This window comes from Cheilinus undulatus, linkage group 15, assembly GCF_018320785.1.
Source record: "Cheilinus undulatus linkage group 15, ASM1832078v1, whole genome shotgun sequence".
NCBI classification, from domain to species: domain Eukaryota; kingdom Metazoa; phylum Chordata; class Actinopteri; order Labriformes; family Labridae; genus Cheilinus; species Cheilinus undulatus.
In genome coordinates this window covers 7,178,552-7,439,821 of record NC_054879.1, presented here as the reverse complement: position 1 = coordinate 7,439,821, position 261,270 = coordinate 7,178,552, and the positions used below count along the sequence as shown (strand labels likewise).

At 39.4% G+C, this 261,270-nt stretch overlaps 4 protein-coding genes and 1 pseudogene across 6 annotated transcripts; 2 read left to right on the top strand and 3 right to left on the bottom strand.

Moving 5' to 3' along the window:
- The first annotated feature begins 10,400 nt into the window (after positions 1–10,400).
- Positions 10,401–26,045, top strand: map3k19 (mitogen-activated protein kinase kinase kinase 19). The gene is made up of 15 exons (XM_041807128.1): positions 10,401–10,406; positions 10,617–10,771; positions 10,865–10,980; positions 14,478–14,656; positions 15,511–15,571; positions 18,368–18,458; positions 19,111–19,233; positions 19,981–20,135; positions 21,466–21,494; positions 21,582–21,863; positions 24,088–24,192; positions 24,423–24,661; positions 24,775–25,027; positions 25,150–25,358; positions 25,557–26,045. Exons 1-15 carry the CDS (start codon positions 10,401–10,403, stop codon positions 25,687–25,689), a joined length of 2,136 nt encoding a protein of 711 aa, XP_041663062.1. The 3' UTR covers positions 25,690–26,045.
- Positions 26,046–27,353: 1,308 nt separating this feature from the next.
- ccnt2a (cyclin T2a) lies at positions 27,354–37,803 on the bottom strand. The gene is made up of 10 exons (XM_041806692.1): positions 37,630–37,803; positions 36,941–37,022; positions 36,683–36,811; positions 36,316–36,376; positions 35,695–35,757; positions 34,924–34,969; positions 31,302–31,465; positions 31,017–31,087; positions 29,437–30,745; positions 27,354–29,281 (listed from the first exon to the last, which is right to left on the bottom strand). The coding sequence occupies exons 1-10, from the start codon at positions 37,785–37,787 to the stop codon at positions 29,208–29,210; spliced, it is 2,157 nt and encodes a 718-aa protein (XP_041662626.1). The 5' UTR covers positions 37,788–37,803; the 3' UTR covers positions 27,354–29,207.
- A 3,278-nt stretch (positions 37,804–41,081) lies between these two features.
- Positions 41,082–53,912, bottom strand: acmsd (aminocarboxymuconate semialdehyde decarboxylase). 2 transcript variants are annotated; one of them, XM_041806514.1, is made up of 10 exons: positions 51,373–51,647; positions 50,347–50,391; positions 46,410–46,506; positions 46,282–46,331; positions 45,749–45,985; positions 45,485–45,578; positions 43,539–43,634; positions 43,223–43,395; positions 42,472–42,570; positions 41,082–42,381 (listed from the first exon to the last, which is right to left on the bottom strand). In XM_041806514.1, exons 3-10 carry the CDS (start codon positions 46,492–46,494, stop codon positions 42,319–42,321), a joined length of 897 nt encoding a protein of 298 aa, XP_041662448.1. In that variant the 5' UTR covers positions 46,495–46,506; positions 50,347–50,391; positions 51,373–51,647; the 3' UTR covers positions 41,082–42,318. The 2 variants fall into 2 exon arrangements, with proteins under 2 accessions (XP_041662448.1, XP_041662447.1); XM_041806513.1 differs by lacking the exon at positions 51,373–51,647 and adding an exon at positions 53,791–53,912 and having other exon boundaries at positions 41,083–42,381.
- Positions 53,913–57,713: 3,801 nt separating this feature from the next.
- Positions 57,714–201,213, top strand: LOC121522840 (transmembrane protein 163-like). 2 transcript variants are annotated; one of them, XM_041807506.1, is made up of 8 exons: positions 57,714–58,257; positions 82,746–82,865; positions 176,093–176,136; positions 178,433–178,524; positions 183,264–183,360; positions 195,098–195,209; positions 199,506–199,647; positions 200,030–201,213. In XM_041807506.1, exons 1-8 carry the CDS (start codon positions 58,056–58,058, stop codon positions 200,088–200,090), a joined length of 870 nt encoding a protein of 289 aa, XP_041663440.1. In that variant the 5' UTR covers positions 57,714–58,055; the 3' UTR covers positions 200,091–201,213. The 2 variants fall into 2 exon arrangements, with proteins under 2 accessions (XP_041663440.1, XP_041663439.1); XM_041807505.1 differs by having other exon boundaries at positions 82,743–82,865.
- A 9,612-nt stretch (positions 201,214–210,825) lies between these two features.
- LOC121522591 lies at positions 210,826–245,476 on the bottom strand (annotated as a pseudogene).
- Between the last annotated feature and the right edge of the window lie 15,794 nt (positions 245,477–261,270).

Sequence of the window (261,270 nt, the reverse complement as noted above, 5' to 3'; positions counted from 1 at the left end):
GGGGAAAGGGCAGATCTTTCTAGGGTCCAGCCAAGTGAGGGGCCCATGGACCTCAGCTAAACCATGGTCCAGTGGAAAGTTAAGCTGTAACTACCAGATTTTTTACCTGGATAATAACCACAACTACCAAAGCAACAAATGTTTGTTATTATGCAGCACTTTGGAGCATTCCTTAAAATGAACACCCCCTTCTTCTTAAATCAGAGCTAAAATGAGTTTCAAGTGGCAAAAATTGGTAAAGAGAGGCTGAAATCAGCAGGACAGTGGTGAAAATGGGTTACAAATGGCAAAAATGGGATAAAAGTGGCAAAAAGTGGTTGAGATGGCAAAAAAATGGTTTAACGTGCAAAAATGGGTAAACAGAGGCAGAAAGGTATGCAGAAAAAGGTGAAAAGTTGCAACAAATGGCAAAAAGGGTTAAAAGAGGCAAACATGGCAAAACAAATGCAGTAAATTGTCAAAAAATGTCACAAAAAGTGGTGAAAATAGGTCAATATGTGAAACGAAACAAGTTCAAAGAAGCAGTACTGGTATAAAAGGGCACAAATAGGTTAAAAAGAGCCAGAAAAGGGGCAGAAAATGTGGTTTAACATGATTAACAGTGGCAAAATGATTTCAAAAGTGCAAAAATGGCAATTTTTGTACAACAATAGGTTTATCGCGGCAAAAATAGGCAGAAAAAGGGGGGGAAAGGGTTACTAAAGGCAAAAATAGGATAACAGCTGCAACAATTGGCAAAAGAAATGTGGTAAATTAGATTTCAAAGGGGCAAAAATGTTTTCAAGAGGAAAACATTGGTTAAAATGGCAAACATTGGTCAAAAGTGCAAAAAAATGGGTTACAATGTGCAAACATGGGTGTAACAAAAGTGAAATGCAGTTGGTCATGAAAAGTAGACAAAGTGGGTTAATATTGGCAAAAACAGGTACAAAGAAGCAATGATGGATTTTAATGGGCAAAAATGGGCAGAAATTGGGTAAAATAGATTTAAAAAGTGGCAAAATGAGGTTATAATGGCAAAAATGGGTTGACAGAGGTGAAAATAGACAGAAGGGTGCTGAAAAGAGGTTGAAAAGTTGAAGAATGTTCAGAAAATGTAGAAATTATGATTTTATATGGGAAAAAAAATGTGCTAAGAGGCAATAATGGGTTTAAAGTGGCATCAGTGGGTTAAGAAGGGAAAACATGGGCATAACAAAGGTGAAATGTGGAAAAACTGACAAAAAAAAGTCATAAAAAGAAGTGAAAATTTGGAAATATTGGCAAAAGACTGGTTAATAGAAGCACTAATGGGTTTAAAGGGACAGGAATCCGTTTATTATGACAAAAATGGGTTAATAGAGGCAAGAAAACAGGCAGAATGAGAGATAAAGGAGTTACAAGTGGCAAAAATGGGATAAAAGTGGCACAACTCGACAGAAAATGTTTAAAATTAGGATTTAAAAGGGGCAGAATGTGTTCAAGAAGCAATTAAGGGTTTAAAGTGGCACTGATGGGTTAAAAGATTCTGACATTACAGGGTGAGGATTCATCAGCATAACTGTGGACTCAGATTCCACCTGTAGGGTGGATCGGCAGTCAGGTTCCATGTTGTTGCTGCGTTTGATGACGCAGAGTTGACCGACAACTCCACCTAGTGGTCAAAAAAAGAACAACACCCCAGCTGTTTATGTCTAATCAGGTCGTTTCTAGGCTGTCAATCCAGCTGTTAAATGAACATATCCTCTTAAAACCTTACATGTACATATGAGAACATCACATTTTGCCTTTACAACACAGTAATAACTTCTGATATCATAATTTTTGAGATTATTGTCCATTGAAGTTTAAGTTATTTGCATAAAAAGTTGTGAGAATAAGCTATGACATTTTTAGGAATTTTTATGGCAATTATAGAGATTTTGTTTGGATATTTTGGGGGTTTTGCTTGGAGAATTTAATGTATTCTTCATTTTTCATGTATTTTTCATTGACATTTTGGTGTCCTGTTCGTATATTTTGGTGTGTTTCATCAGAAGTTTTTAGGGGAAATTTGTTGACATTTAATGGGAATTTCATTTTTAGGTATTCTTACGGACTTCTGGGGGGATTTTTTTGGGGAGGGGGATGTTTGGAAGGGGTCATTTAAATTTCAGGGAGCTCGTTTTGATGTTTGGGTGATTTTTTTCAACCTTTTTTTGTGAAATTTTGGGCATTGTATTTGTGCATTTTTGGAGAACTTGATTAGAAATTTTGGGGGAATTTACTATAAAATTTTCTGCATTTGCTTGAAATTTCTCAGGTAATTTTGGGGGAAAACTTTTGTTGGAATGTTTGGGCTTTATGATAAAGTTTCACAAAAATATTTGGATAAATTTTGGGGTATTTTTTATAGGATACCTTACAAATATGTTTAAGAATTTCCACACAAATTTGGGGTATTTTCTTTGAGATTTTTAACACCATTTCTGACTGACTGAGGACCCCAAACAGCTGATCAACTGTACAGAACAGCCAAAACATATGCTCAATAACCCATCCAATGCTTTATTTTCTGCAGAAATAGGACCTCCATGAGATTTGTGGACATAATCTTTTTGTTAAAATTAAACTCCTGTTCAAAGACGATGCTCAGCTTTTAAAGTTATCTGGTCCTAATTATCTCAAATAGATAGAAGAAACTGAAAATGCATCCAAACAAAGCTCAGGGGGATATTTGTGCAGACTGATCACTAAATTAGCTCTTATTTCAAATGTTAAACAAAACAAATAGAAGACTAGAACTAACAGCTGCTGTCAGCAGTTGTCCCATTACTAACAACTGCATTGCAGATGTTCTTATTATTGTGATTCTGAGTCAAAGCATCCTATGAAACTGAAATTACATTTTCATAACAAGTTTTTTATTTAAAGGCCTTTTATAACTGGTTGCTGTAGTTGAAAACAAACAGCTGCTGGGTTGTGTGGCTGTTTAAACTGTATAAAAAGTGTCTGTATAAAAAGTGTCTGTTTTGCTCCGTGTATAAAGGTCTATTTATATGAAAAGCCTAAAGATGACTCATGCATGTGGGTTTGTGGGGACTGTTGTTTTAGCTGAACCTTTGTTGTTGTGTGTTGTTCTCTGCCAAACACCTTTATGTGTCGTAATGATGTTACATCAGATCAGAGGAAAAGCTTGAAAAAGAGCGTCGCCTTCAACTCATCTCCTACCAGCAGCTCACGAAGGCACGAGTGACTTTGGTCAGAGGAATGGAAAACAAGATGAGACCGAGAAATGCAGGAAAACAGGGGCCATAAACAAACAACAAGCAATACCTAATAACACCGTAGCCGCCACCGAGGAGTAAACTCCATAGAGACCTGCATAATGTGAACCATGTCGACTGAAGACTTTTTTCATTTTTGAAAAGAAAACAACTCACTGCTGTTCTTTGTTCTTCTTTTAACAAAGAAATGTCGTCAAGTTCTGATAAAACTGGCACTTTAGCAGCATCCACACTGATCTCTTCCACCATAACAGCACCCAATAGTACTGCCCCTCATCGCTGATTGGTCCTGTCACTTTCTAACCGGGCCCAAACTGTTCAGACAGGAGCTTTGCCAGATGGATTCACCAGTGAGAAATATGGAAACGGGCATATCCATTCACTTTTCAAGGTTAATCTTCCCTTATTGGCAAAAGAAACAAAAATAGATCTCCATGTTTATTTTGGTCCACATAGTTGAACTACATTTTAAAAGTGTTAAACATTTTACAACAGAGCTGCAGTAACTCTTGAAAATCTGTTGTGAGGTGGGTCTCCTCTGGCAAGAACAAAGCAGAGAGTCAACCTCATAGAAAGGCATTCATATTGATTAATAATGTGCTCTGTGTGTTCTCTAGGATCGTCTAAAGTCACAGACGGGAACTCGTAACTCGGTGGGTAACTTCACTCATGGTGCACATGAGTATCTGATGAAATTGACAATAATCCACCAGGAACAAGCAAAAGAACCCCAGCAAGGATCACTGTACAACAGGAAACAACCAAACACAACAACACAAACAACATATGTAAACACTAAATTGCAGTGGGTGGAGCTTAAACTCTTTACGGACTTGAACTAACATTGGTGTATCCACACTGTCTAATAACTCTAACACTCCATGCACTTATTTCTGTAATGGTTATGTTTTTGTAAAATAAGAGGGGTAGGTTTTAATAAGCTTTAGCTTCTGCCTACACCCTTTTGGTTAGCTTGGAGATTTAGAAATTTCACTTTAAACTTGTAAATTGTTTTCATTGTTGCAAGCGAACCAAAAAAAAATTTCTTTCATTCATTCATTCAAGTATAAGAGTATAGTACTCAAGTAAAAGTACAGATACTCTGGTTAAAACTGACTCAAGAAGATATAAAAGCACTGATTTAAAACAATGTGCACTTAAAAGTATGAGGACCCCAAAAAACTACCCAGTTACAATAATGGGAGTTAATGTTTTTAGCCACTTTCCTCCCCTGTGTAAAAGGCAGACCACAAAGACAGATTCCAAATCTCTCTGACACCTCAAACTAAAATGTGTTTGAAAAACAGAGAAGGAAATATTACTGTGGAAAAAAATTAACTTAGGGAATGAAATGCATGACTGAGTCTGACTTTGCTGGAAAGTCTGCTTTTTTGTTAAGTAATATTAACTTACATTCACAAAATGATTCAGCAGACTTTATGGGCTATTTTTCCCATCAAACAACTTTGTGATTTAGATGACTACATGGAGAAATGCCACATTGTGATCACATTTGTTGACTTAAGCTGAAGATATTTTCATTTCACACCAACAGAGGTCAGAGCAGCATGAAGCTGGTCCATAGACCCACTAAATATGTCTCCAGGGTCTCCGCCATGACATCAACAAACTCCAGAGTAGAGGTCATTTAAAAGAGATCGGAATCACTGTTCTCCATAAGACCCATGTACAACTAAAAGTTAATAGGATGTATTTTCTTATATTCTAAGGTTGCACGGCAGTGCAAGGATCAGCGCTGTTGCCCCACAGCAAAAAGGTCCCTGGTTCACTTCCCAGTCAGGCCCTTTCTTTGTGGAGTTTGCATGTTCTTGTGCATGCATGGGTTCTCTCTGGCTTTCTCCCACCTCCAAATCATGCTCATTAGGTTAATTGGTGACTCTAAATTGACCGTAGGTGTGAGTGTGAGTGTGCCTGGTTGCCTGTCTCTATGTGTCAGCCCTGTGATTAACTGGCGACCAGTCCAGGGTGTACCCCGCCTCTTGCCCAGTGACACCTGGGATAAGCTCCAGCTTAGGCTCCGGTATAGAAAATAGATGGATGTTACATTGTAGTCTACCTCATTTAGGTTTAAACCTAGTCATGATGCTTAAATGATTCCTCCGACATCTGATCTCAACTGGTCTAGCCACAGGACTCGCCACCACCTCCTCGAGAAATCACGGTCCAAATATTAAAAAATTCTCTTTTCCTCAGATTTCCATCCATCTGTTTATTACCGACACTGCTTATCCCAATCAGGGTTGGGGGGGGCGTACACCCTGGAGTGGTCACCAGTTACACAGTCACATTTATTTAGTAAAAAAATTTGTAGTTCAAACCTTTGATAGAACAAAATGTATGATTGAATGGAGAGAAAGGAAAAAAAGACACTGTTAAAATCCCTATCATTAGACCTAGGAGATCTCTGTCTTACCTCCCGCTGAGTCTCAATATGCAAAAGTTGTTCCTGTGTATTCGGGTCATAAAAGTATCTCGCTGATCTACATTAAACCGAACGTCATCGCCATTCAAGTCAAAATCACTCAATTGTTTTTGTTCAAGTTAAGTTTGCTGTTGTCTCTGATGAAGCCCTCAGACTCAAATGTAGGGAGTAACTGAATACAAAGTCTTGCTGGGTGAAAAACAAAATGCTTTTATGCATTTTTATTTTTGCTGATGTTTTTTGGCCCATGTATAGCTTAGACTCACCAAATTACATGGAGAAATTGAACCCATCTGCAGCACCAAAGCCTAGCTTCTCCCAGTACTTCATGCTCTCTAAAACCAGTGGAGGCTAATGCTACCTCTAAGAACTTTACACAACCAAACTTACTGAAATATCCCTTTAAGTCAAGACAAAAGCACATCAAATAATCTAAACTGTCAAAATGTTTGTTTACAGAATGAGCACAGCAGCACCATCTAGTGCTGTAAATAAGAGGTGCAACGCATTCAGCACAAGCTTCATGTTCTAATGTGGGCCAGTTTTGCATTTTAGTTTTAGAATTTGCCGAGGGCCAGTCATAATTAGAGCAGCAGTAGGCTGCATTTGGCCCCCAGGCCATAGTTTGGGGCATAGACTTTTTGCCAATTTTTTTCCAGGCACACTTTTTCTCTGATGATAACAGCTTTGCAAACAACTTTTAGGTCCCGGTCCACCTGTCTAATATCACTGTCCAACATTATATAATCAATATATTTAATGAAAAAAGGCATAGAAAGAGCAATTTCTTCCTTCAACAATGCTGTATTGTTAAAATGACAGCAAATCTGTCCAGCTTGATCATCTACATTCATAGGACATGAAGGAAATAAGGAAACTGTGTCATAAACATTGATACCTTACATCTCACTGTGTCTTAATGTGTCAGCCCATAAACAGCCTGCTGGTATTTAAACCCCACTGCCCTGCCTGTCTGTCCGACCGTCTCCATGGCAGCCAAGTGTAAACCAACAGCAGGAGGCATGCGGGGAGAAAAGAAGAAAGGAGAGGAAACACTAGAGAGGAGAGTCTGCAAGAAAGGATCAAAGGAGGATTGTAAACTGTCCACACAACATCTGGAAAGAAATACAGCAGGATTAATCCATCAAGAAATGCGAGGAAGAGGAGATAAACTGATGACATGACATCACTAAAGTAAGTGCAGAATATTTTAATTCAGTATTGATCTGAAACTTTGAGGCTGCTGCCCGGTCACCACTGACGTTCAAGAAGTTCTTTCACATCTGCTCAAAAGTTGTTTTTATGGATTACAGTTTCAGTAAAGATGCTTCTATGCATGAAACATCAGCTATACTTATTGTTTTTCTGTTTGATTTGTCTAAAATTAATGCTGAGAGAGGCACACTGTCTATGCTTGAGACAAAGTTATTGATGTAATCCATCCTGACTCACCAGCAGTAGAAATGGGAGGAAGTAATTCCTCTGTGCCTTCTCTTTTGGGACCACTGGACCATTAGAGACCTACGTCACATGAATAACATCACTGTAGTGATCACACAAACAAACTGGCACCACGCTGAACGGACGCCATCAGACATACCACTGCTGTTTCATCTGTTTTTTCAAACTACAAATAGGAAAAGTTTTGTCTAGACTCTCTTTTAACTTGTCTGTACTTCACACAGATCTTACATGGAATATCAGAACAATGGAGACAAGTAAGAAGACAGAGAGGAGGAGTTTAAATGAGCCAGAGGAGGAAAATCAAGAATTCCTGGTTGGGAATCTTGGATATGAGATGGAGGATCTTGAAGAGAAGAAGGATTCAAACACTGAGGATGAAGAGGAACAAGGATCCACTCCACTCATCGATGCCTGTCGTAAAGGCCTGGCTGAGGTTAGTTATATAGATGTGTTTGTGACTATTGTTGAGTAATTTAGCATTGTGTAACTACCAGGCCGTTGCAGCTCTAAGCAGATCTGATATCACTCTATTGTTTACTGGAAAATTCCTACAGGTGAGCGTGTTTGTCAGAGGGTTGAGGGGTGGGAGGGGGGAGCAATCCTCCTGTGTGACAGGTTGTATTTTTCCTGTCAATAACAATAATGTGTTTTTATGCATGTGGGATTTACATGACCTGAATCTCCCTCTCTGTGTTATGCTTCCTCTGGGAGCTGTGTTCAAAACAAACATGACTTACCGCTAACACAGGTGAGACTCCTCCTGTGATCTGTGAAGTGAGCTAATGTCTCAGAAACACCTGTGGAACAGAAAAAAATAGAAGCATCAAAATCATTTTGCCTGCACAAGACTTCTTATTAATGAGCACAAAACTCCACACAGTCAAACCAGTACATCTCATAGATGCCTACATCTTCTTTTGGTGTTGTTAACAGGTTGCACAGCGGCTGCTGAAAGCCGGGGCTGATATGACCCTATGTGACTCCAACCAGCAGACAGCGCTCCATGTGAGCACTCCAGAGCTCCAGAGAAAAGTTTTGGGTTGGATGACAAGGCCTCATCTGCCTCCCCAGGCACAGCTGCTGCAGGCTGCCTGGCAGGGAGATCTCCACTCCCTGCAGAACCTGCTGGTAAGACTCCCACACTGGTTCATATTTAGAGAAAGATTATGTCTCACAGAGCAAAAACAACAAAATTTTGCTGTTGCAGAGAAACATGTTGGTATTTTCTTTGTGTGTAGTTCAGCTTTGTGATTATTTGTATTCAGACCCCCTTCACTTTTTTTAAATTCTATGTTGCACCGTGATGCTTACTGTCCAAAAAATAATTTCTATTCTCATTAACTTATACTCACTCTAAAATACTCCACATGAAAGCCAAGTGGCCTTTCATGTGTTTTGCACTGAGGTGTGCCTTTCCACATCATGTCCCATCAATTTAATCTATCACAGGTGGACTCCAATTAAGGTGTAGAAACATCTCGCTGTGGCTAAGTCAGAGCTAATCGTTCCACTGGATGCCATTGTATACAAACACTCACAACAACTACCCTTTCCCGCTGTAACTCTCACAAGCTCCTGCCGAAGCAGGTCAGCAGAGGCACCAAAACTACTTTCACATCATGAAAAGCTTTTAGTGTTGTTTTTTCTCTTATTTCATGCAGAGACATGGCCAAGTTCTGGTAAAACTGATGCTATACTAGACCTATATCCGAGCTAATCACAGCACTGGAGGCAGCCATTGCAAAAGGTTTGGAGTACAACTAAACCCCGCCCATAGCTACTGCCTTGTTTCCCTTAAACAATGAGATGGGTCTAAACTAACCTTGGATACGCCCGTTTCCTTGTTTTTCACTGGTGAATCCATCTTGCAAAGCTCCCATCTGAACCGTTTGGGCCCGGTTAGAAAGTGACAGGACCAATCAGCAACGAGGTGCAGTACTTTCAGGCACAGCAGAGTTCTGACTTAAAGAAGCAGCAGCAAGAGCTGGTGCAGTTATGGAGGAAGAGATTAGCGTGAATGCTGCTAAAGCGCCAGTTTTATCAGAACTTGACGACATTTCTACGTTAAAAGAAGAACAAAGAACAGCAATGAGTTGTTTTCTTTCCAAAAATGACAAAAGTCGAGTACTAACATGTCTATAGTCGCCATGTTTCGCGTTATTCCTCAGTAGATGCGCATGCGCAGCTCGATAGCAGCTACGTCACTTGTTTTGTTGCTCTGATTGGCCCGTAGAGATGTGAAAGACAGAACGTTCACCCAGTCACACTCCAAGTTTTTATCAAAGCCTCTGCCTTTTCTCAAATGTTTCCTATTGAAGCTTTTCCAGATGGATGTGTGAAACAAATCCATCTGTCATGTCAGGTTAGGTCTAAACAGCATTCGATTCAGAACAAACATTGTGGATTGGAGCTTTGCAAGATGAATTTGCCTGATGACAGAGATAGTGTCTGGCAAATCTATCTGCTTTGCAAGGTTAACTTTGTGTGTAACCTTGTTAGGATTGTTTTGGACAAACTATAGAATTCAACAGATGAGATTACATGTCATCGCTGTTTGGCAAACTAGAAATTGAGAACAAGTCTTTTCTAGGTCAGGCCAACAAACAGGCTTTTTAGTCACATGATGAAATGTGAGACATATAATCAGGTGCTTTGCATGCAAACAATAACAATAGGTGTTAAGTAATGCTATAACAGGTGTGTGTGTGTGTGTGTGGGGGGGGGGGGGTTATTGTAAGACATTTATAGAAAGAATCCTATTTCCAAAATCAGGTCAAAACCATGAAAAAACACTCTTTAGGAATTTGTGCACACATATTTGAATATTGAAAGTATCTACCCAAAAAAAAAAAAAAAAACTTAAAGCAGTCCTTTGTTTGTGATCTGTCTGTGGCATCTTACTGAGTCTTTATGATAACACCTGCCCCTCACCTGGTATCTCCACCCATAGATCTCCATCCGGGTACTTTGCCCAAACAAGGTCAGTCCCTCCCCTTTCTGGGTGAAGTTCCTTGAAAATGAACGGCAGTCAATGAGAAAGACTGAGTCATAAGAGATTTAAAATATGAAAATAGTACGGTGAAATGGTTATTGGGAGTAGGACATCTATGAAAAAATACTTGCATCGTAGCAATAGGAAATAAACAAAATTATAGATGTACATGAGGGTGTGTTCAGGCTCCCTCTGTCAAACTGGACAAACATCTTGTGACTGGAGATATCATGAACTGACCAAGCAGTTTCCTATCATGGATGTAAGCCAGATGTGGTAATTGTCCACCTCTTCTGCCAAGCTCTGAATGCTTGGGCTCCAGTTTAGCTCAGCTGGTTTGGCAGGCGCTCATGTACAGAGGGCTAGTCCTTGACACAGTGGTCCCAGGATTGATTCCTGCTGTTTGGTACTTGCCTTTTAGCTGCTGGAATCTTATGAATGGTCTTAGTTCTGTGTGTATTTCTCTGTTCAGATGGACGGGGTGGATGTAAACGTTCCTAACAGAGACGGTGTGACACCTGTGATGCTTGCTGTTAGAGACGTTGACCTTTTTGAGGGCATAGCCATAATGTTGCCATGGGAACACAGACCTGTCGACGTAGTAGAGGAGCTGCTGAGACACTCAGTGTAAGAAAACACATTCATGCACGCCTTGACATAATAGAGTATATGGACTATATAGAACATGCTTGCTAATCTTCATCATCATTCTTTGCTCAGTGATCTACAGGTACGAGACCACAGTGGCTCTTCTGCTCTGAAGTATGCTGCTAATATAGGCAGCCCTCTGAAGGACAAGATCATTTTCATGATGGTTGAAGGACCAAGTCATTCAGGTAAACATATATATTTACACAATAAATTACATAACAGATGCAAAAATGTAAAACTATATTTATATACATGAGCCTTAATGGGTTCTTAAATTTTACATACAGTCATAGGAGAGCTAACCTTGCTGAGCAGATGGACTAGCCAGATTCCATGTCTGTCAGGTTGATCCATCTTGCAAAGCTTCGATCAACAGGCACATAAAGTTAGATGCTAATGCGCAGCTAGATCTAAAAATATTTCTTTCAGGAGCTGGCAAAGAAAAACAAAGCTCAGAGAGAAGATTTGTAAAAACTTCAAACTTGTACTTTACTACCGGTCGGACTGTGTCTACCGTCCCTTTGTCCCTTTTGATATACCAGTGCATCAAATGATTCCCTCAAACTCTAGTACAAAGCTGAAAAGTAATTGCCAAAGATGCACTGTCAAGCAGAGGTGCATAAAAAGTGACACAGCTCCCCCTGTGTTCATGATGTCCCTCTACTTTCCTGTCACACGCTTCTCCTCTTCCGTCTGTTGCTGCATGCAGTATCACACCACATCTGCTACAGGGTCTGCAGAGTCTCATCTACTTTTTCAGAACCTTGATTAAAATGGTTTTGACTAGATACTCTTTTCTATGTTGAACTGCCCTTTTTAAAGCCAACGCTTTACTTCCTCCAGCCAATTTCCCTCCTGAGCAGTAGCAAAAGGAGAAAAGAAGGGAGGGCTATAACTGGACCTGTAGGAGACTTGATAAGGCCAGCCAACTGTCATTACAAAGAAAAAAATCCTGAGCTTGTGCTATGAGCCACTAATTTGCATTTTTTAAACTAAAGGAAAATCAGATTGGCCCCAAAGTGCTCTGGGAAAACGCCCAGTATGCCCAGTATGCCAGCTTGCCAGTTCAGCAGTTGATGCACAAAGAAGAGCTCTTAACTTTAACCTTTTAAGGTTCGCATGAAGGCAGCCATTGTTGTTCAATGCACTCTGGGTATTTATGTCAAACACCCACACCTCAGTCTACATTACAGTAACTTCTTTAATGTCATCTTATCCAACCATTCCAACCACCCTGAGTGCATTGCACACAACAAAAAACAGCCTACAAGTAAATTGTTTATTTTTTCTCAAGATGTAGAAATGTAGTTTCATTCTATGACATTCATATAAATATACTTATTTCTTATTAAAAAGGATTCCATGAAGGATAAATGTAGTAAGGACAAGATGGACAAAGAATGCCACATTAGAGTCATGCCCCTTAAAGATGTGGAAATGTTTTATCTGCCTTATGTTGCATATTGGGGCTGCACGGCGACACAGGGGTTAACGCTGTTGCCTCACAACAAGAAGGTCGCTGGTTCGCGTCCCGATCAGGGCCTTTCAGTGCAGAGTTTGCATGTTCTCTCCAGGTACTCCGGCTTCCTCCCACCACCAGAAACATGCTGATTAGGTAAACTGGTAACTCTAAATTGGCCGTAGATGTGAGTGGAGCATGCCTGGTTGTCTGTCTCTACATGTCAGCCCTGCAATTGACTGCCGACCAGTCCAGGGTGTACCCTGACTCTCGCCCAATGACAGCTGGGATAGGCTCCAGTGACACCCAATGAGATAAGCGGTATAGAAAATGGATGGATGTTGCATATTTTGGACAACAGCTCACAGTCTGTGTAGGAAGGTCAGAAGCTTTAAAAAGATCTCAGGGGGAGCAGGGCCCTGTGTGCTCTGGAGTTGTCAAAATTAAACATGTATATATTTTTTAAAAATCGTTATTAGTCACATTATGTATTAGAGCCACCCTGAAATATAGAAATAGTTTGTATATCATATTCGATATCTGAAAGAAAGGGGACGTTTTTGTGAAAAAAGCCTTTTTTTTTTAAATCATAAAGCCATTTGTTTACAAGAAACCAAACTCAGAATTTCTTAGTTTAAAAAATTATGAATCAATAAGAAAAAAATGAAAACTTCTATGTTAGAAAAGTTGTACATTTTGACACTTTAAACTCAAACACTTCACGTTTTAAAAGTGATAACAATGTAGAGTCAAAAATCTACAAGAAACCAAGTGGTTGGATACCTCAAGTTCACAGTTATCTCTTCTAAGTCCAAATGATAAGTGTTGCATTGATTCTGGGCTGAAATAAAAATTAGAATATGCTCTTGTTGTAACAGATAGTTTATACATAGATCTTTTGGCAAAAACAAGTGTATGAAGGCCTATTATGTCAATGAAAACAATCAAATTTAAATTTTCCAAGTGGGTCCTTGGAGTGCTTAGCTTTTCTTAGCTATGATTTGGGGGACCTAAGAAATAAAGGTCAGGAACCACTACACGATGTAATGTGAGCTCAACAGGCAGCCTCAATCGTAGTTCACTATCACTGGAGCCAGTTAGTGGAACAAAGCCATGCTGAAGCCGGTTGGAAGAAGAGCAAAAACCTTTTCTTTGAGAAAAGGTTATTTTTTCTCTTCAAGAGCGGTTGGGACCTCACCAGCAGCTTGAAGCTTCTACAAGATGGATCTACCTGATGACAGGCATGGAATCTGGCCAGTTCATCAGCTTTGTAAGGCTATTGTTTCTCAGCAGTGTTTTCTAGACTGCTTCATTCTCTCACACTTCTAAGGAAGCCATTCATAACTAATGATACAGCTTTGTTTTTTTGTTTTTTTTTTTTTAAGATTTATTTTTGGCCTTTTTTTGATAGTATAGGACAGGGGATAGAGTCGGAAACAGGGGAGAGAGCGGGGAGAGACATGCAGGAAATAGTGCCACGGGCCGGATTTGAACCCGGGTCGCCTGTGTATATGGCATGCGCCTTAACCACTCGACTACCAGCGCGCCACAGCTTTGTTTTTCTCTCCACTGTGCATTAAGTCTCTGGCTTCTTATATGATGTTGATTTCTAATGAGCTCTCACACCTAATGGCTCCTTTCTGTTCAGCTTTCCTCCAGTTACTGATTCACTAATGAGTTACTTATTAAACTACAGATTAAAGTGAGGTACAGACATAGCAAACGTGCTAACATGTAGTATATCCTCCTGTTCATGGCCATGTGTAAGCATACACCCTTTTTCCTCTCACACACTAACAGGGATCCACACACGCACACACCAGGTTCATTCATAAGCTTGTTTTCCAGAGTAAAACCTCTGCAGTGGCACTCAAAGCTTCACTTATGTGGGAGGCGATAAGAAAGGCTTATTTGTTTATCTGCTAAGAGCCTTCAAGTGAGTGTTTGAGTCAGTGTTTGAATCTAGGTTGGCGGAACAGGATAAAACGAGACACGGGGTTAAAAAAGAGGCTTTAGAACAAACAGAGACTTGAAAACATGTTGTTTTTAGCCTATTACAACACTTCTGCCTCCTCACCTTTGGTAAACACAGGGGGTATGCACAGGGTGCACACTCTTAGACCCTGTGCAGGAGTTACAACCGGGTGGAGACGTTGAAGTTTTCCCTCTTTATGTCCCAGTTTAGATTTTTAAGGGTTGCAACTATTTTCTGATTTTCTGCAGATGCTTCCTCCATGTCATCCTCAGCCTCTGACAAGGACTCATGGCAGAATTTGGAGTCTGAGTTTGGAGATTCAGACAACGAATTGGACCTTGAGAGCATTTATCCCCATCTGTCAACAGCTGCCTCCCCTACACAGAGAGGAACCCATCAACACAGCCTTCAACACAGTCAGACAGGGGTAAGCAACCAGGATGTCACAGCTATTATTAATCTTCTTCCTATTTAACTGAATCAGAAACTTAACAGACTAATTATGCAGCATCCAAACCTTCATGAGCTGCATTGATAATGCAATCTGTTGATTTAAAGGGTGTGTATGCATGTGCTGATGGAACGGTAGTCACATTAATGCCGTCAGGAGCCACACTTACAGGCAGTGAGTTGTCGCCCTGCAGACAAATATGTGGAAACGGTAATTGGCTGTTTAGAGAGGTGTGCTTTTCTGTGTGTGTGTGTGTGTGTGTGTGTGTGGAGGAGGGGCGCTCTGAGTAGGTGACACCTAGCTGCCAAACTGCTGTGTTATGGGTGTCTACAGATGGAGCAGACAAGCAGGCAGCTGGTTAGCTAGGAGAGAGGAGCAGGTGGTTAACGGGGAGTATCACAGTGACAGAGCAGAGAGAGAAATACACAGTATGTTTAAAGATTAATTTGACTGTAGAAAACTTAAGAAAGGAAAAAAAAAATATAAAGCATTTTCCAGAAAAGTTCCAGAAGGACAATCATTACTGAAGCCATCCACCAATCTGGCATTATGGCAATGTGGCAAGGTTTTTTGCAAACTCCAAGTGGGCTTCAATGTGTTTTGCACAGAGGAGAGCAATGGTCCGCATAATATAATGATTATGCAAAACAAACTGAAGTAGATGTAAAATAACCAGATTTAATATCTATTCTTAAAAGCACAAGAACACATAAAGCTACCCAATTACAGTAATGACAGCAAATGTAATTAGCTACTTTCTACCCCTGGGACTCAGGTCCCTCTTGACTGGGATGAATCATAAATGAATTGTGGGCTTTTGTTTCTTCCAGGAAGTGCTGGACTCTCCAGGACACCCTCCTCTATCTGACCACCGTAAAAGCCTCAGTGAAGGTAAGCACTCCGTCAACGACTCTCAGAGTTTTTAGTGGTTTAACATGTTAAACCTTTTTGGACAAGGGAAAAAAAAAGGAAATACACTGGCCCGCTCCCAAACAGGCCATCAGATCAATTCACCTCCCAAGGGAGGGGAGTGAGAGAAGTGTGTTTGGGTGGGAGGGATCTCTCTCACACACAATACAACCTCTAAGCTGAGAAACCTGCCCTGCCTGTGCTGAACCTCAGTTACAACAGTAAGGCTGGGACGTAGAGAGGTTAGAGCAGGTCACTGAGAGAGGAGTGGAGATGTGGAGAACATAGAGGGAAAAATCAGAATAAAAGTGAAGGAAAGAGGGGAATAACCTCAAAGACAGGGCATTTTATTCAGTCTTTCAATGAGGTCTCAGAATGGCTGAAGAGTGGATTAACAGGCGCATAAACAGGTAGTTCATGTTGATTTTTATTTCCTGTATTTAGATAATATCAAAGATATTTTGATATGATATTTACTTTTAAAAGTGTGTTTTAACATGTTTATTTATTCAATGAAACTTTTCAAGGCAAGTTTTGGTGTTATGTGTCTTTAAAATCTACAACTACACCTTTAATAAACCAGAATGTTGTTACATTACACTCAGAAACCTCAGGGTTATCATCTGAAGTATCACCTGTCACCTAAAAACTGCTTCAAAACATTTTAACGCTGACATTAACAGCAATTGTTGGTCTTTTTAGGACAGGATTATTATATATGATGTATTGTGTGTGAAGCGGTGACCAGATGGAGAACACAGTAGCTTTAGGACTGGGCCTCCCATAAGGAGGGACAAAGGGGGGAGCTTTCTGGGCCCAGCCAAATTGGTAGCCGATGGTCCAATTTAAGCCGTGATAACGATATTTTATTTTTAACCTGGATAATAACCACTCTTACCAAAGCAACATTAAATAAATAATCTTTATTTATGCTGTAGTACAAACAGAATGATCTTTGCATTGGTGATTTTGACGGTGTGGATGGGCACACTTGACTGAACAATTAGGAAAGTAATGCAAGACTGCATAGCAAGGCCATAATGTGCACAAATGCCAGGATGTTTTTAAAAAATCCAACAAAACTATAAAAACTTAAATGGAAACAATTGTATAAATGTGATAAAATCCACCAAAAGTCAGTTTAAGAGTGGCAAACGAAGTGCTACGGGCAAGAAGTGGCATAAAATGGGCAGAAAGCAGCAAAACGAGCAAAAAGTGGTTAAGAATTTGGTTAAAAGTGGCCAAAATTGGTTGAGCAGTTGCAGAAATGGAATAAAAGGTGTGGCAAAAATGGGAGAAAAGCAGCAAAAATGGGGTGTAAGTGCTAAAAAAAGTGGCAAAAAGGGCAAAAAAGTGGCATGAGCTAAGTGGCAAAAAAGAAGGCAGAAAGCAAAAATGGGTAAAAGTGAATTAAATGGAGAAAGTTGCAAAAATGTGTTGAAATTGGCAAACATGGGCAAAAAAACCTTAAAACTTAAAAAAAAAGATAAAAAGTACAAAAAAAAAAGTGGAAAAATGTCAAAAAAGCAGCAAAAATTAGGCAGAAAATGGCTAAAATTACATTGGTGTCTAAAAGATGTGGCAAAAATGGGTAAAAAGGGATAAAATGGACAGAAAGTGGAAAAAAATGGTTGAAAAGGCAAAAAAGGGCAAAAAGTGGTAAAATGGGATAAATGTCCCCATTTGAACTTGGTAAACTTCAAAGGAAAGTGACATAATAATGGAAAAAAAATTAACTCCAAGTTACAAAAATGTGATAAAAGTGCCAAATTCGTTGGCTAAAATGGGTGAAAAGTGCCAAAAAATAGGTGGAAAAAATTGGCAAGGAGGTAGCAAAAAGGACAGACAGCTGCAAAAATGGGTCAAAAGTGGTAAAAATTGATGTAAAGTGGCAAAAATTGGTCAATAGTTGCAAAAATGAGTGACAAATGGCAAATATTAGATAAAAGTGCGAACAAATTTGGATCAAGATCAATTGCATTAATCTTATTTTACTACAATCTACAATTGGTGCACTGGAATTTTTTAATGGTGATTAACATGCATTTTATTTTCTCTTTCAGCGCACTTTGGCTAAGCCACTGAAGCATCTCACTAATGTCAAAATAATTCTACAACTGTTCCTTAATGTCTCGTTTCACTTAAATAAACTCACAGACAGCTCAGTGGATTAAAGTCTTGTGCATCTTATGATATCAAATTTTAACCTTTTAATTGTCCCCTTATTTCCTTTTCAGTCCATAACAAGTTCCTTTTTTCTGTGGCTAAGTTTGTTTCCTACTCTTCAGTTAATCTATTACAGCAGTTCTGTATTCAAATAGAAGTCAATTATCCTTAGTTTAAGACAGTAGAGAAATCCAAAATGACAGCAAGAATCTTAAATACAAAATAATAGAACTTACAAATGTGATGATTAGGGTGCGATTAATCAAGATTAACTACAGAAATCCTGCGATTTATCACTATTAGAAATTTGACAGCCCTCGTTAAAAGTGGCGAAAACAAGTAGCAGAAAGTGGAGATAGTGGTGAAAATGGGTTGAAAAGTAACATGAATAAATCCATCATTAAATCCTAGTAATAGTTTGATACACTTTTCAGGTTCACAATGACGTAACTGTTAGCCAGGATGCTAAAACCAATGCTAGTGAGCCAGCATACATGCTTTTACATAATCAGTAAATAACCATGGGGAGGGCCCGTTCTCTGGGTTTTCAGGGACCCATAATCCTGGTGGCTGTCCTGACTGTAACTGTGTGTGTGTGTCTGTCTGGAGCAGATAAGGGAGTTCCCCTCTGTTTGGAAAACGCCATGGAAACACTGAGTGACATCAGGCAAATCTACCAGGATGCAGGGAGAGGCTCAAGCAGGTGGGCACACTCAAACTCACACATTCTGTTCATTGTTATTCACATTAGAGAAGCATTAATTGACCAGCTGATGACAAGAATCTGTTAGTATTGACAGCGCAGACAAGTGGGCACATCACCATCTGTTCATGCGTAACCACAAACAGTTGTGTACACACAAACATTTAGTGTGTGTACAGTTAACTCTGCATCCCCCGACACACAGCCTCCTGTATAAACAGCACACCCTCTCCAGGCTAGACAACAACAGCCCCTTACTTCACATCAACAGTACTACAGTGTCCTATCTGGTTACACTCTTGTCCTGGATGCATGCACCTGTCACCGTGTCCAGAGGACAACCTGTTCTGCCCAACACAGAAACACGGAGACAGGGGGAGAGAGGGCATTGGTGAATCAGCCCATTGTTTGTTACATGGAGCTCTCACCACTGAATCAAGTCCAAGCCCTCCAAGGAGAATAGGGGTCTTTGAGCAGGTCTCTAATTTCATTGCATCAGTTTCCAGAAACAGAAATGGGAGGAAAACAGGGCTTTTGGCTTTATCCTGTGTTCAGCACAAAATAACAAAACCTATCAGCTTTTGTAACTCTTATTCTGGTGGTGTTGTGACAGTCTAAGGAAATCTTACCACTCTGTGTTCTCTTTCCACAGAGGAGGTTTGTCGCTGCCAAGCCTCAGAGACAACAGCAGACGCTGGAGCCACCTGGATCCTGCACCTTCAACCAGTTTGCTAAGTACAAGGACTTCCTGCCTGCCAGTACCCCCTAAACAAAGGTAAATACTCTTCCTTTTATGATAATCTACTTATCTGAAATGAGTTTAAAAGACTGATCGATTACACAGGCTGCTTCAAACTCTGATGGTAGTTTAGTCCTTGAAATCAGAGCATTTTTTAAACAAATTTAAGACCATCAGGGTGATGTAAATCAAACTCAGTGGACCTGAATACAGGCTTAATGATTCAGGGACTGGTTACCCATTAACTCCCATTGCACGCCTTTTTCTCTGGCATGGCTCCTAATGGCACGGGTGTGTCTTAGCCCCCATACACTCAACAGTACCTGTAAGGACTGGATACTGGGTCAAGTAACAGGTCTTACTAGTCCTACTTTACTGGTGTGAGGCCTGGACATTGACTGATGGCCAGAGGTGCAGGCTGGGAAGGGTCAGCTGCTTAATATGGCTGCACTTTTACGGACACCAGGTGCACTCTCCCTGGCCTGATCCAGTTCAGCACATACTGGGTGCCCAGGACCTGGTGGGCTGGTCCATATGCTGGGGGCCACCAGCAACTGGGAGGATATCTGAAGAGATGGTGCATGGGCCTGGTGTAGGCATGGACAATGGTTAGAGCAGCACAAGACCAAGGTTGATGTGGCAAAGTGCCTAAATGGCAAACGCTCCCCTATCTGACCCTGACGTGATGGCTCCCAACCCCCACATCCCTGTCCTCCAGCAAAGTGTCAACTAATTAATAACCAAATGCCATAACTGCCTCTTATTTTTACTTTCTCCTCACAGACAGAGAACGAGAAGTGTGTTTATTGTGTCTCCATCCATCCCTGGCCGTCTGTCTGTGGGTGAGCCCAGCCAGCTCAGCCAATCAGCACCCAGCATCATGGAACCACTTCTAAATTCAAACACCATGATGCAAGCCAGAGCACACATCCAGACACGTAAGTAACTCAAGCGAGGGAATTTCAGCAAATCCACCTTGGCACGATAAACAGAGCAGTATTTAGTTACAGGTGAATTAATTGAGAGTATTTGATTGCATGAGATGAATAACATGGATCAAAATGAAGGTTAAAGCTGAGTGGGAATGAGGAAAGAGAAGTTGGACCAAAGGATGATGGTTGTAAGGATGCAGGTAGGGATTAAGGGATGTAGAGTGAAAGTATGTGTGTAGGAGTTGGAGGAGTGGGATCAATAGATGAATATAGTAGTTCAAGGATAATGGAAGAGGGATAAGGAAAGAGGGTAAGGGCTGAGGGATGATGGATGGCAAGGTGAGGGAAGGGATAGTGGGATGTAGGGTAAAGGGATGGAATGGGTCAAGGGATGAAGGGTAAAAGGCTGTGGCCATGGGTTGAAAGATAAAGAGATGTGGGATAAAGGGATGAGGAATGGGGAATAAAACAAGAGTTTAGGCAACATGGGTTGTGGGATGGAGGGATGAGAAGAAGGGTGGAGAAATATGGGACAAAGTGATGTTGATGAAATGTGGAATGAGGATTAAGCCAAGTAATGAAGGAATCCTGGTAGGAGTAAACAGATGTTGGATGGAGGGTTATAAGTGTGGGAGCTAGGGAATAAAGGGATGAGGGTCGGATTTAAGGGATGTGGGATGAAGAGGTGATGTTAGGAGTTTGAGGAGTGATGGGGGTCACTTTAAATTGGCCGTAGGTGTGAATGTGAGTGTGCCTGGTTGTCTGTCTCTGACATCTGGGATAGGCTCCAGCCCACCCGCGACCCTTCAAGGAATAAGCGGTATAGAAGATGGATGGATGGATGGGAGTAATGAGGGTAGGCATTGAGGGATGAGTCATGGTTATATGGGATGGTGTGAGGAGAAAAAAATATGAACTTCAATCAAATAGTTTCATACAAAAAATATGGAAGCCAAGAGGTTTAGGCTCAGGTTGGGATAATTTTGTGCTTGAACATCAGGAGCCCGCAGTGGTTCCTGTAATTTGGAAAACAGGAGAATAGGCAAAAGAAAAAGGTGGGCTTGTGAGGGGTGTCTGAAAGCAGAAAAAAAATAGTGGAGATATTGTCAAATTCATTCAGCATGTGGTTTATTGTTAGATCAGAGAAGTAGATTTTCTGTACATCAAGATGTAAATATCTAAAACTAATCACTGCTGTATAGAGTGTACAAGTAAAACTGGTGGTCCAATTGTGAAAAACTGCTTAATGTATTCTAAGCAAAGTTTTTTATGTATGTTATTTAATTTGCAGGTTGTCAGTGCATGTTTTAATATTACAATGTTTTCCTGTCTGCAGGACTTGGTTCTCAAGATACTTTAAAAAAGGTAAATTTCAACCCTCAAAAATATATTTTAGTTTGTCTTTTATAGCTTGCCGTTCACAGCAATCATATCTGTCCTTCTTCTCTACAGCTCTCTCCAAATATCTTGCCAACACCTCATCCAAGAACACCCAAACTGTTGGCACCACTAGAGAGCAGGCGCAGGGATGTTGCACTTCTGCCAGGACTCAAGCACCAAGTTCCCCTGAAACCCATCAGCCGGAGTCCACTTTGCTCTAGGGCCAGGCTAAGGAGAGACAGACTCTCTGGAGGACTTGCCAAGGGTGGGAGCGAGGAGAGCGGGTCCAGCAGCAGCATCAGCAGCCAAAGCTCCATTGACCTGGAAGATGATGAGGTGGAATACAAGAACAATGTGCATGATAGAGCTTCACAAGACAGCCATCTCAAGTGTTTTGGAGACAGATTTTTGCAGCGTTCAAATAATGTGAGCTACTGTGAAGCTGATTTGGTTGCCGAGACAAGGCAGCATTTTAAAGTTCACCAGAGATCAAGTCCTATTCCACAAATCCATGGATCAATTCATGGCCTGGATGGAGAGCCTTTCAATTCTACAAGTAACCTTCTCAGCACCAGAAAAAATACGAAGTCTTACTGTGACAAAACAGAGCTTATTGAAGGTCAGACCTTCAAAAATTCAAACAATGCCCAGCAAGGAGATGCTATGAATCATGGCAGAGTTTCTGGAATTAGCCACAGGGCTACATTTAAAGATGCCCTGAGTCAAGCTAAAGATGGCTCACAAGGGAATAACAGGAATGCCCTGCAGCATATAAACTGGATGGGAAGATCTTTGAAAGATTCCTGCCATGAAGACACCCTGGTTGATAAACCGCTTCATTGTAGGGAGAACCATAAGATGGAGCTAATGACAGCTGAGGACAGAATCGAGCAGATTGCCCCAGTTGGAAATGTGGATACTAAGAGAGAGACAGGGATGTCAAAAGCCTTAAAGACCATCCAGAACAGGGATAGAAAAACCAAGACTAACTGTGAAGTAGGGGCAAATATTCCAACAACCCCCCACTCCTGCAAAATATTAGCTCACAAAAACAAAATGGACCCCAGTAAGATGAAGACAAGAGGAAATCTAAAGAATTTATCTCTACCCACACAATCTACGGGTAAAACAGGTAAAGGCAATGAGACAACAACCAGTGGAGAGAGGGTCACAAAAGTGAGATCCAAGCTTAAGAGCATTGAAAGCCCTCATTGTAACGTCACCCCGTCACCACGAAAGAAGGTTAATGAGTATGCACAGAGCAGAAAAGCAACTCCTGACAGGTTGAAAAACAGTGCTGAAAAGCACCTGCCAGAAAGGGAGCCAAAGAGTGCCAGACATTTGAAGAGACCTGGTCTAGATACATCATCAAGGTCTAAATCTGCTGTTGACCTCCTTACCTACAGAGACATGTTCCAGCAGATACAGAGTGGAGACACTGGACCAGCCATTTATGAGATGTTTGCTGGTCCAATCTATGAGAACTTTCGAGTTTCTAGTTCCTGTGAGAAAGGAACCGACAGACCAGTACAGTCTGCACCACCTCGGAAGACAAATAAAGCCAAGCAAAGACCAATCAAACAGGCAAAGACAAAGTCGAGAAGAAGTTTGGTAGAAAGTAGTGTTGTTTCAGCTAAAAGTAAACCCAAACTTACAACACCAAGGGCCAAAGTTCACCTAACACCTGTATCAAGGAAGAGCACACACAAAATAAAGGAAATGTTTGATGGGCTCTCAGAGGCTGAACTTGAAGATGTACAGAACTGTCATGAAAGTTTTCACAAAAAAGTTGAAGATCACAAATTATCTACCATTGAGGAGGCTCTTTCTAGGCATGGGTCTGAAACATTAAAATCCAACGACAAAACACTGACTACATCAGCAAATCATGCTGAAGAGTGTGGAATCATGCTGGAGAAAAATGAGAATTCTTCAAAAGAAGACCCGATCCAACTATTTCCTGAGTCTGAGTCATCTCAAAGCCCCCAACAGCCCAAAATCAATACCTGGACATCCTCTAGCAGCAACAGCCAAACCGTCATGTCCCCAGTTTATCAGAAGTTTCTGGATGAGGCTGGGGATGGGCCACTTACAGACGACCTGCTTCAGTGTCTAGCCGAGGAGCTAATCTCGTTGGACGAGAGGGATGTATCCATAGGCCAATGTCCTGAGGAAGTGACACAAAGGAAAGCAATTTCCAACAAAGATGATCCTGTGTCCTGTAAATTAACAAAGGTAAAGGCTTAACTTACTTTAAAGTGACGAACACGTCTTTTACTAAAACAGTATTTGTGATAATTAATGTGGTGGAACTGATTTATTTTTTCATGAGGAAAGCTGTCAAGAAAACACATGGAGAATAAGTTGGGGATTGGAACATAATTTTAGTCATTGCATTTCCCAGAAAGTGAATTGTCGGCCCTTAAAGACTGAGTCATTCACAAGAGCTTACTAATCTACTAAAAACTGACTTTAAAATTTCATTAAATTTTTCTCCCTGATCCTTGAAAATTAAAAAACTCTAATTTGTGCAAGAGTTTGTGCGTTGTTGACCTTTCTACTCTGTATATTCTCACAGTTGGACACTTCACAAAGTGCAGTTCTGCTTGGCTCTGGGATGATTGTGGATGACGCTATCACATGGACAAAGGGGGAAATACTCGGCAGAGGAGCCTATGGGACTGTGAGTATGCAAATTTAGAGAGACAGTCAAGCTACATAAATTGTGTCCTTGTAGCAATGCCATTGTGAAGGTTGAATGACCTGTGGACCATCAGAACTGACACTGAGGGCTAATAATGTATTTCACTCAACTTGAATTTCAATTACAGAAACATACCAAGAAGACGTAGCACTTACATACTGCGGTTTGTAGGGGAATAACTCTAGCTATCACTTCTGACCGCTACCCAGGTATACTGCGGCCTTACCAGCCAGGGTAGGCTAATAGCTGTGAAGCAGGTGAGTCTGGACACTTCTGACCCCGATGCTGCAAAGAGAGAGTACAGTCGTCTGCAAGGGGAAGTGGATCTTCTTAAAACCTTAAGACACAGCAACATTGTGGGCTTCCTTGGGACCTCACTTTATCAGCATGTAGTTTCCATCTTCATGGAATACATCCCCGGTGGATCCATCGCAAGCATCCTCCACAGGTGACACTGATTGGTGATATCTTGACAGTTTACAGACAATTTTCTACACCAGTTAGCTATTTGTAAATGGTGCTACGCACCTTAAACACAAATAATCCATTTCATTCTCTCAGGTTCGGTCCCCTGCCTGAGCGTGTCCTGGCACTTTACACCCATCAGATCCTGGAAGGGGTGACCTACCTCCATCTGAACAGGGTGATTCATCGGGACTTGAAGGGAAATAATGTCATGCTGATGCCAACTGGTGTCATCAAGCTCATAGACTTTGGGTGTGCACGTCGTCTCAGTTGCCTGAACCACACCGCCAGCAACAGTGGAGATCTCCTCAAATCCGTCCATGGTACACCTTACTGGATGGCTCCAGAGGTAGATGCAAGGTCATTTAGGGGGCAATAAATTAAGTAGAAAGACTCATTTCAGCTGCTGACTGAACACAAATCTGCACTTTTCAGTCTTGATTGACACTAACCATGTTTTCCATGTCGTAGGTTATCAATGAAACAGGATATGGCAGGAAGTCAGATATTTGGAGTGTTGGTTGTACCGTGTTTGAGATGGCCACAGGGAAACCACCACTGGCTCACATGGATAAGATGGCTGCCTTGTTCTACATTGGGGCTAAAAGAGGGTTGATGCCATCCTTACCAGATGGGTTTTCAGCTAATGCAAAAGATTTTGTCAAAATCTGTTTGACAAGGTGAGAACTGATGTCTTTCCTGGCCACTGTAATGTAAAACCCTTTAGCCCATGTGTACCTTGTCAGTTTTTCCTGTCCTGTGCAGTTTGATAACACATTGAATGCAAGGAATATAATTTGTGTTTTGTTTAAAGTTTGAAATTTAGCAATTATGATACTCAATTAAGTGCACACTATGAATCTTTCCCTTTACTCCAGTGACCCAAAACTGCGTCCATCTGCAGAGCAGCTGTTGGAGCATCCGTTCATCTCCCAGAAGAGGACCAGCGTGAACTCGTGGGAAACGCAGAGAAAGAATTGCTGCGGTCAACCGGAGGGGCTTTGTAGATAACAGAAACCACCTAGTTAGAGTTTATTCAGTGTAGAGCAGGGGTGTCAAACTCAATCACAACAGGGCCAGATTCTGAATTTAGGTCTGACCTGAGAGCCTAACAGGTCAACATCTAATATTAATATCTTGGATTTATATAGCACCTTTCAAGGAACCCAAGGATGTTGTACAAGAACACATAAGACATAGACAAACTATGTGAGGGACCAGATGAGTTTAAGAGGTAGTTAAGTGAAGACTGTAGGTTGTGGTGAACAGGTGGTGCTTGAGACGCTATTTAACCATAAACTGTCAACCTAATATTCACCAGTAATGAATTATGAAAACGAAAACACTTAGCACTACTGAAAATGATTTTTAAATTTAAAAAAATTAAAAAAGTAAATTAAAAGGTTCAAAATCTGAGATTAAAAAGTCAACCTTATTTCAAAAGGTCAAAACACGAAATGAAAAGTAAGAATGTTTTTAAAAGGCAAATAAACGACAAAGACAAAATAATAAGCTTTAAAGGTCAAAATGAGATAAAATTCAAAACCATGAGTTTTAAAGATCAAAATATTTGATAAAATTCAAAATATTCAGTGTAAAGGTCAAAATATGGGATAGAAGTTCAAAATTATGTTTTTAACAGGCAATTACGAGATAAAAATCAAAATCATGAGCTCTAAAAGTCAAAATACGAGATAGAATTTGAAATCTCATGTTTCAAAGGTCAAAATATGGGGAAAAATTAGAAATTTTAAGTTTCAAAGGCCTAAATATGAGATTAAATTCAAAAATCATGAGTTTTAAAAAGTCAAACTATTTGAGTTTAAAAGGTCAAAATATGAGATAAATTTGAAATCATGAGTTTTAAAAGGCCACAACATAAAGAAAATTTAAAATTGTATATCTTAGAGATCAAAATAGACAAAAATTCAAATTATGTATTTGAAAGGTCCAAATATCAAAAGTGAAAATCATCAGTTTTAGTTGTAATTGTGAGATGCAATATTACAAATATAAAATCAAAACACAAATTCATGTCTGCTCCCATATTACTGACATTTATCTAATTATTTTAACTCTTTACTTTTTCAGATTTTATGAATTAATGATTTTCTAAATCATCAAGGTTAAGTTTACATTATTACACTGGAGGAAATCTGCAGACCTCATCCTGGTGGGCCAGTTCTAATAAAAGTATATGATCTTGTGGGCCAGGTATAGCTGTACCACAGGCTGGATTTGTTCCCATGGCCTTGAGTTTGACACCCCTGGTCTAGAGGATGTTTAGTGATTCCATTGAGAACGGTTCTCACATTCTCAAGTTTGTACTATCTTGTGGTCTACTACCTATCAATAGCGGTGCACCAGGGGTATATTTGAAAAATCTGTCCTGGGACTCTAGTACACTACAACAAATATGTAAAGGAAGAAACTTTAGTCATTGCATTTTTAAGCTGAACTATTGTACACGAGAAGCACTTTTATACATCCCATTATGATAGCAGAACCTATAAAATGTGAAAACATACAATGCGAGGCATTTACTGACTTCTTTTAAGCTCTTATGCTTGTGCCAATCCAAGATACCTTAAGTTAATCACACTGTAATTTTTGATTTCTGCACTAAACATTATGCCGTTAAATGATCATGTTCTTAACCAACAGTTAAGCCAAATCATATCACGTACTTTGCTTTGTACAAATGAGATGTTGAGGAATGTGTCACCAATGCATAAGAGACTCGTGACTGAGCTTCATCTATTGTAAAAGCATGTCCCATTAGGTGAAATTAAACAAGTCTGCAAGTATCTTTACTTGACTCCAATGTAAATGATCTGAACAATAAAATAAAAGCAACAAACGGGTTATACTGTGTCTGGGTAGTGGCAACTTTGAAGTTTATTTGTAATATTGAAATGAAAAGAAAGAAGAATGTAGAAGGGCTTCATACTCAGTTTTCTACATCTGGGTTTGCTCTGTTAATCTCTGATTAGGGAACAATCAATCCAGATTTAGTCCTCACGGTTTCTGTTACACTCCAAAATAAATAAGTTAACCAAGGAATCGAGGTGTAGGGTTACGTGTAGGTAACTGATGTAAAGATAGAAATTTGTGAATCCAAATTATACCCTTGTACGAGGACACTGTCAAAGATCCTACAAGCAATTTACAAAATTCAGAACTTTGAGGTCTCCAACTACAACCAGGTCAGGTTGCATAAAACCAGTTAGTCACTGCTCTGATAGCAGTGAAAAGGGCTTTTACTGACACATTTCCTGCAACTGATTTGATACTTCTAAGTGCCCTCCTTGCAGGCCGACATCATCTAATGGCTACAGGTTTAAGTCATGACATTAATTGTGATACACTTCAAAGTAAAAAGGGTTATGTAAACTTTAATAACACACTACAGCTATCTTGTGTTGTTTCTTCTTCAAGAGGCACAACCTTTGGCATCCAGCTTAAGGTCTACATAGAGGTCCAAAAAATTTTTTGGTACAAATTGCATCGCTGTGATGTGGTTAGTTGGTATTCGATGTGCCGATGTTACTGAGGGTATCAACTGATTTCCTGTAGTGGAAAAGCACATTACAGCACCCTCTGCAGGAAGGCTGTAAGAAGCACAATCACTGGAATGCTGCAATCATTCAACTGATGCCCAGTCCTTTGATCAACAAAATAAAGGTTTTATAGGTATTATAGTTATCTTGTTATACTTACAAGCAGCTCAAAACCTGAGTAGTCATGGTATAGCATCTTTTTAAACATACAAAAATGTATGCACATTTATCTCAACTTTCTGTAAACAGCAAGTACGCAATCTCCTTTCAAATCCCTTTGATGATTGAAACATGCAAATCATACACACATTACTTAAGTATAAAAAGAAATCAACACAAGAAAGTAATTTAGGAGATGAAACTTTACACCTAAAAAAAAAATGCATCCATCAACAGTACTAAATGGAATGCCAGCAAACAACTCAAACTTATCTCCATCTGACCACTGGCGTCCTCCGTACAACCATAAGAATGTGAATCAATTAAATTACTTGTTAAAAACTGAGGACTATGAAGAAAGTGCACCATTCATGCCTTTTGTAGTATTAATACTTTTTTCCCGGTATGCAGATTTGAAATGTAGGGAGGGACCTCCACCCACGGTGAAACCATCAAACCCACCGTTGCACATTTCTAGACTTACTTGAGGAGGAAGGAGAACCAAGCAGCAATTCAACACACTAAACAAAAAGACAGGACTGAGCATCACAACCCAGAGATCTGACAGTCAGGAAGCATAATTTTTCATCTTTCTTGTTTCTCAGAAATTGAGAAGTCCAACAACACTTTTTTTCTTCTGTTTTCTTTTTTTGCAGATACATTTTCTGCCGTTCAGTAAAGGGTTTATAATCACATAGAGTTATTATTTTTCTAGGGCACTTAACAGGGAGTTGAGCATAGTCTTCAGAGAGAACTCTGGGTAGTTTGTTGCCATTTCCATGTGCTGGTCATGGCTGAAGAGTGGTGGACTCAGTGTCTCTGCTCTCCCACTTCGTGTGGCGATTCACTAGGAGGCAGGTACTGCTGAGAGGTCCGCAGCCCACCTGGGTGTGACAGGAGGGGGGAGGAGAAACAAGAATAAGGAGGAGGAGGAGGAAGGGGGAGGGAGGTTAGCCATAGAGCTGCAAGCCAGACGAGACACACTGCAGTACAGGAAAGGAGCAAGGAGGAGGAAAGGGGAGAGAAAAAGTTGTAGTACCTGCAGCACCAGCGCCACCCTTGGAGATTTTGCTCACTTTGGAGCAGGAAGTGGCGAATGAGGAGGAGGGGTGGTGGTTGTGGCTGGCATCTGGGTGTGCCCTCCTTCGTGATGAGGATGAAGGTAAAGAGGTGGATCCAGGGGCAAGCGTCGTCCCTTCCATGCCAACAAGCCCTGGAGGACCCCGCAGCAGTCCACCCCCGCCACCTGGACCCTCCAGTCCTCCCCGTCCATTCCCACTGTGCGAGTGTGGATGACCGTGCTTGTGGTGCCGATGGAGGGTGTGATCTGCTCCTCGATGCTGTTTCTCCTTGCTCACTAGAGGGCTGGAATGTTTACTCTTGTTGTTGTTTGCCCCCATGCCTTCATCTGAAGAGCTGTGACGCTCAGATGATGAGACCTTAATCTTCATCTTAAGCTCATCTTTGCTTGCTTGTCCACTTTTCTCCAGCTGGGAGCTGCCACCAGGAACAGCCAGACGAAGTTTGAGCGAGCCTTTGTCCCGTTTTTCACTGTGATGTCGTCTGTCTTGCCCCGAGGAGGGGGCTTTCATTTTGATTGGGGAGGCAGTAGAACTCCCACCACCACCATGGGATGTTTGTGGGGGCTGTGAGTATTTTTTGTGGTCTACTTGGCCCATAGAGGATGGTGCATAGGTAGAAGAAGAGGAAGACGACAGGTCCCCTCTTGATTCACAGTCCATAACTCCTCCATGCTGTTCCTGACTCCGTTTCTGACTGGAAACAGCCAGTTCTGAGGCGAGTTTCTCTCTATATTTGTCCAGAGATACCTTTTGAGCAGGAGACCGTTGTGGTGGAGGAGCTAGTGGAGGGTATGCAGACTGCGATGGTGGCTGATGTTTGCCCACACTGCTCCCACCAACTCCTTTTTGTTCCTGTTTGACAGGGTTGAAGTCTGATTTTTCAGTCCTGTATAGCGATGAATGCTGAAGCAAAGAGGAGGTGGAGGTCTGCAAGGACAGTGTGGGCTCTTGGATAGACATGCTGAGGGGTTCTTGTTTTATACATGAGGAGGGGTACCCCGCTTGGCTTTGGTTACCCTGGGGCCACTCGCTGTGGCTAGCTGGATTATATGTGCCAGCCAAAGTGTTCAAAGACAAGGCCGTTTCTCCTGACTGGCCAGGCATCGATACCGTGAAGATGGCGCCTGCTTTGGAAAAACTTGGGTTGGCTGAGGAGACTCCAGGGAGCTGGGTATCACCTTGATCTTGAAGCATGGAAGGCCCAGGAAAGGAGCCGTCTGCCAACTGGGTACTCTCAGTCTTGGGCTTTTTAGCAGCTTGTGTTGCCTGGAAAATATAGCAGGATATCCTCTCAAGATTAGCCTGTTATGATGACACTTTTCATATTGACACTAATATTGGCAATTAACCACCCTAGCAGGATGATCTTTCTACTTTTCCTTTCAGCGGCGATACAAATAATCCTAAGTGTTTGTAGGAACAAGCCTTCTGCTGCTTTAAAAGAGCAGGTCTACATTGTGTCCATTTTAGGGGGTATCCTAATACATGGTTTGCCAAATTTGAACACATAGTAACACAAAGCAACCATCATTCTTACCCTCCAGTTCCGTATCCGTTTTAATCGGCTCGGCGTCTTTTCTAGAATCTGGAGAAACTCGTGGGTCAACTCTGCAAGCAAAAGCCATGGATGATGTGATCAAACCCAAATTCTCCTCCAATCTCACAATGTAACAACACCTAGTTCTATATACATTTTTGGCTGTATTAAATTGAGTGCACTAGTAATAGTGAACACGTTTGTCTACACACACGACTTAATGAAATAAGCAGCCAGCAAGACTAAAATAATACCTTGGATGTAATAAATGATAATAAAACTTACCATCTAGCAGCTCGAGTGTGACAGAGTTGTCCACGTACTCCCACCAGTGTTTACCATCAGTGGAAACTGGGATTTCCCAGTTGGACCACTTACATGCCAAGTGGATGCACACACAAGCAATCACGGTGGGCTTGTACTGAAGACAGAAGGTAGTGAGGTGTAGACTGTGTAGTGTGTGAATGCATTTGGCAGGGATTTGTGTGTAATGTAAGGAAAATGAATTATATTTATGTGAGGATATTGGTGTGTGAAGGTGTCAGGTTCCAGCCATGCAGAGTCACGATTGGTCCAACATTTGGAGAAAAGAGAGGGACAGAAAAAAACACAGAGGGAACAGACAGAATTAATCTATAGCACATATTTGTTGCAACAGACAAGTTATTAGGATTTTTATGTATTTAACTCATGTAGAATTTCTCAATACAAGTAAGAATTATATATTTGAATAAAAATATAAGTGCACAATTAATAGCATGCTCAACATCTAATGGCATGTGACAATGGTTTATGTTTTTAGACCTTTGTTTTAAAAAACACTGAGGTGGGATGGGGACCACGGGTATTAGCCAAGTCTAGTCTCTTTATTGTGAATTTACTTTTAAATGTATTTCTCACTAATGATACGCTTCTATATGTCGAAAAGAATAAATCTAGTGGATATTCAGGATTAATCATACAACATGGCACCAGTTGTGTCTAGTAAGGAGAAGGGATGGGGATCGAAACCCAGGTCCACAAAGACCCGGTTTTGCATTTTTCAATTACCCCCAGCTTATTGATGGCTGTCAAGTCTCACGGGCTCTGTGACATGACATAACATTTTAAGATAGAACAGGTGTAAAAAAAAACATCAGTTCTAGCAAGGGAAAAATAAACTAAAAGCACATCAGTATTGTGCATCATATCAAAACAGAATGTGGTACCATCAACTGTCGGCTTGAGGAAAAAAAGACTCAGCCTGTGAGTAGCACACAAATAATACACAATAATACTCTCTTCAGCTGCTACAGGACAATTTTCTGTGTCCTCTACTCAGATAAATGCTAAAATAGTGCTCCCAAACTTTGTAGTAGTCCCATTAGTTGAAAATATTGATGAACTATAATCTGTGATGGAAAGGTTAGAATTTAAGTCAATTAGCCAACTTGACAAGCTGGAAGACAGAAAATATGATGTGTTCAGGTAACCTCAGTGAATCAGACCATTGTATCCTTTAGGTTATGTTTTAAAAATGTCACATAAAAGGAAAATTTAGTTTAATAAATGCAGTTGTGAATATGAGGAATGTGCTTGCATTTGAAGGATACAAAATAAATATAATAGACTGATTCATAACTTTTTAGCTCAAGCTTTACTCAGTTTAGGCCACTTCTGTTGTAAATATTTGTCTTCTTTTCGTCTTTCCACCAAAGAGAAAAGTATAGATAGTAGTACTGATAAGGATTTGGACCAATAAGGAGTATCAATAAGGGTATCAACATCAATAAAAATGAACGATCCCCATCCCTAGTAAAGAGTTCACTGAAGTTTGAGAGCAGATACAGGGTGCCTTGACTATATACCAAAGCTAATCTCACCCACAATACTTGAGGGAAAAGAAAATATTGTAAAAGTCACACTGTTCTGCTTAAGTAGATTTGCATCAATTTTAATGGAAGAATATTGTAAATCCAATCAGAATGCACAACAGGTGAAGAATATAAAAAAAAAAAATGGCACTAAGCGCATGGTCAGCTTTATAGAAACCCACACGAGTATCACTCCTGTGGTGATTTTACTTATGGTCAATTTTGCTTTCAATTTGTTACTACAACATGAATATTAAGTGATTTTTTTTAATAGGGTTAACACATGTAACTCATGACTATGCTTCATTTTATGAATACATTAAAGGAAATTTTTCAAAGAAAAAAAATCAGCCAGCCTCAGCAAGAGGCTGTAAATAAAAAAGAAATAGCTTACTATCACGCTACAAGAGTGCTTTTAAAAAACGTTAATTTGAACTTGAGTCGAGGATCAACTAAACAGCGAAACAAGTACAATGTCTGGAGTCTGATGTGTCAGATTACAGCAGCCTTACAGCTCGCTGTCACAGCTGGCATGTAATCACTGGGGTGACAACAACTTGATCACCATCAATGATAGATTTAAAATAGGGCTGTCAAGACTAATCCTGATTAATTAGGGTGCACTATTGTTTTCTTTCAACCAGCTTATACAGCAAGATTAATTGTCCCTTTCAACACTGGAAAATCCACGTCAGCATCTCCCTGCAGCCAGTGATGTGAAATAAGTCCACCACTGCTCCTTCGTCTCTCATTTCACTTTAAAAAACTCAGACAGCTCAGCGGATAATACAGAAGTCATCTGCACCTTCTATTATCAAAAATGTACCTTTTTACTGTCCCCTTACTTCCTCTTGAATCCACAGCACGTTCCTTTTTCCATGGTTAAGTTTAGATCATAATCTCTTATCTACACATAAGAGCAGGTCTGCACACAAACAAGAAGTCAATTGCATTTAATTTAAGATAGCAGAAAAATCCAAAATGACATAAAAAGGCTTAAAATGCAAAGTAAAGGAACTTTGAAAACTGAAAAATAAAAGGTGCAATTAGCCATAGTTACCATTAAATTCTGAGATTAATCGTAATTAAAAAAATAATCTTTTGACAGCCCTAATTCAAATATTTAAAAATAGTATTTTAACAATAAAGATGGGCTCCTTCTCACTTTTTTAAGGAGGAAAAAAGCTATGTTGAAAAACAGTCACTGTCCTTTCCATTTATTCACAAGTGCCTGTATAAATACTGGTCACAGTCAGCCTCCAGACATTGTCTTCTGATTTTGAACACTTGAAAAGTTCAATACAAAATATAAAATCTTTTCCAACATTGTCATCCATAGAAAAACCCTTTAAGGACCCAGTTTTTTTAAACTGAAAGACATGTTATGTAAATAATTTTGTGAAAAATTTTTTGCTTTTGTAGTATAGTCTGATCAGTGCGACATCAAAATCCTACACAAGATATTCTGCAGATCCTTAACGGGTCAGAAAAAAGTTGTTCTAGTCGAACCTTTGAGAGAGCATTGTATATGAAAGAATGTTGTAGAAGAGCTAGAAAAAAATGTATATTTAAGGCAATTATTTTTTGCAAAAGGTGGAAAAATATTTGAACAAATGGATATGAAAAAGGAAATTAAAAAAATGAATTTACGGTACTTACCGGAAAGACCTCTACGAGAAATGTTTACATCTGTGAAATCTTTAGCGGCTATTCAGGCTACCAAAGTGTCTTTCTTTTAGAATTATGCACTTTTTCGCAACCGAACAAACATGTGGGTTTCAAGCGCACCACTACACTTCACATCTTGCATTCAACCCATCTGCGCCAACACATGGACCCTTGTACAATACACCGCACTGCAACTGGGGCCGGTAATGCTACGAGCCACCCTGTCCCGATCCCTGTGAAGAAGGGAGGGGAGCTGAGGGGAGAAGGCAAGCATCCCAACAACCACCAGCGCAAGTAGGGCCCGTTGGACACTGAAAGGGCACCCTGCATTACAGGAAGCTATGGTGTGCAGTCAAAGTGCAACAAAGGAGGGGCAGGATAACAACCTGTTGGTAGCCATGAAATAGGAAGTCTGTGCCAGATCCTTGCTTGCTGTGGGAGACAGAAAAGAGAAGAACACGAAAGGGAAACAATTACTTTTCAGCAAGACAAATTTACATTTATAAGAAGTTAGGAACTCAGTGTTATTAATTTTCAGTACATCGATTAAGCCAAGGTCAAGACTGAAAGCAAATCTCCACAGAAAATGTTGCTTTGTGTTAAAAACCTTTCAGCAACAAGAGATTTTATGAATGTACACAAGAAGTAGAGTGGAGAGATAGTTCAACACGGTAAATGAGTCACAGAGTATTATGGAATTTTCATCAAATTATTTTGGAATATTTCAATAATTTCGCATCACAAAAAATTAAAAGATGAGCAAGAAAAGGCTTAATATGCCCAGTACAACTGCATTTTTTTCCAATATGTCATATATGGCCATATAAAGGGTATTGTCCATTATGGTGCAATAGTTTAAACATTAGCACCAACAATATTTTCATAAAATTCTTAATTCATCAAATCTGATAAGTTTAGTTTTAGGAACTTCCTTAAAAAGAAATTGCATTTCAGTCTTGGACTTGAACCAGTAAGTGTCAGTAAATGCCATTTATGTGCTACAGCTTAAAATGAACTCAAAAAGGTCATGAAAAGAGCAAGGTGTGTGCGGCCATTAAACCAAGAAATCAGCAAGGTTTTCACCCCCCTCCCCACCCATATCTGAGGTGGGAAAAACAAGAGCAGAGGGCACAAAGAGCAAAGAAGGAAGCCTCTACCTCGCACTAGCTGGGAACATTTCACCACATCAGTGTGTGGGTGATCAATAGTAATTTCAAAGCCTGGAACAAAATACATGACAGGTGAGTTCAACACAGACACAGTTGGTGGGTGACATGCCATTTTAAGATAAAAAAACCATGGTACCACATTTAGGGTGATAATTTAGGAATCTAGTGGACATCTTATAGTCAACAATCCACATTTATTAGAAGTTCAATGCAATCAATCAGCTCTGACCACCTTTAATTTGGGAATTTTAATGTCGAGTTTAATCAATAAGCAAGTGGAAATTGTTGACTCACAGTATTATGTTTGACAGCACTGACATTGGTAACAATTTATCATATATTTCTGAGACTTTCTTTAAAGCCTCATCAATACTGTACCTACAGACAAATTGGTAAGAATGACATGTCACCTTTACATGATTTATTGAAAAAAATTGCACAACAAAATGCCCATACAGTGGATGATACATTTCACTCAACAGGCTGTGATGAGTAAATTCAACAGACAAAAGTTCTACTGTCTCATTATTTTTAATCAAGTCAAAGATAATCATTAAAATAAGCAAAAGACTTTCTCTCAAGTCATCCACTCCAGTCACCGCTACTTACCCAGGGTCTGCAGCACTATGGATTCAAGTATCACCAGCTCTTGAGCTTGCTGGAGGTATGCCTGAAGTTTGATAGACAGTCATTACAACACAATTGTAATGAGTCTATTAACCTATACCCTTAACACATGATATTCAATGGCCAAAACTCTTTACAAAGAAGTACCAAATGAGGGCCTTGTTGGGTGTGGTGTTTGGTACACTACAACAGCAGGCATCTAAAATAAAGCCCTTTGATTTGTGCAAGGGAGTTTGGCCCATCCACTTAAACATGGGGAAACTGTGACGACTGAAAGAACTGGGAAGTCACATATAGACAAAATACAAAAATATTGCACTGTAGAATAGAAAGAGCCTCCTAGACTTACATTGCTTTTCGTGTCTAGAGGTGGCTCTTGGGGATTCAGGCAAGCATGTGCTACTTTGATCACATGTTCGAGTTTTCGAGGTTGTTCTTCCACTTTTGCAGCCAAGAATAATGTGGTTGGAGATATTATCTGTCCAGAAGCATAATGAAATGTACATATAGACCCAAATGAACTCAAATCAATATCAGCAACAATCAACCTGACATGCAATAATAGGTTTCAGGGGCAAAAGGAAGCATTATGATTCTGAATACTTACATTCCTGTGGAATTTGGTGAAAGAGTGTTGCATATAAAATCTATGCATGTAAACAATGGCGGTATTTATTGTTAATTGAGAGCTGAAAGGCGGGTCAAGGGAAATTTCTAACCCTATTAGAACAAATAGACGTTCAAAGAGCATGCAAGCAATATTTCACATTTTAATAGGCCAATTAAAAGAGTAATAAGTTCTTTCAATGTCACTTAACAGTAGAATTAGTGAATATACGTCTACTATATTAGCATGTTGCTAGTGCTTTATCACAGGAACACGTTATATAAGACTGCTGAGCGTTACTATCAGACATGTTGTCCAATGATAAACCAAGCCATATTTCACCCCCCAAAAAAGAGGATTTTATAATTCAATCGCAAAGTAGCAGGACACGGGTGCTATTTCGGTTAACGGCCCTTTGACGTCCACCCGTAGCTAACTACTTAGCATGCTACATTAGCGTACAGCTAGACACAGCAATTTGGCGATTACTTTTCCCGGTACCGATGTTGAATTTGCAGGTTTATTGATTTCAAAACACAATGAAGCATGTAAATCCAAAAGGCTTGAGTTTGGTGGTGTATATTTGGCTCTATGTTTAAAATGAGCTGGCGCTAAAGGGCCCATTCCAACAGTGAGCGCCATGTCTGTTTCGGATCTGTTCGTGGGATAAGTTTGTTTACAAAGGATACACGTTGAGTCGTTGGCCCATATCTTGAATCAGATTCGCAGCTTGTTGTCGATAGGAAAGCTCCCGGTCGGGTTCTACTCCACATCGGCGGGACGGCGTGCTTTCGAGCTGCTCCCGGGTGAAAAACCATTTCGACGAAGATCCCCGGCACGCCGCCATTGCTCTCCAACGTTCACTTGGGCATCGAGTTAGCGGATATGACGTCGTGTCACAAAGGAAACAACGACTTCTTCGATGGTGAGGCGAGTGGAATAAGAGAGCTCAAGCGGGCGGTGCTGCCCCCTAATCATTGGTAGCGGACACAATTTATTATTTGACCACAGTATCCATCTATCTGGTTCTCTGGCTCTCTCTCGTTCAGTTCATGTTGTTATAGTTAACTAAAACTAACTAAATAACTAAAACTAAATTTAAAATCATTTTAGTTAACTGAAACAAAATTAAAACTAACATTTACAGAAAAAAGAGAAAAATAACTAAAACTGCATAGTGCGCTTCCAAAACTAACTAAAATGAAATGAAAATAGAGATAAAATATCCTTAGTTTTGGTCTTTGATACACCCATATTGACTGGCACCTACACCAGAGTCTAGGGAGAGTAAAATTGCCTGAAGTGAATGGTTAAGACTTCATACAGAGGCAGGTTTATTTCTGGAGTTGTATTCAAACATCATCTTTAAACAAATTAAAATTGATATTTGAAGGGTAGCCTGTTTGAACAGCCTGTAGCCTGTTTTAAAAAAAAGTATGACGTTCCCTCAGCCCCGACATCCATCCATAAAAAACTAAAAGCTAACACTAAAACTAATTAAAATAAAACTAAAATGTAGCATTTTTGCAAAAATAGAAACTAAACTAAACTAACAAACCAGCAGTAAAACTAATTAAAACCAAACAAAACCAAAGTGAAAACAAAACAAAAATAAAAACTATTGAAAAATCCAAAACTATTATAACCTTGGTTCAGTTCAATTCAAAAAGCTTTATTGACAAAACCATAGACGTGTTTGCGGTGACAAAGCAGTGAACGATCAAACCATAAACAACTTCACAAAATAACAGAAAAAAAAAACAGATTCCAGTGTTATAACTGGAATGTGAAAAATGTAGTTTTCACTTTAGAAATTACAGATTAAATTGAAGATTTTCATGTATTTACAGATAAGTATATACGTGTAGATAGATAGATAGATAGATAGATAGATAGATAGATAGATAGATAGATAGCCTGTTGGGTTGCGGCTCTATCAGGTGACCTTCTTGTGTCACTGCTTAGTTCCCATTTGTTGCTCAGATTTTCTTTTCTTCTCTCTCGTGGGGACTTCCAGAACCCACATTTCTCAATGAAGCCTAAATCTGATTTGTAAAGATCATATTGTGTTCTTCTTCTGGATGGCGGTATAGTCAAAGAACAGAGTGTTTTATATTGGGTCTAGTCAGTGTCATTAGAGGTCACTATCTGCAGGTCTTCATGTTAGTCATCAGTGAAGTCTGTGAGTGAGGAAAACAGAAAGCCCACACAGTTAATCCATTAAAATGTCAACTTTACAATACAGTACACCCTCTTTCACATCTTATCATGGCTAAGTGGCTGACATGTAGGCCTGAACATTCATTTGAACCTTTTTTAATGCTAAATATAGCCAAGTATATGTTTATTTTTTATGAGTGGGGTAATTAAATATCAAAAGACACATTCAAAGCTCTTTGATCTGCATGTTTGTGCACAGTTTTCTAAACAAAAAACACTCAAGCAGACATATTTTAAAAAACATGAATTAAACATGTACCCTAAATCAAAATATTACATCTACTGAACACTTTGTTATTGATAGTTTGTTTCAGCTGAGAGCTAGGAGCAGCCAGAGGAGCTGAACAAACACTCCATATAAAGATGATTTCGGAGATCAGGTACACATGACTGGCTTAATAGTCATGAGGCTGTGGAAACATCAGTGTTCTCAAATAGAATTGTAATAATCTTAGAAGAGAAAGACTGGTGTTTTACTCATGATTTCAAAAGAAGAGAATTGATGCAAGACTTGACAAATCAATTTTTTGAAAATGGGGATTTACTCTAAAATGTGTAGCATCTGTATTCTGCATTACATTTTTATAATGCATTGTCATTGTGTTTAATTGATTTAATTTAAATAAATAAATAAATAAATAAAATAAAATAAAATAATTTCCTTAAAATACATTTCAAGGAATATTTACTTATCATTATTATTATCAGGGCCTGGGATGGGTTGTTGAATGGCAGAAACACGGATTACGATGCTTCACTATGTTTTCTATGGTGTCAGATTTAAGAAAAAATAATACTCACTTGAAGTCCTAGTGGCAGAAATGTCAGCTTCCCAAACCTGTAAAAAGTCAAATAAAATTCCCACACATGCAAACACTTTTTTTTTTTTTGACACACACACCACTACCTTACATCAATGCAACACACATTTATCATTTCAGTATCAAGGCACCCTTGCAGAGAACAGTAAAAACAATTTCACAGCTTGCATTGAATGGGAGAAAATTAGCACCATCTGGTGGAAAAAATATACCAAATAATAATTGGAAGCTAGAAGTCCAAAATGAAACAATAAAGGAATGCATTAGGCTATTTTAAGATAAATGTGATGTCAAAAATGGTATTTTCAATGGTTTTTAATGGGCCATTTTTGTCGTTAGGAACAAATGTGTTGGTTTTTGTGTAGCATAGCCATTAAGGCTCATTTACGGAACTGAGACAACAATTCTAAAGATTTTTTGAAAGAATATACTCAGGCAAATTTGAGCTATATTTATTCAACACAGCCAGAATGGCTTGAAATGAAAAAAAGAAGTTGCCCTTAGGATCTCTTAAGGGTTAAAGTTGATGTTTTGCTGCAGTTATCATAATCAGGTTATTTACAAAACCAGGATCCTGAAATGAAAATCAAAATATGGAAAATCACAGTAGAAAAAAGGTGGATGAGTGCTACATGTGGTCAAAGGTATCCAAAACTATGTCGCCAGGATCAGGTGCTCTTCAAGATAAGAGGACGAAGATATAATGTAAAAAAGGGAGCGATGATTTGCCCGTTAACATATCAAAAACAGTCCTTAGTGTTAGATGGCAGTCAGAACTGAGAATCCGAGGCACTCTGATGTAGTAAAAATCCTTTATTAAACAGGCTTATCCACGCGCTTCAACTCCAACACGTCTTCATCAGGACATAATGAGCAGATAAAAAACACATGTTTAAGTACAAAAGAAGCATCATGTGACACAACCATGTGACCAAGGTCACCACAACATAAAAAATACAGCAAATCCTTGACAGCAGACCTCATGAAGCATTGAGCTCACATTCCTATAGTACTATAAATAGCTCATAATAACATACAACATTATAGAGCTAGTGAGAGAGGTCACCACAGAAAAGAGATCACCACAAAAACGTCAAAATGTATCAAATATGGGCTAAAAAAACATGACAACAAGTCACAAAGGAACTACAGTTTAGCACACAGTAACTGTTAAAAAAGTCAGGAACACATCTGAAGAGGAGCTATGATGAGGATAAGCCTTAAACTAAATGGAAATGGAATACACACCAATAACAGATCAAAATACAGTAGGGTTTACCACGCGCACATATCCCTGTTTAATAAAGGATTTTTACTACATCAGAGTGCCTCGGACTCTCAGTTCTGACTGCCATCTAACACTGAGGACTGTTTTTGATAAGTTAATGTGCGAGTCATTGCTCCCTTTTTTACAGATAAACCACGGTAGCGCTTGCACATCCCTCAGTGGGCCCTGGATCCAAACTGAACAATAATAGGGAAGCAAAAAAGGTCTACACACCAGGATGCTTGTACTTTTCTTTTGTCATGTGAGACAGCTGTTGTTAACTTCCTTAATGACAGCAAACACATTTGTATGAGATATAAGCAAATCTGTGTCATATGCAAACAATAATGGACAAATTGGATACCAATGTGGTATCATTAATGTAGATGTGGAGCAATAATGGTCCTAGAATGGAACCTTGTGGTCCCCCACACTGTATCATAGCTCTCTCAGATTTTGTATCATCAATGTTGACATACTGGTGTTTATTATCATAATTACTCAGCCACTTTTTAAGACATTATCATGAAATCAATGTTGCAACAATTTTACAATTAAAAATATCACGATTAAAAGAATCAAATGCTTTACATAGTTACAGAAAAATACCACACTGCATTAACAATGGATATAAGAGTAAAGTGTGTATAAATATCGCGACTTTAAATAATAAAATTAGAACACTGTGACTTCTCATGTGACTGGCTGCTCAACAGAGCCCTGGAGCCGTATCAGATTTTAACATTTACAGCTCATAGAATGAGAAGACTTTTTACTGGCACATGAGCTCAGAGAAAAACTGAAAGAACACAACCATTACTATGTAAAATATTTATTTTCAGTGTGCACAAGAGCATTACATGCCCATTCTTTCCTATAACAGCTTGAATTTCCCTTTGTCAGTATTTTATTAGGTAAAAGAAAGACAATGATGCAAAACTGAGCATGGGTTTTTTATAAATCATCATATGAAAATAAAGAGGTTAAATCTTTTTAAGTGATCAAATTAGGAATCTTTACATCATTTATCATCTTTACTGAGTGTAGCAGATGTTTTACATAATCTCTTGTTACTCAAACTGCTTTCTTTCCAGGCCCAAAAACTCCAGAGCATTTCCAGCCAGTAACATATCCTACGAAACACAGAATACACAAGGTAGCAAATTCAGAGGGTACAGAATCAACATGTGATATAAAAACTTAAAGGTGGTGACTATTAATACCTTTAATGAGCCATCAAATTCATTCATTGACTCAATTAGTGATCCAGGTTGCAGCTCCCCCAGAGGAAATGGATAATCTGTTCCCAGCATGACTTTATCCTAAAAAAGGAATATTATCATGTCTAATCAAATTAAAGGATGCATACATGCACTCATAGTTCTTTATTAAAGCTGATACACTATATGGACCAAGTATTTGGTCACACCTGTTAATAATTGAATTCAGGTGTTTCAATCAGAGCTGCTGCCACAGGTGTATGAAATCAAACATGCAGTCTACATTTGCAAACATTTGTGATACAAAACAGCTCATTCTGAACAGCTCGGTGACTTTAAGCGTGGTATTGTGATGGATGCAACCTTTGCAATAAGATGGTTCTTGACATTTAATCTCTGCTGGTTATTCCACAGCCAGCTGTGAGTGATATTAGAAAGTTGAAGAGTTTAGGAACAACAGCAACTCAGCCAAGAAGACTATGTAAGATCACAGAGCCGGGCCTGCAAGTGGCCAGGTAGCCAAATACTTTTGTCCACATAGTGTTCATCATAACTGGAAGTATTCAGGATTATGTGAGTGCCTCCAAACAATAGAACAGTAGCCCTGACTTTTATGAGCCTGGGTACAAGAGGTATTTTGTTTTTACCCATGATTAAGTGTTCCACAGAAATAACCTTCCATGTCCATTCTTAAGAGTAGTTTTCTCTCTATGTATAAACCCTGTCTGAGCATGATAAATAAATTCCAGCTTACTTTTCCGATCACATCAAGTAGTAACTTCAGGGCAATAGGATCATGCACAAGAGAATCAGTGTAGAAAGAGCCAAGGTATTTTCTGGGAGAGATCTTGTTGTCAACAGCACAAAGGTCAGGGCGAACTGTGTGGCCATGTTCAATTCTACCAATGGTAAATGGAAAAGATCCACCTGTAACAAAAGCATTAAAGGTCAAACAACACCCAAAGGCTTATGGCATCTTTAACTGAGCATTTCATTGAAGCTTTAGTGCTAATCTTATGCTGCCCTGACAATGTATAACTGCAGCTGGGAACACCTGGCCAGTACTGTACCTCCATGTGCAAAGCAGACTTTCAGTTTGGGAAATCTCTCAAAGACACCTCCAAATATCATTGAGCAAATCGCCATGGTTGTCTCCGATGGCATACCTATGAGGGAGCAGATAAAAAAGTCTAAATTTTCTCAGCATAAGAAAAAATACAAATGGGTTGATCTACTTACAGTGCCTTTGAAAAGTATTCACCCTCTAGCTGTTTTTCCTGTTTACTAATTTTATAAATCTTGACACATAATTATTAAAAAAACACCTCTTTAATGTCAAAATGAAATCAGATTTCTACAACTGAATGTCAATTTTAAAATATATATGATGTAAAATAAGTGACTGCATAAATTTCACCCTCTTCAGGACGATATTTAATAGAGTCACCTTTGGCTGCCATCACGGCACTGAGTCAGTGTGGATAGGTCTCAGTCAGGCTTATGCATCTGGACGCTGCAATTTTACTCCATTCTTCTTTGTAAAACTGCCTAAACTCTGTCAGGTTGGGGATTCGCCTTGAAGTCAAGCTAAAAATTCTCATTGGATTGGGGTCTGGGCTTTGACTCGGCCGCTCTAGAACATTCACCTTGTTGTCTTTAAACCCTTTCTGTGTATCTTTCGCTGCATGCCTTGGGTCATTGTCTTGCTGGAAAATAAATGTTCTCTCAAGCAGTAGTTCTCCTGCAGACTGAATAAGATTGTCCTCCAGGATTTTCCTGTATTATGAGGCATTCATTTTACCCTCTATCTTTACAAGCCCTCCAGGGCCAGCTGCCGAGAAGCCTCCCCACAGCATGATGCTGCCACCAGTGGGGATGGTGTGTTTGTGGTGTGGTAAGGTATTGTGTGGTATTGTGGTGTGGTATTATGGCCCAAAAGCCCCATCCGACTAAAGAACTGTCTTCCACTTGACCATGTTGTCTCCTGCATACCTGTTGGTGAATTCCAGCTTTGACTGGTGAAGAACCCGGGCAACAGTTGTTGTCTTCAGTCTCTCCCATCTCAGCTTCTGATGCTCATAACTCCTTCAGAGTCATAGGTGTCTTGGTGGTCTCTCTCACTAGTATCCTTCTTGCATGGTCACTCAGTGTGTGGGGCCGGCCTGATCTTGGCAGATTTATGTAGGCTATATTATATAGGCGATATTCCTTTCATTGCTTGATGGTGGATTCACCTGAACTCTGTGGGATTTTCAGTGCCTTAGAATTTATTCTGTGTCCATCCACTGACTTAAACTTTTATAAAACTTTTTCTCTGAATTGCTTGGTGTTCTTTTGTCTTCATGGTGTAATGGTAGCCATGAATTCTGATTAATCAGTGACTGGACCAGACACAGGTGTCTATACTACAATCACTTGAGACACATTCACTGCACTAAAGTGATCCCCACTCTGCTAATTATGAGACCAATAGTAACGATTGACTGGACCTCTGTTGAATTAGGCCAGTAACTTTAAAGGGGGTGAATATTTATGCAGTCACTTATTTTTTTAGACTTATATTTAACATTCATTTGATGAAGTCTGTTTTCAGTTTAACATTAAATCAATTATTTATTTATTTACATATTTATTTATTTTTGCTTATTTACTATTTTATTTTATTTTTTAGTCAAAAAAGCCAAATCATATTGACTTGACTGATTCATAAAATCAATATAAAGGTAGAACAGGGGTGAATACTTTTTATAGGCACTGTAGAGGAACTGAGTTATTGGTCTTTATCAGCCTGATCAAAACTGAGAGAATCATCAACTTTTTTATAATATTACCAACAATTTTGTTTTGAGTACTTTTTGTCATTATTTGGGGTTGTTTTTTGTTATTATTTTGAATTAAAAATCAATTTGTATCCATTCCTGTCTTTGATTGATCTTATTTTTAGAGAAAAGTGCATCCTGCGTGCTATTGACTTGGGGGAATTCGATATCTCCTGTTCCTACTCAATCTCCCTCACCCACCAGCCAGGGCAGCCAATACTTAGCCATCCTCCCATCTGTCTGCATGTCCCAGGGGTGCACAAATATGGAGCAGCCCAGCTCCTCAGCTGCCTGCGTGGACGACAAAAATGCTTAAGCAGTATTTATTGGTAGATGAGAGAGTGACCTCTGAATACAAAGGAATGTTGTGCAAGTCAGTAGAAAATATTTCAAACCAATACAGACAAGGTTAAATTCATACCATTGTGATATAAGCATATAGTGCATATGCATTGTCTTACAGCATAGAAAGGATAGAGTTCAGCAGAATTGAGGTCCCAGTTGTTGATATGTGAGCCTATTTGCACCCCAGGGAAGCCCAGCTCCTTCACACAGCGGGTCATCTCCAGCACGGCTAAGTCAGGGGCCTGCATGGGCAAGGTGCCCAGGCCCACAAACCTCTTGGGGTGGCTACGCACTGTCTGGGCCAAATCGTCATTTAAGAGGACACTAAGATCCAGAGTGTCATGGGGTTTGGCCTGAAATTCAAAAACAACAAAGGAAAGTGTGAAAATTGAAACGTTTGTTCCTCATCTCAGTATTGATGCTTCTGTGCATAATGGACCAAGACAGCTTGGAGCATTCCCAGTTTCTTAAGTGTCACTGCAACAAGAGCCTAAAATTATACAATTCTCTTGCATTCTCTATGAATGGTTAGGTGCAGCTCACAGTAATCTGGGGCACAATGAACAACTTACTGTTTCAGGTCAGAGGCAAACAGTAATAAAGCACTCTCACTGTTTTTCTAAGTATCTCAGTCGTATTGTACTCTTACCCAGTAACTGAACATCACAGGAACTGTAGAGAGGGCCTGGACTGTTACTCCTGAAAATTACAAATAGAAACATTATCATTTAGATTCATGATTAAGAGTTGCATCTCTAATCTGTAATCTGCATGTACCATGTTGATCCATGTCTCTTATGCGTGCATTTGCATCCCAGCAGTTTTCTTGGATCACTCTGAACAGCTTCCCATCCTTCATCATCTGTGCTTCACCCTGAAATATCATTATCAGCTTTATTTCCATCTGATAGCTGCAGACATCTTGACAGACATCAGCAACAGACATCTCCACTGACTTTGTGTCCTTGTTCTTGGTTATACCACTAATATGAGGTGGAAAGGTGACATTGTCTTGCATCTCTAGTCGTTAACCCTAGGGTTGTGGTTGTAAAGCCCCCCCCCCCCAGGCATTTACTACAATTACATTTTTTACATCTTGCTTTTGGCTGGTTTTGCAAAGCATCACTGGATTTGTTGGTCCTGGTCAAGTTAAAGTTTTTGACAAGATTATACATCCATATTTTCAATGTTCCCAGTGGGAGTCCATATCATAATGTAGACTGTTGACTATGGAAAGATCCAAATAGCTGGCAATGAGCTCCTTTAAGTGGTAAACACTTCAAAAATCAACCACAAGAGGGCAGCAAACAGCTGATTCCTTTGGTTCAAAGACAAGCCAACCCTGATTCATACTATTTTGCAGCTGTAAAAACTGCATCTTTATCTACATCTCCAACTGTGTTATAGTATTAATACCAGTATAAAGACTTTACACAGATTTCCATCTATATTTCTTTGTGAGCAGTCTGCTGATGACAAAAGCCTAACCATCATCTGCCTCCTAAGCAGTGGTGTAGTATTAAAAAGTCACGGTGTCATTTGGCATTTGTCCACAGAAATGTTCATTTCCGCAGCTATTTTTAATTTCAATCTTAGTTTTAATCTTTAAATGAAATGCATGTTAGCTTTAGTCACATTTTAATCATTTCTATCGTTTATAGTTTTAGTCTAGTTTTAGTCGACAAAAACTCAAAACCTTTTAGTCTAGTTTTAGTCTATATAAAGTCCTCACATTTTAGTCTTTACTTTCAGTCCAAGAATTTATTCTCTTGAGTAAATCTTATATCAGATCATGGTAGTGTGTTCTCTGCACCCTGCCAGACCTGGGGTCCCTGCTTTCTACAGCCGAGAGGCAAAATAGCTGCAGATGCATTGTTTTTGACAGATTTACCCACAGTGGAGAAATATCACGGATTTTGGCTGTCCGATGAAAACTATATTACATTTTAGTCTAATTTTAGTCATCTTGACCAAAACTAAACTTAGTTTTTGTCAGTTTTAGTCATCACAGATCTATTTTTGTTTGTCTTAGTCTAGTTTTTGTCACGGAAAAAAGGCTGTCGATAAATAGTTGTAATCATAGTTTTAGTCTACGAAATTAACACTGGTCCACAGTGATGTATATTTGAGCAGAGGCGGACAGTAATTAAGTAAATTTACTTGAATACAGTTTTTGAGCATTTTTACTTTACTTGAGTTTTATCTTTTGGGGTGGCTTTTACTTTGACTCCTCTACATTTGATGGGCAAATATTATACTTTTACTCCACTACATTTCTATAGACCCAGGAGGCCCTTGGGCTAGATTAGGCCCCCTAGGTCCTTTTTAATGACCCTTTTAAGATCCAGTATGGAGAATTTCTGCACTTAAATATTGATATTCATTTAAAAAGTGACCATTCCTATATTATATATATTTTAAAATGAGGTCTAACAGTATGTCAGATTTATAATATATCTCAGATATTTCCCAAACCTCCACAGCCTCCTTCTCTTACTATTTCTAGTTTTAAATTGAGGACTCTAAATTAAAATGTCACCTCATAAGGCAGATTTACTAAATAGAAAACCAATGTTTGGTTTTCATAAAAAATGTCTTGTGAAGAGGGAGAAATGCTTTGAAAAATGCACTTTCAGGTTTGTGCTGGAAGTGACACTGGAGTCCATACCCACCCTGGGACCATATCCAGTGTTTCCTGATAAGTAAATATTCTTTATTGCAACACCAGAGGGACCACTTGTCGTAATTGATGGAACTATGAATTTTGCTCTCTGCCTGAAAATCTTGAAGGAAAATGTCCTGCCATCAGTTCATGACCTCAAGCTTAGGACAATAACCCAAAACACACTAGCAAGTCCACCTCTGAATGGCTTAAAAATTTGGAGTGGCCTAGTGAAAGTCTGGACTTAAATCTGATTGAGATGCTGCTGCCATGCAGTTCTAGATGCAATGCACATGTTGAAAAGAAGCTCTTTCTTGTTGTTTTTGTTTTTAATGACAAACATCAGCAATGTTTCTTTTCCTGAGTTATTTGTTACGTACAAATTGTGTCCATCTTGTTTGTTAAAACTGTGTATTTTCTGTGTACTGTCTTGTGAATTGAGCAGTGAGATGTCCTGTTATTTTAATCTGTTTTCTGCTCTATTTGTAAATAATTACCTGCCTTAGGATAACGGATGAAGTTTAGCTATTGTGCTAATTCTGGCATATTTACATTGATGTATATTGCGAAAATGTTGATTGATGTGCACTGTCCTGATCATGTAAATAAATAAATAAATAAAATGAAAACATCATTGACATGAGACCTCTCATCATCATTATCATCATCAATTAAATTATCTTCACCAACAAATAATGACCAAAGTACCAAGTGCTGGGTCACTCTCAAAGAGCTAGGCCTTAAGGTGGAGCAGGACAGTAGGAGCCAACTGTATTAGGGGGACTCATCTACCTCCGGGGACAACAGAGAAGAGTCTAGCAGTGCGCATAGTGTTCTCAAAAAAGCCAGGTCTTAAGCATTCTCTTCAAAGCAGAAAAAGGATTTTGCAGAGCGAGTGGAGTAAGGTAATCCATTCCACCACCAGGGGACAACAGAGGAGAAGAGTCAAGCTAGTGACTTAGGGCCCTGATTTGGTGGAAGTACCGGGGGCCTTTTGCAGGGGAGATTGTAGACCTGGATGAGGGATTCCAGGTAAACAGACGTAGTTTTACATGTCACTGCTTTGTAGGCAATGTGTAGGGTTTTGAATTTGATTCACGCTGCAACTGGAAGCCAGTGTAGAGAGATGAACAGAGGAGTGACGTGAGCTGTCTTGGGTTGGTTGAAGACCAGATGTGCTGCTGCAGTCTGATCATCTGCAGAGGTCTTAATGTGCATGCAGAGAGGCCTGCCAGTTATGAGTTGCAGTCATCAGTGCATGATATTACAAGAGTCTGTACCCTGAGCTGTGCTGCATGCCCTGTCTGGTGGGCTCTGATCCCGTCGATGTTGCTGTGTTGCTTGCAGAGGTGGGTATACTCTTAATTAACGCTCCATATATTTAAGTGATCCATCCAGCAAAGGATGTATCAATCATATATTAATTTTGCATATTTGGTACACCTAATAAGGGCCTTTTAGATTGGAACCACCAACTTCTTCTGTTTGACTGATTATCATTATGAAATTCTGATGGGGAATCAGATAGATAACTAATAGAACAAGCACCACCAGCATCACTGAATATCCCCAAAAAACACAATATCACTCATCCTACTCTCCCTCTATATAGCTTATCCTGATATTTTTACCCAACCAGTTTATGACAGCAATGATGAATTCCAGCCAAGTAAAGGCAGAGCAGGGTGGAACATGTCTGTGCCATCTTACAAAGATGTATTATACTAATAAAGGATGTGCATTGTACGAGATTGAGGAGATGGTATAAGGAGGTGCACTCTCTGCATAAGTGCTCTTGAGTTGTTGCCGCTAACAGACCTGTCAGGCAGCTCTGCATTCTTCTGCATTTTGGCGGCTATTTGAAGTGGATCTTTCTGCTGATGTAGTGGCCCCATGCTGAGTTCTGCAGCTGCTCACATGGCGAGGACCATACAAACAGGCCCACAGGGTGGGCTGCAGCCAGGAGGACCCTGCTGTGTCTTCTGCATTATATGCTAGTCTACATAAGGGCTCCTTTACCTGTAATCTGAGTGTAAATGCATTCTGTCTCACCTTGCAGTGATGGTAAAGCTGGACGAATCCATCATATCCATACCTCTGAAAGACAAGAGCAATAGAGTATTACGCAGATCTGAACACACATCATAATTTAGAATAGACGGGGTTTCTGTTCTATTTGATTAAGAGGTAAACTCTCTGTTTAAACATGGGTGTAGGTTAGTTCCCTCAGGCACTGCACTGTGAAAGAGCTTTTATTGGTTATGTTATCCCATCTGCGAGGGTTCAATCTTCATCCTAGAGGACTAGCTACTCTAACGCACTGGAGAAAACAAAGTGAACACCATCTGAGGCTGCTGACTCCTTTGCATACAGATGAAGCTGAAAATGATCTACGTTAGCAGTGCAGCCAGTGAAGCTCTTTTTTTTTTATATCAGAACAGATCTGCAGCACTATGTACTTTGTTGATACCTCAGAGAAGCCTCAGCTCTTTACAGTGCCAGATGGGTTCAACACCCTCCTTTATTAGGATTGAGAGGGGGGGCTCTCTTGTCTTTTTGCTTTAAATCAAATTTATGCTAACCTGTGTTCATTTTGATGACTCAAATATGACAAAAAAAATGTTTGTTTGTTCGAATACAGATCTATGGCATGTTCTGACCTCTACAAATACAGTAATAATGCATTAATTCAATGTAGAATGCCATACTATACAATCACAGTGTCATTATTGAAGATGATCAACATGATGTGTTTGGACCTTGAGACAGACCAGGCAGGGGGCCAAAGGAATGCCATGTGTGCTTCTGATTTCTGCCATAATCCATTTGTCTTCATTAATCTTCACTAATCAGAGCTATGAATAAAGATATTATGGTTCTGGTCAATATGCTTGCCATGCACCAGACATTGTTCTCTCAGTTTAGTGTAGTTTAGAGCACGTCAACAAAATGTGCTGGTCAAAATGTTTGTTTACAGAATCAACACAGCAGCAGTGGTGGACACAGGCATGGGGTCCTTCCACATCCATTGTTCTCCACCTTTTTAAATTTCCATTTAACAAAGAAAGAGAGAGGGACCTGGATGCATCGGAGGACCTCCACTTCACACCAGAAGTCAGATGAGCACCACCATATCTCTTCTTTTAATACCAGAAGTCACTTGAACTGAAGGTCTTCTTCGCTGTTTTCTTCGTGCATTGCTGCCATATTAATATGGGCATAAGGAAATATAAGTAGAGGAAAAATCTGTGACTTTTCAGACTAACAAGCACAGCGATTACATAACATTAATTTTACGAAGTCAATACAGACATAATATGAGATGGGAGACTGGCTGGCTGGATGCCGGACACACCACCATGTTGCCAGAGGCAAGTCCCTACGTCATTCAGTACAGTAGACGAGGACTGCGCACGTTTTCGAAGAAAAAGCTCAAACGAAACGACAAGATTACATGGATTTTATTGAATCATTTAAAAATGATCAATATCAGAATAATAACTGATAGGGAAATATCAGCATATACAAAGAAGTAGTAGATCGTTTTTCGTGCAGATGGTCTATTTTGTCGTGGTCTGGCACGATAAACGCTGGACCGGAAGTACTTCGTAAAAACGGTGAAAAAGGCCTCTTGTGCAAGTTATCGGAATAAAAAGCTCAAACAGTCAGATTATATTACATTATATTCAGGGCTTGACATTGACACCCGCCAACTAGCCAAATGCAGGTGGATTTCAGCCGTGGCGGGTAGCAGCGTGACTCTAACTAGCCACAATGGCAGGTTGAATTTATCAGTGTCACAACTTATGCTTCACTCTGAAAGTCCTTTTCAGTTAGCCTTTAGACTTGTCACAGAGAGGCTGTTCAGCACATAAAAGCTCAAATTTCCCTCCAAAATAACTGAAAAGCGGCTGGTCTCTTCATCCATTCGTGCTTATTTCACGCAGCGCCAAGGGCTTTGACGCTGTATGACACACACAAACGCGACACTCACAGACATATACGGACACACACTCGCACTGACATGTTGGTTAGACTGAAGGCTTCTATCTGTTCAGGGAAAATGTTTCAGAGGATAAACTCAGACCTGAACTTTCTCTTTCTGCTTTAAAGTGCCTCTCTGTCCATGAGCGGAAGCGCTGTTTATGTGTGTGTGCTCTCCAGCTGTGTGTTTCTGTTGCTCACACGAGCCAGGGCGGGCGGTGTGTCTAAATATTGTTTAATTAATAATAATAATTGGCTAGTGGAAATACTGAGTGGCTAGTAAGTTTACAGAACCACTAGCCACCGTGGCTGGTGAGTAAAAAAAGTTAATGTCAAGCCCTGTTTATATTACATTATATATATATATATATATATATATATATATGTAACAAGTCTAAATCATAAAGAATTAAAAGTAAAAAATATCTCTACATATATGAAACTTTATTATAAAATTATTTAATTTTAAACCATGGAGTACATCTTTTCATTTAACTGAGAAAATACAAGAAAGCGAAGTCCGCTTTTATGTTCCACTGCCAGTTATTATTCTAACATGGACCATTTGCTATAAATAGTTCATTAAAATCCATGTAATCTCGTTGTTTGAGCTTTTAATCCCGAAAACGTGCACAATCCTTGTCTCCTGTTTTGAATGACGTAGCGACTTGCCTCTGGCAACATGGCAGGTTTGTGACGTCTGGCCAGCTAGCCACTCTCCAATCTCCAGTCTCCTGTGGTTGGCTGTGGGAGCTGGGAGAAGATAATTTAGATCAGCTGGCTGTCAGCTGATCACAGCTGGGCATGTGACTACCACGTCCTGCATGAACTAACGCTGAGTTTCATTTGAAAGCTTGTGTAAACTTATGTCAGATACCTTAAGAAGTAGAGCTCTCAAACTGGCATCTCAAAATGCAAAAATATGCACAAAAGGCTGGTCATATTACATTATTGTATGTCCACAGTTGTTTAGATAAAGAAACTATATATGTTATATAAGCTGATAAAGGAGCATCATACTTGTGGAACTATGTTACCAAGAATACAAGGCCCTCATGTGAGAGGGGTTAACAAAGATCCACGAATGACTCTTTGGGCCCTGAAGGCTCCAGTCAGCACACCACCGTTCCTCACTAAAGCTGGGAAATGATTAGCCAGGCCAAGCCTCCACAGTGACACAGACATAAGAGCAGGAGCAGATAGGACAAGAGAGAGCAAGGCCAGAGCCGCTTATTGATTAAAGTTTAACCATCCATAGAGAACACAGATTTATGGAGTGAGCTGTTAAACTCCCCGCTGACACTCCAATGGGACAAGTCTGCACTTGTGCTTTACTGCCTTTTAATAGCTCTGAATTAAAGCGAAGCTCTGGCTGCTGGAGCAAACAAAGATGTGTTTCCTTTAAACCCACTCACCCACATCAGAAAAATTTGTTGCATAGATTGTGATTTACTGCATGCTCTTATAAAAACCCTCTCAGATCCTTGTTGAGTTTGTGTCTCAGGCGCCTACCTGCTTTAAATCGGGCCACTCCTTAGGTAAAATATGATTATGAATATCAACCTTCATCCTTACACCCTCAGGGAAATGTGGAGGTCTGCTGCCAGCGATGTCCTGCTGTAAGTGAGGGCATATGCAACAGATTCACTCCCCACCCTCAGTCAGAATCCAATGACCGACAGGTGAGTGACTGCTGCTGGGACACGCTGGTCATTCATTACCCAGTCTTTACAGCAGGAGGGGAATTAGTGGAGTAAAGCCTTTTACAGCTGATGTTCTGAGCCATCAAGTGATATTAAAACTAGAACGTGTTTATTTACAACCCACCACACCTCATCCAACAACACAGATGTCTGTCTGCTTTGTGCTGACTCAGCATTTTCAGCTGATGGCTCTATCAGTGACTGCTGCATCTTTGGGTGCTACATATAGGCATAATAATAATGATAATAATCCTGATACTACTGATAGAAATTTGACAAATACGAAAGAACAAAAAACACATTTAAGGGTCAACAAGAAAAAAACATGATTGAATAGATACGATAGGCAAATCCTGTAAGACAAGTAGAGATTGTATCTAACATAATAATAACTTCCACGTACTGTACATGCAGTACTATGACTGTAAGTGGTTGCCCCATATCACTGACCTTCACCAAGCAAAGCAAACAGTCAAACTAACTAGGGAAACAGCTTGGGGTTTTCCCCTCATGCTTGTGAATCCCTTCATGTTTAAGATCCTGCATTTTGTCGCCACCTGGTGGCTGATAAGCCTTGTGTATTTGCATTGTGTAAAAGCAGTGGTTCTTGACCTTTTCAGCTCGCAACCCCCAAAATAAAGGTGCCAGAGACCAGGGACCCCACTGTCCCTGAAGGTGGGTGAACACAGCCATGAACATTTAAGAATAGTCATGTGCAGACAAGGCTGCCCGTAAAGGCGGATAAAAGGGAGAGCTTTCTTGGGCCCAGCCAAACTGGGGGCTCACAGAGTGAGCAAAATCATGGTCCACTGTAAAGCTAAGCTGTGTTTAATTCATGTGTGCCACAGTAAATAGCATTAAAATGGGTTTAAAATGGCAAAAATTGTTGGAAAAGGTAGTAAAATGGGATTTTAAAAGTAGCAGAAATGGGTTAGAAGTGGTAAAGAGTTGATAAAAGTAGCAAAAAAAAAGAGAGAGACAGAGTTAGAGTGGCAAAAACAGGCACAATATCAGGGGATTCAAATGTGACAGAAATGGTTGGAAAATCTGGTGAGATGGGATTCGAAACAGGGGAAAAATGGTTAACAGGCAAAATTGGTTAACTGAGGCAGGAAACAGGCATACAGTGCCAGGAATGTGTTAAACTGTCAAAACTGGGCAAAACATGTCATGAAATGTGTTGAAAATGGACGTAAAAAGTGGCTAAGAAGGGTGAATAGTGGCAATAATGGTCATCAGAGGCACAATAGGTGGAAAGTGGCAAGAATTTGTTTAGAAGTGGCAGAAAAAAGTGGTGGAAAGGGTTTAATGGTGACAAAAAATGTGTTTTAAATGTTTAAATTTGGCAAAATTGGCATAAAGCCGCAAAAGTGGGTAAAAAGAGGCAAAAATGGATCCAAATTGTATAAAAATTAATGAAAAGTGGCTAATAATAATGGGAAATTGGGTAGGGAAAATGAATAAAAAGTGGCACAAATGAATACTTTCAACATTAAAAACCAATAATAGTTAGACACACTTTTCAGCTCCAGAATGAAGTAACTGCTATTCAGGACCAGTGCTACTGATGAAACACACGTTTTGATCCTATCAGTAAATCACAGCAGGAGAGGGAGAGGGGCCATTCTCTGGGTTTGTAAGGGGCCAAACAAAATCTGTGAGCAGACTTACTTTTTAAAATGTTTTAATTACTTCAATTTCAGAGTAAATGACCATGTTTTGTTTTACATTTAACTAATTTTATGCTTATATTTATATAAAAATTGGTAGAATATACAACTTGAAATCATTCAAGAAACACTGTTAGTACTTTTAAGGCACCTGGTGACCCCCTCTCACTTTTTCCTTTACCTCTAATCCTCCTCTTTATGCCTTTATGGGCACACACTATACAGTGATCACATTTTTTTTATGACTCATTCGTTGTGGTTTTTAGAAGAATGACAGTTATCATAACTGGGTGCATTGTTCCCCTTCAGTAACCAAATGACTGACATCACTCAGGCTCCATCCAGTGTTTTCAACGGTCCATGCAACATGCACTTAAGGTGTGTAGCGTAATGCACAGGTAAAAGTTAGTTAGGTGTGAGTGTAAATGTGCCAGGGTGTACCCCCGTACCCTGTAGCCTCTGCTTCTGTGCCTGTACTGCCCTCTTAGCTAGACTGTTGCCCTTTGTCATTTTATTTATTATCATTTTTATTCTTTTTGTTTAAATTTTAATTTTGCTTTTTACCTGTACAGTCTGACAAACAATGGGAACCGAGGTCTTGAATGTAAACTGTCTTGTTTTAGGGTCAAGCCCTTCAAATGCGTTTGTTTACAGCACGTCTGACCCACAGACATTAAACACATGGCAGACTCGTGCTAACCCTGTAGTCTCCATGATAAAATTTCATGTCCTCAGCACTCAGTTCATAAACAACATGCATGTGTGCAAATTTAAGGGTTCTCTACCTGCGGGATCTGAAATTACAGTCATGAAACTGCAGCCTTCCCTACCCTTCACCTTTTTCTAGGAGACAGAAGTAAAACTTACTGATCTGCAACATTTTTTATGATTTAAGAAAGATGAGCACATGATAAAATAATTATGTTGGATGGCTTGTATTTAAAATTGCTGGAAAATAAACTTAGCACAAAAAGTAAGGAAATTTGTGATTGGTAGATAATTTCTTCATTGTAACAATGCATCTTTGCAATAAATCTTATACCACTGGAAAGCCTGTTTATAAGCCTTTTAAATGATGCCACATTTGTAAGGAACATGCATTTGTAGGATGAGCAGCAGAGCTGAGTCTGTGGGCTGCGCCCATGAAAAATTTGCCAAATCTTCTCTGCCAATGCTGAACAGCTTATTTTGCTGTTGCTACTGACTCTTGTTTTGGGCTCCTGGTACCCCCAGGTGCTGCCAGTCAGGTGCCTGATTGGCAGCACCTGTGAGCCTGGGCCCTGCTGCAGTGGTCAGTAGGCGTGTGCTCCAAGAATTGGCATGCTGTGTTTGACTGATCTGGAAAGGACCCGTGTGAAAGGGCACCTTCACTGTTGTGGCTGTGTATGGTTCTTCCACATGCTACTGAGGGTCCTGTTTGATAGTCAATAAATTGCCAATATGTTTTGTTTCCTCAAACTTCTATTATCCAATCAACCAAACACCAAACAATAGTCAAAAGCAAAATCGGCTGTTTTGCACTGGCAGAGAAGATTTGGCGAATTTTTCATGGGCTCAACCCACAGACTCAGCTCTGCTGCTCATCCTACAAATGCATGTTCCTTACAAATGTGGCATCATTCAAAAGGGAAATAAACAGGCTTTCCAACAGTATAAGATTGATTGCCAAGATGCATTGTTACAGCGAAGAAATTAACTACCAATCACACATTTCCTTACCTTTTTTGCAAAGTCTGTAAGTACATACAACTGCTGATGAGGGGAAAAAACACCCTGGTGAAGCATATGCCCCACCCTGATGAGTTTGGGCTCGGCCCCGAGTATCTAACACCTCTGGCTCCGCCCCTTCTCTAACCGACTCTGTAAACTTTTTGATAATAATAACGTAGAGAAACCACAAAGGCAAACTGTCCAGAGATGGATCAGGGAAAGCGACTTTATTGATGTATTTGGCCTGTAATGTTGAAGGGATGAGTTCTGAGGGGAGGAGAGAAAGAGGAAAGGGGAGGAGGAAAGAAAACTTGCTGGCACCGCCTGTCACATTCTCAGCAGATCTCAGCAATTTATCACATCTCCGCATCTAACCCTAAAGTGTCTGGAAGTGGTTCAGCCGGGCTCCGTGTTTACTCAGAGGCTGCAGAGCTGCTCCTGCACTGTGGACTTTACGCACAGGGACTTGTTTCGCTGCTGATGCTGGGGAGATAAAAAAACAAACCTTTATCTCCCATCTCCTCTTATCGCCATCTCCTCTTTTCTTCTTCCCCTCTTCGTAACTGAGTCGACACCGGTGGCTTATCGGACGCGCTGGATGGCTGCTGCACTCAGCGAACCGGCGTGAATCTTTCTACCATCATCACTTTTCTCTGCCTCTGAGCCTGAAAACAAACCAGCAACTACAGCAACAATGACAGACCCGGCGACCCAGGAGTCCTACCCCGTCCCAGACCCGACCATCGTGGATCCTAGCCCGGCCCCAGTGCGGAACGGCCAGTGCGCCCCGGATGGCTTAACTAACAACCACCACCAGCAAGCCAAAACTCCCACCCAGCCCGAGGCGCTGAACACGGGCCAGGAGATGAAAATCACAGACAGCGTGGAGGGAGAAGGTAACTTTACACACCTCTGTCATCACTGTCAGAGTTCTGGGTGTCCATGCGTGTCTGAAATAATGGGAGGGGTATTTTTACCCGTCAGAGATATTTTTAGTCTGCTCTCATTTGAATTATTTATGATAGTCCTACATCAGCAGGATTCATACTGGAGCCAGGAAAAGTTGATATCAATCATTCAAACATTCTTGAATTTGTTATAATTTCCACATATTTTCATTAGATCATCTAATCATTTCACTTCACATCATATTTTTGCCTCTTAGGACAAAGTTGTGTAGTTTGTCTCACACTCAGTCACGTTAAAGCCTCATTTTAGTACCAGCCACTAACCCTCAGCTGAGCTTTTATTTGGATAAGCAAATATGAATGAGGGAATTTCTTCGATTATAATCCCAGTCGTAATTTATGCAGAGAAGCAGTGATGCAGTGCAATCCACATAACAAGAGGGTCTCTGTGAAACAATAGTCTACATCATTAGCCTGTTCAGGCATTCAGATGCTTGAATTATACCCAGTGGTGTAGTACTGCCTGGAGAGTGTGCATATTCTTATCTCACACATATTTTTAGTGGCCCATCCAGCAAAGGATAACCTCACTGAGTTATAAACAGACACAAGACCATCGTGTTCACCTTAAAATGTGACTTTAATATTCACTATTCATGTCTGCTGCATTACTTATGTTTAATGAGTGAACTGTCCCGTCATCGACAGCAGCATCACAAAAAACACACATGTGCTCAGGTTACTGTTACATTACTGATTTAGAAGTTTGCATATGGCAGAGGTTCTCAACGTAAAAAACTAAGAACATTTTTTAATTACACTGTTGCCACTTTACACCAATTTGGCCTGATTTTAACTAGGGCTGGGGAATTAATCGAAAATGAGATTTAATCACAATATGGCCTGCTGCAATTTACTAATCGCCAAAGTTGCAATATATCTTTAATTTGAAATGTTTCAAAATACCAGTTTAATAAATCTAATTTTTTGCAACGGCAGAGATTTAATGCACATTATGCAAACATTGAAGTGTCATTCTTTATAATGGTTTACAAAATTCCTCATTTTTTGTCTTCTATGTATGTTTTTCTTAATCAAAATGAGTGACATAAAAATGTTAATGCCCTTAAAGAAAGCAAATGACATCACATCTGCAATATGAGCAAAAATAGTTAGCTCATTCTTTCTAAAACTGATAAAGCTTAGCGTTACTTCACAAAAGTCATACCCTAGCTGTGATCAGCTGGTAGCCAGCTTCACCTCCTCCACCCCAGCTGCCTCCTTTATAACTTACAGCTTGTTGCACCCTCATATTCAGATTCATGCTACTATGGATTAATTGCTTCTGAAATAATTTCATTGTTTTCAATACACATGGTCTTATTTATAGAATTATTCAATTTGAATTTGTCAAAAAATACTTAAGATTGACCTAAGAATTATCGCATGTTAAATCGCAATTACAGTATTGGGGAAAAAAATTGCAATTACATTTTTTCCTGCAAATCGTTCAGCCCTAATTTTAACCCATTTTTATCAATTTTCCCCACCAAATTTGCCAATTTTAACACATTTTTGCAACTTAAACCCATTTTTTGTCAGTTTTAAACCCTGTCCACCACTTTTTCTGCCTGTTTTTGCCACTTCTAAACCAAATCTTGCCACTTTCTGCCTATTGTTGGCTCAGTTGACACATTATTGTAACTGACAAAAATATATATATGTTATCGGGGCTCGTCGTACTGATATCGGACCGATAAGAATGACGTATTAATTTCCTGTTATCGGCTCGATAACTATCGGCCCGATAGTTATAGTGCACCCCTACCATTAACCCCTTTTACTACTTTTTAAGCCACATTTCACAGTTTGAAAAGCCCATTTTTGCCAGTTTCTGACTTTTTTCTGCCTCAGCTACACAGCAAAAACTGGAGTGTTCAATTCTCAGTGTTAAACATTTCAGTGTTGTTTTTAGGACTCAAAGTGTTATTTTAACTCCATTCAGAGTAAATGGTCTTCAGTGTTGGAGTTATTTGACAGTGTTAGATCAACCAGTGTTATTCCAGCACTGTAGAGAGTCAGTTGATCCAAGCCCCACCTACTGCAAATTCAAATCTGGGGGGGAGAGTTTTCCCATCATGCCTTAGTGCAGAGTGTTAAGCTGGGTTCAGATGTTTTTAGATGTATTTAGATGATTAGCTGTGTTTAGATGTCGCCTGTTGTACAGGGGTCACTGCTGGGATTCACTTGCACATGTTTCTTGAATTATCTTGAGTTCCTAAGTTTTTGATACATAAACACTTTTGCACCATGAGTGTAGTTGTCTTCTAGGTTGGTCAAGTCTTGGCTGTGGTGCTAGTTTATTTATACATGTGGTTTGAGGACAGATCATCAGCTCAGGACAAGCTTTTACCTTGAGTCTGCCTTATAACTCCTTGATCGCTGTCAAATATTTCACAATGTGAGGTAGCAGTCAATATTGACAGGTGTGTCTGATTACCAACACCCATTCCGCGGAACTTATATGTTTTGTTTCTTGTTATTGTCAGGTTGGTGGAAGAGGGGCAGTTGCTTTCCACAGTATTTTACACCTGCTGAAATTAATTGTAATACACTCCTTAGTGTTATTTTTTTAACACTGACGCCAGTGTTGAGTACTATCAACACTACTCAGTGTTCACAGTGTACATTTTTGACACCATACAGTGTTGTAGTAACACTGGTTCAGTGTAAAAAAAGTAACACTTTGAAAAGTGTTAAATTAACACTCAAAAGAGTGGACACATATACACACTTTTCCAGTGTTAGATTTAACACTCTCAGTGTTAAATCTAACACTGGCGATGTTGCTGTGTAAACCTTTTATATCAATTTTCAGCCCATTTCACCAAATGTCCACCTATTTTTGCCACTTAAGCGTAATTTCAGCCACTTTTGAATCCCCTTGTACCACTTAATGGTCCCAATTTTTCCACTTTAACCCATTTTTGCTATTTTTTGGTTATTTTTTGCCACTTTGATCAAATTTTTGGCTTTACTGCTACGTTTCAAATTCAATTTCACCACCGTCCCCAACATTTTTTTTGCCATTATTAACCAATTTTAGCTATTTTTAACATATTTTAGTTCTGTTTTTAACAAAAGGATTTACATTTTTAAAAGAGGGCTACTTACCACACAAATGAATTAAAATTACTGTTGAAAAGACTGTAAGCATTTAAGCATGTCCAATCCAATCACATCATATCATCTTTACCTGGATTTTCTGACTTCAGTATGGTAAAGGTGAGGTATATGAAACCATCTTTATAACTTTCAGTATGGGGCCCTCAGTGGGAAAGTTTGGACACCCCTAGTATAGATGCTGTTGTTTAAAGAAATGTTTGGACGCTGTGTTAATAAAGACACAAGAAAAAGCTGTGCTATTACTGTAGATACAACAATCACCCAGTTAGTGATGAATATAATCCGAGCTAACATCTATACTCCTTCTTACTTTAAAGGAAAATTAAGACCTTGAACTTTAGCAGATCAAACATAGGGTAAAATGATAACTAATGTGACAAGGCACATCATTTCTCTGTGGTTAAATTCTGAAGTTATTCCTATGAACGTTTCATGAAGTGAATATCCAACACTTTAACAGTTATGTTACATGATATAAAAGTTGAGAGCCCTAATGTGTGAATTTGTCTCATAAAAAATGAATTAAATGTTTATCTGGTGTTAGAACCACATAAGATTAGTAAGAAGTCCTAAAGTATGTTGGGCTGGTTTTAGAATAGGCTGCCACCTGAAGTTTTGCAATCAGATTTAAGAACCACAGAGCAATCTTTTCACAGGTTACCTGTATTAAAAATAAGTAAATGAATCACTACAATATGGAGAATCAACTGATCTAAGGCAAGTAAATAGACTTGACCTTGTATAGCGCTTTTCTAGTCATCTAACTACTCACAGCGCTTTTGCACCACAGGTCACACTTAACCATTCACACCCATTCACTCACACATTCATTCACTGATGGCAGAGGTTGCTATGGAGAATTGGCCATCATTATTAGCTTGTTCCATTCATACCTATGAAGAAAACCTCATCACTGATTCACTTTTACATCCACCACTGAAGAACTGTGCTGTTGTGAGCCTTCAGGCTCTTCTTTCATTACTTGAAACCAGGTCCAAATAATGTCAGGAAACCTGATTTGTGGCCACAAATTAATGTCAACAGTCCAGGAAATAACATAGATCACTGTTGAGTCAACATATCCCACATTTAGGCAGATATTAGTCTGTTTTTCTCCAGTTTTTAACCACTCCTCATAAAGCAGACAGCTGTGTTGTGTTTTGCATGCTCAAATTTTAAACCCTCTAGTGTTTGAGTGTAGCTCCACCTTTTTGGGATGGAGAGGTGAGATTGGCACCCCTATGCAAAGGTGCCAAAAATGTAGTATGGTACAGGTCAGTAATTTGGGACCCTTTCCAACTTTTGACCGTGGAAACATGAAAAAACCTGTGCTGTACCAAACTTAACAGGACTGCTCAGTGGGAATGACCTACATGTGTCTGAGCAAAAGATGTTGTAACATCATGTTTGTCTGTTAGCATTCAGGTCTGTACATTTCATAAAAATTTATGCTTTGCCTTTGGTGCAGATAGGAAGGAAAAGCTACACTTCAACGCTGTTTAATGTCTAGTTTAAAGTCTAGTGTGGAGTCTGTGGATTTTCTTCCCCATTAAAGTATTAGTTCAGGCATATTTGGGCATCAACTCTGATTTTAAAGTATTCTTTTAGCACCAGTATTGGAAAAGCCAAGTGATACCCAACCCTAGTTACAACCTGCAGCAGCTACTATGCAGATCAGATGTGTCTTATTTTCTTTAGATGAAATCAAAGTCTCAACCCAAAAAGATCAACAAAATCTTACAACAATGCAGTAGTTCCCAAACTTTTCTTCCATCCTTTCTTTGATAATGATGAAAATATTTTCAAGCCCTTCCATGCCTCATCATATACATCAACACATAAAATACATCAATATAAAAATGTCTCACACAGATGAGGAGTGGAGGAGCCTCTCTCTTTGATATAAACTGTCATACTACTGAAGCCACAGGCGAGATCTGGCTTGTAGTTTATTTCACAGCTTTGTTATTGTAGTTGTGACGTCTGCTGAAGATTCATTGTTAGCCCTAAAGTCTCACAAAATGCCATGCTTTTCTAGCAGTGCAAAATGGTGCAGATTGTTTTTATTCAGCCTTCTAGACCCCCCCATCATCATCACTTCAGCTCCTCCTTGAGGGTACAACCCCACTTCGGGAATCACTATAATAATGGATCCTATTTTAAAGTAATGGCTCCCAACATTGTTCCTTTGGGCTTCCCTGCTTACATCTTAAAATACTTGAGCATCCCCAAGACCCACATAAAATAAAGGGATCAGATTTCATTGATTAAAATCTGGATTTAACCTGAACCACAAGTATTTGTGATTAAGCAGCTTTAAGTGAGGAAACATGTCTTATTTACAGTTTTATCTACATACCAAACAGAACTGTCCATTAGGTGTGTTATTGTTCTTATTAGCAAATATATACTAATCTAATTTTGTCGACCTTGAAGCTGACCATACCTGACCTTGAGCCCTTGCTGGATCTTTGGCGCCCCCTCCAGGTTAAGAACTGAGAGTTTTGCAACTCTTTTAATGACTTCAACCCCTTAATTCCAAGCATCTTTAGTACTTAGAGCATCCATTTGCTTCTATGACCTGCTGCAAATGAGATGCATATCCAGACACCAGCTTCTGGCAGCGTTCCTGAGGAATCTCAGCCCATTCCTCATGTGCAATGGCCTCCAGTTCAGTAATATTCTTGGGTCTGCATGCTGCCACTCCTTCTTCAGATCCCACCTGAGATTTTCTGTGGGGTTCAAGTCAGGCAATGTGATGGACATTGTAGAATCTTCCAGGACTTCTTCTGCAACCAAGCCTTGGTGGACTCTGAGGTATGCTTGGGATCATGGTCCTGTTGGAAGGTCCAATGAGGCCCAAACTTCAGTTTCCTCACAGACAGCATGATGTTTCCTCCTAGGATTTCCTGATACTTGAATGAATCCCTCTTACCTTCCACATACTACAGGTTTCCACTGCCAGAGGATGCAAAGCAGCTCTAGAGCGTCACCATGCTTAACTGTGGGTACAGTGTTCATTTCAGCATATGCATCATTCTTCTTCCTCCAGATACACAGCTGATACATCGTGCCAAAAGTTCCAATTTTGTTTCATCGCTCCACAGAACAGAATCCCAAAACTTCTGTGGATATTTATATGATATATGATTATTTTGAGCTTATTGGAGCCGACTTTTCTTGGTCTTTTGGGTCAGTAGTGGTGTACGTTCTTGGAGTTCTGGCATGGAAACTGTTTACATTCAGTACCACCTTACTGTACTCACAGAAACCTCAGTCTCTTTTGCCACCAAGTTTTGATGGAGGTCTTTTGCAGTCCCTCAAAGGTTTTTCACAATCTGCCTTCTCAAATATCTGGTTGCAGCCATTGATATCTTCCTTTTTTCCCTGTCCAGGTAGTGTGACCACTGCTACTGTAACTTTGAACTTGTGAACTATGCTTCCAATGGTGTCTCCAGGAATTTTCGGTGTCTTTGCTATCTTTTGGAATCCTAATCCTTGTTTGTGAAGGGCAGTGATCCCTTCCCTGAACTTTTTGGACCGTTCATTTGACTTTGCCATATATCAAAAAGCAGTCAAACGTGACACTCAACAGTTCAGGTATTTCATGTGTTCCAGCTCAAGCGAACCTGGTTCAGCTAATGAAGCCCTTGATTAGTTAGATCAGGTGTGCTTGAAACAACACTGGTGTTGCGTATTTTCGCTGTTGTGAGGGATCTGTACTGGGGTTGAGTCATTTTGAGACTGGCGAAGTCATTATGGGCTCTAATTAAGTGGCGCAGCGCAAGGTGGCGCAGGGTGGCGGAGCGTGGCACACCCTGCGCAGTGGTAATTTTGTCCGGCGCACCGCTGTGCGCAGCCAATTTGGCAATTTGGTAGACCGGGCTGCGCCAAGATGGGTGTGGCGGCGCACCAGGGGGAGGTGTTGACAGATTCAGCTTGGCACAGTGACAATTTCGTGCCAAAACACTGCGCTGAAGGTGCGCTGAAAGCCCGCCAGCTCTAACCTGGTCTATTCTCAGGCGAAGCGCGCCCGGTGTAGTGGTAATTTGGCTAACGGGCGTGCAGTGCGCACACATCACCAAAACCTCACATGCAGGTTTCCAGAGCGTCAGGCACATTTCAATGCAATAAACAATCACAGCAACCACTATTTAATGTAACCGTCTGAACCAGCATATACATTTGTATCTATATAAATTGTCCCGTCACATCTGATGTCAGATCAAAGATGTTTGTCACGCGTAATTGAAACTCAACCTGATGGCAGCTGGGAGTGATAAAAACTAGCGAATTCACATCTCTCAGCCAACCACAAACAGCCACGGCATCCGATACGGAGTATAAATTCGGCTTCTCTCATCTCATGAAATTCAAAAGAAAAGAAAAAAGAGAGAGAGAGACGCTCGCTGAATAAATGTAAGTCAGTCGGTGTCTTAAGGATTTACCTGTGATTGCCCGTATTTCTCTGTTTTAATCTTTATTCTTAATGTGATCTAAAAAGATGGAGTACATTATTGCAAGGAGGATGAGGAGGAGATACCTGGAGAGAATATATCACCAAAGGTTCTCCTATTTGGCGATGACAGAGCAGGAATGCAGGTGGATCATAAGCATGATGCCTGGATTAGCCTGCTACTGTGTTTAATGTAATTGTCACTTAATTTTGTACTCCTATTCATGACACAGGAACAGAATTACATCTGTCCTGCGAGTTGGTCCATGCGGTGACGCGCATCGTGGCCTCTGATGCACAGCCCGGTGGCCACTGTGTGCTTTCTTTGCTTTGATAGCTTTTTTTTGGCCCTTCTCCTTACATCATTGAACCATTTTTTACATTGGGCAGCAGTTCTCAGAATATCTGGGCAAACTTGATTGACGATATTAGTAACTTCCTCCCAGGCAGTTTTTGCACCATCAGCCCGTGGAGGTCTGTTAGCATTACCATATATTCTGGTACTGCGAGCTTGGACCTCCCAGACCAGCACATCAGTTTCCTCCTGGGAGAAGTTTGGCCGACTGGAGCTGCTGCTGCTGTCTTCGTCCATGGTGGTGGCGAGGTGAAATTGGCACTGCGCCTTGCTCGCAGTGCATTTAAAGGCGAGGAGAGGTGTTCATTTGATTGGTGAAGATTACACTCGGCTGTGTTAAACCCACTCATGCCCTCTCTCCTCCCTCTTTGCCACTTGCGCCGGTGGAAGGGACGGAGGCATGGGTGCGCCGTGCCGCGCCGGACTGCGCCGTGCACAAAAATTGCAAATTGCCCTGGACACACCCCGTTGGCGCAGCGTAGGCGCAGTGCAGGGCAGGTGCGCCGCGCCTGCGCCTGGTCTACAAAAATAGAGCCCTATAAGTTACATTTTCAGTTGAATTTGGGGACTTGAAGCATTTGTTATGCTGAGATGTTTCAATGGATTTTGTTTGATTTGTTCATTGCAAACAGCAGAAAGTCTGAAAATATTCACAATAAACCAGTACAGTAACCAGTGTCCAACCGGAGTTACTAAAAGGCCCTGACTTTTTTAACAGAATTACTCTATTTCTTATTAACATAAAAAACAAAGTGCTCAACAAAGAACACACACATTAGACAAAATTCAGTGTCATCATTAAAATAGGGGACAATTTCTTCTTGACCAAGTGTTCACCATCATAGGCATTTTTTTTTTAACAAAATACAACCTTGTCTTCAAAAGAATATGAAAAAGCACTGAGCATGTTAGAGAAGGTCACCAAAATATGAAAAAGCATTTCTCAAGCACATCCTGCATTCCTGTAGTCTCTCAGTGACAGCTGCACAAGCCAGGCCCATTGTACAAACTAGAGAATGATTCTCAGCATGAAGGCTCACCCTTTTGTCATCTTTGTTGCAAACACCTTTTAAACCAGCTCTTCTACAGCAGCTACCTTGGCAGCCACAATGGTGGTACAATTCAAAAGTAAATCTGTTATTTTTGCAAATTTTTCATCCTCACATTTTCCATTCAGCCAAAAATGCATTCTTATTTTTCCTCCTTTTGGGAATCTGTGAATGTGATGCTGTTAGATTTCAGTTCTGTCTTAAAACTTTTTGATCATTTCACTCTCTCTACCACTGATCTAAAGTGTTTTTGGCTTTATCAACAGCACGTTCTAATATAAAACATATCTGAAAATAGCATTATAAGCAATTTTATGTATTTATGTATTATTGTCATTTTATCAGTGGTATGATAGGCTGTCCTGAGTGGCCCCACTGTTACTGATTATGACATTCAACTGGGATCAATCCTTCTCCATGAAGTGCCCTATTCTTTTGCTTTCAGCACTGTGTAACTCTGACAGTGGGCCGTAGTTCTCTCAAAAGGAGTGCACACAGCTTTCCAGCACTAGTTCACACACCAGACTTCATGTAAAAAGAAGCCAGTTATCCTGTTTCAGTACTGTTTGATCCCATGGCTAAGGCTAGGAGATGGGAGGGGATAGTGATAAAGGAGAGAGCACAGGGCCTGTGTCCACAGCCGGCTTTTTTAGCACTGGCAGCGCCTAATACCACATATTCAGCGAATCCATGAAGTCATTTAAAATAACTGTGTGCTTCATATTTCAAGGGAATGTCACACAGAAAACATGAACAATTACAAGACAATGTTCAGGAATCCTGTCTGACACAGGCAGCAGCAGGTAGATCTGAAAATGTACTCTCATAAAAGACTATTTTTATAAACACAGGCCTGAAGGCTTGCAGAGCTAGCTGCTAACTTTAGCCACACTCTACTCAGCAACCAAGCCTCACATCATATACCCACAGACACAACAATCCTGTGATAAATTTGTCACTTTCTGAACATTTTCTACACTTTAGACTAGTCAATTACACACACTTTAACCCTTTGAACCCTGAAGAATCGCTGATGATCCTAAGCGGTAGCACATGCATTGTTTACAATATCTCAGGAACCAAAAGATGAATCTCTGTGGAGTGCACTGTGATCTAAAGCTTACCTTTTTGCCAATCTACAGATGGCTCCCAACTTTTTATCCCTATCACACAAGTTTATATCCAGGCACAAAATGCAGTGCCCAATCCTGTGCTAAATTTGACTGTTTCTAAACATTTTCTCCACTTTAGACTAGTGGATGATATATGCATTTTAACCCTCAGAACCCTGAGGGATCGCTGACAATCCAGAGTGGTAGCCAGATGTGTTGTTTACATTATCTCTTTAACCACAAGGCAGATCCTATGGAGTAAACTGTTAATGGAAGCTCATCTTTTTGCCAGTCTGACTTTTATTTCCCTACTACAGAATATTAAATCCAGGCACAAAATGCAGTGTTTATTCAGAGCTTTAATACTGCAACCCTCCGCATAGCAAAATCCATGATAATCTGACAATTTTTTACATTTTCTGTGATGAAAAACTTAGCAGTGTCGCTATCAGTCCTCCATGTTGCCACCGAAAGTATAAAACATCAACTTCCTACGATGCGGCAATTTTTTTCTTCTGTTGTTTTTTCTTGGGGATGGTGACCAATCAGGGCCAACCAAAGACCAACAAGAGACAAGATAGTTATCTGCTAGTTTGAAAGTATAAAAAAATAGATATTAATGTGCAAAGACAGTGGAGTCTTGTGGAGCTAGCTACTAACTTGTGCCACACTCTACTCGGCACAACAGCCTCATATCGTATATCCACTGACACAGCAATCCTGTGCTAAAACTGACTGTTTCTGAACATTTCTGCACTTTTGACTAGTTGATTTTATGCATTTTAATCCTCCAAACTTTGAGGGATTGCTGACGATCCAGAGCGGTAGAGCAAGCATTGTTTACAATATCTCAGGAACCAAAAGACAGATCCCTATGGAGTAAACAGTAATGAGAACTTACCTTTTTGATGGTTTTACTTTTATTTCCCTACCATAAAATTTTATATCCAGGTGCAGATTGCAAGGTTATTCAGAGCCTTTATACTACAACCCTCAACATTGCTAAATGCATCCATTAATTGTTTTCTTGTGATGAAAAATGTAGCAGTGTTGCTATCAGTCCCCCATGTTGATAACGAAAGTATAAGACAACAACTTCCCATTCGTCTGTAGGCCAATCACGATGCTCCAATGTCTTCTTCTATTGTTTTCTTGGTGGTAGTGACCAATCAGGGCCAGCCAAAGATCAAGAGACAAGATCGTTAAAAAAATAGATATTAATGTGCAAAGAGGAATGGAGGCTGGTGGAGCTAGCTACTAACTTTAGCCACACTCTACTCAGCAAACTAGTGCCACATCATATACCCACTGACAAAACAATCCTGTGCTAAAATTGACTGTTTCTGAAAATTTTCTGCCCTTGAGACTTGTCAACTATATGCATTTTAATCTACCAAACTTCAAGGGATCGCTGATGATCCAGAGCAGTAGCACATTCGTTGTTTACAGTATCTCAGGAACCAAAAGACAGATCTTTATGGAGTAAAAATTATTTTTTTTGTGATGAAAAACTTAGAAGTATTGCTATCAGTCCTCACACCAAAAGTATACAACAACTTCCAATTTGTCTTTAGGCCAACCACAATGCTCCAATTTCTTCTTCTATTGTTTTCTTGGCAGTAGTGAACAATCAAGGCCAGCCAAAGATCAAGAAGAGACAAGATAGTTATCTGCCAGTTTGAAAGGTAGAAAAAATAGACAGTCCTCTATGGCCAAAATAATGAGAAGAGGACATTTGCACTCCTAAAATGGAAACTGGGCATTTTATGCACTGGAATACCACATGTGCACAAAATATGAACTGGTTTTATAGAAATAAAGGATAGTGACGGTTCCTGTTGTGTTTGTTTGATAGTTGTTATTTTATCTTATGATAGACAAGGCCTGTAGGATCTAAATGACAGTGCAGCTGCACTCAGAGACGGTTGGTCTCTGATTCCTTCATAATGTTGCTTCAAAGGTTATCCAATGAGGATCTCAGCAGGCATCAAGGACGACTTTTTTTAGAGTGCAGAGACTGAAAAAGATGTAAAAATAGCAACTTTTTTAACAAACTCCATCACAGATCACACACACACATATTTCAGCACATTATATTTCACACATTCACACTCCTCCAGTCTGCCTCCCTCCTCCGCTTTCCTCATTTTTCTCCTATTAACATAAAAGTAGCAGCCATCGCAGTTAGGAAGCTGTTGCAGTCTGGTTCTGTGCCAGTATTTCTATTCATCCATCTATGAGTTAATATTCATCACAGTTATGTCAGGTAACTTTAAATAAGAAATGTAGGGGTGAGGAGTTCACATCAGTGAAGGAGTAATTGTCTCTGAAAGGTCAGATTCCTGCTTGGAGTTTTGTTTTCACACGTTTTTTCCAAGTATGTGTGGAAAGTGTGGAGCCGTTAGAGCTGATGTTGATTATTTTAAGAAATAAAGGTGTGACAAGGAGAGAAGTGAAAAACAGACAGAAACCAACCCACATGAAGTTGTGTTACACCGAGATGTATGAGGAGATGTTAAGCACATGCCTCTCTGTCTGATCCCTCAGCCAGCAATCATGTGAGCAGTGATTTAAGCATGCTGTCTCACTTCCCCCTCTACTACACACGCATAGACACACACACACACACACAGATAGGCACACACGCTGGCCAGTTAGTCTAGAGTGGTTTCTACAAACTGTGCCTATAGTTTGTCTTCTTAGTATAAGCTCAGACAGCGTAGTTGCATTATTTTAAATAGGAATGGTGTGGTTTTACCTCACTTGACTACGCTTGACTTAGAATTGCTCTGACCATTACTGAGTTTGGAAACTATGCTAATATCTATAGAAAATCATCTTAAAGAGTTATAATAGCATGTTAAGCTAGAGGTCAGAAGAGGTGGTTTTGTAAGAGGAAACACGTCAGATTCATTATAGGGTGCTGTAAAAGTATTTGCCCCCTTCCTGATTTTTTGCATATAATTGTCACAACTGCACCACTCTTTGCAGCAACAACTGCAAGCAAGCATTTGCTGTAACATGTCTTTCACATCACTGTGGAGGAAATTTGTCCCACTCTTCTTTGCAGAATTGTTCTAATTCAACCACATTGGAGGGTTTTGAATTGGATTTAAGTGCAGACTTTGACTTGGCCACTCCAAAACCTTCACTTTACATTTTTTGAAGCCATTCAGAGATGGACTTGCTGGTGGGTTTTGAATGTTTGTCCTGATGTGTGATTTTTGTTACAATGAAATACTTTGTTAGTTTTACTCCAGATGTAACAGGAAACATACCTTCCAAAAAGTCCAACTTTTGTCTCGTCAGTCCACTGAATAGTTCTCCCAAAGTCTTGGGGATCATCAGGATGTTTCTTGGAAAATGTAAGACAAGCCTTTATGTTCTTTTTGGTCAGTGGTGGTTTTGGCCTTGGAACTCTCCCATGATGCCGTTTTTGCTCAGTCTCTTTCGTATTGTTGAATAATGAACTCTGACCTTAACTGCGCCAAGTGAGGACAGCAGCTCTTTAGATGTTGTTCTGGGTTCTTGTGTGACCTCCTGGATGAGTCGTTGATGCGCTCTTTGGTAGGCTGGCCACCCCTACAAAGTTTCACCACTGTTCCAAGTTTTCTCCAGTTGTGGATAATGGCTCTCACCATTGTTCACAGTAGTCTGAAAGCCTTAGAAATGGCTTTGTAACCCTTATCAGACTGATGTCATTAAAGTTGTTTCTCATCTGTTCTTGAATTTCTTTAGATTGCTACGTGATATGTTGCTTTTTAGGTTTTTAACCCACTCTGTCAGACAGGTTCTGTTTTTGTGAGCGTTAAAAAATGTGGTTATTCACAGTTTGATCATGAGTTAACAAACAATTACACTTTTTATTGCTAATTTATTGCAGAATTTCTTTGTGTTAATGCCAGTATTCAAGTACAGACCTATCTTACATCCCTTTGATGACTTATAAAGATGGAAAGTTCTCCTTATTTTGCTTACAGCCATTTGAGACTCTAAATAAATTGTTCATACATTACAGTACTGAAATTTTGCAGATCAATTTGTGAAATTTAGACACATGCAGGGACTTTCTAGGAATTTTCATAAAATGCATTTGAAAAAAAGCATCCCAATTTATGTCTCAGTCCCCTCTAGTGGAATTGCTGATCGCTTTGAAAAATAAAGGCAGCATTTCTCAGACAGAGAAATAAGCTGCAAAACATTTAAAAAGTAAACTTCAGCATCTGTCCAAGACAAATGGAAAATTAGTAATAGTTTTAGACAGAAGATTGAAGTTATTTATAATTTTACAAGCCTTCCATTCTTGCACAAGTTTTGTTTGGACATATTTACAGGCCTGTATTTTTAGTTTGTGTCTAATCAGATGGTTTTACAGATTAATGTAGCTGTATATGACCAGCAAAGTAACCTGCTTTAACAGTTATTATGCCTCATTCTGAGAAATTTGTCATTGAAAAAAAATAGTTGTTTACTGTGTAGGGTTGTTGGGGATTGCTATTCTTTTGGAGTATTTTGATTCTTTTATTGTTTTAATGTAACGTTAAGCCTTAGTTGTGCATTCAAGTAGTCTGTTATTTGCTCCATTTTTTTATAGAAATAACCAGTTACTGAAAGAAAATTGCTTGATTATTTTTCCCTTTTGTTGCCAAAAAAAGTATAATAATAAATGATAAAAATAATCCCGGAAGCACCTGCACAGTTTCTGTTTCTCTCCTGCCTGTTGGACGAGGCATGCCAGCAGAATGTAGACACATTGTGTGAGTGCACATGTGATTGAGCTAGTGAGATGGCAGAGACGACAGCGTTACATAGTAAAATTATCCCCTTACTGAACTTCTGGATGAAAGGGACAAGATCACAGCAAAATGTAAGTTTATGAGCTCTTGTTGTATTGTTGGCTATTGATGGAATCATGCAGTGCTTGTGTGTAAACAGAGTGTCGGCAGGGTCCATAAAAGTATTGAAAGTGTATGAATTAATTAAGCCTGAATTTAAGCTTTTGAAAGCTTTTTAAAAGTATTCTTTTGTGTTTTATAGTCAAATTTAATCACAAGTGAGTTTAAGCATTTACGGTCCACCCAGATGTAGAAATAAATCACTGAAATGAAAACAACTCAATTAAAGTGAGCAATGGCTGCAACAGTAAAGTGATCTTTGAGACATTAATGCTTCAAAATCTGAATTGAAGAGTTTTATAGCTATTCTAAGTGGGGATTTATACATGTTTTTTAGTCTTAAAACCTAAATGTATGCTATTCTACTTCTCAGTTGAACTGCGTTGCAAACTTTTAAACAGGAACTTCTAGATTGCTGCATGGCAACTTTTAGACCCGTTAATCAGACCTTCTGTTGTCAGCTACCTCATGGTATCATTTTTTTCTCATCATTTTATTTCAAAATTCTTCAAGAAAGCTTAAATTGCAATCCACAATTAAAAATATTTCAGGCATTATCTTTTCCTTTTTGTCACTTTTTTTTTGTCTTACCTCAGCACAAGTATATCAGTAACCGTGTTTCTAATTTTATGGTAGAAATTCAAGACATAATAGTCTTAAAATGAATGTAGAGGGTCTTAACAAGTAATACATTTAATGCTTGAGCTTCTGTACCCTGAAAAAACACAAAGCATATGAGTAATATTGTATGCCTCTGCTTGTTTATTGGTTAATTTGAGCACATTTAAGAGATGTTGAAAGTTGTCAGGAGGGTTTTTCCTTTATGAATCTGCAGTTACACGTTATAGGCCCTAAACTAGGCTAAAGAATGCCAGTAGTGTTCACATGTATGGAGGCAGATGTTCAGCTGACTGTTCAACATGTTGCATGACTAGTTAAAAGGATTTAATTGTGTTGAAGCAACATTACTCTAATTTGTTACGTAATGCTCCCCGCTGCTGTCTTGTAAATACAGTGTATGGAGTGCAGTTTTAATTGAACAGAGTCCTAAATTCAAAATAAGAAGCAACAGAAGATGGCAGAAGTGATTAGCATGCCTCTACTTGACTTGAAAATGTCTAGTTGGGCCACAACAGTGGGAATGTTGGGGACAGAGTTACATGTTTCAGGGTTTGCTGGGGCGATTGTAGGCGTAGCCAGTGGAACAGAAAAATTGTAGCTCATCACAAGTAAGCAGCACAAAACATGAATGAGATACAGCAACAGAACAGCAGCTTACAGCGGCAGTGCCTGCTTCCTTATGTACCAGTCTTTCATGTAACATCCAGCATTTCCAGATAAACATGTTTGTCTGTCATTGCAACTCTGTTATGGTAGCTGTCAGAGAAGGACCATTACAAATATATAAAATTAAAGGATTTTCCTGCCTTTAAAAACAGTTAGAAATCTAGATAACACAAGAGTGATTTTTCAATTTTTCAATTTAGGGGACATTTTAATATAAAAATTCTACATAAAGCTAGCATTGGGTCAAAACCTCCCAGCTCCAAAATCACCACTTTTCAAGGAATGATTAAAACAGTAATTTTTAAACAATGTAACCCTTAAGAGATCCTTTAATTATATAATGAATTTGTTCTAAATGACAAAAAATATCAGCTTCCTCAAATCAGCCGTAAAAACATCATATATAAATATATTTTTTCCACTTAAAACAAGTCAATATTTTAGAACTACTTCAGCCTGAAATATACATATCAATTATTATCACTATTATTATTATTATTATTATTATTATTATTAAAAGTAGTTTTGGGGATTTTAACCCTTTGAAAGCCAGTATGTTTACACAAGTTGTCTGTTTAGAACAAAATCACAAAACTTAAATAAAATGCCTCCCACACACCATTTCCCAATATCAATAACATGCTTGCTGAAAAAAGTGTGAAATATTTGAGGCATGCTTTGAATGGGAAAAATTAGCATAAGCACCATTTAGACTGATTTATGGGAAAAAATAAAATTATGAAAAATGAAGGTAAAAGGTTTTGACCTGATGCAAGCGATATTGTACATTTAAATGAAGGCGCCTGTAGCTTTAATTTCTGTTGCTATGGTATTAAATCAGGTAGTGATATCATTTAAATTTTGCTAATATCCTGTTAAAGTCCAAAATGATTGTATCATTATAATCTTATGTGCTCACAACCATGAGTCTGCATGTCCACTCGTACGTCCGAGGACGTGACTGCATAGTGTGACTCAATTTGCTGCTAATCCGGCAAATTGATCTTTCTCTCCACCCTCTCAGATTAATTTTTTTATTCCCATTAAGGATAAGACATGTGATTTCCTTTGATTTCCTCTCGTCTTAGACATCAGTTCCGGCCAGATGAAGGGATTTCACAACAACTGGATCTTAGAGTCCAGGGGTGAAAGAGATTTTGCTGGTACCACATGCTGCTATGATAAAACGCTTCTGTTTGTGGTGTTTTCCCCGGCATGTCAACAGACTGTTTTAATTTATTCAAAGTGAGAATGACACTGAACGTAATAGCGTATGAAGCCAAGGCTGCTAAGTATTCTCTAAACTTAAGACGTCAAGTTGAACTCCTCAAAGAGATTTTCTCAGTAAAGCTACAAGCTGCTTAGAGCGTTTGGCAGATTTCCACCCTGATTACATTCAAACTTTTGCCTCTCACAGTGACACGCAGAGGCAGGCTACAGGAGTTGTACATTTTGACACCAACAAGTGTTTTATTTCACAGATGAGACCCCGGTGCATGTGTGTGGGTTTGGGTATCATGTCGTTTCTGACTGCTATAGCACAGACTTTCCTGAATTAAACAAAAGTCAGCTGAAGTATTACATAGCTTAGAGCACAAGCTCTGGCAGTCCATTAGAAACAGTTGGCAGTGTTCGCTGGTGGTAAGCTGCACGATGACGGATCATATCCTAGTAACAGCACCAATTCCCTCTGGAGGCTCTGTCTGCTTTGTCTACTTTGGTCTACACCCACTCCAGACGAACAGTCCCAGTCAAACGACATGATGCATACAGGGTGACGCTGGCACACAACGAGGAAAGAGGAAGAAAAATCAAATAAATGTCAGAAAATTCGACTTCTTAGAATCTGGAGTTGTTGAAAAACCTTATGAATAAATTCAGAAATATAATCAAGAAATATTGCATATTGCTGGTGTAAACCTCATAGCTCCATTTTTAATGATTGAATGAAGGTATTCTAACAGATTTCATGTTAAAGAAATATTGCATTGTCTGTGATTTGAATGAATGGTGCAGACTTTATGCACCAAAACTGAAGGTCTAGGAGTGATTGTCTGATTTGCCTGAGCTCTGGCAGATCTTCAGTCCTTGATTCCAGACAAAAATGTACAAGAAAATGCTGCAGAAATGACCCAGTTCTGTGGTTTTTACAAGGTAGAAACAAGGCAGGTTTACCGCAACAGTCAAAGTCCCTGGGCTTCTTTAAAACGGGCAGGAGGCAGTGGTTTGTGTTAGAAGAATGTTCAAGTTAAACAAACTCTGCTGTCATTTACAATCTAGTGTTTTGATTATGTCTTTCAGTTTTGGTCACCTTTTATTCATTTCTACCCTTTTTTCCACCCATCCATCCATAAACTCCCTATGGAGGGCAGTTTCTATTTGATATTAGTGCTCAGTTTAATAAAAGAAGTAAAACAGTAGAGGTGGGTGAATCTGAGAGCTCTGAGTATCATTTCATGGGACGAATGTTTAATTTTCCTTTCTTACTTTATAAAATTTAATATGAAAATTCTAATGCTTTACAACAAAGAAAATAGAATACATAAAGATAAAGATAAAACCTTGCACTTGTGTTTTTAGACCCTCTGCTTACTGAACTCATTGGTTGTTGGCTATAACAGCAGCTTATCAACATTTGAGGCTTCAGGGAGAAACACAGGCACATAATGCGTTAGTTATTGAGGTTTGTGTTGTGGTTTCCTTGTCCTTCATTGTGAATTCATGCTGGATTTTGTGGTGATGTCTGAGGTTAAGAGATTTGTGGTGTTATCGGAGAACTGCTTGTAGAGCGATGCTTTGTTTAAAACTGGAAACTTCCACATGCTGGACTTTGCTGTTCTCTACCATATTGCTCCTCAGTGACAGTATCTTTTTTTCTTGTTTTATTTAGTTTCCCCAAGAATCCATCATGTAAACCTTCTGCCTGTCTCCTGCTTGTCTATGTGCTGCATTGCTCACGTATGTGACTGACAGTGGAGCGCCATGAATGAGAATGAAAAATGAGAGAGGTGATTGATTTGTATACTGAAAGAAAGAAAGTTAATGAATGAGAGTTCTTGGAAACATGTGATTCTTCTAACTAGGATCTTGACCCACAATTCCAGAAAGTTTAAAAAAAAGTTACAAAAGGATCGTAACCTCAAGGATCAACAGTCAGGAGAGCTCAGCCTTCACTGATTTCATTTCTTTCTTTCAGCAGAAATCTTTCTGAATCCTCAGATTCATGGCAGTGAAGACCTTAAAACTTGTTGTTCTCCTTTAACCCCTTAAAGAGTTAGGTTTGGCACAAACATGTGACTTCTGCTGCTCTCTATCAGCTGTTTTTTCTGGCAGGATTCCTGTTTTATGACAACACACAAGCACAGGGACACAAAGCCCACAGCATGTTACCGTCGACAGAGAAAGTTAGGCCCTTCTAGTCAGTTCACACTGTTTCTAAATATTTTTTTAGTTTTATTTGTTCAGTGTCAGGTGGTTTATCACAAGGTGAACTTTGTCAAATGTAGAACACAGCTGTTTTAAACTTAACCTAGTGTTGGCATCAGACTTTATGCACCAAAACTGAAGGTCTAGGAGTGATTGTCTGATTTGCCTGAGCTCTGGCAGATCTTCAGTCCTTGATTCCAGACAAAAATGTATAAGAAAATGCTGCAGAAATGACCCAGTTCTGTGGTTTTTACAAGGTAGAAACAAGGCAGGTTTACCGCAACAGTCAAAGTCCCTGGGCTTCTTTAAAACGGGCAGGAGGCAGAGGTTTGTGTTAGAAGAATGTTCAAGTTAAACAAACTCTGCTGTCATTTACAATCTAGTGTAATGAATGGCTTAAGCATGGTTCTTCAGTTTATTACTGCTGAGGCCTTGTGCATTTGTGTCACTTAGAGAACATTTCCTTAGTGCATGTGACTTGAATCAATTGACTTCATAAATATTTAATTCTAAAACAAATTCATAATTATCCCAGAAAAGCAAAGGCACATGGAGTGGTTGCAGCTAAGCTGCCATTGTACAGTGGGTAGTAAGGAGGCATAATATGTGGCGCTATGTAATGTTGGAAACTTAATACACTAGTTAGACTGTTTTCAGACTCTATACATGGTACTGGGTATAGTTCACATCTATCTGGGCAACAGCAGATAGTGTTTGGGAAGGACAGGACCTTTAACCTTGTGAACCTGGAAGTCCCCTAACTGGGGGAGTTTGAGAGGCATTGGCAAACCCAGTGTGAAATAATACCCTGATCACGAAAGAATATAGTGATTCTGCACATCAAATTAAACAGCAGAGCCTGGGCTACAAGAATATATAAACCTTTTTTTACATGCCCCAAACACAACTCAAAAAACAACTAAATGAATTATGACATCTCATCCTTCATCCTGAAAATGTTTTTTTTTTTTTTTTTTTTTAAGGTGTAATTTTTACATTTTTGCAGTGTGCCGTCTTCTTTTACTCTTCACCAGTATCACATACACTCATATTAACACATTTCAACAAATCTTATAAGTGTTCCCTTTACTTTGAAACCAAAGTTATTCAAATAGACCTTGTGGTTGCAGAGATATACCCATTTTTTTTTATGGGTATGCAATTTTCGAGCAGACACCTAAAAATAGAAAAATAGGCTCAGGGTTCAAAAGGTTAATAACAATCAAGGGGTAATTAGACTGAACTATTATTGTATTGTATTATTTTTTCATGGAAAACTCCACTAAATAAGAACTATATAAATGCATTGTTTATTTAGTTGTAATTTATTTATATAGCCCTTTACAACAGTGGTTCCCAACTTTTTTCCAATAAGCCCTCCTTTTTTGTTTTGAAGAGGAGCTGAGGATCTCTCATTGGCAGCCATTGTTAATTTTAACAGCTGTTTTTAATTTCAGTCTTAGTGTTAGTCTTTTGATTATGTCTTTCAGTTTTAGTCCCCTTTTATTCATTTTTACCCTTTTTCCATCCATCCATCCAACCATTTTCTATACAGCTTATCCTGTTGGGGGTTGTGGAGGGGCCTATCCAAGCTGTCATTGGTCAAGAGGTGGGGTACAACCTGGACTGGTCGCCAGTCAATCGCAGGGCTGACATATAGAGACCGACATCCAGGCACGCTCACATTCACACCTAACCAGATATAGTAGTGTGTTCTCTGCACCCTGCCAAACCTGGGGTCCCTGCTTTCTCAAGCTGAAAGGAGAAAGAGAAGAAAACTTACATTTTAGTCTAGTTTTTGTCATTTTGATGAAAACTAGACTGACTTTTTGTCAGTTTTGGTGATCACAGATCTAGCTTTGGCTAGTCTTTGTCTAGTTTTCGTCATGAAAAGAAAAAGGCTCTTAACGATCGTATTTAGTCATAGTTTTACGTAGTCGACGAAATTAACACTGATTGGCAGCCATTGTTGTCCAGCTTGCAGAACAACTAAACCTCTTTCTCCTCATGCAGTGGTCTTTCGTCTGGTCATTCTCTGGCTGGGAACAAAAGTATTAGTACCGTTGAAGCTTTGCAAGATGGATCTAGAATCTGGCCTATCCATCAGTTTTACAAGAGGATTAACACGTTGATCAAACTCAGTATGTGAGTAAAAATGCAAATGACAGTGGAACTTTGAGCTGTGTTGCTGGACTGAATTAAACCGAGCTGTTCCTGAAAGACTGAAGGCACCAATTTGCTCTTGGAGTGCAGAAAGTCTATTCCAAACAACGTCGGATAACTGAATTTTACTTGCTCTCTTTTTCAGAAGGGTAAGAGGTTAAAAACGCTTTCTTCCTCCCTTATTTGTTCTCATTATCTGCCTGTTTTGCTGTCTAAAAGGAAACACCTTCAACATCTCAGGACATTACACAGACAACAGAGAGACTATGTAGCTGAGAAAGATTTCTAAATAAGTTGACAGATAACATTAAAAGCTTTTTTGGGTGAAAAAGGTTCACAGTTATAAATATTTCATGACTCTGCAGAGCTTCACTTCATAACAATGGAGGAGCTCGGGGCTGTTTTGTCTATGACTTCAGGCAAAGACTCCTCACACAGGAAGAAGGCTGAGATATTAGGAAATCTATGCTAATTGTATAACTGAGCAGGGGAACGGTGCCTTAAATAGCAGCGAGGTTAAATCAGACTTCCTTGTTCTTAAAATCAAGTAAGAATATTTTGATATATTTTTAGGAAGTTGATGCTCTTTGATTGATTTTCTTTTGAATGCATTCGGTGGAGGACTGGTTTTACACGGATGTTTAGGAGCTCAGCCCAGTGCAGTGATACAGAAGTACTGTGTCTGTGCTCGGATTTTCCTTTAAGTCTGTGAAGGTCAGTAAAGAAAGTTAAGCTTGACATGCTGTCCCTGAGCTCTGCTTCAACACGGAGCTGTAAGCTGCAGTATAACAAGGGTCCCCCAGGCATTACACTGTGCTGTTAGGCCGTCAGTGTACATTTCCAATGGTTTGGTGCTCTCTTAGGAGGTTGTAAAGAGCCACCTGACAGAAAGATGCGCAGGTGGTGGTATAAACAGCTAATTTGATTTTAAAAGCAAGAATAAACACCAGGGTTGGTCCTAATTTTGGGAAGTAAATGCAAACATAATTTCAGACTAGTCAACCATTCAAAACAAGGGAAAACACTCAGGAACCAGGTGCATGGATCCCAGCATCAGCAGGTAAACAATGCCACATTTGTTTGCAGAGTAGCAGCACTAGCACCACCAGCTCTCAGTCCTCCTTGCAGGTTAAACTTCATATGCCTGTTACACATCGTGTCAGTCAGGTAGTTTTATGGTAGTTTAACCCACACAGCCTACAATCAACTAAATCTCCATTTTGAGCAAGATACTATTCATCTAAGGTGCTGGTTTACATCCAGGTTGGTGGTAATAGTGAGTGGGCCTGGTTGTTTGTCTCTATATGTCAGCCCTGTGAATGACTGGCACCCTGTTCAGAGTGTACCCCGCCTCTCACCTGGTGACAGCTGTGATAGGCTCCAGCCCCCCGCCGCCCCAAACGGGAAAAGCAGAAAATGGCTGAATGGGTGTAAGCAGACTGTTAAACATTCTGTAATCAGGTTTTTTTAGATCAGGTTTTTGATTTTTAACTTCTGGTATCCTAACCTCTCCCTCAGCCTTTACCCTAATCCTAGCCAGAACTTTTATCCAGTTTTATTTTGAATGTTTTAGCATGTATTGCTGTCCTGTCAGAGGTGGTGTCTCACAGTAGTGGTCTGTCCGAGAGCTGCAGTCTGCAGCCAGACTGTCTTGAAAGTTTTCACTTGTATTTGACTTACGTAGGTGGGTGAAAAGGTGTAAACAAACTGCCTTTTACTTCTGCCTCCAAGCAGGAGGAGAATTTAGTTTGTGTCTAGTGGTCCAACGTCCAACGGTAAGTAACCCAGCTGTGGAGTAGACAGCAGTAAATTGGAGGGTTATGTTCAGGATGAACAGAAGATTGACTCAATAGTACGACCCAACAGCTTGATAACACAAAAACTACCTAGCTTCTTGTATATGACAGAAAAAGAACCCAAAAGGCCCAATGGGCATTTGAGTAGGTTGCTTTTCTTAGTAAGAGCTACAGCCCTCTTGTAATTGTTAAATTACAGCTGACATGTAGATCAGTGCATCAAGAATTTGTGTAAAGAACATAAGATCAAGTTTGGTTGAGCTGAGTCGCCAAGTAAAATGCACTTCTTACCAAAGCTGGTGTCGTGAAATGCAAAAATATGATAGGTGCATGCACAATATCAGAAATCGGTGTTACAGCGATTGCTATGTGTTTTTAAATTCATCTTGCAGTTTTGAATGATGCTTTGTTTCACTAAACATTTGCCATACTGTCGTGACTTGCATAATCAAAGTGGTGACATCATTACTGATATACTTCACCTTTGTTCTGGAACTGATGAAATATCACAAATTAAATCGCTGGTTGAAAAGGCTGAATGTTATCAACTTTTGAACTGGAAGACAATTTTTTAGCTCTAACTTATATTCACTGTGCACTAATAGGCTTCAGGATGAGTTAAAGTGTCTCAAAAGGTCAAATGACTGTTTTCCACTCATGGTCACATAGTGCATCCTTTCATAAAAAGATCATTATGAAACACATGGAAAAAGAACCGTCATTGTAACAGATGTTTTGTGTCTTCAAGCAGGTCTTCTGGAGAGCAGCATGCGGCTGAAACCTCATGAAGCCCAAAGCTACAGGAAGAAGGCTCTTTGGGTGTCCTGGGTCTCCATCGTGGTCACTCTCATACTGGCTGTGGCAGCATTCAGTAAGAATTCAAAACACTCATTTACAGGCATTCAACATGGATGAAAGTGAATGGGTAACTCACTGGATGCTTCGTAGTAGTGACAGGACTCACTGCAGTTTGTTTCTCAAACCCCCATTGGCCAGAGAAGGTGTTGTCATTTACATGTCTGTTAAAATGGAACAGTGGAGCAAACATGTTGAGAGTTTTACAGATATCTCTCTTACACTTTTTGGGTGGAGTAGAGACAGATGGGCTGTCTGCAGAACTAATCACCTCGCTGCTACACACTCTGACTGTAGAGTCAGACAGCTAGCCTGGGCCTTGTGTGTTACTGACTGAAAAAAATCCAAGAGTTCTTAAGTCAATGAAAGACAGTTTTCACCACAAAATACAAAAATATTGGTTTTATTCCATAATGTTGACAACCTCATCGAGACTTGCCTAGGCATTCTTATCTATTTTTTAAAGTCTTGTACTTTTAAGAGTCTCATCTATAAGTCAGACTAGTTTTATTTACATATCCCTGAATCACTTGGGTTTTTATGGGACATTTTCATTAATAACAGGTCTATACTGTACCTTTTTCTAGATTAACGCTGGCTGAATCCTACCCACCCAGTCTCATGGCTTGTGTTTGTTAGTGGGAGCTCTTCCTCACTCAGTCAGCAGCAAACTGGTTGAGGAGCTGCAGCTGCTGCAGAGATGTTTTACACTTCGTTCTTGTGACAAATCTAATATTTGCGAAGAGCTTGGTAATTTATATTGTATACTTATATATATTACTATGAAGGTTATAATGACATATAATCCATAGATTTGATTCATACATTCTGACCGTGGTTAGCACAGTTTATGTTGTGTTTTGTGTTGCACATCTGGCTCTGCTAGCGTACCTGTCTCATCTCCACCTGGTGCATTTACATTGAGCTGTGATATTGTAATATAAATATTTTTTTTGGGACATTTTGCTGTGTCAGCTTCTAAAGCTTTCTGTTTTCTAATCTAGCTATTTCACCAACTTTGCTCTAGTTATTACTAAGGATGTTCCTGAGCATCTACTTCCTTAGTCAGCCAAACGCTCATTTAAATGTTGTTTAGTCAACTAGTCTAATGAGGAGAAAATCCCTAGAAAACAGTCAGATCCCTCACAGGTTCGTCGTGTTAGTGGGTGTGATGTTAGGCTGATACTCTCTACAGCGTGGCTAACATTAGCAGCTAGCTCCGCCAGCCTTCGTTCCTCTTTGCGGCTAAATTTTTTGCTTTGATATGTGGCCTCTTTTCACTTCAGGTGGAAGTAATATGTGAGTTCAACCCTGGACAGCCTACATACCACTTCATTTCCATTTATTACTTAAAAAAACATACTGCACTGTTCCTACTACATGCCAGACAAGAAGGCAGCTGCTCATTTGAAAAATGAATTTAACTGTTTCAGTGTTTAACCGCTGGCATCCCTTGTTATTACCCATCTTTCGTGATTATCACCTTTACTGTCTTGGGTGGAGGGCTTTACTGTTAAGATACACATGGAACTATATTATGGTAATGTTTCCAGTTGGATAGGCCGTCACTTAACTTGTACTTAACTATGGTCACATGACTTGATCAGACAGGTATTTTTGGCCCAAGCTAGCTGGCAGCAAGCCAGCATTACCTTTGAACTCTAAACAGAAACAAATAATAAGAAGCATAAGGTTGTTATTTTACAGCTATAGCTACTGGGATAATCATTTATTAATCGTAATCAAGGATAAAAGTTAAATTAATTGTGATTTTAATTTTTGCCATCATTGGCCAGGTCTGATCTCAGACTGGGCACAATCGTTTCAGACCAGAACTTTGCAGTCTTGGAGTCCTGGTCTATTTAATTTCCTCTACAGTTACCAGAGGAAAATAACACTTTGTTTTCATATCATGTGTTAAAGATCACCAAAGCTACTTTATGTTTGATTTAAATTCAACCCTTACTTAGATTAATTCCAGTGAATATGTCACCAGTACTCCAGCAGATAAATACTACTCCTGAAACAACACTGAGAAAGCCCATCTGATGGCTAACTGGAGTTCAGGAAACATTTTCAGCGGATTCTTCCCAAGTGTCTGAAGATCCTCAGTGCTGCATCTTCAAAAGATGCCTCTTTATTTAGTTATAGAGCAAGTTAAACTTAACCTTCTCTCATGTGATGTGTCACTAATTTGAAATCAGTATATAATAATCAGGTCACACTTTTTCTGGGCCGTATGACATGGAGCATGTGCCTTTTCCCCCTCAGTGACCTGATGCCCGTCAACTCCCTGGAAAAGCAAATGAAAAATTCATGGCAATTATGTTTTTTTCAAGTTGAGAAGATGAGACATTTATGCAGAGAAACGTCCTGTTGCTGTGAAGCAGAGCTGTATTTTTATACTTTTAAATGGAAAATTTGATTTGGTGGGTAACATAAGAACAAACATGAAACACCAGATTGGAATAAAAGACACATTTATAGTTTAAAAGTTGCATTGAAAAAAGGAAATGTCTCAGAATTGGTTATAGTCCATTATAACTGCTCAACTTCTTGATTATTTGGCGTACCATGTAAATGGATTATTGTTATCTTTACCTCCACACTCCCATCCTTAACAATGTCATACTTCTAGAGCTTCCTGTCACGTCTTTGACATTTAGACCCAGACCCAGGAATGAAAGATTATATGAAGGTCATATGGACTCATCAGGATTCCTTCTTTGTATTTTAAAGCCAAGTTCAAGTAAAGGGCAGAACTTCTCACACACTTTTTGGCCACAGTCTCAAACACAAGACAGCATTTGTTGCATTTTTGCTCTTTATCATTGCACAGTTGTATGGTCTGTAAATTACTGGTCCAAATTCTGTTTTTAGATAAAAGAAGAATGGGAAATAGTTTCAGAAATAGTGTTCAGTTTTCTGAGTTTTCATTTCAGAAGTGTCTTACTCTTTGAGCTGGAAATGTATTCAATGTAAAATATGCCGTTAAGGTTGACTTTTCTGCTTTGATCTCTTTTTATAAGATGATAACTTTTTTATTCAATTCACATTGGAGCTGAATCTCAAAACCTCAGATTTGTTTAACTGTTGATTCTCTTTTGTAGTCTTCAGTGGTGCATTTTGCAGGTTCTGTCCTCAGTGATCCCTCTATTGTGAAATGATGCTGCAATTGTTTCATCATGTCTTGTTGTCTTATGATACAGAGTGTGTTTAGCATGCACTGCACTGTTGAAGTTGCTTTGTCATCCTGGCTTAACATTTGTGTTAAGTTACATTATGTCCATGCATTTATGGAAAGGTTTGCTCTTATGGTGGATATGCTGACTGAGCATGAACAAGAAACAGAAGTAATAGTGGAAGCTGTGGTAAACCTTTGGTCAGTTAAATAGGTGGCACAACATATGACTATTATAAATAATGATCCACATTAAACCATGAACCACAGCTATTTCTAACAGCCAAAAAAGGTCATATTTGTCACTTTTAAATGATGTCATTCTAGCACTGTATTGTTTGCTTTCAGGAAAAGGATGCTCTGGTAATTGTTTGGAGCACATTTTGTATGCAAAGGTTGTCATAGTCTGATAATAGTCACATCATTTTGAAGCTCCCTTAGCTATTAAAAGTTTCATCATGTCTTCTAGCTCATTGTTTTTGTTTACTGCCCACAACTGTGCTGGTATTGTTCACTCCCACTCTCATAGGGCTTTGTCTTCGTCAGAAAGCAGCGTCTTTTTCAGAAAAAGCTCTTGACGTCTACATTATTAAATGTTAGGTTGAATAGGATTTTTAAAAATTTTATTTTTGGGCTTTTTGCCTTTATATGGATAAGATAGGGCAAGGAATGGAATATTAAATCAGAGTGAGGAAGAGCAAGGAATGACATACAGGAAACCCAGGCAGCCCTAGAAGGACTACAGCCTCTGCACATGGGGCATGACCTAACCATGAAACTAAACATGACTTCAAATGAACATGACAGAAATGACCCCCTGATGTGGTGGGGATTTCAGTCAAGATGGTAACAAGTTTGCATTGTTAACTTAGACTAGAATTGGACTTGCACTGAGATTCACACCAATTTGTCTTACTGATTGCGTTCATCATAAAGTGCCCTACCGCCCAACTATTTAATTTTCCACAAACATATTCCCTATTTAGCATTTTGTAATTGAGTGCCTGGACAGTAACCTTGCAAAGCAGATGGATTTCAGTTTCTGTATTTCTTACTGGCGAATCCATCTTGCAAAGCTCCCATCTAGCAGTATTTCCGCGCATGGCAGAAGCAAGCAGTGACAAGAGGCCTGTGCAATTATGACAGAAGAGATTAGCGTGGATGCTGCTAGAGCACCAGCTTTATCAGAACTCATTAATACAAGAACAAAGAACAGCACTGAGTTGTTTTCTTTGCCAAAACGATGGTTTTTCCCTTTCCCCAACCAGATTCGGCAGTCTGATTGCCACATGTTTTGTTGCTCTGATTGGCCCGTGAAGATGTGACGGAGAGAACATTCATTCAATCACCCTCCGAGTTTTTTTCAAAGGCTCTGCCCTTTTCCAAACACCGTCAATGGGAGGTTTACCAGATGGATATGTGAAACAAATCCACCTGGTGTGTCAGGTTACCTAGACAGAGGGCACTTAATAAAATGTGACTGATGGAGCTGGGGATTGAACCCCTAGTATTTTGGTTGAGATAAACTCGACATGTATCTTAAGCAGAGTGGAGTGGCCCCTCTGGCACACCCCAGAGATGGATTTGTAAGGACTATCTAGAAAGGAAGTGATTTGCTCTGGAGTGTGCCTTGTGTGTGGATCACTGCGCCAACAGAGTATGTGGAATTTGAGGGTGAGCCATATGTTTCAGGCTTTGGGTGCTCTTTGGTACCACTAGTGGTCAAAAAACTGCAACAGCATCTTTAAAATTTCTATGACTAAGTTAAGAGATATTTATGATGATGATAACACTGATAAATGATGGTATGCTACAGAGGGAAAGTTTCAAATGTGTAGTAGATTCCAACAAGTTCTTACCTTGATACTCGAGTGAAAGTGTTACATAAAGAGTGAAAATCAATACAGCTCATAACCTTTAGTTTGTGTTTAGCATTATTGATTCATTTCTCTCTAAGTCACACTGGCACAAGGGAGTGATTGGAAACAGACTGTGGTCAGTTTAAATATAGCAAATGTTCCTCTGTGTTTCTACTTATGTGTAAATTTCTGTGGAAGCTGTCACTGTTAACTTCCAAAGAGACTTCAACTGAAGATGACCCACAAAACCAGGACAAGCAGAAAAGGATAATTAATGTTGAGGAAGGTGCAAGAAAAATGAGGTATGGGCGCACAGAAATGTAAAAAGACCCTGAAGCCGGTAAAACCCGGCCTATAGAGGACAGGTTGGTGGAACTTGGTTAGGAAATAATAAATCAGTGCAAGTCTTCTGTTATCTGCCAGCATGAAGAAAAGTCAAAGAAAGTAGAGTGAAGGACAGATGGATATGAAGGTGTGGAGTTAGGCTCTGAAAGGTGTGTTGGTACTTTGGGACGGGGCAGGATGAGTCCTGGCAGGCAGTGTCGGGGATACGGTGGCTGTGATGGCTCAACTTAAAAGAACACCAGCGTGCAGTTTCCTCCCGTCTGTGCCCTAGTTTCACTCCAACAGCACTGAGTCTCATCATCCTCCATGTTTTATCTCTAACATCCGGTCAGCTTGATTCCTCACTCTTTACTTTCTTTACCTCTGCTTTATGTTCATATCCATGCCTTTTTGACTCCCTTTATCTTTTCGCTACTCCTTCATCTTTTTTCCTGAGTCTGTGCCTTTCTCTGACCTTTAACAGTTTTTAACATTTAGCAGGAAAAAGAGTTTAAGGTTGATCCTTCTCTGCCCCTCTGTCTATTGTATCGACTCCTGAATGTCTCGGTCAGGAGTGGTCACCCATGTTGGATAAAAACCTTTTCTAGGAGGTTGTCTTTTGTGCTCTCATGGCTTGAAATTCACCTGTAAAAGTGGTTCTACAAAAATTTGAATTGCATTCTGTTGACTGGTCCACAGCTTAGAAAACACTCCCAAAAACATTAAGTAATGATAAATATATGCCTTTATAGTAATTTCCGCGTTGCTCTTCAATGGTGAGCTCTGTCCAGCCACAGTTTCATTTCACAGGAAGCTTATTAAAACATTACAGGCTGCTTCAGCAGCTAAAATAACCACTAAGCTCCTATTAACTTTATATGCATTTTACATTAAAAGGGTTGAAGATAAGGTTGAACATTTTTAAAAACCTTTAGTTTTATATAATTGTGTCAGGAGTTGCTGCAGGATGCAGCACAGGATTATTTATACATTTTATCATTTCTCATCACTGTTCTACAACCAGAAAGAAGAATTCAAGTGTTTAAAGTCACACTGTCTTGGATCAAATTACAGCCACTGGTGCAGGTTAAACTATTTGACTTAAATACAATAGTTTGACTTGAGAAAGTCATACTGAGGTGCCAGTCCTGTGCCAGCTGAGCCGTGCCATGGATATATGGGCCAGTTTATATGCGCACATTCATTTTTTGCCAGATTTGACCAATATCATTGACAGGAGTTCTTAAACCACTTTCATTATGCAGCTCATTATGCAGCGTTATCTTCAAGATGGAGATTGGGGTGACTGTGGATCAGTAGGTAGAGTCAGCTGTCTCACAGTCAGAAGGTTGTGGGTTTGATCTCCAGCTCCTGTTGATGTGTCCTTGGGTTAGACACTCCCATTCCTGTGTCAGTGGCATGTAAATGGGTATGGAAGTGTATGAATGGCCTTAGCTAATACTAATGGCAATTCTCCACAGTAACCTCTGCCATCAGTGATTAAATGTGAAACACTGTACGAGCTCAAGTCCATTCAAGTCCATTTACCATAACAGGAACACCTGTGAATACCCTGGGATAGCATATTACCGTATTACCACCTATTCCAAATACCTAACTTACATACCTACCTACCTACCTACCTACCTACCTACCTACCTACCTACCTTCCTTCCTTCCTACCGACCTTTCTAACTACCTTCCTTCCTACCCACCTTCCTTCCTTCCCACCTTCCTTCCTACCTACCTTCCTACCTACCTATGTACCTACCTTCCTTCCTACCTAGCTACCTACCTCCTTTCCTACCCACCTTCCTACCTACCCACCTACACACCTATGTACATACCTTCCCTCCTACCTACCTACCTACCTGCCTACCTATTTTCCTTCCTTCCCACCTTCCTACCTACCTACCTACCTATGTACCTACCTTCCTTCCTACCTAGCTACCTATCTCCTTTCCTACCCACCTTCCTACCTACCTACCTACCAACCTTCCTTCCTACCTACCTATGTACCTACCTTCCTTCCTACCTAGCTACCTACCTCCTTTCCTACCCACCTTCCTACCTATCTACCTACCTTCCTTCCTACCTACCTATCTTCCTTCCTTCCCACCTTCCTACCTACCTACCTACCTGCCTTCTTACCTACCTATGTACCTACCTACCTACCTACCAAAGTACCCACCTATGTACCTACCTTCCCTCCTACCTACCTACCTACCTCACATCCACTCATCCTCCTACCTACCAACCAACCACATACTACTTTCCCACATACCAACCTGCCTTCTTTCCTACCTACCCACCTACCTACTTACTACTTTCCTACATACCTACCTGCCTACCTACCTTCCTTCCTTCCTACCAACCTTTCTACCTACCTTCCTTCCTACCTACCTACCTGCCTACCTGCATACCTACCTACCTGCCTACCTACATACCTACCTACCCACCTACCTACCCACTACTTTCCTACCTACCTACCTGCCTACCTTCCTACCCACCCTCGTACCTCCCTACCTACTGGTCTAACTTTATCGGTGTAGTCAGCTAATTGCAAGAGGAATGGTTGAAGGTTGAGCACTCATAGTGTTTTGTTAGTTGTGCGTTTTGGACATGCTGCCTAATGTTGCAATATTTTGAATGGTGTAGTGGCCCCTAGTAACTCGGTATATCTTTGTTATTTGTTAGGATGACATCAAATTAGTAAGTTCTTTAAAACTCATCCCTAGATTGCACTCATCCCAACTTAACAATATGCTTAAAGGAGCACTTTAAGAAGAACACGAGGGTATGCTGTTTCCTGTAAAGATAGTAAATGTCAAGCTGACTCACATTTATTCTGTCATATTGATCTGAAACCTCAGCACCCACAGAGACTCTTTCATGTAGATGAAATGAATAAAGGGCTTTTATGAAATATATTATAAATTCTTCATATGAGGAAGCTGGATATTTCCTTTCTTCTCTGCCCTGCTGGCATAAGAAGAAATCTTAAGTGACACAGCAGCCAGCACTACCAGCCACCCATACATGTTTATTTCTGCAGTTTTATGCAAATAAGTGTCTGAGATGACAGACGTCCCAAGACAGTATTTTTTTTGTTGTTGTTGTTGGCAGTTTCTAGTGAGTGTTTTACTAAAATGACAGCATTAAAGTGTGTCTTATTATGACATGGACAGTTTTTGAAAAATATTTTCCTTAATTCTTCCGTAATACTCCTGAAAACACATTAAACATGGAGGTATGAATGTTAAAATGCAACAGTTTGTCTCTCTAAACCGGGATAGTGGACGAGGATGAGGTGAAAACGAATGACAACTTCCATCAGCTCTAGAGGCCTTACTTAAATCATTCATTTGACCTGTTTTGGCCTTAAAAGAACATGAGGCTGTCAGTTTGATGCCCACCATTAAGGGTTAAAAGCAGATGCAAAATGACTTGCAACAAATAAATCAAGGAATGCTTTTTTGAGAACTTGTAATGTTTACAATATCTTGATATTCAGATTTCCAGTTGAAAGCTCTGTGACACTTGGCGTGTGAATGCTTTGCTGATGAAATGGGGGGACAGGGGATCCAATTTCTGTGCTGCATCAGTTAGTAATAGAAGAAGCAGAGGCTTTATGAGACAAGAGAGGATTGATGGAGTCTGTGGGGAGAGCATGCTGTGCATGTGCATGTCTCACTATAGGAGTTTTCACTTAGCATTTCCATGACAGTGCCATACTAAAGCTTCAGCATCTTCGGGTCTTGCAACATTCATGTTGTGGTGGTGTGATATTACATGTCAATGTCTGTCACTTAACAGCAGGTTTCAACTTTGCAGAAAAGCCAGTGAAAACTGCACAGCAGGAGCTCAACATACACAGTCAGGCATGCATTTGTACAACATGTACAGTACTGTGCAGAAAAAAAAATTGAGGCTGAAGTAAGGTGTAGATGTGGCGAGCTGGCCTGCCTAAGGGCACCACCTTTTAGCTGGTTAACACAACATTAGTTGTGCTCTGGATGTCTTGGTATGTTACCAGGGACAAGGACAGGAAAACATCTCAAGTTAAAAAAAAAAAAACTATTTATGAGGAAAAAGTTTTTCTTAACTTAAAAAGTCACGAAACATTATACATCTGAAAAACATCAACAATATCAGTGATTGAACATGAGGTTAAAGAGCAAAGAAAAATTACACACCTAGGACAGGTGACTGAAACATCTTTGGGACTGTGGGAGTAAGGAGAGTGGGGTAAGATGAGACATTTTTTACTTATATTGTCATTGAGACAAGAAAAAATGCAACAGAGCTAGAATGACAGCATATACCCTTATTTAAGGATGTTTGCTCTCAATTGAAATTATAAGGACACATCTATGACAAAGAGCCTGGAAAATATGACCTTTCAAAATAAAGTGCTCCTGTGGCTCAACTTGACCCAGGTTAGGGGTAAGTTAAGCCAGGTCTGTGGGTAAATGGATTCATCTAGGGGTAAATTGACCATGTGACTTCATAACTTTAAACCTGAGTGTGTTTAAAAGATAACGTATCTCTGTGTAGATAGTCATTTCACAAGAGATTTTTCACCTTACAAATATTCTTATTTATTTTCTTAAACCTGACTTAAACAACCTAGAAAAAAGTTTCATCACTTCAAAATCTTAACACCATTATTGAACACATTTTACAACTTTTTGGGGAATAAAATGACAGCCAGCATAGTTCTGAACAACAAACAAAACCAAAATCAGTGCTTGGCAGAAAAAAAGAAAAAAAATATTCCCTCTAGAAATATTTCTTGTACTTTTTAATGTTTTTACAAGTTTAGACTTGCTTACAACGAGCCAGTTTGAACAAGCTCGAGTTTGAACTTCAAGATAAATAGAATGAGACCATTTGTATAAAAGTTGTCTTGTAGTAAACCTGTCCATCACTTTAATGAGATTGTGAAAGAACTCCCAGTGTGTTTATTGAAAGCTGTAGCTCTTCCTAAAGATGTTGCTTCATACAGCAAAAGTGATGGTTGGTGCCAGGAAAAAACAGACGTTGAACGGGTAGAGACAGGAAAAACAGCAGCAGTTAATGACATAAACATTGTGAGAGCTGCAAAGAACTGATGATGCAACACATGATGGCAGCAAAATGAACTCAGACGTCTACAGAAACATTTTGTCTGCCAATTTAAAGAAAGATGCAACCAAACTGATTGGAAGATCCTTCATCATGCAGCAAGATAATGAACCAAAACACACTGCCAAAACAACACAGGAGTTCACCAGACTGGCCAAGTCAATCTCCAGACTTATACCCTATAGAGCATGCATTTAACCTGCTAAAGAGGAGACTGAAGGGAGTAACACCCCAGAACAACAAGAACTGAAAGAGGCTGTGGTGAAAGCCTGGAAAAGCATCACAAGAGAAAAATGCAAAAGTTTGGTGATGTCAGTGGGTCACAGGCTTGATGCAGTTATTGCAAGCAAAGGATTTGCAACTAAATATTAAGTCCTATTCACTTTAATCTGTTTTAGGTCTATCTTTGATCCACTTTTGCTCAACAAAAAATGTGGTGTTCGGTTACAAATAAAGCTATCTTCAAAGTTGTGTATCAGATCCAGATGTAAATATCTGGAAATAAAAGCTGAAATGTTGATCTATTGTCTCATAATCACCATTTGATTTTAAACCCAAATGTTTTCAGTCTGCAGCAAAAATAAAGGAACTGGCCTCACTGTTCCAGTACCTTTGGAGGGGAGTGTACACGTGTACCTATACTTACAGTTGTGATCAGCATTATTCAAACCCATTGCAATTCGGCTTTGTTGTGAAAATGTACAGCCTCTCTGCTGTTTGCAATGAACAAACCAAACAAAAGGAATTGAAATAGCTCAACAAATGCTTGGTTGGTTTTCCCATATTCAACTGAAAATGCAACATAAATTGACTTCTCCAGTCTCAACATTATTCAACCCCTGAACAGAATCCCTCACAACAGCTCAAATACAAAACCAGTTTTGTTTCAAGCACACCTGATGAACTAATCAAGGCTTTCATTAGTTTCAACAGGTTTGCTTGAGCTGGAAGACTTGAAACACCTGAACTGTGAGGGTTTTGTTGAGTGTCACGTTTGATTGCATGTTATAAATATAGCAAAGTCAAAAGAATGGTCCAAAAAGTTAAGAAAAGAGATCATTGCCCTTCACAAACAAGGAACAGGATACAGAAAGATAGCAACGACACTGAATGTTCCTAGAGACACTGATGGAGGCGTAATTCAGAAGTTCAAAGTTCCAGTAGCAGTGGTAACACTACCTGAAAAAGGAAGCTGTCAATGGCTGCAACCAGATATCTGGAAAGGCAGGTTGTGGAAAAACCCCTCAAGTGACTGCAAACAATGCTGAAGTTGTTTAAATCAATTAAAGACAATTTCATTCTATTTGACACATAATGATGGAATGGATTAAAAAAAAAAACAGGTTTTATGTATCCATTGATTATAACAGCATATTATATCATCTATTCCATGCAATCTTAAAATTACTTTATTAATAATTTAATTAATTTATGCAGTAATCAATCTTACTGCACAAATAATAATACCACATTTTAATGAGAATACACCACTGCAAATGTAACTTCTGTATTCAGAGTCAAAGATTGTAAGTATTATCAGAAAACTGGAATGTTACCAAAACTTAAAAGTAAAAGCACAACAGTCCCTAACAGTTTTGTACTATTTTTTACATTTCTTAATATTACTGCTGCATATGGCATTTTACAGCTAAAATGTTTAAACTGGAGCTGTTTTAACTACTGGAATCATTATTTCATTTCATTTTATTTTTTGCATTGTGCTGCTAGACAAACTGGGTGTAGATAAAAATGTAGCAACCTGAATAACATTTGCTAACATCAGCCCTAGCAACTAACTCTCTTTCTCCCTTTCTCATGTTGCATACTAACTTGCCCTGTATCTGTCTGTGGAACTTCCACCAGCTCATCTCTCTGTCCCTCATCATCACAGGTGGCCGTACCATGCTGAGGCTGCACAGCTGTATGGCTCCTGCGAGTCCTGGCCTCAACACTCACTTCCTGGATGCTGCTAATATCAACATGAACTTGTGCTGCAGTGCTGCTGCTGCTGCTGGCTGTGCTGCTGAACATTTCAGTTAATTTGTGACATTTAGCAGCTTCACTCTCTAAATGTCACATTTTTTCCCTCGCCGTCTCAGCCCCACCCTTTTCTTTGCATTTTTGTTATCCACTTCCACTACCAAAGATCCACTTCCACTACTCAATTGTCATCTTTGCTGCCACTATTACTTCTTCTTCTTCTGCTCCTTCGTCTTTTTCTTTTCAATAATTGCCGACTGGCATCCAACTTGCATTGCTGCCACCTACTGGACTGGAGTATGAAACAGTAGAATAGCAGGGGGAACAATACAGGTGATGACTGCGTGGCAGCCACCGGCCGTCCTGGCGTACCGTCTGTTGTGTGATTCTCCAAAACACACAGATGGCCAGTCTACCTCTGCATACATCTATGTAGCCTCATGTTTGTGAGGTGTAGATGAGTTTCACCTGATGGTGTTGAAAACTCAGACAATAGTTGGGAATAATGATCTGCTGTGGCGCTCCATCTTACAGGGTGGGTGTAACGGTGTTTGACTGTAGGATCTGCTCAGGGCCCCAACAGTGTAATACAGAGGGTGGGAGGGGTTGGTCACGATGAATTTTCAACTTGGCCAACCCCTCCCCCATCTTCCACACAGAGGCAGGGCTTGACACTAACTTTTTTCCCAAGGAGCACATGTGCTCCTAAGTTGAAAAAGTTAGGAGCACATAAAGAAATGTAGGGGCACAATGAAAATTGATCAAATAATGTTTCCATAATAAATGGGATGCAAACACCTATTTAAAAACAAAATTATTTAATGAATTTGTATACAAAATGTACAGAAAGGTAAAATCATCAAGTTTTGAACAAGTATTGCAATTTAATTTGTCTTTAATGTTACTAATTTTTAGGCTATCTGACAGTAATCAAGAGCTCCATCTATCCTTAAACATTCTCCAGGTCCTCTGAACGATAATAATAATTAACTTAGGTACACTTCTGTCCCAGTGCTTAAAATGGTGATGAGGCTGACTCTAAGCAGACTCTGGAATGAGGTGTGGGTGAGATACAATCTCTGTATAGAGTCAGAAGAACCAACATGTCACTGATAATGAGCATATATTTATTTTATCTATCACTGACATAAAGCTAAAACCTTGTATCTCAATGTTTCATGATTTTAATTTGTTTTTATAAATCATATTTAAATCATTTTTATAAATTATAAACTTTTCATTCCCTGAAAAGTGGTCATTTTGGAGATACCAGCATTATGAAAGTTTCACCTGGCCTAAAGTTTTTTTAAGATATTAGAATGTGCTTAGTTTGAGCTCTGAGATGCTTTTCACAGAAAACGATGAATTATGGTTGGCTGTTTGGGTATTTATATCTCACACTGGGGCATTTATTGGAGTTCTGTGGCTTTAGTAACATAAACAAGTTCCATTCTAATTTTTTTCCACTTATTATTAATCCTTTAGTAAAAAGGGGAAGGGGCCTCATAATGGTCTTTGCCCTGGGCCACCAAATGACTGAAACCAGCCCTGCCTCACACCTGCAGCTCTCCAGACACATCGTTTCACCCTGCCTCATTTTGGAGCTTTGGTTTTATATTTCTGCTCTTTTGACAATATGTATGATCATTAGTACATTAAGATCAAATTAAACACCCACGTTTGGACAAATTTCACTAGATATGATGTCATCTCCACGTGTGATCCGTGTGTTATGCTCGTAGATGACGTGCATTGGCGTAATTGTCATAAGATCTGGGTGTGAGAGAGCATTGGCAGGATGTGGCTGGAGAAAAAGTTAAAGCGAGGAAATGGGAAGGTTCAGATTAAACACGACAGCACAGCTCAATGAATGAGCAAACTGAACAGACGCAGCACCGACGGACTTCCTCTTCTCTCTTCTCTTACACACGCTCCTCCATCGAGCGCATCCGACAGTAATAAAATGATGGATTTAAAATAATAAATGTTTAAATTTGGAAGTTAGGGCCCCAACAGTGCAATACAGAGGGTGGGAGGGGTTGGTCACGATGGATTTTCAACTTGGCCAACCCCCCCTCTTTATGTGGGTAACAGATTTATTGATGTGACCTACCATGAATCGTTACGGATCACAGTGTTTGCCTCCATAAAGGTTTTTAGTTAAAGTTTGTGCAGCTGTCTGCACGTCAGTAGACATGCTCAGCCAATGGAGGCAGCGACACACTGCATCTGGCTACTTGGGGGCTCCGTAGTAACAGAAATGAGAGAGGAAAACAATAAAATTAATGACTAGAAAAGCTCAGAGTCGTGCTTGCCCTATCAGGCAAGTCCTTAGCAAGTTTTACTTGCCCGTCGGCTTTTTGAAGTTGCCCCGGGCATTCGGGCAACCGTTAATGTCGGACCCTGAGCGTGGCAACTTTACGGAGTTCTATCATAAATTTGCAAACTAAACAACTGTAGAAAGTGATGTTTGACAAGAGAGGATGCAGAACAGTAGGTAAAAATACGGGACAGACGTAATCAGAGTTTCTGTGAAACAGAGAGAGAGAGAGAGAGAGAGAGACCGAGCCGACACTGGGCATGTAATTGAACACGGATGGCACCGATCTCCAAAAAAAGGATATATTGGGTTAATTTACTAAGGTGTGAAGACCAGGTAAACTTTATGTTTAGACAGTGTTGTATATACATACTTTGATCATTTTAGTCATACACAAACCAGTCTGATGTACAGAAAGACAGAGAAGAAAGAAACGCTTAGAGTGAGGGCCCCCTAGGTGGATCTCTCCTTCGGCTGATTTTTTTTTATGCGCATATGTGCCCCTAAATATTTTTTACAGTTCGCACACACCAATTTTTAGGCACAAATGCGAGTCAAACACTCATACTGTTGAGCCCTGAGAGGGCAACACAGAGTCCAGGAAACAGTCCAGAATTGACCCTTCTGACCATCTTATTAAGGCTCCGTCCACACGGAGACGAAAACGATATATTGCCGTTTGGTTTTGAAAAAGTTTTCCGTAAAGACAGGATTGTTTCAGGAAATATCTACATAAGCACAGAACCACTGAAACGACTAAAATGACTGTAGTGCATATGCCAAGCCTGTACGTAGCGCTGTAACACTGCCATGGAAATGCACCAAAAGAGAGAAGAAGATCACAGAAAACTGACACAAAGGCTGTTTTCGAATTCGCCTACAAATGCGAAAGTTGCAGTATGCCAAAAATACCCAGATGACGTACTGATTTGGGAAAATTTCACAGTATGCATCAGACCAGTCTGCTTTGCCTACTGTTATCCACAATGCAGAGTTCAGAGTTCATAATAGCGGAGAGCTGCAGAACTTTCATCAGAGCGACTGATGGTTACAAAAAGTGCCATTACCTTTTACTTTTATCTTTTTAACGTGTACTATGGCGAAATAAGTTGTAATAAGGTCACTGTTGTTTTTGTTTTGCCGTTAAGGCTCGTAACGGCCAGAAAGGTGCTATCAGGTGTGTCCTTTCACTGCACTATACATGCTAAGCTAAAAACAACAGCTATAAAAATCCCAAAAAATCAAATAAAAATGCTTTCCAGATTGTTTCTGTAAGTAAATAGATGGAAAACAATGTGTGCGTCATTTAATATTGACCAGGGTATGATGTACTTCTGTATACTGAAAACCAGCTAAACCGGGCCAAGCATACTACACAATAACGTCCGACTGGCATTCATTCATTCATTCATTACTACTGTTGGCAGGAGTATGCAGTAGGCCAATTTGAAAACAGCCAAACTTTCTTGTAGTTGCCCTTCTGGTTGTTTACCACATTGGATTTAAGAACATATGGTGTATGCGTTTTGCTGTGGTGGTAAAAGAGCATCAGATTTTGTTGTAAAAGTCATAACAAGCTCAGTAGCTTCTGTAATCAGCCATTGTTGTTTTGGCCGGACCCGCGCAGGTGTCTAAAGAGAGCTACTCTATGTGTGACGTAATCGTTTCAAGAAAGATGCGGTTGGCCGTCCACACGGATTTCTGCACTCTGGGACCCTTTTCAAAAAGTATCGTTTACAGTCACCTAAAACGCCGTTTCCGTGTGGATGAAATGCCAATATGACAAAAAAATTTTGCGTATACCCCTGAATTCGTCTACGTGTGGACAGGGCTTAAGTCTCTTTCTGTCCCTCTCTGTGCTCCCTCCTCCCCAGCAGACCACTGCATAGAAGAGAGATGACACCACCATATCTGTAAAATATCCGTAGCAGAGTCCTGCACACTCCAAAGGGCCTCAGTCTTCTTGCCATGTGCAGACAACTTTTGCCCTTTTTGTAGAGGAGTTGTGTGTTGGTCGACCAGTCCAGTTATACAGCAAGTTAGTTTATCTGACTGTATGTAATACAGTTAGATAAACTTTTGGACTTTTAAGTGTTGTTTTGTGTTTAAATGCTAGGTATGAAGCAGATACTCATCCATCCAGACAAGCGCAAGCTACACAAATGTCTGTGGTAAGAACTACTTTGATTTATTGTCATGACTCTAACTTTTGAATTGTTAAACTGACTCGTGTTTTAACATGCTCTTATTAAAGGTGACACATGAGCTCAGACTGCACTGTTTATATCGGTCATTAACAAACGAAAACTAGCTTAAGTATGGCTAAAGCTGGCTAATGTTTATGCTGAGGTCATTTATCTGCAGACAGAGGGCTATAAATTTGTCTTAATAATCTTTAAAGGTATTCTTATTCCTCCAAAGTTTATTAAATGTCCTAGTGAACAGAAACATGTAGTTTAAAGGCTTGTTGTTTTGGACGTAAGAGCCCGTTAAACTGAAGGCCAGTATCAGTCGAGTTTGATTTAAGATGCTGTTTATTATCGCCAGACCCCATTTAATATTGTTTGGTTTATCAGACAACATTAAAATAATACTGCCAGTCTCAACATTAGACTTCATTTGACTCTGTTATGAACATTTATCATTTTGGCTGTTAAATTCCTCAGCATTAACATGTAATGCCACTGTTTGATATTTATCTCAGACGACAAACACATGTAATTTTGATTGCAAACAAGCTTTGTTTTTGAATGAAAGGGTCCTGCCTGTGAAATAAGTAACTAGAGATTTATGAATTTGATTTTATCAACCCGTTAAATGACTGACAACAAATGTATGAAAAGTCTCAAACTGTTCTCTGTCTGTATTTGTCTTTAAAGACCCTGTAAAGTGAAAATAAATCTGTATTTAGGTTTGTTATATGATAGGTCACTGTGTTGTGAACCCCCAGGTCAAATTTCAGTCAAATAAACATTTTCAAGATAATAAATTAAGCTTCAAAATCACAAAAATTGAGCCAGTAAAATCTGCTCCAGTAAAATCTGCTCCAGGATGGTGTGGGAATGACTGTCAAATGAGCTGAAGCCACGTCCACTCTGATGATGCTTTAAATCATCCATAGACCACTGTGGCTGATAGATTTGGCAAATTTACCTCACAATGAACAGAAAAACAGCGTTTAACTGTCTGAGGTGAAAAACTTTCTAACAGTCCAAATCTAGAATTCGGTCACATGTAGATCTCAGTGTTTTCACATGTTTACAGCAACCATATTCCAACATATCTAGTGTGTTAAGACACAAATTATGGATTTCAATTTAAAGGGTCTTTAAGCAACCCAGGGGGAAATCTGCAGAAGGAGAGTCAGCTGATGGTGCAGGGATCAGGTAAACATGATTTTAAAGGGGCTCTATGTAAGATTTTTTTTGCTTTAAAACTTCCCACTTTTGAGTATATAATGGTGCGCACTTTATCCTGATGTGAAGAATGAGGCTCTTTATGTCTCCCTTGTTTGCCTGTATAAGCCTGTGGAGTCATTTCTCTGTGAAGAATTCGAGCCGAATTTTCCGCGAAATCTCAACGGAAGTAACGTCGGGTACTACGTAATGCGCGCACCCCCTTGCTCTGTTTATACCTGACAACAGCGTGTTGAATGGAGAAGACTGCTTCTGCGAGTAAATGACCGGCTATCTCAGCCCAAACACCCACACAAACTCCGCGAAAACATAAAAAAATTGAAATTTTATCTGTGAAGCCCATCAAGCTAAAAGAGAGTGTGACCGACGCAGGGGGAAATCGAGGATAAATATCGGTGGAGCATTTAAGAAATGAAGGGAGCTATGCTCAGTGCTGGGGATAAATACCGATCCAGAGATGGCCGTCTCTCTGTTGAAAAGGTAAAGCATCACTCCGGACCATGAAATACAATGTAGTGTTTTATGCTGTATAAACCATATGCTACATCACGTTAGCTTGCTTACGATGATGCTGTCCAAACAACGAGAATGTCACGTTACTCGTTTAATGTTTTCCGGCTAATAATGCATCTTTTTCTTGCTTCCTGGCTCTGGACTCAACATACTGAGTTTACTTTTTGATACTTAGTTCGTAAAATATCTTCAACACATAATGTCAGCTATCTGATATCCATGGTCGAGGCAGGTCTCTATCCATCCAGTGCACTACAGCGCATGATGTAATCTGCAACAATAAAAGAAAGGAAAGCACAAATTACAACCTGCATCATGTAACAGCAGTTACCACAAAAGTATTGAGATTATTTTATTATGATATTGAAAAATTCTTATTGTAATATCTCTGTAGTTCAAATGTGAGGAAATTCAGTAATATTGTGAGGACACTGAAACAATCACACTGTTAAATCACACAATCAAAGCTACATTGTACATGAGGCCCCAGCACTTTAGAAACTATGGACAAATGTGGTCAGATATGGTGATGAATGTGAGGAGAAAGGACAGAAGACATGGGAAAAACAAACTGGAATTAGAACAAGTTCATTTATGAAAATAATTTGTGCTTCTTTAGGTTGAAAAGTTGATGGTTGGATGCATGTTAATCAGTACATGAAGTAGTTGAAGCTTTGTTGGAGGTCAAAAACAGGTTGATGTTAAAACAGTTTTTTTTTAGGGCTGCAACGACTCGTTAATTAGTTGTCAATTGTAAAATATAATCGTAGGAAAAAATCTCTGATAAAAGCTTCTTAAGGCCCAATATAGAACTGTAGCATGGTTTTGGGTTAGAGGCTCGGGTTGAGCCACAACCAAAAATGCCAGTGTTGGACAACCTGGTAATGAGAATGTTGCAGAGTCAGTCTTATCAGAGTTCCATAGAGATAGCCAAAGTCCCCCCTTCTGTTGGACTTCCAACTCTGCTTTTCTGACTGGTGAGTTATGACAACAATGTAAATGTTGCAACATGAAAACCAGTTTGTAAGCTATGTTACGCCCATATTGTGTACTCATCCAAAGGCAACAGAACAAATATTTGAGAACATCTCAACAGGCATCATAAAGACATTGACTTAACTTGAATAACATGCTGTGAAGAGTGCTAACTGTAGTTACAAAAGAGAGTTGCTAGATAGCAGGTACCCTCTGACTACTTTCTTTTTAGTTATTTTCTGACTGACTGGTTAAACAAGTAATTTCTACATTATACTTTTAATAAATTATCTAAATTTGGCAAAAAGTCCTTAGTGTGGTACACTGCAAACAAATAATGGAGATTGTATTTCTCACCATACCATGTAGACCATCTTTTTAAATAAGAATTCCAGTCAGACCAGTCAGTACACTAAATTACTCATCTTGCACAACTTATTATCTAGAGCCAATGTATGTGTGACTACATCCTGGTACAAAACACACAGGCATTGTGTTAACACTGGCCTCAGCAAATCTGGGTAAAATGATGTCACCTGTGCAACTCTTGGGTGTGAAGCCTTTTCTAACATATGTTCACAGTCTTGTACAGCTTTTCAACAAACAGTGACTTTTTCAGTTGTAATGTTATACTTTAGTTCTTGCTTAGTTTAGTTGCCTCTTTCCGTTCACTACCAAATGTATCTTTTCCAAAATAAGGTCCCCGGGGAAACACCTTTGGCTCCCTACATGGGAGCAGATTTGGCACATTTTTCAGGGGCGTAACCCACTTCTGAGTTCTGCTGCTCATCCCACAAATGCATGATCCTTACAAATGTGGCATCAAAGGGTAATACACAGTCTTTCCAACGGTATAAGATTGATTACTAAGAAGCATTGTTACAACAAAGAAATAATGTACCAAACACAAATCCTTTCATATAAACTCAAAGTAGCCTAATCTTACAACACCTACTTTCTGTACGGTGCTGGGGATGTTTATCTACACAGGCAGCAAGCACTTGGCTATTTAAGGTGCGTACATATTCAAGATGATGCAGATCATGTCAAACCAATCCTATCTCTGAGGGAGCTCGGGGCTCCTGGAAAGTATGCAGGGAAATCTTTAGTAGAGCACTCTTGGAAAACAGAATTTTAATCTAAATGAAGTTTTCCAGGTTAACTGAAGGCTTAATATAATCAGTGGTATGGAACGGTTTTGAGTTAGCCATCGCTGGATGTAATGAAGAGGCTGAAACAAAGGGAACAGTGTAGCTGAGCGGCTTAATCACAGATGCTGTAGCCGGGAGAGAAAGGCCTACACCGAGCAGAGTTGTAGTGGACTTCGATGAATGGGTAAATCTGCCTGTGATCAGTTCTCTGATAAAGTGGAACTGTAGTCAACACAGAATCAGTCGTGCAGAACAGCATGGACCGCTTAGGGCTGACAGAGAGGGCTCCATCTCTCTTCCTCACAGCTGGTTGTTAATGCTCGGGGCCTCCTGGCTAATTAGCAGCAGCAACGTAGGATACGCCATCCATCAGAGGAGGACCGGACCGAACTATGTGCTGTGGAGCTTTAGTCTTTTTGGGACTATTCCAAATAAACCACGATGGTTGGATTTATTGCTTTAGTGGAGGTTACTGTGTATCATCATGAGGACTGATATTGGACAACTGATGGTAAGGCTGATTTCTCCTTTGAAATACTAAGTTTTTTTAATTTGTTTTTTTTTCCATAGTATTTTTATTGATTTTTATAAACAGATACAGAAGAAAAAAATTAACAAACAGAAATGGTACCCTTACCACCCCCCCACCCCCTAAATAAGAACAGGAACCCAGCACATCCCGGGAAATATAATTTAAATCAAATGGCCACATGCACAGCAGATTTCCTTGTCAATAGAAAACATAATAAAATGAAATATGCATTTGTACGTGCATATAAATACATACATACATATTCATACATTCATTAAAGACAAACATGCGCAGCAAATGGTTTACAACCAACATATACTATTTTCCTCGATTGCCTTCCCTTGTGTGTGATTCCAGTTTTGCTTCCTGCCTGAGTTTCCCTCCACTTTGATTATCCTTCACCAGTTTCACCTGTGTCTGATTGTCCACACCTGTCCACCATTGTTAATCACTCCCTGTGTATATAAGCTCTGTGTCTCTCTGTGTCTGGGTCGGTTCATTGTTGATGTCTTCCTCGTGTCAGTTACTCCTCGTGCTTCCCTCGTGCTTCCCTCGTGCTTCTGTGGATTTTGTTTTGTTTCTTTGATTTTGATTCCAGTGTTTTTTGTTTCAAGTAAGTTATTTTGTTTAATTAAATCAGTCTTTTGTGTTATCTGCATTTGGGTCCTCCATTTTGAGTTTTCCCTGAAACCTGTGACAATTACAAAGGGGTTAAACATTCCCAAAAATCTATGCAGTTTTTCCCTTGATTAGTAAATCCTATTAAGTGTTTTAAGCTGTATAAGATTATGTCTTACATTTACTGAACAGGCATGTATACTCTTCAAACATTCTTCCCAGATCTCATCCTTAAGTTCATACTCATATTCATCTGCCCAAGCCTGCATCAGTGGTGAAGTGCTCACTGAAATCGTGTGATGCAGGATCTAATAAAAATAGGAAACTACTCTTGATCTTAACTGGATCAAATTGATTAATTGCCTCCAAAAATTCATGCTTATGCAGAGTGTCAAAGTTGGATAAATGTTTTCTGATGAAGTCACGGATTTGTAGGTATCTGAAAAAATTGGATGCAGGAATTCCATACTTGACTCTTAATTGCGCAAATGATGCCAGATTCCCACTGATATACAGATCCCCCACCTCACAGATCCCTTTCTGACTCCAAGTGAGAAAAACAACATCATTCAGACTGGGTAAAAATGCGTGATTATTGCAGATTGGGGTATCCACATAATTTCTTAGAGCCCCAACCATTAATTTTATCTGTTTCCAGAATTTTAATGTGCTGCCTACAACAAAGCTGCAGCTAAAATGTGTATCTTTAACATTTATAGGACTGCTAATGAGTGCTGTCAAAGACGTCTTTTTACAAAGCAGTGGTTCCATTGCTAGCCATGCAGGGCATGAGTCTGCGGAAGAAGAGGGCCCTTTCTTCCACCAAGCAGTGATGGTCAAATAAGCAGCAAAATAGTACATTTTAATATTTGGTAGAGTAAAACCACCTGCACTTTTTGACTTTGATAGATGCTTTTTACATATCCTAACAGTTTTGTAGTTCCGTATGAAGGGTATGACTATCGAATCTAGTTACTTTTAACTCATTATTTTGTACTTTATATTTTCAACTCCAAACTTTGACTTCATAATCCCATAGTTTGATCTATTAGACTCTATCACAATTGCAATTTAATACACGATTAGTTCTTAAGTTCCTTATTTCATGTATTTTCCAACAAAAACATACAATAATTCATTTGAAATTATAACCAACACATTATTAGATTAAACCAGGGATAAACAATTTTTGAAAAAATATGTAATTGTGATGATTTTAACTCATTTTGCAAATTGGATATGAACTGTTGTATTAAAGGGAGTGATGATTTTATAGAATTCTCATATTTAACAAGAAAAACATACAAAAATGAAGAAAACAGGATTTTTTGGATGCTATTCTAAAAATATGCCACTAAAATGATTGCATGATATGTAGTGCATAATGTCTCTGCTGCAAAATACAATTTAAACTGGTATTTTGACACAAATTTCAGTTAAAACAAATATTGCACCCTCTGCGATTTGAAAATTACGGCAAGCCAGACTGTGATTTAATCTAATTTATGATTAATTTCCCAGCTCTACTTTAAACTTATCTGTTTAACTTTTTAAATTTCAAAATCATGTATCATCAGTAATAGGATTGTATTTTATGTTTTATTACTTGTGAAATGAGGTTGACAGTTAATGGTAAAAACGGTCACCCTTAGGCCCTCAGGTTAGACCTGAATCCAGAATCCTGCCCCAGCTGTGATTTTTGACACCCCTGAGCTAAGCCCGTGCTAAAATGTGTTGTAAAGACACTGCTGAAGACTTCATGATATTCAACTTTTGTGCATTTTTTAAATGACAAGCAGAAAACTGTTTCTCCTTAGAAAAGTATCCCATCCAAACATATGTGAGTGTTTACAGTATTTAAGCTGCAGTAGCATTCCTGAAGGACAGAAGTTAACAGAAAGTACATCTGTTCAATTTCAACATGTCTATTTAGATTTTAGAAGCTGTTTCTAGCTTCCCTCCTAGCAGCTTGTTTGTATGATGAAGTCAGACTCTGTAGCTGCTGCTGAGTTACAGGTACGTCTCAATAAATTCAAATATCATCAAAAAGTTGATTAATTTTGCTAATTCAATTAAAAAAGTGGAACTCATATTATTAAGATCCATTACACACAGACTGATATATTTCAAGTGTTTATTTCTTTTAATGTTGATGATTATGGCTTACAGCTAATGAAAACCCAAAATTCAGTATCTCAGAACATTTTAATATTGTGAAGAAGTCAAAACACCTGCAAAAGTTTCCTGAGCTTTTAAATGGTCTCTCAGTCTGGATCAGTAGCTACACAATCATGGGGAAGACTGCTGACTTGACAGATGTCCAGAAGACAATCTTTGACACCCTGCACAAGGAGGGTAAGGCACAAAAGGTCACTGCTAAAGAAGCTGGTTGTTCACAGAGTGCTGTATCCAAGCTCATGAATGGAAAATGGATGGAAGGAAAAAGTGTGGTTGAAAAAAAAGGTGCACAAGCAACAGGGATAACCGCAGGATTTCAGAGGATTGCCCATTCAAGAGTTTGGGGGAGCTTTACATGGAGTGGGCTGCAGCTGGAGTCAGAGCTTCAAGAGCCACCATGCACAGATCCAGGACATGGACTATAACTGTCAAGCCACTCTTGAACCAGAGATGTCTGGACTGGACTACACGCATGGCCTCATTTCCAGATACATGTGATCGATGTCTATCCGTAAATTTTCGGATGATGCCTCCGAATGTCCAGTGTAAGGAAGTGCACCTTTTCACAGATGGATCAAAAGTTGCTAAGCTACCCATAGCCACTGGGGAGAGGATAATGTTGTCTGCTTGTTTGCTGTTAAGCTGCTTGGAATATGTGTTAGAAGATAAAACAGGACTACATTGTAAATCTAGAACAGTGAAGAAGTTGGCCTGCCAGGAGAGCAGCAAGCCGTCAACCAGGAAGTTTTAGAGCACTTCATGCTTCCCTCTGCTGACCAGCTTTATGGAGATGCTGATTTCATTTTCCAGCAGGACTTGGCACCTGCCACACTGCCAAAAGTACCAAAACCTGGTCTAAGGATCGTGGTATCCCTGTGCTTGATTGGCCAAGCAATCTGGCCTGACCTGGACCCCATAGAGAATCTATGGAGTACTGTGAAGAGGAAGATGAGAGACACCAGACCCACAACGCAGAAGAGCTGAAGGCTGCTATCACAGCAACCTGGGCTTCATAACACCTGAGCAGTGCCACAGGCTGATCGCCTCCATGACATGCCGCATTGATGCAGTAATTTATGCAAAAGGAGCCACGACCAAGTATTGAGCGCTGTACATGATCATTCTGTTCAGTAGTCCAACATTTCTGAGTTAAAAAGCCATAATCATCAAAATTAAAAGCAATCAACACTATTATATAACAATCTATCTGTAATGAATATTTAGAAGATATGGGTTACCTTTTCAAATTGAATTACTGAAAGAAATCAACTTTTTGATGATATTCTTATTTATTGAGATGCTCCTCTACATGGTTTTGGAGTCTCTTGCAGGCTCATAATGTCATCTGTCTGCATGCATGCGGAAATGACACAATTGATGACTGATTTTTTCAACCATAACAAAGAAAGAGAGAGTTTTAATAAAAACATACAATATTGTTTAAAGAGAAAGACATTTTTGCCCTTAAATGTGTTTCCAAAGTGAGTTAATGAGGAGGACTTTCCTTGATGCAGAGTCACTAAAATGTCCATTAAAAGGGAACAGGCTAATAAGACCCTCAGTGTAGTATTTCACGAGGCTTCACCAGGTTCCTTGTTCGTTACATGGTGGAGATTTTCATTCATCAGGACTTGTTCCAAGCAGTGATACATATTTAGGCTGGGCCCTGGTGCAAACACATTTTTGGGCCGTTAACTTTTGCTCAAACTGATGCACGGACAAACATTTCTATTCCAGACCTAAATCAGACCACTGATTCCTTACAGACAGAGAAAGGTGTTATCTGTTTCCTTATGGAGACGGATTCCTGTTAATGAGTGTTACCGTAACAAAAAGACTGTCATCTATATAAAGAGACTCTCAGGTGTGCAACAGTGACAGACATTAAAGTAGTGTCCTAATCAGTAAAAAGCAGCTTTAACACCTGTTGGAAAACCATCTGGTGCTTTTAAACAAGAGGAAAGTAGAGATGAAAAGTTTTCAGCCAACAGGACCTGTGTGCACATCGACAATGAGGCAAGATCAGACAACTAAAACACACATCATCATTAAGGACAGATGCCTTATTGAAGTAGCGCTTATCTAGCCTTCAAAAGCAGGAGTGCTTGCACTCGCTCTTTTTTGCTGCAAGCATCAATTACTGTACGTCTTTAAAAACCCTTGGACACAAGTGTGTGGTTTCTCAGTCTTTCTTGACCACAGTTTGTAGAACACACATTAAAGTGTAGTTGTGTTGAGGAGTGTCATGGAGAGGAGAGGGTGCAGGGTATTCTGCATTTGGGAATACTGTTTGTAATTTCCTTTCCTTTGGAGTTTCAGCAGCTATCGATGGGTTCAGCTCATTGTGAAAAAAAATATCAAAAATGAGACGTTTGTCTGTTGTTGACTAGTTACTCCCTCTTCTCAGTGATTTTCAACATGTAGCGCATGAATTGAACCAAAAACATCATTTTAGAGGAGTGTTGCTAATTTGTTGACACATACCCAGAACAGGTAACTTACAGTGGATGGTGCCACCTAAAAACAGTTCAACATTTAAACCAAAGTACGTCTTACTATGAATTCTGAAGTTGTTGTGGTTTTCCTCAATTACAGAGTGTGTGTGCTAATATAAAATGCCAGGAGCCCCCCCCCATCTCACACACACACACACACACTCATCTGCCAGCTGCAGGCAATGAAACCCATTATTACTTTAAACCAGCACTTTTCATCCAGAGTAGCTGTTTTCTGTCGAGGGTAATTTGTCCTGAATCTCTTCTTAATAAACCAGAATTACAGCTTAATGATACAGCAATCTCAGATGAACCACTATGACTGGTGTAGTACTCCTCATACCTGCTCCTTCTTTAGTATCATTCCACATATTTTCCACTACTTAGGCACTCAGAGGATAGTGAACAATGTCAAACACTGAAGCAGAAAGAAAGCCTTAGACTGTTGACTGGAATGTTAATCTCAGAGGTTAAATGTCGTTCTTTTCCTCATTGTTAGGTGAACACCATAATGCTTTCTTTGACGACCCCATGATTTGTTGCCATGTGCTGAGACTGTATGTAACATTTAATGGCAATTACATAATGAATAACAAAGGTCTGTGTACGGTTTACCGGCCTCAGCAGCACTCACTATTATTATAGAGTGTCTGACTGTGGCAGAATGAGGACAAGGGCACTTTAACCACACAGAGAGGTTACTGTGGTTGGAGCTGCAGCTCACCATGAACATCTCCCTCACTCAGTGGAGGAAACAGTGATAGTGAATTAAAATGTGTTTTTTTAAAAGTAGGAATCATTCATCCTGTTTAGTTTTTGTTCAGATCAGCATCAACAGCTCAGACAATTGTGAGGAAACAAACATTCACAGGTTTCTCCCTTAAACAGTTTCTCTGTGTGTTCTTTAATTGGTAGTTGTCAAAAAAATAAAAGAATTAAAGTCAACAAAAGTGCTGTAAAATTTTCATAAAAGTGTGCCACACTTCTAATGAAAACTGACATTTTCCTGTAATGAAGGTGTCTTTCCGTGTTTTATACAATCATCCTGATCTGGAATTTCTCAACAAAAATACTTGAAACCAAGCCACAACTGTAGGAAATAATGTCTCGTAGGTGCAAAATACTCCCATTCCTGGAGTCTCCTTCTAAGTCTGTAAGACATAGAATCCTCTTTAGATCCTCTATTAACTCTCACTGCTGTTCAACTCTCTATCAACATGCTTATTTTTGCTGGGATAGTTACGACCAGCTAACCTGGCATGCTAGATGGATTTGTTTCACACATCCATCTGTAAAAACCACTCATAGACAGCATTTGGGAAAGGGAAGAGCCTTTGAAAAAAACCTCAGATGGTGATTGGATGAATGCTACATCTGTCACATCTCTACGGGCCAATCAGAGCAACAAAACACGTGACGTAGCCGCTACCAAAGGAGTAAACTCCATAGAGAACTGCATAACACGAACCATGGCGACTGTAGACATGTCAGTACACGACTTTTGTCGTTTTTGAAAAGAAAACAACTCACTGCTGTTCTTTGTTCTTCTTTTAACAAAGAAATTTCATCAAGTTCTGATAAAACTGGCGCTTTAGCAGCATCCACGCTAATGTCTTCCGCCATTATTGCAATGGCCTCTTGTTGCTGCTCGCTTACATCACGACTCTGCAGCACCCGAAAGTACTGCCCCTGATTGGTCCTGTCACTTTGTAACAGGGCCCAAATGGTTCAAATGGGAGCTTTGCAAGATGGATTTGCCAGTGAGAAACAAGGAAACGGACAAATCCATCTGCTTTTCAAGGTTATTATAAATCTTGGTTGCATGTAAACTATACTGAAGGCACCCTTGATAGAAAAAACGGCTGCTTTAAAGCATGGTTTCAGTTTTAAAGTTGTATTTATGGTTTTATTGTCGATGATCTCTTGTGGCCCAAAAGCAGTACCTCCAGGACCTACCCAGGGGCCATGACCCACGCTTTGGGAAGCCCTGTTCGAGTAGAGAAACAGTGCACTGTTACAATAGTACATGAATGTGTGTATTTTGTGTCTGTTTAGACTTTTAAACTGCTGTAAAGCTATTCCTACTATTTGGATCTGTCCCTGCAGAGAGCTTTTATAACAAATCATTTGTATTTGGTTGCATGTGTGAAAGATCACATGACTGAAGGAATTTTCCCTCAGAGGATGTGGTGTTCTGCATGTAAGCACTTCTTACTGTTGCAGATTCATTGTTATTACAATACAAATGGAGGTTTTCAATCATTTGCATGCTTTTTCAGTATGTGAGGGTAAGCAGTTTGAACTATGCAGCTATGATCAGCTATTCCTATTTGAACATGGCGTGCTGTTGACTGGATTTCCCCGTACTGGATCATGTTATATTGATAATGCAGACTGGGAAAAACAGAATTTTTTCTGTCCTTTTTTGTTGATCTAAACTAAGAGAGGACATTTTACCAACTGAACTGAGAATCCAGGTGCCAAAGCAATTTTAACAGTCATTTTCATTATCCATGTTTTGGTTTACTAAGTATTCGTCCTTTAAACCAGTAGTTCTCAACTTTTTTGGCCTGCAACACCCGAAATAAAGGTGCCAGAGACCAGGGACTCCCACTGCACCTGAAGGTGGTTGAACACAGCCATGCACAATGCAGAACAGTCATGTGCAGACAAGACCGTCCATAAAGGGGGATAAATGGGAGAGCTTTCTGGTGCCCAGCCAAACTGGGGGTTCATGGAGGTCAGCAAAACCATGGCAAAAAAAGGCAAAAATGGGTTTAGGTGGCAAAAATGGGGGTCAATAGTGGTAAAAAGGAGTTAAAATGTGGCTGAAATTGCTTTGAATTGGCAAAAATGGGTTAACTGAGACAGAAAAAATAGGCAGATATCGGCACCAAAATACCAAAATTGGGCATATCACATGGTGAAATGTGGTTAAAATGCAACGTTACATTTAAATGGCAAGAACTAGTTTAGAAGTGGCAAAAACAGGCAGAAAAAAGTAGTGGAAAGAGTTTAAAACTGACAAAAATAGGTGTTAAATGGTAAAAACGTGTTAAACTTGGTGGGAAAAAATGATTAAAAGGGGTACAAATTTTGACAAAATTGGTGTAATGTGGGAACAGCGTAATTTTTAAAAAATATTCTTAGTTTTTCTAGGGCAGCTGGAGACCCCCTCTCAGTGTCTCGAGGCCCCCAAGGGTATCCCGACCCCAAGGTTGAGAACCACTACTTTAAACAATGCAGTGCATGGTACTGTAAATGATCCAGGAACCATTGTTAACTCTTGTGTTGTTGCATCCAGTTTTTCAGCTCCCTTATTTATGAAAAAACAATGACGTATTCATTTTTAATGGTTTGAAAAGAAAGAAGTACTTTGCAATGATCTTCAGTACATGTTAAGGCTCTAAAGCATTTCAGACAGCTGCTCGTGTAGAGTCTCTAAGAATAAATTAATTACGGAGCAGAGCCTCTTAAATATATCTGGATGATTTTTGCACCACTTCCTCACTGTCACATTAAACAGATTCCCTGCGATTTACACTCTCTCCTCTGAGAGCAGCTACGAGGTTGTCATCAGTTTCTCGCCTTCTCACACCAGATGCTTCAGTCACATCTCCCCTCCTCCTCCGCTTCAGAGCCATCCGAACGCAGACTAATCACACATTTATAGGCGTGCAGATATAGATGTTCCATTCGTACATGGCAACTTCTGACGTGGTTCGAAGATATGAGCACATTTTGTTGCAATCACATGTAAATTAAACATTCAGATAAAGATTTCTAATTCATCCCGCCCTGGAAGCTTCTTCTGGCAGCCTTCCCTCTCAGCTGAGTCCCAGTCTTTAGTGTCCTCTGGATGTTTGCTTTGGTGTTAGCGGATCTCTTTGTAAGACTGGTCATGTGTAAATGTTTGTTCTCAGGCTCTTGTTCTGTAAGGCTGGTTATGAAATCTTTGTAGGCCTTGGATAATGTCACAGTTGTAAATCACAGTCTTAACATTTCCCCCCCAAAACACCCATTTTTCTTCCTCTCTATTAAGCCTGGTCTTTCCTCTGCATCCATTAGTGGCTCACAGCCAGGCATGGAATTATAATTAAGTAGATTTGTGTTTTTTTGAAGTCTTTCTTGTAATTACCAGTAGTTCTTTTACATAATGGCCCATACTGCAGTTAAACTGAGGGCTGAGGGTGCCAAGGTCACGCCACATGTGTGGAGGCTGAACTTCCAAGTGAGCTGCCCGGGTTCAGGCCAGATTTGTGGCTCCTGTCTTGCATTTTCTTCTCTCCCTCTCTATCTGGTTTCCAGCACTATCTGCAGTCCTGTCATCTCCAAACAAAGCAAAAACAAACAAACAAACAAAAGACTCAAAGGGGCTGAACAAGGGGGCAAGAGGAGGCATCTTTAGGGCAAATTAAATGTTGCAGTAATACCAGTATTTTTTTTTCATTCTGTGCTATGGGGCTGTTTTTCAGGATTTAGGCTAGGCCCCTTATCTCCACTGAAGGCCAATCTTAATGCTTCAGCACACCAAGACATTTTGGGCAATGCTATGCTTCCAACCTCGTGGCAGGAGTTTGGAGATGTCCCTTTTCTGTTCCAACATGACTGTGCCCCAGTGCACAAAGCAAGGACTATAAAGACATGGTTTGATGGTTCACTGTGGAAAAACTTGACTGTCCTGCATAGGCCTGAAACCCACCAGGCACCTCTGGGATGAACCGGAATGGAGATTGCAAGCCAGGCCTTCTCTTCTCTTAAATGCCCCACAGAATGAATTAGGGCAGGGCAATTAATTGCAAATAAAATTAAATAGCAATATGGCCTGCTGAAATTTACAAATTGCAGGAGTTGCATTATTTCTTTAACTTGATATGTGTCAAAATATCAGTTTAACACATTCATTTTTTGCAGCAGCAGAGATTTTATGCACATTATGCAAATATTCTAGTGGTTTTTTTTAAAGTGGTTTACAAAAATCCTCCTTTTCGTATTTTATGTATGTTTTGCTTTAGTCAAAATGAGTAACAAAAATGATAATCCCCTTCAATATAAATACAATTGGTATCAAAATTGCAATATGAGCAGAATAACTAGCTCATTCTATCTAATTTTGATGAAGCTAAGCATATTTCACAGAAGTCTTACCTCTAGCTGTGATCAGCTGATAGCCAACTTCACCTCCCCCACCCCAGCCGCCTCCTCTATAGCTTAAAGCTTGTTGCACCTTCATATTCAGATTCATGCTACTGTGGTTAATTGCTTCTGGATGAATTTCAGTGTGTTTTTTTTAATTCACATTTATGTATATATCCATGGGGGTTTCTAGCCATGCGTTCCCCAGAAAGTCAAAGCCAGCTGCTTGACTAACCCAGGGAGCATCTTTAGAGCAGAGCCTTCTCCGCCAAGTAAAACTGCATCCATTTTGCAATAAAATGGTTTAATGTGTGATGAGTGTTCCTGACTGAATGTAGGTTATAACATAGAATGATTTATTGCTTGAATTTGTTGAAAAATGCATACAGTACATTGAGGAACCCAATAATAATATTAATATTATATTGCAATGCATTTTGGTTCATGTGAGGAATCCTGAGACAAACCTAACTGACTAGAATTTTTGAATGTGAAACTGGAGTATACTGTTTAACAGCTTGGTCTGTGTTTCTTGTAGAGTTGATACTGATCCCACTGTTTAACATCATTGAGCTGATGCTGATGCCAATACCAATACTGATACTGATATTTTTCATAACTTCTTTTGGTGTAAGACTCCCAGTATGCCAGCATTTTCTTTCATGTTTGACAATAAGCAGGTCAGACTTTATCTAACTGGTCACAACTTCTGCCCTGTAAATCCTTTATTTGATTCAGCAGCTTAGTATACCAGATGCTAGTTTCACATTTAACTGTCGTTTCACATTATTTGGATGAAGGCTGTTGTCTGTAAGTTCCAGGTCAAAAATGCTTTTTTTTTTTGGCAAATTATTTATGTGATATTTATGTGATGTGATAGCCTGTCAAACTTCTAAACCGTTGTCAAATGTGTTTGCTTTCAGATATAAAACATGCAGCTAGATGTATGAATTTTGGTTCTTCAGCTAAACACTGACTCATTAGTTCCTTCTATGATTTTGCTGCTATAACACGTCCTTACAGCAGGCAGATATGGAGAAATACAACTAATTTACCATCTTACAAATTCTTTCATCTCTATAGGTTTCTGATTTATGCCCTAAACATGCGTCTGTATGTGACTGACTGAGTAACTGAGGGGGTGATGATACTTCCAGAACCGTACAGAGTTGCTCTATGGGTTTAGTTGTACTCAAAGCTGTCTGTAATGGCTGCCTCCAGTGTGGTGATTACTTCAGATGTAGCTTTTACATTGCGTCAGTTTTACTAGATCTGGACCACGTTTCTGTATGAAAAAAAGAATAAAAACAACCCTAAAGGCTTTTCATGATGTGAAATATGTTTTTGCTCCTCTGCCGACCTGCTTTGGCCTGAGTTCGTGGGAGATATAGGGAAAAGGTGGTTGTATACAATGGCTGCTAATGGAGTGATTAGCTCAGACTTAGCCACAGCGGCAGTTTGGTCAGAACTGGACAACGTGTCTTCATTTAAACAAGGACAGAGAGCAACACTGAGAGCTTTTAGTGACAAAAAAGATGTTTTTTGCTTTCCCGGTCTGCTTCAGCATGGGTTTGCAATCATTACAGTGGAGTTTCCCAGTGTATCCAGGGCCCGCTGCCATGGTAGCCATTAGCTGGGACGTAGCTGTAGAGAAGTTTAATCAGAACTGGACCACATTGCTTTTTAAAAAAAGAGCAGAGAGCCACACTGAGCTTGTCTTGGCAGCCGAGATGTTTTTGCACCACCCCTGACCTGCCTTGGCATCACCAATCACTGAGAAGCTCCGCCCCTAGCAATCTAAGGCAGAAGTCAAAACAAGAGTAGCACATGCATGGATGAATTTGCCTTTCCCCTTTTGAGATTTTTTTGAAAATTCCTGCCCTTTGCAAATGCTTTCTATGGAAGCTTTCCCAGATGAATGCCAATATTCATGCAATGGATATATGAAACTTACAATTACACATTGTAAAAATTACACACCCAAAAAACTAATCACTCTGCTAGAACACACAATTCAGTCAGGTGTTACAACAGGTATCCCAGATAGGTGCGGTCAGCCATATACTAGGTTTTAACTTACTCTAGTTTATCTACCATTAGCTTAGTATGTATACATGTTAGTGTATCTAAGTTTGTGGTTTCAGTCACAGCCATAGTCCTGGTCAGAAATGATTAGAATGTAACTTTGACTTACTAATGTCTTTCTATGAATCAATTAAAGCCCTCTTGACTTAGTTTTCACTATTTCCCCTCTGTGATTCTATCTCTCAGTGGTATGGGAAGAATGTACGGAGGCATCTGTCTAACTACAATGCCTCTGAATGAGTATTTATGAATGTGTGCCTTGCTGTGCAGTTCGCCCTTGATGTTCATACCATTTGGTCATGCATGCTCCATTACGCAGCTTCAATCATCACATCTTGTGATCGAACTCAATACAATTTGTATGCATGCTTTGACATGCACACATAGAGACACATATGGACATTCTGCAACATTTAGAACTAATGCAGCAAAAGAGCATGAAATCACAGAGAGGATTTGTTGTGTCTGATTAAAGATGAGCTTTTTAAAGCACAAATCACTGGTCAGGCTGTACTACTGCAGTTAGCTTTGTTGAATTTATGAAGCAAAACTGGGTTGGACTGAGAAAAAGATTTTCTGGCATTTAAAAAAAAATCTAACTTTGTTTGCATTAGGATGCAGGTTGTCAAGGCAATTCTGTCCATCCAAGCAGTTGCTAAGCCTTGTGTACCAGCCTAATGGGTTTCTGTTTAGATTTCACACTACATTACCTGTCTGATCCCACCTGTAGGCTGACAGGTGGTCAAGATGTAAGAACCAGGCTAATCAGTGACTTTGTCATGGTAAATGGGCCAGAGGGGCTTTAATGCAGCTTTTCCAGTCTTTCAAGCTAGCTTAGGTTTTATCAGTGGAAGTATAATACTGACATTCGAGTGTAATTGAAGCTGATGTATTATTGGCATGAGATGAGAAGTGTGGCTGAATTAGACAAGCTAATTTGGACCAAAGTTAGCTCAATTCACAGTACAATTTATGTGTGATATTTACACTCCTGTGAACATCACAGAGGTGTAAAGGGGGACCAAGTGACCCCCCTCCCCCTCTCAGGTCAGTAGGGCCAGCAGGGAAGGGCAGCACCATGTGTGTGCTATGATTGGATGGCATTCAGTTTTTCTACCTTGAAACCTTCCTAAAATGTTCCCATGGTACACAGTATTACTGCCAGCTGTTAATGAACCACATTATACATGTAGGAGGTTGGACCAAGCACTTGCCAGTGCATGTGCATGCTGGTGTAGCCCACAACTCTACAGGCATTTAATTCAATCATTTTTTAAAATACAATATTTCTAAAAACAGTTAATTAAGATATTTGTTGCAGGGCTGGAATAGATTTATAGTTTGAGCATTGTTTTTACACTTCTGATGTACAGTGTACACTGATCAACTGATTTACATCAGCATAGAGCAGAGGTTCATCCTTATGACCCCAAATTAATAATCAATTTTGATAGTTTTCATTGAAAAAATCCCACCATAAAAGGCCTATATACACATTTTTTTAAGACAGAAGATCTATTTATAAACTATCTGTTATTGCAACAGTCTATTAGGGCCACTCAGAAACAATCATTAAAAAGAGTTGTTTATTTCAAGGACAAAAAATGCTTATTCAACTAATTGTCTAGTTTAAAAAGTTGTTCATTAACAAAATTTACTTTAAATATTGTAAATATATTTGAACCAAAACTCAGAACTCTTGAGATATAAAGTTGAAAAGCTGAAAATCCAGCCACTGTTTTCAGTTTGGTTTCTTGTAAATTTCTGAAATTAGAAAGTTCTAGATTTGTGATTTTTAAAACCTTGAAATATCTGAGTTTTTAATGTCAAAATTTAAGACTTTTTAAACTTGGAAATTTCAGGTTGTTCAGTAAATTTTCCAACTTTTCAAACACTGAAATTCTGAGTTTGCTTTTTTTTTTTTAAAAATATGATTTTGTCATCTTAAAAAATGTTAATATTTGTCCCAAAACTTGTGACTTTTTTTCCTCAAAAATGAATATATTCTCTTTTTATATTCTTTATATTCTTAGGGTCACACACACTCCCTAAGATCTTTGGTTTATTTTTCCTTGTTATTTGTGAAAGAGGCTGACATTATTAACCCTCTGAGAACGTCATATATAAGAAGGGACACGTGCTATTTTAAGTTAAAGAACTTTTGAACCATAAATTGTTGCCTTTTATTATCCTATTGCAGCCTGCCATTGTGCCATTCTAATGACGCTCTCTATGCCTTTGTAGGCTTTATGGAGGCTTTTCTAGTAAGTCCGGAACTTAGGTAACCTTCGAGGTACTTCAAAGATCAAATCCACACCAGGCACTCTAATATAAATTGTCTTTTTGATCCATTTTTAATCCATTTTTGATTGCTTCTGCCACTAGCATAGCATGCTCTCCACCACATAGTTTCCCACAATGCTGTGACGATCAGTGGTGGACTGCTCTGTTGTTGTGTCATGCTTAACTTAACTGGACATGTCTTTACTTTAAGATCCTGGAGGAGACGGCCTGAATAGTGCATAATGTAGAGAAAGAGAGTGTGAGATGTGGCCCTCTGTGTCACTGCAGACAGGCACTGCTTTAAAGGAGACATATTATACCCTTTTAAGACAAGCTTAAATCGGTCTCAGAGGTTCCCAAAACATGCCTGTGAAGTTTGTTGCTGAAAAAACGCTCCAGTATAGGTTTTTGTACGTTTAAAACCCCCTCTATTTCAGCCCTTCTCAGAACGAGCCGTTTCTGTGTCTGTGGCTTTAAATGGTAATTAGCTGTCTGACTCCGCCTTTGACCACACCCCATTCAGGAAATGGATGCAGTATTCCTGGTACTACAGACACTTTTATCCAAAGGTTATAACCTGACTGGGATTTGAACCATCAACCTCCCAGACCAAAGTCAGCAGGATAACCCATTGAGCTATCCAGCATCTCAGCTGGAAGTTGAGAAGATCAGTAGAGGAGGGCAGGACTTTCCTCCAAGTGGGGGAGGGCCAACCAAACCTGGGGGCGGGTGGACAGACCAGGGGCACATATTTGTGTTAGAAAAGTCTGAAAAGGTGATGTTTGCATAATATGTCTCCTTTAAATATTTGCTTGAAAACAGCCAATATAAAAAAGCACCAGAACTTTTTTGTATATTTTTTTGAAGACTTTTTTGTAAGAGAATGATTATTTTTTTCACTTTTTGGTCCCCAAGAGATGGGAAAACAAGTTTGTGCATAGAGAGTCATCGGGGCAGATCCACTAAAGAATAGCGTGTTTTTTCATGTCCTCTTTAGCTCCAAAAATGGCAAAAAATAATTGTATCAGATCCACAGAGCACATGCAAAGGTGAAATCCATGCTAACTGCACACAAATGTATGAGTAAGAATATTCAAAATTCAGTGTTTCATTGCTCCTCTGACATGCAAACCAGCCTTATTACAAATAAAACCTAATCCACCCTAATCCATCAATAGTACTGCCCACCCTTAGTGTGTGCATGTCTGATTGAATATGAGCTCCTGCTTTGCTGCACTCTCTCACCATCCTACAATGCCTTAAATGTGCTGTGAACTGTTATTGTGGTATCTGTCTCAGACATAAAGACAGCACAGCTTCATCGCCTGAATATTGCAGAAATGCATCTTACCATCTTGTCTGCATACTAAAAAAGGTTCAAAATGTCCTAGCAATCCAGCTGCAAAAATATTTGTTACATTTCCTATCTCCTGCTAATAGGACATGCTGACATTTGGTTTTGCATTTGATAATACTTTCCCTGATTCTTATCTTTAGGTGTTAATGGATGAAAGCACTCGTTTGGTGTTGCAAAAATGCAAAGTCTCCTGCTGCAGCTCTAATATTAAATTCAGTGAGGATATTCTACCTCCCTGCAGTAACGCAGCACTATTGATCCCCTTCTCAAGAGAAACTGTTTTTGAAAAGCCTTCAGGGCTGATGAAGGACGGACCCCGGGTGAGAGTAATTTATTTCCCAAACAGGAAAGACAAAGCCCAAGGCACAGATTTTAAAATGTGTTTTATTTCACTTTCAGTGCTTTGTTGTCCATCATCTTTGCAGCATTCATGATGATAGATAAAACTGATCAGATGAATGGAGAGTCAGCTTTGGAGATTCTCAGCTCTCAGTGATGCTGACTGGTATTTTGCAAGTATGAGTTTGTACATACTTCTCCTGCACACTCTTCACCTTTCTGTTGATGTGTCAGGGAACTCTAAGTAGGCATTTTTATCAGAGGCTATGAAGTGTTTTATCTGTGTATTTGCTTGGCTGTCAAAAAACTCTTCCATCTGCAGCGTAATTATAGGACCAACTCTCCCACAAGCTTTCGGCAGTCAGCAGCTCAGACTATTTTTACTCACCACTGATAAACCAGAGGAGCAAGGAGGTGCGATGTGATGAGATGCAAACATCAGAAGAGAACGTCGCTGTCTGAGGGACTGTAAAGGTGTTTGTGTTTGGGATATTTCCTCTTAGTCACACAGCGTAGCTATCATGTGAAGGTGCAGCGCTTACAGCTGTCGGGCAGCTCAGACATTTATCTCCACTGACACAGAACAAAAGTGATAAAGGAGCTCTTCCTGCCAGGGTATTTTGGTCTGTGAGACATGATGGATTTTGGGTAATTATCAGTGTAATGGTGTGTTTGACACCCCACTGTTTCTGTAGTATGGCTTCATTGGTCTTTATCTTGTTCATCGGTTGCTGTTGCATGTGATCAGTACATCGGAACAGTCTGTGAATGTCATTAATTATTAACAACAGCTCAATTAATGGCACCGTGCCACACAGGGCTGCAGTGCAGTTAAAAGCTCAGGGGAAGTGCATTTCAAGAGAGTGATACGATGATATTTCATAAAACTAAATGTGGTAGCAATTACTGTGAGCTTTCAAGTGTGCCCCATTTATTTTGTAATGCTAAAAGTCATGCTATATACTGAGGGGAACAAGATCCCTGAGTAAAGCTCCCATCAACTCAATATGTATGTACCAAACTACAAAAACAACAGTTTATAATCCATGCTCTTAAACCTGTAGTTCATACTGCAGGCTTTCAGTCATGACTAACCCACAGTTTTCCAGGTTTCCATGTCTGCAATGTTGTCACAAGAGGTGCACGCCCTCACTGATTGGGTCTAGGATCCCCAGTTCACCAGTTAACAGAGAACTGGGAGTAAAAATGTACAGATTACTTTGCCTGTCTTAGATTGATACTGAGGGTCCACTTTCAAGAAAGATGTTGAAAAAACTCAGAGTCTAACCCTGAGCTCTGAGTTGGTCTACCTTCAAATGAGAAACTCTGAGTTGTCAGTTTCAGAACAGTAAATCTGAGTTAGTAAAATCAGTCCTCAGTAGGTTCACTTGGACTTCAGTGTTGGCAACACGACCATGAAAAGCCATCATCAATGGAGCCCTGATATAATGACTCATCATGGAAACAGGTGACAACAAGAGGTCTACGCACTTAACCTTCTCCAACTAGAAATCCTCTGTGATTACATGAATGGGCACAAATTCCCATATGAAACACTCCAAAATCTTGTGGAAAGCCTTCCAACAGGCTGTAAGCTGCAAAATGAGGGCAAATTCCAAATTAGAGTACAAGTATTTAAGCATGATGTCATTACAGTCCCTGTTGGTACACCGGGTAAACCCCCAAATACTTTTGTCCATGTAGTTTCTAACAGAGAAATGGTAAGCAACCATAAGTGCAGGAAGAGAGACCGCATTGTCGACTCAGGGACACAGTACTGAATGTAGTGGCACAATGGTGAAGTTTTGCTCACAGAGTTTTTATTCAAGGAAACCCAAAGAACTCCCTGAACAGAAATAGTTTGAAGTAAGATGGTTCAGTCAGTCTTTATTCATAAAGCGCCAATTCATAACCAGGGTTATCTCGAGACACATTACAAAGACTGCTCTCTGTTATATTATTTACAGCAGTAGTTCTCAAATGGTATGCCGAGGCAAGTCTAGGTGTGCCTTGGGAATTTGTGTAACTATGTTATTGCTACAACTATGTATCAACTAAAGCATCAGACATTGCATTGCATCATGCAGCATTGCATGCTTACTCTCTGTTATCTGTTAAACATGCAATTCTCTGCCCTGTAAATGGAACTGTTTTCCACATGTTCAAATAATGGGGCTTTTCTACTACGACTTTTGGCCAAACCAAGCCCTGCTGGTTTACTTTTCCATCACCAGTTTGGCCGAGCCAAGCCGTGCCGAGCTGGCCAGAGCAAGCAGGCCCCACCTCCAAGTGCGCCAGGCTGATGTCAAAGCGGTTCTCAGGGTGCGTTTCACTGGGGGATTTACTCCTTCAGCTACTGATACCCCCCTCCATGATAAATATTCAGCCCATGGGGAGACAGGGAGATATGTTTATCCCTGCCTCTGCTCCAGCTGTCTATGAGTCTGTTACAGTGGTGGTCTAATGTCAGAGTTCACCTTACAACTTAAACATAAAGACACGTCAGAAGTTTCAGATTTATGTGCTCATACTACGATCCAATAGTTGCACACTGCTGGAGTTCCCACGCTGACGAGGGAAATCAGCAAGGACCAAGTCCAGGATTACAACTTTTTCTGCGGCGACTAATAACAAAAGTTAGACCCTTTCCACTTCTTATAGACAAATTAATTCAACACTTAAAAAAAAGATAAAATACTTGAGATGTTGAAACGTTTAGCCCAAGATAGAGGCCGTGTTTAATTTATTAATTGGCGCAAGTAAAGCACGCCATTCTCCAATCAAAAAAAAGAAACTATGTTCATTACCTACTATCTAGAGACCCACACAAATCAATCATCAGAAGACTGCTCTTTAACTGATATGCAGGAAAATACTTTCCTTTAAATGATAAGTGTGAATTATTGTTTGTTTATTCGAGAAGGAGAGAGAGAATGTGAAAAGAGCAGCTTGCAGCACTGTTGGTCTACGGTTCGATTTTTGCTTTAACACAATGTACAGTCAATCAGATCAGACAGTGTGAAGAGATCGAGGAGGGCTCAAAACACTGCGTCATCAGCTCTAGATGCGCCCTTAAATGAGTAGCTCGGTTGTGGTGGAAAAACAAATCCCCTGGCGTGCTGGGCTGCCGTGCCAAGTCAAACCAAGCAGAAAAAATACAAACTGCGCCATGTAATGAAAAAGCCTCATCAGACATCTCATGCTTTTACTTGAAAAGTGGAGAATCTGAAGTAGGATGCCTTGTATTAACTAGCCTCTAATGGCTGTGAGACACATAGTTTTGTCTCAATAACAGCACAAGTCAGACCATAAAATTTCATAAATGGATATGCAGAGTATCCATGCATTGCAATCTCCACTTTGTAAAACAAGCTACCAAGTTTCGGGAGTGAGAAAAGTTGAAGAAAATTTAAAGTATCTTATGGCAGGACACTCCTAGTTCCTTGTCATCCTCTGTTCTACCTCTCTCTGTGTTACTGTCCATCTCAGTGTGAGCAGCAGAGAGGAAAAAAGGAGTGGGATGACTGGGGATGAACCTTGCTCACTGGCCTGACGCTTTTTATTCCTGATCACTTTTTCATTGACACTTCTTTTTCCTGATGCCTTTTTTTTTCTGAGACCTGACGGGGTTTTTTTTCGGCACCTTTTTTCCTGATGCCTTTGTTCCTGTTGCATTTTTTCGTGAGACCTAATGGCTTTTTTCCTGACACCTTTTTTTCCTGATGCCTTTTTTTCCTGAGATCTGACATTTATCTTCATGAGGCCATTATCCTAAGACCTGACCCCTTATTTCCTGATACTTTTTTCTCTGATGCCTTTTTTTCTGAGACCTGACACCTTTTTTCCTAAGACCTGACGCTTTTTTTCCTGATGACTTTTCCTGACATCTTTTTCCCTGACACGTTTTTCGTGATGCCTTACTCCTGAGACCTGATGCCTTTTTTCCTAAGACCTGACACTTTTTCCTGACGCTTTTTTCCTGATGCTTTTCTTCCTGATAGCTTTTTTCCTGATACCTTTTCTTCCTGAGACCTGAAACCTTTTTGCCTGACGCCTTTTTTCCTGCAACTTGGTGCTTTTTCATATGACACCCGACAACTCAGTCCAAGACCCGAGGATGTCCAAAAAAAAAGCTGTACTTGAGACTTTAGCTTGTTTCTTGGTGTGCCTTGGGTAAAAAAGTTTGTATATCAATGATTTACAGAGACATTAACATGAATCTGTCATGAGTATAGCACTGTGCAACATTTGGCAAACATGCAGCTGCAAGAAAAAACTTAGCCATCTTCTGTTGTCATGTTAGGGTGGGCACACTCACTACATGCTGAGCAATAACCCATAAGAAAATGCTGGAATGGCTCGAAATGAAAACTCAGACTAGAAGTAGCTGTTTTTCCAGTCACTTAGGAGCAGTGAAATACAGCACAGTATGGACAATTCATCTTACATTGATAAAGCAACAAGAGCATTTATTTGTTGTGGTGTTTCTTTTCACCAGATGAATGCTAGTGTACTTTTTAGTGTCTTTTTTGGTTTCTACTGACAGCTAACAGCTCCACAGTGATCAGCAGCAGTTTAGCTGGAGATTTAAGAACACTTGCTCAAGTTCCCCACCTGCTTCGACCAAAACAACACCTCCCAGAGGCAGTCATTCTCTGAGGACCATGAATGTCTTTACAAGAAATAATCAGACACACCGGTCTGTTCAGTCCATTTTCTGGCTTCATATTCTGTCTTCTTATTCTGTCTTCTTACAGCTGGAGCACTGACTCCATTTGTTTAAGGAGCGAATCAAAGTGCCCACTTAGAAAAAAATCCCATTACACTTCATGTCTACTTTTCTCCGGTGGATTTCTTGTATCACTTTAATTTATGAATGTTTTCAAAAGCGGGCTGTTCATAATGGACTCTTATTGAACTAGTAGCTTTTCTGGCCTGATGCAGTGGAGAAACACAAAAGAGCCAGCAGTGAAACTCCCCGAGCCGCCAACAGCTCGCTACGCCGTGATCGATGGTAAACTGATGTTTGCAATGGATCCATTAGCAGCCAGCTTGGGCTTCCTTATGCTGCAATTTGTTACCTTGGAATAGATTGTGTACTGGTAAGGTTGGCCTCGGGGAAAAGGGACTGGGAAAGCCTAATTTTTCCCCCTTAATGCATGATTTTTTATTGAGCTCTACGCTGTTTACCTGATGAAACATGTAAATAGAAGAGGCTGTGAGGGAGAAAAGGGAAAAAAGAGGGAAAATGAAGATCATTTATCATCATTCAACGGTAATTTCCATTTTTTCTGAATCTTTTTGCAGATGGTGAAACCAACATCAGCATTTCTCTTTCTGTGTGACTGCCTAAAAACAGGGTTACACCTTAGAAAGACTGCAAAGATATGGGTAAAAACAAGGCTAAGCTGAGGGAGGGTGACAGAGAGGACAGGCAGTCAAATAGAGAAAAAGAAGAGAAATGAGTGATGGCAGCTCCAGGGGCAGACATGGAAAGGAGAGCTGAAGTTAACAAAGGACAAGAATGAAAAATAGCTTCTCATTTTATTTACCATGTAGAGGCTGAACCAGAGCTGCCGAATGACTTCAGCGCCTCAGTCAACATTTTTATTCTTAAAGAAATTAGTTTGAAATCCAATCTTAAGTCAGTATAATCCACTGGACTGGTGGTTTCAAAGCTCTGTAGAGGTCTGCCCTTTTACATGCGTTTCAATAATTAAAATGAGTTCATTTTTAAAAAGATGAATGAAACAGAATAACTGCAATTTGACTTGTCAACCTTCATTTTTACCTGTACATTAAGCTTACTCTCTCTGGCAATTACTAACAATGGACTGTGACCGTATAAAGCTGAAAACATGGCTTGTTTCTTCCCTCTATTTGCTCCATCTCAGAGTCAGATTCACAAAGCATGCTCCAGAGAAAAGCTCTCTGCACCTTTATTTACATGGGTTTCCACTCCCATGCTGACATGGCACAATTTTGTCCACATAAAGATGATAAACTGGGTAGAGGGAGAACACTTTTTCCCAGTTTTTATGAATCCAGCCTCATCAAAAGTCTTATCATTTTAAGCTAAGCTCCCAGGACGACTGTTCCAGAGCACAGCGGCACGTCTGGTCTTTAAACAACCCAAGACAGCACACGCCACTCCACTATTCATCTCTCTGCACTGGCTTCCAGTTGCAGCTCCTATCAAATTAAAAACCCTACTCACTGCTTAGCAGTAACTAAAACTGCTCCTGTTTACTTCCAGGTCTAGACTCGCCCTCGCCACCCTCAGCCAGTGAAAGGTGTCTGGTACTTCCATCACATAGATCACTAGCTTGACTCTTCTCCTCTGTTGGATGGTGGAATGAATTACCCAATTCCATTTGATTTGCAGACTCCCTCTCTACTTTCAAGAGAAAACCAAAGCCCCAGCTCTTTTGAGAATATTATGCATTTAACTAGATTCTTCTCAGCTGTTGTCCCCAGTGACAGAATCAGTTTCACAAACTCAGCTGGCTCGCACCATCTTGTCCTACTTTTGTAACTTTAATGCCCAGCTCTTTGTGAACAAGTTAGCACTTGGTGCTTTGGTTTAATGCTGGTGAAGACAATGTAATTGATGGTGATGATGAGATTTCTAACGTTAATGATTTGTTGTTTCATTGCTGATATTTATAGTTTTAGTAAAATTAAACAAACAAAAAAGGGTCTAAGCACCATGTGCATTGCTTTTAGCACTGCATGGCAACACCAATGTCTGACTGGACCTGAAGCACTTTTTGGCACATACTGATGTTTCCTCCTGTCTAGATCTTTGCTTGTGTTGTACCTACTGTCAGATACACATCTCTTTGGACAAAAGCATCTGTTGAATAAGACTGTAACTTTGTGACTTGAAGAGAAAAGTACACTTGGGAACTTTCTGTCCACAACCACTCCAGATTGTCTCCACACATGCAGATGAAGGAGGAAGCTGCTGACAGCCCAAGATGGATTCAAGCTCTGGCTATGTTAATTATAGCAAGTGATTAGTCTAATGCCTCCTACAGACTGTGCATTTTTAGTGGAGTGAGTTTCTGGCACTGTGCAACATGAATCTCATAAGACATGAAGCTTGATGTGTGCCGACTGTACGATGACAACTCCCACTAAACCAGGGGTGTCCAAACTTTTCCACTGGGGGCCGTATACAGAAATATATAAGGATGGTGGGGCCACTTTCATTAGGAGGTTAAAATATGCTCAGTGATGCTTAAATGGCTAGGTGATAGCTGACAAGGTAAAAAGGCAATCATTTTTAAGGATTTTGGGGAGGCCAATCAGATTTCAGGAGGCCCTGGTGGGCCCTGGCGACCACTGGCTCCGTCCCTGGGACATCATTGGTGCTGCTGGAATCCATTAGGGCATTATAAATAAAGATATCTTCATTATTTCATATGCCAATGTTTACTAATCATGTGTTGTCTCACTTTAAATCTTACAAAACTTGCATAAAAACTTGTCAAAATGTTTGTTTACATTGTTAGTATGGAAGCACTGCCTTGTGCTGAAACTAAGAAGAATAATACAGTCTAGAACACGCTGCATGCCCTGTTAAGGACCATATATCATGGAATTTAAAGAATTTTTAGGGGGCCAATTACAAATCAGACGTGGGCCACATTTGGTCCCCGGGCCATAGTTTGGATACCCCTGCACTGAAGAAGATAAACATCATCAGTGTGCATCATCCATCTATGCTGCCAGTGCCGTGGAAAATAATAAAGTGAAGATTTTTCTCCCTGCTGGAATTCCACAAACATCTGTGTTTTGGCATTGTTTCCATTCTAATGATAACTTGTTTGTTTGTTGACGCCATTGTCATATTTATTGTTCTGTCATTTCTTGCTGCATTCCTATTGGTTGCTCAGTCAGCATAGCTTGTAGCAGCAGTCACATCATGAGATGGTCATCCTAAATTTCTGACACTGTCAGAATTTTATCCCAGGCTATCTTTGGTTGCAAGACCATGACAACGGCCGTCTGTCAGACTATCAAACAGTACGATGTCGAACCGGCGTTTCAGAGCCATTACCAAAGATATCGCCACGACTGGTCATCTTCAGTCTGTGACAGACCAAAACCACACAGTGTGCACCAGGCTGTAGGTCAAGATAACACCCAGAAAACAAAACTGACCACTGTTTATTTAAGGTGGGATCATAGCTTCACAGGTAAACATCTTGAATTTGGTCTGAAGCATGTAGCTAACGTTAGTAGTGCTATCACCACCAGCCTTGGTTTCCCCTTGCAGGTTAACATTTATATGTCAGTTATGAATACGTTACCTAGCCGATTTAATTAGTCATAAGGTAGTAGTATAACGTGTGGGACAACTTCACCAGGGATGTTTCTAAACCAGGGAATATTTGTGCAGCATTTTTGCACAGCATTTGGTTCATGATAGTTTCTTTTTGACGATAAAAGTATTTAAAAATAGGTCAGTGTTCTCTGCCATTAACAAAGCTGCAACACTTCAATACTTGGGCCCAGCATCTTTTTCATGTAAGAATACATACATATATAACAGAAATTTTCTCTTGAAATGGATGCATTCACACTGGTACTATCTGAAGTGTTCAATGAAAAAATGAAGACTTAATGCTTCCATGCAAACCTGCCAAATGCACATTCCTTAGGTTATCCATAGTTTATACATTTTACTTTTGTAAGATTGGAACAGTTGTTCATAGTCATCTCTCATGAGGTGTGTGTAGACACAATTCTACCTCCCACTTAGGCCTTTGCATGAAATCAAAGAAACCCACTCTGCTCTCAAAAGTAATTTTCTCATGCTCTGTTGGCCAGGCAGTTTAAAAGAAGGAAGCAATCAAACTGTGAATATGAAAACTCAAATGTGACTAAAAAACTAGAGTCAATGAAATTTTACAAGTTTTCAGAAGTGATTATACATGTGACTATGAACTGGACAATACACAACATTTGTGGCTGTCTCTGTAACCTGTGTGAACCGTACAGCCATGTTTCCAGGTGTCCATTGACTTCTGTCTGGATCAGTTACTCGTGTTATTTCTTGATTTGTCTGTATCCCCAAAGGCAGCAGGCCACATTCAGGGCCATGTCAGGGCATAACACACACACACACACATAGAGCATCGCACTCAAATACACACACTCACACAGTTGAGACAGAGGACTAATTTGCACTCAATTTTCAACCACTCCACTGCGCGATGGCCAAGGCTACTTATCTTATGCCCTTGACTGAGTCCAACAGGAAGATGATCCAAGCTGATAAATAGGAAATGGATGTTTTTCTGCTTGTATAATTCCACCAGTCTTTTATAACAGTGAGTCTGATTTTTTTAAACACTGCAGAAAATGGAATCATCACTGTGATGATTTGCAGGAATCTAATACTAACATGTCAAGCCTGCTATACTTTCCATGTACAAGATTTGCACTACACAGATGACCACAGGGAATTTGTGGACAGAAGTAATTATTAAGCACTAGAATTCAGTAAGAAACATGCATCTTTTTCAGTCTAGAGGGGGCTGGATGGAACAGATTGTGTGATGTCAGACACATAATTGTGTGGCTTTGTAAGCTTTAGCTAAAGCTAGCAAACCTAGAGCAAACAGCTGTTCAACAACAGTAACTACCAGAAAGGATCTAGCTTTAGCAAACAGAGCATAATCCAACGAAGGAAACATTTAACCTGTGTAGCTATTAGCTTACATTGCTTTGTTAGCTTTAGATTTAGAGTTAGTTATATTGCCTGCATAGCTTATAGCTTTTTTTCGCTGTAGATTTAGCTACGTTACCAATGAAAACAACATTATCTTCATAGCTTGTGTAGCTCATTTAGCTTTATTAGCTTCAGCTTAAGCAATGTTATCAATGCAGCTCCATTGTCTATATATACATATATCTAAGCTCATGTAGCTACGTTTGCTTTAGACTGAGCTACTTAACCTATGAAGCTGATGATGCTTATGTAGCTACATTATCTAAATATCTTACCTAGCTAATGCAGCTTTGTTAGCTTTAATTTAGCTAGTTAACCTATGAAGCTACAGAATCTACATAGCTTACATTACTCATATAGCTTTGTTAGCTGTAGATTTAGCTACATTACCTATGCAGCTTGTTTATCTATGGAGCTACATAGTCTACATAGCTTATGCAGCTTTGTAAGCTTTAGATTTAGCTGTAACCTATGTAAGCTACATTATCTGCGTAACTTACAAAGCTTATGTAGCTTTGTTATCATTCCACAAAGCTATGTCATCCAGTTGGCTAAGTTATATACATAGCTAGCATAGCTTGTTAGCTTTAGCCTTCGCTGTTTCGTTGAGAGTGTCTTCGTGCAAGACAAGCTGATATCCTGTAACCAGATTGTTTACACATTTTGTAATCAGGTTTTGCAGGTTGTTGTTGTTTTTAAGGACTACACATATGAAAATGTTCACTGGTTTATAGGGGTCTTTTTGGTTGCATGCCTTAAAAATAGTGGTGGCTTTCTCATGTTGGATTGTGCTACATGGGTATAAAATGCATTCAACACTTTCTTTTTATTAATTGGTAGTTATCTGACTCAAAGCATATAGAATTTTCCCTGTTCAGGCGTACAGCTCTCCTATGGTATAGTAACACAACAGTACATTAAGACTGGATGATATTCGAGCTCTTAGTCGTCCCCATCTGCAGCTCAGCTCGATTGACTGCTCAGCTGTAGCCTTGAAAGCACAGACTGTACATACAGTAACAGCCTCTCACTCGTCACAAGTACACGCTATATTGTATCACAGCCAGTTCCTATTTAAGATGTGAGGAAAACAGTATTTGTGCCAGAATCACTGGAAGTGTTATTTATATGAAGAGTGAGAGAAACAGCTCAGCATGATAATTACTAACCTTTTCATCCGTCTTCCTCTTCTCTGTGAAGATCTTTTTTTTTTTTTTTTTTTTTTTCTCTTTTTCTTCTCTGGTGTGATATCTGATGTGATGTCATTTTTTCAGAAGTGTCAGCCACCAGCTTTTGTAGCACGTGGAAAAAGATGAGGGTCAGAAATTGCAACTGCCCTCAAACAACCTGGTGAGGAAACCACTGATGGTTTTATTGATTGTTAGAAACTGGTATCGCAATCTTATCTATCCTCTCACAATGTCTGGATTTGCTGCCATGCTTGCAGTAATATCATCTTCATTGTGCTTTATTTTCCACCTAATTTCTTTCTTTAGGGCACCGTTATTGAATGACAGCTACAAAAATATTACAATACGTTTAATTTAGAAACTTAAATAATTATAATGTTGAACTAAATAATAAACCATGAACAGCTTTGACTAACAAAAGCAGTGCAAATATGGTGCCACTTGTTGCCAAAACAGAATAAAAAAAGTAAAACAAGGGAAAAGCACCGACAGGGTTTAACACCTCCCTAACACATAGACTAGTTTCTGCAATAACAAGCAACAGCTTCTTGGATCTGTGACACACAGCAGGACCAATGTGCCAAAACAACAGGAAGAAAAGATGCAGGATTGATGCCACCTAGAAAGAGTGTGAGTGAGATAGTGTCACCTCTTTCATGGCGGAAAAGGCTCAGGATGACCGAGTGAGAAATATCAGCTGACGGCCAAAGCATGGCTCCTGTTTGCTTCCGGATAACAATAAAACAGCACATCAGACATAGAAAGAGAGATTTTATAATTCTATTTCCTCCTACAGAAGACTGGGTTTGGAAATCTGTTGAACTTCAACCCCTGTGCACTAAAAATCAACCTTGCAACTAGTTCTTCTGTGAATAGTGGGGATAAGGTGGTCAAAATTTGCAATGCCTTTCAGTACTTTTCAATACCATAACAGATCACAAACAATACTTTTCATTAACATGTGTTTTGTCAGGAGTTTTCAGCCAACCTGATATGCCAGTTAGACTGCTCCATATATCCAAGGTATGGATAAATGTTTGAGTGGACAAATGTTCACATTCAATACGGGCCAATCAGAGCAACATGGCTGAATAAGGTTGTACATGTGTGCAGCTCTGGTGGTGTCCTGAGCTTTGCAGACAGACGCTGTGGTAATTTATGAATGGTAGAGCTTGTTGGTGGACAAAACTCATGTTGAAGCGGTTGAGAGAAGCGCCAAAAAACATCTTCTCTACCGAGAAAAACTTTCAGCATTGCTCTTAAATACCCTATCAAAAATTATTTTTGTGGGTAGTTAATAATATCGAATCAAATAATTAAAATTATACTTAAATAAGTATTAGTATTATTCATAGTGGGTATAGATAATCTGTATTACCTGTTTTTAAAAGTAACTGTTGCAACCCAAAAAAACCCTCCTAAATTTTACCCAACAACATTGAGTAAATACATTTTTTGCAGATGACGTCACACAACAGCAGAGAACTCCTGTTGGTGAGCAAGAAGTGTTTTCTACATAAACACTAACAAAAATGCTGTTTTTTGGGCTGTTTGTGACTGTACCAGGCATTCAAAGTGTTAAATATAAACTTTCTAAATTCTTAAGCTCCTTTTGTGTCCTGAAAGTGGTGAAATATTCAGGCAAAAAAACATTTTTTTAAAGATTTTAAAAAGTCAGAGAATTTCCACAAGGCAGTCCAGTTTGGTTAAGCACAGTTATGCCACAGTTTAGCTCATTAACTCTGATCTAACTCGTTGTGCCGGGGAATCTGTTTTTATTTTAGAGATCCAGATAATTTGGTTCAGCTCAGTTGAGCTGGTTGTTTTGGCTCCTCATTTGGGAACAGTTTGGCTTTCGAAATGTGGATTAAATAGGGACAAAGGACGGTGGAAAGAAAACTGGCACTCAAACACATCTATCCACCGTGGCTAAGATAAAATAGCCATTTCGTAGGACAGGCTCCTTTGTGAATGGCACGTCATCTCTCACCCTACAAGGATTATTCAGCTGACAGCACATCACTGTTCTACGTAAAAGCATGTTTATGGAAAAAATAGGAATTATTTTCTTCAAAGGCTCTTGTTTCCCTTCATCTGGTAAGACAACACTAGACGAAGTCTGCAGGACTGAGTAATTTATGATATTGGTTGCCACCATGGCAGGTAAGTCATTTAGACTGTGGTAAAAGTCACTGTTTTGTAAAGTGTAGGGATCATACTCGTTTAGATGAGTAGGCTGTAGATGATAATTGTCGCATAGATGGCCGTTTAGAGCTTTTAAGTACTAACTTTTCTCCATTCCTATTTATTCCCTATGGCTGTCCTCTGCTTCCTGGCTCCCACCAGACATTCTTGATCACATGATTGCAAACAACCTTTATACTGCAAGAAGTGCACGCATCATCACCGATCATTTCCTGAGGCTGTTGTTGGATTAACTGGTGTGACAGCAGGCGTGATGGACCTTTGTACATGGATCGTCTAAATTTAACTATAATGTTCAAGAATCAAGAGTTTAACCCCAAATATTCTGATGCATGCTGCAGCATGATAGGAAGATTTTCCAACTAATACTTAGTATCAGTATGTGTGCTGAGCAAAGGGATAACACTTCATCTCTATGGACTGCAGATAGAGGGCGCTGATGTTCTGTGTGATGTTGACTAATTTTAGAAATAACTAAAGTGTTTGATTTATCGAAATAGATGGCAGTTTTCTATCAATCAGTAATTCCAAATATATAGATGCCACTACAATGAGAAAAAAATGGCATTGGATTAAAAAAACTTGAAATTTTTCCCAGCATACCCTTGAGTATGGTGTAAAAGTTATCAGTGTAAATGTTTGAAGAACGTAAGTAAAGCTGTATTCACTGAAGATTCTTTTGTGCATGTTCCTGATGTAAGAGTCTCTTTAGTGGTAGACACTTTTGCACCTCGGGTGAAGTTTTCTACTCAGTTAGTGGCCATCTGCCTGTAGAAATAAGTGATTTCCACAAACACGGTCTCAGCTTTCACTCTTATGCAGATGACACCCAACTCTATCTCAGCACCAAACCATCCACTCAGCTCCCTCCCCACTCCCTGGTAAACTGCCTCCACGACATCAAAGCCTGGATGACCTCTAACCAACTCAAACTCAACAGCAATAAAACAGAGCTCATGGTGGTGGCCCCCAAAGCGCTGCTGCAGAAGGTTGGAGATCTCATGCTCGATGTGGACGGGACCTCCATCTGTCCATCCTCCGAGGTCCGAAACCTGGGCGTCATCCTGGACTCCACCCTCTCCTTCCAGTCCCACTCCTTCAGTCTGTCACCAAATCTTCCTTCTGTCATCTCAAGAACATCTCCAGACTCCGACCATCACTCCCTGATTCTGTGGCTGAAACACTCATTCATGCTTTCATAACCTCCCGCCTGGACTACTGTAATGGAGTCCTGTCTGGAGTTCCCAGCAAAACCCTGGACAGGCTTCAGTACGTCCAAAACTCTGCAGCTAGAGTTCTCACCCGCACTAGACCCTGGCAACACATCACTCCGACCCTCATCCACCTCCACTGGCTCCCTATCAAGTCCCGTATCAACTACAAAGTCCTCCTCCTCACATACAAATCTCTCCATGCTCTGGCTCCCGAGTACCTTTCTGATCTCCTCCATCCATACACACCATCCCGCAACCTTCGATCTTCAGACACCGGCCTACTTTCCATGCCCAAAACCAAACTCTGAACCTATGGAGACAGAGCCTTCAGTGCTGCAGCTCCCACCCTCTGGAACACTCTTCCTGCAGACATTCGTAGCGCTCCATCTCTGGACATTTTCAAAAAACGTCTCAAGCACCACCTGTTCACCACAGCCTACAGTCTTCACTAAACCACCCCTTACACTCATCCTACCCCTCACATAGTTTGTCCATGTCTATGTGTTTCTGTAAAGCGTCCTTGGGTTTCTTGAAAGGCACTATATAAATTCAAGATATTATTATTATTATTATTATTACAGGTGTGCTCAACTCAATATAGGAGTTACCATATGTGTCAGTTTCTCAGGCTTACCACAATACCACGGCTGTGCCTCATTTGAGTGGAAAACAAACTACAGACAAATGTTACTGTGTAAAACTAATGAGTAACAAACGCATCAGCATAAATCCATCATCCAATCATCTTTTTGTCAGGACAACCTGAGCTTTAAGAATACATCTACTACAGTAATGTTACTTGAATAATGTCTAAAGACAACAGAAAAAACAAATCAGAATTTAAGACTCAAAGATTTTAATTGATAACACACAGTAAACAATAGTGACTAAGCCTTTTCTTTAGACAGACTTGTTCTTCCATCTCTTTGGGACAAAACAGTTCAAAAAAGAAACATTCTGTGACTAAAGTTTTTCAAAATATCTTTTTATGTACAGAAAAAATCTATGTGCTTTTTTGCAGTTTGATTCATTTGTGCCATTCCTCAAAGCAGTAGAGATGAAACAGCTTGCCATTGGACGACAGCCCCACCCACAATGCTTTGCAGGTAAACAATATGGTGAAGCCCATGGCAGAAAGCTGAAGTAAATGATTGAAAATGGATTAAAAATGGATGAAAAGACGCTTATTATCTGATCTAATGTGTTTGATTTAATCTAAAGACCCCAAAAAGTCACCTAAGGGTAGCAAATAAAGACAAAAAGGTCGGCTTTCAGGGGAAAAAAAGAGTGTCTATGACTTACGGTTCAAAAGTTATTAAAGTTTTTATAAACTTGTCACTTCTTGTTAGTTACGACAATGCCATCCTCAGAGAGCCTGGAAAGTCAGCCAAGTTCTGGGATCACTGGAAATGTTCTGTAAGAGCTACAAATGCATGGAGAACATAATTAGAAAGGCAGAACGGAGAGCTTAAGTTAGCGCCTACAACTTACAGTTCAAAAGTTTTCAAGCAACTTATAAAGGTGTGTACCTGCAGCATGGATCCGTGCCACGCAAGCTCTCAGGGTTAACCTTATTTATTCAGGTGCCATGCACACCAGATATTGGTTAAAATTTCCTCGAATTAAACTCAAAGCAAATTGTTTTGGTTGTTCTTTATAATGTGTTGTTTTAGTAAAGAAATGTGTCCCAGTTCTAATAAAACTGCCACTATACTGTAGCTACATCCGAGCTAATTGCTACACCTGCAGCAGCCACTGTACAGATGAGGAAAAATTGTTAGACCCCCATGGAAAAGTCAGGTTTTCCAAATTATTTCCTAAACACTGTGAAACAGAGCAAGGAATTCTTAACACAGCTATTCCAAACATCCTAGTTTTATTTTGGATACTTAAAATAATTTTACAGAAACTATGAGGGTCAAAATTATAATCCCCTTTAGAACAGATATTTTTGTTGAGCCATAGCACAAACCAAACAGCATGATGGTTTTAAGATCCTAAGCATGATTTAAGCATGATGAAACAGTGTAGAGCAGATCTGTTTGAATAAATGGGCTGCAGCTGCTCTGCATGAATGTGGGTTAGCTCACAGTGGATCCAGTCATTTAAACATTACTGTGGCAGAAATGTCACAACTCAACAAGCAATTTCAAATGAGGTAACATTGCGGACTTGTTTCACACAGATATTTATGATGCAGAGAAGAATCCATGTGTCGTACACAGAGCAGTGCTGCAGGACTGTCGAAGAGTTTTGCCATCCAAACCTTCAAACTGCTCCAACAGAATTATCTGGCACTCCTTATTTGCCATTTTTGATATCAAGTTCTGTTGTACTTTTCTGTTTTTAATTCAACCTTAGTTTGTCTGTAAATGCTTCAGAGACCATCTTCTCCTGCCAAGCTTCTGAGTCTAGCATCATGCATTTTTTCAAAGATGAGGAGCCAATCAGCAGCCTCAGAGCTTGTGTTACCACGGAGAATGTGGATGAAGCAGGTGGCCCACTGCTGTGACAGGACTGTGTGTCATAGAGAAACTCCATATCCCCCTCTTTTTGTAGCAGGAAGAACTGGAGAAACATACATAGATATATATATATATAATCATCAGATGGAAAACTCAGAAGGATGAGATTAACGTTTCATTTTCTATTTGAAGTATATTTCAGAAAAGTGTCTGCACATGGCATGTTCCACTCTCCATCAGATTGTTTGCTGGCTTTCTCCATGTCTGGCCTGAAACAAGAAAACTAATTTGCAGTGCATTAATAACATTTTTGTCTTGTCTGACAGGATAAAAATGTGACTGGCTTCACATTTATAATAATTGAATTGCACCACAGCCAGCAGATTTCTATGACTCATTATGTCCCATGGATGGTTAATATTTGATTAAATGTGCTGCACGGATAATCTTCGCCAGTGTGGCTGCTTCATACTAATAGCACAACATCATTGGAGACATATTTCTTTGACTGATTAAATAAATCCAGAGGCATTTTATCAACAGTGATTCTAATCTTGTTAGTGGTCCATGGTATACTGATTTCTCGTCTCTTCCCTAACCTTTCATCATGCATACGATTGCTGGTTGTTAAGTCTGGAAAGATTCAATTAGCAGGTAGAAAAGGTAGATATATATTACTGTAACATAGGTGTCATCAATTAGCAGCTGCTGTGTTTGGTTTTCAGGTTCAGTTACATGTGGTGGTGTTATAATGAGAGATCAGCAGGGAAATAGAGACATTTAATTTGACACTGAAAATTGTACGGTGCAGGAGAGGCTATTTATATGTTCTCATTTAACAAGATGGTGAATGAATATTAAAAGGATTGGCATTTGGTCTTTTTAAATGTCAGGATTCAGACCATATAATTACTGCTGTCTAGAGACAGTTTATACAGATATTTGGGTGTGTTCAACCCTACAGGTGCATGTAAGCAAAGTGGAATAAAAGAGGAATATTGGAAACTCATGGTGTCACACTCTAATCAGCTAATTAACTCCAAACACCTGCAAAGGTTTCCTGAACCTTTAAATGGTCTCTCAGTCTGGATCAGTAGCCTACACAACCATGGGGAAGACCGCTGACTGGACAGATGTCCAGAAGATCATGGACACCCTGCACAAGGAGGGTAAGACCCAAAAGGTCACTGCTAAAGAAGCTGGCTGTTCACAGAGTGCTGCATCCAAGCACATTTATGGAAAGTTGAAAGGAAGGGAAAAATTTGGTACAAAAAGGTGCACAAGCAACAGGGATAACTGATTGTGAAACGAAGCCCATTCAAGAATTTGGGGGAGCTTCCAAGGCGTGGACTGCAGACACATTCTTTGTGTCAAGCCATTTTTGAATCAGGGACAACATCAGAGGTGTCTTACCGAGGCTAAGGACAAAAAAATGGACTGGACTGTTGCTCAGTTGTCCAAAGTCCTCTTTTCAGATGAAAGTAACTTTTGTATTTCATGTGAAAATCAAGGTCCCACAGTCTGGAAGATAAAGTCTGGGGTGTAAAATTTCCACAGTCAGTGATGGTTTGAAGAGCCATGTCATCTGCTGGTGTCGGTCCACTGTGTTCTGTCTACCAGGAAGTTTAAGAGCACTTCATGCTTCCTTCTGCTGACCAGCTTTATGGAGATGCTGATTTCAGGACTTGGCACCTGCCAAATCCCCCACAAGGGCTTTATAAACTTCCTGTGATTTTAAGGTGTCTTTACTGAAACACTGGTGCTCTGGTTTTGTCAACCATATTTAACCCAAACGAGGTACCTTCAACTGTCGGCCTTGGCTAGGGGGAGAGGGGGACTCTGTCACGTCTGCAGCTGGGTCTGAGCATTGGTAACAGCTGTCCTCAGATTCCAGACAGACCCCGTCCTCTTTATCCATTTAGATGCAAAGTGCCCCAAAACTTTGTAGTCGGTCCCATTGGTTAGAAAATCAATCTAGTGCTGAAGTCCGTGTTGAAATCACAAGAATAGCAGTTCATTAGCGCACTTAATGAGCTATCAAAAGGTTATATTATGATGTGGTTAAGGTCAGCTGGAAAATATGAAAACTAGAGGAAAGGGTATCAATATTTCAGTACATCAATAAAAATTAATAACTTAGTATTTGCAAAAAAAAAATATTTCAGTGTCTTTAACTTTTGAGTACCTTTTGTTTGGAGGTTGCAGCATTATTTTTTTCATATTGATGCAATTAATTTTGCCTGTCTTTGTAATATTTTTAAGGAATATTGCAACACCCCTCTCAGTGTCTTGCAACCCACCGGGGGTCCTGACCCTCTTTGGGGATCACTGCACTAGGCCATCTGCACCCTCCTTCTTTTCTTAGATTTGTTTTCCTGTTTTTCCTGCACATCTACTTCCCAGACTGAAGATTCTCTGAAGTGCACTCTTAGTAATAAGCAGAATCTGTTCAGATGTTTTATATTTAGTTCATTGCTTGAACTGCATAGAAGGCACTTTACTCAACTTATATAAAACATCTTGCTAATGAGTCTTTGACAGCTGAATTAATATTTATGCTTCCTGCTAATAGCAGCCTTGGTTGTGTGTATACGTGTGCTAGAGTGTGATGCTTTCTCAGGCGTGTCTCTCATCTCTCTGCGTCTCAATTTGATTATGCAGATCGGTCTCTGCAGAGCTCATTATTGCTCTGTGGGGTAAATGTGTTGTGGTCAGAGCTGCACAAGAAACCTGTTTAGTGATTTTAGTTTAACCACAGACGGTGGAAAACATTGGCAAAGTCTCAGTGAATGCAGCCGATGGTGTCTGAAGATGTCAGTTAGTGAAGGTAGCCATGATGGAAACTCTGTCTCAGCCTTAGTTTTGGTAAACTGAGCAACAGGTCAAAAGGTGAAGTTTAGGCAGACGTTAGTGGTGTGTTTTCACCAAGCAGTCCGGTTTTGTTTTGCACCCTTGCTTGGTAGGTGGACGCATTAGCCAGATAAACCCCTCAGGTCAAACCTTTTCTAATTCCACCTGATGATACCACAATGGCTGTGGAGGTCTTACATTGTCCATACTTGTCCTAGAAATTCCTATATTCAGTCCAGGACTGCTTAGTTGTCTGTGGTAAAATCTACTGCAGCACAAACCCCTCAGCAACCGATTTTTGTGACAAAAGTGTAAACACTGCGTCATGGTGTCCAGTCCCCCTCTGCAACTCCAAGGCTGTACATGGAGAAATGATACGCACCGATATAAAAAAGAAACACAGCCTTGTTATGACATTCCTTACATCCACAGGATGATAGAACATGCATGGTGCATTTGCTCACTTTTACTGTACATTTCTATTGACCAATCAGTGGACTCCTGTGTATCTAGCACCACCCTTTAGGGTCTAATACATTGCCTATATTGCATTCATCCCATTGGATGTTTTTACCCTTTTCTTGATTTTATAAATCAGTCAATATAATTAGGCTTTTTGACCAAAAAATAAAAATCAGCCTTTTTAATGTTAAAGTGAAAACTGATTTTTACAAAGTGATGTCAATTAAACAAAATTAGGTAATGTAAAATAACTGACTGCATAAATATTTCACCTCTTCAAGTCAGTATTTTGTAGATTCACCTTTGGTTTCAATCTCATCATTGAGGATGTGGATAGGTCTCGATCAGGCTTGTACATCAGGAAACTCACAATTTTACTCCATTCTTCTTTATAACACTGCTCAAGCTCTGTCAGATTGCACTGGGTTTGTGTGGCAACTGCCCTTTTTAAGTGACACCACAAATTCTCTATTGGACTAAGGTCTGGGCTTTGACTCGGCCAGTCCAGATTATTCCTCTTGTTGTCTTTAAACCAATTTTGTGAAGCTTTTGCTGTATGCTGTATCCCAATCCGTAGTTGTTTTGCAGACTGAATAAGATTTTCCACCAGGGTTTTACTATATTTTGCTGCATTCATTTTACCCTCTACTTTTCAGGGCTGGCTGCTGAAAAGCATTCCCACAGCATGATGCTGCCACCACTGTGCTTCACAGTGGGGTTGGTGTGTTTGTGGTGATGTGCAGTGTTTGGTGTCCACTTGACCATGGAGTCTCCCACATGCCTTTTGATGAACTCTAGTCCAGATTTAGCCTGAGTTTTCTTCAACTGTGGATTTCTCTTTGCCACTCTCCCATAAAGCTTTGACTGATGAAGAACCCAGTCAGCAGTTGTTGTATGCAGATTCTCTCCCAGAGTCTGGCCTCTCTCACTAGTTCCCTTCATGCACAGCCACCCAGTTTGTGAGAACAGCCTGATCTAAGCAGATTTACACATACCCTTTCCTTTTCTTGTTTTTTTTTCTATCCATTCCCTGACTTATACTTTTCAGTAACCTTTTCTCTGGGTTGCGTGGAGTGTCCTTTTGTCTTTGTGGGGTATGGTAGCCAGGAAAACTGATTAACCAGTGACTGGAGTTTCCGACCATGTCACATACCTTACATTTAAAAAGTTACAACTTATAAGTCTAGCCATTTCTTTAAGTCAGCAATAGAGAAAAAGTACACTGATAAAAATGCTCCGTTAGATTGACTTAGAACAATTGAAGCAACATTTTTAAGATTTGGAACAAGCAAGATCCTTTTTGGTATCAACTACTCAATTGTTTCTGTACATGAAAGAAAAATTCCAGCTAAAGTGAAATTTATTAAGAATTATGATTATTATTGAGAATGGATCTTTGAATAAGTTACATAATCTTTGTTTGTAATAAATCAAATTTCCAAGTAAAACCAATTTGACTTTATTGTTTATAGATCAAACAAAACTAGCCTTGAGTTACACTCTTCTGACATAATATTATTTTTTCCTCCTGTTTGGCTGGTAGCTTGAGCTCCTGGTTCAGACCAGGCTTTAAACATGTTTATTCCTGCTGTTGAAACGGGCATTTTAACATAGTGGGAAACTTACAGGGCTTCTGGAGCCATGTATTCAGATGTACACTGGACTTCTGCATTGGCCTCTTTTTTCATAAGCGGTTGCACAACAGCATATCTCACATACATAAGCATGCCAAGTCACACTCGTAAGATGCACAGGTAAAAAAATATATGCGCAAAAAGACACCTCCTCACTTCCTTTTGCTGTCAGTCTCCCACATAACACTATCTGACACTTTATCTCAATCCTGTGTGGGTTGAAAATGAATCCTTACTCCAGTTATGTCTGAATCAGCATCTCAAGATCAAGGTCAGAGAGAAAGAGAGCATCACTCTGAATACATTAATGCTTAGAATTTGACGTTGCTACAGCGTGAAGATAACCTGTGAAGACATGCATTGAATGAAAACCAAGGTTGCCGTATTTATATAGACCATTCATCACGGTTTCAATGCTGCATTGATATAAATGTAGCTTTCAATACTCATGGTATAAAACTCCCATGGATAGGCATTTTGCAGCATTATTATGAGATCTGGACTCAGGGCCAGCCTTCTACTTTCCATCCCCTCCCTCTAACAAAGAAATGTGTATGAAGTTTCTGCAGCATAGAAGGAAACTGCTCTTAGGGCTGAGGAGTTGTTGGAAATTGATGGATAGCAGTACAAAGAGAGCTGCTGAATTACTGTAGCTCTCAAGTGGATATAGGAGAGAGAGGGAGAAGCAGAGAGAGGGGTGTTAATGGCTCAGGTGTGTTGCTGTTTTCACTGCAGGGCTAAAGCTGTCATCAGTCACACTCAGGAGAGCCCATTTTGCTGTAAGTTTAATACGCTATGCTACGATTACCTCTTCATGTGTGTGTTTGCTGTCATGCATCTGTTCCCTTGGTCTCATCAGACCTGCGTGGACCTCGTGTGGTGTGGACAGCTTAATCTGCATTTAAGCCTCATTAGCCCGTTCGGTCCTGACAGGTCAGAGCGGCGAGGCAGCAGTTTGTTTCCGCCCACACCTCAGTGAAACCGCTTTGACACTTCATACTGGTCCAAGCCAAACACCGCAGCTGTCTAGTTTTAGATAATGAAGCTGTAAGATTTCTGCTAATTATTTCTCCCTGTTTGCTTGCCAGGGACCTGCTGGAAGACTTGAAATGTATCAAAGCAAATAAATTAGGAAGGTAAACAGTAAGCAGAGGGGAGATTACTTTTAATGTTTCTTCCAGCCGGAGCCTCGGTGGACCCAGAGGATGAAAACACAACTGCAAACCTCAGTTTGTTTCTTATAATTAAGTAGGGGGATTTAGGTTCTCTCGGGTTTGGTGAAATAAGAGGCAAAACATACAGTTATGTAACTTTGTACATTCAACATGCCAGATAGACTGCTCCATACATCTATGGTATGGGATATATTTCACAGCCATTTGGGCAACACTTAGGGATCTACTGATACCATATTTCCTCCTGGTAATATTCTGATACCAAGGTGTTGGGTATCGGCCAGTTTCATTGGTTATTTTCTTTTTTTTAATGATTCCTTTGAACCACAATTCAAAAGCAATGTCTGATTTTCAACAGTTAGTTTTCAGTAAATTTTATTTTTATTTTTGGTCAGTTTTTAGTTATTTCAGTGACCATTGTGGGTTTTTCTTTATTTAACAGAACAACAATTTTGTACGTGTGTATACAGGAATAATGCTGCTGTTGAAATGTTAAAAAAATGAGATCTATGTGTGACTTAATTTTTTATTTACTAGTAGACTGTCAGAAAGTTTTTCCACCACTTCTGTAGCTACAGTATATGTGTTTTACAGGGCTAACTGCTGGAGTGCTTGTCTATTTTCACCTTAACCAGGCATAGCAGGAACAAACATCTTTCCTGCTGAAGGTGTGTTTATCCATATTTCCCTTGTCTTGAGTTCTGGATGAGTAAAGGAAGAAGGTAGTGGCTTTGTCTCTCGCAAAGCAGCAACTGTAAATCCCTCTTCTCTGTTAGTATTGTGATTCCAAAGTTCAGTAAATTATCCGATAATAGACACAGTCTATTCCTGCCAAGTTTGTCACAATAAAGTCTCCAATGCTGTCCATCTTTGAAGACTTTTGTTTTGGAGAGAAACATCAGCGTGACTTCAGTACATTTAACTGACATACCCACAACATACTAGAGCCTCATTTTTCATGATTTTGAAGCTCAATTTTATACTTAGAGATGTTTTTCAGACGGAAATTTGGTCTGGTGATTCATAACAGCCACCTGTTATACAACAAAGAGGCATAGGATTACATCTCAGCTGACTTGCATCTGAGTTGCATAGTGAACAGATACACTTCACTTTCAATCAGTTCAGTTGTTTTCACTAGGGATTTAATGGCTTCTGCAACTCTGAGCCTATTTGCAACCCTTTCAAAGCTTAGTTTCAAGTCTATTAGGCACATATATAGCAGTACTGTTTCATTGTGCTGTGGGTACTGCCAAAAACTCTCTCAGTGCCTGGTAATATATCTGCTGCACTGCTGATGCTGCTTAGGAGCGTTTGGGAGGCCACTATGCTGCTATACTACACTGTATACATAAATATGAGGAGACAATGTTTCTGGTTTATCAACATTATTTGTTCCTTTTCTGCTCTGTGTCCCTCCTCTTTGGGAAAAAAAACAGTAAAGCAAACTGTAATGCACTTTGAGATGTTTAAATATGTCAGTCATGGCACCTCGTGCTGTTTAGAAAAGTAGAGTTGATGTGCATTTAGTTCATGTGAGGTGAGAGTTTACCATGTGGTAGGTTCAAATACCTCTCTACCTGTGATTAACATGGGAACATAAACTCACATACCACATACATCCACCAGACCTGCCACCAAAGACCGTCAGCTTTCTACAAAGACTTCTGTCGTCCACTTTCTGTGACTTTATTTTAGCTGTCAAAAAAACTCTTCATTCCCTAAAGCTCTGCAGCTTTCTTTGTGTTTTTTGTGTCTCCAGCAAGCTGTTGAAGGTTGAATAAAATGATTGGTCTCCCAACCGCCGACCTCTCAGATCATTATGACAGAGCCGTCACTGGACCAGCTCTCAACAGGACACATGACCCAGAACAACCCTTTGACCTATTTTACACTTTCTCTCTACAAGGCTGCAGATACACAACACCAGATGGAAAAATGCATGACAGGGGCAAGTTTGGTGTCTGCCATAGATGTGTGTGATTTGATAGCTGGCTAAATACAATTCAGTATTGATATGCTATCATGTGAAATATACAAAGATGTATCACTCAAAAGACATGAAGGCTTCTTTCACAGTGTGTGCAAAATGCCCCAAACTTCAGATGCATGCTGTTTGAAGCCCATTGTAGTGGCTTTATCTACACTACTGTTATACATCAGTAAATGATAAATGGACATAAGCTTGAATAGCGGCAATCAAACGGCTGAGGAATCAATCAGGGAATAATAAGGCTGGAGATTAATGCACATGAGACTAATACAAGACAATCTCACACAGAAAAAGGGAGTGAGTGGTACAAGGAAAGGGGAGACAAGCCCAGACGAGGATCACCAGGTGGAGACACTCAGACAACCACACGCAGGTGAAACACATGAGATGATTACAGAAGCTGGGAACAGGTAGGGGTGGGCAGGAAGGAGTGAACTGAAAGAGAGACACAAGATAAGTATACAAAATAAAACAGGAAATGACAAGACTGGGAAACCTGAGGGAAAATTAAAAAAGACTTATCTAAATTACCACCTTGCACCAAACGACTGAAACAACGGGAGCGAGCTGCAACTTTAGCAAAACTCCCATGGCTTTACTCCGACTTTAGAATTTTGACTGTGACTTTGAAAGCGAAGGTGTAAGGCTGCCTTAACAAGATTTTATATTATCTAGATAATTTCACGACAACCACAGTCAGAAAGTGTTTCTACACAAAATGACGAAGTAAAACATAAAAAATACGTGTTTGATTTTCTAAAATTGTCTCGACCAAAATGGATCGTGGTCCAAGAATGACTCTGAAGCACAGTTAGCTTTATTTTTATTCTGAATTATTATTATTATTATTTTTATTATTTTTATTATTATTGTTATTATTATTATTGTTATTATTACCTCCGCCAAGGGGGTTATGTGATTGGGTGGGTTTGTTTGTTCGTTGATTTGTTCGTTTGTCAGCAACATAACTCAAAAAGTCATGGACGGATTTTCAGGAAATTTTCAGGGAATGTCAGAAATGGCATAAGGAAGAACTAATTAGATTTTGGGAGTGATCTGGATCACTGCCTGGATCCAGGAATTTTTTTTAAAGGATTCTGTACTATTGGGAGATAGGGCTACACTGTTACTACTTTACACCAGGAGATGGTGGACATGAGTAACTTATCCAAAGTTTTGGAGTTTATAGAGTTTGAAAGACGCACGCCCGGTCAAGGAGATGAGTCGGAGAGTAACAGAGGGAAAGACAGCGAATTGTAGCGAGAATACTCACAATGCTGGGAGGAATAGAGGAATATTCACCCTCTGCCATGACTTCCACACGTGGAGAAGTCAGTGCTTTGACTCATCGTGTCTCCACCCCACCAGGGAGGGAGTAATCAGTGAATTAGATTTTGGGAGTGATCCGGATCACCGTCTGGATCCAGGAATGTTTTTAAAGGATTCTTCACTGTTGGGAGATAGGGCTGATGGCGGAGATCTGCGCTCTTTATTATTATTATTATGAAAAGCATCCCACAGCACCCCTGTTAGTGTCTCAGGACCCTCCCAGGGGTGCTGACCCCTGCTTTGGGAACCACTGGACTATCCTCTAACTCCTCCTTTGCTCTCTATGCTTTGCTGCCTAAATATGAATAGATGCTATTTGAACCTACCAATACATGATGACAGCCTACTCAGCAAACTCTAAGGTGAAGTAAAGATCTGCTCCCTCATATCTCTGCTCCTGGTGACATCTGATAATGGACATTTAATGGGCTTATAAAATCTGACCTGCTGATCCATCAGACATACAGAGAGTGCTGAGAATACCAGCTTTATACCTAACAGCTACGGCTCTAGCTGTGAATATGACTCAGTTAATATCAGCTTTTGAGACCTTGAGAGGATATTTTGATTGCCTCTATTGAATTTGTTTTTAATACAGACGCATTTGGTGCCATTGGATGGCCTTCAGCTCTCTAAATCTCCCTCCCATGAGGTAATAAAGAGGAAATGAACAGTCAGTGGAAACCTTTTAATCCAACAAAAATCAGTTTATAACTTTTTCTTTTAATTTCTGCCTGATTTCTGTGGAAATCTTTTGTCATTAATGAACCACTTGTTGTGATTGTATCTAATTATCACTTCAATAGCGCCTCAGTGTCCAGTACACCAGGAACTCTTTTCTCTTGGTTTCAGTGATAGGTGGAAAACTGGAGACGGTCATTTCGGGAAAATCCTTGAACTCTGCTGAAAGTGTCTTGAGCTTTTAAAACATTTCCAGCTCTTTAAAAACCTGCAGGTGTGTAGGAAACATTAGTTCAATCATCCGTGTGCTTGTCCTAGTAAATCTCTGCATGAGCCCCGGTGAGTCCCCAGTGCCAAGCTGCATGCACGCAGATGGCACCGCCCTCGCTGTGCCCATCTCCTGCAATCCTGCCCGGTAACAAATCAATACGGCCGGGTTAGGAGAGGGCTGCTGGAGGAAGGGGAAAGATGAAGCACCTGAGGGGTACAGGGGGGAATATGGGGATGATAATGTCAGAAAAAAGATGAGAGAGGAGATAAATTGAAGAGCAAAATGAAAGGGATAGGAATAGAAAGGGAGTGGTCTAGATGAGCAATGAGAGGAAGAGGAGGAGTGAGAAAGGATGATTAAGCAGAAGAGGGATGAAACAGCAACACAGAAGGGGAGGTGAAGACAACTGCAGCAAAGAGGACGAAGAGATCAAGCTTAAAGGGGAGAGAGAGGGGGAGTGATTTCTCCTCACAGACAACACATGGGGGTCAGCCATCGAGGGCAAAGGGGGAGAGGAGGACAGAAAACTGGAGGTTAGAGAGGATAGAAGGTGGAAGAGAAGGGAGAGAGGAAGCATCCCTGCAGGGATTTCCGCAGGGTGAACTCAGCCAGAGCGCGAGGCTCGCCGCAGAGCCGAGCAGTAGGTCCTGAATTATTAAACACAATATTTTGCAGCCGAGCAAGTGGCTGTGGCCATGTCAGATGTATCTGCTGAGGGGGCAAAGACTCTTGTGTGTGTTGGTGTGTGTGCAGAGTCTGGTCTGAGTGTTTAGTCAGGCTAAGATGTGTTTTGACTGAGTGCTCTTAAGATGCTTCTTTTTGCCTGATGGTTTTATTTTTTCATATCGTGGTTGCCTCCTCTTCTGGCTGCTTGTGTGTCTGGTCATCAGAGGGACGGTTTGCCCATTTAGAGCTGCTGATTAATGAGTGAGCAGCGTCCTGAGGGCCTCTTTTTAAAGCCCAGCCACAATAATGAGCAGAAAATTTAAGACCTGCATGCACAAAAAACACATATAGGTGAGGCTGAGACAACTTTATGCCACCCTCAAGGTCAGAAAAAATGAGACAGAAGTAGAATGAGAACATGAATCTTATTTCAAAACATTTGCTGTTAACCTTTAAATTTAAAATTTAAATTTAAACTTTAAATTTTAAGGAGGCCCTTGAAATTTCACACACTTAAGAGCACTTAAGGACAAAAAATGGATCACTTCATATATTCGGCTATAAAATTATTATACATTCATTTTTTAAAATTTTTTTTTTTTTTTTTTTGTGGTTATTTTTTAACCAACTCTCCCTCTATGCATGAAAATTAAATAATCATAACTTTAAAGGAATTTAAACTTTTAAATGCAAAGTCTTGTCTCCATTCCTCTCACTGTTTTAGATGGGGGATAAATTAGTTATTTTTAAAAGTAGAGTTTTTTCTTTTTGGTCATCAGAGCCTGGTTTATTCAATCATTTATGGTAACACTGACTTTTATGCATTTTTATTTATTATGTGACTTTTTGTTAAAATGTTAAGTGTTCGCAAAATAAGAAAATAGAAGGGCTATGAGTATCTGCAACAAAAATATCTTTCCTTTCCAAACAGCTTCATGGGGGCAGAAGGAAATTACTGAAGTGACACTTAAAAAGTAAAATTAGGGTTTTGTTGGGGGGGGGTATAACCAGATGAAACAGTATTCTGAAATCTGAAACTTGTTTGTTTTTCTCCAATCTTTCACATCAAGGAAAAAGGCGCCATCTGGGGGAAAATAGGAAAAAATACAACTTCAACAAAATACTAAAGAGAAAAACAATACTGTATTGGAGTGCATGTTTGTTTGTTCAGATGGCTTGAGGATTAAAAAAATAAATAAACAAATTATAATGGAAGTAAATGGTCTCTATTTTGGCTCTAAGGGTAAATGTGTTACTATTTATGCAAACAATGCATTTTAGGCATTGTGTACAATTGGAACAATTATTTAAATGCCTTAGAAATACATCAAAAGCAAAAATATCGTGTCAGAGGCCTAAAAGCTCTTTAAATGACATTGAAATTAAATTTTAAAATGTGCCAAAATGGATCAAAGGGAACCTAAAGGTTGAATGAAATAATTACCGTGAATCTATAACAAAGGTGTCTGAAAATATGACTTTCTAAAACGTGCTCCTGTGGCTCAACTCAGGGTGTGATATTAAAGGTAATAATGGACGGTGATGACTATCAAAGTTAATTAAACGATGTTTTGCTGTAAGGAAGTTCAGTGTCACTGCTCTTCTGCACAGTGGCATTGCATTTTCCCATCAAAATAAAAGTCTGCTGGTTTATTAGTAGGACACTAAATGTGCTCACAACAAAATAGCTTTAATAACAAACCAGTATAAGTTTACATATGTCAAGTAATTGGATATGCTTAAATGGCTCTTTAACTGCTGAAAAGGCAAACAGCCAATCATTTAAAGGATTTTGGGGCAGGCCAGTTGGATTTCAGCCACCACTACCCCAGCTACCACTGGCTCCGCCTCTGGTCAAGAAGAGAACAATGCTCACTGCAGCAGAGAGTAGAGATGAGTTTTGTATTGTTTGGTGGGGGCCAATCAAAAATGGACCATGGGCCACATTTGAAGTTTGGACACCCCTGGCTTAAAAATATACACTTATATTTTGTTACTGTGTGTTACTAATGTCCTAAAACCTTTGTTGTCCAGATCTTTGGTGATATATATCGCCTGATACATGCAAATAATGATTTATTATTAGAAGTATTATCATCCTGTCCAACTCAGCATGATAGTTTTGACAGATACTTTCTAAATGTATGGTCACATGACAAAAACTATACACAGTTGCCTAGATATAGGAGTACCAAGCGGCAACCTCCGGTCCTGACAAATGAAGCCAATGCGGAAGTGAAAAAATTGCAAAACCGTGAGTGTCCACTTGAGACTGGCTGCAGGAACACCATCTGGATGGCTGTTAAATATCCTGTTTTTACACTAGAAATAAACTGGTTTACAGCCTGGTTAAAAAAAAACAAACGTGTCTCATAAGTTAATGTCTTCATGTGCTCTCACTGTACGGGGGTGAATTTTTTTGTACCACAGTGGTTTAGATTATATTTGAGAAAAACCACACTGCGGCCTGATTGGCTCGTCTCATTTGATTGACAGATAGCTCAACAGGCAGAAGCTACGTTTCTGTCAACCAGAATGCTAGCTAGCTAGCTGACAGGAAGTCGGGCTTAGTGGGCGGGCCGTTAGGTTGATCCAAAGTTCAATTGAGACCGCGATTTCTACATGGAAGCCCCCGTGGATTGGCTTTAAGAGCTGTTTGAGTCCACCTATAGTAAGCAGACGGCTGACGTCACACAGGGTTTGTCCAGTTCTTTCTACAGTCTATGAGGAGTACCCACTGGCTCATCCTACCCCACTCTCCCCTATCGATGCCTCTCATACTGTTTGTTTTGCTGCTTTTTATCGCCCTCAGGCAGTGTTTCACTCAACTCCTTTTGCAGCACATCTATGAACTGCCAAAGAGTTGCAGGGAGGTTTTGAGTGGTTACTGGGTGTTTGCCTTGGCTCTCGTCTGTGGTAAGGTTTATGAAACTAATAAACTCAACTCAGGGCTCATATTCTTATGAAATCCTGGTGAGATTCAAGAGACTTTTGTTCAGCTCTGCCACAAATATGAGTCTCAGTCACCTGGAGGGAGGTTAACTTCACAGGATATCCTTCAAGAAACCCTTACCCTTAAAAGGAGTCTGTTTACCTTTTTTTATTGAATGTCCTTTTCCCTGTACTTTACATTTCTGAAAAATGAATAAGTGCACCAAACATTACATGTGCAAAAGTACACATGCTGTGTGAACAGAGCTAAGCCAGTACCTGGCAGAACACCTAATGTTTGACTACTCCATTTAAAGCAACTGAATTCAGTTCTACCTCCTTGACTTTTAATTATTTGTCCAGGAACATCACTACTTCTAACAGAGCTGCATGGTTGTGCAGGTCTTAGCATGGTCACTTCAATGCAAAGGTTTTCTTCTCATATCCTGATTAGATGTGTGGAGTTTGCATGTTTTCTTAGAGCATGTGTGGCCTCCCTCCTTATACTCAGCCCCCCCCCCAGGGCAAAGACTTGCTCAGTAGATGAAACAGCCACTCAAAAATGTGACAGGTGTGAATGTGGGTGTCACTGATAGTCTCTATTTGTCAGCCCTGTGATTGACTGGTGGCTAAGGTGTAGGGTACGTGCTGCCTCTTGTCCAATAACAGCTGGGTTTGGATGTGTTATTTTGAAATATTTTACATGTACAGTGCCTAGAAAAACAGTTTCAACCCCTTTTGTTGATTTTGCTAATCAATCATGGTCAGTAAATTTAGCTTTTTTTGACAAAGAAAATTACAGAACCCTCTTTAATGTCGAAGTGGAAACAGGTTTCTGCAAAGTAATATGAACTAAAAAAAAAGGCGCAATGTAAAATAAGTCACTGCATAAATTTCACCCTCTTCAAGTCAGTATTTAGTCGAGTAATCTTTGGCTGCAATCACAGCACTGAGTCTGTGTGGATAGGTCGCAATCACACTTGCATTCTTCTCTGCAAAGCTGCTCAAGCTCTGTCTGGTTGCACTGGAATCAGGTATAAGCAGCCATTTTCAAGTCTAGACAGAAATTCTCTAGCATTGAGGTCGGAGCTTTGACTCTGCCACTCCAGAACATTCACCTTGTTGTCTTTAAACCAATTCTGTTAGCTTTCTCTGTATGCCTTGAGTCATTGCCTTGCTGGAAAATAAATCTTCTCCCAAGGCATAGTTCTCTTGCACACTAAATAGAATTGTCCTCCAGGTTTTTCCTATATTTTGCTGCGTTTATTTTACCCTCTACCTTTACAGGCCTTCATGGGCCAGCTTCTAAGAAGCATCCCCACAGCATGATGCTGCTACCACCATACCAAAAAGCACCATTTTTGTCTCATCAGACTGAAGAACTTTCTCCCATTTGACCGTAGAGTCTCATGCCTTTTGGTGAACTGTAGTCCAGATTTCATCTGAGTTTTCTTCAACCGTGGCTTTCCCTTTGTCACTCTCCCATGAGGCTTTGACTGGTGAAGAACCTGGCAACAGTTGTTGTATGCAGTCTCTCCCATCTCAGCTGCTAGTAGTCATAGGTGTCTTGGTGGCCTCTCTCTCCAGTCTCCTTCTTGCACGGTCACTCAGTTTGCGAGGACGGCCTGATCAAGGCAGATTTACACATGTGCCATGTTGCTTCCATTTCTTGATGATGGATTTAACTGATGTTCAGTGCCTTGGGATTATTTTGTTTTCATCCACTGACTTCTACTTTTCAATTCCCTTTTCTCTGAGTTGTTTGGAGTGTTCTTTTGTCTTCATGGTGTAATGGTAGCCAGGAATACTGGACCTTCCAGACACAGGTGTCTTTATACTGCAATCACCTGAGACACGTTCACTGCACTAAAGTGATCCACATTTCACTGATTGTGAGACTGCTAGCACCAATTGGCTGGATCTCTGTTGAATTAGGTCAGTCACTTTAAAAGGGGTGAATATTAATGCAGTCACTTATTTTACATTACATATTCTCATTTAATTGACATTACTTTGTAGAACTGTGTTTTCACATTGGCACTAAAGAGGGTTTTTTTTGTCATTTTTTGGAATCAAAAAGCCAAATATGTTGACCACGATTGACTTTTAAAATCAGTAAAAGGGTAAAACATGCAAGGGGTAAAACATTTTTTTTAGGTAGATGTAAACTTAAGTTTTGACTTTAATGTGGTTGAAACTAGGATTCTTATGCACATGAGTTTTCACCTGAGTCTTGTTCCCTGCAGTGTCCACATTTCTCGTTATGTCCCCTCAGATCAGGGCAGCTCTGCTGCAATGACAGGTACATTTGCATTAAAATCTTGTTTAGCCCAGTTTTGACTCTGCCTCATTTCTCCAGACTGTCTGCCCTCCTCAGTCCTTTCCTTTCCTGATCCTTAGCCATCTATCTCCCTCCTCTTCTCTTTCTGGCCTTTTCCTTACCTGCCTGTGCTTCTTATTCATCATGATTTCCTGGAAATAGAAGATCCACCACTGTCTCTGTACAGAAATATGATGAGCCGCTTTTAAACTATAAAACTCCACTTCAAACACTGTGAACCGTCCCCTCATCTCAAGACCATTAAGTGGTTCTCACTCTGATGAATCACTAAGATTAGATTGGAAGCTCAGAGGGCTGATTGACGGCTCGAGAGTGGCGCTAACAGTCTTCTCTCTCTCTTTCTGCCTTTCTATCTCCCACTATATCAACCTCTCGCTCTGTCTCACCCACACTGCCCCTCTGCCTTGCTCTGGTTGTCCATCTGCTGCTCTGTCTGTCTCCTTCTTCTTCTCTCTCCTCCTCATTCTTAGTCTCCTGGATTACAGTATTCCTTGGCTACATGTGTTGTAATTGAATTTCACATCGCTGAATTGAGCTCTTGCCCTTGAGGAACTCAGGAGGAGGATGTAATTACATTTCTGTTGGCTGAAAATGATCCTGCTAATTCGATATGGAATTTTTAACATGATTCATACAGGCACAAGTAGGTGGCAGGTTTATGGGTGCAGAGCTGGCAGCTATCCTTAGAGAGATTCAGCACATTTATAGTTTCAGTAACACCGAAGCATCTTTGATATTGGACTTTTGTAGTCATGGAATAAACACTAATCATGCACATTGTGATATGATTCAGAAATGCATCAACACATGGCTTTTATATCACCTGTTCATCACCAGGTGATCAGTTTAACATTGTTGTGCATGACACAAGGTATAAGTACCTGCTATACTGGACTAGGGATGGACATCAAAACTTGGTCTTGGAAGGATCCAGTTAGGCATTTTTCAAAACCTGAAAATGAATAATTGCTGAACCTATCATTACTGGTGCTGAGTCCTGAGGGTTTTGTGGTGTAATGTTGTTTTATCATGTCACTGGTGCAAAAACCTGCAACTGCAGTTCCAAAAAAGTTGGGGCGCTGTGTCCATCCATCCATTTTCTATACCGCTTATCAGGGTCACAGAGGGGCTGGAGCCTTTCCCAGCTGTCATTGGGCGAGAGGCAGGGTACATCCTGGACTGGTCGCCAGTCAATTGCAGGGCTGACATATAGAGACAGACAACCAGACACGCTCACACTCACATCTATGGCCAATTTTAGATTCACCAATTAACCTAACAAACATGTTTTTGGTGGTGGGAGGGAGGAAGCCGGAATACCCGTAGAGAACCCACGCATGCACGGGGAGAACATGCAAACTCCACATAGAAAGGCCCTGACTGGGAAGCGAACCAGGGATCTTCTTGCTGTGAGGCAACAGCACTAACCGCTGTAAAATGTAAGAATAAACAGAATGCAATGATCTGCAAATCTCATGAGCTCATATTTTATTCATAATGAAACACAGACAACATGTCAGATGTTGAGACTAAGATATTTTACCGTTTCATGAATAACAGTAGCTCATTTTGAATTTCATGGCAGGACAAAGCAACAAAAGGTCAAAAAACAGTGGGCAGGTTAATTTGCAACAGGTCAGTAACATGACTGGGTATAAAGCGTTTTAGAGAGACAGAATCCCTCAGAAGTAAAGATGGCTAGAGCTTCACTAATCTACAAATAACTGAATCTGAAAATCATTAAAAAATTTCTGGAGTCATTGAATATCTCACCATCTACAGTTCATAATGTCATCAAAAGATTCAGAGAATCTGCAGAAACCTCTGTGAGCATGGGACAAGGCCAAAGGTCAATATAGGATGCTTGTGATCCCCTCAGGCAGCACAGTATTGAAAACAGGCATGACTCTGTACTGGAAGTCACCTCATGGGCTCAGGAACACTACTATCAATCATTGTATGTCAACACAGTTCACCATGCCATCCACAAATGCAGGTTAAAGCTCTACCATGGGAAGTGGAAACATGATGCAGAAATGCTGCCGTCTTCTCTGGGCAAAGGCTCATTTAAAATGGACTGAGGCAAAATGGAAAACTGTTCTGTGGTCGTTTAGATCAAAATTTTAAATTATTTTTGCAAACCACAAAAGCTGAGTCCTGAGGACTTAAGAGCAGAGGGACCATCGAAGCCTGGATCTCTGATGGTATGGGGTTGCATTATAGTGCCTATGGTGTGGGCAGCTTAAACATCAGGAAAAGCAGTGACATATGCTCCAATCCAGACAACGTCCCTTTCCCTGTCCCTAATTTTTTGAGAGGTGCTGCTGCCGTTGAATCCAAAATGAGTTCATATTTTCTAAAAATATCTGACATGTTGTTTATGTTCTACTTTGTAGTCAGTATCAAAATCAGCAGTATAACAACAAATTCGCTCTCTAAATGAGTTGACTGGAGGTTATGTGTTCAAGGTCAGCTCAGCTAAATAACTATAAGGCAGATGCAGAAAAACATTTCATAATCTTTTTAAACCAAGAGTAATACAGGTGTGAGAATGAGAAATTTGTTTTTTCAGCATGTTAAAGAAATATTTAACAGATGCAATCATGACTTTTTAACTTTGTACCTCGTGCTCTTCTCAGTAGCTTGACATATATAAATAGAAATACAATTTACAATGCAACTATTCTTTGTTGTTTAATGCAGCTGGTAAGTTATTGAACTAGTGAGTAGAAAATAAAATTGCATAGCACTGCAATACATGGAAGATGATGAAGATGGTCTGTTTTTCCTCCTGTGATCAGGTTGTTGTTGATGTCTAGAATGGTAATAATAACTAGAAAAGCACTCAGAGTGCGCAGACCTCCGCCATTAGCCCGATCTCCTAATAGTGAAGCATCCTTTAAAAAATTCCTGGATCCGTCCCAGCTTTGTGAGTATTCTCGCCACAGTTTGTTGTCTTTCTCTCTGTTACACTTCGACTCGTCTCCTCGACCGGTTGTGCGTCTTTCAAACTCTATAAACTCCAAAACTTTGATTGGAAACACAGCCAAAATGCTGCTGGGATTGAAGTTACTCATGTCCACCATCTCCTGGTGTAAAGTGGTAACAGCGCAGAGCTCCGCCATCAGCCCTATCTCCCATTGGAACAGAATCCTTTGAAAAAATCCTGGATCCAGACGGTGATCCAGATCACTCCCAAAATCTAATTAGTTCTTCCTTATGCCATTTCTGACATTTCCTGAAAATTGAATCAAAATCCGTCCACAACTTTTTGAGTTATGTTGCTAACTAACAAAAAAAACTAACTAACAAACGAACAAACCCACCCGATCACATAACCTCCTTGGCGGAGGTAATAATAATAATAATAATAATAATAATAATAATAATAATAAAACAACCATCACAAGAGTTGGGAACCCACAAAGAAGTGGAATTCCCTTATATCAAATGCCAAACAGACTTTATCTCGCTTCTCTAGTCTTCTGACAACACTCAAATGTTTTTTTGATACCACACTTACCCAGCTTCCACTCTTCTGCAGGAATTTAAGGTGCATCCCAAAGGTGTTCAGTGCGGTTGAGGTCAGGATTTGGCGCTGACCAGTCAAATCCTTCCACACTGAACTCATCAAACCGTCTTTATAGTCCTTACTGTGTGCACGCGGTTACAGTCATGTTGGAATAGAAAAGGGCCTTCTCCAAACTGTTGCCACAAAGTTGGAAGCATAGCATTATCCAAAATGTCTTGGTATGCTGAAGCATTAAGATTTGCCTTCACTGGAGATAAGGGACCTAGCTCAAAGCCTGACAAACAGCCCATACCATCATTTCTCCTCCACCAGACTTCATAGTTTCCACAATGCAGTCAGGTAGGCATCTGCCAAAACCAGACTCACCCATCTGACTGCATCACACCACCACCACCAGTCCACCCACACACTTGGCTTTGGACTTGATGATGTGAGGCTTGCATTCAGCAGCTCAGCCATGGAAACCATTTCCATGAAGTTCCCACTGCACAGTTTTGTGCTTACATTAGTAACAGTGGAAGTTCCGAACTCTTCAGGTATGGAATCAGCAGTGTTGGTGGCTTTTACGCACCATGCACCTTAAAATTTAGTTGACTTTACCCTGTGACTACATGGTCCTCTGCTTCATAGCTGAGTTGTGGAATATCCAGCAGAGACAAAATTTCATGAACCGTCTCCGTGCAATGGTGGCATCCATCATATTACCAGGCTTGAAGTCACTGAGCTCTTCCCAATGATCCCAGCATGGCTAGGCTCTTGACTTTAAACATCTGTTGTTCTTATTGAAGCACCTGAACTTAAGAATTAACAGGTGTGGCCAAATACTTTTTTCTATATAGTGTACGCATCTTGTTCAAGGACATTTCCACATGTGACTGCAGAAGCGGGGGATTGAACCCCCAACCTTCTGGGTGAGAGATGACCAGCCCTACCGACAGAGCCACGGTCACCCAAGTATTAGTAACAGGGATTCCAGGTAAAAGAAAATCAAGAGTTTACAGAAGTACAGTGTTTTTGATAGCTGTTGGTTTTTCATAGGTGGTTTACTACTCAGGTAAAGTGTACACATTCGTCCAGTCTCTCTCTTTAAATATCTAAATCAAAGCCATACGACCTTTTATTCACTGGCTACTGCAAACTGGTCATCCATCAATGTAGTTCTTTCTTGCTGTGTAAGTAAAAGTTGTAAGTGGAAGCCTGAGCCAATGGTTGCCAGAGGCGACAGTATGAGCAGTGTTGTTCATTTTGTGCTGTTACCATCCCTCTACTAACTCACAGGAATATTTGGTAATGGTTTAGTTTCATCATGTTACAGCAGGGCTTTAAGGACTGCTTACTTGAATCTGTTTTAAAATACACTGTCAAAAAACATCTCCCAATTATCCATTTTTGACATCAGTATTCTATTTTTACCCAAAGATAAAAGCAGAATTACATTCATTAAACTTTCGGAGCTGGATTTTAAGTCCAGCTAGCAGAATAGCTCTGGGGATTTTAATGCCAGACAGTCTTCATATAGCTCTGTAATTCAGCACTGAGGAGGAATTCAACTGACTTTGGTTCACAGACATTTTCTCTTCTATGAGGACTCAAAATGTTTTGTGTATTCACATATTTATTTTTTAATGATTGAAGATATCAACTATTGAACAGATCACTATTAAATTAGGAGACCAGTTTCATAATATTCATGAGAATGAAATGTAAAACTTCATTGACTTGTATGATATCACCATCATTTCAGGGACATTTTCACCCATCCAGAACTTTTTCTAATCTCCTCTTGCTGTGTGTTGTACTTTTCCTGATAATCAGCATACGTCAGCTCACTTTGAAGCTACACTTTGATGATAAGTATGGCTGATTTAGTAGCTGTTCAATGTTAAGACTCTAGTATGTTAGTATGCACAAATACAGCATGTTAATGAAAGTACCGTAGTTCTACAGTAAAGCCTCCTAAGTCTGTGCCGTAGACTGTTAACAGTTAAACTTGGTAAATAAATGCATAATAAACCTAGCATTTAAAATGTGTAGCCTAAAATTAACAATTTACCTTCACACAGTGCTGTGAAAAACTATTCACCCCTCTCCTGATCTCTTATTTTTTAGCATATTTCTCACACTTAAATGTTTCAGATAATCAAACATTTAAATATTAGACAAAGATAACTCAAGTAAATAAAAATAAGGCCGTTATTAAATTACGATTTCATTTTTAAGGGAAAAATGCAATCTAAACCTACCTGACCCTATGTGAAAAAGTTATTGCCCTCTCTTGTTACGTCACAAATCAACTGCAAGTAACAGCATTTTTTCTGAAAGCTGAGTTCAGTTTCACTAGCTACACCCCGGCCGGATTACTGCCAGACCTGTTGAATCAAGAAACCCCTTGAATAGAACCTGCCTGACAAAGTGAAGTAGGTAAAAGATCTCAAAAAGTGTAAAATATCACAATCTAAAGAAAATTCAGAAACAGATGAGAAACAAAGTCATTGACATCTATCAGCATGGAAAGGCTTACAAAGCCATTTCTAAGGTTTTGGACTCCAACGAACCACAGTGAGAGCCTTTATCCACAAATGGAGAAAACTTGGAACAGGGGTGAACTTTCCCAGGAGTGGCTAGCCTGTCAAAATTACTCTAAAGAGTGCAACAATGAATCAACCAGGAGATCACAAAAGAACCTGGAACAATATCTAAGGGTCAGTTAAGGTCAGTGTTTATGACTCAACCATAAGAAAGACACTGGGCAAAAAAGTATCCATGGGAGAGTTCCAAGGCCAAAACCACTGCTGATGAATGAGAACACAAATGTTCCTCTCACATTTGCCATTATGATAATCTCCAAGACTTATGGGAAAATATTCTGTGGACTGACAAGACAAGAGTTGAACATTTTGAAAGATGTGCGTCCCGTTAAATCTGGCATAAAACGAACCCGCCATTTCATTAAAGGAACATTAAACCAACAGTCAAACATGGTGTTTGTATTTGATGGTCTGGGTCTGCTTTGCTGCTTCAGGACCTGGACCACTTGCCTTAAATAACAGAACCATGGACTGTGCTCTCTGCCAGAATTTCCCATAATGAAAATGTGAAAGTCTCACTGCCAGTTATCAAAAATGCTTGCAGTTGTTGCCATCAAACTTGGCACAACCAGTTATGAGGTTTAGGGGGCTGTTACTTTTTCACATAGCCCCAGGTAGGTTTGGATTTTTTCCCTCAATAAATGAAATCCTTTAAAACAGCATTTTGTATTTACTCAGACTACCTTTGTTTAATATTAAAATTTGTTTGATGATCTGAAACACTTAAAGTGTGATAAATGTGCAACAAATAAGAAATTAGGACAGCGCGAATACTTTTTCACAGCAATGTATTTTTTTACCACAGAGTTTTTGTGATTGGTGCAACAGTTGCATAAAAGTCCAAATATTTCTGCTTCACATGCTGGCTAGCTACAGCCAAGGTCAAACCTCTACCTCATCCATGTTATCAGATGGAACATAAAGTATGAAATCAAAATACAAATTGAATAAATTTTTCAAAAACCTGGAGTCTATGTTGATAGTTTTGTTTAAATAACCCAAAAAAAGAAAAAGAATGCATCATTGTTTTTGACAGTTCTTTTGACAAATGTGGCATCTTACAATGTTTTGAACTAGATATGTATATTAGAGGAGGAAGAGATGAGAAATAACTTAATAAAACGAACAATGCAGTGGTTAAACTGCAAACTGACACAAGAATCTTGTCTGCTAAACTCTCCTGATCTGAGGCTCTTTGGTATTTTATCTGTAGGGGAAATGCATGCTCTGGTTAGCAGTAGGCATGTGTTATAGATTCCTTGGTTCTGCCAGATCCACTTTGCACATCAGGGTGTTTGTAACATTGCACTCTCTATTATTGCACTGTTGCAATAATAGTTTTTGCACAACTTAGGACCAGTATGAGGTTTTGCAGGTGGCCCATGTATGTAAATCCTGTATGTATGTCTGTTAATAGCAGGTAAAACTGGTTTGAGAAATGACAGTCTAGTAATGTGGAGAAAAGAGGACTTGACTGAAAACTGTCTGAGATATAGAAAGCATTCTGGCTTTACACAAGTAAGTGATTTGGACACAGATTGTCCTTATTAATACCCCAGAGACACATGTTATTCAAAGTAAGATAACTTTTGTACTATAAATCATAGACATTTCATTTTTTTTCTTCTGAAAGCCATCGATTGTGCCATTCTAACGCCACTATCCACGCCTTTGTAGCTCTTATAGAACATTTTCTAATGAGCCCAGAAATTGGCTGACTTTCCGGGGTCTTTAAAGATTAAATCCATGCCAGCAACTCTGATATTTAACGTCTCTTTATCCATTTATAATTCATTTTTATCACTCCTGCAGTTAGCCGGTTAGCCCTCTGCTATATTGTCTTTTTGTATCCCAAAATGCATTGCAACTGGGCTTTGACAACCAATGGCAGCAGTGTTAATTTCGTCAACTAAAAATATGACTAAAAATGTTTGTCGACAGTCTTTTTTTTCATGACAAAAACTAGACTAAGGCTAACAAAGATAGATCTGTAATGACTAAAACTAGACTAAAATGTAATGTAGTTTTTGTCCGACATTCAAAATTTATGATATTTCTATTCTGTGGGTAAATCTGTCAAAAAAACAATGCAGCTGTAGCTATTCTGCCTCTCAGCTGTAGAAGGGACCCCATGTTTGGCAGGGTGCAGAGAACACACTACCATGATTTGGTACCAGATTTAGGCAAGAGAAAAAATGCTTGGACTAAAAGTAAAGACTAAAATGTGTGGACCTTTTATGGACTAAAACTAGACTAAAATGTTTTGAGTTTTCGTCAACAAACTAGACTACAACTCAAAGGATAGAAATGACTAAAATGTGACTAAAACTAAAACACATTTCAAATAAGAACTAAAACTAAGACTAAAATTAGAAATAGCTGCTAAAATGAATACTGAATGGCAGGCTGTCCCGTCATCACGTCACACTTTGCTGAAGAGCACATGTGCGCAGACTTTGAACCTGTAGAAGAGAGCCTGAATGACTCATAATAGAGAGAAGGAGACACAGAGAGGCTGTGATGTATTCCTCAGAGTCACTGCAGACAAGGAACTGCTTTAAATAACCACTCAAACTCCCCAAAGTGCAAGAAATTTTCTGTAAAAATGTAACTATTTCGAAGACTTTTTCTTTTGTCTTTATTGTCCCATAATGTTTGTAAAATTCCAGTGACATTTCTGCAGCACACATATTTGTACAGCCCAGGTTTCCCTGAGTAAAAGGATGTTTAGAGTTTGACTGTGAACCACAGGGTTAATGTTTTACAAGCTTTTTAAGACAGAAAGTTAAGACGAGACACAATGGTTAAAAAATAGCTTAGGGCTTAAAGGGTTAAGTCTTCAAAGAAAATCTTTAAATTGGGATTGCATTTGAATAAAAAAACAGCATGAATGAGTTCTGAAAAATTTGGGGTAAACTTTCAAAGAAACTCAAAGAGAAAAGTCACTTCTAGAGGAAACTTTTCTCCTGCTGACTCGAGCCTCCCTCTATACATTTCTTCATACTTGGATGACATTTAGTACTACCACTTAGCCTTTACTTTCATTTATCCATGTCCCCTCAAGCAAGTGACAGATTAATCAGGAACTATTAATCTTACATTAAAAATGCTCGAACGCTGTCTCGCTTGCAGGTCCTCAACCCCCCTACCAGTTCAAAGACCGATCTGGAACGAGCATTCGATAAGATACTGCTTCATTTCTCTGCTGCTCGTAATCAGCGCTAAGTGAACACTGAGGAGAGAGTATGGGTGTAAAGTGTTGGCACTGACCCCAGTACTTGCATAACTCACTGATAATTAGGGTTTTACTCCTGCCAAGGCTTAACCACTGCCACGGCTGTGCTTGTTGGCAGGATATCTGAGTGGACTGGGAGGAACAGAAACATGCAGAAATGAACCAAACAGACACAATGGATTCATGTTTTTCACTCATAAACTTGTCAGCAGCTTTAAGGGCTTAGGAGCCGCGCTTTGTTGGCATGAATAAGAGACATAATGAAGTCAAAGAATAACAAACCTGGCAGTTGTTTGGGTACCAGTCTTATTGGATTTAGCACGACTGCTATTTAGAGAGAGACACACAAAGACACTTTCACCCCTCAAATATGACACCCACATCACCCCTCCTCTATCCTCAGCCCACTACTTCTGTGATTTCTCCCTTTCTTTAGTTCCTTCCCCTCTTTTCTCGCTCATTGCTGTTCTTTTCCCTCACCAAACCCCTCCTTTTCCACTTCCCCTTTCTCCCCTGCTTCCACAGTCTTGTTAGCACTGGTCACGCATCCTTGCCTGCCTGATTAACTAACAACCCAAAGGATGTAACATCGAATGGTGTTGGCTCTCCCCGAGAGAGGCATCGATTTGCTGGCAGGCGATAACCACACAGACGGCTGGCCCATGGAAATGAGTTAGAGAGTAGGCGCTGGAAATATGAATGACTTTTGGGTGAAGAAAAACCCACGTTTTTAAAATTAGTAGCTCGTACAAATGAAGGGAAAAGTTATGCTTTTAAAGCCGGATGACTAAAATGTCACCGCAGTTTTTTTGAATGTCTACAAACATGAGGTGCAGGAAAGTAGTAATAAGCTCAAACTGACGAGGATGCTTCCCAAATGAGTTTCTGCACGACATCTGTTCCTGCAGGAACTAAAAATATTTAAAACATTGCAGAGTGTGTTTGTGTGCAAAGTGCTTCCTCAGTGAAAGTGTTGATTACATTCAAGCTGACTCACTGCTTCTGGAGACAGAGGGTCAGACAGATCATTCATTATACCGGGACAAATTCAGAACAAATACTGACTCACATGGATGGATTTTCCCCAGAAAAAGTGATAAATATTTTGCATCAATTCTGATTCTGTTTCAGCTTTCTTATTTCATGTGCTTTGCCCTTGTGGTGAATCATTCTTCCTCCTGCAGTTTGTTGAGTGCATGCTGATTTGAATAAAGCCACAAAGTTTGAAGTCATTATTTATGACTGTCGGATATTGGATTTTCCAACACAAATCTACACAAATCTTTATATCTAATCAGCATGTTAGAACAAGTAATTTCCTATTGATGTTTACTCCATGTGACAGCACAATCCATCACTCATTATCTACAGATTTAGGAGAAATGACGCACATGGCCTTATGCTTGTAAAATTAGGAACAAATTCCCCTGATCACTTGCATCATTCAGTCACAAGAAATGAATATACCAACAATTTCATGCCAAATTTAACTTTCTCTTTGCACAAGAGAGGAATGCTATATTACTTTAGGTGAGTTCCTTTATTTCTCATATCAGCTGTGAAACAGTGCTAGTTTAATATTCCTCTGCACTGCTTATCCAATTTGAGGCCGCAGGTGTCTGGAGTCAAGCTCAGCTCTCATTGGCTGAGGGACAGGGTACACCCTGGACTGGTCAAGACAGTCTTGCTGCTGTAGATCTCAGACGGCCCCTGTTGCAGACCGTTACTGTACAATGCTGTCTCTGTCAGAGCAGAGGTACAGTAATTTGCTGATAAAATGTATTTTAAATTGTATTCATGAACAGTCTGGTAGTTACGTTCATAAAATAAGTAGCTACATTAAAACATTACAGACAAAGCAACATTTCATAAATGAAACAGAGAAAAAGGTCAGAGGTCTAATCTGGTAAATTATGTTTAGCTTCATTAGCTTTTGTTAAAGTTAAAATTGTGGTAGTTATTTAGTTAACATGATATGTAAGCCAAATTAGCTAAGTTAGCTTAGCACCATGAGCTAACAAGCTAATGTAGCAAATGTAGAGCTAACATAGCTACACAAGCTGTGTAGATAACCTAGTTACATAGTTTATGTAGCTAATGTAAGCTTCACAGCCTCACTAGTATAGATGAGCTTTGTGAGCTTTAGCTATGTTAACTATGTAGCTCTATTATCTACGTAGCTTACACAGCTAACAGATCTATGCAAGCGACACTCAAGGCCGCCGTAAAGGGAGAAAATAGGAAGAACTTCCTGGGGCCCAGCCACATAAGGGGGCCTTTGGAAATTAGTAAACTAACCCTCGTAAACCCATGATCCATTGTAAAGTTAATCTGTGATAACCATGTTTGATTTTAACCTGAGTAATAACTGCTCTTATTAAAACAACAAAAATGGATTGTATATATTTATGCTGCGGTACAATAAAGCATTTTTCAAAATGTACACCTCTTTTCTTAAAACAGAATTACCTTTTTACTGTTAATGTTAAAAATGGGAATAAGCATTGAACTAAACGATTAGGAAAGTTACGTCAGACTTAAGGGCCAATCCCATTTCTACTCCTTAACCCTTCCCCTCTGTCTACCCCTTCTACTTGCCCCTTAGGTAAGGGGTAGAGGTGAAAACCTTCCCTTAAGAGACAAGACGCCACTTTATTGCCGTTCGTCATCACACATAGCCATAAACAGTGTGTCATCAGGAGTGACATAAAAGCTTCGACCATCTCGTTCATACTATGGATCTCCGTGTTGATCTCCATGTATTTATACAGTTACCAGCCCTCGTTTACACGTGTACATACAGAAAATACAATTAACTCCCATCTCCAGTGGCAAAAGATTGAATATATGAGAAAACACAACTGATGTGTTTCCTATAATCGTTATGCCAAAAGTATTTTTACATTTATTCACCTCTTTCTAAGTCTGTTGTGCTATTTCACAATTGAATGCAGTGCATGGTGGGAAACTCCTCATTCCCATTGGTTTCAAGTGTGGTCTTGAAAAATCTCAAGGGCTATGTAGCCCTTGGCCCTTAGCCCTAGCCCTCAATTCAAAAGAGAATTTGGACACCCCTTCATCTGACATGAATGCGCAAAACAAAGGGGAAGGGCTAAGATAAGGGCTAAGGGGTAGACATGGGATTGACCCTTAATAGCTAAACCATGAGGTTCACAAGTGGCAGTATACCAGAAAAAAACAGAAGCAGGAACTGACAAATTTAAGGGGAGAGAATCAGAGGATTGTGAAAAGTGGCAACAAGTGGTAAGAATGAGGCGAAAGAAACAAAAAAAGTGGAAACCACATGAAACCCCTTTGGCTTGCATGTGGAGTTTTTTGTAAAGTGAGTTTTCATGTGTTTTGCATTTATGGATATGTTTAAATCTCCACATGTAAGTTTTTATCATGACGGTTTTGCCACGTTGGATGAACATTTTTAACTGATGGGACTTGACTTAAAGTCTGCTGCTTACTGTGGCTGATTTGAGTGGAGGAGGAGGACATTAGTACCAGAGCACCTAGAGTTAATAGAAAAAACTGCATTTTACTTTAATGTGATTCCCAATGCTGATGTGTCTTCAAATTCAACTTTATTTAAAAGCTTTGCAGGACTTTAGATGTGGTTTTGAACCAGTGATCTTCTTCACACTTGCAGTCACATGCTCACATTCATAAGGCCACTAACAACCACTTTTCTTCTGTTTTCTTTGATGAAGTAACACTGATATGAAACCCACAAAACTAGGTCAAACCCATGAGAGGTTATGGGTCAGTGATCTCAGCCTTCAGGTTGGAGCGCTGAACTCTAATCAGAGGAATGTAGACAGTCACACATTGAAGCTTTAAGTTTAAGAGCCAATTATTGTTAAGGTCATGACCTAACTCATTATCTACATGAATCACCTTAAAGCACAGAAAGAAAGTTAAAAACCCAAGCTTCAACCTGAAAACACAACAGATTTGTTTTTGTTTATTTATAAAATCACAATAATGAATTGTGTTTCCATAAAGATCCTGTCTTTACTGCACTAATTGCTAGAAAGTGGGAAATTTTGGACAAGGGAGGGATTAAGTGGCCCTGAACAGAGCATTAAGCATTAAAACTACACACCAAGGTGGGATTATGAATTTCCAAGGCAGATCTCTAGAGAAGGCTTACTCATTAGACAGAAAATAGGCAATGCAGCTTTCAGAGACTGCATGCACTTACTAGCCTGTGGGCTTGCAGACACATTCAAGCTTTTTTCAGACAAGATTGACCCCAGATGAACCATTTGCACCTGCTTTTCACTCTGTAAGGCATAGAGATCCTTTTTAAAGATGATGAAAACATTTCTGTTTGCTGCTGAAGTGTATTGATCGAGTCAAGGTGTCAGGTTTCCCAGGGTCCTCTCTCTCTTTGGTGTCCTGCTGCAGCATCGAGCTCTGTAAAGTGGCAGAACCAGGAATAAGCATATTTATATAGGACTGAGGCTTTATAATGAAAAGAAATTTACAGTTCACATCAGCGTATTTTTGTACCAACATTAACCCTTTATGGAAGAAAAGTCAAAGTTGAATCAACGTGTGTGATCCCAGGCCTGGTCTGAGACAACAGTAGATTAAAATTTTATAGCTGTCTGCCTCTGTTTGAAATGGCCCAACTGAATTAAAATTCATAAGAGTGAAAACAGTCAATAGAGTGTGATCCATTTTGGGTCTAACCCTGCTGGATGTTGCAAAATAATTTGCATTTTCTAATAAAAATGTTCCTTATTTCTTGTTTTCTGTATTGGTTAAGTTTGAGCTTGATGGGAAAAGTTCTACTGTAAATCTTTGAACTTACAGTTGCCATTTTAACATCAACATTGACCTGATATCATATGCAACTTATTAGTTTTCTTCAGGAAGTTAACTCTTCTGATATAAAAGGCCAGACATGAAAGCAGGAGCCCACGTGAATCTTCAAACTGAATCTCTGTAGTCTTACGGTGCATTCATGTCATCGACCTTTAGACTTATTCATGTTTGTCTGCATGTGATTTCCGTCCGTCTGGCTCACTTCATTCATACGCCATCCTTACTTCCTTCACATAAACAGAACAATAATGCTAAACATTCCTTCTCCTCTTGTGTAAAGCTCACATATTCAAAGATCTTCTCAGTGCCTCACAAAGCTGTAACTTACCCTTTATGCAGACGACACTGCGCTGTATCTCACTGACATTCTACTCCACTGGTCTAGTGATTGCACATAATGATTAAAACATCTTTTTTCTCTCACCATACAAAGATTTTTATGAATTGTGGTAAAGAAAATAAGTTATTTAATAGTTTACAGCTTTCTGCCAATGGGGTTACTTTTACATGTTGTGAATATGTTTAACTTTATCTAAGTTATAAGCTCAATTTTAGAGTAATTTGAAATGGTTATTAGGCAATCTGATGCTCTGGATCAGGGTTTCCATAATTGAAAGAAAAAATATGAATTTTTATTTAGTGTTTCAAAAACAGACAGAAAAACATGACGAGTACAAACACAAAAGGAGGAATACAATGAGAAAAGACGCAACAATGAATATGTGTGAACAATTAAGACAGAAGAAACCGAACAGAAACAACAGAAGAAGCAGAACGTATTGAGCTGGCCAAGGTTAGAGGTGGTGAAAAGGCTATGCTTTTGAGTGTGTGTGTGTGTGTGCGTGTGCAACTATGTGCCAAAGGCAACAGATGCAAGAAAGCTTTTGAAAACATGGGCATGGAAATGTGGGAAATAAAATTCAAGAGGGTATTTACCCTCCCCCCCCCAAAAAAAAAAATATTACCATTATTTATTAATTTATCGTTCTTTTGGCCAATAGATGCCGATGTAAACGTGATGTATTTTTGCTAATAGAGACTTAAAATTTACTGATTATTTTTTAATGGCTACAATCAACCGATTAAGTTGGCGAGTCAATCAATCGCTTGGCTCTAATAATTATAATAATTTCTTTTTTAGTAAATAGAAACTGATAATATTAAAGTAGATATAATATTGAATAAATGTTGAACAAGGGGAAAATAATTTAAAATTAAAGATAAAAGATGCCCTCCATCTCCCCAGACATCCCCTCCTTCTACTACTCTTGTCTCCTATACATGTTATTATGTGAGGTGAAAATGACCAATCAGACGCCTCTAAGCCAGGGGTTTTTGCCAACTGGGGAGTCATGGAGTTTGAAAAGATGCCTGGGATGTGGCAAAAATGAGTTAAAAGTGATGAAAAAACATGGCAAAATTGGACAATAAGTGGCTAAACAGAGTAAAAAATGGGCAGAAATTGGCAAGAAGTGGCCAAAAAAATAGGTTTAAAGTGGCAAAAACATATTTTAAGTGTCCAAAAGGTTTCAAAAATGGGTAACAAGTTGCCTTCAGGGTTAAATGTTGTAAAAAAGTGGTAAAAAGGGTTAAAAGTGATTAAAAAAGGGCAAAATTGGGCAAAAAAGGGGCCAAATAAAGGCTAAATTGGGCAAATATTGGCAAAAAAGGTGGCAAAGTAGGTTAAAAGTGTCCAAATGGTGGCAAAATAGGTAACAAATGGCAGAAAAGTTGCAAAAATGAGTGAAAAGTGCAATCAAGTGGTTAAAAGGTTTTTAAAAGGTACTGTAAAGGGGCAAAAAATTGTCAAATAACAGCAAAAATGGGCAAAAGGGTAGCAAAGATGGGTTAAATGTGGCCAAAAGTTCCAAAAAAATTGGCAAAAATTGGTCAAAAGTAGTAAGAAGTGGAAAAAATGCTAGAAAAAAAAAACAAGAAAAAACAGCAGAAGGGTTTAAGTTGTCGGACAAGTGGTAAACACAAGTAGAAAAAGATTGTCAGTTTGGTTAAAGTTGCATGACTGAATAATTTTACCATTAATTTCAACACAGTAATAGCTTGCCTTGCCACACTTTTCAGCTCTGTATGGGGTGACTGTTAGCCAGGATGCTAGCACTAATGCTACTGATCCAACACTTATGCACTGACATCGCAACTGGGGAGGGCTCATTCTCAGGGTTCTTTCAGTACCTGCAATACAGTTGTAGTGATAACGTATGGTTGTACAAATTCCTATGGCACACCTAGACTTGCCTCAGGGCACACTGGTGTGCCTTGCCACACCGTTTGAGAACCACTGCTCTAAGCTCCTCAGTGGGAGCTGGCTGATGGGTTCACCTTACGCCAAACATCTTAAACAACCCACAGACCCTCGGGTATTAGTATTATTTTCAGTTAGAGAGAGGAAATTGTAGATTGTCTCACCCTGTGATTGTTGTGGTGAAAGTGTTAATGCATGAAAAATCCCTAAAATAAAGCCTCTTCACTGCATTTCACAGTGCTCTGCACATCAGGTGGTACATTTTTTTAATCATGTCTAAAATGCAAATGCTACATGACACATACATGATTAACAAATTCACATTTTTATATCAGCTGTTCCATTGCTGAGCTGCACGGCGGCACAGGGGTTAGCACTGCTGCCTCACAGAAATCCCTTAAACTGCTCTAGAGGTACTGCATTTACAAGAACGGCTCAGATGGAGGGACAACCTGAAAACATAATCCTTCCAGCCCTGTCATCTCCAGCTTTAAGGATTAACAACGTTAAAGTTGCATCAGACAATAAATGATACTTAATTATAGTTGTGAAATCATCCAACCTGATAATGTGCTCTAATTTAAAGTGAAACTCTAGCTAAGGGAGCAAAAACATGAAATGCACCTCTAAGAAAGACAGAGCAAGTTTAAGGGATGGCACACAGGATGGTGAATACAAATGAGATTAGCGTTTAAGAAACATGACATCACATGTTCTTACCTGGAAATTAAAAAAAAAAAAAAGTAGTTCTTGAATTATTGCACTTAATAAACACAGCGTGATTTCAGAAAATGCAGCTTTTTCTGACAGTTTAAAATATATAATACAGGAAAGTTTAAAGTCTGTTTTTACAGGCTTGTATATGAAGCCTCTCAGTTTGGCTTTTTTTATGCTCCAGATGGGTGGGAGTACTTGTGGAGCTCTGGAGAGTCTTACCCTCTGTTTGTACGTGACAGAGAAGACAATCAAGGAATAAGGTTGTGTTTGTAAGAAAAGAGAGGCTGCCTCTGGCTGTGATTCACAGGACAGAGGGAGGCACAGGGACAGCATATGTGTGTATGGGTAGTCATGTGTTATCCACCCGGTCCGACTGGTACCATCTGCCCTGCATCACGGGTCTGTCTGGGACTGCCCTCTGCTCTCTTCTGTAGGCTCTTTAATACCTCCTTTTCATCTCTCTCTGCACCGAGCCTTTTCCTCACCTGCTTTCCCCCTCTCTCCTTTTTGTTGTACTTCCTTTAAAACAGCTGTACTCCAGGCTGAAGCTGCTTAGTGATTCTGTACGCATCAGGAGTGGGAGAGGTTTTTCGTGGCTTGTGCTTAAATATGTATTAGCACATGACTAAATGCAGCGTCATTACAGGCCTGCCATTGTGGAGCTCTCATCATAATGAATAAAAGACAAATCATCCAAGAAGCTGAACCACGACGACTCAAGGATGTGACAAGAATCACTGAGACAGAGGAGGAAGAATGATTTATGTGTCAGTGGGAAATCAGAATAGTCTGAGAGGAGAGGGAGGGAGAAAACATGAGGGGACGAAAACAAAGAATGAAGACGAAGGCGACAAAGACAGGATGAGGATGAAAGCCCTGTAGTTCAGACCAACTCCCAGCTTGGCCTTATATCTCCTGTTACCATGGTGATTCAACTGCCGATATGCTGTCCCCTGAGACTGAAAACACGGGGAGAGAGCCAAAGAGAGAGACAGTAACACAAGGACAGGCAGAAGGATAAAATAACAGCACAGGTGTGCCAGACAAGTACTGCACTGCAATGTGCAGCATCCTCTTTGCCATTCAGTAAACAGCAGAGCTTCCAGCCAGTCTCAGTGGAGTCTTAAAATAGTTGGTACAAACTTTAAACATTGCATTTAATGTCAAGGTTGAGTTTAAAGTGGCAGTAAGCAACATGTACTGCAGCCAAACTTTGTCTCTGCAGCCCAGACTTTCTCCATGCAGACGCTGTGATTAAAGAGTTGATTAGAGGCCAACTCTGATCCATTCTTTGAGTCAAATTTGTTATCTAAAAGTACAGTTAGTTTAATTCTAAGTGATGTGCAACAGTCAAAATGTTTTTTTATTTTTATTTTACCTGATCAAGCCTGCACAAGCAATTTACCCAAGTCAGTGTTAATGGTTTGCAGTTGGGTTGATTGATGGTAAACTCTTCTTGTCATATACAAAAATGTCCTATAAGTCAAGAGACACAGGTTACGAAAAGGTAAATAAATTTTGAATCATAAATAGCAGCCACTTTCAGCCCTCCAGTGTGCTGTTCTAATGACTCTCTGGTCTTATCTGGCAGTGTAATTTTACCGTGAGATATTGCACCGTTATGTTCATGATGTAGTTACTGATTCGGCTAAAGCAGGGTCATCAAGTATCTTTGCACAAGGGCTGGACTTAGTCTGGACAGAAACTCTGGGGGACAGACTTTAAAATACACAAAAAGTAAATCTATATTTTGGTCTGGTTAACTTATTTGTATCTTCTTTCAAAACACAGGACATTTTCAGGCATAACCAGTGAGATCAGTCCCTGTTATCTATATTGCAGCAGGCCACAGGCAGACAGGCCTGACAACAGAGTTGGCTGAGCCAACAATAGTTACAACTTTAAACCAATTTTTTTCCACTTTTCATCCACTTTTGCCATTCTTTAACCCCCTTTTGCAACTTTCCTGCCAATAATTTCCCTTGTGTGCCACTCTTGAACACCTTTTTATTAATTTAACAGGCTATTTTTTCTGCATTTCTGCCACTTTTAACCCATTTTTCCTACTTTTTGCCTCTCTAACCCAATTTTTGCCATTTGCTTAACCCTTTAAATCTCTTTTCCCACATGTTTTATCCCCTTTGTGCCACTCTGTTATCCATTTTTGACATGGTACTTTTATTTTTACCCATTTTAACCTATTTTCATTACTTTTTGAACTATTTTTTGTCATTTTTAACCAATTTTTTTTATATCTTTTTTGACCCTTTTTCCCTCTTTAACCTTTTTTTTGCCACATTTTAACCTCTTTTCACCACTTTATCTAGTCATTTTTGTGGCACTTCTGCCAACCTTAACGCTATTTTTAGATATCTCCTAATTATGACAGTAAATTTCTGTAAAGACACATCAAATGTTAAGTCATTCTAAAACTATTTCAGTGTCAATTGTTTGTTGGATGGATTTAACAGCTGCAGACATTTAAAGCCCAAAAACACTCTTAAAACCGAAGCATCTTCTTTTCCTCCTTTTTCTGAATGTAATGATTTTTCGGGGGCCGGACAGGAAGCTTTGATGAAGCAGTTGATGATCAGTGGGCTTCAGTATAATCAGCTGATTGAGCTTCACTCCAGCTGCAGAGTGACAGACGTGTGTCAACATGCGTTGAGTTTGACTCTGGCCACTCAACCCCCTCTCTCCAACCTCAGGTTGTGGCTCATCAGGCCCTGAGATGAATCCTTAGAGCTCTACATGCCTAAAATGAATGCATCTGACTGGAACTGACCTGGAATTTATTTCCAAGTTGCCATAACACCAACAAAGCCCAGTTAGAACCAGTGAGGCCTACCTAACCCAGTAAAGCCCATGTATGTTCCACCTGGATGTGCAGGCTTAGACAGGACAGTATCAGAGTAAATGTTGAACACAATGAAGGATTAAGCTGCTTAACATTGATTGACTTTAGGACTAAGAGCTTAGCACAAATTGAGCATCAGTCTACTTTGTCTTGACCCTTATGATTGTCTGTTTCTGCATGTCTAAATAACCTCAGACTGCAAATATGTTATTGGTGTGTCAGTGTGGCTTAGAGGTCGATAACTCAGTTTAGACAGTCAGTTAAAGAAGACAAGGAGAAATCAACCTTTACACCAGTGTTTATCATTTCTAATAATAATGTAAGGAATTTTTCTGTTTTATTTTACCTGCACATTTTCAGTAAGATGACTTTTTTGCCCAGTTTTTCTAGTTTCTACTTGAAGCCAGTTGGAATTTCCATTTGATCTTCTTTAACAGGCAACAGAAACAACAGAAATAAGCATGTTTGATAAATATATTTGCTATCGATAGCTTACGTCTTTATCAACGCACTGTACAGTAGATTAATAATTTAGAAACTCAGTCATTATAGTTTTTCTTAAGTTGAAAATATATTTCAGTTGGATGTCTTTTGTTAGCTGGAAAAATTACACAAAGCTGTCTAATTTCATGTTCAGTTAACTTACATTTTAAGGTACCCTGAAGCTAACTTTTAAAGTGAAAACAGCTAGATATTTTTTTAAGTGTAATATTTTTCCCTTCATCAGAAAACATGGCAATCTTTCAGTGCAGTTTTAACTTTTTCACTGAGCCTACTACCCTAACAAATATTCCTCTTATTGTGTAACCTCTGGATGCACAGAGCATGCTGCTACCCATGATGACATAAACTATATGGACAAAAGTATTTGGCCACACTTGTTAATTATTGAATGAAGATGTGTCAATTCGACCCATTGCCACAAGTGTTTAAAATCAAGCACCTAGCCTAGCCTAGCAGTCTCTGTTTCTTAACATTTGTGAGACAAACTGGGTCGTTCTGAAGAGCTCAGTGACTTCAAGCAACAACAGCAAAAACGGTGGAAAACCTCAAAAAAATAACAGAGCAGGGTCAATGACGGCCAAGGTGTGTAAGTCGGCAACACTGCAGATTGCATAAAGTTCTGAACTTCCTCTGGCATTAATGTAAGCACAAAACCGTACAGCGAGAGCTTCATGGAAAGAGTCACCATGGCCAAGTAGCTGCATGCAGGCCTCACATCACCAAGTCCAGTGCCAAGGGTTGGATGGAGTGGTGTAAAGCAGATGGGCGGGTCTGGGTTTGGCAGATGCTTGGAGAATGTTACCTCCCTGACCACATTGTGCCAAATGTGAAGTTTGGTGGAGGAGGGATAATGGTACGGGGCAGTTTTTCAGGACCTTATGGACAATGCTATGCTTCCAACTTTGTGGCAACAGACATGGTTTGATGAGTTCAGTGTATAAGAACTTGACTGACCTGCACAGAACCCTGACCTCAACCCCAGTGAGCATCTTTGGAATGACCTGGAATGGAGGTCGCGATTCGAGGCCGCCTTTTCCAACTTGACCTCATAAATGCTCTACAGAATAAATGGGCACAAATCCCCACAAATACACTCCAAAATCTTGTGGAAAGCCTTCCAAGGAGAGTAGAAGCTCAAACTAGCAGCTGTTTTCAGAGAGCTTACGGCCCTGTTTAGCTCTCTTTGGCTACTTAGATTTATCTAAAGCTTGGAAGCTTTTCCAGCATGGTGAGCACGATCATCTCAACATCTTCAGTAACAAGTAGGTGACACTGAGAGATAGAGCGTCCATGTTTTATATGCTGTGGTTTAATGTGTAGTTTTGCACATTAAAAAGTAAGGAACTGAACATAATCTGAAATCCACACTCCTGCACCACTACACCATGTCTATATTTGTATCATTAACTTGTGTTTTACTGTACACAAAATGCATCACATACATTAAACATAGGGCTCTGCTTCTGCTGTTAAACATATAACTGCATCATGCACACATTATGCAACATTAATGCAAATGGAAATATACTACATTAGTGCATTGTTTTCACCTATTGTTAACTCATGATCCATAACTATAAACCAGTGAGTAAATTGACCAGTGACATTAAAGCTAATCATTCAGTACTAACTGCTTTTCTCTCTCTCTCCCTTCTCTCTCTCTCTCTCTCTCTCTCTCTCTCTCTCTCCACAGCTGTATCATTCATGAGACACAGCGCGTCAGCCTTTGGATTTGCTGTGAGTCCCACCTCCATTTTCTACTTCCTCCATTTCCATTGATCAATTAGTCATGACTTTGGGCTGTGTTATTTATTAATGAATCCTGGTACCAAAGTGTAATTGGTCCTTTTGTCTCCAAGGTAACGGGGCAAAGAAAAAATCACTAAGAAAGCTTAGTTTGAAATCCTAATGCCTTTTCTGTTTTCTGCACCCAAATCATTCTTCCTCTTATTATTTCTTAGAGGAACTGATTAGTTTAAAAGTTAGATTTAATAAAAGTGGAGTGAAATTTATAACCCCACTGAGGGAAACCTGATTAGCATAATTTGATTAAAATGTTATGAACCATAATCTGCAGTGCTAGCTAGTTTTATAAGAGATTTGATTTTAATTAGCATGCTCTCTGCTGTCTGCGGCAGTTTTAATAATGCTACAAAGAGACAATACAATGATATAAGTCAGCACACAGGGGTCAGATCCTAGCAACAGCTGGTGACCTGCAGTGTTATGATGAAAATCAGCATTTTCTTTTACCTACCTTTAATATATTGAACATTAAATACTATGAGCCTGATCCTTTCTCAATTTATGATGTAGCTCCAGGGGTCAAATGACTTTCTTTAGTCTTCTCTGAGATGGGAAAAATATAGCTTAAAGTCATTGCAAGAATATTTATCACAAGCCACACCATGGGCAATTTAATATTAAAAAACAGTCTCTGGATTTCCTGGTGCATTAGAGAGCAATACCTGCTGGATCTGCAGAGCAGTGGGCATGACTCTGAGCTTTGAAAGGCACCCATAATATTAGGACATCAGTCATTTGTGTTAAAGACACACTTAGAGATTTCAGATCATCAAACAAATTTTAATATTAGATGAACATAACCAGAGTAAATAAAAAATGCAGCTTTTAAATGAGGATTTTATTGATTAAGGGATAAAGGCCATTCAAGCCTATCTGGTCCTATGTGAAAAAAAGCAATTGCCCCCTTGCTAAATCAGGAATTAACTGTGATTAATCATAGATCTTGGAAAGCTGAGCTCAGTTTCACTAGTTACACCATGGTCTGATTACATCTAGACCTGTTGAATCAAGAAATCCCTCATATAGAACCTTTCCGATAAAGTAAAGTGGGCTAAAAGATCTTAGAAAGCATCACATCATGCTAAGACATTCAAGAATGGATAAGGAACGAAGCCATTAATATCTATCAGTCTGGAAAGGCTTACAAACCCATTTCTAAGGCTGTGAAACTCTAGGGGGACTCACACAGTATTTCAATATCTCACCAGTGTGACAGGAAGTATGTGGAACTCTCATATCAAGCATCTTCAAATTTTACATGTAGAATCAAGGTCTGCCCCTCTATATTTTCAAAGGTTAATTTCATCGTTTTGATGTAGCACCCCTACTGGCAACAGGAAGTGACACAATTGGGCTGTTTCTTTATTGGTGAGCAGTCCGTTATCACTGTAGCCCTTATACGAAACTTCTGACTAGCATTAAATTTCCCATGGTTAGGGTGTAGCCCCTCTACAAATTTAAATGTGTACATGTTTTTGCTAATGCTCCACCTACTACAAGAAAGCATCTCTCTCATATAGTTGCCTGTTTTTATTTCATATGATAAATAGCGGTCCTAGGACGATCGATAGGCTTTCTGTTCTCTGCTGCAGCACACAGCACAGGCTGTTTGCACCCAATAATTCCCACATTCTCGCGGTTGCAACACACTCCGTAACACGCCGGGGTGCGAGAGCCCTGTCAGTGCTGCAGCTCTAGTTGTGTTTTGTGGTAGCTCCCCACAGGCAGGACTTGGCTAACTGAGTCAGTAACTTCACTCATGGTGTAAAAACACCCAAAGGCATTCCGGGAAAACTTTGCAGATTAAGGGATGACTGTCAAATAATTTGAGGACAATTTCAAGAAATACATAAAGTGACTGAGTACTGTTGACACAACACTGAAAATGTGTTTTATTAACTCAGAAAAGTTCTGTAGTTTTAAGGTAACAGATCTCTTAACCTTTAACAGTTCGGTCTTACAGTGTAGTTATATGTCAGTAGGTCAAAACATTTTTGCATATATAGTGTTTACTGTATATCCAGAAAACTATGAAGGATTCAAGTAGCAAAAACAAATGAAACACTTAAATCTCCTAAAGTCAAGAACCCTAAACGCCGTATTATTATTGATCATGAGCTGTTCTATTATGACACCTTTATTCTGATATAAGCCCTTTGCTAATGTGCTGCATTAGATTTAGCCTCTGTTATAACTTTCTCTTGTTCTCTTCCTGCTCCTGCTGTAGTTTGATGCCACGCTGGACGTCATGTCATCATTCATTGTCATCTGGCGCTACAGCAATGCAGCAGCTGTGCACTCAGCACACAGAGAGTATATGTGAGTACAGAAACACCCTACTGAGTTTAATTAATGTGTGATTAATGATGACTCTGCAGTGTGATGCAGTTTGGATAACTTATATCCTCCTGCAGCACACTTAGACAGGTTGGTATTTCACTCTCTCCAGTAAACTTTTGTGTTTATCACACGTTTGAATTGCCCAGTTTTGTTCTGTACAACAATACAAAATCCTCACCAGATCATTTCCACATTAACTGATGGGGTTGTAAAATGAAATAAACGATGGCAATTCCAATTCTTCCTTTAATGCCTGATTTCACTAATGAAAGCCGTGATTAAAGTTTTATTGATGTGATGATAGCACTTAGTAGTTAATGATGAATAGATCCAGCAGATGAGTGGAGGAAAACCGAGAAGAGGTCATTAACTTGGACCTGTTTAGGTGGATTAAACAAAGCCAAGAGATGAGAAGATGAGACTGAGTGTAAGAGTGCCCCTAAAATGGAAAAAAATACAGATAGATGACAACAATAAAATGACTTCAAGGATATGGGCCCTCCTGGGGCCTCCACCACAGCTACCATAGTCCATAAGCTGCAAGTATCCAAGTCTGCCGACTCCAGAGGGATGAAACTACTCTAACCAAAGATATTTCATGTTTTGATGAGAGTCATAAGCTCGTGTTTATGGTCACTCATACTGTAAAGGTGTGGGTCAGATTTGGTGACTGAAATAAACAGGGTAGAAAAATAAAGTGCTGTTTTTGCAAGGTTGAGATATTGCATTTCTGTTTCTACTTGCCCACCCGCCACTGCAGTGATAAAAAATACCCACTGATGGGATAGTGATACATTACTGCTCTGCAGATGTGAAACCCTGCCTTATAAGGCTCTAAGTTATGTTTGACACACGCAGCTGGAAAGATAATATGATCTTGTTTCCTCATTTGATAGTCAGAGGGGGGCAAATACAGAAACTAGACTATGAGCAGTTATTCTGCTAACAAGAAGCCTGCCAGTGCACGATTTTACAGCCTTACTGCAAATCAGCTGGGTTTATGTGCAGTACAGCTGTGAAATATCACACTGAGATTTTATTCTCACAGCTGTGCCTCTGCTTGGCTCAGAGGTGTTGCAGATGTTTGAAACCAAGCTGCTACACTGTGGTGCATTGATAAATACACAAAACACACACAACTGGATGCAAGATGGATATACAAACATATAAGCATGCACAGTATTATGGAAGCTTTTCTACTCTTTACTGTCTTACTGTGCAATAAATAGGGTTGTTCCGATTCCGATACCAGTATTGGAAATACACCTGATACTGCCATACATGGCTGCCTCTTACTTGTTTTTCCTCTTGTAGCTAGCCGTTCTGTCATCCCATTGATGCTACTGATGCCTTTGAATTCTTTTTCAGCGAGCCTGGAATTCGTGTGACTTTTGGTGACTTTAATGATTAAAGTCACACCAGTAAACCCGATACTAAACGTCTTTTTTCCACTTTAACCTTTTAACTTTATCCATGTGAGCAGGTTAAAAATGTAGGTATTTTATTAGATTTGGACCTTAGTTTGGAACAACATATCCGCAATATTATAAAAATAATAATTTTATCAGTAGTTCCCAATGTTTTTCCTTCTAGCCCTCCTTACTTGTATTATAGAGGAGCTGAGGACTCCCAGGACCCACGCAAACAAAAGATGAAACATTGAGGTCAAAATTAGCATCAAATTTTAAAGTTTTCATGTTCAAATCTTTATAAAATAACCCCACAAAAGGTTTTCTTATCAAGAGAACTTTCCATAAACTATTCATAAGTGTTATATTTTCACTTAAGTTAGTATGAGTGTGTCTAATTTTGGCAACCTCAAAGCAGACAGAGCCTGGCGCCCCCCCTGAAATCTTTGGCATACCCCTAAGGGGGTCCCGGACCCCAGGTTAGGAACCAATGGCCTAGATTGTGCATGCAACTGCACCTGACAGGTATGTCTCTGTGCAGTAGTGAGATAAATGGGGTGCACATATTGTAATCCAGGGCTTTACAGTAGTGTTGTCAGAAAAATGAATGATCAAGCCACAGAAAGAGGAGAACTATTCCATCTTTTGTATTGCTTTATGCTTGCAGCCTAAACTTTTTTATTTTATGCTTTTTATTTGTGATCTCTGAATCAGGAACAACATTAAGTCTTATAATATTTACTACTGCAACATTCAGGAACAACATTAAGTCTTATAATATTTACTACTGCAACATTCAGGAACAACATTAAGTCTTATAATATTTGCTACTGCAACATTATTCATTATGCATTGAGTTTGATACAGTGTTCAGTGTACAGTGTTTTTAGTCAAGTTCTTTGTGTTAATCTGTGTATAACAGTGTGTTAATGTGTGTATGACAGTGTGTTAATCTGTGTATAACAGTGTGTTAATGTGTGTATGACAGTGTGTTAATCTGTGTATAACAGTGTGTTAATCTGTGTATAACAGTGTGTTAATGTGTGTATAACAGTGTGTTAATCTGTGTATAAAAGTGTGTTAATGTGTGTATGACAGTGTGTTAATCTGTGTATAACAGTGTGTTAATCTGTGTATAACAGTTTGTTAATATGTGTGTATAACGGTGTGTTAATCTGTGTATAACAGTGTGTTAATGTGTGTATAACAGTGTGTTAATATGTGTATAACAGTGTGTTAGTCTGATAATAACAATGTGTTAATGTGTGTATAACAGTGTGTTAATCTGTGTATAACAGTGTGTTCATGTGTGTATAACAGTGTGTTAATGTGTGTGTAACAGTGTGTTAATGTGTGTATAACAGTTTGTTAATATGTGTGTATAACAGTGTGTTAATCTGTGTATAACAGTGTGTTAATCTGATTATAACAGTATGTTAATCTGTGTATAACAGTGTGTTAATCTGTGTATAACGGTGTGTTAATCTGATTATAACAATGTGTTAATCTGTGTATAACAGTGTGTTAATATGTGTATAACAGTGTGTTAATCTGTGTATAACAGTGTGTTAGTCTGATATAACAATGTGTTAATGTGTGTATAACAGTGTGTTAATCTGTGTATAACAGTGTGTTAATCTGTGTATAACAGTGTGTTAATCTGTGTATAACAGTGTGTTAATCTGTGTATAACAGTGTGTTAATGTGTGTGTAACAGTGTGTTAATGTGTGTATAACAGTTTGTTAATATGTGTGTATAACAGTGTGTTAATCTGTGTATAACGGTGTGTTAATCTGTGTATAACAGTGTGTTAATGTGTGTATAACAGTGTGTTAATCTGTGTATAACAGTGTGTTCATGTGTGTATAACAGTTTGTTAATATGTGTGTATAACAGTGTGTTAATCTGTGTATAACAGTGTGTTAATCTGATTATAACAGTGTGTTAATCTGTGTATAACAGTGTGTTAATGTGTGTATAACAGTGTGTTAATGTGTGTATAACAGTGTGTTAATGTGTGTATAACAGTGTGTTAATCTGTGTATAACAGTGTGTTAATGTGTGTATAACAGTATGTTAATCTGTGTATAACGGTGTGTTAATCTGATTATAACAATGTGTTAATCTGTGTATAACAGTGTGTTAATATGTGTATAACAGTGTGTTAATCTGTGTATAACAGTGTGTTAGTCTGATAATAACAATGTGTTAATGTGTGTATAACAGTGTGTTAATATGTGTATAACAGTGTGTTCATGTGTGTATAACAGTGTGTTAATGTGTGTGTAACAGTGTGTTAATGTGTGTATAACAGTGTGTTAATGTGTGTATAACAGTGTGTTAATCTGTGTATAACAGTGTGTTAATGTGTGTATAACAGTGTGTTAATCTGTGTATAACAGTGTGTTAATGTGTGTATAACACTGTGTTAATGTGTGTATAACAGTGTGTTAATGTGTGTATAACAGTTTGTTAATATGTGTGTATAACAGTGTGTTAATCTGTGTATAACAGTGTGTTAATGTGTGTATAACAGTTTGTTAATATGTGTGTATAACAGTGTGTTAATCTGTGTATAACAGTGTGTTAATGTGTGTATAACAGTATGTTAATGTGTGTATAACAGTGTTTTAATCTGATTATAACAATGTCGTAATCTGTGTATAACAGTGTGTTAATGTGTGTATAACAGTGTGTTAATGTGTGTATAACAGTGTGTTAATCTGTGCATAACAGTGTGTTAATGTGTGTATAACAGTGTGTTAATCTGATTATAACAATGTGTTAATGTGTGTATAACAGTGTGTTAATGTGTGTATAACAGTCTGTTAATATGTGTGTGTAACAGTGTGTTAATCTGTGTGTAACAGTGTGTTAATCTGATTATAACAGTGTGTTAATCTGTGTGTAACAGTGTGTGTTAATCTGGCTGTGATTTCAGCCAGTTGGCAGAAGTTGTTAAAAGTTGAATATCGTTTGATTTCCGTTAAACTCTTCCCTCAACGTTTCAAAGACGCTGGAAAAACCTCACCCAGATTTCTAAACTGCCAAAGGCAACAGCAAGTACCATTTAAACATCTTGTCCCGGATACTTTGAACGTCTGTTTGATTTTTTTGCTCTGAGGGGAAATTTTAAATCACCCTGATTCAAATGCAAGAAAAGGGAGCAAGAAAGTGGAGCCATTGTAGTTCTGTGTTTTGTACTTTTTGAAAGTTCCCCATTGGAGAATTATCAAAGAGGTCCGGGACCCTCAGCTCTGACCTTTAACTCTGACTCTTCTGCTCTGTGTTTGTTTGTGTGTCTGCAGCGCATGTGTAGTCCTTGGGATTGTCTTCGTTCTCTCCTCCATGGTCATCCTGGGAAAGGCCATCCATAATTTGGCGACAGGGATGCCGCCAGAAGTGGTAAGACCACACACACGTCCACCTCTATAGGGAAAGTCTATTAATATTAAATATAACCCCAGGCAACATATTAATGTTGCATGCTTACATGAAGCACCAGCCCAAGAACTCTGTGACACTAGGCTGTGGCTTCTTGGTAGAATATTAGTTCAGCAGGTTCACAGAGATTTGAGCGTTACATGACCCTTAAAAAACAGATTTCAACGCCATGACTGCTTCAAGCTTTAAGATATCCTACATCTCCCAGCATGCAACTTTTCCCTTCTTATTTGACCCTCTCTGTCTTCACACTGCTTACTCCTAGATTCTTCATAAAATCGTGCTCAAACATCTTTGATAGCTTACCAAGAGGATTAAAACTGTATCATAAATGCTGTTGAGTAAATGCAGACAACTGTTTACAACTAAATGAATGGATTTTAATAGAAAGGTTTCACATCAGCCGCTTCAGAGGACTTTAGGGAATCATCCCATACACAGACACCTACTGGCCAGTCAGATCAGTGGAGCCTAAAGACCATCCATGCAGCTCAGCAGTATCTTGCAAATCTGCCCGTTTAAGAAATCATTATCAGTGATCATTTTGTTTAACATCATTATTGCAGTTGTTGAAGATATTTGATGCAGGGACAATTTTCTTTTGTAAATCAATCGTTTGACATTGTGAAACTATAAATTAAGTGTTTTGGGGTTTGTTTCAGTAACAAAAACAATATATTTTTTAAAGAAATCCATCAATTTCACTGGTAGTACTTTATTTTTTGTAAGCTCTAACTACCTTGTAGTTGTATGGTAGTATGTTCATGAAAGCTTAGCATTGTTCAATTCAATATTCAACTGAATGCATTAACCATCAAGAAGACACTCCTGTGTTTTACTTCTACTGCAATCCATCTCAGAAAGAAAACCCAAGAGGAGCAAACCGTGGATTAATGCCTTCAGACGCTCCACTGTCCCTGTAGGTTACAACTGACAGTAGCGCCAAACAGACGTCTCTAATCCTGACATAAAATATTGTGTTACCTTGAGCAGATTATTACTGCCTTTTAACTAACATTACAGAACACTGACTGAAAGTGACAGCTGGCAGCACTTCTTATACTAAAATGATGCAACGTGAACTAGCTAAAAAGCACTCGCCAATGCTTTGAAGATGAATAATTTCTTGCCCTTCACTTCCCAAACAACTGCTGTATTGATCCAAATAGATTGTAATGGCATAAAACTGCCCATACTTTTGCTGACTTTTCTCCTGAATTTAGCATCCCAGGATTAGAGGGAGGATTTGCCACAAGGTATGCGTAGGTAAATGTCACTCAAGCAATGCTCTAAGTGGGATTTTGTGTGTGATCTGGATTGTGTCTTAGGTGCTGATTCGAGGTCCTAAGTGGAAAAAACCTCTCAGTTTGGATTTAGACGTTGTCAGGTGATTTAAACATGTGCCATTTTGAAGATACACTATATTGCCAAAAGTATTCACTCACCCATCCAAATAACTGAAATCAGGTGTTCCAATCACTTCCATGGCCACAGGTGTATAAAATCAAGCACCTAGGCATGCAGACTGTTTCTACAAACATTTGTCAAAGAATGAGTCGCTCTAGGGAGCTCAGTGAATTCCAGCGTGATACTGTGATAGGATGCCACCTGTGCAACAAGTCCAGTGGTGAAATTCCCTCACTCCTAAATATTCCACAGTCAACTGTCAGTGGTATTATAACAAAGTGGAAGCGATTGGGAATGACAGCAACTCAGCCATGAAGTGGTAGGCCACGTAAAATGATGGAGCGGGGTCAGCGGGTGCTGAGGTGCATAGTGCGCAGAGGTCGTCAACTTTCTGCAGAGTCAATCGCTACAGACCTCCAAACTTCATGTGGCCTTCAGATTAGCTCAAGAACAGTGCGTAGAGAGCTTCATGGAATGGGTTTCCATGGCCGAGCAGCTGCATCCAAGTCATACATCACCAAGTGCAATGCAAAGCATTGGATTCAGTGGTGTAAAGCATGCTGCCACTAGACTATAGAGCAGTGGAGACATGTTCTCTGCAGCTCCTCCATCTGGCAATCTGATGGACGCATCTTCAGCATACCAAGAGATTTTGGACTATTCCATGCTCCCGACTTTGTGGGAACATTTTGGGGATGGCCCCTTCCTGTTACAGCGTGACTGTGCACCAGTGCACAAAGCAAGGTCCATAAAGACATGGATGAGAGAGTTTGGTGTGGATGAACTTGACTGTCCTGCACAGAGTCCCGACCTCAACCCGATAGAACACCTTTGGGATGAATTAGAGCGGAGACTGAGAGCCAGGCCTTCTCGTCCAACATCAGTGTGTGACCTCACAAATGCGCTTCTGGAAGAATGGTCAAAAATTCCCATAAACACACTCCTAAACCTTGTGGAAAGCCTTCCCAGAAGAGTTGAAGCTGTTATAGCTACAAAGGCTGGACCGACGTCATATTAAACCCTATGGATTAAGAATGGGATGTCACTTAAGTTCATATGCAAGTCAAGGAAGGTGAGCAAATACTTTTGGCAATATAATGTATGTTACATGTAAACAGCACAGGTACTTTCTGATCACATATAAAGTAGGTTCCATATGAGCTCATTATAATGAATACATTCACACTGAAAGCATCACACAGAAACTCACACTCCATTCATGGTGGAGAGGGAGGAATCTTTTTTTAGCTCTCTGCTCTTTTGACGTCAGAGTTTTCGTCTCCCTGCACCTGACTTTTGTTTCCTTTTTCCCTCTTCGGCACAGACACGCACACATTTTCTTTTTAATGTCAACATCACCCTCCCCACCGTGTGTCTCTCTGGAGGTGTTAAGACTATGAATCAGATCCTAAAATAGTTTCATGTTTGTGTTGCTGGGGCACGGCCCAGCTCTGCTATCCTCGCAGCGAGCGTCCATGACTTCCTTTTCCAGTTCTGCGCCTTAAACCCTCCAATATGATTTGTAAATGATTTAACCTCCACCATCTGTCCATATTATAACCTCAGAGAAAAGCCAGATATTTACACTCCAAAAACACCTAGAAGCTTCCTGTCATCTACTTTCAGAGTATTAAGATCTTCAGGAGTAATTTTGGCCTTAGAGACAGGCAGTGGAAAATATCTTAGTTATTAACTAGTGGTGTTTTCAAGCTCAGCTCAATTTACTCTCCAGAACATCAGTGAGCGAAGAGGAAATCTGAGACCCATCAGGCTCTTTAACAACATCAGAGAGTGTCTGAAAGGTACCCAGAGGAGTTTCCTGTAAACAGACACAAATGTTTTGAATGTGTTCCTGTTAGTAAAAGTGAAATTTATTAAAAGATCAACAGGTCTGCGTTCTCTGTGATACCAAACCTGATACCCAGGCCCCTTGTAGCTCTTTTGTGAGTTGAGGCTATTTGAAGTCTTACTTGGGGAAAAATATTCAAAAGGAAAGCATTATCAGCAGAAATAATTCATTGAGAGTTGAATCAGTCGATTTGCTTTGGATGATAGTCAAGCAAGCCACCCAAGTGTATCTGTCCACCTTATGTAAAATATTATATCACTATCATTTGTGCACATACAACAGAGGGGGAACAGGCAAAAGGAAGAGGGAAATGATAAGCTTGGTTGTAGCTAATAGCATCAGTTTTAAGGGGGCACAAATGAATTGCGCAGAAAGTAGTGGTGGGCAAAGTCTCATGGACAGTATTGTTGTTTTATGGATTAAATGTCAACGAACCGACTATGTGTCCTTATCATTGAAGAGTGCACGTGCATCGTGTAAAGATAGACTCTCCACGACCCCTGTGACTACAAATCAAAAGAGATAAAGTCAAGAGGCTGAAGCTTACAGAGGAGCAGGCTGTATGCAGCAGCCTCTCTGCAGGCTGTTTGATGCTCCAGTGCCATTATGTTAATGGAAACTCTGGGTGTGCGGTCTCAGAGGAGCTGCCTGACACCAGCAAGAGCCTATTACCACTGCCTGTCTCTTTGACATCCTTCTTCTTCTCCTCACCGTCTTGTTCCCTCTCCTTTCTCTCAGCCTGAGCGCTTACATTCGGTGTCTCACCTGGCTCTGCTTCTCTTTTATCTTGAAATGATTTAATGATGTTCTGCATGGAATTACACCCACCGCTCATTTTATTAGGTACGGCTCTTCAACTGCTCATTAACACAGATATATAAGGAGCCAATTATTTGGCAGAAAACAATGATATAGGCATGTAGAAAGGGTTAAAACATTCTGATGAAGTTCAAACTGGGCATCAGAATGAGGAAGAAAGACGATTAAGTGACTTTAAACATAACAAAGCAAATATGTTTAGTTAAAATCCATAATATTTCTCCATGGTGTTTCTCCAACTGTTTCAATGAAAAGCACAGCTGAGTGGAGAGAGAAGTGTTTGTGTGAGTGTATAAAGCATTTCTTGGTAAAGCAGTGTGACAGAGAGAGCTTTTAAGATGAATCTGTAGCTCTTCTGTGTATGCAAGGTTAGCATTTGCATCATATTCAACAAAAATGCATTACCTAGCTTTGACTGTCTGAAAATCTCCAGCTCCCGGTGTAAACATGTAGACATGCTTTAGCTGCTGCTGCAAGGCAGTCCTCTTCCTCCCTTAAAACAGCTCAATAAGGGTATAAAAAAATAAAAATAATAATGTCATGGCACTCTACTAAGAGCAAAAGCCCCATATTTAAAGTATGTCAGTATTTTAACAGGTTTATACTACACTGATTAGATGGGGTGAGTGTGGTTCAGTAGGTAGAGTCGGTCGCCTCTCAGCAGTTCCTGCAGTCACATACTAATGTGTCCCTGGATGAGACTCTTCAGCTCAGTTTGCTCCCACTGCTGCACCAGTGGTGTGTGATTGGGATTAGTTCATACAGCCTTTGGCATCAGTGTGTGACTGTAGAATGAAGGGGTACAGATTGGTGACATGGGTATCACATTAATGTGAGTGTTTTACAGTTATTTTAATTTCACAATTTGGCTAATTTGATTAGTTTAAAGAAAATGAACATTTCGGATCACAGTAAGGACTAAAATATCAGGACTTTTAATGATCTAAACCTGAACTTAAACATTTTTGGGTTTTCAGTTCCTAAATCTGGTATAAAGCTATAGAGCAGTGATTCTCAACTGGTCGGACACCAGGACCCACCACAACCTCATAAAGAAAAAGTGCGGCCCAAATTTTGGCAAAGTTTCATCCACTCTAAACCTTTTAGCAAGCTCACTCCATTTTCCCAAGACAGAATGGAAATTTGGTTATTTTATGAAGAATGTCCTTGTTATCTGGGGAAAGCCAGCTGTGTAATGTAAAGAAAATGAGATATATGATTAGAATGAAGATAGAAGATAGATACTGGAATAACTGGAAAACCTAAAAGACACATGTATGATCTAACTCTATGTCCACTAAGACTGCTCTATGTAGAATCTGCTGCATTTGTTTTCCTAGCAAACTTTTGCAGCCTACTGGAACAAGCTTGTGACCCATTTTTGGGTCCCAACCCACCAGTTGAGAACCATTACTATAGAGGATAAAAAGGACTAAAATGTGATGAAACCTTTAAGGTATTTTCATCTAAAGACTAACCTACTAACCAGCGCCGTAGACATGGTTAGTGTCAGAGCACTGGTTAGTTGCCCTGATCAGAGGGCAGAGATCACGGAGAACTGAGAGTTCACGCAGGAATAGGATGTCAAGAGCAGATTATAAAACCTTTAAGGAGTTGATTTGTCGTTCATTCTGCCATGAATCCATGATATTATTGTTGGGTGAGAACATAAGGAAGTTCAGGTTCATGTTTGCTTAAAGGATGTGCAGTTTTATGTAAAATTCTGAGGCTTTTTTTTTTTTAAATGTAACTTTTCCTCACCAATGGTGGTGTTGCATCTCTGTGACCCACTGACTCCCGGTCACCCTTTTTCTAGCTGCTGGATGAGACACAACGTTGAAATAGTGATGATTTATGATCGGAAGTCTACACATCATGCTGTATTTTGAAAGTACAGGATACTCTACGCCACAGGTGTCAAACTCAAGGCCCAGGGTCCAAATCCGCCCCGTGGAACAGTTAAATCTGTCCCGCAAGATGGTCTCATATTTCTGTTATAACTGGCTCATCAGTATGAGGTCTGCAGATTTCCTCAAGTATAAAAATGTGAACTTATCATTGATGATTTAAGATATCCTTGTTCAGTCACAAAATCTGAAAAAAAGTTAGGAGTAAAAATATTTAGATAAGAAGTCAGGAATGTGGGAAAAGAAGTTAATTTGTGTTTTAATTTCACATTTTCAATTTAGCACCTCACAATTAGGACTCAAACTTAGGATTCTGACTTTTAATTTTGTACTTTGAGCATTTCAGCTCATAATTTTGACTTCTCATTTAATATTTTGAGCTTTAAGATTTATAATTGTAATATTTAAATGATATTTTGACCTTTTTAATCAATTATTTTGTATTTTTAACTCTAAACTTTAAATTCATAATCCCATAGTTTGACCTTTTAGACTCACAATTTAAAAATTTTAATCATATTTTGACTTTTAATTTCATGATTACAAACTTTATTTCATATTTTGACCTTTTAAACTCATGATTTTGTCTTTCTTTCTAATATATTTGCCTTTAAAAAAAAGTTTTCCTTTTTAAATTTCATGTTTTGACCTCTGAACTAATAAATTTACTTTTCTCAGATTGTGAGCCTTTAAACTTATCTATTAACTTTTTAAATGTCAAAATCATTTATCAGCAGTACTTTGTTTTGTTTGTTTGTTTGTTTGCTTTTCATATTTTATTACCAGTGAAACAAGGTTGACAGTTTATGGTTAAAAAGGTGACCCTATTAGGCCCTCAGGTTAGTCCTGAATCCAGAATCCGACCCCTGCTGTGATTGAGTTTGACACCCCTGCTCTACGCCTTTGACTTCCTGTTTGGAGTTTTCTGATTGACATAAATTATGCAGTTTGGCAGCGGCTGGTGCTGAAAATAGACCTGCAGCTTCAGGGGCGTGTTGGTGCTGGACTGGAGTGCGGGCAGTGGAACTGCTCTGATTGGAGAATCCATCCTATGGATCGAGAATTGGCCATCATGTATCGGTTAACCACATTCAAGTGCATCCATACACATTTACATGCCAAGCAGTGAGATTAAATTGGGTTCTTGCCAAAGGACTCATCAACATGTGACGGCAGGAGCTGGGGATCAAACCACAAGCTACCGACTGCAAGACGACCGGCACTATCTACTGAGCCTCAGTCACCCCAGTTCAGCTGATCTAGTCCGAACTATTGATCAACTTTTTACATTGTTGCATTAAAGTTTGATCTGTATTCACATGGGAACACGTGCAAGCGCACCAAAATGTCACAGATAAATCTGGAATAAATGAATGAGTGATAAAAACCATCTGGCCCCTTCTCTCTATGTGAAATTCTACCACTGGCTGCTAAGCTCGGCTTAATTTGTAGTTTCAGGAGGGAACAGGATAGATTTGTATATTTTTACCTCTCATTTCTCTTTATTCTCCACCTCTTTCACCTTTTTCTTATTTTTTATGTCCCATACATCCATATCCAATCCGTATTTCCCTCCTCTCTCATCATTATCCCTGTCTCTCTCTGCAACCTTTACCTACAAACTCACCTGTCTGCCTCCATTACCACGACTCTTTTCTTTGCTTTGTTGTTTTCAGATTCTTGTATTTGTTATTCAGAGTGTCTCTGCCTGTATTCACCTTTTGGCTTCTTTTGGCAGAAACAAGCTCTTTCACTCAGGTCTTCATCAAACAGCAGTCAGAGGTGATTTATCATACCAGCAGTGATCTGTTTGCGCGCTCTCTGTTTGTGTTTGCAGAGGAGCGAGAGTGGCTGAAAGCTGCAGAAGTTAATGATAAAAATAGAACATTATAGAAAAAGGGAGGCAGAATCTTGGGTTTTTGAATTGGATGTTTGACGGTGTCATCGACTGAACTTGTGTCTTTTATTTTAGAAGGATTTCCTGTCCTGATATAAACTGACCTGCGGCAGCACAGTGTTGATACTGTAAAGTGTTGTTACCTCAGGGAACAGGGCTGTAAAATCACATCAAGTGGACAGAGAGGGTGAAGAAAATCAGGAATCCTGATTCCTATCACGTCCTGGGTTGCTGCTGTCATGGCAGGCTGTCTCTGTCGAGTACCTGATTAAACACAGAGACCTGAGATTGGCTCTAGCTGTCTCTGGGCTGGATGCAGACAGGACAACAAACACTGATGCAACAAACACATGCAGCACATGCATTTGAATGCACCTACAGGCCACTCAGTTTAACATTTTCGGTTCTCAGATCTTGCTCAGATGTTTCCTTCAATACAAAAAATCTCTGCAAAGGAACACAAGCTCTTTGGCCTTTCGTAGCCTATTGCAAACATAATATATGTGCACAATGTAAAGGTACTTAAACCTGAGGCACTAATGCCAGGTAGCAGTCAGCCATAAGGGAAATTCAGCTTCAGGAGGGGCTTGGAGTTCTGGGGCTACCTCTGAGACGGCCAAAGCAACCCCAAACACAGCTAAGACATTCATTTATTTGTTTTGCGTCCATACTATTCTGGTAAACAGAAATTAAAGGGGTGCAGAAAATTAATATAGAAAGACCGTAGAAATTTTAATGGCGCAACAGCTGGCTGGGAGTGAGGCCAGAATATTTAAAGCTCATTCTGCTGACTGGCTGCAGTAAATGTCATAAGCCTCACTTCCTCTATGTTAACAGATGGAGAACTATGGAATTAGTTTCCTAACATTTGTGATTGCTATTTATAACCATGATAATTTTATCTTTGTGAGCTGTGTGTTTTCAGTAGTTATTTGATGTAATGCCATTGGTAATAGCTCTTTTGAAGAATATCCTGGCGTCCTCCAGGATTCTTTAATGAACCTGAAAAGTAGAGGACAGGTGAGAGAAAACATAATAAAAGAAAAAACATGGTCTAGTCCTCAGTGGAGCTTTGCTGCATGTCATAATCCACTCTTCCATTCAGACATCCCACATTATTCATTGGTCTATAAATGAAAGCATTTAGCACTAAAAAGCTTAGTAGAAAGACATTCAGCAGCAGCCAGCTCTCTTCTGCTTACACATTGGTAGAGCTGAGTGTTTTTGCACATTGAAACAGTATAATTAAAATTAAGCAAGCAAGGTTAGAGGCCTGAAAAGGGCTCATAAAGATGTCTCCCTCTGAGATAAATCATCCAGGCAGCAACACAGGTTAGCTAAAGAGAGGAACAACAACATATAAACATTTTCATTGGATCCACAATGTGCTACATGTTTAGGTCACATTCATGACCTTTATAAATACTTTTTGAATAAAGATAATGTAGTCCTGCGATTGACTGTCGACCAGTCCAGGGTTTACCCCACCTCACGCCCAGTGACAGCTGGGATAGGCTCCTTTCAGAAAATGTGTGCTGAAATAAACCGTTCTCAGATTTTCCCTTCATGATGTCATGTGGGGAGTTAGCCCCGTCTCCAGGTTTGGTTGGCCCCACCTGCATGGAAGACAGTTCCACGCTCCTCTCCTGATCCTCCTCTCAGCTGGCAGCTGAGAGCCACATCCATTTCCGTAGAGGGGCGGAGTCAAACAGCTCATTAACAATTAAACCCACAGACACAGAAACAGCTCATTCTGAGCAGGGCTGAAACAAAAATCCAATACTGGAGTGTTTTTTCAGCAACAAACTTCACAGGCATGTTTTGGAGACCTCTGAGAAACAACAATCCTCACACATTTCCTAAAACTTCAAAGAAATTGCTTCAAATTTCTATGAAAATTCTTAACATGTTTTAAAGCATCTCTGTTATGACCCTGGGTCATAGTTTTGTGCTGTTTCTGTTTTACTGCACATGTGCAGCTCTGTGTTGTTGAGTGTGTGTGAGTGTGTCTCAGTGGGTGTGTCTAGGTTATCAGGTGGCTGTGGCTGATTGGGTCATTGAAGAGGAAGGTGCTGCTGATGATTGGATCCAGCCACTCCTCCAGCCTTTAAATCTAAGCTGCAGTCTGCTCTCCCCTTCACCAGCCACATCCAAAGAAGCCAGCAGCTCTGTGTGACCTGAGGCTTTAGCTTTATTGAATGTGTGATCTGTGTGATTTGATGACTTAGTGCTTAGTTTGCGATTGTTAGCGGCTAAAACTCTTGTGAGAATATTTGGGTTTAAATTCAGCTCTTTGCAACAGTTAGAAGCCTTTATTTATGCTCTTTGTGCTTCTCAAATCAAGACCAATAAAACTGCTGCTTTAATTTTGCTGAACTTGTACCTGGCTTCCTTGGGAGTGGGATGAGTGGGGCCACAGATTGTGTGAAGTCCAGGTTCACCTCGGCTGGGACGTAACAATCCCCTAAAATATCACAAAATTCTTTCAGAATATTCCCCAAATGTTTCAGGGGAACTTTTTCAAATGCATTCTCATAAAATATAACCCCAAATCCATGTAAATTCCTGAAAATTTGCAATCAAAATGCCCAAAATTGCAACACAAATCCCCCTTCCCAAATTTACAACTGAATTTCATTAAAATGACCCCTGAAAATCCTAACAAACTCCCTGAGATTTCCATGAAGATTCTTAAAATTTTGATGTGCACCCCTGTCTCTTAGATTCTCAATCAAATTCCCCAAAATGTCTGAACAAATTCCCCAAATCTCCATGAGAATACCTACAATTTTAATCTAATACTCCTGACAAAAAAATCAAAATATCAAATTTAAAAAAAAAATGCAAATATTGTTTCCAAATATCCATGAAAATGCCTGAAAATATCCAAATACCTAAAGAATATATAAAAAGTCCAAAATTTCCATTAAAATTCTTGAACAATTTAAAGCACATTTTAACAACATTTCAAGCAAATTACTTAAACTTCAGTAAACATTCTGCACCATTTTCACAAAAATTCTTATAGCAGAAATTATGACTATATTCTAGGAAAGCCAAGATTTAATGTTGGTAGATGCAGGGTCTTAGGAGGGTGGGTGGTTATAGCTGTGTAAGTAGAACCATCCTTCAATTGGCTTTAACATTTGGAAAACTGAATAATGATAATAATATTAATGATGATGACAGATGTAAGGCTGATTAGTTGTTGTAGCTGGAGTCAGGTGGGTTCACAACAGCAGGTCGTCTGCTGATCCAGAGGAATCAGGACTAGAACATGAAGATTCACAGCGGGGGATTTACAGTAATATGATATGAATGAAGACAGTGAGAGTGAGGAGGGGAGGGAGCTCAGTGTGCCATGACCCCCGGCAGTCTAAGCCTATAGAGTCCTGAACAATAGTTAAAGAGGACGAAGAAAAAGGTGAAGTCTGTGAGAAATGAAGCTGATTTCTTTCATTTTAGTGTCCCAAGCTTCTCTTTTTCTCTCTCCTTGCCCTGTTGGGCCAATTAAATCTGAAAAAGAGACACTCTGAGGCCAAGTTCTGCTGTGTGCTCAGTCCGTGTGAGGCTGGATCTGACCTTTACGTCACTTCTGTACGACCTTGGGCTGACGCACCAAGTTGAGCTTGTATGTATTATTAATGGGTGAACTGAAAAAAGCTTTGTGGGTCATTCTGTCTGCCTGCTGATGCTCTCGGTGTCTGCTGTACAAAAAACATGTGTCTAAAAGATTTTTCTTTAGCCTTTTCCTCTTTTTATGATCTGTGTGCCCGATCTACCACAAGCTAACTGCTTTTATCCTCTCATGTTTTTTAGGATGACTTCCTGTACAGTGTGTCTATAGTGAGCGGGTTCACGTGTTCTCTGCTGGCTGTGGCCAAGTTCTGGCTGGGGAGAGTGCTAACTAGCCGAGCGCTCATCACTGACGGTGAGTTACACACATATTCACACATCCTATTTATTTTTAGGCCCAACATAATGAATACAGGAAAACCACAGCAATCTAATTACTCCTGTAAGGCAATAGAGTGGGATAAAACTAACTAAAAATTATTATGAGGAGGAAAATTGGTTTGACTTCAACAGCTTTATTAGCCCATGCTTCAGCTAATTACAGAGAGGCTTATACACTTTTTTATAGCTGGTTTTATTTTGAAACACGACACAAACCAGGGCTGCAAACAGCACTGAAGGGCCCTCCTCTGGGGTGTGTCGCAACTGCAGGAGTGTGGGAATAACTGGGTGCAAGCAACCTGTGCTGTGTGCTGCAGCAGAGCCTGTCAACCCTCCTCAGACAGTTATTTATCCTGTAAAATGAGAGAAAAAAAACAGGACATTACATCTTAGAGATGTCGCTGCTTCCCTGTAGTTGGTGGAACATGAACAAAAACATATAACACACATTTAAAGACACATTTTAATATTTAGATGGGCTACAGCCTAATCATATGAGATTTGATACGGTGACTTCCTGTGACATGGTGAGACAACTTATTGCATGCCAATAAATAAATTGGCACAATCGTGTCACTTCTTTTGCCAATAGGCGGTGCCACAGCAAAACTAACCTTTGACCATGTAGCGGGGCAGGCCTTGATCCTACATGTAAAATTTGAAGGCACACAGATGTTTGGCATGCGAGTTGCACATACTTCCTGTCAAATTGGTGAGATACTGAAATACATGCCATCGCCTGTGAGACGTCTTTCGACTAAACACATCTGTGTTGTGGCCAGTTGAGGCCTTTCTTTCAAAATCAGGGCTCAATAGGTTAAGCACAATAAGAGGAATAAAGATATGATCCATTTGTGTCACTTCCTGTTGCCAGCAGGGGGCTCTTTTATTAGATGTCTGCATGTGAGCGTGTTCAGTGTTATACTGCTGTCTTGCAGATAGGTATAGGCAGATATGATAGGTCAAAGTCATTAGGCACCATCAAAAATGGCTTAATTTGAAACTGAGATGAAGCTGGTCAACTTCCTGTTGAGATTTGGACATGGGTGCAAAAGGCTGTTTTGTAGGTCTTATGATAACCCATATGCAGACCAAAAATCAAAAGCCTGCTGAATGGTGCACAAGGGTTTAATACTTTAACTGGAAATTTAAAAAAAATCACAGCTGGAAATGTTCAATTGCCAGGAGGGGGCGCTGTAATAAAGTGATGATAATGATGTATGAATGTATTGAGGATGAATGCATGGTCACCCCTGTGATGTCTGGTGATGACTGACATAAGCATTAAAAATTATAAGGCGTTTCTGGTTACCTTTACTGCAATGTACAAAAAAGTACTTGAAGTTTGGGCCCCAGATTTGGCCCCGCTCTTTGTCTAACACAGTTTACACAATTTAAGACATCCAGGTTGTCTAATATTAACAAAAACATTTTGAAGTCAACTGGATGAAATCCCTTGGACTACTTCATTAAAATATGATACTGCAAATCACCCAAATTTGACCTTCAGCTGTTTGCAGTGCACTTCCTGTATATTTTAGAGGATGGCCCTTAAAAAGACTTCTTTTCATCTAATCAATCACAGTGGCCTCCATAAATCTCAAATGGAAGAAGTTCGGCAGGACCAGGACTCTTCCAAGGGCTGGTCATCTGGCCAAACTAAGCAATCAGAGGAGAAAGACCTGAGCTAAGAGAGGATACCAAGAATCTGATGGTCACACTGACTGAGTCCTAGAGATCCTGTGTAAAGATAGGACAAACTCCCAGAAGGACAACCATCACTGCAATCCTCCACTAGTCTGGGCTTTATGGCAGAGTGGCTAGACAGAAGCTCCTCCTCAGTGCAAAACACTCAAACACACAGATGGAGTGTTTTGCAAACTCAAGCCCAGATCAGTGGAGCCTGCAGTGATGGTTGTCCTTCGGGAACTTTGTCCCAGGGTTTCTGGAACTCAGTACCCTAACCCTAAACAGAAACTGGATTTCGTTTTGAATGATTTAGTGGGTACTTCTATTCTGAATGAGACAGCATCTCAGACAAACAGTCTGTGAGGCTGTCAGAGATGTACAGTCTGCAACCAGACCACTCTTGTTTTTCAGGGTACTCACCATAACATGACAACACGTAATTATGGTGTAAAAACTACCCTCTATTCTAATAAGCAGTGTATTTAATTTTAAGCTAATTTCCCTCATAAAAACATGTATAAGTATGGGCTTATTATTACTAACAAATGTTCCTGTTAAAGGATAATCAGTGGATAGCTAGTCTAATTTGACTTGTATGTGCTGTAGTGTAGTTTATTTTACTTCAAAACAATACATCATTATTTGTTTTATATTATTCTGCAAAGTCAAACTATAAATGTCTATCAAATGTGCAATACTTTAAAGTGAAAGGTCTTCCCATTAAATGTAATTAGGTATAAAAATATAAATACAAATCTAATAATAGTAATATAAAGGGAACAGAATTTCAAAGCATTATTTTTAAAACCTTAAAACTGAGTAGGCCTATAATATGTGTGTGTATTTCTTTGTGAGAGAAAGTTGCTGACAAAACTGAAATGAGAGAACTAACAGGTTATGACCCCACTGGTTTGCCGTAGACACATGCTTCTGTGCACAAATCTCAGCACACAAACACTGCACTCCTCACACTGCTATTCCCAGGTCTCAGAACACACGGGGCATCAATCCAATAAACCTGAGGTTGCTGTTCTTGGAGCCTGGATTTATTTCCCACAAGACTATACACTTACTGCAGGCGGGCAAATAACCCTGTGTGCTGGCTTTCACACAAGGAAAATGTAATTATAAAATAACATCAACAGCTTTACAGTGCAGCCCAGATACAGGAGGTGTAGCCAACAATTACTTTGGCTGTGGCCGCTCATATCTGGAGTAAGAAAAGACTTTCACTCATGTAAATGTTTATCATCTGTCTTGGTAAAAGCTTTGTTCGAAAGAGTCACACATTGAAGGTTGTATGAGTTTCTTTTGTGCTGAGATTTTTGGACAGGGTGGATCCCACTCTGATTTTTGTAAGGCATGTTAGCTGATACAGGTAGCAGTCAATTAGTTTAGCATTAAAACTAGCATGGAAAAATAGTGATACTGGGTCCTAGCATCCATTCAGGGTGCTGCACAAGCTGAGATAGTTCCAATGTAGGATTTAGTTTCAGCTCAACTTTAGCATAGTTGAAAAGTCCTCCATAAAATACACGTGTCATGGTGTACCATGGTCTGTTCAGAGGCATATGATGCAGCATGGTAACAATTTATTAACATGAAAAAAATGCTTTTAACTGATTATGAAATGACATTAAACCATCATGTCTTTAACAATGTCTTGGTTAGATTGGACTGTTAGGAGGAGTCATAAACCTTTATGGTGCAAACAAACAATGACCCAACCTAGCCACCCTGGGAGCCGGACTTTCAGAGGAACTAATATAAACATTTTGGTCTAATTAACCAATGACTGTCAAATATTTTTATTTTCTTTCAAATCTGTGCAGTTTTTAGCCTTTAGCATTGGGATTACCTATAAGGCACCTAGCCACAAGAGAGCAACTGAGAAATTGTAACTTTTTCCTGGGGCTGTTGTGCTGCCCATCACTAGGTTTGATGCTAACATGCTGTGTTTTTATTGGTGCAAAATCTGTATGAGTAACAGGTCTTTGATGTTGATTCAGGGATGCAGGGATATTGTACTCTCAAAGACCCTGATGTGGAAAGCTGAAACATTTTCTTTATTTGGTTTAATTCAGGGGGCTGAATGGAAAGCTTTGGGGGGCCGTAGACCACCAGTTGATGATCAGTGATTTGGATCATAACTTAAGACCTAAATTACACAAAGCTAGTGCAACAGACCTGTGAATTTATGGCATCATAGCAGCCAGCAAAAAAAAGGCCAAGGCCATTGTAAATTTATAACTGTCTTTCAAAAGATGAAAACATTGAGACAAAACATGTAAGAAAAAAATTGCAGTATTGGGGTTGAAAAAATATGCAGTTAGATTATTTTCCCAAATCATTCAGCCCTAATGTGTATACATGTTTGCCCTCTTTCACATTCATATTCAAAATAAAAATGTTCAATTCGACAAACAGATCATGTTCAATTATATCCACCAGTTGCACTACAAAAACATCTATTGGTAGATCATTTTCATGAATGGAATGTGTTTAAGTTTAGGCCTCTACTCAAATCAGTCAGAAGCATAATTCAGATATAAACTTGACCTTTCAAATTTTCTGTTTTCAGGGTTTAACTCTCTGGTTGGCGCCATCATGGGATTTTCCATTCTGATCAGTGCTGAAGTCTTCAAGCATGATACCGACGTCTGGTTTCTGGATGGGATCATTGGAGTTCTAATTGGACTGACCATTTTGGCATACGGCTTCAAGTAAGAGATAACATCTACATCAGTGGTTCTCAACTGGTCTAGCCTCAGGACCCATCAGCACCTCTTTAGTGAGAAATTGTGACTGAGATTTCCAACACATTTAATGATAAACAATGTAGTTTTATTTTATGATGGGAAAAACAGAGGCAGAATAGGAGAAACATTGTTATAATGTAATGTATACATTTTTGATTGTTTTCTAGATATAGCAAGAAATTAAGTCATTATCACAGGAAAATAGGTTGAAATCTTTAAAAAACCAATTTTCTTGTTAAAACTGAAGAACTCTCAGGTCTCAGTTGAGAGCCACTGGTCCTTGTGTTTTAACCCATGATTCCCACCTTTGTTATTTAACCCCTGATGCCTGTTTCTGTCTCCCCAGACTCCTGAAAGATATGGTGCCCCGTGTGAGGCAGACGAGGAACTACGAACGTTTTGAATGAGAGACTCAAAGGGGGTTTAAACACACATCCACACACCTGGCTGCCTCCTACTATCTGCCCTACTCTCTCTGTCTTTCATGCACCCTTAAATATACATTTCACCTACAACTGCAGTACATACAGACACGAAATGCTGACGTTCCTCTACATTTACATGTGCTGTATATACTGTACATAGTACATGCATACACTCAGACAAAGGCAAACCGAAACACACAGAGACTCTGAGGGGAAAGAGCATGAATGAAGACCACTTCTCAGAAAGAGAGTATTCTCACATCTTGTTTATGAACCCAACGTTTAAAAAAATTAACCCAGAATAAGGAAAAGAATGAGCACTGAGATGCTTGTCAGCCAAAAAAGCTGCTTTAATTTCATCCAAGACATAGAGTAGTTGCTTTTAAGATTACACCATTTTATACAGTTTTACAGAGCAAGAGAGTGCAGGAAATTGACCTGTCCATGCGCTTTTATAGAGACAGGACTTAATGGGTGACAGTAAAAAAACGAATGTATGGTGTATATTTACTGTAAAATCTGGAATACAAGTCACATCAGTATATAAGGCACAATGTTCCCCAGAGAGAAAAAAGTTTCAACTGGCTCCAGCATGAATATTTCCCAAATTAGTATCATGTGAAGAGCTGTTTAAGAAACTGAAAGATTGGCTCTTACTACTGAGCTGAGTAAAATAATCTGGATCTCTAAAAAGAACAGCAATGTGTCCTTCCAAATGAGCACATGGATATAAATACAGCCAGGCTTTTGTGTGATCATTCCTCTTGATTACCCCTTTTTTATCACTCAGTCATGGTCAATATAATTTGACCAATTTGATATAATACTCCCCCCATCCAGTCAGTATTTAGTCAGTGTCAGGTTGCACAGGTACCAGGCCTGAACAATCCTTTTCAAGTCCAGCTACAAATTCTCTATTGGATTGAGATCTGAGCTTTGTCTCGGCCACTCCAGAACATTCACCTTATCGTCTTTAAACCATTACTGTATAGCTTTCACTGTATGCATCAGGTCATGATCTTGCTGGAAACTGAATCTTCTCCCAAGCCGTAGTTCTCTTGCAGACTTGATAAGATTGCCCTCCAGAATTTTTCTATATTTTGCTGCATTCGTATTACCCTCTACCTTTACAAGCCTCCCAGGGCTGACTGCCTAGAAGCATCCCCACAGCACGATGCTGCCACCGCTGTGCTTCACAGTGGAGGTGGTGTGTTAGTGGTTGTGTGCAGTATTTGGTGTCCACCAAAGATAGCGTGTTGTCTGATGGCTAAAAAGCACCATCCTGGTCTCATCAGAGCCATGGAGTCTGAGGACAGCCTGATATGATATGATGGATTTAACTGAACTCAGGAGGAAGTTCAGTGCCTTGGAATTTTTTTGTATCCATCCCCTGACTTAAATTTTCAAGAAGCTTCTCTCTGAGTTGCTTGGGGTGTTCTTTTGTCTCCATGGTAGCCAGGAATACTGATTAACCAGTGACTGACTTTCAGAAACAGGTGTTACTCTACAATCACTTGAGACACATTCACTGCACTCTAATTGCAAGACTACTAGCATCAATTTGCTGGACCTCTGTTAAATTAGGTCAGTCACTTTAAAGGGGATGTATATTTATGAAATCACTTATTTTACCTTGCATATTTTTGTTTACTTGAAATTACTTCGTGGAAATCTGTTTTCACTTTGACATTAACAAGGTTTTTTTTGTAATTTTTTTTTGTCAAAAAGCCAAATTATATTGACCATGATTGATTTATAAAAATTTATTAAAATGGTAAAACATCAAAGGGGGAGAATACTTTTTTATAGGCACTGTAGACTGTAAACAGATGAAGGCATCTCTGACCACCTCTGTATACAGTCCGTTTTAAGTAAGCTTTAAGGTCTGTCCACATTAAGGACTACCATATAAACAAGTAATTAGTGTAAACTCAAACTCCAGACTGAACACTTAATTTAGATATCTTTTAAAAAGTGTGAAACAAGTTAAAGTGTCCCTCTTCTTATAAGACAAAGAGGAGCTCATGCCCAACCTCACCAGCCTCCTCCCTTCAGAGCAGCCTTTATTCATCCTAATTTACAAATGCTATACCGAGCCAAAGTACACAGTCTTTCTCCAGAAGGTGAAAAGCATCAGCAAACAGTGAGGGCAAGCTTTAAATAAGAATCTACAAGCAAGACATAAATGCAATATAGAGCATAGAAGGAACTGAGGAAATGCAGTGATAAAACAATGTGCACACTTAATACTGAATTACTTTGGCATCTTTATGTAATGTACCCAAGCACAAATAGAAAACTTACTGCTGACAGTCTAGCACAGGATTGTTATTATAACATAACATAACTTTACATATGTTTCATTGCCATAAACAGACTACCCACATATCTGTTGATATGTTTACATGCACACACAGCGTTGTCTGTTAATTTCTGATATCATCAGAATGTTTTGTTTTATACTTGAAACTTTGTTTGACAAAGTCAAAAAAAGCAGAATATAGCTTATAATTACAAATAGAAAATCTAGTATTGTATAAGTGCAACATAGAGAAAAACACATGCATATTTATTTTGTCTTTGTCGTCACACCTTTTTAGGTTGAGATAATAATTACCGTAGATTTCTCTGTAGAAGAGCTTCATTTATTTATACATAATTTGCTATTATTCTGTAATTTACCATTGTCAAAGTTTTGTTCCAAGTCCAGATGTGGTATTTATTATTCATACAAAAGCTGTTTTACTCTTATTTTCCTCATTACCACTGTGTTTCTCACAAAGTTAAGATAAAAAAGCACAATGACAGAGAAAAAGCAAACAATGGGAAGATGGAGTCCATTATTTATCGTTTGAGGCAATGTTTTTATCTTTCTGTCTGCCTACCTGCTTATCACCCCTTTGTTCTGCATGTATCCTGTTGTTATCATTCATCATAATGTGCAATGAACAGAATGTAAATACAATCCACTCAGTCTGTAAATATGTTTATTACAATGTTTGGGTAGCAACGAAAAGTCACAAATATAGTCGTAGTACTTCATGGCCGACATAATGGGCTTTTTGGAGTAGACAGCTTATAGTTCAAGTATGGATGACCAGTGTTATATATAGTTCAATATGTTTAATGTATAGTGATTATACTGTACATGTTGTTTTGCATATTACTATAGATTATTGGTGAAATGAAATGACAAGTCTTACTGTAAGTTTTTGCACTGTTAGTGAAATCCTCAGACTGGATGTAGGTGTGATCCGATGGCACTGTCCAAGGCCGCTTTATCTCTCTTTCAATACTCACTGGCCAATCAGCATCAGTATTTTTACTGTTCAAAAAGGAAAGATAAACTTATAAAACACAGCAACTACAAGTAGAACAGAAAATAAAAGTACACATTTTTAAAGAGCATGTAATGAAATTTAAAGGGATAGATGTTTCATTTCCTACAGGAAGATTATAAAGAAAGACGTTTAAAGTTATATTTTGGACTTTTTGAAGCCCGGTTGAAGGAGGTACTTAGTTGTGAGCATTGGGGAATTCTTCACCTTCCTATGTATGGTAGATTTAACATCAAGACTTTGCTGGTAAGTCTATGTAAAAACTACTTCCTCTTTTATGCGTTTAAAGCCCCACCATGGTAGTAAGGCAAGAGTCTGGCCTATGAGGCCTGGTTTGGCACACTGCCCAAGGTGTTAGGATTGTTCCAGAACATCTTTGAGGAGGATCTGACCAACCATGTAGGAATGAGAGCAAAAAAAAAATCCCCAAAAGGTAACTGTCTGTTGCCAGTAGCTTGCAGGACGCCTAACATGGAAGTTAATCTTTGTTCCCTTTGCAGTCAGGGTTTGCACTGAATGCATTTTAACCACTCAGAAGACCTCCCTGCAAACATCAACATAGAGCTTTGGGTGGGACTCTTTTATTAATTCTTCTCCCGTCTGCTCCTACTAACAGGTGCGTCCAATACTGCCCACATCCCGCACAGATTCTGACAATCCAGGTTGAATTCTCAGAATAACAGACCGTGCATTTATGCACCACTTTGAAAAAGTTTCCTTCCTGGATGAAGGAAAATGCACGGTGCCACACATGAATAAGAAAGCAGCCATAGCAATGTCAAAGGAATATTTACAGACCTTATTCACACATCACTTATTTTGTAGTCATACAGGGGTGGAGTTATGGAATTGCTTCCTGATCTCTGGAAAGTTTCTGCATCATAGAAGTGCAGCGTTATTCCATCAACTGTGCAGACAGTAGGCTAATCTTTACTCAATTTATGCCGTGCTGTTACAAACCTCTTTATTACATGCTTAATGCAATAAGGCCAATTTGCGTGGAAAATGGTGTTTTTTCCCCTATAACTGCATAATGGCTCAGCGTCTCCGCGCACCGGTGCGTATTTGCAGTGACTAGTCTAGAACACAATAAGGACAGCACTGAAGCTGTGCCTTTTGTCTTATTTACAAAGTTTTAGTGTATGCTCTTTTTTGTGGAGCATTATACAGCCCACCTGCCATGTGATGCAGGCTATGCGTAAAATGGACTCATATTCAAACGTGTTTACACAGCACCAGCGACAGCGACAAAACAGCAAACCTTGATTTCTCAGTGAATGATTCTAACAGCAACGTGACACATCTCCCTTACTATCTTGTTTGATTTGAGCATGGAAAAGTGTTTAAAAGAGACCCCATCATAATGTTATAATGATCCTCATGATTTGATCATATGTGCCGAACCAAACACTGTTTGACCCAATCAGCGTCATTTGTGGAGAAAGAGGAGGTAGCTGTGGTCAGGGTCTAGATACACTAGCTGTTAGCCATGACTGCCTTCAGTGCACAGATAATCTTGGATGTAGCTACAACATAGCAGCAGTTTTATCAGAACTGGACAATTTTTCTGCATGAATTAAAAAGTAAAAAAAAACAACACTAAAAGCTTTTCATGATGGAAAAGATGTTTCGCTTTTCTGCCAATCTGCTTCGGCATGACTTTTTCAGGGTGGTTAGTTGTGCTGTGAGTAGTTGTATACAATGGCTGCTAGCTCAGACATAGCCACAGCAGCGGTTTTGTCAGAACTGGACTACATTCCTTTATTAAAACAAGAGCAAAGAGCCACACTGGCAGGTTGTCATGACGGAAAAGATGCTTTCGCTCTTCTCATAATCTGCTTTGGCATAGGTTTGCAATTGAAACAGGCAGGGTTTGCTGGTGTATCCAGTGGCAGCTGTAGAAAAGCGGCAATTTAATCGGAACTGGACCACATTTTCTTTTAAAATGAGTACTGAGTCCCACTGAAAGCTTGTGTTGGTAGTGAAGATGTCTTTGCATTCTCCGGCTGGCTTTGGCAGGAATTTTATTTACCTAGGAGCTATGTATTCACACAAAGCTCATTTTGCCTTCTCAATCTTATTGGTCTATCATGAATGTAACAGACAGAATATTCCAAATTTTTTGAAAAGTCTTGCCCATTCCTATGGGAGCTTTCCCAGATAAATGAAGCAGTTTTTGGCGTGTCAGGTTACCACACCACTGGTTACAATAACTAAGTAATCCAAGTATTTCAAGGGATTACTTTGTACCCCCAACAAAGGTTTGATTACCACAATTAGTAATCGAAAACTGCTTTCTCTATGTTTTCCGCAGGAGCGTCTACAAACAGCGGCAGATTTGACTGTTAGGATTAGTGTAGTGCAGGGGTGTCCAAACTTTTTCGACTGTGGGCCACATACAGAAATACTTAAGGATGTTGGGGCCACTTTATTATCTGCAAGGCAAGGTATATGACATTGATTAAGTCAGAAGCAGAATAAAGGAGGAGCTGGAGTGGAAGATTTAATGACTAACAATGTAAACAGACAGTAGTTTCCAGGTTTTCGGGGGTGACAATCAGATTTCAGGGCGCCCTGTTTGGCCCGAGCTACCACTTGCACTGACCCCCGTAATATTACTGGTACTGCTATTTGCTGCTGTAACCTATCAGGGAGTTTGACAACAAGATATTGTTATTTTTTGGTTGCCAATATATTTAATATATATTCAATTTTGTCACAAAAAACACATCGATAAAATTCTTTTTGTCAAGTTGTTTGTTGACAGAATTAGCACAGTAGCACCATCTTGTGCTGAAACTATGAAGTACAGCACAGTCAAGCAAATGATTCATGTTCAAATGTTGGCCATATTGCATTTTATTTCTTGAATTTGCTGCCGGCCAATCAAAATTGGACTGTATTTGGCCCCCAAGCCATAGTTTGGACACCCCTGGTGTAGTGTCTGTGTTGAAAAGTACCTCCTTAAACCCTACTTCAAAACAGCTGAACTATCCCTTTAGAAAGGTGAAATTGTAACGCTACTTTAGGAGCAAAATTACCTTAACATAAGCTTCTAGTTTTCTGAAACTGAGCTCAATTGATTGCCTGATTTTATACATACTCACACTGAGATTTATTAAATTGAAAAGCCTTGACATAGGTCAATTGTAAATACTCTTTAATAGAGCAGATATTGCATTTGCTCGCAGCCTGTAACCAAAAATATACACTGTCATAAAAAAGGTGAAATATAGAGTGCATATGTTGCCACTAGTGACCTGGTTTCTTCCTGTGAGTATGGATTCGGCGTGCCTGAGAGCCCTCTTGTGGACGCAGGTGGCACTACAAGACTTTAAATAAGTATTCAGAGCACTGGATCCACAGAGAGTCTAAATATAGCCCAGTCTATCAGACAACAACAAAGCCTTGGATAGTGATTCTGGCAGGCCGTACATCCTCTGTACACTGTAATTATCAACCTTGGGTTGACATACTGGACAAGCTGCAGAATTATCGATGTTATCTTTAGTTCCATTGTGTAAAGATTAGCTATAAATTGAAGGCGTGAATCAGCTCACACCACTTCAACTCACCAACAGCACACTGATATGTAATGTTTCCCTCCCCTCCCCTTCTCTGATGCATAGAAGACAATCTTTACAAAGACTTTTACTAGCAAAGCACAGTGTTTACATGCTAATAACAACCACAGAAGGCACAGAGCAAACAAAAAGAACTCAGTTACGGTGCGCTTGAATCGCTTTATTGCTTATATTGTTGCTTATGTTGTGGGGAAAAGTTTGATCTTGGAAACAAAATCATTACTACCTCTTTTCATTGTTTGTTTTTGATGCCACCTATTTCTGTGTACATTAATGCTTACAGCCAGGTGCTGCGAGACGCTCTGGCTCCCTCACACTCTTTAGTAATAAGATTTCTTTGGAGCTGTTGTACTTCCCATAAATCACCAGGAAGCTGCAGCAGCTGAATACCAAAAAACAAAATAAAATTCTGTGTTATTTGATGATCACCAGGGCTACAGTTTCAGTTCGTTCTTACATACTGTGGTTTTCTGTTGTCCTATTAAATGTTGCATCTCATGTCCCCTTAAAAACTTTAAGAGGTTTGTGTAAAAAAAGACCACTGGACATGTGTTTGCACAAACAACTCTACTCATCTTCCAGGAGGTTTATTACATTAAATAATATAAATACATTACATTATAATATACTGTTTCAGTAAAAGGCATCATATAGCTTGATGAACTGTGCCAAAACATTCAAAAACATTCTGTGTATCATTCATGTGTTTAGGAAATGTGATTTTTGCCCCAGAAGAGGCATCCAACCATCCTTCATGATTTCAGAATTATGATAGCAATACAAACCTCTTCTCTGTTGCTAAAAGCTTTGCATGGACGTGGAAAGATCCCTTACAGCTTCAGTGCTTACAACTGCATTGCAGCGTCAAACACACATGCACACGAAGACCAAACATCCACAGGAAGATGTAATTGATTTCCAATAAATCTGGCTGTGTAACAGAATGTTTAATCTGTCTGTTTGTACAGTAATGACATCAGTGGTGTTACAGATGATGTAAACATCGTTTATTTATGTAAAAGATACTATCTCTCTTTGTCAAAGAGCAGAGTTTTATTGATTAATAAAGTTTTATCCTGCTTATTCATCAACAATGTCCAGATTTGTTTTTTATTCTGTCATTGATGACGTTCCCATCCCTGAGGTAATGCATTGAAATAGGACATAGATGTCTGCCACAGCTCTCGCTGCTGAACAAACACCAAATGTCTTTTAGCAGCTTCTCATTGATTCAAGCAGAGTAAACAAACTAAGGCCACAATGTGCAGTAATGAGTCCTGAAACCAGGAGTTAGTAGTAGAGATGTTCCAATGCCATTTGTCCCCTGATATTGAGCGTTGTTTTCCAGCTCTGTCGCTTTCTCTCTCAGTTATAAAGAAAAAACGGACTCATGAGCCGGCTGTACGGTGTGTGGTGGAGTTATACAGAGGAAGTGATGTAATTGGGAGCAGGGGCGGGGAGGGGGCAAACCAGGACACAACAATTTTTTGATTTTGTAGAAAAACTGTACAAATGTATGTTTTTTTTTAATGGCACCATTTTCTCACAGGTACACCCCAAGAAGTCTCCTGAGAGGTATCAAGGACAGTTGGAGGGATGGTGTGGCGTTTGAATCAACACAGACAGACAGACAGACAGACGGATGGACAATTATAGCAGTAAAATTTGGACTGGACGGAGATCCACACTGTTTCCTAAAGACACAGTAGATCATTTACAGTGATTTTGTTTACTTCTCCTTACTTAATCTAATCTATAAAGATTAGCTATTCTGTTAGCAAAACTTCAGGGTGTAGCTTATTTTAAAACAAGATTAACATACCTCAGCTATCCTACTTAATCTATTTTTAAATTAACTCCAGTTAAACATTTATTTTACTCATGTGAAAAGATTTGCACGGTACAGCTCTCAACTTTCATAAAAATGTTTAAACTCACTGTTAAAGCATCAAATACATTTAATTTATGAAGCACACCTGGAAAAACGTCAGTATTTAGTTTTAAAATAGAAGTCACGTTAATTTAATTTATTTAACCTGTGATTAATATTGATGGACTTGACAGTTTTATTTTTTATTTTTTAGATTCTGTATATTTCTGGGTATTTTTTGTCTTTATTCATAGTGGAGGACAGTGGATAGAGTCAGAAACAGTTATGAGAGAGTGGGGAAGAGATGTGTGGGAAAGAAGCCATGGGCCGGACTTGAACCTGAGCCTTAACGGCTAGGCCATCTGCACCCAGATAGTTTTTGTTTTGTATTTTCCTATGAAACCAGCCATGTTAATCAGACATTGCTGGGTTATATGTACAGCTATGGCCTAAAACAGTGATTTTCAACTGGCATCAAGACCCATCGCCAGCTCCTTAAACATACTTTACCCTTCTAAGACAAGTTTATATTGGTCCCAGAGGTCCCCAAAACATGCCTGTGAAGTCTGCTGACGAAAAAAAACACTCTAGTATTGGATTTTTGCATGTCTAAAACCCCTCTGTCTCAGCCCTGCTCAGAATGAGCTGTTTCTGTGTCTGTGGCTTTAAATGTTACTGAGCTGTCTGACTCCGCCCCTCTCAGGAAATGTATGTGGCTCTCCTGATCATCCTCTCACCTGGCAGCTAAGTGGAGGATTGAGAGAGGAGCTTTCTTCCAAGCAGGGAAGGCCAACTGGACCTGGGGGCGGTGCTTATTCCCTACATGAGGTCATGAGGGGAAAATCTGAGAACAGCTTGATTCAGCACACATTTTCTGAAAGGTGGAGAAAGTGGGGTTCTGGTATTTTAGGGGAATGTGGACAGGCCAGGGGCACACATTTTTTTTTAGAAAAGCCCAAAAAGGTCATTTTAGCATAACATGTCCACTTTAAGAAAAATTTGGACCCAATTTATTCATGTCCTGCTGCATGCATGTTCTGCTGCATCATTGCAGTAGGACATGCATGCATACCTATTATTTTCTTGTCCCAAGACAACATGGACATTTGGTCATTTCTTGTGGGATTTCCTCATTATCTTGGGAAAATTTTTATATGCCAGGAAAATGAGAGAAATAAGTTGAAATCCTGAGAAAACACCCTGAAGTTAGTCATCATCCCTAAAAAAATCTATGCTTCCAAACATCAAGGACTTTTTGCCACTATATTTTTTCCTGGCAGTGCTGCAGCACTGCTGCTCTGCTTTTGGAGGGCATTGGTTTGGAGAGACCAGTAAGGCTCATTGTTAAGTATTTCTCACTTCCAAATACACTCTCACTTGCTGTGAATCAATTTCACACCTTTGCATCATCATATCAGGTCGTTGCGTGCTCTACTATGTGAAGACAATGTGCACGAGAGCCTGTCAAGGACATGTCACTCCCTTTATCTGCGCTCCATGTTTCAAGGACTGTGAAACACTGTGGAATTTTTCAATTACCGATGGACACCTACAGGCTGAATCCTGACGCCTGGATGAGTGCTCACAAGAGCCCATCTAAAATAGCCTGTATTATCCTGCAGGTGGTGCAGCCAGCCTGCCAGTTAACACTTCAAAAAGTCATGTTCACTTCCCTGACAATATTATGAGTGCAAAGAAATCACCCTGTGAATAATTGGCATGCTAGTTTTGAGCATGGATGTTCAGATATTACCCATAATGGTACTGGGGATTTGCATAAACCTTCCCTCAGAATAGGGCCAAGAGTCAAACCTGGAACCTCCCTGCTGTCAGCTTCTCACATGGCCTGTACTCAGGAGGAGCTTCTCCTTTGATCCCTGAATCGTTCCAAGGTGCAGAGTGAGTTTATGTTTTCCATCCAGCAGTTAGACACATGCCCTGCACAAGGCTATCTGGTCCTTGATGTAGTCTCTACAGGGGCAGATGCGAATCAAAGACCCGTCTGATCTCACGCAGCTGAAGAGAAAGGGATCAGACTGGAATATACAGTGTCTGCTGCTGTTTCTGTTGGTGTAGGCTGGAAACACCAAACTGCTTTCAGACCGCTCTGATGTTTGACAATCTATTTTGTAGCTGAAAAAAAAACAACAGAAAAATGATCAGCTGCTGCATAACAAACTAGGACACCATAAACATGTTTTACAGAAAAATAAATCTGAATATGGATGTGATGGATAACAGACTCCTGTTAAAAATGCTGCTACAGAAATGCTTCTAAAGCATTTTGGCTAGCTCCACAAATCAAACTGATATGGTTACAAAAAAGCTTTGCATGTGATACTGGATACTGTCAATCCAAGTTTTACCTTGAGATCACAGATCTCAACTGTGAGAGCCCATTCAGACTCAGTTTCATTAAGAAGTGGAGAGTTTTTGATAAAAGTTCACAAGACAAACATTTCACACGGAAACTTTTAAACTTTTGATTCAAGTAAAAAAAAAAAGTTTGTTTCCATCCCCAAATGAGTCTAAGAGTGAATTTGCAATTTGTACAACCATGCATAATTATTTTGACTATACAATAACTTAAGATAGTTCTACATGTGTTTGCACATGTATTTTTTAATTCCATCACTGATTAAGATAACCATTGTTGTGATAATATTGTTGTAAAACTCGCAGTATCAAAAAAATGGACAACCTTGTAGAAAGGTGATAACTTTTTTTGCGGTATTTCTTGAAGTTTTCTAGCTCTGCTGTTATTACATTTTGGAGTTTTGGATTTGCAACAGCAGATTGCTTTAATAAACAACTGTGAACAAGGCAGATACAGCTGAAATGTACCCTGCAAAAACATACATTTAGTAGTAGAGTGAATTTGTGTTCTCTGAGCTACCATGCATATTTACTACAGCTATACATCAAATAAAAATACAAATAAAGTCATGTTAAAGAGGAAATTTTGCATGAATATGAAATTTTGACATGATCTTAGACGTGCCTTGGGTGAAAAACATTTAAAAATCCCTGATCTATGGTAACAAAATAGAAGACTTATGAAAATAAATGAATACGTTCCTGACACTTATCCCTTTAAAGCCTGAAAACACAAATTATAGCCAATTTCTAATGAAATCCAAAAAAATCTAAGTTTCCATAAAATTTACCTTTTTTTTTTGTTTTTAAATCTCATTTGATACATTAGGTGTTTTTGGTAAATCATTATCCACCTGAGAGCATTTTTATCATTTATTAGATTGTTTTCAGAAGTTTTTTTTTCAGTCATTTATGATCATTTTGATCAGATAGAGGTATCATAAAAGTATGTATCAAATATGATACAACAGGCTTTATGGGGGTAAGTTGTTTATACATGGAAATAAAGTCACAATTATATTGAATTGAAGTCAGACATTTGTTAATCTAAAGATATAAATGTACATGAATAAAGATATCACTTCATACAATTGTAGTGGTTGATTTACAAGTTAAAAGTCATACATTTATAGAAAAAGTCTAAAATGCATAAAATATAAAGTCCTATATTTATGAAAGAAAAGTTTTACATTTATGGAAATAAAGTTGTAATTTAATGAAATTTAAGATACATGTCAAGAAGATGAAGTCATATATAAATAGAAATACATTGTTTTATTAAACTGAAGTTAACAGGTAAACTTTTGCAAAATGTTCAAGTTGAAGCCTTAAATTAAAGTAAATAAAATCTTAAACTTAATAGATTTTCATTTTACTTTAACTTGATAAAAGTTTACAAAAATACACTTAAAAAGTCATGAGTAAAACGTCGGCGGAGACTAAAGTCAAAAAGTTTTTTGATTATCTCAGCAAGTGGTTCTAAAAGTGGAGGTCAGGATGGCACAACACAGAAAGAGAAGTTCCAAGATGCCGTACACCAAAGACAATTTTACAATGATATGAAACAGAACATGTATCCATTATTGTAATAAATATACACATATTAACAATGAGAGGATAAAACAATAATATTACAAAATGAAGGTAGAAATGTACAAGACAAAACTTGTACACTTTTTACAAGATTAGGTCATAAACATCAAGAATTAAAGTCCTAAATTTCCTTTCTGAAGTTGTAAAGTTATGAGATTTTAGTAAAAAGAAAAAAGCATTAAGTCGCACATTTGCGGGAATAATGTTGTAAATTAAAAAAAGTAAATTTATGTGACTTAAGTTGCAAAGCAGAGTTCAGAACTTATGAGATCAAAATGTATCCATTTATTTTTTTAGGAGATTAAAGTAAAAGAATTACAAGCTTACAGTCCTTAATTGGTTATTGTATAAATATCCAAGATTAAAGTCACAAGGTACAAAAATTAATCATAAAATTAGGATAAAAGTTTTTGATTCATGAGGATAGAGTCAAAAATGGTCTGGAATAAAGTCATAGGAGATTTGAAATGGTGTATTTATCCATTACTGGAAAAAATATATACATATAAAATCTACTAAAATCTAAACTACAAGTACTGTATTCTTCTTAGGGGAACTTTTTGTTCACATAAATAAAAGTAATGTGTAAAAAAAAACATTTAATTATCAGTTTGCTCATGACAGCAGTAATGTAGGGGTCTGTTGCTCTTTAAAGACACACATGGGCATCTCCTATGAGTTAATGAATTTATGCTAAAGTGCTTCAGTCTTTGCAGGGAGATTAATTGCATTCTTGATCGAGCTTTTCTGATGGATGGATGCATGGATGGATGGATGGATGGATGGATGGATGGATGGATGGATGGTTTATTGTCATAAAAACTAAAAACATTCAGAGCATCTCTACAGGCTGCTTAATACACCATAAATACAGTAAGAGACAATAAATATAAACATAAATGCAGTCTTAAAAAAATGGAAAATATAGCATGACCAAGTATGCCTGCATGTTTAGATGGGAGTTCCTCTAAGACAGCGGTTCCCAACCTGGTGTGAGGGTCTGTCTGCTATGGGTCTGTGAAATGGTGTGAGTGGCTGGATTTCTAACATGAACTGGCTTTAAATATGTCTTAGTGACACACCCAAGGATCATCTATGTGTGGGAACACAGTGAATTACTGCATTTCTTTGCCATTCTTATAGATAAGATTAACATAATGTAAATAATTAAAGTGCAAATACATACTTGGCAAGCTTATTGACGCTGTTGAGATGAGGGAAGAATGCAGGTTCACAGATCAGCTTTGAATCCTGGCATGCTTGTTTACATGAAGTGCCTGCCTTTGCCTCCACAACTTGGAGCGCGCTCAGTGGGGGCCAGAAGCCTGGTTTGTCACAGAAATCCTGATAACAGGAAGAAAAATAAGATTCAAAATAGACAAACAAATAACATTTTCATCAGTTTAAATCTTTTCCCAGCAAACCTGTTTTTCAATGAGGATGTTGAGCCTCTGGAGCATCCCTTCACAGGTGAACTCATAGGGTAGGTATGGCTCAATCTGAAATTTAAAGCAAAAACTTCAGTCAATGACATTTTATAAAGAAAACTTTTCCTTTTATATCTATAGAGATTTCTTCTTTATATCCAGCATGCTTTTGTAGAAAGGTATGTGGTGAGTGATGTTTGCATCAAAGGCATCAAATGAAATCTTTTTTTCAGTTTGACACCCCCACCTTAGACAATAAAGGTTTCATTCATTCATAAGAAGAGCTTGTAAGACAAAACAAAAATTATGTATAAATAATAACTGGTTTGTCCTCATTCTTTAATGCTGACAGTCATAAAAGAAGAGGACTTGTTTCACCCTTATCGATTCACACCTTTTACTGTTCAATGTAAAACCTAAAGAGCAAGCAATGCTATTGTATTCCTGGTTGAATATTTACTAATAGTAAATACTATTAGTTGTCAGGTGAATTTCTGAAAAACAAATCAAATATGAAACATTCTCAGTCTTAATTGTTTTTAGGCATTGGGTTAATAGCTGTTTATGATTACCGACAAAGAGGGTACCCACGTTCTGACTGAGGATGGCGGTGAGCGCTCGCTCCACATCTGTGGAGTTGTTCATATCCACCGACCACACATAAGGCTCTCCTATGGCCTCAGCATAAGGATGCTGGGATGTCACCTGCAACATCAAACCACAAACAGTGAAGAAATACAGCTTTATCTAAATTATTAAATGTGCCAGACTTCTTTCATCCCCAATGATGAGAGCAAAGGCTGTCATAAATCTGCAAGCCTGTCTTTTTGTGTGTTCCTGTTTGTTTGACTGAGGTTTTAAAACAAGCACAGCCCCTCACCTCTCTGATGGTGGGCTTTCCCTTGAAGAACTCTGAGTTCAGGCTGCTCTGTGGGGGTTGTAACTTGGGGTTCAGGAAAGCGCAGCCATTGGCTAAGGCCTCCAGCGGGGCAGGGCCTTCATATGGGAAAGACAGTCCAACAAATACCTACAATGAGCAGACATGAAGAAGTTCATGGTTAAAAATGCACCTCTAGCTGGTTACCACAAGATGTCAGCAAACAACCACAAAGACTGGTGATGAATTCAGTTCTGTTCCTACAGTCTGCTGTTACAATATGAAAGACATCCATGGAGGTTTGTCATTAGGAGAAATTTTATTTTGTTTGAACTATTATAAATGCAAGTTACATTTTAAAATTTAACAGCACGACAGACAGGCATACTGTCATTTAGGAAAATTTCATAAATTTTGGAGCATATGCAGGTTCTAATTTCTATATAACCTTTTGATTAGCTGAGCCCCTGAAAACCCAGTAAATGGGCCCTTCACAGTTGAGATGTGTTGATGATATCAGCGCATAAGTGTAGGATCATTAGCATTGGTGCTAGCATCCTGGCTAACAGTTTCCTCATTTTGGAGCTCAAAGGTGTGGTAATCTATTATTGGGTACCGATGTTGGAATTTTTTATTTATGGTACTTTTTAACTAGTTTTACATTTTTCCCCTTTATTGTTGCCTCTTCTCTTTGCCTCTATTGTTTGCCATTTTGGTGCATATATATGTTTTTTGTCATTTTTATCCAGTTGTGCCCTTGATGACCCATTTTTGCCACTTTTTGTATTACCCTTTTTTGCCCATATTTGTTTTTTGTTTATTTTTTGTCCATTTTGAAACATCTTTTTGCAATTTTTTGTCTATTTTAGCCACCTTTTGTCATCGTTTGCCCTTTTTCACTCATTTTGCCACTTTTTTTGCTGCTTTGCCCATTTTGGCCACTTTTTGCAGCTGTTTTACCACATTTTCCATTTTTTTGTGCCTGTTGCCTATTGTTACCACTTTTTTTCTGATGTATGCATTTTTTTAAAAAATATGAAACTAATTATTCCACTGTTGACCAAAAGTTCATCTCAGTTTCTTCTACTTCATGCATCCTGACATTAGTGCACATTATGACCTAGCCTAGCCTTGAGGTCTAACATCCATGCATCCACTTTTTTATACCGCTTATCCCATTGTGGGTCACAGGGGGCTGGAGCCTATCCCAGCCGTCTTTTGGCGAGAGGCAGGTTACACCCTGAACTGGTCCCCAGTCAATCGCAGGACTGACTTATATAGACAGACAACCAGGCACACTCACACCTACTGCCAACTTAAAGTCACCAGTTAAACTAATGAGCGTATCTTTGGTGGTGGGAGGAAGCCAGAGTACCTGGAGTGAACCCACACTTGCACTGGGAGAACTTGCAAACTCTGCACAGAAAGGTCCTGACCAGGAGGCAAACCAGGAACCTTCTTGCTGTGAGGCAACAGTACTAACCCCTGCACCACCATGCAGCCTAAGTCTAACATTACTTTGCTCATTATTTAGTTCAGTGTGCCTGTCCACATTATTAAAATCACTAATAAAAAGGTATTTCTATGTTAAGAAAAAGGGTTTAAATTTTGAAAAAGGTCATTGTACTCCTGCATATATAAATACGATTCATTTTTGTTGCTTTGATAAGAGTGATTATTATTCAGGTTTAAAATTAACTATCAGTATCAAAACTTAACTTTACAATGGAACATGATACTGCACACCTGCAAGGGCCCCAGTTGTTTGTGAAGATATCTTTGAACCCTGTCAACAGCTTTTGTTCCTGGGCTCCCTGCAGATTTACTAACAGACAATCTAGAGCTCTTCCTGGTACATGGCTGCAGTATTCAGAGCTCACAGTTACATGAGAGGCATGGAGGCCTGGAGGGGAAAAAAACCCAAAACCTTGGGACAGTAACAGCTACTAATGTGCTGTGGTGCAGAGTATTTCATCCGTCATCGCTTTAAAACAACACAGGTGAAATCACCTGACAACGGCAGAAAAAAATGACATTAATTTAAACTACAACTTTTTGTCTCTTTATACCTTTCTACAGCTACTGGGACGATATTTCAATGATAAAAACAGAAAAGTCAGAGCAGAGGGTCGATTCTTTGCCCTTTGCTTTGTATTTATGCCATAACTGATTTGCCCCACTAACGTGTCTGGAGTCTGGCTTCCAGCTTTATGCTGATGATTCTGTCATTTATGTTCCTACTAAGTCACTTAGGCAGCAGAGATGAAAGTCCTGCACCAGGTCAAGTATGGGAGGAACATGAAAAAGTTCAACAACAGGTAGAGAATATAATTTCATGGGTATGGGTAAAAATAAACGAAGTGTGGCTGAGTGGCAGGTGACAATAATTAAAAAAGGGGAAAATCATAGGCCAGGCTAATCTTGTAAAGCAGATGGATACACCCGTTTCCTTGTTTCTCACTGGCGAATCCATCTTGCAAAGCTCGTGTCTGAACTGTTTTGGCCCGGTTAGAAAGTGACGGGACCAATCAGCGACAAGGGGCAGTACTTTCAGGCACAGCAGAGCCATGACATATGCAAGCAGCAACAAGAGGCCAGTGCAAATATGGCGGAAGACATTAGCGTGGATGCTGCTAAAGCACCAGTTTTATCAGAAATTGATGACATTTCTTTGTTAAAATAAGAACAAAGAACAGCAGTGAATTGTTTTCTTTTCAAAAACGACAAAAGTCGTGTACTGACATGTCTACAGTTGCCATGGTTCGCATTATGCAGTCCTGTACAGAGTTGACTCCTCGGTCGCAGCTACGTCACGTGTTTTGTTGCTCTGATTGGTCTGTAAAGATGTGATAGACAGAACGTTCATCCAATCACCCTCTGAATTTCTTTTTCAAATGCTCTGCCCTTTCCCAATTGTTGTCTATGAGATATTTACCAGATGGATGTGTGAAACAATCTATCTGGAGTACCAGGTTAAGGCCAGGCTATATGACACTGACTACCATTACTTTTACATCTAAGTAAGCGAATACGGTCAAGTTTGATCAAAATTAGCTCCTTGAAGTACTTAAGGTTCTTTTAGGCACATTTTTTTACTGTTTGACCTCTTTTCAGATCATTCCCCACTGACATTATCGTTATTAGTACACGAAGAAGCGCAAAGTACATACAGATGGCGACTTAACCCCACTCTATTAAAGAAACACAAATTTTATCAATTTATAAGAGAACAGATTAAACTATTTTGTGAAATAAACTGCCCCTCTTCTCCTAACAGCTTTATATTGTGGGATACAATGAAGGCTTATTTAAGAGGACAAATTATTTCATATACCAATGCCCTAAAGAAACAACACCTAGCTGAAATCACTGCACTGGAGAAAGAAATTCAACAATTGGAAAAAGAACATGAAAAGTCACGCTCCAAAGGAATATATCAAACTTTAGTAAATAAGAAGCTAAAATATAATCTGTTGAACACCTACAAAATAGAGAAAAATATCCCCAGATCTAAACAAAAATACTATGAGTTAGGTGAAAAGGCACACAAAGCCTTAGCCTGGCAGTTAAAAACGGAGGAAAATTCCAGAAACATAAATTCCATAGAAATCGAGAGCGAATCAGTAACAAGAAACCCAAAGGAAATTAATGAATGTTTCAAAAAATATTATACCTCGTTATGCTCATCAGAGCCCCCAGGAGATCAAACCATGATAGATACCTTCTTGTTAACTGTTGATTTGCCTAAATTAGCACCAGAAGACCAAGAAGAGATAAATCGACCTTTCACTCAGAGAGAAATTGAAGAGGCAATCACTTTACTGCAATCAAATAAATCTCCAGGAGAGGATGGTTTTCCTCCTGAGTTTTATTAGGAGTTTAATAAGCAATTGGTTCCTCTCTTTATGGATGTCTTAAAGTTGGCAACTGAAACAAAAACCTTACCAGATTCATTTTCCATGGCATTAATAACAGTCATTCATAAGAAAAATAAAGATCCCCAAAAATGCTCCTCTTACAGGCCAATAAGTCTCCTTAATGCAGACTTAAAGATAATCTCAAAACTTTTGACTCACAGAATAAACGGATTCCTCCCAAAACTTATTAATACCGATCAAACAGGCTTTATCCATAAGCGTTTCACATCAGATAATCTACAAAGATTTTTTAGATGCAGAAAAGGCATTTGACCGCCTAGAATGGCCGTATCTTTTTAAGGTGCTTGACAAGTTCGGTTTCAGTTTATTTTTCATTGACTGGATAAAGACCCTATATCACAATCCACGAGCAAAGATCATCACAAATCATAAAACATCCTATCACTCTACAAAGAAGCAGGGTCGCCCCCTCTCTGCTAGCTTATTTGTTTTAGCACTGGAACCACTAGCACAAGCAGGAAGAAAAGATTCAGACATAAAAAACATACAAGTGGGCAGAGTCACCCATAAACTAAGGCTTTTTGCTGATGATGTCATCTTATTTTTAACGGACCCAGCCAAATCCCTCGAGACTTTTACAAACGTTACTAAACAATTATAGCATTATATCCGGATATAAGGTGAAGTATGAAAAAAATGAGATACTGCCCCTTACTAAGTTTGAGCATGGAGACCCGTGCCGTACAACCTCCTTTAATTGGACCTCACAGGAGATAAAATATTTGGGTATCTGGGTGGATAACAACTTAAAAAATCTGTTTAAACTTAACCATCCCAATTTAATTCAAAATACTGAAAATGATCTTAAGAGGTGGTCAGAACTACCCTTAACTTTATTTGGCAAAATAAGTTGCATTAAAATGAATATTTTGCCCCGAAAAATGCATTTATTTCAAACCCTCCCTGTATTTGTCCCTAATAATATTTTCCAAAACCTGAATAAAATTGTTAGCAATTTTATTTGGAGTGGTAAAGTGCCACGTTTGAGTCTGGAAAAATTATCATGGAACTATAAATATATGGGTGGTCTTTGTTTTCCTAATTTCAAATACTATTATTGAGCAGTACAATTAAGGTTTTTGTCATCTCTGTTTGATAACAGCCTCGCTCCCCCCCCCCATGGACACAAATTGAAATGTATAATTTGGATGAAAAGATGTGAAGGGACTTGATTTACAAATGGAACGAGAAAAACATTATCAACAAAACTGAGAACGCTTTACTATCCATCTTGTACGAACATGGCATGAAATCCATAAAATACTAGGGGTGAAAACAAAATTTCTCCAAAAATGCCCTTATGGGAAAATAAACTTATACCAATGATTTCTGATATAAAATTTCAAGTTCTGGCATGACAAAGGTGTGAAATATCTTGAACATTACTAGAGTAATGGATATTTTATGTCCTTTGAACAGCTAAAAGAGAAATACGAATTATCGAATTAACATTTCTTTTGTTATTTACAATTAAGAGCCTTCCTGAAACAAGCACTGGGGGAAAGAACGTTACTACCTGAGATAACAAAAATCGAAGAGATCATCCACATCAGAAGTGGCTCAGAAACGTTTATTGGCAGGGTGTACTCTGTAATGATCGATCAGTAGCCAAAACAAAATGTACATCGATCAAGAGAGAGGTGGGAATCTGATTTATGTATTTCTGTAGATGAAAATCTATGGTCTGAGCTTTGCCAAAGCAGTATTTTCACTATTACAAATGCTAGATTCAGACTCATCAATTACTATTTTCTTCATCAGCTTTACCTTACCCCTCACAAACTACACCAATATAATTCTAAAATATCAGATCTTTGCTTTAGATGTGGTGTTAAGGAAGGAACAATGCTTCACTGTACATGACAATGTACTAAAATTACAACTTTCTGGTTTGATTTATGTGAAGCTCTGTCTAAAATAATGGACACACCAATTCCACTTGACCCACAGATCTATCTTCTCAGGAATACAAAATGCCTGAATCTAAATAAAAATACCAAAAAAAACTAACTGACATAGCTCTAGCTGTCTCTAGGAAATGTACTGCATTGACCTGGAAATCAGAGTCACCCTTCTCTCTATCAAAATGGATTTTTGAAATGTCAAACTGTATGCCGTTAGAAAAAAATTACATATGCTCTTAATAACAAGCATGATTCATTTGTAAAGATGTGGCAGCCATTAATGGCTTACATCGAAACATCACCTCTAACCCGAGCAGACCTGTGACTTTTTAAATGGTTCCAATGTCACCTTTAATGTACAGGTATTATAGATGTAATATCTTTCTAAGGAACTCCTCCCTAAAATCCCATGTTGGCATGTTTTTATGTTATATTTTACATTTATTATTGTAAGGACACATATGAACTAATGTATAGGCATGTATGCTTGTATATGCTGTATACAGATGTAATTGTTTATTATTTATTTATTTATTTTTTGTATTTTACATCTTATGTGTCTGTCAGATATATTAATCTCATTTTCTAAGGGATTAATTGGCTGTTTTCTTTCTTTCTTTTGTGCTTCAGTATAATGGAAAAAATCTTAAAAATAAAGTACTGGACTGTGTGACCTCTTTATTTGTTTACTAGTCCTTTGGCAAATACTGTCAGACCCAGAGGGAATACTCACAAATTGGCCGATGTTGCACAGTGTTGTAGGTTTCGAGCTGTTCTTTACAGTCTTAGGTTATACCATATTCAAGTTGTTTTAACAGAGGTGTGTATACACTCATGCATGCATGCATGCATTTTTGAGTGTGTGTTTTCATGTGTAAGAGAAAGAAAATGTGCCATGGCAGGTTCTATGCACCCTGCTAAACCTGGGTCCCTGTTTTCTACAGCTGGGAGGCAGATCTACAGATGCATTGTTTTTAACAGATATAGCCACGGTGGAGAAAAATCATAAATCTTGAATGTCTGACAAAAACTACATTACATTTAAGTCTAATATTAGTCATTTTGACGGAAACGGAACTAATTTTTTGTCAGTTTTAGTCATCACAGATGTATTTTTGTTAGTCTTAGTCTAGTTTTAGTCATATTGATGGAAACTGAACTTAGTTTTTGTCAGTTTTAAGCATCACAGATGTATTTTCCTTAGTTTAGTTTAGTTTTAGTCCTATTGATGGAAACTGAACTTAGTTTTTGTCAGTTTTAGTCATCACAGATGTATTTTCCTTAGTTTTAGTCTAGTTTTAGTCCTATTGATGGAAACTGAACTTAGTTTTTGTCAGTTTTAGTCATCACAGATGTATTTTCCTTAGTTTTAGTCTAGTTTTAGTCCTATTGATGGAAACTGAACTTAGTTTTTGTCAGTTTTAGTCATCACAGATGTATTTTTGTTAGTCTTAGTCTAATTTTTGTCATGGAAAAAAATTCTGTCAAGGAACATTTTTAGTCATAGTTTTAGTCAGTGAAACTAAAACTGGTTCAAGCTTCATGTTCTACAAGCAGAAATCCCATGATTTTACTATATAGCTCTGAAAATGGACAAAAAGTCTATCCACTGTTTTTTCTCCTGAGTGGGCGTGGCTTCAGCTCATTCAACAGACCCGCCAACACCATCCTGAAGCAGATTTCACTGCCTCATTTTTCATAATTTTGAAGCTTAATTTTATAAACTTAGAGATTTTTTTTTTGGGCTCAGAAATGTGACCTGTCCTACAACAAACCTAAATAGATTTAATTTCACTGTATAGATACTACAGCTACGAACTTTTATTATGTTAATAAAGCACAGTTCTGCAATACACACATTTACCTGAACAAACATCTCAAAATGAAATGAGATATTAGTGAAACAGTAATGTCAAAACATTCTTTGTTCATCAGAAGTTCCCAGGGTCTCTCACAAACTCATTGAAAAACTTTTAAAACCAATCTGATTCATGGATGTTCTCATCAGAAAAGATAGACTGATCTACAAAAAGTCTTCCTGCGCAGAACAGACTTTGCCAAAGCGTGGGTTTTGTTCTTTTTTTAAAGAAATACAACATCAACCTTCACATTAAAGTTTAAAATAGCGCATAACTCAGGTGAAGATTTCCCTACATTGAAATTTCTCAAGCATCCACTTATGCCTTGAAAAGACTGGAACAAAGTGATCTGCTATTGTCAGAACTGTCTTAGTGGAGTATAAAGTAAGGACGTTATATAACAATTTAAAGCTCTTGCAAAGATTTTTCAAACAGCCATCGAACAGTCTGAAATTAATGTTGATGACTTTTTATGGCCTTAAAAATCAAACTAGAACAGCAGCAACAAAACTGACTATTCAAATTGTAATTTTTGGTGTCTTGTAAGAAAATAAGCCCTGTTTGAAAAAAATCAAATAGATGCTATGAATTACACATTTATAGTAAAATGTCTCAGGATGACAGAAAGCTCTGCTTAAACATGATTCAGACTAGATCAACAAAGAGAACATATGGCTTTGTCCACATTTATAAAACATTATTTCCTTACAACAGTTTTAGGTTGTAGACATGCTGATTAACCTTAAAATCATGCATGCATCTGGCTGAAAGTACACTTGTCTTTATGGGGTGCATGTTACCAGAAGACTCCTTTAAATGACACATGAGAGAGCTAAGTCTGGGTACAAGTACCTGATGTGTGGGATGTAAACAAACATGGCAACATTTAGTGAGGTTACTACAATATTAATTCTGGGATCAGAGCTAACATAAACATTTAACCATTATCTGTGATCTACTTGTCTCACATGGGGTTACTGGACATCTACCAGCTCTCATTGGACTCCACACAGAGGCCCTGTCTGACAAGGATTTGAGCCTGGAACCTTTTTGTAGGGAGGTTAACAGCCTTAACTGCTGCACCACCATGCAGCCCACTATAACACCAACAGTCCGTCCACTCCACCTACAGCCATGAGCTGCATCTCACATTTGCTTTGCATGAATTTTTGAAGACCTGTCATTCAGATGCTTAGTTAAGAAGTTCATCTCTGACATTAAGGTCCACACATATAAAACTTGTGAACTGACTGTCTAAGTTTCCCCACTTACCTTGCTTTGTCTCAGCAGAGTCTGGACCTCAGTGCCTTTGATAATACCATGGTTCTTCACATAGCTAGGAATCAGAGTGCTTTTATCAACCGTTGCATGGACCTCCAAGTATTTGTGGATAACATCCAGGTAGGCGCCTTTACCCTGCAGATAGACAGAACAAACAGAGGACTTACAGGAATCAATAGGTTGCAAGAGGCATATCTGAAAGTTTGGGACACAGAAACACTTAACAGTCCACCATTAAACCCATTTCTGGGTTGAATATTCTTGTAATATCAAGCTTTTCAGTCAGGTTTATAAATTCTCCTATCAATTTGATCCTTTTTCTCCAACAGACACTTTTGAAAGGGTACTACTGCACTCTTTAAACATTTCCTTGAATCAGTTATAATAACTAGGGCCCTCTGTAGGGCCCTCGCACCCCGGTGCATGTTGGGTGGTGTAAAGCCACCATTGGAGTGCAACGGTTCACAGAGCTAACAGTTCGGTTTGAGCTTAGTTCATTGATAAAAAAGAAAAGTCCTGGATTTATAGTCATAGACCCTCACTTATTATTTTTTCTTAATTAATGTTACTGCATCTTATACCTTTAAAAAAAAAAAAAAATGTTTGTCATGTTCTGTCTCACGTTCGGGGCCACTGTGCAGTAGACTTGCACAATTCCACCAAAATACATAACTTTCACTTGGGGATAATTTTCTGGGAAGTTGATTGAGTATTTGAGCATGTTTAAGCCCCCAAATCAGCAATTCTGCAGACAGAATAATACTAGGACCTACAGATACAGTAGGTCAGTGCTCGGGACCTAAAAATAAATATTTCTTTTAGTGCTGCATTAATGCTTTTGATTCATCTTGAAACCTTAACGCATTAAAAAAATGATAACGCAATTTAATCATGTAACTAAGTTTGACCACAACTTGCTCCCATAGTCCTCCAGCACGGATGTTTATGTGCCTGGGGGTGAAGAGGTGAGAAGGTCAGACACAGCCAGCAGTGACCCGGGTCTGCTTAATGGCAATCTCTTTTTAAAAAGCTGGCAAATGTTAGTTAAGATAAAGCCAAAATAATGGGTACATGCTGCAGTGAGTCTTTACACCGAAGCACGACGAGTCTTAAGTTACACAACTGGGCAGAGCACATCTTTGCTAATGCTAGCAAAGATGCTAACAGCAACATGGGATCGAGCCATGGTCATACCACTCTCTTCAGCTGCTTCAGGACAGTTTTCTTCTTCAGCTGCTCAGATAAAAGCTGAAAAGTGCTCCAAAACTTTGAGAAGGCCTGTTTGTTAACAATATTAATTAATCCAGTGTAGAAATTTGTGGTGGAATTGGCAACATGAAAGTTAATCAGCTAACTTTACCAGCTGAAGAAACTATGATGAGTTCAGGTAACTGTATTAAATGTTATGATGTGTTCATATGCCACATTAAAATGTGAAAATGTAGTTTTTGTTGAGAAACTTTAATAAATACAGTGTAAACATGTGTTTATATTTGAGAGATACATAATAGATGTGACAGACTGAATCATAGCTTTTTAACTCAAGCACAACTCAGCTAAGACCACGTAGTTTAAATATTTGCCCTTATTTTGTCTTTCCACTGAACTATAGGAAGTATCGATAGAGGTATCGATAAGGACTCAGATCAGCACTTTCTATGTGCTGTACATAGAATTAAAAGAATAAAAATAAAACACTTGATAATAACAACCTTTAAAAATCTAAAAACATAAAAATAGACTTAAAAATATTTTTGAAAATGCTGATTAATCATGATTAATCACGGTGTAGTGATGTGATTAACTAGATTTTTAAATCAAGTAACAGCACTAATCCATTTTTAAAGCACTTCTTGAAACCAAAGTTACTGATCTGCTTTGCATTTACAACATAAATGCAAAGCAGATCAGACTGAAGTCAGAAAAATTCTGATGGACCAATTTTATTTGTGCTCCAGCTTGGTGCATAAAACCTGATAAGATATGAGTAAAAGCAGAAACTTTAATCTCGTTGTATTCAACCCTTGCATAAAGTCAGGAAAAGTCCTGCAGTAAATTCTCTTAAAAATGACTTAAAAGAAAGCACAGAGTTAGCCGACCCGATTTCCTTATTCCAGAGCTTCGAGGCCTGGACAGAAAATGCTCAATCCCCCTGAGTGTTCAGCTGAGCTTCTGATACCTTTGCCTGAGAATCTCAATGTGCGTGCAGGAGAATAGGGAATTACTGTAAAAGATCTGTGGTATAACCAGGACAGAGAACACTGAGCAATTTAAAAGTGATCAATAAAATCTTAAAAACCAGCTTTGATGAAATAAAGCCTGTAAAATTGTCTCTAGGTCTTTAAAGGTTAAAGACAATCAAATCATTGAAATATTCCAGAGGTGATAGAAATACGGCCTTATAAGATTCATGGTATGCTGTTTGAAATTCAGACTGCTGTCAAACCAGATGCCCAGATTCCTGGCAGTAATGTTTGTATCGGAGGTATGAATTTACCTACACAGCCAAACATTTATCATGTTAACTGTCACAGCTGTCTGAGAATTTGTCTGACATTTGAATATATATTACCTCCCAGAACTTGGCACTCTTTCCGTACACGAGTGCTTGGTTTTTTCTTGCGGTAGACTTGAGTTGCTCAGTTTCATTATGGCTCAGCTGATTCTGTACCACAAAGCCAAGGAATGTGTTGTCAGGCGTGTGAGCTGCATACAAAAGAGAAAATTATCATTTAGTTAAATTAGAAAAAAAAAAAAAAACATTTGGAAGTGAAAAGAAGAGAAACAAAAACCTACGGAACATGGTGTAGAACTGCATTGGGATCAGGCTGAGGCCGCCAAAAGGACTCTTAAGGTTCTGCCTTTGGGCCCAGGCCTCATGGTTGAAGTCTGGCTCAGTCCCAAAAGAGTCCAACACACGAAACATACACCTGATTAACAGTCAGAGACACCATTAACACTCACATAAGCACATTTACACACCAAATACAGTGGCAAGAAAAAGTATGTGAACCCTTAGAAATGATTTAAGTTTTCTGCATTAATCAGTCATCACTTGTGATCTGAGCCGCATCTATGCCACATATAATCATAATAGTTCACGTCTTTATTGACACAGCCATTAAACAAAAACAGTGCTGCTGGAAAAAGTAATTGAATCCTAAGGCTAGAGTCATCTGAAATACTTTAGGTATTCACCAGTTCATAATGAGACAAATTATCCACAAACAGAGATGATACAGTACCAGGTCTCCCTAGAAGTGGGTGCCCAGCCAGTTTGACACAACACAGAATGCTAAGAAAGGTAAAAAAAGAACCCAAGAGTAGCAGCTAAAAGGCTAAAAGTAATCACTGGAACAATCAACATCTCTGTTCATCAGTCTACCATACGCTAAAGACTTAACATGCATGGTGTCCATGGCAGGACAACATTAAGAAAGCCGTTGCTTTCCAAAAACACATCAAGGCACGCGTGAAGTTTGCCAAGGAGCACCTTGACACTCCACAACGCTACTGGGATAGATGGAACTAAAGTTGATTCATTTGAGAAGACGGCCATGCAACTGACTGGCGACCAGTCCAGGGTGTACCCTGCCTCTCGCCCAGTGAGAGCTGAGAAAATAGATGGATGGATGGATGTTTGGGAAGAACAGGCAGCACAACATAACTTAAAAAGAATACCACATGCCATCATGAGAACATCATCCCCACCATGAAGTACAATTGAGGGACCATCATGATTTGGGCCGCTTGCCATCATGGAAGGAAAATTGAATTCCCAAGTATACAGAGGCATCCTACAAGATAATGTCAGGGTGGCTGTCCACCAGCTGAAGCTCAGAAAAAGTTGGGCGATGCAGCAGAACGATGACCCTAAACATCAAAGAAAATCTACTAAAGCATGGCTTCAAAAAAAAGAAAATCCACTTTTCCAGTCCAGTCAAAGCCCAGACCTGAATCCAATAGAGATGCTGAGGAATGACCTCAAGAGAGTCGTTCACACCAAAAAGCCTTAAGCAATTCTGTCAGAGAGAATGGGCCAAGATTTCTCCTGAACGTCGTGCAGGTCTGATCATCAGCTACCAGAAATGCTTGGTTGAGGTTAGTGTTGCCAAAGGAGGTTCAACCAGATATTAAATCCAGGGTTCACTTTTCCTAGCAGTACTGAGAATGTTTCATGGCTGTGCCAACAAAGACATGAACTATTCTGATTATTTGTTTGGTATCAAGTTAAGCACATTGTGTTCGTCTATACTTGTGACTTAGACGTAGATCAGCTCATATTTGATGACTAAATAATGCAGAACACTAGAAAATTTCAAAAGGTTCAGTCTTGCCACTGTACAGGAACTTTTGTCTGAAGAACTTCCAAACTAACCTTGAGAGAGATTTGAAAGATCAAAAGCCCTGTATGAGCACTGTAAACATACACAGTGTGTATTCATCTGCATAGCACACCTTCTAGTTGCTGAACATGCTTTTCAAGATTTTGAAACCTAGCTGCAGGGATTTCTGCCATTGAAGAAGAGGCTTATGTTAAGCATACTTATTAAGTTGGGCTTGGTTTTGAAACTGCTTCTTTAAATTTAAAAAGTCAATACTTTAAGGATCTTTTTGTGGTTAAAGGTCTTTTCATGTTACAAAAATGCCTTCTGGAGAACTTTTCCTATGAATTTTCCAGCACTTTTGTCTAAAATATCATTATTTACTGCAGCATTTCATTACCTCCTAGTGAAACCAGGCCCTTACAAATCATGAGAAATAATAAGGTGAGAGGGAAGGTATGGTAAGATAAGGCACAAATCTCATTTCAAAAAAATTGGGACACTAATTTAATTTTGAATAAAAGCAGAGTCCAGTCATTTCCAATTATTTTCAACCTGAATTCAACTGAATGCAGCACAAAGACAAGATATGATGTTCAAACTGATGACACGTTTTATAAACACATATACAGTACTGTGCAGAAATTTTAGGCCAAAACTGAGGCTGCACTAAGGCCTAGATCTGGCAAGTAAGCTGCCTGAGGATGCCCTCAGGCAGGAAGGAGGATTGACACAACCTTGCTCATGCTCTGGATGTTCTCGCAGATTAGCAGGGACATGGGGAAAGATTTTGTTGAAACAATAACTAAGTCCACACCTTTAAGGTGGAGTAAGGGATGGGTGTGATGAGTAAGCAGAATGTCTTAAGGGCCCTAAAACCACCTGCAGTCTCTGGGTGAATGAGCAGAGAGACTGCCAAGGAATGAAGGAAAGGAATGCCGTCAAGCTTGACCTTGGCTGATGAGCTACACACATGTATCGATATCTGTCAAGCTTGACTCTGGCTGCCCCCACTCCTCCCCCACAGTCCCAGGTTGTGGCGCATCGTGCCTGTGGTGAATCCTTAGCGCCCTAAAAATAAAGTGCACTGAAATGAAGAATGTGTGTAAAGTTTGAAAATTGAATATCTTGTCTTTGAGCTACATTTAAACAATTAAAGGCTGGAAAAGATGTGAAGTGTTTTTCTCTGTTTTAGTCGCACAATGTCCTAATCTTTTTGAGCTTGGTTTTGTAAGATAATTTGATCATGCCCATCCTGACTAAGGCTGCATGTGTAGCAGCAGTAATCCTTTGAACTGTATGTTGTGTAACTTGAAGATAACAGTATGTATAAAATGAGTTATTTCCATGGCAACTATCACCACTACTGTATAATGGGAGCAAAAGTGCAGCTGTAAGTGTTCTTCATGTTAAACTTCATGTATGTATCCATGAATCTTCCAGAAGCAATAATCCAACTGATACTGTATCCTGCTGCTCACATTCTCTAGGGAATAAAGAAAAATCCGCCCTAAGCCTGGATTAGCATATAGAAGATAAGAGACCTATCATTAGCACATGGGGGTGCAGCGGCATGATATTAATGTATGGACCCATCTATTATTCTGTTTGCATGAATACATGATAAAATGTTAGACTACATTTTTGTTACATAATACAAAGGTCAAACATCAAAATCTGACTTACAACATAAAAATCCATCTTTTACCCTGATTCACTTCATCCTCCTCTATCCTTTTTCCTGTCCAATTTGACCAAATAACCTTTCCTTTCAGCCTTTTCTTACCCCATTTCCAATATTATTTTCTTTAATGTCACAAACATTGCTCTCTGCTTAGTGGAATCATACAATGTCATAATGCCAGAACACATTTTCTTGGAAAACCTCATTTAACCCAACATGTTTGTGCTCAGATCTCAGGTCTGTCCAATCAGTTCTCTTTATAAAAAGAAAATTATCCTGAAATTGGTGTGTTTCCTTGAATTTCAGCGCAATTCATTTAGACTATTCTTTCTTCTCACCTGATGCTTTTCAGCTCAGATAATTTCCTATCTATTTTTCTTAATACTAGTCCTCTGAAGTGAAATTTCTCCCCTGTGGCAGAAGATTATTACCTGCGGGCTTTGGCGTGTTTTTCTTGAGTAAACAGAATTGAAAAGAAAGACACTGCTTTAACCTCACATGGCATATTCAAACTACATAGACAACACCATGAAAAGAATCAGGATGGTGCAAATAACTAACTAATTTTGGCATGGATGTCCAGCATAGAGGGCATTCAGAAAGTATTCTTTATTTTTTCTGTTCTGCTATGTTGCAGCCTGGTGCTACAGTTTCTATAAATGTAATTTTTCTCTCATTAATCTACACTCAGTACCCCATGAAGACAAAGTGGAAACAACATTTTTGCAAATTCATTTAAAGAAAAAAAAAACGAAATACCACATTGACATAAGTACTCAGGCCCTTTCCAACAATACTGGAAATTTAGCCCAGGTGCCCTCCTTTTCTCTTGATCTTTGCTGAGATGTTTCTACACCTGTGGTAATTTAAGTCAACTGGACATGATTTGGGAAGGCATACACCTGTATAATGAATGCCTTACAGCTGATAATGTATATCGGAGTAAAACCCAAGCCATGAGGTCAAAGGAACTGCCGGCAGAGCTCAGAGACAAATTGTTGCAAGGCACAGATCTGGGGCTACAAAAAAGTTCTGCACACTAAAGGTTCCCAATAGCACAGTGGCTTCTATAATTCCCAAATGGAAGAAACTTTGCACAACCAGGACTCTTCCAAGAGCTGAGCTGAGTAAAAAAGGTCACCAAGAACCCGTTGATCACTCTGAATGAGCTTCAGAGATCCTGTGTGGAGATGGGACAAAGAACAATCATCACTGCAGCCCTCCACTGATCAAAACTTGTGGCAGTGGCTAGATGGAAGCCTCTCCTTAGTGTACAACACATGAAAGCCCATTGTAGTTTGAAATAACGCACCTGGAGGACTCTCAGACTGCTGAAACAAGATTCTCTGGTCTGATGAAACCAACATTGAACTGTTTGGCCTCATCTCCAAGTGTTATATCAGGGGGAATTCAGGCACCACTCATCACCTGCCCAAAACCATCCCATCAGTGAAGCATGGTGGTGGCAGCATCATGCCGTAGGGGTGTTTTTCAGCAGAAGGGACTTGTAAGGGATGAGGGAAAGTTGAAGCAAAGTATAGAGATATCCTAAATGGAAACCTATTCCGCAATGCTCAGGACCCCAGACTGGGCTGAAGGTTCACCTTCCAACATGACAATGTCTTAAGCACACAGCCAACACAACTCAGGAGGGTTTAGGGATGACTCTAGATGTCCTAAAGTGGCTCAGCTAGAGCTATCAAACATCTCTGGAGAGACCTGTCCACCAACTTGTCCAGCCTGACTGAGCTTAGGAGGATTGGCAAAGAAGAATGTCAGAAAATCCCCAATCCATGTGTGTAAAGCTTGTAACCATATTCAAAAAGACTCAAGGCTGTAACTGCTCCCAAAGGTGCTTCTACTGTGTAAAGGGTCTGAATACTTATGTCAACATGTTATTTCAGTTTGTTTGTTCTCTATAAATTAAAAAAAAAATCTTAAAATTCTATTTTCATTTAGTCATTATGGGGTACTAAGTGTATGAATTTAAATCACTGTAGCATCAGGCTGCAACTTAAGACTGAAAAAAGTAAAGGGGGTCTGAATAATCTACTTTCTGAATGCACTGTAAACAGGCTAGTTAATTAGCAAAGATGAGAAATTATTCTTCATTTAACTATTGATTTTGAAAGTTTTGCTGGGACCTAAAGTAGCAACTTTATCTCATAGTTTAAGAAATGCAAATGAGCTGTAATTAGGATTTCTTTCAGTCCAAGTACTGTACATAGTCCTCCATGTCCTTCAGTTTTGAGGCAGAGTGAGGTTTCACAGTATTCCCTCTTGATTTGCTGGCATAACCATGGTGTAAGTGAATGTAGAGATTCTAAAAAAAAAATCAGTCCTCAAGTTCCACATACTGCTTGGCATGTGAGGCACACTATAGAGCAAATCCCTCCCTTTCTAGTCAGTCTGTGCCATTCCACTTGACTTGTTCCAGTCAATCTCTGGCAAAGATGTAGAGATTGCAAAAAACGATGGACCTTTCATCCATCCATTTTCTATATCACTTATCCTACTGGGGGTCACGGAAACTTCTCTCCCCAGTCTTTTCCAATGCCAGCATTCATTTTCAGTGCCAAACCATTGTAATCTGGCGCTTTCCTCAGAACAGTTGGGGTATTTTGTCACCCCAAAGTGCTTGACCTTCTACAGGGCAGAACTGCACTTCTCAGGGTTCTGTCACATTGTCAAAATGGATATAAGGCAGGTCAAAGGTATTTAAGTAGTGGCACCAGTATCATTCAACTCACTTGTAATTAGTCCAAGATGCTTGTAGTACTTTCCGAATCTGTAAAAAGCCAATGATGTCTGTGTAGATCAACTTTGCATCCACTTTTGGATGACGAGCTGGGCAGTTGCTTTTCACCCCCAAAAAGCTGCAGAGAAATAAAGACATATGATGCAAGAAAGACAAAGAAAACAATAGGTAATCAGAAATTCTAGGATAATGAGAATTGTTCAAATCAACCAGTATGGTTTCACTTTTATTTTTCACTCTAAAGAGGACAGTGTTTGTTTTTCTTATCTGATTCAGTTTTCTGATAAGTCAGATATTATTGGTTCACCATCAGGAAACACCAGTAATCCTGGAGGACATCAGCCAGTGACTAAAGGCCGTTTTATTGTGTGCACTCACCCTTTGACGTCAGACAGCGAGGCCGACAGGTGAAGGTGGTGTCCCAGGATGTGGAGGGTTGAGATGAGGTCACTCCACTGCACCAGTTCTCCAAGGGGGCCCCCACTGAAAGCAGTGTCTGTTATTTTAAGGTTAGATTCATCTGTCACCACACCAGGATGCACCAGTATCTGTAAGGACAGGGTGGAGATGATGTCTTTGCTTTTCAAATGTCAAGCAAACATATTTAGGGGACTGATGACAGTACTGTTGTATGACAATTAAAAGTACAGTGTGTATTATTTAGTAGTAGAGCCAGACTTGGTTAAAATGAAAAATAATATTTATGCTTAGATTGATTGATTGTGGCATCTAGTATTAGCTGATCTTATACAGATTTATACAGACTAAAGATCTCAGATGCCCCCTCCCCCAAAAAGCATGACAGTTATATTCATGGAATAACTACATTTCGCAAATAAAACAGATTCCAAATAACATAAGATACTTAAAATCCCTAACCCATTACTATTTGCCTCCACAAGTCAACCGTGCAGATTGATGATCAGCAAGAAGACAGCACTTCACCAGGGTTGTCAAGTGGGAACACTCATTTGTCCGGGTTTCATTCAGTTAGTCCCACAAAACCTCAAAAGGCCTGAACAGTTATCTCCAGCATCCCAGAGCCACCCCCCTCCATGCTAGCTCCCACCACCCAGCATGCCAACATGCAGACATCATTATCTTATCTATCCTATCTATTATCTAAACAGCAATGCTACCTTCAACAGACCCAGGCTCTGTACATGCAAGCTCCAGGTAGTGACAGTGCTGACACTATACATCACTCATATCGCAACTACAGAGACACAATACCTCCAGATAAAAACATTACTCCTGAAACTGCCAAAAGTACACAAGAGAAGATGAGAAACATTGGAAAAGAGAGAGTGAGAGAGTTTAGCAATAGGTTGGTGGAGGCCCACCCTACTCATAAACTCTACAGGGTCACAGGTTCTAATCCGGGATTGAATTATGTAAAGAAATGTTTTGGAAGTAGCTATGATGGCTCTCTTTAGCTGTTAGCTTTAACTAAAAATAATATAGCAATGCTAGCTACAAAATCAACGTTACCTGAAAGCCAATGAAGCTACATTAGTCTTAGCTTTAGCAAACGTAGTTAAGTGAACTTAACTATGTAGATAAGGCAGCTAAGTAGCTAAAGCTTCAAGAATATCATGAGCCAAAGTAGCTTTGTTGGCTTAGAATGTAGCAATGGTAGCTATTAAGCTTTGTTATCTATGTAGCTTATGTATTGTGTAGTAAATTAACTTTAGATTTAGTAATTTTAGATATTTAGCTATGTTATCTACAAAACTCATCACATTGATTGGACTCCAGGTTGGCTGACTCCTGGCTCCAAATAACTCTTGGAGAAGTCATTAGCCTAGGGCTTCACATACTTTTTCCACCCTGCACTGTGAATGTTTACATGTTTTGTTCAATAAAAACATAAAAACATATCATTTTTTGTGCAGTATTAGTTTAAGCAGGCTGTGTTTGTCTATTGTTGTGAATTAGATGAAGATCGGAGTACATTTGATGACCAATTTATGCAGAAATCCAAGAAATCTCAAAGGGTTCACAAACTTTTTCTAGCGACTGTACATGGCTACGGTTTCTAAGTAGCTTATGTGATTAAATTAGCTTTATTAGCTTCATATTAAGCAACACAAACTGAGTATATATGTTATCTACATAGTCATGTTATCAATATAGATTATTCAGCGAATATAGTTTAGTTAATTTCAAATTTAGCAGCTTTAGCTACGTAGCAATGTTATCTATGTAGTTTACATATCAAGTGTAGTTTCATTACCTTTATATAAGCAACGTTTGCTATGTAGCTATGTTATCTATGTAGCTCACGTATCTTGTGTAGTTTCATTAGCTTTATATTTAGCAACATTAGCTATCTACATAGCTTGCATAGCCAGTGTAGTTTCATTAGTTTTTGATTAGCAATGTTAGCTACATAGCTACATTATCTACATAGCTAGAGTAGCTTTTTTAGCTTCAGATTTAGCAACATAAGCTAAGTAGCTATGTTATCTAAGTAGCCATGTTTTTAACATAGATTAGTCAGCTAATATAGTTTTGTTGTTTACTCTGCTTTATTATATGTTGTTTGATTATGTTTTATGTTGTTTAATTAGGTTTTTGACTTTTAATTTTTTGTATCCTAAACCTTACCTTAACCCTAACTGGAATTTTAATCAGATTTTATTGTGAAAGTTATAGCATGTTTTCCACTCTGACGGCAGCATCTCACGGTAGATCTGCAAGGGTGGGCTGTCTGAGAACTACGGTATGCAGCTGGACTGTCTTGTCATCATGTGGCTCCTCTGAGGAAGATTGTAGGAAGTTAACAGTTGATGTCAAGGCAATAAAACTTTATCTGTATGTCATTAAGAAAACACAGGGAATTACCCATAAGGTTTGTTTTAAATAGTCGTCTGTCTATTCTAGGAAATACAGCAATTCCTATTCTAGGAAATCGTGTTTTTTAACATTATCAGCAGTTCTGAACCAGGAGATTGGTCTCTTGAAATGACACTGTTGTTGATATCAGACATCCCAACCCTCATTTTGACCGGTCAGTGATGGAGAAGTAAAAATGATGAATGCAGTGCTGTTTCAAAAGTTCAACTTTTTTCAACTAAGAGAGCAGCAAAACACATTTGGCATTTAGGACAATGAGCACTTATACCACATGAGTTTTGCGTTGGAAATAAGTACTGTATGCACACATTACAACAGCTGTGGACACAAGCCCAAAGTTCCATCAAAAGCCTTTCATGCATTTTATAAGGGCTGCATCTGAGGACTCATCTGCAATACAAACAAACCTCAGTACCCTTCTCATATAATAGAGGCTCGACCTTCCTCTTACCCCTCAACCCCTAATCTTGTCTAAAATCAAACAAGCTCAGAGAAACATGTTACTTTGTGGTTTGAATAAAGAAAATGCATTGATTGATAGAATTTATGCGGTTTACTATGTGTTTTTTTTTATGTTTTGTTTTGCTTTTGTGGTAGGCAGCCGGCTCTTAAAGCACACAAGTCTAACTCTACAGTCCAATCTTCATGTCTCATAGTAATACTGCTCACATCTTCATGACAAAAACAGCATGGTTAAAATCATCGCTACAGTCTTATTATATGTAATCTTCATTAACTGCAATCAATCCTGACGCCCACTGACAAAAACAGTATTTCTAAGGAAGCAAAGCAGCATTTTTTCACAGGTGTAGTGTTAACTGTTCCAGTTAAAAACAATAGTGAGATTTACATTACCTGTTTAGCTTTCCGCCCTGTTAGGTTGTATTTGGCTGAAAGGGAGCGCCCAGCCTCAACCCAGATCTTCTCCATACTACGAATCCGTTGGTGAATCCATCGGTACTGAGTCCTGCTTTCCAGAGCTGGATAAAGACCAAGAAGACTGTCCCGTACCACTGCATCTTCAGAGGCAACCTGGAAATCAAGCAAACATCAGGTTTCTCTAATAACACTTAGGGATTTTTGTTACTCTCTGTAACCTTTTCTCAACAGTTCTAGCACTTTTAGCATCAGTGCATTAAAGCTTTGTGACTGTGGCCCGTTTCACCAGGTCAGGTATGGGAGCATAATCACTTCTTCAGAAGGGGGATTTCAGAGGCAAAAGGGGAAACATCTCAACCGTGCCACACACCAATCGCACCCTGCATAGGATGCTACTTGTTCCACACAGGTTTGGCCTCACTGAGCGAGTGGGTAACTTCATTCATGGTGCAGAAAAATGTGCAAAATAATTTTAACAGTGATAACTGCATAACAAGCAACACCAGAACACATTCAAACAGTTTCCTTCAACTCTTAGTCCAAAAACATAATGCCCAAGGGTATGCTGGGAAAACTCTGCGGGTCAAGTAAGGAATGATTATCATATAATTTGCCTACAATGATGAAAAATACTTCGGTGATTGAGCTTACTCGGAACAAAAAAATCTGCTAATTTATCTCTGAAAAATAGAGCTAAAAAGCTATTTCAAATTTCCAAGGTAAGTTGAACTGTTTGGTCTTGCATTGTGTAGACCTGAGTTTCCGTTAACCAGCATTTGCCAGTTTTTGACCTGTTTCACAGTCAGAAATCTGGCAGATAAAAAAATTAACAGTCAAAATGTCTGACTGAAATATATGTCAATACTCAAATGAGTAAATAGTGAGCACATATCGTGTTACCTGGAAGATATGTCAAAAGAATTCTTTAATATGAACTGAAAGTCAATTCACTACACTTGTTTTTCATGCAGCGCTGGGGTTGTTTATTTACGTCAGGCAGCAAGCACATGGCTAATTAGTCCAATGAGATCAACACACATGATGTCAAACAAAATCTGTCTCCGGGGGACGTACCAGCGACTAAAACTACACGGGGAAATTTTGGCCAGCACACTCTCGAAAAGAAATTTCAAAAACTCGATGAGGGATTCCTGGTTAAAGGCAACACACAAAAAAGTCTAGCAGAAACCCTGGTGTAGTGATGAAACTCATATAACAATGGTCTGCAATTATGTGAGCTCAACAAACAACAAAAACATGTAAAACAATAAGGATCTTAGATGTGCTATTCTTCTGTTCCAAGAACAGAAAGTAAACCTGTAAAACCGGTCTACCAGGATTAGGCACTACTGACCAGAAAACATTGAAAATTAACACACTGCTAATTAACCCTTTCCTAGCATTAGGATGCTGCTGTAGACCTGGGAACTTTACCCTTAAAAAGACCAATCAGATCAGTTTCTCCTCTGCCACTGCTGTTTAAAGAGCGGGCACAGTGAAACTGGCTGCTACTGCAGGAGATGGATAACAGTGAAGGTGTACTGAGTGTACCCACAGTCTATCTGTTACCCTGAGAATGAAGAAAGATCCAAACCTTGGTCTTACGTAGTAAGATGGATTGGTGGCAACCTGTGGCGTTGTTCCAAAAGTTAAACTGTCTGTGACTGAGAGAGCTGAGAGTTTCAGAGACAGCTGAGGGCCTTTTTCAGCGCTCACTGTGTAGAATGCCTAAAAAGTTCTACTACATCAGGTTTTTATAAAAAACAAGGTTGGGGCTGGGCACATACCTCCAAATAAACATTCATCTGTATAATTTCACTAAGTGTTTACCTGAGGGTTTTTCTCAGGAGCTGCTGGTTTGACGCGGCCTTGGAGTAGAGGACACCAGGACTCTATCTTAACACGACACAGAGAGAAAGAAAGAGAAAAAAGCTGTTATAGCAGCAAAAACACTTCCATTCCTGTTCATTTCAAACAAGAAGTCTTTGCTGGGGCATGAAGTCAAGCCTGCCCACAGGATCGGCCGGGCCCCTGAAAACCCAGAGAATGGGCCTCTCCAGTTAAGATTTACTGATGACATCAGTGCATGTGTGTTGGACCAGTAGCATTGGTGAGAGCATCCTGGCTAACAGTTAATTCATTTTTAAACTCAAAAGTGTGTCAAGCTATAATTGGGTTCTGATGTTCAACTTATTTATGTCTCCTTAACCGTTTTGATCACTGTTTTACCCATTTTTGGCACTTTTGTATCAATTTTTTTGCACTTTTTTTTAATTTATTACCAATTTCAAGACTCCAAACCATTTTTACAATTAGCACACTTTTCCTGCTGTTATCCCATTTTTTCACTTTACCATTTTTTTTTGCCTCTCTTTGCCTCAGCAACCCATTTAATCAATTTTCGCCACTTTATGTCAATTTCTGTGACTTTTTAACTGTTTTTCACCCCCCCCCCCCAACACACACACTTTCACAGCACATTCCTGTGGCTATCTTATTTGTGTCTCTTTTAGCCCATTTTGACCCTTTATTGCCACTCTTACCCATTTTCCCTCTTTTTTTCACCAATTTCACCCCTTTTGTTTTTCTTGCCAATTTTTGCAACTTTTAACCCATTTTTCAGCCATCTGTATCTGCTTCTCATCTTTTTTTCCTGCCTGTTTTTGCTACTTGTAACCCATTTTTGCCACTTTTTAATCAATTTTTGCCAATCAATTAATTATTTTCCCTTGAAGTTATTGCTGCTCCTTCTTCTTTATTCTTTAATGTGTTTGCGCACATCATGCTTAGCTGAAACTGACATTACTTTCCAAATAGTTGAATTCAACGTTATCATTCACAGTGCTAACATTGCCAATAAAAGTAATTCTGTTTTATGAAAAGGGGTTTTCATTTTGAAAAGGCCAGACTGTACTACAGCATAAATAAACAAATATCTTTAAAATAAGTTTTTGCTCTGATAAGAGTGATTATTATTCAGGTTAAATATAAAATATAGTTATAACAGATTAAGTCTACAATGGACCATGATTTTAAGGGAAGAACTTTCATGAGCCCCTATTTGGCTGGGCCCTAGAAAGCTCTCCCCTTTATCCCCCCTTGCATGTAGTAATGGTGGTGATATGAGAGCTTGTAGAGGCAAAGTGGTACCTCGCTCAGGTAGATGAGGAAAGAGCAAAGGGTCCCATTAACTCCATAGCTGGCATAACACGGGTCAGTTTTCCAGCTTGTCTTCATCCACTGGAGAAACAAGTCAGGACATAAAAAATGTTCACAAACAAGATCAGAAAGTATCTCAAAGTCAGCACAGAAGTCAGATAATGCAGGGATCAACAATTAGTTTGACATTACACATTATGATTTTTCTAATCACTTATACCGAAGTCATGTATATGAACGTTAACCTTAAAAATAACTACTAAAACTTCATTACCTTCAATTTGCCAAGACAATTTGGAAATCCATCCAATGGTGGGAGTGGGCAATTTTTATCCTCTAAGCTCTGATCATCTAATGACACAAAAACAGCAACAGTCATATTGGTAATGCTTATATGCTGTTTTCTTTGAAATCTATAAACAATGAAAAGTAATTGATTTAGCCATAGATATAAGTCCTTAAAAACTAAAATAAAATCATTCCCTAAATTGACTTGATTTTCTTCTGAATTCTGCCTGAAGTACAGCACCTTTAAAAAGTATTCACCCCCTTGGATGTTTTACCTTTTTAATGTCAAAGTGAAAATAGGTTTTACGTAATGTCACTTGAATAAAAATATGTGGTGTGAAATAAGTGACTGCATAAATATCCATCCTCTTCAAACCAGTGTTTAGTAGAGTCACCTTTGGCTGCAATCACAGCACTGAGTCTGTGTGGATAGGTCTCAGTCAGGCTTGCACATCTGGACACTCACAATTTTACTCCATTCTTCTTTGCAAAGCTGCTCAAGCTGCGCCAGTTTGCACAGGGATCGTTCACATTGACATCATTTCCCTCGTTGTCTTTACACCATTTCTGTGTAGCTTTCGCTTTATGCTTCAGCTCATTGCTCTTGCTGTAAAATAAATCTTCTCCCAAGCCAAAGTCTCTTGTAGACTGAATAAGATTGTCCTATATTTTTCCACATTTATTCTACCCTCTACCTTTACAAGCCTACCAGGTCCAGCTGCTGAGAAGCATCCCCACAGCATGATGCTGCCACCACTGTGCTTCACAGTGGGGATGGTGTGTTTGTGGTCATGTGTAGTGTTTAGCATCTTGTCTGGTAGCCAGAAAGCATTATTTTAGTCTCATAAGACCAAAAACTTTCCTCCACTTGACCATGGAGTCTCCCATGAGCCTTTTGGTGAGCTCTCGTCAAGATTTAATGTTTTTAACAGCTCTTTGCCTCGCTCCCATCAAGCTTTGATGTGCAGTGCCTTGGAAGTTTTTTTTGTATCTATGCCCTGACTTAGACTTTTCAATAACCTTTCCTCTGGGTTGCTTGGGGTGTTCTTTTGTCTTTGTGGTGTAATGGTAGCCAGGAATACTGAGTAGCTAGTGACTGGACCTTCCAGACACAGACAGTCACTGTAAAGGGGGTGGATATTTATACACAGGCATCAAACACTACTTTAATAGTAAATGATAAAGAATTTTTTTTCATGAAAAGTCTTCAAATGTTTTAACACAACCTTGTGATCCTTAAGTATGAAAAATAATGACTAAAAAAAAATCTACCCCTTTCTTAATGCGTGACCATGTTGTTCTCTTCACTATTCTCTTGAAAGCCTTGAAAAGAAGTCTGTTGAATGGTGATCAGATAGTTCCAGGAAGTGTTTGAAAATTTTAGAAGACAGAAGCATTAATGCATTTTCTTTCATGACAACATTTCAAATCCTTTGAATAAGCAAACTAAAGCCCACTGTACACCCAGCATTTGCATGCACCCTGGCTCCTTTGCATGAGCCCTCTTGCTGTGATCAGATATCCCAGGATGTGTATGAATGCCAACAGGAACATGGACACATGAATGGTGACTATGTTGATCTCTCATCAAAGGATGGATTAAAGATCAACCATAAAACTCCTCCCCAGCCAGCAAACAGAGACCAAATGCACACACAGTACTGATGCAAATATTTGAGCATCTTTGGAGTTTGAACTTGTTGAACTTCTTCTTCAGTCATGGGACCAGAGTGTAGAGGACAAAAAAGAAGAAAGAAAGCAGTGCCACTATTGAATACTGCAGCCTGGGCTTTAAAGTTTTCCAACTCTTCAAAACAACGCATGTTAACATCACCTGACAACAGCAGAAAAACAAAAACATACAGATAAACAGCAGGTTTTGGGTGCGTTCAACCCTGATACAGCATCCGGGCGACTATTTCAGTCAATTACACAGTCAAGACTTTCCAGAATTTTCCTTTGGTGATGTTTACTGGTTTTTAGGGGCCAATTCTCCACCTTACACAGCCGCCTGGGTGACAGTCTACCAAAGTTTCGGCAGCTTTGTGTTTTAATGTGACTGGGTCATCAAAGTATAGCACAAGTTAGAGCTTAAATTTGCCAGTTTGTGTTATCCAGTGGAGATTCAGGATTAGAGCTTGGATCGGCCCAAAAAAATCCTAGCCTGAACCTTCTCTCTGAGCCCATCCTACTGGTTTTTATGGGCCAGAGCACAATTCAGACATGACACTTTAATAGGTTTGCTGTTCTATTCAAGTTTAGACTACACTTCTGGGTTGTTTTAATGAAAGAAACTTGTTCAGTTAACATCCTAATAAGCACAGATATATGTGGCCTGTTCATTATACAAGTATTATACAGAGCAGCCAAACACCAGTCTCCACTGGTTCAAAGTTTGTTTTTTCCCTGTAATTTGATCCTAAAAGGTTAAACCTACACATAATCTAGATTCATTATCAAGAAAATGAAGCAAATTCTGGAGGAGTTTTGTTTTAATCATGGGGATTAAAGCCGACAGCTCACAAAAATCAGAAATCCAATATCTCAAAATATTAGGATAATTTGGAACACAAAACTGCAATCACAGGGAAGCTTTATGGAGATTCTGATTTCATTTTCCAGCAGGGCTTGGCACCTGCTCACAGGTCAATCAAAACTACCAGAAACCTGTTTGTTGACCCTGGTATTATAGCACTTGATTAGCCAGCCAACTGGTGTATTGCCAAGAGGAAGATGAGAGACACCAGTCTCAGCAACACAGACAAGCTGAAGGCTGCTATCAAAGCAACCTGGGCTTAACACCTCAGCAGTGCCACGGACTGATTAGCCCCATGCCACATCACAGAAGCAGGCATTCCTGCAAAAGGAGATTCACCCAATAACTGAGTGCATAAATGAACAAAATTTTCCAGGTCAGCATTTCTGTGTCATAAATCCTTTTTTAATTGGTGCTTTGAAATAAACACCAACTAAAAATAAGTAATCTTTGCGATTGCCATAATCATCAAAATTAAAACATAAAAAGTCTTTTCATTTTTGTGTGATGAATCGAGAATATGTGGAAGTTTCGCTTTTTAAATTAAATTAAGGGAAAACTTTTTCATGATATTCTAATTTATTTAGAGTCTGAGAGTTTGTGAACAGAGGGGTATAGTCTGAACTCTCGACTCACTTTATTGGTGAACTGAGTTGCATTAGAACCAACAGCATAATGGGTAGGCTGTATGTGACTAAAAGTATGACTAAAAATGTTCGTCGAGAGACTTTTTTCCATGACCAAAACTAGACTAAGACTAACAAAAATAGATCTGTGATGACTAAAACTGCCAAAAACTAAGTTTAGTTTTCGTCCATAATATTTCTCCACTGTGGGTAAATCTGTCAAAAAACAATTAATCTGTAGCTATTCTGCCTCTCAGCTGTAGAAAGCAGGGTGCACAGAACACACCACCATGATTTGGTACCTGATTTAGGCTAGAAAATAAATGCTTGGACTAAAAATAAAGACTAAAATGTGAGGACATTTAATGGACTAAAACTAGACTAAAATGCGTTGAGCTTTCGTTGACTAACACTAGACTAAAACTAAAAGAATAGAAAATGACTAAAATGTGACTAATACTAAAATGCATTTTATTTAAAGACTAAAATTAAAAATAGCTGCCAAAATTAACACAGGCACACACTTGTCCAATCTGTTAAACCTACAGTTGCAATCACAATTATTCAACCCCCAATGCAGGTCTGTTTTATTGTGAAAATTCACAGACTTTCTGCTGTTTCCAATGAACAAATCAAACAAAAGCAATTGAAATAGCTCAACAAAACTAATGCTTCAAGCGAACGTCATACCGTCTGTGAGAAAACTGAAGCTTGGGCTTCATTGAACGGTCCAACAGGACAATGATCCTAAGCATACCTCAGATTCCACCAAGGCTTGGTTGCAGAAGAAGTCCTGGAAGATTCTACAATGCCCATCCCAGCCACTGGACTTGGACCGCACAGAAAATCTCTAGTGGGATTTGAAGACCCAAGAATATTACTGAGCTAGAGACCGTTGCACATGAGGAATGGGCTAAGATTTAACAGGAATGCTGCCAGAAGCTGGTGTCTGGCTATGCATCTCATTTGCAGCAGGATATAGAAGCAAAAGGGTGCTCTAAGTACTGAAGATGCTTGCCATGAGGTAGCTGAATCATTTTGAGAAAGAAGTTACAAGTTGCATTAGTTGTGTTGAGCTATTTTAATTGCTTTTGTTTGATTTGTTCATTGCAAAAAGCAGAAAGTCTGTACATTTTTACAACAAACCTGGTTTGGATTGGGGATTGCACAGTTTTGATTGCAACAGTGTGTCCCCTCAGCTGCAGCAGTGTGAGTGGTGTCGGATACAGGCTCTGCAGCTAAACAGAGGGAACAGTCCACTACTGCATGCCTCCTTTGATACAGTGATTGCAGACCAACGCCTCCCACTAAAAGAATAATCAAATTTTAAACTTCCTGACCATGAAGTTATGGTAGCTGGACAGCAGCTTTATTTCTGCCACTATCCCAGCAGTATTTACCATCATGCCTTGTTGTTCAAAGCTTTAAAGAGTGGGAACTGATGTTTGACTACTCTTACACATGATGGACAGACAAGAGGGTCACAACCAGTTAATATAAAACACAGAGCAGTTAATATTTGAAGGCATTTGTGCAAAATTCTGTAATTTGTTTAAAAAATGTGCAAAGGATTTATGACAGAGTTGATTTTTCCTTGTGATGGCTACAGACAGCTCTCTATGAAGGGAGTAGTGAATAAGTTTGGGATTTTAGACAGAAAGAAAGAAACTTTACCAGATTTAGCCGGCTGAGCTTTCTTCTCCTCCTTCTGTGCCTGCAGCCTCAGGATTTCCTCCAGTTTCTCCACTTCCTGCTGTAGTCGAAGTTTGTCAGCTCGAAGCTCCTTGATCATCTCCTCCCTTACTCGGCCGTTCTCTTTCTCTGCATCCAGTTTTATCTGGATAGCACTGAATTCGTCCTTGTAGTTCTTGGTTGGAGGAGGAGGTGAAGAGACTGAGAGAAGGTGAGGATTTTAATTTTAAAATGATTCCTCTGTTTTCATCTGAAAACACCTCTTAAAACAATCAGCCATGTCACACAAATTTCATTGACAGCTCTATGAAACTGTACAAGGACATTCTAATTCAGCAGAGTGCCACTTCATTAAATATGCATGTTTGAATCCAGTTTTGAAACAATGTCAGGTTAGAGCTGTGGCATTTGTAGCATAGAAAATATCATGCCAGGGGCGATCACTCACATTGCTCAAAATCAGACGGTTTAATGATGCTCAGGAGATCATCCACAAACTTGTAAACTCTTCTCATTATATCTAGGAGTGAGAAAGGAGGTGTAAACAAAGTTTATGAGGAGAGAAGATAAACAAAGTACACCCTTAAAGCAGATTAGTGTTATTAGAGCACTGAGCAAATTCACAGCAGCTTACATATCATTAAACTGTCACCAATTTACTGAGCCTCCTCCACAGTGTTTAGATACCCTCATACAACCTGCAAGAGTTTAATATATGCACATAAAAATAAGTAAACAGTGTGCTATTTATTAGAGGTGCATTATGAAAATCTACAAGAACCGCCCAGGATAAAGAACACATATGCAACACTTGCATCATTTTCTGCAGGCTGTGTGGAGAGAAAGACTGACACTTGCTAAGATTAGTGTCTGAAAAGAAAAGACAAAAAGGTATTTGTTTGACCGCTGACTCCCTCAACAATAACTGCTGCTGTCTTCTCACCTTTATGCCTGCTTGTCTCCATTGAAGCTCTGCCATCCGGCATCAGCATGTTCAGGTCCCTTTCACCGACGCCTCTCTGGTCAGCATTGCTCTTAAATAAGTCGGTACAACAAAGAAATTAAAAACCTGGTAATGATCTGTCAATAAACTGAGCACATAAAATTTGCTTTTATCATCAGAAAGAAAGAAAAAGATGGTGACAAGGTTGTGACATAAAACTTCAGTGAAAGCCCATCCCAATCTAAGGCCCAGTCCTGTGTTGACAAACGTGGACAAATGGCAAAAGCTGGGTATTTGGTTTCTCTAAAAGGTGTATTAGGGCGACTCCAAAAAATGGATCCATTCATTTCTGAGAAATAACATTAACATTTGTTGATAGTTTTTAAAATGATGATTAAAAAACTGAAACATGCAAGTGTAAAAGTTAGAAATTATGACTCAAAAACTTAAAGCTCGTAAAGTTCATACATTTGTGACATCATGAAGTCATACATTTGTGAGAATCAAAACTCAAACCACTGGATGGATCTGAGTTGTCAGGGAGGTGTTTCTTCAGCTTACTAGCCCAAGTCAGACTTCTAATGCCACACTTGTTCTTTTCTGTCTGATTTTGGTCATTTATATGACCAACAGACAACAAACAAGTGTTGCTGTTAACATGGCTAACTGGTCCGTCTACATGCTAACACATGCAAATCTTTCTTTTAGTCACATTGCGAGGGCATGCAAGGCTAGTTTCATGGCTTGAAGCATGCAAGGCTGCAACTTCTGTTGGATATTGGCCAAAACATTTCCATGACTAACCTGCATTAAGTCTGACTGAAATCACTAGGGATGCACAGTAATGACCATTACCGATAAAATAACTGGATGATATTGCATATATTTATATATTTTTATTATTCTGATAATAAAATATAAAAGGATAAAATCCACCAATAATCCAGCGATGGTGTTTTTCTCACAAGACTACACATTCCATGCGTTGTCTTTTTCTGTCATTTTTTTCATCTTTGTTCTTCATCAGTTCTTGTCATTTTTTGTCATTTTTCTTCAGTGTTTTTTTTTCTGCAATTTTTGGTCTCCTTTTCTTTGTTATAAAAAAAAATATTCATCAAGTTTTTTGTCATTTTTTGTTTTTTTTTTTCATCATTTTTTAAAATAATTTCTTTGTATTTTTTAAGCTAATTTTTCTTCTTTTTTTCCAACATTTTTTCATCTTTTTTTAAAATTATTTTTTCGTCAATTTCTTATCATTTTTTTTCTTTTTTTTAAGAAGGCTAACATGAAATTGTTTGTAAAACATGCACCACAAACATCCTGAAAAGTGGAAAGAATCCTCAAGTTTGAACACAGCAGATCCTATTAGTCACTTAAGATTCTTCATTCTAATAAAGACTGCTAGTATGAAGCGACAGTAGCTGCTAGCATTGATTGCTAGTGTTAGGACCAAGCCGAAGGCTAATACCAGGCAGAGCGCTGCTTCAGCAGGCATTTAAAACTGCAGAAAGTTTAACAGAGAACCAAAAGGCAGATCTATGAATAACAAAATCAGTCTGACAGTCTCTTGATCCTTCTTAAACTACAAACTACAGTTACCACTGGCCCTTGCGTATCCATCATTTTTTGCCCTCCACTTGCTGCCGTGATCTAACAGCGCACAAATGGTGGATGCTACACGTGGTGAGGGAGTCAACGGGAAAAACCCAAGCAACTGACATTTTGGAAATTGTGGAGGCTCCAGCGCCTTTAAATCTGACATTGAGAGGCGTTTTTGTCGAGAGATTAGGAAGGAGAGGTGATGGACTGATATAAACAATATGCAGACAATGCCAGACTGCAGTGACACACTTGATAGGAAATATCAGTCATACGCAGAGCCACTTGGCAAATCACTGCCCTGAAAATATTCACAAGCCAAAAGCATATATTTTTAAGTCTAATGCACACCTACAGCACTTTGTGCCATATTGTATTTGATGTTTAATAAATGGTAACGTCACTTTTTTCCCAAGACTTCATTTGTTGTTTTGTTTTTTTTTTTCTTCCTCAGTAAATTCTGTCCCATCACACTGCTTAGTTTAGCTTTAGCTTTAGCAAAATTGTCTTTCACAAATCCTGTCCCTGCACTATCAGTTCTCTAGGTCATCAAACAGCTGATTTTGCTGCTAACCCTCTACACCCCCCTTCTACTGGAAGAGTCCTAACAATCTGTCCTTTGTTCAGCTTCTGCTCATAAATCTGCATATCTCAGCTTTTTCCTGTCATCTGTTTCCTCCCAGGGAGCCATCAGTTCTATGAGTAAAAGCAGCGGAGTGCTGTTTGCACCACGCCCCAGCATTTGCTGACCCAGCTTTGTGATTGTACATGGCCTTCGGCTTCCAGGTCGAGTTGCTGTTGCTCCTAAACGCTTCCACTTTCTAATAATATCACTTGCAGTTGATTTTGGAATATGAACATGAACCATTTTAGTGCAAAGGTGACTCTTGTAGTCACAGAGATCTTCAGAATGACACATTTTGTTTCTCAAATGTATGCAAATGGAAACTGCAGGTCTAGGAGTTTGATTTTACACACCTGTGGCAACGGGTCTGATTAAAACACCTGAATTTAAAAATGAACAGGTGTGGCTAAATACTCCTCCTTTTAGTGTATGTTAAGACAGTTAAGATCTTACACACTGTATTTTTGTTTGCTGCATGTAAGAAGAAAACAAAGATACGCACCAGGATGAAATATGGAAAACCCAGACACCAGAGGATGCAGATTCCCAGGAGTACAAACACGGTCCTCCACCGAGTAGTTGTCAGTTTTCTCATGATTTTGGTGGGTTGGCCTGAGATAGATAAAATGAAGCACGTTTGGAAGAAAACACAATTTAAAGTGCAGAGGAGAGGCATGTGAATGAGACAGTGAGATATGGAGAAATTTGGCAGCAGAGTGATTGATGTTGATTCTGCATTCCTGCCATAAATCTGATCATGGCATACAGATGCAGGAACGTCAGCCTAATAGCATAATTGCATAAGTCATATTTGAACATTTTCGGAAAACGAGAAAAAACACTATTTTTACCAAGCGCATTGGTATTTTCAACTGATATTTAAACTGTGATTTCAACCAGATGTGTGAACAAGTTTTCAAAAAGAAAAAGACACAACACTGATTTCATAACAAAGAAAAGTGACTCAGGCAGGATATGCCACTGACCTAGGCAATTTTTCTCTTACATATAAATACAAACATAACATAACCAAAGTTGTTTTACTTTCCTAAACATATCCCCATGGCTCTCCAGCCACATGTGGCTTAGTGCCAAGTCTACATTAAACCTTTATTTCCTTTTAATCCGTGTATCATTATTGTTGGGTGCGTGCGACAGAGGAATATGCGTAAGAGAGACGAGGAAGTCTGCTGGTGGTGCGTGTCTTCAGTAAGCTCAATCATTGAGGTGTGCTGTCTTGTTTTCAAACTGAAGCTTTAATGCCCTCATTTCAACATGTTTTTTCAGTTGCTTCCTGCCCATGCTCTCCCATACATGCTCTCCCAAGTATCGCAACTGATCATTGCAATATGCGTCGTCAGTGACCCTCACACACACGGATCACATGTTGAGATGATGTAATATCTAGCGAAACTTGTCCAAACATGAGTGTTTTACTTGATCTTTAATGTACAGCTGATAATAAAAACTGTCAAAAGAGCAGAAACAGGGAACCAAAGCTACTGAATGAGGACAGGTGGAACAATGTGTCTATGAGAGCTGCAGGTGTGAGGCAGGGCCGGTTTTAGTCATTTTGAGGTCCAGGGCAAAGACCAATATGAGACCCCTCCTCCTTTAGCTAAAAGCATTAATAATTAGTTGGGAAAAAAAATAGAAAACATCTATTTTAAGCTCAACAGAGCAACAGAACTTAAGTAAATAAATACCCAAATAGCCAACCTTAATTCACCAGCTCTTTGAAAAGCATCTCAGAGCCCAAACTACTACTTTTAACATGCCATTAGACCAGGTGGGACTTGCATAAATAAAACAAAAAAAAAAAAACAAAAAACAAAAAAAAAAAAATATATATATATATATATATGCTCATTATTAGTAACATATTCTTTTCCTCTAAAACTATAAAGATTTTCACTCACTTAATTACAGAATAATCCAACAGTTCACTGTTTCATTTTATATCTATGGATCCTCTTACATCCCTGGTTTTGGAATGTGGCTCACTCTTAAGTATTTTACGACAATATGGCTCTTGGGTAGATTAAGGCTGAGGACCACTGGTATAGACTGTCTTCAGACACAGAGAAATATCAGTGGCAGGCAGAAATAAACCAAATAAGTTTGATTTGGCGAGCATGCACAGCCTGAAAGAAGAAAGAGAGGAGTTTTGAAACTACATATTTTACATCTTTTCCATGAAATCACTCCAGCACATAATACCAACTCACTCGGGCTGTTATTAGAAAAAAAAGGAAGACTTCCTAAAGGCTGAAAGGACATTCTTCTAAGGAAAAGAGAGTGAGCTGGATCATCGGTCCTGATAAATGATCTACAACTAATAATTAATTAATTAATTGAGCATTTTAAGTTGTGGAGAAAAAAATTTGGTACGTGCTATATGACAAGCATTACCTGCAACCCTTGGGGCTAAGCCACTGAAGGGTGGTCCTAGTGACAGCCCCGGTCATGTTTCTTCTTTCTCAGGCCTACTGTCATCTAAATCCTTCTCTAAGTCCTTCTCTAAATTGGTATCAAGTTCATTTCCTGACCCTGAAGCACAAGAAAACAACGTTCTGCTGAGTGTTTTAACACAGTAACAAAATGTTGAATGAACAGGTGTTCTGCAAAAACTCAAAACTTACCAAGAATACTTCTCTCATTTCTATTCAAAACAAATCTCTTTACCCTTAAAATAAAAAGCAAATATTCACTTGACAATTTGTTTGAAACTAGTAAAAAATGTCCAAAAAAGTTACATTTTTTTTAGGTGATATGTCTCATTTTAAGTGTAAAGAGATTTGTTTTGACCAGAAATGACACAAATATTATTGGTAAGATTTTGCTAGCGATAGCTAGCTCCTACACTACTTCATCACACCTTGTTGCAGAAATGTGATTAAAATTTAAACACACAGTTTCTAACCCCAATGATTGACAGAAAGTACATTTACTGTCTTGAATGTTGAAGAAATAAATTAGTTTACCAGATGAATCAAAGAGAAGAGATAATGCTTCACTTGTGGTCAGCAGAGCCCTCTTTCTCATGCGATCTGCCATCTTTGAATGTAGCGTCAAAAATGCCTAAGTCTAAGAGATGACTTGGGCAGCTAGTGATTTTGGACTGTAACAAGTGTTCTGATAAGCTGAGGACAAAGGCAATAAGGCAGGATGATGCAGCAGTGATGGGAGAGTAAAGTTAGGCAGAAATCACAGTTTGGCCAAAAAAATGACTTAGGCAATTATGCTATTGGTGATGATAGATGGTGAGGGTGATTGATGATGCTGATGCCATATTTGTTTGACATTCATGTACAAATTCTGACAAACAGATATGGGAAGTACTTATAACTGAAGATGTGATTATGATAAAAAAAAAGACAACAGTACAAGACTGCACTACTGACTGTCCTTCTGATTTAGAAAAACCTTGAGAAATAAATCCCTTAACTCATCCGTCTCAAAACAGATTAACAATTTTAAATTCAAAACACACCAACCATGCTTTTAAAAGTGCCAGCTTTTTACTCTCCATTTAGAACAAGGAACTCACTTACCCTAAAAGTGTTGGGCAATCCTTAAGCCGCACGTTAACGGAGGCTGTTTAGTGATTTTAAGTACATGTATATTCCCATTTCTTTGCATAAACCAGCGTCTCACAGACTGTCTCTGTGCAGAATGTCTCAGGTTTAAAAGCACAGCCAACAGAGCTCCTCAGATATTTGTCGGTCATCACCTCTGTAATACAAACACATTGTCAACCTGTTTGTCTGCATTACTACAGTCTCTCTCATGGCAGTAGCATGTTTCAGCTGCATTCAAGAAAGACCAGTTTGTTCAGTACTTCCTCTGAGTCACCTCACTTCCCCTTTTCCCCAACATGTCATCTCTATTTTTATTTCAGTTGTCACTCTTTGTATGAACTCACCTGGTGTAATAAAGTTTTATTTGAATAATGATGTGAACTAGAGTTCTGCTCTTCTATTGCAGGGTCACATATTAAAATTCTCAGAGGCCCAGTTCAACAAAATTTCCATATGCAAAGGTCTAGATTGTTACTTCTTCTGACCTGAAATGTAACTTATTCCAGTTCATAAAAACCATTAAAACAATTTATTTAACGTGTGTGCTCCCTTCAAGGCCGCCCATAAAGGCACAATGAAATAAATAATTAGGAAAGTAATGTTAGATTTCAATGCTAGGCTACAATGTGTACAAATGTCAGGATGGATAAAGAAGAATAAACTTTAACAACTTTTTGGGAGAGAATAGAATAAATGGGTGGGATTGGTTGTCTAATAATGGCATAAATTGGAAAAACATGATAACAATGTGCAACAAGAAGACAAAAATGGCTTAAATGGGCATATAGAAGAGATAAAGGAGGCAGAAAGCAATAAAAAGTGGCAAATATTGGAAAAACAGCTGCAAAAAAGTGACAAAAATGGACCAACAGTTTCAAAAATGGGCTAAAGCAAAAAAAAAGTGGCAAATGTGGAAGGAAGTGGCAAATGTAGGGGAAACAACAGCAAAAAAAGGTGTTAAAAATGGACGAACTATTGCAAAAGTTTAACTAGGCACGCTAGATGGATTTCACACATCCATCTGGTAAACCTTACATAGACGGCATTTGGGAAAAAGCAGAGCCTGAGGGTGACTGGATGAACGTTCTGTCTGTCACATCTTCACAGGCCAATCAGAGCAACAAAACATGTGACATAGCCGCTACCAAGGAGTAGAGAACTGCATAGCGAGAACCATGGCGACTGTAGACATGTCAGTACACGACTTTTGTGGTTTTTGAAAAGAAAAGAACTCACTGATGTTCTTTGTTGTTCTTTTAAAGAGGAAATGTCATCAAGTTCCGATAAAACTTACGCTTTAGCAGCATCCACACTAATGTCTTCCGCCATAATTGCACCAGCCTATTGTCCCTGCTTGCTTTCCTCATGACTCCACCGCACCCAAAAGTACTGCCCTTCAACACTGGTTGGTCCACATACAAACAGGCCCATGTTCACACATGCCCTAAGTCAAATAATAAGAATAAAAAATAAACTTGTGGGCGTCCAAAGCTTACCCACAAAGTGACCCAAAACAAAAGCCTGCTAAAGTACAGCTGTGTTTACACAGGTGCTATCACAGATACACAGATATGTATGTGTCCTTCAGATCAGCTCTTATTTCATCCTACCAGGTCAAGATGAGCAGATGCAGCTACAGGCCTACGGCTGGGGGATGAGGAAGACCGCTCAGATGAAGTCAGTTCAAACTGAGATACAGAGAACGATGTGGAGTATCTGATTACAACATAGATATGGAGGAGAAACCAGAGGAGGGAGAGAGAGGAGGGGAGGGGCCCCTTACCTGGAGGTAAGAAGGAGTAGGATACCCTGGTTCCCAACTTATGAGGACACGATCTGGTACTGGCCAACTTGGACCCCTTGTCCCAGTATCACATGATATGCCATCTCCTGGATAGCTGACCTGGGGGACAGTCTTAAATTTCTTTGTCATGGATGAGATCATCCAGGTCATCGTGAAGACCTGGAGGGGCAGCGTGTCCATTATGATTAGAGGGATGTGAATATCACTGAGAGCAGGAGTTACATCGGGCTCCTCATCTGGCCGGTGTGTTCCACTCACAGGCTGAATCGACCTGCAGCCTGTGGCAAGCACACAGGATGACTCATCTTCTGTCCCACAATGGTGAAGTTCAACCTGCACCATCCACTGCGATGACTGGCTCACCCAACCAGCACACCAAGCTGTAACCCCGACAGGCTGGCTGCCATCCGGGATGTCTGGAGCCACTAGGCAGCTATACTATACTATTCTAGGCAAACCTGCTAAACACGGTCTGAAGCTTTGGGCCCTCTGGGACGTCTCCACAGCGTACGCCTGGAACATGCAGTCAAATTTGTGCCAAGCTCCCCCCTCCCACTCCACCAGAGAAGCAGCAGGGCAAGCAGCTGGTGATGGACCTGAGAGAGGGGCTCTGTGCACACACACAGTCACCAACCATTTGTTTACTTCTTATGAGCTGACGATGGAGTCACTGAGGGGGAGAAAGACGGCCTAGGCTGGGACCATCTGACACAACAGGCTGGAGTTATCCCCGGAACGACAGCGACTATCCTCCTGCTCCACCTTCACCATGGCTGTCAGCCATATCCTGGAGTGGGGTAAGAACATCATTCTGCTCAGCTTAAAACACCAGGAGGCCTCAGTCTTGGAGGCAGAGCACAAGAAGCCCAAAATTGTATTGGATTACAACCAGTGCAAGGGAGCTGTGGACAACTTGGATAGGGTATTTATTAGGGTTGCCCCGATCAGCATTTTAGGATCCGATGTTTTAATATTGAATATCGGCCGATACCGAGTCCCGATCCAATACTCATAATTACCTAGATTAGAGTTTCAATTGCTACTACTAGATATCTCAAACTTATTCTATTTAACTCAGTACAGCCAATATTGTTGTAAAAAACATAAATCATTTTTCTGCTCAGAATGGTGTAAAGCTCTGTTTCCTTTATTTGTCAAAAAATAAATGTACATATTCACTTAGTGGTGTTTGGTGTGTAGACAATCAAAATCCACTTAAAGTGGTCAAAAGCTCTCGATCCTCTGACACAACGCTGGCAGCTGCTCTCACCTTCATCTTTTCCACCTCTTTAATGACAGCATCCTTAGCAGGCCCAAGGTTTTTCAGAACTTGTGAAGTATCTAAAGAAATAGATGAAGATGTGTACTTAAATAGGTTTCCTTATCATTAACAGAAGTAAACGTTATATAAAATAAAAATGCAATTGGTTTAAATACTGCTCAGATTTGAGTCATAAATTATCGTGTTTGATCAAATGTGAAACAAAATAGTAAAATCATAGCATGCAAAATGTACATCCTGGCTGAAGCGTCATTCCACTGCCTCTAGCAGAGTGGTCTTCATTGTCTTGATCCCCTGGTCAGTGGTCTGCTCTCTTGAGAGAACACGTTTCAGGGCTGTAAGGGCAGGGATCACGTCAGCTGTAGTTGCAGTTTCAGAGCTCACAGACCGTGTCAGCTCTTCAAATGGAGATAAAATCTCAGCCTTCTCTATCAGCGCCCAATGGTTTGCTGTCAGTGTAGCTGGGAGGTTATATTCTGCAGCATAGGCGCTAAGAGCATGCTTTTGGTCCAGGAGACTCTGTATCATATACAGTGTGCTGTTCCATCTTACTTGCACATCCTGCTGAAGGCGCCTGACTGGTGTATTCATCTCAGTCTGAATGTCGTCCAGTCTTGAGTAGGCCTACTGTAGGTGCTTAAAATGGCCTACAATCTTTCTTGCGTTGGCCAGTTTGTCTGTAATACTCCGTTGTGATAGCAGACCCTCGTGTACAGCTAACTGGAGTGTATGTGTGCAGCCCAGACTTGGCACCCCCAGCTCATCCATCGTCTTTTTCATATTCTTTGCATTGACACGCAGAATAATGTGAACTTGTTGCTTGTTTATTCCCCATGTACTCAGCATCTCCTCTATGGCCTGCTTTACATGCTCTGCTGCATGAGACCCACGAAACTTGAAGGTGGAGGACTCAATCCAGTGTGCAGTGAGACCATAGACTGCAGAAAGAATTGGACAAACCCTGTGTGACGTCAGTCGTCTGCTTACAGTAAGTGGACTCAAACAGCTTTTGAAGCCAATCTGTGGACGCTTCCATATGGAAATCGTGGTCTAAACCGAACTTTGGATCAACCTAACAGCCTGCCCACTAAGCGCGACTTCTTGTCCGCCTGCTAGCTAGTATTCTGGTTGACAGAAATGGAGCCTCTGCCGGCCGAGCTATCTGTCAATCAGATGAGATGAGCCAATCAGCTTTCATCCTAAATATAATCCAAATGATCGTGGTACAAAAAAAATTCACACCCCCTGTACAGTGGGAGCACATTAAGACACTTGCTAATGAGACACATTTGGTGTTTTGAAGCCGCTGTAAACCAGTTTGTGTGTCAAAACCTACTGTTTAATATGTGTGCAGACGGGACCTCTGGTGTTCCTGCAGCCAGCCTCAGGAGGACACTCGTGGTATAGAAATTTTTGCACTTCCGCATTGGCTTCTTTTTTCAGGACCGGAGATTGCCGCTTGAGTGAGACTCAGCAGTGACATGGGGCAAACATCTGAGCTCCAAATGTCTGTAGTGAAGCTAACTGCAGTGAAGTTGCTTTTCTCTAGTATGCTATCACGCACCTTGTTGTACAACTCCGGTAAAGCAGTGTCAGTAATGTAATGTCGAGATGGCAGGGCATAGCGTGGATCTAAAAGCTCAAGAAGATGACATAAACACGAATTCTCCACCACGGAGATGAGCTGCTTGTCCAACGCGATGAATTCGACCACCTTTTCTGTTATCTTTTTTGCCTTATCGCTCTCTCAAGGGTACTTGTCTTTCCATGTAAAGTCCAGAGTGTGTTGCTTCGGCGTAGCTGCCTTCGCTGTTGCTTTTGTGAAGTCCACGTATTCCGCTGCATGTTTTGATCGGAGATGGCAAATCAAATTTGTAGTGTTAAATGCAGCTCTGCTGCCACCACCTCGTCAAACGGTTGTGTTACAGATGCTGCAACTGGCCGTTGGCCTGTTTTCACTCTCAAGTTTGAAGTATTTCCACACTGCTGACATTTTAAACACAGGAAAGCTAATACTGCTACTGCTGTTTTGTTATTGGTGCGTTTACGGCCTGTCGTGAATTGTGCTCCATTTACGGCAACTGAAGTAAATGATCGGCTGGGCTGGTCAGATCAAATTGCTGATTGCCGATCAATTAAAAATGCTTAGTATCGGCCCTGATCCGATAGATGTGATCGGGATCAGGACATCCCTGTTATTTATTCTTGACTTATTTATTTTTTAATTTGTAGTGCATGCCTGATACACATTTTGTGCTTAAAGAATGAATGATATATGATGTGAAAAAAATGTATAGGACTGATTTATTTTTTTCTTTCTTACTTTCTTTTTGCAGCCTGTTGGAACCTATATCTACCAGCAGATGACGAGGCGTTGAGCCATGGTGCTGTTCGCCAACATATTGGATAGCTTTGGCTGGGGATAGAGCCGTCCTGGAACCAGGGAAAAAGTTCCACAGGAGGCTCTCCCTAGAGGAACTGGGCACACACCTGCTGACTGAGATCACATTCTCCCCTCACATCGTGCTGCCACGATGAAAGTAAGGGCGTGGCAACCCTCTGATGAAGACCAACCCCCAGGCCAGGCTGCAGCCAGCGCCATGGTGCCGTAGTTGTAGCAAGCATTCCAGGAGCTGCTCCAGATGTGGAAGAGGTATCTGCAAAGACCACACTGTGATCATCTGCACTTTGGGCTTGGAGGACTAAACATGTAAATCACTTCTTGTCAGTCACTCATTCAGTCACTCAGTTGATATGAATTAATTAATCAAGCAATCAATTCACTGTGTTTGTGTGAACATTTTAGAAACAACATTTTTTTTCTTATGCTGGATACAATTTTTATGCCTTTTCTCCCTGTCCTGATATATTGATCCAGTCATTCAACACAAGGAGCCAAATGGAAGCTTCAGCCCAGTCAGGGACATATATAACCTCTGTAAAGAACATCTTTCATAATGTGATTTGAATTGTAGCCACTGTGAAATATATATATAATACTTTAATATAAATCATATAATAGATGAACCAAAAACAATATATATGTGTGTGTGTGTGTGTGTGTGTGTGTATTTGTTTTGTCATTATTGATGTAGGATGGGGCTGAAGCAAAAATGGTCCTATTGGGGGGGGAACCAATCTGGCAAGGGTGACACATTTGACAAGGAAACCAAGTGAAAATGAGTGCATTCTGCAGAAACCAGCAGCATCAGTTGTGGAAGTGAGTCTTTCTCCTATTTCACTCATCTCATAATTGCTTGTTTGACTACAATAAGAATTTGTGTTTTTTATGTTTTTATTTCTGCATTATCTATTTTAGACTGCAAACCACGAACCACACATCAGGGGAAACACACATCAGGGGAGTCAGAAAAGTGCCAAATGGAGTGGAGCTTCTAGACACACTCCACACACCCTTCTAGATACCAACAGAAATTTGGGCCAAAACCTACCCAGAGATGCCAAAACCATTCTCCCCCAAAATGAAATTGATTTTTAAAGATGGGCTAGTCAGCAGAGTCGCAAAGATGGAGGAATAACCCCCCCCAAAAAAAAACCCCCACAAAGGCTCACTTCTCTACCATATTGGTGTTGAAATACATGCATGCCTACAAAAGTTGAGCTGGAAGAACTGAAGAAGTTGGAGTCTGTGCTATGTTTTGTCATTACTGATGTAGGATGGGGCTAAAGCAAAACTTACTTCTACGGAGGGAAGTCAGCGTGACAAAATTCAGAATATGAAGGAAACCAAGATAAAAAGAGTGCATTCTGCAGACAACAGCATCTACACAAGACTGCAGGAAACACAAAAACGCTGTAGTAAAGTGATTTACTTCACAATAAATCTGTCTCTACAACAAGGACAGTCATGCATATTCACAGTTTTTCATGTGTTTTTGATAATGTCTAACTCTCTTATCATACATGGGTGCACAAGAGTAATTTATCACTAAATCCTCTTCATCACCATCATAGCGCGGCAGTGAAATTTCACACAAAAATGCTTTGCTTGACCAGTCTTTTTGTGATGATGATATCCTTTAAGACTGTTTGTTTCCCACAGACACATTGTTCTTTAAGCTTTTCATTTCTTATGGATTTTCTTAGAAAGTGTAGTGCTTCCTGCTTAAGCCCAGCAGGAAAAGGATAGCCTTTCAAGAAAGATATCTCCATTTCCCCCTTCTCAATTTTATCTGCTTCCTAAAGTGATAACAACTTTTTTTCAGCCTTAACACAGAAGCTTCAATCCTGTCTCCTCCATCAGCTGAGCACTGTGCAGCTGATGGAGGAGGAGATAAGACAGTCCACGGGCTGGTTTCTGTAAATCATTTCCAAGAAACAGATATATATTTTAAAAAAGCGGGAAAAAGATAAATCATTCTGAAAAGGCTCCAGCTTCACTCATGAGCAGTGCTGCACTTTCTGAGAAAATCCATGAGAAATTAAAGACTGTAGATGAATTTTTCTGTGGAAAATTAATTTGCACAGCATTTTTTTTAACCCTTATAGCTCACAGCTATTTTTTTCACCATCATGTCTCGTCTGGACTTTTTTCTTAAGAAGCTTGTAACACACCAACCCTGTGGTGCACAGTCAAGCTCTATACGTCCTTTTCTTCAGGACAACCTGGGCTTTAAGAATATACCTACAGTAATGTCACTTGAATATTAAAAATGTTCTAGGACTCTAAAGACAAAAGAAAAAAATAAATCAGAATTTTAAACTCAGAGATTTTTATTTATAACAGTCAGAAAAAATTAGTGATGAAGACTTTTCTTTGCACAGACTTGTTCTCCCATCTCTTGATGACACAATGGTAGAAAAATAAACATTTTGTGACTAACAGTTTTCAAAATATCTACATATCTACACAGCTCGATGGTGGCTACGTCACGTTGTGTTGCTCTTATTGGCCCGTAGAGATGTGACAGAACGTTCATCCAATCACACTCTGAGTTTTTTTCAAAGCCTCTGCCTTTTCTCAGACGTTGCCTACTGAAGCTTTCCCATGGTGTGTCAGGTTACTGTGGAGCCCATTTCCAAATTGTTCCATTTTCAGGTAGGGGTGGGAGAAAAGAACCTACTGCTGTTATGCACGATGGGGGAAGGACACAAACACTCACCTATGTGTTTGGAGTGGGGGAGGGAGATACAAAGTTGGAGCAGATGTGAACAAACTAGTAGGCTCTAAAGAAAATATATGTAGATGGATATGTAATTCTTCAAAAATTCAATGAGTAATCCATAACAAAACAGCTTCCATATAGTACCTCTCCATTGGAATATAATCAGAACTATGGTCACCAGAGCAAATCCTTGTATTGCTCGATGACTCCTTTGGTTAAACTGTGCTTGCGTGGTGTGTCTGGGATCGACATAAGGTCTTTGACAAGAAATTGCAGTTTTTAACCTGTTTTTAGGTCACAAACTGAGGTTTTACCTGCAGCTGCATGCTGAAAATACAAGCTTTTGTAATCAGATGCTGCAATCAGAAGGTTTGAACTGACATCAACATGTAAGTATAACTGTGGCAGGCTAGTGTTTATGGTCAGTTGTCAGACTTCAACACTGCTTTTATTGTTCTAAATTGTTTTTACTGCTTTAACTGATTAGATATCCTCTAAGGATTTTAAAGCTTTTGGTTAGTTTTTACAGACTGCTGAGTATTTGGATTTTTCACTATTTTTAAAGCACCTACTTTTTGTCGGCGCTACCATGGTCGATAACAAGCCTTAATATGTGTTTTGCTCACTTAAATTTCAAAACAGGAAAAGCATTGCGTTGCTGAGAGCGGAGGTCATGGAGAAGAATAACCTTATTGTGGAGTTTTCAACTGCAGCCACAAACCAAGCACCTCGCAGTCATGAGTGGCTCCAGTCATGGACTCCCTAACACAGCCAGCCTCTCCCATTCCTGTAGCTCCAGGGATGGTCAACGGTCTCACCGTTCCAGGTTTTGGCTCCATGAGTGCTGCCGCTCTGGAGCCTGAGACTGTTTCAACCCTGCAAAAGGATCCACAGCTCTTCCTGGGAGCAAAGACCAAGCCAACAACAGGATCCGCTCGATCCCTTGTGCTTACGGAGGCACAGGTATGCCATTAAAGAGGTGGAGGCTCCCGCATCAGCCAGAGCACTACATGCTGAACACCTGTGGGATCAGCTTGGGTGTGCTGTTGGTGCCAGAGTGACCAACACAACCACATTGGCTGACTTATAAAATGCTCATTGAAGACTGCGATGCCATCCCACAGCAGTGTGTGGCCAGGCTGGTGAGCATGAGGAGGAGGTGCCAGGCTGTTGTGGCTGTGTATGTTTCTTCCACACCCTACTGAGGCTTCTGTTTGTTGAATGAATACATTTTTAAGTTTCCAATATGTCTTGTTCCTTCAGACTGCAAGCATTCAATCCACCAAACAAAAGTCAACAGCAGAATAAGCTCTTTGGAACTGACAGAGAGGATTTAGCACATTTTTCAT

Bases quoted from the DNA above. Each gene is read 5' to 3' on its own strand.
- map3k19 (XM_041807128.1), top strand. The intron at 14,657-15,510 runs GTAAGCAACCAG...TGTTTCTTCCAG, and splicing joins TTCAACACAGTCAGACAGGG to GAAGTGCTGGACTCTCCAGG. The intron at 20,136-21,465 runs GTAAGTAACTCA...TCCTGTCTGCAG, and splicing joins CAGAGCACACATCCAGACAC to GACTTGGTTCTCAAGATACT.
- ccnt2a (XM_041806692.1), bottom strand. From the start codon at position 37,787: ATGGCGGCGTGCCGGGGATCTTCGTCGAAATGGTTTTTCACCCGGGAG. The intron at 34,970-35,694 runs GTAGAGGCTTCC...TGTCTCCCACAG, and splicing joins ATGTTCCCAGCTAGTGCGAG to CAAGCAAGGATCTGGCACAG. The intron at 29,282-29,436 runs GTACTACAACTT...TGTCACACCCAG, and splicing joins GGGTGGCGCTGGTGCTGCAG to GTGGGCTGCGGACCTCTCAG.
- acmsd (XM_041806513.1), bottom strand. From the start codon at position 53,847: ATGAAGGTTGATATTCATAATCATATTTTACCTAAGGAGTGGCCCGAT. The intron at 45,986-46,281 runs GTAAGAGTACAA...TTTGAATTTCAG, and splicing joins CTGTGATGTTCAGTTACTGG to GCCAAACCCCATGACACTCT. The intron at 43,635-45,484 runs GTGAGGGAGATT...GCTCCCTCATAG, and splicing joins TTGGCTGCCCTGGCTGGTGG to GTATGCCATCGGAGACAACC.
- LOC121522840 (XM_041807505.1), top strand. From the start codon at position 58,056: ATGACAGACCCGGCGACCCAGGAGTCCTACCCCGTCCCAGACCCGACC. The intron at 178,525-183,263 runs GTGAGTACAGAA...GTGTGTCTGCAG, and splicing joins TCAGCACACAGAGAGTATAT to CGCATGTGTAGTCCTTGGGA. The intron at 183,361-195,097 runs GTAAGACCACAC...CATGTTTTTTAG, and splicing joins CAGGGATGCCGCCAGAAGTG to GATGACTTCCTGTACAGTGT.